The sequence below is a fragment of the Bufo bufo genome, chromosome 1 (assembly GCF_905171765.1).
Source record: "Bufo bufo chromosome 1, aBufBuf1.1, whole genome shotgun sequence".
Lineage (NCBI taxonomy): Eukaryota > Metazoa > Chordata > Amphibia > Anura > Bufonidae > Bufo > Bufo bufo.
Genome location: NC_053389.1, coordinates 740287237 through 740575594, shown reverse-complemented (window position 1 = coordinate 740575594; position 288358 = coordinate 740287237). Strand labels below are relative to the sequence as shown.

The 288358-nt window shown below is 46.0% G+C and overlaps 1 protein-coding gene across 1 annotated transcript; it reads left to right on the top strand.

The window, feature by feature from the left end:
- Nucleotides 1-92479: 92479 nt before the first annotated feature.
- On the top strand, nucleotides 92480-234688 carry GMCL1 (germ cell-less 1, spermatogenesis associated). The gene is given in 15 exon segments (XM_040414434.1): nucleotides 92480-92894; nucleotides 125485-125645; nucleotides 130940-131063; nucleotides 139206-139302; nucleotides 153035-153132; nucleotides 171448-171564; nucleotides 177902-177966; nucleotides 180340-180424; nucleotides 188857-188947; nucleotides 189226-189369; nucleotides 196141-196228; nucleotides 208922-208997; nucleotides 218187-218332; nucleotides 222607-222694; nucleotides 231706-234688. Coding segments are annotated over 14 exon segments (1500 nt in total). The 5' UTR covers nucleotides 92480-92894; nucleotides 125485-125493; the 3' UTR covers nucleotides 231835-234688.
- The last annotated feature ends 53670 nt before the right edge of the window (nucleotides 234689-288358 follow it).

The window sequence follows — 288358 nt, the reverse complement described above, 5'->3', positions numbered from 1 at the left end:
TAGCATGACTTTGCAGCCTCTCTGACTAATAGTAAAATAAATCTTTATTAATCACTACTGTATATTAAAAAACATATACTTCTTGGGAACTTAATATTTAAAACTCTCAGGAATTGTGGAATCAGGGAAATCAATGACCCTTCTAGTTATATGTATGTTCTCATATCGGACTTGGCCAAACATAGAGGGTTAACCACCCCCTAAGTCACCAAATTCTCCAGATCCGTGTGTATATTTCACTCACTACATTGCATATCCCCTTGCGGGATCCCTGCCTTCCATTCCTGACCTAAAAGCTAGAATCCTGTATCCCTACATGTTTCGCCGAAAGATTCAGCGTCTTCAGGGGATACTATACAGGCTCGATGTTGGGGGCAGGGATCAGGCTTTTAAACCCTCAGTTGTATGGACTTCCCCCCTACATCGCTGTCCCTTGCTTCCGGCTCTTCGGGGCATGCGTCGGTACTTTGCAATTCTTCCCACAGGTGGCACTACTGCGCATGCGTCCGCACTTAAAAAGCATATTACTTCAGGATCAATATTATAACCCCAGTGGTGAGTTTCCAATCCAGAGATAGCATTATTATTCGGGGACACAGTACATGTCCAGACCTGTCCCTTCATATATCATAAATATCAGAGCATCACTATATATATATATATATATATATATATATATATATAGTGCTATTTATGCTGTTAAATACAACACCCTTTGGTACACTTCATCACCTCATCCACCTATCTAGAATAGGGCGTGGATTCATTTGGGGACAATGTGGTATATCTAATCCTGTCCCTTTATATATATTAACCACCTCAGCTCCCTTACCTTAAACACCCTTAATGACCAGGCCACTTTTTACACTTCTGCACTATACTACTTTCACCATTTATTGCTCGGTCATGCAACTTACCACCCAAATGAATTTTACCTCCTTTTCTTCTCACTAATAGAGCTTTCATTTGGTGGTATTTCATTGCTGCTGATATTTTTACTTATTTTGTTATTAATCGAAATTTAACGATTTTTTTGCAAAAAAATTAAATTTTTCACTTTCAGTTGTAAAATTTTGCAAAAAAAACAACATCCATATATACATTTTTCTCAAGATTTATTGTTCTACATGTCTTTGATAAAAAAAAATGTTTGGTAAAAAAAAAATGATTTTGGTAAAAGTTATAGCGTTTACCAACTATGGTACAAAAATGTGAATTTCCGCTTTTTGAAGCAGCTCTGACTTTCTGAGCACCTGTCATGTTTCCTGAGGTTCTACAATGGCCAGACAGTACAAACACCCCACAAATGACCCCATTTCGGAAAGTAGACAGGTATTCGCTTATGGGCATAGTGAGTTCATAAAACTTTTTATTTTTTGTCACAAGTTAGCGGAAAATGATGATTTTTTTTTTTCTTACAAAGTCTCATATTCCACTAACTTGTGACAAAAAATAGAAACTTCCATTAACTCACTATTCCCATCACGAAATACCTTGGGGTGTCTTCTTTCCAAAATGGGGTCACTTGTGGGGTAGTTATACTGCCCTGGCATTTTAGGGGCCCAAATGCGTGCAAAGTAGTTTGAAATCAAAATGTGTAAAAAATGGCCGGTGAAATCCGAAAGGTGCTCTTTAAAATGTGGGCCCCTTTGCCCACCTAGGCTGCAAAAAAGTGTCACACATCTGGTATTGCCGTACTCAGGAGAAGTTGGGGAATGTGTTTTGGGGTGTCATTTTACATATACACATGCTGGGTGAGAGAAATATCTTGGCAAAAGACAACTTTTCCCATTTTTTTATACAAAGTTGGCATTTGACCAAGATATTTATCTTACCCAGCATGGGTATATGTAAAATGACACCCCAAAATATATTCCCCAACTTCTCCTGAACCTGACCACAATGACCAGAATCAGCCATGACACCCAGCCATGTGTGGTGAGGGAGGGGGCTCCCTCCGCATTTCGATCCAAGCCCCTGCAGCTAAATCATGGGGCTCCAGTAGAAAACCATGACAGCCCTGGGTCTTCAGGCTGTCATGTTCAACCCCCTGTAAAGCTCTGCACAAGGCACAGCTCAGCAGGGAGCGTGTCAGAATCTAACGGACCACAATAGTGCTCTATTCTGTACTATGTGACAAACTATCAGAAGGGCGCAGATCCTAGATCTCTACCGGGGCTTACATTTTTATGTAAAAAAAAAAAGCTGACTAAAATACATCTTGTCTCACAAAAACATAACCCCTAATATGGCTATGTAAATGAACATTTTAAAAGTTATTGCTCTTGGAATATGGGGAGGAAAAAATAAAATGCAAAGGTGAAAATGTGCTTTGTCTTTAAGGGGTTAGAGAAAGGGACAGAGACTAAAAGGGGAGAGATGGAGAAAGGGTAAGGTGGAGCATGATAAATAAGATAGTGGGGTGCTAGACAGCACCCTGGCCCTAACATCCCACCTACAATGTGTTAGTGAGAACAATGGGCATACCCTCATTTAATGATTAAAAAAACATAACAAGTTTATCCTAATTAAAAGACATGGCATTTCCTGATTATAGAAGTAAAGAAAAAGAAGCTTCCTTATCTCTATACCTGAGATATGGTTGTGTTATAATAGAAGTGTCTGTATATGATATACATATGGAAACCACATACTGTATATCCACATGTATCAGGAAGATACTTCAGGACTAGAACTCATGTCTAGCCTGATTATTATCAGTAATTAATATAAATATTAATTACCTGTCTTGTGATTCTTTTCTTGTAGTTGACCAGGGAATATGTCAGGTTCCACCATTTCACTGGGCATCCGTCACCCATAAAAAGTCAGAGGTGTGATAATATGTTCCTGCTACATGCTACAGACATTAATATTTATAACACGCTAGGGACATAACTATATATCTCAGGGTTCATGTAAAAATAGGGAGGTGAGAGAGAGACAAATTGAGAAGGGAAGATGGGAAGTGGAATAAAATGGGAGAGGAGGATTGGAGAGGGGGAATTAACCCCTTCACCCATAATCACATAGATCTACGTTATTATGCTTAAGGGGTTTTATGGAGCAGGCAGCTGCGCTGAGCCCATTGCATGAGCAACGGGTGCTGGCTGTAGAAAACAGTGCAGCCAAAATGGCAAGGTTGGGCGATAACTCCAAACTCGGATTAGATGCCGTGTTTAATAAAGATAGTGGCATATGTGGGCTTAGTCAAAGGGAGGGGGTTCTCTCTACCTTCCGATTCAAGCTCCTTCTGAGAAATCATGGACCTCCAATTAGTTACCATGACAGCCCTTGATCTTCAGAAAGGGCTTTATGGCTGTCATAGTTAACTGCCTGTAAAACTGTGACCATGGCACAGCTTAGCAGGCAGAGTATCATAATCTCATATACTACAATAGAGGGAAATTAGTTAGGATGATTAACCCCTTCACCCATAATCACGTGGATATACGTTATTATTCTTAAGGGGTTGTGTGGCGAAACCAACCTCGCCACTGGGTTTTGGAGAGGCCTGGATACCAGCCTCTTGCCTCAGGATTATGGCCCATACTAACTTTAAAGGAGCAGACAGACCGGCCGCACAGCTTAAATCTGTCTTTGCAATTGTATTTTGTTATGTGAGGGTACCCAGATAGCTAATTGTATTGTATTTGTGTATTCTGAGTGCCATTCACCTAATGATATGCACTCAGACTTGAGCTATCTGGGAATATGTTAAATGTCTGTGTTTGTTGTGGGGGTGTGACATTGTGTGTTTGGGTGGTGATTTCTGTCCGGTTGTCCCCATGCATGTTTATGCTGACGGAAGGGAGCAAAGACATGACCCACCTGGTAACAAGGGAGTGGGAGCTGGAGCAGTCCTACCAACACCTGCTCAGCTCCATTCATCCCCAACCTACTCGACAAGCAGAGCCAGATCTGCCCTCCTGCAACTGGGAAGACTTGCCGGCGATACCCCCTGCTTCTCTACCAACTCCCAAAGAAGGGAACTTCATCGACTGGTTCTGGGAAGACCTCCCGATGGCAGGTGGAGATGGGACCGAGGTCTCTCCACCGGCCCTACAGAGATGCTGGATGGCCGGTTCAGATCCCCCACCAACCCTGCAGGAATGCCAGGAGGAGGAGGTAAGCGATTCCTCCTCTCCTCATCTGCAACAAGGTCCTGGGGATAGGATTCCCTTACCACATCCCAGTAGAAGAGCTGGCATCTGGGCAGAGCGCAGTCAGCCTCTGCCCTCCCCTATCCTCTTCTCCAGAGCTGGACATCCCACAGGCTACCCCAGCGGAAGAGCTGGCATCTGGGCAGAGCGCAGTTGGACTCTGCCCTCCTCTATCCTCTTATCCAGAGCCTGACTCCCCACAGGCTACCCCAGCAGAAGAGCTGGAATCTGGACAGAGAGCAGTCAGCCTCTGCCCTCCCCTATCCTCTTCTCCTGAGCCGGACATCCCACAGGCTACCCCAGCGGAAGAGCTGGCATCTTGGCAGAGCGCAGTTGGCCTCTGCCCTCCTCTATCCTCTTATCCAGAGCCTGACTCCCCACAGGCTACCCCAGCAGAAGAGCTGGCATCTGGGCAGAGCGCAGTCAGCCTCTGCCCTCCCCTATCCACTTCTCCAGAGGCTGACTTTCCACAGGCTACCCCAGCGGAAGCGCTGGCATCTGGGCAGAGCGCAGTCGGCCTCTGCCCTCCCCTATCCTCTTCTCCAGAGCCGGACTTCCCACAGGCTACCCCAGCGGAAGAGCTGGCATCAGGGCAGAGCGCAGTCGGCCTCTGCCCACCAAGTACCTACAGCTCCAAGCTAGAGAGCAACAAGGAAGCAAGGAGTAGCAGATGCCCCCTCAACAGCTGGGGACATACAGAACAGAGCCAGGCCCCAAAATTCAACAGGTCCAGTATTGGGTTGTGGGTGGACTGCCAGACTAACTCAGATACCAACCGGCATGAGGTCAGGTATCTGGTTAGTCTTCCCTGGGAGGGGAAGATGTGTGGCGAAACCAACCTCGCCACTGGGTTTTGGAGAGGCCTGGCTACCAGCCTCTTGCCTCAGGATTATGGCCCATACTAACTTTAAAGGAGCAGACAGACCGGCCGCACAGCTTAAATCTGTTTTTACAATTGTATTTTGTTATGTGAGGGTACCCAGATAGCTAATTGTATTGTATTTGTGTATTCTGAGTGCCATTCACCTAATGATATGCACTCAGACTTGAGCTATCTGGGAATATGTTAAATGTCTGTGTTTGCTGTGGGGGTGTGACATTGTGTGTTTGGGTGGTGATTTCTGTCCGGTTGTCCCCACATGTGTATTGGCGATTTCCCTTTGTCTTGAGAGATAATTGAATTACTCCTCGGGTGTCTCCAGGGCAGAGAGGTGGAAACCATGATGCATTGTGGGGATGTGTTGTGTCTGTGTATCCTGAGTGCTGCATATCTGTCCTGTGTCGCAGTCTTCCTTCTGGTCCATTAGGGGCGTGTCCACCAGATGAGAACCTGCATAAATACGGGCGGGTAGCCCTCAATAAAGTGTTCCTGTTTTACCCTTTATCATGTTGAGGCTGATATTTGGGTAACTGATCGACGCTGGGGATTGCTATACGCTGGGAGAATTGCTATACTCCCCTGGCTATAACTACTGGAGCCTGGAGCCTTGTCGTAGGTCCAGGGTGGGTAGGAGACGGTGAGACCTCAACCAAGCTTCGGCGGTTCGTGTGGTCTGCAGTGCGTACGGTGTCAAGTGGAGTGCTTGGAGTCCTCGGAAAGCACTAGGAGCAGCCATTCAACGGAGGTACCCGGTCGGGGTGCTAAAAGCACTAGGAGCATCCATTAAACAGAGGTACCCGGTCGGTGTGCTAGGAGATCCGTTACAGGTTGTATAGAGCAGTTTGTTGCGCTTAGGCCGCTCCATAAACGTATAATACAGCCCAGCCAAAATGACCAGGATCAGCGATGAAGCCAAACCCGGTCATTTAACCACTCAGCTGCCATGTTTCCTAAAGACAGCAACATATGTGTAGTTAGTCAGAAGGAGGGTGCTCCTTCTGCCTCCCGATCAAAGCCCCTGCTATGAAATCACGGAGCTCCAATCAGTTACCATGACAGCCCTAGATCTTAAAAAAGGGTTTTTGGGCTGTCATGGTTAAGTGCCTGTAAAACCGTTCACGACCTAAAGCTCAGCAGGAAGAGTATTATAATCTCAAGGACTACAATAGTGGGAGAGGGGGATTAACCCCTTCACGCATAATCACGTTCATGTTCCTAATTATGCTTAAGGGGTTGTATGGTGCTGGTTACGTCACTAAGCCCACTCCATACACGATGTGTGCTTGCTGTACAATACAGCCCAGCCAAAATGATTAGATCCGCAATGACCTCAAACTTGGTCATTTAATATTTCAGATACCACGTTTAGTAGAGATAGCTGCATGTGTGGGGTTAGGCAAAGGGAGGGAGCTCCTTCGGCCTTCCATACCAAGCCCCAGCAGTGAAATGACGGAGATCCAATTAGTTACCATGGCAGCCCTGGTCCTTTAGAAAGGGTCGTCAGGCTGTCTTGGTTAACTGCCTGCAAAACTGAGCACGAGGCACAGCTTAGCAAGCAGAGGGTAATAATCTCTTGGACCACAATAGTGGGATAGGGGTATTAGTGTGTGTCTGGGGGATTTAACCCATTCACGCATAATCACGTACATGTATGTGGTAATGCGTAACGGGTAGTATGGAGCAGTTTACTGCGCTGAGCACACTCTATACATGATAGGTGCTGGCTGTATAATATGGTACAGTCAGAATTACCGGTATCAGCGATGGGGCCAAACTCTGTCATTCAACTGCTCAGATTCAGGGTTTCATAGAGATAGCTGCATATGTGGGGTTAGGCAGAGGAAAAAGGCTCCTTCTGCTTTCCTATCCAAGCCCCTGCAGCAAAATCACGGAACTCCAACCAGTTGCCACAACAGCCCTGGGCCTTCTTAAAGGCTTCGGGCTATCATGGTTAACGGCGTATAAAAGAGTGCACAAGGGACAGCTTAACAGGCAGGGTGTCATAATTTCATGCACCACAATAGTGCAAGAGGGGGATTAGTTAGGGGGGGATTAAACCTTTCATGCATAATCGCATACATGTACGGTATTATGCATAAGTGGTTGCATGGAGAAGGCTGCTGCTCAGATCTAACTCCAAACACATTAGATTCTGGCTGTATAACACAGCCGGAACCTGACCACAATGACCAGAATCAGCCATGACACCCAGCCATGTGTGGTGAGGGAGGGGGCTCCCTCCGCATTTCGATCCAAGCCCCTGCAGCTAAATCATGGGGCTCCAGTAGAAAACCATGACAGCCCTGGGTCTTCAGGCTGTCATGTTCAACCCCCTGTAAAGCTCTGCACAAGGCACAGCTTAGCAGAGAGCGTGTCAGAATCTAACGGACCACAATAGTGCTCTATTCTGGTCTATGTGACAAGCGATCAGAAGGGCGCAGATCCTAGCTCTCAACCGGGGCTTACATTTTTATGTTAAAAAAAAGCTATCTAAAACACATTTTGTCTCACAAAAAAAATAACCCCTAATAAGGCTATGTAAATGGCACATTTTAAAAGTTATTGCTCTTGGAATATGGGGAGGAAAAAATAAAATGCAAAGATGAAAATGTGCTTTGTCTTTAAGGGGTTAGAGAAAGGGACAGAGACTAAAAGGGGAGAGATGGAGAAAGGGTAAGGTGGAGCATGATAAATAAGATAGTGGGGTGCTAGACAGCACCCTGGCCCTAACATCCCACCTACAATGTGTTAGTGAGAACAATGGGCATACCCTCATTTAATGATTAAAAAAACATAACAAGTTTATCCTAATTAAAAGACATGGCTTTTCCTGATTATAGAAGTAAAGAAAAAGAAGCTTCCTTATCTCTATACCTGAGATATGGTTGTGTTATAATAGAAGTGTCTGTTTATGATATACATATGGAAACCACATACTGTATATCCACATGTATCAGGAAGATACTTCAGGACTAGAACTCATGTCTAGCCTGATTATTATCAGTAATTAACATAAATATGAATTACCTGTCTTGTGATTCTTTTCTTGTAGTTGACCAGGGAATATGTCAGGTCCACCATTTCACTGGGCATCCGTCACCTATAAAAAGTCAGAGGTGTGATAATATGTTCCTGCTACATGCTACAGACATTAATATTTATAACACGCTAGGGACATAACTATATATCTCAGGGTTCATGTAAAAATAGGGAGGTGAGAGAGAGACAAATTGAGAAGGGAAGATGGGAAGTGGAATAAAATGGGAAAGGGAGGATTGCAGAGGGGGGATTAACCCCTTCACCCATAATCACATAGATGTACGTTATTATGCGTAAAGGGTTGTATGGAGCAGGCAGCTGCGCTGAGCCCGTTCCATGAGCAACGGGTGCTGGCTGTAGAAAACAGCACAGCCAAAATGGCAAAAATGGGCGGTAACTCCAAACCCGGATTAGATGCCGTGTTAAATAAAGATAGTGGCATATGTGGGCTTAGTCAAAGGGAGGGGGCTCTTTCTACCTTCCGATTCAAGCTCCTGCTGAGAAATCATGGAGCTCCAATCAGTTACCATGACAGCCCTTGACCTTCAGAAAGGGTTTTCTGTCTGTCATGGTTAACTGCCTGTAAGGCAGGCAGAGTATCATAATCTCATATACTACAATCGAGGGAGAGGGAAATTAGTTAGGGTGATTAACCCCATCACCCATAATGACGCTGTCACGAACCGTACCCACAGCCAAGCTAAGCCTGGCACAACCACCTCCAGTTGCTACTGGTAACACAGGCGCCTGCCGGAAAGAGCCTGTCCGCATAACACGGCCGTGACAATATATGGGTGCCGAGAATCAATCAAAGCATTAACTCCCCACACCCTAAATTTGCTGCCACCAGGTTCGTAAAGAGAACCACACTCAACATTAGGATCAGGGATTTTGATACTGTAATTGCCAATCTACCGTCAATTAAGCATCAACTTGCTCCCTGCCGATCGATATCTTATTGATCGCCTTTGACCTATTGCACTGTAACACTTGGGTGCTATACCAAAAGTCCTATTTGTCACTTTCCTGGGCACAATAATCTTCTCTCAAATGACCCACATCTGATTGGACAGTCCCCATACATATACAATTGTCATACAATTTAATCTTATCCATAACACTGGAATATACCAATTCTCTCCTGAAGGAAGTTGGATTCTCAAGCTGTCAATATTTCAGAGCAAAAGGAAACAGACAATTAAAAAGAAATAGTTCTTTTAATGGAACAAAGTCAGTCAAAAGAAGATGCGTTTTCAAAGATTTACAGAAAAAAATGGTAGACAAGACATAGAGCATGAAATGTAAACAAAAGGGGTTTAACATTGAAAAAATACCTTTCATAAATATTATCTAGGCTCTTAGGTTATGTCTAGAGTCCTGCACACATTTGGTATCCTGTCAGAGCTGTTACCACACAGCTCTCTCTTCTACTGCTCTCTCTCAACTGAACTCCAAAATGGCTCCCTGCATCCAGCTCACACAGACTCTGACAGGTTGCCTAGGTAACCAAGCTCTTACTGAAATGGCTGAAAGTCTGGTGCCATTTCAGTTATTTCTAACATTGGAAACAGATTAAAACTCCCAAGGGCCAAGTGTACATCCCTGTCCCTGAAATGCAGCTGAATTTCGATGCCTATGTGTGTGTGTGTGTGTGTGTGTGTGTGTGTGTGAAACATCATGGCGCTGTGCTATTGTTTACTATATTAATACACCACTATCATCACACACGTGGATATACGTTATTATTCTTAAGGGGTTGTATAGAGCAATTTGTTGCGCTTAGGCCGCTCCTTAAACGACAGGTGCTGGCTGTATAATACAGCCCAGCCAAAATGACCAGGATCAGCGATGAAGCCAAACCCGGTCATTTAACCACTCAGCTGCCATGTTTCCTAAAGACAGCAACATATGTGTTGTTAGTCAGAAGGAGGGTGCTCCTTCTGCCTCCCGATCAAAGCCCCTGCTATGAAATCACGGAACTCCAATCAGTTACCATGACGGCCCTAGACCTTCAGAAAATTTGATTTTTTGTACTCACTGTAAAATCCTTTTCTCGTAGTGGGCATTGGGGGACACAGCATTATGGGTATATGTAAAACTACCACTAGGAGGCGACACTAGACATAAAAAAGTGTTGGCTCCTCCCTGTTGGGCTATACCCTCTCCACAGACACTAGGCAGATCAGTTTGTACCGAAAGCAGTAGGAGAAAGAAGATAGGCAAGGAACCAACAATTCCCGTACCGGGAAAGATCAAGAGACCAGCCCGGAGAAGCGGAAGTAAAAAAAAACATAGGGTGGGATCTGTGTCCCCCAATGCCTACTACGAGAAAAGTATTTTACGGTGAGTACAAAAAATCTAATTTTCTCGTGCATGGCATTGGGGGACACAGCACCATGGGACGTCCCAAAGCAGTCCCCGAGGGTGGGAAAAGAACAACCATGCCACCTGTTGGGCATACAGGTGCGGGGGAACCATGTGACCCAACAGGAGAAAAGCACGGAATAGGCAGGAAGCCTCACAACAAGGGAAAAACCCCAAGGAAGCCCCAGTGACGACTGCTAGCACCCCAGGACAAATGCCTGGGAGAAAGTCCCAAATGCAAGAAGAAGGCAAAGGGGAACACCCAGCTCAGCCGAAGGCTGGAGAGAAAGTAGGACAGCATCGCGTATTGGAGCTACCTAACATTCTAATTGTCTCAGGCGAAAGCACAAACACCCTGAGGTCAACCCCTGACGGGTCAGGGGAGCAAGGGAACATGGAATCACTGAAGGCCAAACGAGTGAGGGAAGCCATAGCAAGGCTCACTGTGAAGGGAGGAGCAGGTCTCCCCTCACCGCAAAGCAGGTGAAGAGGTTAAGCGCCCTATTGAAAGGTGTAACGGATCCGCTTCCGTTAATGGACGCTTCCTAGCTTGCGCCGAGGACCACAAGCACCGCACTGGACACCACAACCACCGCAGACTCCACAACCGCCGTAGCTTAACTGGAGCCGCGCCGTCTTCCTTCCACCCTGAATGAACCTCCAGCATTCAGGACCGTGTGGCAAAGATCTCTCCTCCAGGGAATATGCAGAGCATAGCAATCCCCAGCGTGACACAGCAATTCCCTCCAATAACGAGACAAGGCTGCGTTTTGAAGGGTTAGAAAAACATGAACTGAACTGAACCGAACTCTTTATTGAGGGCTACCCGCCCGTATTTATGCAGGTCCCGAAACAATGCATCATGGTTTCCTACTCTCTGTCCTGGAGACACCCGAAGAGCAATTCAATTATCTCCCAGGACAAAGGGAACTCACCAATACACATGTGCGAACAACAGGAGAGGAGTCACCACCCAAATACACAAAATCCTCCCTTCTGTCTGGGATATAATTATGGATTAACATAACTATCACAGACAGTAAAAATACAGTTTTTAAACATACACTGTAACTTTAAAACCATACATTCCATCTCCATAAAAATTACATATTTAAACTCAGCATACATTAAACATAAACACTTCCAAAAATCACACAAATCCCTCCAGCGGATCAAAAGTTTAGTGGAAGTCCTTTATGACCGACCGCAAGCACAATTTCCTGCCCAAAACAGTTCCATAGATTTGGGCTGTGCGGTCGGTCAATTTCATGCAGAAAAACGAACGGGACTTAGTCTCTGGAGCTGAAAGTTCAGTATGGAAGAAGGTAAGGGTCAGCGGCGTTCGTGTATCTGCGCATCCGATTCCAGCTCCACAGAATCCCCAGCATACACCGCTGACCGCGTTCGGTCCCACCAACAGTCCAGACATGCGGCACAGTTCTGTCACACTGTTCCTGAATGGCAACATGTCCCGGGGCCATAGTCGTAGGGCAGGAGGCTAGCCATAAGTCCCCTACAATGCCCAGTGGCAAACAGCAGTTTGTCACAAAAGGTGAAAATCCCAAAGGCGCTAAGGGAAACCACCAACCCTTGGAAGGGGAGGGGGTTGTAAGTAAAAACCAGGAAAAGAGAAAAGATCAGACCTGTATCTTCAAACCAGGAGATGAGGAACGAGCCTCTGCAAACCAAATATCGCTGAGAAGCGCAAGACCGGAGAAACTCTGGCCAAACGAAGTATTAGGGAAAAAAGGGGACCAGATGCAGGCCCAGGAAATCTCAGCAGGGGCACACTGGAGCGAGGGAAGCCATAGCAAGGCTCACATATGAAGGGAGCAGGACTCCCCCCACCGCGAAGCAGGTGATGAAGTTAAGCGTCCTATTGAAAGGTGAAAACCCCAAAGGCGCTAAGGGAAACCGCCAACCCTTGGAAAGGGAGGGGGTTGTAAGTAAAGGCCAGGAAAAAAGAAAAGAGAAGATAAGCCCTGCATCCCAAAACCAGGAGACAAGGAACGAGCCTCTGAAAACAAAATATCGCTGAGAACACCAGGTACTTGACGTGGGAGGATGGGAAGATAGACACAAATCCCAAGAGGTCCACAAGGCTATTGGAACCCGCAAGGGGAACAATCAACCCAGGCCCCTCCCAAACAACGATTATCATACAGAATCCGTGTGGTCAAATGAACGGGGACAGGGAATCCAGAAAGGATAACCCTCTATGGGCTCACAATGAACCAGGAACTGAACCACCAGAGGACAACAAAAACGAGAATATGCAAGAAAAAATTAAAAGAACCACCATATGGGAAGGAATTGGCCATGGACAACTAGCCATTCTAAGAATAGAGGCTAGCTATCTGCATACATTGTCCCGGGGAGGGCAAGTACAGCGGCTTGGGTTGTACCACTAAAACAACAGATACCCATATGCATAAGGAATGGCAAAGTCGCTATAAAAGAAACAGGAGTGACTACACGAAATGTAGAAACCAGCTGCGACCGACATACAGAAGACTCCCAGGGGGAGAGAGTACCAGACAGGCGCAGACAATAGCAAGGTCCCAGGGGACTGCCCTCTGTTAGATAGTACAACTAAGCAGAGAATATAAGGGAACACCCAGACCCAGAAGGAACTACGGAACCCTGTCCGATGCCAGAGCAATCATCAGAAAATTCAACTACCAGGCAGGTGTGTGGCGCTCAGTGGTTCTGTCCCTGACTCATCAGGGAGGACGTCCAGCGAGGATAATGTCGCTGACCCCAGAAGGACTCCGTGTGGCGGAGGACATCCAGTGATGGCCAAAAACTGCTGCAGCGGCCGGTGCTCACCAAGCTACTTACCCCAACACGGAGAAGATCCAGTGGAGATCACTGTACTCCACTAGGAATGGTCCGCCCTGTAATAGAAAACAACGCGGGTACTCCTTTATAATATGGGGAACGCGGAGTGCAGCAGACAGTAGTATTTGATAGGGATGGCAATAGCAACCCTAGCACAAAAGCCAACAACCACATGGCCATGGTGTAGGGAGCGTGGTTGTATGTGGACCACCAACCAGATCAGAACAGATAAGCCATATACTGGGTACACCAGAAGTAGCAATAGACCGACAAGGTGGAGGTGGGGGTTGGGCTGGCCCACCCCTACCAGATATGGTTACCATGTTCATGCTGAACCAGGATGGCCGTTGTGGACAGTGCCTAGAAAAGTACAAGGAGCACGACAGTAACAGAGTGGCAGATGTATGGAAGAACCAAAAAGGGAAGTAACCAACATCCGCAGCACAGATTAGAGCCCGGGGAAGGAAGCACCCAGTAATACAGAAACTGTATGGGCCACAGATTGCACCATAGGGCCCAGCCAGCATGTGGGTACTAAAAATACACGCCTAAAACCGAGGTAAAGTGGCTGCATGTCGCATCCGGAATGCGACTGCATTTGGAGGGTACAGGCCCTCAACCTGTAAGGTAGAAATACGGCTGTGTAGTGTAGAGATACGACCAGAGAGGTGCAATGGGTACAGCATCTGGAGATGGTAGAGGTACTAGATTTAAGATTAGAGCGATGTGGCTGCATGGTGCACCCTAGGACCAGAGAAGTGCAACGCCTGCCACGTTAGCAATGGCACCTATATTCCGCTCGGAAAGGGGAATATAGGGCGGCACGGTACCACAAAGAACGACAGGTGCACACCACAATTAAGTAAGTACAATGGCAACTGAAAGATGCCCTCTATTTCACTAAAAACAGGGAAACAGGGACGTATAGTACACCATAGAGCCAGACAGGTGTAACAGCTGCAGCATCAGAGACGGTGCAGGAACTCTACCTAAGAAGGGAGTAAGATGGCTGTTTGGTGCACACTATGATGAGGTAGGTGCAGTGGCTACGGCAATACAAGGTGGCCTCAATATCTCGTCCGGTAAGGGAGAAATAGTGCCGCAAGGTACACCATAAGGACAGACAGGAGCAACGGCAACAGCCTCTGGAGATAGTGAAGGTACTCTACCTATGAAGGGAACAAGGTGGCAGCCTGGTGCCCACTAGAACCAAACAGAGGCAATTGCTACAGCAATTGAGAGTGGCCTCTATATCTCGCCGGGAAGGGAGAACTAGTGCCGCACGGAACACAATAGAGCCCGCCATGGATATTGGATACAGCATCAGGAGATGGTGTAGGGACTCTACCAATGAAGGGAGCAAGGTGGCTGGAAACAGACAGGTGCAATTGCTGCGGCAATGGAAGGTGGCCTGTATATCTCGCCCGGTAGGGGGGAATAGTGCCGCATGGAACACCATAGAGCCAGTCAGGAGTAATGGCTACAGCATCTGAAGTAGGGGTAGGAACTCTACCTATGAAAGTAACAAGGCGGCTGGAAACAGACAGATGTAATCGCCACGGCATAGATGCCGGCCTGTATTCTCTGGTACAGGCACTACAAAAGAACCATTAGAGGCCGAGAAGGGTTGCCAACCCTACAAGTGGCGTTTGCCTGAATTATCAGCTTGCCTAGAACATAGCCCCTGGATAGGGGAACCAGGAAGGTCTGTCGTGTACAGAATACGAGGGCGTACGTACCAGAGACACCGCGTAGGTGTCCCAGTTGCTAAGCATGGTGACGGCTGCCTTACCTGTGCGGTAATTACCTGTGCAGGCAGGAGAGCGCCATCCGAAAGTCCACTAGAGGGGCACCAAACCTGGGTAGGGTAGGTACCACCATGCACGTTTGACTTGACCACACAGAGGGATTCTGCATGGTGGAAGGCCTGATGCTCTGTTCCGAGGGAATCGGTGCAGAGGTGTCCCCAGAGGCAACTGACAGAGAAGGCTTCGTCATCAGCTTCAGGCCTGTCCTGGGGCGACCCGAGGATGCCGAGGAGGGGTGGAAGCTAGTTGAGACCACCCGAGGTTGGTCCGTGGGCTACTCCTTGCGTGACCCTGTATCTGAGCGTGGCTCAACTGCAGGGAGGACCCTGGGGGGGGAGAGAGGAGACCGCAATTTGTAGGTAGCGCTCCAGCGACTCCGCCAGGGATTGGGCGAGTCAGGCAAGGTTCCCATGGTTCGACATGGAGGGAGTCCATTCAGGAAGGACCTACACACAAAAGGGTGGGAGGGGGGGACAAGGTGACCACGTGGAAACCTCCAAAGACAACGGACGCACGTGAGATACGTGGCGATCCGATAGCGAGGCTGGGAGAGGAGGCCCTCATAGAGCAGCAGGGCTGTCCTATCTGTCACGCTCCCAAGAGGTGCTGCAGCAGCTATAGAGCAGGTGGCATGGCTGCAGGAGAATGCAGCAATCGAGAGGGGAGGGGGGGAAAGGAGCCTGCAGAGCAATTCAGCCAGAGGCTGCCTACCAGACCCCAGGAGCTGTGCAGCGCACCCCAAGCAGGAGAGCAGAAGATGGCGACCCAGAGAGAGCAGGAGCCGACAGCCGGAGGAAGAACCGCCCCTCGGAGAGAGCAGGGAACCTGGGGCTGGATTGGCAGGCAGGAGAGGCCCCTCCCAGGCTCCCCCAATGGAGGGGAGGTGACGGAGTAAGCCCAGGAAGGTCAGAAAGTGGGCGGGGAGATGCAGCCTAGTAGGCCCAAAAAGCCGGGGCTTAAATTATTGAAGCGCGGCCGGGGACGAGCGGCCGCGATCGTGAAAGTGCCTTAGAGCTGCCGCGACGAACGGGGGCCAGGTGGGGGAGAGAACTGAAGAAGTGACCCCCCCCCCCGAGAGGGAAAAACGGAAGGCCAGGGGGCTTCTGGGGCCAGGATACAGCTGAGAGATGTAGGTATCCGAGAAGGGAGAGGGGGGAACGCGCCCAGGCCCGGGGAGGAGGGTGGGAGACCCTAATCTAACATACTCACCCTCAGACGTCTTCAGGCGCAGCAGTAACCACCCCCTCGGCGGACTCAACATGGGAACCGTGGGACTGCCGGAATTCCACTGCGGAAGCAGATTTGGGGACTGGGTGGCTGCCAGGTACAGGAGTACACGCCCGCAGGGGGACAACTAAAGTGGAACACGATGGAGCCACCCCTTCCGCAGGCCAAAACCTGCAGAGAAGAGAAAGAAAAAATGATTGAAGAAAAAATAAAAAAGTAGCAGGATGACCTGCACAAAAAGCAGGTCAGGTCTGCCTCCTACGGACACTAGAACAAGACTGATCTGCCTAGTGTCTGTGGAGAGGGTATAGCCCAACAGGGAGGAGTCAACACTTTTTTTATGTCTAGTGTCGCCTCCTAGTGGTAGTTGGACATATACCCATGGTGCTGTGTCCCCCCAATGCCATGCACGAGAAAGGGTTTTGGGCTGTCATGGCTTAGTGCCTGTAAAACAGTGCACGACCTAAAGCTCAGAAGTCAGAGTATTATAATCTAATGGACCACAATAGTGGGAGAGGGGGATGTATCCCTTCACGCATAATCACGTTCATGTTCCTAATTATGCTTAAGGGGTTGTATGGTGCTGGTTACGTCACTAAGCCCACTCCATACACGATGTGTGCTTGCTGTACAATACAGCCCAGCCAAAATGATTAGATCCGCAATGACCTCAAACTTGGTCATTTAATATCTCAGATGCCACGTTTAGTAGAGATAGCTGCATGTGTGGGGTTAGGCAAAGGGAGGGAGCTCCTTCGGCCTTCCATACCAAGCCCCATCAGTGAAATGACGGAGATCCAATTAGTTACCATGCCAGCCCTGGTCCTTTAGAAAGGGTCGTCAGGCTGTCTTGGTTAACTGCCTGCAAAACTGAGCACGAGGCACAGCTTAGCAAGCAGAGGGTCATAATCTCTTGGACCACAATAGTGGGATAGGGGTATTAGTGTGTGTCTGGGGGATTTAACCCATTCACGCATAATCATGTACATGTATGTGGGAATGCGTAACGGGTAGTATGGAGCAGTTTACTGCGCTAAGCACACTCTATACATGATAGGTGCTGGCTGTATAATATGGTACAGTCAGAATGACTGGTTTTAGCGATGGGGCCAAACTGTGTCATTCAACTGCTCAGATTCAGGGTTTCATAGAGATAGCTGCATATGTGGGGTTAGGCAGAGGAAAAAGGCTCCTTCTGCTTTCCTATCCAAGCCCCTGCAGCAAAATCACGGAACTCCAACCAGTTGCCACAACAGCCCTGGGCCTTCTTAAAGGCTTCGGGCTATCATGGTTAACGGCGTATAAAAGAGTGCACAAGGGACAGCTTAACAGGCAGGGTGTCATAATTTCATGCACCACAATAGTGCAAGAGGGGAATTAGTTAGGGGGGGATTAAACCTTTCATGCATAATCGCATACATGTACGGTATTATGCATAAGTGGTTGCATGGAGAAGGCTGCTGCTCAGATCTAACTCCAAACACATTAGATTCTGGCTGTATAACACAGCCGGAACCTGACCACAATGACCAGAATCAGCCATGACACCCAGCCATGTGTGGTGAGGGAGGGGGCTCCCTCCGCATTTCGATCCAAGCCCCTGCAGCTAAATCATGGGGCTCCAGTAGAAAACCATGACAGCCCTGGGTCTTCAGGCTGTCATGTTCTACCCCCTGTAAAGCTCTGCACAAGGCACAGCTCAGCAGGGAGTATGTCAGAATCTAACGGACCACAATAGTTCTCTATTCTGGTCTATGTGACAAGCGATCAGAAGGGCGCAGATCCTAGCTCTCTACCGGGGCTTACATTTTTATGTAAAAAAAAAGCTGACTAAAATACATCTTGTCTCACAAAAAAAATAACCCCTAATATGGCTATGTAAATGGAACATTTTAAAAGTTATTGCTCTTGGAATATGGGGAGGAAAAAATAATATGCAAAGATGAAAATGTGCTTTGTCTTTAAGGGGTTAGAGAAAGGGACAGAGACTAAAAGGGGAGAGATGGAGAAAGGGTAAGGTGGAGCATGATAAATAAGATAGTGGGGTGCTAGACAGCACCCTGGCCCTAACATCCCACCTACAATGTGTTAGTGAGAACAATGGGCATACCCTCATTTAATGATTAAAAAAACATAACAAGATTATCCTAATTAAAAGACATGGCTTTTCCTGATTATAGAAGTAAAGAAAAAGAAGCTTCCTTATCTCTATACCTGAGATATGGTTGTGTTATAATAGAAGTGTCTGTATATGATATACATATGGAAACCACATACTCTATATCCACATGTATCAGGAAGATACTTCAGGACTAGAACTCATGTCTAGCCTGATTATTATCAGTAATTAACATAAATATGAATTACCTGTCTTGTGATTCTTTTCTTGTAGTTGACCAGGGAATATGTCAGGTCCACCATTTCACTGGGCATCCGTCACCTATAAAAAGTCAGAGGTGTGATAATATGTTCCTGCTACATGCTACAGACATTAATATTTATAACACGCTAGGGACATAACTATATATCTCAGGGTTCATGTAAAAATGGGGGGGTGAGAGAGAGACAAATTGAGAAGGGAAGATGGGAAGTGGAATAAAATGGGAAAGGGAGGATTGCAGAGGGGGGATTAACCCCTTCACCCATAATCACATAGATGTACGTTATTATGCGTAAAGGGTTGTATGGAGCAGGCAGCTGCGCTGAGCCCGTTCCATGAGCAACGGGTGCTGGCTGTAGAAAACAGCACAGCCAAAATGGCAAGAATGGGCGATAACTCCAAACCCGGATTAGATGCCGTGTTAAATAAAGATAGTGGCATATGTGGGCTTAGTCAAAGGGAGGGGGCTCTCTCTACCTTCCGATTCAAGCTCCTGCTGAGAAATCATGGAGCTCCATTCAGTTACCATGACAGCCATTGATCTTCAGAAAGGGTTTTCTGTCTGTCATGGTTAACTGCCTGTAAGGCAGGCAGAGTATCATAATCTCATATACTACAATCGAGGGAGAGGGAAATTAGTTAGGGTGATTAACCCCATCACCCATAATGACGCTGTCACGAACCGTACCCACAGCCAAGCTAAGCCTGGCACAACCACCTCCAGTTGCTACTGGTAACACAGGCGCCTGCCGGAAAGAGCCTGTCCGCATAACACGGCCGTGACAATATATGGGTGCCGAGAATCAATCAAAGCATTAACTCCCCACACCCTAAATTTGCTGCCACCAGGTTCGTAAAGAGAACCACACTAAACATGAGGATCAGGGATTTTGATACTGTAATTGCCAATCTACCGTCAATTAAGCATCAACTTGCTCCCTGCCGATCGATATCTTATTGATCGCCTTTGACCTATTGCACTGTAACACTTGGGTGCTATACCAAAAGTCCTATTTGTCACTTTCCTGGGCACAATAATCTTCTCTCAAATGACCCACATCTGATTGGACAGTCCCCATACATATACAATTGTCATACAATTTAATCTTATCCATAACACTGGAATATACCAATTCTCTCCTGAAGGAAGTTGGATTCTCAAGCTGTCAATATTTCAGAGCAAAAGGAAACAGACCATTAAAAAGAAATAGTTCTTTTAATGGAACAAAGTCAGTCAAAACAAGATGCGTTTTCAAAGATTTACAGAAAAAAATGGTAGACAAGACATAGAGCATGAAATGTAAACAAAAGGGGTTTAACATTGAAAAAATACCTTTCATAAATATTATCTAGGCTCTTAGGTTATGTCTAGAGTCCTGCACACATTTGGTATCCTGTCAGAGCTGTTACCACACAGCTCTCTCTTCTACTGCTCTCTCTCAACTGAACTCCAAAATGGCTCCCTGCATCCAGCTCACACAGACTCTGACAGGTTGCCTAGGTAACCAAGCTCTTACTGAAATGGCTGAAAGTCTGGTGCCATTTCAGTTATTTCTAACAGAAAATTAGCAGATTGGAAACAGATTAAAACTCCCAAGGGCCAAGTGTACATCCCTGTCCCTGAAATGCAGCTGAATTTAGATGCCTATGTGTGTGTGTGGAACATCATGGCGCTGTGCTATTGTTTACTATATTAATACACCACTATCATCACACACGTCGATGTACGTTATTATTCTTAAGGGGTTGTATAGAGCAATTTGTTGCGCTTAGGCCGCTCCTTAAACGACAGGTGCTGGCTGTATAATACAGCCTAGCCAAAATGACCAGGATCAGCGATGAAGCCAAACCCGGTCATTTAACCACTCAGCTGCCATGTTTCCTAAAGACAGCAACATATGTGTTGTTAGTCAGAAGGAGGGTGCTCCTTCTGCCTCCCGATCAAAGCCCCTGCTATGAAATCACGGAACTCCAATCAGTTACCATGACAGCCCTAGACCTTCAGAAAATTAGATTTTTTGTACTCACCGTAAAATCCTTTTCTCGTAGTAGGCATTGGGGGACACAGCACCATGGGTATATGTCAAACTACCACTAGGAGGCGACACTAGACATAAAAAAGTGTTGGCTCCTCCCTGTTGGGCTATACCCTCTCCACAGACACTAGGCAGATCAGTTTGTACCAAAAGCAGTAGGAGAAAGAAGATAGGCAAGGAACCAACAATTCCCGTACCAGGAAAGATCAAGAGACCAGCCCGGAGAAGCGGAAGTAAAAAAAACCATAGGGTGGGATCTGTGTCCCCCAATGCCTACTACGAGAAAAGGATTTTACGGTGAGTACAAAAAATCTAATTTTCTCGTGCATGGCATTGGGGGACACAGCACCATGGGACATCCCAAAGCAGTCCCCGAGGGTGGGAAAAGAACAACCATGCCACATGTTGGGCATACAGGTGCGGGGGAACCATGTGACCCAACAGGAGAAAAGCACGGAATAGGCAGGAATCATCACAACAAGGGAAAAACCCCAAGGAAGCCACAGTGACGACTGCTAGCACCCCAGGACAAATGCCTGGGAGAAAGTCCCAAATGCAAGAAGAAGGCAAAAGGGAACACCCAGCTCAGCCGAAGGCTGGAGAGAAAGTAGGACAGCATCGCGTATTGGAGCTACCTAACATTATAATTGTCTCAGGCGAAAGCACAAACACCCTGAGGTCAACCCCTGACGGGCCAGGGGAGCAAGGGAACATGGAATCCCTGAAGGCCAAACGAGTGAGGGAAGCCATAGCAAGGCTCACTGTGAAGGGAGCAGGTCTCCCCTCACCGCAAAGCAGGTGAAGAGGTTAAGCGCCCTATTGAAAGGAAAAAATCCCAAAGGCGCTAAGGGAAACCGCCAACCCTTGGAAGGGGAGGGGGTTGTAAGTAAAAACCAGGAAAAGAGAAAAGATCAGAACTGTATCTTCAAACCAGGAGATGAGGAACGAGCCTCTGCAAACCAAATATCGCTGAGAAGCGCAAGACCGGAGAAACTCTGGCCAAACGAAGTATTAGGGAAAAAAGGGGACCAGATGCAGGCCCAGGAAATCTCAGCAGGGGCACACTGGAGCGAGGAAAGCCATAGCAAGGCTCACATATGAAGGGAGCAGGACTCCCCCCACCGCGAAGCAGGTGATGAAGTTAAGCGTCCTATTGAAAGGTGAAAACCCCAAAGGCGCTAAGGGAAACCGCCAACCCTTGGAAAGGGAGGGGGTTGTAAGTAAAGGCCAGGAAAAAAGAAAAGAGAAGATAAGCCCTGCATCCCAAAACTAGGAGACGAGGAACGAGCCTCTGAAAACAAAATATCGCTGAGAACACCAGGTACTTGACGTGGGAGGATGGGAAGATAGACACAATTCCCAAGAGGTCCACAAGGCTATTGGAACCCGCAAGGGGAACAATCAACCCAGGCCCCTCCCAAACAACGATTATCATACAGAATCCGTGTGGTCAAATGAACGGGGACAAGGAATCCAGAAAGGAGTACCCGCTATGGGCTCACAAGGGACCAGGAACTGAACCACCAGAGGACAACAAAAACCAGAATATCCAAGAAAAAATTTAAAGAACCACCATATGGGAAGGAATTGGCCATGGACAACTAGCCATTCTAAGAATAGTGGCTAGCTATCTGCATACATTGTCCCGGGGAGGGCAAGTACAGCGGCTTGGGTTGTACCACTAAAACAACAGATACCCATATGCATAAGGAATGGCGAAGTCGCTATAAAAGAAACAGGAGTGACAACACGAAATGTAGAAACCAGCTGCGACCGACATACAGAAGACTCCCAGGGGGAGAGAGTACCAGAAAGGCGCAGACAATAGCAAGGTCCCAGGGGACTGCCCTCTGTTAGATAGCACAACTAAGCAGAGAATATAAGGGAACACCCAGACCCAGAAGGAACTACGGAACCCTGTCCGAAGCCAGAGCAATCATCAGAAAATTCAACTATCAGGCAGGTGTGTGGCGCTCAGTGGTTCTGTCCCTGACTCATCAGGGAGGACGTCCAGCGAGGATAATGTCGCTGACCCCAGAAGGACTCCGTGTGGCGGAGGACATCCAGTGATGGCCAAAAACTGCTGCAGCAGGCGGTGCTCACCAAGCTACTTACCCCAACACGGAGAAGATCCAATGGAGATCACTGTACTCCACCAGGAATGCTCCGCCCTGTAATAGAAAACAACGCGGGCACTCCTTTATAATATGGGGAACGAGGAGTGCAGCAGAGAGTAGTATTTGATAGGGATGGCAATAGCAACCCTAGCACAAAAGCCAACAACCACATGGCCATGGTGTAGGGAGCGTGGTTGTATGTGGACCACCAACCAGATCAGAACAGATAAGCCATATACTGGGTACATCAGAAGTAGCAATAGACCGACAAGGTGGAGGTGGGGGTTGGGGTGGGCCAGCCCAATCCCCACCTCCACCTTGTCGGTCTATTGTCGGTGGAGGTGGGGGTTGGGCTGGCCCACCCCTGCCAGATATGGTTACTATGTTCATGCTGAGCCAGGATGGCCGTTGTGGACAGTGCCTAGAAAAGTACAAGGAGCACGACAGTAACAGAGTAGCAGATGTATGGAAGAACCAAAAAGGGAAGTAATCAACATCCGCAGCACAGATTAGAGCCCGGGGAAGGAAGCACCCAGTAATACAGAAACTGTATGGGCCACAGATTGCACCATAGGGCCCAGCCAGCACGTGGGTACTAAATATACACGCCTAAAACCGAGGTAAAGTGGCTGCATGTTGCACTCTAAGGAGGGTGGAAACAAAGCCACAGCATCCGGAATGCAACTGCATTTGGAAGGTACAGGTCCTCAACCTGTAAGGTAGAAATACGGCTGTGTAGTGTAGAGATACGACCAGAGAGGTGCAATGGGTACAGCATCTGGAGATGGTAGAGGTACTAGATTTAAGATTAGAGCGATGTGGCTGCATGGTGCACCCTAGGACCAGAGAAGTGCAACGGCTGCCACGTTAGCAATGGCACCTATATTCCGCTCGGAAAGGGGAAAATAGGGCCGCACGGTACCACAAAGAACGACAGGTGCACACCACAATTAAGTAAGTGCAATGGCAACCGAAAGATGCCCTCTATTTCACTAAAAACAGGGAAACAGGGACGTATAGTACACCATAGAGCCAGACAGGTGTAACAGCTGCAGCATCAGAGACGGTGCAGGAACTCTACCTAAGAAGGGAGTAAGATGGCTGTTTGGTGCACACTATGATGAGGTAGGTGCAGTGGCTACGGCAATACAAGGTGGCCTCAATATCTCGTCCGGTAAGGGAGAAATAGTGCCGCAAGGTACACCATAAGGACAGACAGGAGCAACGGCAACAGCCTCTGGAGATAGTAAAGGTACTCTACCTATGAAGGGAACAAGGTGGCAGCCTGGTGCCCACTAGAACCAAACAGAGGCAATTGCTACAGCAATTGAGAGTGGCCTCTATATCTCGCCGAGAAGGGAGAAATAGTGCCGCACAGAACACAATAGAGCCCGCCATGGATATTGGATACAGCATCAGTAGATGGTGTAGGGACTCTACCAATGAAGGGAGCAAGGTGGCTGGAAACAGACAGGTGCAATTGCTGCGGCAATTGAAGGCGGCCTGTATATCTCGCCCGGTAGGGGGAAATAGTGCCGCATTGGAACACAATAGAGCCAGTCAAAAGTAATGGCTACAGCATCTGAAGTAGGGGTAGGAACTCTACCTATGAAAGTAACAAGGCGGCTGGAAACAGACAGATGTAATCGCCACGGCATAGAAGCCGGCCTGTATTCTCTGGTACAGGCACTACAAAAGAACCTTTAGAGGCCGAGAAGGGTTGCCAACCCTACAAGTGGCATTTGCTTGAATTATCAGCTTGCCTAGAACATAGCCCCTGGATAGGGGAACCAGGAAGGTCTGTCGTGTACAGAATACGAGGGCGTACGTACCAGAGACACCGCGTAGGTGTCCCAGTTGCTAAGCATGGTGACGGCTGCCTTACCTGTGCGGTAATTACCTGTGCAGGCAGGAGAGCGCCATCCAAAAGTCCACTAGAGGGGCACCAAACCTTGGTAGGGTAGGTACCACCATGCACGTTTGACTTGACCACACAGAGGGATTCTGCATGGTGGAAGGCCTGATGCTCTGTTCCGAGGGAATCGGTGCAGAGGTGTCCCCAGAGGCAACTGACAGAGAAGGCTTCGTCACCAGCCTCAGGCCTGTCCTGGGGCGACCCGAGGATGCCGAGGAGGGGTGGAAGCTAGTTGAGACCACCTGAGGTTGGTCCGTGGGCTACTCCTTGCGTGACCCTGTATCTGAGCGTGGCTCAACTGCAGGGAGGACCCTGGGGGGGGGAGAGAGGAGACCGCAATTTGTAGGTAGCGCTCCAGCGACTCCGCCAGGGATTGGGCGAGTCAGGCAAGGTTCCCATGGTTCGACATGGAGGGAGCCCATTCAGGGGGGACCTACACACAAAAGGGTGGGAGGGGGGGACAAGGTGACCACGTGGAAACCTCCAAAGACAACGGACGCACGTGAGATACGTGGCGATCCGATAGCGAGGCTGGGAGAGGAGGCCCTCATAGAGCAGCAGGGCTGTCCTATCTGTCCCCGGATGTCACGTTCCCAAGAGGTGCTGCAGCAGCTATAGAGCAGGTGGCATGGCTGCAGGAAAATGCAGCAATCGAGAGTGGAGGGGGGGAAAGGAGCCTGCAGAGCAATTCAGCCAGAGGCTGCCTACCAGACCCCAGGAGCTGTGCAGCGCACCCCAAGCAGGAGAGCAGAAGATGGCGACCCAGAGAGAGCAGGAGCCGACAGCCGGAGGAAAAACCGCCCCTCAGAGAGAGCAGGGAACCTGGGGCTGGATTGGCAGGCAGGGGAGGATCCTCCCAGGCTCCCCCAACGGAGGGGAGGTGACGGAGTAAGCCCGGGAAGGTCAGAAAGTGGGCGGGGAGATGGAGCCTAGTAGGCCCAAAAAGCCGGGGCTTAAATTATTGAAGCGCGGCCCGGGGACGAACGGCCGCGATCGTGGAAGTGCCCCAGAGCTGCCGTGACGAACGGGGGCCAGATGGGGGAGAGAACTGAAGAAGTGACCCCCCCGAGAGGGAAAAACGGAAGGCCAGGGGGTTTCTGGGGCCATGATACAGCTGAGAGATGTAGGTATCCGGGAAGGGAGAGGGGGGAACGCGCCCAGGCCCGAGGAGGAGGGTGGGAGACCCTAATCTAACATACTCACCCTCAGACGTCTTCAGGCGCAGCAGTAACCACCCCCTCGGCGGACTCAACATGGGAACCGTGGGAATGCCGGAATTCCACTGCGGAAGCAGATTTGGGGACTGGGTGGCTGCCAGGTACAGGAGTACGCGCCCGCAGGGGGACAACTAAAGTGGAACACGATGGAGCCACCCCTTCCGCAGGCCAAAACCTGCAGAGAAGAGAAAGAAAAAATGATTGAAGAAAAAATAAAAAAGTAGCAGGATGACCTGCACAAAAAGCAGGTCAGGTCTGCCTCCTACGGACACTAGAACAAGACTGATCTGCCTAGTGTCTGTGGAGAGGGTATAGCCCAACGGGGAGGAGCCAACACTTTTTTTTATGTCTAGTGTCGCCTCCTAGTGGTAGTTGGACATATACCCATGGTGCTGTGTCCCCCAATGCCATGCACGAGAAAGGGTTTTTGGGCTGTCATGGCTTAGTGCCTGTAAAACAGTGCACGACCTAAAGCTCAGAAGTCGAGTATTATAATCTAATGTACTACAATAGTGGGAGAGGGGGATGTACCCCTTCACGCATAATCACGTTCATGTTCCTAATTATGCTTAAGGGGTTGTATGGTGCAGGTTACGTCACTAAGCCCACTCCATACACGATGTGTGCTTGCTGTACAATACAGCCCAGCCAAAATGATTAGATCCGCAATGACCTTAAACTTGGTCATTTAATATCTCAGATGCCACGTTTAGTAGAGATAGCTGCATGTGTGGGGTTAGGCAAAGGGAGGGAGCTCCTTCGGCCTTCCATACCAAGCCCCAGCAGTGAAATGACAGAGATCCAATTAGTTACCATGCCAGCCCTGGTCCTTTAGAAAGGGTCGTCAGGCTGTCTTGGTTAACTTCCTGCAAAACTGAGCAGGAGGCACAGCTTAGCAAGCAGAGGGTCATAATCTCTTGGACCACAATAGTGGGATAGGGGTATTAGTGTGTGTCTGGGGGATTTAACCCATTCAAGCATAAGCATAATCATGTACATGTATGTGGTAATGCGTAACGGGTAGTATGGAGCAGTTTACTGCGCTGAGCCCACTCTATACATGATAGGTGCTGGCTGTATAATATGGTACAGTCAGAATTACTGGTTTTAGCGATGGGGCCAAACTCTGTCATTCAACTGCTCAGATTCAGGGTTTCATAGAGATAGCTGCATATGTGGGGTTAGGCAGAGGAAAAAGGCTCCTTCTGCTTTCCTATCCAAGCCCCTGCAGCAAAATCACGGAACTCCAACCAGTTGCCACAACAGCACTGGGCCTTCTTAAAGGCTTCGGGCAATCATGGTTAACGGCGTATAAAAGAGTGCACAAGGGACAGCTTAACAGGCAGGGTGTCATAATTTCATGCACCACAATAGTGCAAGAGGGGGATTAGTTAGGGTGGGATTAAACCTTTGATGCATTATCGCATACATGTACGGTATTATGCATAAGTGGTTGCATAGAGAAGGCTGCTGCTCAGATCTAACTCCAAACACATTAGATTCTAGCTGTATAACACAGCCGGAACCTGACCACAATGACCAGAATCAGCCATGACACCCAGCCATGTGTGGTGAGGGAGGGGGCTCCAGTAGAAAATCCATTTCGATCAAAGCCCCTGCAGCTAAATCATGGGGCTCCAGTAGAAAACCATGACAGCCCTGGGTCTTCAGGCTGTCATGTTCAACCCCCTGTAAAGCTCTGCACAAGGCACAGCTCAGCAGGGAGCGTGTCAGAATCTAATGGATCACAATAGTGCTCTATTCTGGTCTATGTGACAAGCGATCAGAAGGGCGCAGATCCTAGCTCTCTACCGGGGCTTACATTTTATTGTTAAAAAAAAACTAAAATACATCTTGTTTCACAAAAAAAATAACCCCTAATATGGCTATGTAAATGGAACATTTTAAAAGTTATTGCTCTTGGAATATGGGGAGGAAAAAATAAAATGCAAAGATGAAAATGTGTTTTGTCTTAGAGAAAGGGACAGAGACTAAAAGGGGAGAGATGGAGAAAGGGTAAGGTGGAGCATGATAAATAAGATAGTGGGGTGCTAGACAGCACCCTGGCCCTAACATCCCACCTACAATGTGTTAGTGAGAACAATGGGCATACCCTCATTTAATGATTAAAAAAACAAAACAAGTTTATCCTAATTAAAAGACATGGCTTTTCCTGATTATTGAAGTAAAGAAAAAGAAGCTTCCTTCTCTCTATACCTGAGATATGGTTGTGTTATAATAGAAGTGTCTGTATATGATATACATATGGAAACCACATACTCTATATCCACATGTATCAGGAAGATACTTCAGGACTAGAACTCATGTCTAGCCTGATTATTATCAGTAATTAACATAAATATTAATTACCTGTCTTGTGATTCTTTTCTTGTAGTTGACCAGGGAATATGTCAGGTTCCACCATTTCACTGGGCATCTGTCACCTATAAAAAGTCAGAGGTGTGATAATATGTTCCTGCTACATGCTACAGACATTAATATTTATAACACGCTAGGGACATAACTATATATCTCAGGGTTCATGTAAAAATAGGGGGGTGAGAGAGAGACAAATTGAGAAGGGAAGATGGGAAGTGGAATAAAATGGGAAAGGGACGATTGCAGAGGGGGGATTAACCCCTTCACCCATAATCACATAGATGTACGTTATTATGCGTAAAGGGTTGTATGGAGCAGGCAGCTGCGCTGAGCCCATTACATGAGCAACGGGTGCTGGCTGTAGAAAACAGCGCAGCCAAAATGGCAAGAATGGGCGATTACTCCAAACCCGGATTAGATGCTGTGTTAAATAAAGATAGTGGCATATGTGGGCTTAGTCAAAGGGAGGGGGCTCTCTCTACCTTCCGATTCAAGCTCCTGCTGAGAAATCATGGAGCTCCAATCAGTTACCATGACAGCCATTGACCTTCAGAAAGGGTAATCTGTCTGTCATGGTTAACTGCCTGTAAGGCAGGCAGAGTATCATAATCTCATATACTACAATTGAGGGAGAGGGAAATTAGTTAGGGTGATTAACCCCTTCACCCATAATGACACTGTCACGAACCGTGCCCACAGCCAAGCTAAGCCTGGCACAACCACCTCCAGTTGCTACTGGTAACACAGGCGCCTGCCGGTAAGAGCCTGTCCGCATAACACGGCCGTGACAATATATGGGTGCCGAGAATCAATCAAAGCATTAACTCCCCACACCCTAAATTTGCTGCCACCAGGTTCGTAAAGAGAACCACACTCAACATTAGGATCAGGGATTTTGATACTGTAATTGCCAATCTACCGTCAATTAAGCATCAACTTGCTCCCTGCCGATCGATATCTTATTGATCGCCTTTGACCTATTGCACTGTAACACTTGGGTGCTATACCAAAAGTCCTATTTGTCACTTTCCTGGGCACAATAATCTTCTCTCAAATGACCCACATCTGATTGGACAGTCCCCATACATATACAATTGTCATACAATTTAATCTTATCCATAACACTGGAATATACCAATTCTCTCCTGAAGGAAGTTGGATTCTCAAGCTGTCAATATTTCAGAGCAAAAGGAAACAGACAATTAAAAAGAAATAGTTCTTTTAATGGAACAAAGTCAGTCAAAAGAAGATGCGTTTTCAAAGATTTACAGAAAAAAATGGTAGACAAGACATAGAGCATGAAATGTAAACAAAAGGGGTTTAACATTGAAAAAATACCTTTCATAAATATTATCTAGGCTCTTAGGTTATGTCTAGAGTCCTGCACACATTTGGTATCCTGTCAGAGCTGTTACCACACAGCTCTCTCTTCTACTGCTCTCTCTCAACTGAACTCCAAAATGGCTCCCTGCATCCAGCTCACACAGACTCTGACAGGTTGCCTAGGTAACCAAGCTCTTACTGAAATGGCTGAAAGTCTGGTGCCATTTCAGTTATTTCTAACAGAAAATTAGCAGATTGGAAACAGATTAAAACTCCCAAGGGCCAAGTGTACATCCCTGTCCCTGAAATGCAGCTGAATTTAGATGCCTATGTGTGTGTGTGTGTGTGTGTGTGTGTGTGGAACATCATGGCGCTGTGCTATTGTTTACTATATTAATACACCACTATCATCACACAAGTCGATGTACGTTATTATTCTTAAGGGGTTGTATAGAGCAATTTGTTGCGCTTAGGCCGCTCCTTAAACGACAGGTGCTGGCTGTATAATACAGCCTAGCCAAAATGACCAGGATCAGCGATGAAGCCAAACCCGGTCATTTAACCACTCAGCTGCCATGTTTCCTAAAGACAGCAACATATGTGTTGTTAGTCAGAAGGAGGGTGCTCCTTCTGCCTCCCGATCAAAGCCCCTGCTAAGAAATCACGGAACTCCAATCAGTTACCATGACAGCCCTAGATCTTAAAAAAGGGTTTTTGGGCTGTCATGGTTAAGTGCCTGTAAAACCGTTCACGACCTAAAGCTCAGCAGGCAGAGTATAATAATCTCATGGACTACAATAGTGGGAGAGGGGGATTAATGACCAGGCCACTTTTTACACTTCTGCACTACACTACTTTCACCATTTATTGCTCGGTCATGCAACTTACCACCCAAATGAATTTTACCTCCTTTTCTTCTCACTAATAGAGCTTTCATTTGGTGGTATTTTATTGCTGCTGACATTTTTACTTTTTTTGTTATTACTCGAAATGTAACTAAATTTTTGCAAAAAAATGACATTTTTCACTTTCAGTTGTACATTTTTTTTTAAAAAAACGACATCCATATATAAATTTTTCTCAAAATTTATTGTTCTACATGTCTTTGATAAAAAAAAATATGTTTGGGTAAGAAAAAAAATGATTTAGGTAAAAGTTATAGCGTTTACAAACTATGGTACAAAAATGTGAATTTCCGCTTTTTGAAGCAGCTCTGACTTTCTGAGCTTCTGTCATGTTTCCTGAGGTTCTACAATGCCCAGACAGTATAAAAACCCCACAAATAACCCAATTTCAGAAAGTAGACACCCTAAGGTATTTGCTGATGGGCATAGTGAGTTCATAGAACTTTTTATTTTTTGTCACAAGTTAGCGGAAAATTATGATTTATATTTTTTTTTCCTTACAAAGTCTCATATTCCACTAACTTGTGACAAAAAATAAAAACTTCCATGAACTCACTATGCCCATCACGAAATACCTTGGGGTGTCTTCTTTCCAAAATGGGGTCACTTGTGGGGTAGTTATACTGCCCTGGCATTCTAGGTGCCCTAATGTGTGGTAAGTAGTTTGAAATCAAAATGTGTAAAAAATGACCTGTGAAATCCTAAAGGTGCTCTTTGGAATGTGGGCCCCTTTGCCCACCTAGCCTGCAAAAAAGTGTCACAATTCTGGTATCGCCGTACTCAGGAGAAGTTGGGCAATGTGTTTTGGGGTGTCATTTTACATATACCCATGCTGGGTGAGATAAATATCTCGACAAAAGACAACTTTTCCAATTTTTTTATACAAAGTTGGCATTTGACCGAGATATTTCTCTCACCCAGCATGGGTATATGTAAAATGACACCCCAAAACACACTGCCGAACTTCTCTTGGATACGGTAATACCAGATGTGTGACACTTTTTTGCAGCCTAGGTGGGCAAAGGGGCCCACATTCCAAAGAGCACCTTTAGGATTTCACAGGTCATTTTTTACACATTTTGATTTCAAACTACTTACCACACATTAGGACCCCTAGAATGCCAGGGCAGTATAACTACCCCACAAGTGACCCCATTTTGGAAAGAATACACCCCAAGTTATTTCCAGATGGGCATAGTGAGTTCATGGAAGTTTTTATTTTTTTGTCACAAGTTAGTGGAATATGAGAATTAGTAAGAAAAAAAAAATCATAATTTTCCGCTAACTTGTGACAAAAAATAAAAAATTCTAGGAACTCGCCATGCCCCTCACGGAATACCTTGGGGTGTCTTCTTTCCAAAATGGGGTCACTTGTGAGGTAGTTATACTGCCCTGGCAATTTAGGGGCCCTAATGTGGGAAGTATTTTGAAATCAAAATGTGTAAAAAATGACCTGTGAAATCCTAAAGGTGCTCTTTGGAATGTGGGCCCCTTTGCCCACCTAGGCTGCAAAAAAGTGTCACACATCTGGTATCGCCGTACTCAGGAGAAGTTGGGCAATGTGTTTTGCAGTGTCATTTTACATATACCCATGCTGGGTGAGAGAAATATCTTGGTCAAATGCCAACTTTGTATAAAAAAAATGGGAAAAGTTGTCTTTTGCCCAGATATTTATCTCACCCAGCATGGGTATATGTAAAATGACACCCCAAAACACATTGCCCAACTTCTCCTGAGTATGGCGATACCAGATATGTGACACTTTTTTGCAGCCTAGGTGGGCAAAGGGGCCCACATTCCAAAGAGCACCTTTAAGTTTTCACAGGTCATTTTTTACACATTTTGATTTCAAACTACTTACCACACATTAGGGCCCCTAGAATGCCAGGGCAGTATAACTACCCCACAAGTGACCCCATTTTAGAAAGAAGACACCCCAATGTATTTAATGATGGGCATAGTGAGTTCATGGAAGTTTTTATTTTTTGTCACAAGTTAGTGGAATATGAGACTTTGTAAGAAAAAAAAAAGAAAAAAAAATCATAATTTTCCACTAACTTGTGACAAAAAATAAAAAATTCTAGGAACTCGCCATGCCCCTCACGGAATACCTTGGGGTATCTTCTTTCCAAAATGGGGTCACTTGTGGGGTATTCATACTGTCCTGGCATTTTAGGGGCCCTAATGCGTGAGAAGTAGTTTGAAATCAAAATCTGTAAAAAATGCCCTGTAAAATCCGAAAGGTGCTCTTTGGAATGTGGGCCCCTTTGCCCACCTAGGCTGCAAAAAAGTGTCACACATCTGGTATCGCCGTATTTAGAAGAAGTAGGGCAATGTGTTTTGGGGTGTATTTTTACATATACCCATGCTGGGTGAGAGAAATATCTCGGCAAAAGACAACTTTTCCCATTTTTTTTTATACAAAGTTGGCATTTGACCAAGATATTTATCTCACCCAGCATGGGTATATGTAAAATGACACCCCAAAACACATTGCCCAACTTCTCTTGAGTACGGAGATACCACATGTGTGACACTTTTTTGCAGACTAGATGCGCAAAGGGGCCCAAATTTCTTTTTAGAGGGCATTTTTAGACATTTGGATCCCAGAGTTCTTCTAACGCTTTAGGGCCCCTAAAATGCCAGGGCAGTATAAATACCCCACATATGACCCCATTTTGGAAAGAAGACACCCCAAGGTATTCAATGAGGGGCATGGCGAGTTCATAGAAAAAAAATTTTGGCACAAGTTAGCGCAAATAGATTTTTTTTTGTTTTTTCTCACAAAGTCTCCCTTTCCGCTAACTTGGGACAAAAATTTCAATCTTTCATGGACTCAATATTCCTTGGGGTGGCTTCTTTCCGAAATGGGGTCACATGTGGGGTATTTACACTGCCCTGACATTTTAGTATCCCTAAAGCGTGAGAAGAAGTCTGGGATGTCTAAAAAATTTTACGCATTTGGAATCCGTGAGGGGTATGGTGAGTTCATGAGAGATTTTATTTTTTGACACAAGTTAGTGGAATATGAGACTTTGTAAGAAAAAATAAAAATAAATAATTTCCGCTAACTTGGGCCCAAAAAAAAATTCTGAATGGAGCCTTACAGGGGGATGATCAATGACAGGGGGGTGATCAGGAAGTGTATATCGGGTTATCACCCCCCTGTCATTGATCACACCCCTGTAAGGCTCCATTCAGACGTCCGTATGTGTTTTGCGGATCCGCGGTGTCCGTGTTTTGCGGATCCATGGATCCGCAAAACACATACGGACATCTGAATGGAGCCTTACAGGGGGGTGATCAATGACGGGGGGGTGATCAATGACAGGGGGGTGATCAGGGAGTCTATATGGGGTGATCACCCCCCTGTCATTGATCACCCCCCTGTAAGGCTCCATTCAGACGTCCGTATGTGTTTTGCGGATCCGATCCATGTATCCGTGGAACCGTAAAAAACATACGGACGTCTGAATGGAGCCTTACAGGGGGGTGATCAATGACAGGGGGGTGATCAGGGAGTCTATATGGGGTGATCACCCCCCTGTCATTGATTAACCCCCTGTAAGGCTCCATTCAGACGTCCGTATGTGTTTTGCGGATCCGATCCATGTATCCGTGGATCTGTAAAAAACATACGGACGTCTGAATGGAGCCTTACAGGGGGGTGATCAATGACAGGGGGGTGATCAATGACAGGGGGGTGATCAGGGATTCTATATGGGGTGATCACCCCCCTGTCATTGATCACCCCCCTGTAAGGCTCCATTCAGACGTCCGTATGTGTTTTGCGGATCCGATCCATGTATCCGTGGATCTGTAAAAAACATACGGACGTCTGAATGGAGCCTTACAGGGGGGTGATCAATGACAGGGGGGTGATCACCCCATACACCCTGTACAGAATTATTAGGCAAATGAGTATTTTGACCACATCATCCTCTTTATGCATGTTGTCTTACTCCAAGCTGTTTAGGCTTGAAAGCCTACTACCAATTAAGCATATTAGGTGATGTGCATCTCTGTAATGAGAAGGGGTGTGGTCTAATGACATCAACACCCTATATCAGGTGTGCATAATTATTAGGCAACTTCCTTTCCTTTGGCAAAATGGGTCAAAAGAAGGACTTGACAGGCTCAGAAAAGTCAAAAATAGTGAGATATCTTGCAGAGGGATGCAGCACTCTTAAAATTGCAAAGCTTCTGAAGCGTGATCATCGAACAATCAAGCGTTTCATTCAAAATAGTCAACAGCGTCGCAAGAAGCGTGTGGAAAAACCAAGGCGCAAAATAACTGCCCATGAACTGAGAAAAGTCAAGCGTGCAGCTGCCAAGATGCCACTTGCCACCAGTTTGGCCATATTTCAGAGCTGCAACATCACTGGAGTGCCCAAAAGCACAAGGTGTGCAATACTCAGAGACATGGCCAAGGTAAGAAAGGCTGAAAGACGACCACCACTGAACAAGACACACAAGGTGAAACGTCAAGACTGGGCCAAGAAATATCTCAAGACTGATTTTTCTAAGGTTTTATGGACTGATGAAATGAGAGTGAGTCTTGATGGGCCAGATGGATGGGCCCGTGGCTGGATTGGTAAAGGGCAGAGAGCTCCAGTCCGACTCAGACGCCAGCAAGGTGGAGGTGGAGTACTGGTTTGGGCTGGTATCATCAAAGATGAGCTTGTGGGGCCTTTTCGGGTTGAGGATGGAGTCAAGCTCAACTCCCAGTCCTACTGCCAGTTTCTGGAAGACACCTTCTTCAAGCAGTGGTACAGGAAGAAGTCTGCATCCTTCAAGAAAAACATGATTTTCATGCAGGACAATGCTCCATCACACGCGTCCAAGTACTCCACAGCGTGGCTGGCAAGAAAGGGTATAAAAGAAGAAAATCTAATGACATGGCCTCCTTGTTCACCTGATCTGAACCCCATTGAGAACCTGTGGTCCATCATCAAATGTGAGATTTACAAGGAGGGAAAACAGTACACCTCTCTGAACAGTGTCTGGGAGGCTGTGGTTGCTGCTGCACGCAATGTTGATGGTGAACAGATCAAAACACTGACAGAATCCATGGATGGCAGGCTTTTGAGTGTCCTTGCAAAGAAAGGTGGCTATATTGGTCACTGATTTGTTTTTGTTTTGTTTTTGAATGTCAGAAATGTATATTTGTGAATGTTGAGATGTTATATTGGTTTCACTGGTAAAAAATAAATAATTGAAATGGGTATATATTTGTTTTTTGTTAAGTTGCCTAATAATTATGCACAGTAATAGTCACCTGCACACACAGATATCCCCCTAAAATAGCTAAAACTAAAAACAAACTAAAAACTACTTCCAAAAATATTCAGCTTTAATATTAATGAGTTTTTTGGGTTCATTGAGAACATGGTTGTTGTTCAATAATAAAATTAATCCTCAAAAATACAACTTGCCTAATAATTCTGCACTCCCTGTATAGACTCCTTGATCACCCCCCTGTTAATGATCACCCCCCTGTCATTGGTCACCCCCCTGTAAGGCTTCATTCAGATGTCCGTATGTGTTTTGCGGATCTGATCCATGTATCCGTGGATCGGTAAAAAACATACGGACGTCTGAATGGAGCCTTACAGGGGGGTGATCAATGACAGGGGGGTGATTAGGGAGTCTATATGGGGTGATCACACCCCTGTCATTGATTACCCCCCTGTAAGGCTCCATTCAGACGTCCGTATGTGTTTTGCGGATCCGATTCCATGTATCCGTGGATCCGTAAAAAACATAAGGACGTCTGAATGAAGCCTTACAGGGGGGTGATCAATGACAGGGGGGTGATCAATGACAGGGGGGTGTTTAGGGAGTCTATATGGGGTGATCACCCCCTGTCATTGATAACCCCCCTGTAAGGCTCCATTCAGACGTCCGTATGTGTTTTGCGGATCCGATCCATGTATCCGTGGATCCGTAAAAAACATATGGACGTCTGAATGGAGCCTTACAGGGGGGTGATCAATGACAGGGGGGTGATCAATGACAGGGGGATGATCAGGGAGTCTATATGGGGTGATCACCCCCCTGTCATTGATCACCCCCCTGTAAGGCTCCATTCAGACGTCCGTATGTGTTTTGCGGATCCAATCCATGTATCCGTGGATCCGTAAAAAACATACGGACGTCTGAATGGAGCCTTACAGGGGGGTGATCAATGACAGGGGGGTGATCAATGACAGGGGGATGATCAGGGAGTCTATATGGGGTGATCACCCCCCTGTCATTGATCACCCCCCTGTAAGGCTCCATTCAGACGTCCGTATGTGTTTTGCGGATCCAATCCATGTATCCGTGGATCCGTAAAAAACATACGGACGTCTGAATGGAGCCTTACAGGGGGGTGATCAATGACAGGGGGGTGATTAGGGAGTCTATATGGGGTGATCACCCCCCTGTAAGGCTCCATTCAGACGTTTGTATGTGTTTTGCGGATCCGATCCATGTATCCGTGGATCCGTAAAAAACATACGCACGTCTGAATGGAGCCTTACAGGGGGGTGATCAATGACAGGGGGGTGATCAATGACAGGGGGGTGATCAGGGAGTCTATATGGGGTGATCACCCACTGTCATTGATCACCCCCCTGTAAGGCTCCATTCAGACGTCCGTATGTGTTTTGCGGCCCCGATCCATGTATCCGTGGATCCGTAAAAAACATACAGACGTCTGAATGGAGCCTTACAAGGGGGTGATCAATGACAGGGGGGTGATCAGGGAGTCTATATGGGGTGATCAGGGGTGATCAGGGGGTTAATAAGGGGTTAATAAGTGACAGGGGGGGTGTAGTGTAGTGGTGTTTGGTGCTACTTATTACTGTGCTGCCTGTGTCCTCTGGTGGTCGATCCAAGCAAAAGGGACCACCAGAGGACCAGGTAGCAGGTATATTAGACGCTGTTATCAAAACAGCGTCTAATATACCTGTTAGGGGTTAAAAAAAATCGCATCTACAGCCTGCCAGCGAACGATCGCCGCTGGCAGGCTGGAGATCCACTCGCTTACCTTCCGATCCTGTGAACGCGCGCGCCTGCGTGCGTTCACAGGAAATCTCGCGTCTCGCGAGATCACGCATAGATGCGTGACTCTGCCTGGAGCTGCTGCCTCCGGAACGCGATCCTGCGTTAGGCGGTCTGGAGGCGGGTAAACCCTTTAGGTGTTCCATAAGAATTAAAGCAAAGTAGAGGGGACATTTTAAAATGTAATTTTTCAAGTAACACAGCAAGGGTTAACAGCCAAAGAAACCTCAATATTTATTCCCCAATTTACAGAAAAACCCCATATGTGGTCGTTACCTGCTGTATGGGCACAAGGCAGGGCACAGAAGGAAAGGAGCGACATATTGTTAACGGAGGGCAGATTCTGCTGGAATGGTTTTTAGGTGCCATGTCACATTTGAAGAGACCCTCAGGTAAACCTAGAAAGAAAACTCCAAAAAGTGACCCCATTTTGGAAACTACAACCCTCACAGAATAAATCAAAGGATGAAGTGAATGCTTTGGCTATAAAAATGAAAAATTAACTTTCATATCCAATAAAACGTTGCTTTATCCCCAAATTTTTCATTTTCACAAGGGGAAAATGCACCTCACAATTTGTTATGCATTTTGTCCTCAATATGGCAACACCATATATGTGGTCGTAAACCGTAAATCATTTTTTGTGGAGGAGAAGTGGGCAAAAATGGTAATTCCGTCAGGGTTTTTAATTTTTATTTTTTATGGGGTTCCTCTTGCAGTAAAAGTGATATGATAATTTTATTCTGTCGGTTGATATGGTTATGTCGATACCAAAATTATAGTTTTATTTTATGTTTTATGACTTTTTTTTGTATAAAATCACTTATGTGTTAAAAATAAATGTATTTTACAACTTTTTTATTTTTTCACCAATGCTGTATATTTTATTGGTATCATTTTGCGGTACTTATGGCTTTTTGATCACTTGTTATTTATTTTATGTTTAAATAGATTTTTATTTAAAGGTTTTTTATGCACAAGAATAGCACAGATGAGGCGGACGCAGCCACCTATAAGTACATTTACAATGTGTACATAAGAAGTGCAATTGTATATATAGAAACAATAACATTACAAGGTAACAATAAGCCAAATTGTTGGCTTAACCAATAGACAGTGTGTGACAATAGCCAGGATCATATGTCGCATATTGGGAGGGGGTGGGGAGGGGAGGGTGGGGGGAGTCCAAGGAGCTAGAAATACCTTGAAGGGAGTCTGTCACCTACATAACATGTTTTAAACTGTGGGAGGCAGATCCATAACACTGATGGTACCCATGTTTAGTTTTTCAGAGCCTCCAAAGTACCTAAAATGAAGTTTTAAAAATATGCAAATTACCTATTGCAAGTGCCCAGGGGCGAAGAGTGTGCTGAAAGTGCCCAGTGCTCCCCGCCTTACTTGCTCCTGACTCCTCCCCTCTGTATCGTCCGGCCAGCTCTGTATCCTTGCGGCGTCATTCTCATCTCCATTCATAATCTAGTGCCCGTTCGCTTCACCGCCGGGTCCGGGCATGCGCAGTACATTACCCACTGTGGGCAGAGGCATACTGATATGCCATGCGCATGCGCCAGTTACGTACATCGGTGGGAAAGCGCACAGGCTCTGGATTATGAATGGAGACGAAAATGACCCAGCAAGGATACAGGGCTGGCCGGACGATACAGAGGGGAGGAGTCAGGAGCAAGTAAGGCGGGGAGCACTGGGCACTTGCAGCACACTCTCCGCCCCTGGGCATTTGCGATAGGTAATTTGCATTTTTTTTTTTAAAACTTCATTTTAGGTACTTTGGAGGCTCTGAAAAACTAAACATGGGTACCATCAGTGTTATGGATCTGCCTCCCACAGAGCTATATCATCAGTTTAAAACATGTTATGTAGGTGACAGACTCCCTTTAACATTTTGGTTATAGTAAAGCATCAGGGGGAGGTACAGCGTGTATACTTGAGAGCCATGGCATCCATTGATTAAGGGACCTGGTTCTAGATTGCAGGGCAGGCGAGTAGATAATTTCGTGTTGCATATGCTGGTTTACCAGCTGGTTAACTTCTAGAAGAGGGGGAGTAACGTTTTGTTTCCAGTGACGAGCTATCACCTTGCGCGTAGCCGTAAGTATGTGTGCAATCACCTATTTCTAGTCGTAGGGAGCATCATTAAGCCTGATACACAGTATAGCTAGTTGTGGGGTTAAATCAATGGGTAGATCAGTAACTTCGACAATGAGATCACGTGCTTGTCGCCATAAGGGAATAATAAGAGGGCAGAACCACCACATGTGAGCAGGAGTACCTTTTTGGCCACAACCACGCCAGCAAATGGGCGAGTAACCTGCTGATACATGTGCTAGCCTATCAGGTGTAAGGTACCACCTTAACTGAATTTTCTGTTTTGTTCTGCATTATTAATGCATTTGGATGGTTTGACTGCCCAAAACAACACGTCTGGCCATGCTGTCAGTGGAAACGTAGTGTCAAGTTCCTCCTCCCATCTGGTCATAAATTGCAATTTGTGTTCAGTATAATGTGAGGTCAGGAGTTGGTACATTATGGATAGCCATTTTTTTGTAGAAGGAGCTAGGGTGAAGAATTTAACGGCAGCCATGACCATGGGTGGGGGTCACTCATTTGTAAGAGGAGGTTGTGAGCGCAGGAGGTGCCGTACCTGGAGATACTGATAAAAATAGTGGTTAGGCAGGGTGTATTGACTATGCAGAGATTCAAATTGTACTACATGTTGGCCATCAAAGAGTTTCCCTATGGTTTCAATGCCTCTAGTATACCAAGGGGAAAGAGACAAACCTGGAATAAGGAATTCTAGTGTTTTTAAAGGAAATTGTTTCCAATCCATGAATTGCGAAAATTTGAGGCTAGATAACATATGTTTCCAGGCCGCAGAGGTAGCCACCATAGGCCCTGTGGGTAAATTGATGTGAAGCTGGCCCAGAGATTGAGCAGCGAGGTAACTACTAAGGGAAGATCCTTTAATTAATGCTTCCTCAAGTTGTAGCCTCTGCGGATCGGACAGACACCACCACTCCTTGGCCTGAGAGAGTAATGAGGCCCAATAGTACGTCTTCATGTCCGGCACCCCCAAACCACCCCTACGTATGGCTGGATATAGAGCCGATTTACAAATCCTATGTTTGCTGTTGCCCCATATAAATCTCAGCATCTCCCTCTGGATTTGGTTGAGTGTATTTATGGGCACCCGCATTGGAATACACTGGAGTTTGTACAAAATCTTTGGTAAAGTTAGCATTTTAACTAGGTTTATCCTAGCTATCCAGGACAGATTGTGAGACGACATGTTCACATAGTCTTTTTGCAGATCATTCTTTAGAGCTTTAAGATTTGTGGATACCAGCTGTTGGGTTGATGGGGTTAACATAATGCCTAGGTAAGTGATATGGTCAAATTCCCAGTTAAACTGAAACTTATTCTGGATGTTGTTTTGGACACAGTCAGGTATGAACAGGGGTAGTATATTGGATTTTGAGACATTAATTTTGTAATAGGAGATTTCAGATGTCTGTAAGACATCCCACACAGCTACTAGCGATTTTTCAGGATTAGTCATGGTTAAGATCACATCATCAGCGTATAAGGTCAACTTGTGATGTTGCGCACCGACAGGGATGCCCCCTATGGCACTATTTGACCTGATGGCTTCTGCAAGGGGTTCCATTACCAGTGCAAAGATTAAAGGAGACAGGGGGCACCCCTGTCGGGTACCGTTTGTTATGTGGAATGTCCTGGAGAGGAACCCCGAGGCCAATACGAGTATAATCCCATGATACCTCTCACGATAGGTCCCGAGAAGCCACATTTTTGGAGTACTCTTTCCAGGTACCCCCAGTGCACCCTATCAAATGCTTTCGCATCATCTAGAGACAGGAACACTGTGGGGGATCTAGAAAGCTCTGCCATATGCAGGAGATCTATGATGCGCCTGGTCCCATCTCTGCATTGCCTGCCGGCCACAAACCCCACCTGGTCAATATCCACCAAAGTTGGAAGAACTTTGTGGAGTCTAGAGGCTAAAGTTTTTGAAAAAAGTTTGATATCTGTGTTCAATAAGGATATGTGCCTAAAATTGGCAGGAGAATCTGCAGGTTTACCAAGTTTAGGTAATGTGACTATCGTCGCGGTTAACATTTCAGGGGGGATGTGGCCTGTGCATAAGAAGGTGTTAAATAGCTTCTGTTGGAGTGGGGTCAGGGAATTCCAGAAAGTTTTATAGTATTCGTTTATGTAACCGTCTGGGCCAGGGGCAGAATTTAATTTGGCTGAGCGTATCGGCCGTTCTATTTCAAGGGCTTCAATAGGGGCATTTAGGGTGTTTAAATCAGACTCTGACAGGCGGGGGAAAGATAAACGATCTATGCCTTCAGACTGGGGCTGGGGAGTGGAGCTACTATTGCGTAGGTTATATAAGTTTTCATAATATTCTGCAAAAGTATCCGAAATCTTTTGGGGATGGGTAATGAGTTGGGAATTCTCTGATTTCAGATGGGCAATTCTGCTTGTCGCATTTTACCCTTCTAGCGAGTAGGGATCCGGCTTTGTCGCCTATATTATAATAGGTGGCCTTCATTCATCTAAGCGAGCGCTCATGGTCGTATAACAGAATGGTCCTAAGATTAGCCCTTGCATCAAATAGTTGTTTTTGGAGTGAAGGGCTGGGGTGCAGTTTATTTTCTGAGTCAATTTTGGAAAGTGACTCTAGTGCCTCTGAGAGGAGCTTGAGCCATTGTTTTTTCAAACGAGAAGCAAGTTGGAGTAGAATACCTCTCATATACGCCTTGTGTGTGTTCCAGAGGGTAGATGCCGAGATCCCTGGACTATCATTTATATCAATAAATTCACCAATGGATTTGTCTATATATTCAACCCTTTCTAGCCGTTTCAGCAAGTAAACATTCAGTCTCCACTGCGGAGGGGAGGGACTTGGCAAACCTGTTTGGATCTCAAGAGTTATGGGAGCATGATCAGACCAAGCCGTGAGACCTATGCTTGAGTCTGAGGCCTTCCTAGCAAATCAGTAGAAATAAGAAAATAATCTATTCTGGATTGTGATAAGTGAGCAGGGGAGAGGAAAGTATAGTCACGTTCTCCGCCATAGAGGTATCTCCAAATGTCATGAAGCTGAAATTCATCTATGAGGGATTTGAGGTCCCGTCTGTGTGTCAGGGTGCAGTTATTACAATCCATATCTGCATTTGCCGGTATATTAAAGTCACCCCCAATCACAGTGGAGCCTGACGCCACTGCTTTGAGTTTGCAGAAAAAACGGCGGAAGAAGGATATTTGTTTGCTGTTAGGTGCATAGTCACTGGTAGGTTATCTAATAGACCCGTTATTATAATATATCTGCCCTTGCTGTCCGTCGTTAAAGAGGACAAAGTGAACGCTACATTCCTTTTTATCGCTATTAAAACTCCTGCTTTCTTTTTCTTAACCACCTCAGCCCCCAGTGCTTAAACACCCTGAAAGACCAGGCCACTTTTTACACTTCTGACCTACACTACTTTCACCGTTTATTGCTCGGTCATGCAACTTACCACCCAAATGAATTTTACCTCCTTTTCTTCTCACTAATAGAGCTTTCATTTGGTGGTATTTCATTGCTGCTGACATTTTTACTTTTTTTGTTATTAATCGAAATTTAACGATTTTTTTGCAAAAAAATGACATTTTTCACTTTCAGTTGTAAAATTTTGCAAAAAAAACGACATCCATATAGAAATTTTGCTCTAAATTTATAGTTCTACATGTCTTTGATAAAAAAAAAATGTTTGGGTAAAAAAAAAATGGTTTGGGTAAAAGTTATAGCGTTTACAAACTATGGTACAAAAATGTGAATTTCCGCTTTTTGAAGCAGCTCTGACTTTCTGAGCACCTGTCATGTTTCCTGAGGTTCTACAATGCCCAGACAGTACAAACACCCCACAAATGACCCCATTTCTGAAAGTACACACCCTAAGGTATTCGCTGATGGGCATAGTGAGTTCATAGAACTTTTTATTTTTTGTCACAAGTTAGCGGAAAATGATGATTTTTTTTATTTATTTTTTTTTCCTTACAAAGTCTCATATTCCACTAACTTGTGACAAAAAATAAAAACTTCTATGAACTCACTATGCCCATCAGCGAATACCTTGGGGTCTCTTCTTTCCAAAATGGGGTCACTTGTGGGGTAGTTATACTGCCCTGGCATTCTAGGGGCCCAAATGTGTGGTAAGGAGTTTGAAATCAAATTCTGTAAAAAATGACCTGTGAAATCCGAAAGGTGCTCTTTGGAATATGGGCCCCTTTGCCCACCTAGGCTGCAAAAAAGTGTCACACATCTGGTATCTCCGTACTCAGGAGAAGGTGGGGAATGTGTTTTGGGGTGTCATTTTATATATACCCATGCTGGGTGAGAGAAATATCTTGGCAAAAGACAACTTTTCCCATTTTTTTATACAAAGTTGTCATTTGACCAAGATATTTATCTCACCCAGCATGGGTATATGTAAAAAGACACCCCAAAACACATTCCTCAACTTCTCCTGAGTACGGGGATACCAGATGTGTGACACTTTTTTGCAGCCTAGGTGGGCAAAGGGGCCCATATTCCAAAGAGCACCTTTCGGATTTCACTCCTCATTTTTTCCTGAATTTGATTTCAAACTCCTTACCACACATTTGGGCCCCTAGAATACCAGGGCAGTATAACTACCCCACAAGTGACCCCATTTTGGAAAGAAGACACCCCAAGGTATTCCGTGAGGGGCATGGCGAGTTCCTAGAATTTTTTATTTTTTGTCACAAGTTAGTGGAAAATGATGATTTTTTTTTTTTTTTTTTTTTTTCATACAAAGTCTCATATTCCACAAACTTGTGACAAAAAATAAAAACTTCCATGAACTCACTATGCCCATCAGCGAATACCTTGGGGTCTCTTCTTTCCAAAATGGGGTCACTTGTGGGGTAGTTATACTGCCCTGGCATTCTAGGGGCCCAAATGTGTGGTAAGTAGGTAAATGACCTGTGAAATCCGAAAGGTGCTCTTTGGAATGTGGGCCCCTTTGCCCACCTAGGCTGCAAAAAAGTGTCACACATCTGGTATCTCTGTATTCAGGAGAAGTTGAGGAATGTGTTTTGGGGTGTCTTTTTACATATACCCATGCTGGGTGAGATAAATATCTTGGTCAAATGCCAACTTTGTATAAAAAAATGGGAAAAGTTGTCTTTTGCCAAGATATTTCTCTCACCCAGCATGGGTATATGTAAAATGACACCCCAAAACACATTCCCCAACTTCTCCCGATTACGGAGATACCAGATGTGTGACACTTTTTTGCAGCCGAGGTGGGCAAAGGGGCCCATATTCAAAAGAGCACCTTTCGGATTTCACAGGTCATTTTTTACAGAATTTGATTTCAAACTCCTTACCACACATTTGGGCCCTTAGAATGCCAGGGCAGTATAACTACCCCACAAGTGACCCCATTTTGGAAAGAAGAGACCCCAAGGTATTCGCTGATGGGCAAAGTGAGTTCATGGAAGTTTTTATTTTTTGTCACAAGTTAGTGGAATATGAGACTTTGTATGAAAAAAAAAAAAAAAAAAAAAAATAAGCATTTTCCACTAACTTGTGACAAAAAATAAAAAATTCTAGGAACTCGCCATGCCCCTCACGGAATACCTTGGGGTGTCTTCTTTCCAAAATGGGGTCACTTGTGGGGTAGTTACACTGCCCTGGCATTTTCCAGGGGCCCTAATGTGTGGTAAGTAGGTAAATGACCTGTGAAATCCTAAAGGTGCTCTTTGGAATATGGGCCCCTTTGCCCACCTAGGCTGCAAAAAAGTGTCACACATGTGGTATCGCCGTATTCAGGAGAAGTTGGGGAATGTGTTTTGGGGTGTCATTTTACATATACCCATGCTGGGTGAGAGAAATATCTTGGCAAAAGACAACTTTTCCCATTTTTTTATACAAAGTTGGCATTTGACCAAGATATTTCTCTCACCCAGCATGGGTATATGTAAAATGACACCCCAAAACACATTCCCCAACTTCTCCTGAGTACGGCGATACCAGATGTGTGACACTTTTTTGCAGCCTAGATGCGCAAAGGTGCCCAAATTCCTTTTAGGAGGGCATTTTTAGACATTTGGATACCAGACTTCTTCTCACGCTTTGGGGCCCCTAGAATGCCAGGGCAGTATAAATACCCCACATGTGACCCCATTTTGGAAAGAAGACACCCCAAGGTATTCAATGAGGGGCATGGCGAGTTCATAGAAATTTTTTTTTTTTTGGCACAAGTTAGCGGAAATTGATATTTTTAATTTTTTTCTCACAAAGTCTCCCGTTCCGCTAACTTGGGACAAAAATTTCAATCTTTCATGGACTCAATATGCCCCTCACGGAATACCTGGGGGTGTCTTCTTTCCGAAATGGGGTCACATGTGGGGTATTTATACTGCCCTGGCATTCTAGGGGCCCTAAAGCGTGAGAAGAAGTCTGGAATATAAATGTCTAAAAAATTTTACGCATTTGGATTCCGTGAGGGGTATGGTGAGTTCATGTGAGATTTTATTTTTTGACACAAGTTAGTGGAATATGAGACTTTGTAAGAAAAAAAAAAAAAAATTCTGCTAACTTGGGCCAAAAAAATATCTGAATGGAGCCTTACAGAGGGGTGCTAAATGACAGGGGGGTGATCAATGACAGGGGGGTGATCAATGACAGGGGGGTGATCAATGACAGGGGGGTGATCAATGACAGGGGGGTGATCAATGACAGGGGGGTGATCAGGGAGTCTATATGGGGTGATAACCACAGTCATTGATCACGCCTGTGTAAGGCTTCATTCAGACGTCCGGATGCGTTTTGCGGATCCGATCCATCTATCAGTGCATCCGTAAAAATCATGCGGACATCTGAATGGAGCTTTACAGGGGGGTAATCAATGACAGGGGGGTGATCAATGACAGGGGGGTGATCAGGGAGTCTATATGGGGTGATCACCACAGTCATTGATCATGCCCCTGTAAGGCTTCATTCAGACGTCCGGATGCGTTTTGCGGATCGGATCCATCTATCAGTGCATCCGTAAAAATCATGCGGACATCTGAATGGAGCTTTACAGGGGGGTAATCAATGACAGGGGGGTGATCACCACAGTCATTGATCATGCCCCTGTAAGGCTTCATTCAGACGACCGGATGCGTTTTGCGGATCCGATCCATGTATCAGTGCATCCGTAAAAATCATGCGGACATCTGAATGGAGCTTTACAGGGGGGTGATCAGGGAGTCTATATGGGGTGATCACCACAGTCATTGATCATGCCCCTGTAAGGCTTCATTCAGACGTCCGGATGCGTTTTGCGGATCCGATCCATCTATCAGTGCATCCGTAAAAATCATGCGGACATCTGAATGGAGCTTTACAGGGGGGTAATCAATGACAGGGGGGTAATCAATGACAGGGGGGTGATCAGGGAGTCTATATGGGGTGATCACCACAGTCATTGATCATGCCCCTGTAAGGCTTCATTCAGACGTCCGGATGCGTTTTGCGGATCCGATCCATCTATCAGTGCATCCGTAAAAATCATGCGGACATCTGAATGGAGCTTTACAGGGGGGTAATCAATGACAGGGGGGTGATCACCACAGTCATTGATCATGCCCCTGTAAGGCTTCATTCAGACGACCGGATGCGTTTTGCGGATCCGATCCATGTATCAGTGCATCCGTAAAAATCATGCGGACATCTGAATGGAGCTTTACAGGGGGGTAATCAATGACAGGGGGGTAATCAATGACAGGGGGGTGATCAGGGAGTCTATATGGGGTGATCACCACAGTCATTGATCATGCCCCTGTAAGGCTTCATTCAGACGTCCGGATGCGTTTTGCGGATCCGATCCATCTATCAGTGGATCCGTAAAAATCATGCGGACGTCTGAATGGAGCTTTACAGGGGGTTGATCAATGACAGGGGGGTAATCAATGACAGGGGGGTGATCAGGGAGTCTATATGGGGTGATCAGGGGTGATTAGGGGTGATCAGGGGCTAATAAGGGGTTAATAAGTGATGGGGGGGGGGTGTAGTGTAGTGTAGTGGTGCTTGGTGCTACTTTACTGAGCTACCTGTGTCCTCTGGTGGTCGATCCAAACAAAGGGGACCACCAGAGGACCAGGTAGCAGGTATATTAGACGCTGTTATCAAAACAGCGTCTAATATACCTGTTAGGGGTTAAAAAAAACACATCTCCAGCCTGCCAGCGAACGATCGCCGCTGGCAGGCTGGAGATCAACTCTCTTACCTTCCGTTCCTGTGAGCGCGCGCGCCTGTGTGCGCGCGTTCACAGGAAATCTCGCGTCTCGCGAGATGACGCGTATATGCGTGACTGTGCGCAGCGCTGCCACCTCCGGAACGCGATCCTGCGTTAGGCGGTCCGGAGGTGGTTAAACGCGGGAGAGTAGAAGATATGTGGGAAATCAGGATGTGTACATCTAGGATTATCTTTCAGCAGCAAATGGGTTTCTTGAGCCATTAGTACATTACAGTGTGAGGACATAGCATCAGCCCATAACATTTTCCTCTTAAATGGGGAGTTCAATCCCCTAACATTCAGTGAATACATTTTAACCCCCATCGAGATAGTAAGTATACCAGCTTAACCCTGCTCCGTTCGGACAAAGGTATAGGGACGTATATGGGGAGTAGACATCATCACACATTTTAACCGGAGGTAGAGCCTCCAAAAACGTCAGAGTTGAAAAAACTAAGAAAACATAGAACGCAAAAGTTAACATATAAAGAGGAGAAGCAGTATTACAGTGCTTCAAAGTGGTATAGTGGTAGAATGGGCTTTTGCCCCATAGAGAAGGGAGTGCCAAATACTATTGGGCAGTCCTGCTCAGGTCGGGTTCCAGTCCACTGGAATCTTTGCTCTTTCACAAAGAGGATCACCTGCTGGCGGAGTGCCAGCAGGTAGAAGGCTCAGGGCCGACAATTTCTGCTCTGCAGCCCGCGGCGTTGTGCACACGTGGAATGTACCGTTATGTGCAACTATAAGTTTCACCGGAAAGCCCCACCGGTAGCTGACTTGATTGTCCCGCAGGATTCTAGTGAGGGGGGCAAACTCCTTCCTTTTGGCCAGGGTTGTCGCAGATAAATCCGGGAATACCGAGATGCCGCCAAAGGAGCTGGTGGGCTCCGGGTCCTTCCGGAGTGCTTTCAGAAAGGCTTCTTTGATGTGGTAGAAGTGTATCCTCGCCAGGACATCATGAGGGACCTCTGGAGCAAGGCTTGCCAGCTTGGGGATCCTATGAATGCGGTCAATAGAAAGGTCCATCTCTGAGAGACTTGGTCAGGCCTCCTTGAGTAAGGTTTGCAGCAGTGAGAGTAGCTGATCAGGATCCACCGTCTCAGGCACACCCCGGAGTCTGACATTGTTTCGTCAACTCCGGTCCTCCATGTCAGCAACTTTAGATGGTAGCTTGCCTACCTCCTCCTCAAGGGCAGCGTTAGCAGATTATGTGAGGTGGTAAGTTCCGCCATATTGCCTTCTAGATGCAAAGTGCCCTCTCCCAGCTGTGTTATTTCAGCTTGTACTTCCCTGAGAACGATGTGGAAGTCCTCTTTTATGGAAGATCGTAGGGAGTCCAGCATACTCCGGAGCAGCTCCTCTGTAAGCGGTGAGGAGCTATCTGATAGTTGTCGGGATGTGGCACGAACTTCGCTCGGCGAGGAAGCGGAGAAGCCGTCACAAGATGGCGTGGAGGGCAGCTTCGGGCTTAAGCGCAACGGCAGAGTTTTGTGAAAGAACTCTGTGAGTTTCGCCGGAGCCTGGCGCTTCTTGACTCGCCCCATATGTGGACAGGATGCAGGAGGAGAGATCCTCATAAATTTGGTAGCAGGAAAGGCTGAGATTAAGCCGGATTGTAGTGCTGAAAGCGGAGCTCCTCAACTAAGCAGCCAGCGCCATCAGCGTCCAGGCAACGCCCCCCACTTGTTATTTAATTTTTTTGTGGAGGTGAGGTGACAAAAACAGCAATTCCATCATTGTTTTTAACAATATTTTTAACAGCGTTCACCACGCATGATTAGTAACTTGATACCTTTATAGATCAGGTTGTTATGGAGGCAGCGATACCAATTATGTGTCGTTTTTTTTATTTTTTAATAACTTATAAGTGAACGGATATGGGTTATATGCCATACATGGCATTTGGACGTAGGGTTGTGTCCAAATGCGTGAAGGGGTTAATATGCCTGGCATATATTTGTATGCTCTCCATTAAAGATAAACCAATGACTGTAGAGTCTAAGGATTCGTTAGATATAAGATAATCACGCTACTACAAGATGATGGTGAATGGTACTGTTTATTTTTTATTGGTGGTAAATGTCCTCTTCGGTCCCTCTATGCCACTAGTGGATGGTAAGTTCAACACTGAGGGCAGAGTCCAACAAGTTACCATTTTCTTGTTGATGTTGTTATCCGTTGGCACGCAGGAGAGGAAAAACCCCCTGTGGAGGAAACCTCTAGGGAACCATGGCGTAAGGACTACCCTTCCCTTGGGTACAAGAGGCAGCTTGTGGACTAGAAGCGCTGGCGGTCAATTCATTGATTCGTGGAAGAATCTTCATCAACTTCCTGCTGCTTCTCTGCTCCTGCTACTCTGCAGGTTATGACCCTCAGGTTACTCCTAGTGGCAGTTGGAAATGAAACTGAAGGACCAGGACTGTTATATCACAGTACCGATAAGTCGTCAGGAGAGTACATAGAGGTCAGAGGTTGGAATTTGAGGCTCATACAAGGACAGCAATTCTCGGTGGATTTTCCTGGTGAGTGTGATGTCATCAAGAGGCTCTGCTATAACATGATGGTTTTCTCCCACTGATCTATTGTGGACATCTGTATATATAGTGGAGCTGCTCACTTCCAGTGGTTTATCCTCCTCCAGATCCTGTGGACGATCTCTCTCACAATTCTGCCAAATGTTCTGCCAAGAGATAAAATAGCATTGTAATAGTGGTAACCACCTGCACTTTTACCCTGTAAACCCATCAGCAGACTATAAGCTTCCATCAGTGAATGGACTCCACACCACACTCTGCTGATAGAATTACAGGTAATGGAGGGAACTTTCAATAATCCCCATATTTCCCTCTCATTTACGATGACCCACCTGCGATGACGTATGACAGGTTCTTGTATTGGCTTTATGACCTGCCATCTGGCATTGGCAAAAGTGAATCCACAGAATAGCTTTTGATCTTTATCGGCCATTGGTGGCTTATTGGCTTCGGTGGAGGATAGGACATCATTTATTTTTTTCAATGTCATCACTGGTGTCTGTGGAGAGAAGATCCAAGATCCTGTGTTTAACAAGAAAGGGTACAATGGAACTTTACTACGAACCACATCTTCCCTGGATCCTGTACTTACTGCTCCTGGTTGGAATGGTGGACAAGCTGCTGCTTCCTCTATATCTGTCCACTCGATGTCCATGAAAAATGGATGTTCCCTGATGTTACATACCGCTAACTGGCGACTCTCTGGTGACTTGATTAAGAGCTGGAAAACAATATATTGAAGACATTTCAGAATTGTAGATCACACTTTCCAATGTAGTCCCTAGTTTTCAATGTCATATTTAGCCGCTGTTGTACTGCTATATATTTTTATACTCACCCTCTCTATGAGGTCTCTGGCTTGTGGGTCGAGTCGTTTTGGGTAGGTGGGAACATCGTTGATCAGTGACTTCTGAATTTTTTCAGGAAATATATTGGCAGAGAATGGATATTTGCCAGTAGCCATCTGATATATCGTCACACCAGCTGAGAACCAGTCCACTGCCGTGTTGTAGGGCTTCTCCAGAAGAATCTGTAGAAATATCAGGTTGACAATAAAAAAATAAGAGCATTGTCCAGAGCAGCAGAAGTCATGGAGATGTCCAGCCCTATGCACAATGAGAAGCACATAGATGATTCCTCACCTCGGGTGCCATGTAGCTAAGAGTTCCGGCATATTGTGAGATCTTCCTTTCCCCAAAGATGTTCATCACGGCAAGACCGAAATCGGCAATCTTCAAGTGACCGGCGCTGTCCATTAAGATGTTTTCTGGTTTTATGTCTCTATGTATGATGCCTCTGTTATGGAGAAACTGCAGCCCACAGATGATCTCAGCTGCAAAAAATCTGATCACAAAAAAAGAGAAAACATCAACATTGAGACCAATAAATGATATAAAGATGGATGTTCCTGACAACTATTGTCTTTATCTAAGATATCTATGTTCTGCCTTACCTGGTGACTGGAATGGTGAATGGGGCTTTGGCATGTATGAGGTCACCTAGGTCTCCTCCGCTGAGAAACTCCATGATGAAGAAGGCATAGTCCTGTGATAAAGATAGAGCATATCATGTAAGTTTCAAAAAAACTTAACTATGGAATATTAGAGTGCATATATATACCCTGCTTTGGAGATGTTATGCTTCTCAAGTAGAAGAAGCCAGAGGTTCAGGTTGACCTACCATCATAGTGCAAGTCTTGGAACTCATTTAAGTACAACAATGTTGGCAAAAGTAGGATGGGGTTGGAAAGAACTGACCTACTCACAAAACCCAGTAGTGAATAAGACTCTTACCTTGGTCTGGAAGGTGGCATAAGCATGGGTGAATAGTGGATTTTTCCCAGTCACCTCCAGGACCTGTCGCTCAATCAGAACGTTGTTTCTAAAGTTCTGAAGCAGGACCCTCTTCTTCACCAGCTTCACTGCCAGTTGTTGTTGGCAGTCGGGATGTGTGGCCAGTATGACCTAGAGCAGACAGAACATTAGAACTTGAGGAACGGCGCATCCTGCCATGAGAAGACGTGAAATCTTGATTTTGCTATAGTCATATTACTACACATAAGGAAAAAGTGACAACAACTCCTGATACTTACTTTACCAAAACCACCCTCTCCAAGAATTTTATGGAAGGTGAAGCTTTCCAGTCCAGTCACAATGATGGGGGTTTCTGCTGAGGTTGTCACTGGTAGAGAGAAGAGACATTATAGTTAATATTCCTGCGTTTGGCCTCCAATAGTAATTACGTTATGAGAGGATAAGAGTTTTATGGGGCATGAAAGACAAAAATGCTCATTAATCATGTTCATAAGTGGGCAAACCCATTGATACGTTATTGGGGGATATTGGCTCTAGGTGTCTTAGATCTGCACTCACCTGACAGCTGTTCCATCTCAGTGTTATAGGGTGTGCTGGGTCCATCTTCAGCTTTTCCCCCTGTCTTTTCTCCCCTCTTCCTCTTTTTTAGGATACTCTCCTGTATAGGGCTTCCAGGTCTTTTTGAAGCCTTGCTCATTTTTTCTTTGCCGCCATCTTTCGCCTTCTCTGATGTTTCTATTCTCCTCCTCTTATTTGGCGGCTGAACTCTCCTCTTTCTCTTCCTTTTTCTTTTTTTGGGAAGATTCTTTGGAATCTCCATGTTCAGCCCATAGATGTCACTGGGTTGAGGAAGGTCCTGTGCGCCTTCAGCGCGTTCCATGATGACACTTGGAACGGCTTGGCTTACAGGCCCTCTTTTCTGGTCTTTGAACAAAATCAAAATTTGCTGAGCGCAAGTAAAAGTCGCCTTCACCCGTTATGTGATGAAGAAATATGGCCGAAAGTCAGGCTGCAGAAAGCTAGAATCAATTGTTATATGACATCACAAAGGCATCTGTGACATCACCACATTCTAAAGGTCACATGACTTTACAGAGGTACCTGTGTCATGGCTGGCTGTCAAAGGTGACATGACATTACGGGTACCTGTAACATCATCAGTCTGGCTGACAGGCCTGTGTTTATCAGCAGTTTTAAAGGTCCATGATTTTCTATTTACTAAGTCTCTCTAGCATTTATCATTTATATTATATCCAGTTTATTCCCAGAATAAAAACTCTCCTCTACAAACAGTTTAACAATGGAACAAGATGCAATTCTACTCTAATTATGCATCTTGTTAGGGAAAATGATACATTGTGTCCAGGGTAGACATGGCGTCCCTTCAATCAGCTGATTGTCGGCGACAAATTACACAAGGATAGATATTCCTAAGGATACATCATTAATATTTAGGACAAGAATAAGACAAGCTCTTTCTTTGAAAATTAATGGGTCCGCACCCGTTCCACAAAATTGCGGAACAGATGCGGACCCATTCATACGGTCGTGTGAATGAGCCCTAAGGTCTGTTAAGAACGGATAAACTGTCCATTTTTAACAGACTTTTTTTTCACTGATGCCTTTCTGAGAAATGGGCATTCAAAACGGACCCATTCAATTGTATGGCGGCAGTCGGTCAGTGAAAAACAGACAAGATAGAACATTCTATTTTTTGACATCCGTTATTCACTGGCCGTCAAAACAACTGCCGGGTAAATAACCTCATAGACTACCATTGGCCTTAAAATGGATGTGTGATGGCCGTTAAAAAAACATCCATCACATGTCCGTTTTTTTTTACTGTCATGTACATGTAGCCTAAGGCCTTTTTATGCTACTTTTGTATTTTTCTTTGCTAGCTTTTTAGAGTACACTATGTTTTTATGTAATTTATGACCTTTTTTTTTACCTTTTTTTTATACCATTTAGCAATCATTTTACATAATGTGATATATTTATAGAGTAGGTTGACACTGCTATGTGTGTATATTATTTGCTGCTTTGTATAATATTAAATCGCATCAAACCCTTCAAGAAACAGCCAGTTTGGACCAAATGCCGGATTAACATTTTTCAAATCTGACATGTGTCAGTTTATCTGGTGTTAATTTTGGAATGGTTTTACTTATCCAAGCCATTCTGAGATTGTTTTCTCGTGACACCATACTTCATGTTAGTGGTGAATTTGAGCTGATATGTTTTACCTTTATGCATAAGAAAAAATCCAATATTTTCAAAATTTGAATTTCTCTGCTTTTAAAACGGATAGTGATACTTCATAAAATAGTTATTACTTTACATTCCCCATATGTCTTCTTTATATTGGCATCATTTTGTAAATGTTATTTTATTTTTTTAGGAAGTTTAGAAGGCTTAGAAGTTTAGAAGCTAATTTTAAAATTTTGAAGAAAATTTCCAAAACCCACTTTTTAAGGACCAGTTCAGTTAAGAAGTCACTTTGTGGGGCCTTCATAGTAGAAACCGCCTATAAATCACCAAATTTTAGAAAATACACCCCTGATTTTACACCTCCCCTGATTTTACAAACTTTATTAAACCCTTTAGGCGTTCCATAAGAATTAAAGCAAAGTAAAGGGGACATTTTAAAATATGACACCCCCTAATGCACTGCAAAAATAGAATCTAAATATAAATTTATTTTTTTTACAGTAAAAATAGCAAAGACAAGGTGGAACAGCACCCGTGATCAGTTTAGAAGGGAGTTGTCGGAAACTTCACGTAGCGGTGACGCGGGTGCAAAGAAACGTCCCTACATATACACCAAGCAGCTGTGGTTCTTAAGAGATATCATGGAGTCGCGGCCGTAAGTTAATATATATTATTACATTTTTATTTTTACTGACAAGTGACGTACTATTATTACACTGGGGCGAACTTATGGCACGGTTGCCAGAGGCGACACTCGGAGCCCTCTCTGTGTGCACCTGCACACAGGAAAAAGTCTATGGTGTACCAATTTGACTTGTAATTTCCCTGCCATTCATCATCAAGGCCCTTGCTGGGTTTTCTAGGCAACCTGTTAGCAGGGATGGGCAAAATGCGGCTCACCAGCTGTAGCAAAATTACAACTCCCAGCATGCAAAGTCTGTCTATAGTTAACAGCCTACAGCAGGGCATGGAGGGAATTGTAGTTTTTCAACTGCTGTAGAGCCGCAGTTTGACCATCCCTGTGTTAGTGGATTAGGCAATGCATTACAATACAGAAGTTTAGTAATGCATTAAAAAGGGGTTCAGACCCCCAAAAGTTGAAGTTTCAAAGTACCAATTGTGGGACAGAAATAAATGTTGAAAAAAAGGCCAATACATTTTTTTAATTAAACAAACTAAAATTTGTATATATATATTTAAAAAAAACATATATATATACACTCACCTAAAGAATTATTAGGAACACCTGTTCTATTTCTCATTAATGCAATTATCTAGTCAACCAATCACATGGCAGTTGCTTCAATGCATTTAGGGGTGTGGTCCTGGTCAAGACAATCTTCTGAACTCCAAACTGAATGCCAGAATGGGAAAGAAAGGTGATTTAAGCAATTTTGAGCGTGGCATGGTTGTTGGTGCCAGACGGGCCGGTCTGAGTATTTCACAATCTGCTCAGTTACTGGGATTTTCACGCACAACCATTTCTAGGGTTTACAAAGAATGGTGTGAAAAGAGAAAAACATCCAGTATGCAGCAGTCCTGTGGGAAAAAATGCCTTGTGGATGCTAGAGGTCAGAGGAGAATGGGCCGACTGATTCAAGCTGATAGAAGAGCAACGTTGACTGAAATAACCACTCGTTACAACCGAGGTATGCAGCAAAGCATTTGTGAAGCCACAACACGTACAACCTTGAGGTGGATGGGCTACAACAGCAGAAGACCCCACCGGGTACCACTCATCTCCACTACAAATAGGAAAAAGAGGCTACAATTTGCACGAGCTCACCAAAATTGGACTGTTGAAGACTGGAAAAATGTTGCCTGGTCTGATGAGTCTTGATTTCTGTTGAGACATTCAAATGGTAGAGTCCGAATTTGGCGTAAACAGAATGAGAACATGTATCCATCCTCTGATGGCTACTTCCAGCAGGATAATGCACCATGTCACAAAGCTCGAATCATTTCAAATTGGTTTCTTGAACATGACAATGAGTTCACTGTACTAAAATGGCCCCCACAGTCACCAGATCTCAACCCAATAGAGCATCTTTGGGATGTGGTGGAACGGGAGCTTCGTGCCCTGGATGTGCATCCCTCAAATCTCCATCAACTGCAAGATGCTATCCTATCAATATGGGCCAACATTTCTAAAGAATGCTATCAGCACCTTGTTGAATCAATGCCACGTAGAATTAAGGCAGTTCTGAAGGCAAAAGGGGGTCCAACACCGTATTAGTATGGTGTTCCTAATAATTCTTTAGGTGAGTGTATGTATATATATATATATATATATATATATATACATATATATATTGTAAGAAGGAACAAGGAGCCGTCATTGACGGAAGATACGTGTCACCGAGGTTCCTGGCCTCGGTGAGGTAAGAACCGGATTTTTTCCTGACCTGTCAGTTCTGTAGTGCAGTCTGACACTTCAGCTGTCAGAATGGCTGTAAAGCCAATCCGGGCTGGTTCTTATTGGGAGCAGCCAAAGAGCAGGGTGGGTGGCTGTTCCCAACGGTTCCAGGCCGGGTTTTGGCTGGGATATAAAAACCCAGCCAGCACGTTCAGCTGTGTGGATTATCCTCCATGACAGAGGAGCTGAGGACTCTGTGGTTTGAGACACTGAGGCATCTATTTGTGAGAGCCATAGGCTGGGGAAACAGGCCACTAAAGCCTGCTGCGGACTGTGGGTGAAAATCATCTGCTGACCAGGTGAAGTCTTTTTGCACTGTGAACTTTGTCTGGTGTGAACAGGCACCAAAACTGAACACTTACTTTTGGCTTGTTTTCTTGCTATGTGTGAATAAACACTGAACTTTGATTTACAACCTTGGTTTTTGTGTCTGTACTGCGTCCGCTTACCCTGCCTACCAGAGCGAATCCCCACAATATATACACATTGTGGTAATATAAGTAGACTTATTAGGTATCGCCGCGTCCATGAAAACCTGATCTAAAAAAATATCACATCACCTTACCCCTTGGGTTAAAACATTAATACATAAAAATGGAGCCAAACAAAAAAAAAAATTTTTCACCTTGCCCAATGATGTCTAATAATGAATGCGCAAAAATTATATCTCCCCAAAAAAGGTAGCAAAAATAACTCTACTCTTTCAGCAAAGAGACCCTGCAAAAACCAATTGGTGGTAAAACAAAAAAAGGTGTATAGAAAATTTAGACAAAAACAGTAATTTTTTTAATTTTTATTACAGCACTGTTGATAATCTGGAGGAGCAAACTGGGTCGGTAGATTCGGATAAGACCCAAATAGAGACTCAGAAATCACTGGATGACGCCACAACAAACCCACCAGAGATGTCACAGCAAATTCAGACATCAAGTGGTCCAGAGGATACACCAGCAGAGATCCGTCCAGCACCAAGATGCTGGGGCCGGAATCCTCCTCTGCAATAGTGATGAGCGGGAGGTGCCATATTCGATTTCGCGATATTTCGCGAATATTCGCATGAATATTCGTGTTATATTCGTCGAAATCGAATATTCGCAATTATTCTAATTATCGCGAAATTATTTTTTCGCATATTGCGAAAATTTATCTTGATAGTATAAGGCAACGTTCCTATGCTAATGACTATGGCTAGGCTAATATTTGTATTTTACAAAATTTCGTAATATTGCTCTAACTTCGTCTCTTAGAATATTACGAATATTCTAAAAGACGAAGTTAGAGCAATATTAAGAACATTTGCAAAAGTCGAAATTGCGATGCGAGTAATATAACACGAAATAGTCGCATGAAGATTTAAACTTAGCACTGCTATATTCCATATTCTAGCCTAATATGGAATATAGCTGTGCTAAGTTAGCACTGCTATATTCCATATTAGGCTAGAATATGGAATATAGCTGTGCTAAGTTGAAATCTTCATGCGACTATTTCGTGTTATATTACTCGCATCGCAATTTCGACTTTTGCAAATGTTCTTAATATTGCTCTAACTTCGTCTTTTAGAATATTCGTAATATTCTAAAAGACGAAGTTAGAGCAATATTACGAAATTTCGTAAAATACACATAGATTGTATTTAAGCTAATATACTGCTATAGTAATAATTTTTAATAGTGTACATATTTTACAAACTTAAGTTCAGAAGAGGCAAAAAAAAATTACAGGAAAAAAAAGGGATTATAGCACTATATTAGCTAAATTACAATCTATATGTGTATTTTACGAAAATTCGTAATATTGCTCTAACTTCGTCTTTTAGAATATTCGTAATATTCTAAGAGACGAAGTTAGAGCAATATTACGAAATTTCTAAAAGACGAAGTTAGAGCAATATTAAGAACATTTGAAAAAGTCGAAATTGCGATGCGACTAATATAACACGAAATATTCGCATGAAGATTTCAACTTAGCACTGCTATACTCCATATTCTAGCCTAATATGGAAGATAGCAGTGCTAACTTAGCACAGCTATATTCCATATTAGGCTAGAATATGGAGTATAGCAGTGCTAAGTTGAAATCTTCATGCGAATATTTCGTGTTATATTACTCGCATCGCAATTGCTAGTATTGCGAAATTTCGTAAAATACACATATAGATTAGATTGTAATTTAGCTAATATGGAATATAGCAGTAAGTTGAAAACGCCACTGACTGGAGCAGCCAGGAAGCCAGGAATCCAAAGGACAGGTAAGAACAACTTTAGGGAAGTGGGAAAGAAAAAAATATAATAAAAAAAAAAAGAAAAAAAAAGAATATTCGATTTCGCGAATATATAGAACGATATTCTAAATATTCGCGAAATCTCGAAATTGCGATATTCGAGAAAAAAATTCGCAATTCGAATATTCGCGCTCAACACTACTCTGCAAGCACCAACAGATAATCGTGCTGTCATAGATTGTCGAGTACTAGACTATCTAAATAGAAATCAATCAGAGAGCCCTGAGGAATTAATTCTCCAATCTCTGGCTCCATTCCTCTCTCGTGTGCCAGAAGTGCGTCGGCCCGTGTTCATGTCTACCCTGAACACGATCCTTGATATCTTCTCATGGCCCCAAGACCCCGCAGAATTGGTACATATAATAGAGCAATACAAATGGAGAGTAATTGGAACACCATGGGTTCCAGTAAGCACCCCTGGGCCTCGTCCATCTCTGTCCAGATGCCCTGTTACTTCCCCACCACTGTACAGCCATGATTGGCCAGCAGCCAGCATCTCTTATACTGGCCAGATACACCGACGTGAACATGAAGAGGGACGGGCCACCTCCACAAGGCCTGCAGGCCAATTTACTAGGGAATTATTTGACTTGTAAAATTTTATTTTTGTTTTATATATGCCTATCTTCAGACATAAAGTTTATTTTGGTTCTAACGTATTTGTGCAATGTATTTTTTTTAAAAGGGATGTGAAACCTCTCATTTTTTTAGTACAGTTAGGAGCCTCTATTAAGGCTCTTTCGTACAAGTGGATGCCATGCGAGTAATCCGCTGTGTGAAAGAGTGCGATACCCCGTTCCCTGTGGTAAGCACGGTGATGTCACCGCAGGTCCTGCAGAATGAATATAGAGAAACCTATCTCTGTACATCCAAATGGTATATTTTAGCTTCCCATTACATCAACCTCATAGGTGACATAGTACCCGGATATGGTCCCAGTGTATGATAGGTATGTATCGACCGGGTGACACCAATACCTATCACAAACTGGGACCATATCATGATGATATGCCCCCATCTCATACATGAGCTGAAGTACTGATTTTTATTATAATTATTTCATGGCAATGGTTGATAGTAATGAGGTATTAGAGGGTGTCTAATGGCAAAATCAAATTTTAGATTTTAATATGTAGACAAAATAGTTTTTAAAATTTAGATTAGAATAAAATAAAAAAATTCAGTAGAGAATTAAATTTGAATTTGGCATTGAAAGATACCCCAGCCCGCAAGCCCACGTCAAGGGTCCTCATTCTCTTGCAAGTCCCTACTCTAACAATAACAACTTGGAAACGAACTAAACTAAACTAACTGATCAATATTGTTCTGAGTCAATATTCATTTAGTGCCTGCCATGAATTGCTTCTAACTGCCTAATGCGCCTTCTGGGCTGATAAAATAGTCAGCATATAAATCACGAATATGCATGCCTGATGATCTTGGTCTTCCATGCAGCGTCTGGTCCAGGCTAAACGATGAAGAGGTTATGTATTGGTCCAGGTCTGCATCGAAGGAAGCATCGTACATCCTGATGAAATTGTGAAGAAGAACACATGCTTGAATCACCAGGGTAGCATTCTCAGGATCCATTTGTATAGCTGACATAAAGACCCTCCACTTATTGGAAAGTAGTCCAAAAGCGAACTCAACATAACGGCGTGCACGAGTCAGCCTGTAGTTGAAGACAGACCTCCTTTCATGTAAATCACGTCTTGGGAAGGGCCACATCACATGTGGTGTCAGTGCAAAACCTTCGTCAGCCACAATGACAAAAGGAGCCGGACGTCCAGCTGATCCAGACAGTCTTCTTGGCTGTGGCAGGTCGAGTTGGTTGGACTGAAGCCGTTCACCCATTCTGGAAGCACGAAATATTTGTGCATCAGAAGTGCTCCCATAGGCCCCAATGTCGACAATTATAAACTTGTAGTCACTGTCAACCAAGGCCAACAGGACCACAGAAAAATATTGCTTATAATTGAAGAATCGGGACCCTGAGTGCGCCGGCATCTTCACACGTATGTGCTTGCCATCCAGCGCCCCAATACAGTTTGGAAACTGGGCACATTGTTCAAATCTCTGAGCAATACGTAGCCAATCTTGCACTCTGGGCTCCGGCATCACCATCTCTCGAAGTCGCTCCCAGATTACTTTATAAGTGTGTGGAACGATCGTAGAAATGGTAGAAATCCCCAGCAAGAACTCAAAGTGCAGTGAGGCAAAAGAGTTGCCTGTTGCCAGGAATCTGGTAAAAAAAAAAAAGGTTTAAATTAACTCATACATATATGAGGAGGTGGAAAACAATTTAAGTGTACATACTTTAGAATATTGGTATTTACCTCAAGGTGACGATTAGCGTTTCTTCAGGTGATATGCTGCGCCTCATATTAGTGTTCTGGAAGATGAGACCAGGACGAAGAGACTCCAGCAGACGGTCAAAGGTGTACACCGACATCCGGCAAAATAGAGGAAATTTCTCCGGGTGTTGCCTCAAGTCGGCGTACAAAGTATGAAAGTGGCCCTTCCTGCACCATTGTGAGACAATGGGGTGAACCCAAAGGTGCTTCCTACTCGGTTCCTCGTCCAACATTTGCGACTGCTGTCCGTATCGCCGAGAGAGAAGCCAGTACAGGAGAACTGTATCCACACGTGTTTTGGGCATGCTGAAGCAACAAAAATCGCCAGAAAGCTATGCAAGCAAAACTGAGGATTCTAACAAAGCATACTACGCTCTAAAAGTAGTAGAAAATGGCGCCTGAGCCATCATGTGACCTTGTGATGTCAGTTTGAAAGGGGTTGGACATTTAAATTTGTCAATTTTAACCCTTCCGTTTTTTTTGCGGACCGTGAAAAACAGATGACACACGGAAGTACCACGTCCGTATTATACGCACTTACGGATCAGAAACGGAAAGATAACTGAAGACATACGGAACACACGGATCCGTGATTTGCGGACCGTAAAACCAACACGGTCGTGTGAATGCTCCCTAAGGGTGGCTGACACAGCATGACACATTCGGCCAGGGAGCAGAGCTCCGACACAGACTGACAACAAGCAAACTCAAACTGACCTCAGGCTCCACCACACCAACATATAAGGAGGCCTGAGGTCACACCCACCACACTCCAACAAGTTTAACCCCGTGCACACCAAAGCAGGGCAAACACCATTAAACGTTGCCGCAGGCAACTAAATGAAGCCACGACCTTAACACAAGGTCGTGACAGACGTACTATTATGTCATTGGTTGGGAAGATGTTAATGCAGTTATTGCAGCACAACATATTCACTAAAACTGCACAGGTATTTTGACAAAATACAATGCATGGAATGAAACTGGTGTATTGACCCCTTCCTGACATGTAATAGTACTTCACATGTTGTGTCTTTAAAGATGCTGTCCCCTCCTGAGCAGAGCGAGCGCCATAGCAACCAGGTGCCTGCTGTTTTACACAGCAGACACCCGTGGCTAATGTCCGCAATCAGCGGTAATGCCAATCACGGACATTTTGAACTCCTCAGATGCTGTGCTCAAATGTGACCACTGCATCTGAGAGGCCGAAAACATGCACACTTGCCAGGGTGGAACGCCTTCCCACGAGTGACAACGGGGAAGGCGTTCTGTTGGGGTAATAAGCCAGAGACTGTACTAGGCTTCTAGGCTTATTACTTGCATATTACAGTTCAGGCCTGTAGGTGGCAGCACTCAATTGTAATATAGCAGAGATGGCCAACCTGAGGCTCTCTAGCAAAACTACAACTTCTAGCATGCCCACACTGCCTACAGCAGGGGAAGAGTTGTAGTTTTACAACAGCTGGAGAGCTGCAGGTTAGCCATCCCTGTAATATAGTAATCTTTGTATATGGTAATGAATAAAATTCCATTACTTTATACAAATTGCAATCTAATGATTGCATGTTTTAAAAGCTTTTAAAAAATATACAGTGCCTTGCAAAAGTATTCCCCCCCTTGACTTTTTTCGTATTTTGATACATTACAGCCTTAAGTTTAATGTTTTGTTAAACTGAATTTTATGTGACGGATCAGAAAACAATAGTCTAAGTTGGTGAAGTGAAATGAGAAAAATATATAAATAAAACTATTGTTTAGAAATAGAGAACAGAAAATTGGCCTGTGAGTATGTATTCACCCCCTTTGTTAGGAAGCCCATAAAAAGCTCTGGTGCAACCAATTACCTTCAGAAGTCACATAATTAGGTAAATGATGTCCACCTGTGTGCAATCTAAGTGTCACATGATCTGTCATTACATATACACACCTTTTTTGAAAGGCCCCAGAGGCTGCAACACCTAAGCAAGAGGCATCACTAACCAAACACTGCCATGAAGACCAAGGAACTCTCCAAACAAGTAAGGGACAATGTTGTTGAGAAGTACAAGTCAGGGTTAGGTTATAAAAAAATGTCCAAATCTATGATGATCCCCAGGAGCAACATCAAATCTATCATAACCAAATGGAAAGAACATGGCACAACAGCAAACCTGCCAAGAGACGGACGCCCACTACAACTCACGGACCGGGCAAGGAGGGCATTAATCAGAGAGTCAAAAAAAAAATATATATATATTTTTTTCAATATATATAAATTCCTGCAGTATCGCAACTGAATCACAGAAGGCAAGAATTAAAACTTAACTTTTAATACTAATAATTATAACAAGAACCACTTCAAAGTACATAAAAAACTAATGAAAAACAAAAAATTATATCATATCCTTGTTTCCAATCTGTTAGTACAAAAATCGAAAAAAGGGGGAGACAGACAGTGGGGGTACACGTGGGAAAAAACTATCCCTACGGGGACCCTGATTAGTACTTCAACCCACAGGAACACCCTGATGGTGGGTGGCCCATGGTCTCGTGCCTGCCCTGACTCACCCTCACATTACCCTAAACATCCAAACGCGTTTCCCCAATTATAGGTTCATCAGGGGAGAAATACTGGGTAACAATAAACCAAGAATAGAAAGATTATGATAAATTCAAAATGAACCAACCAAACAGAATAAAAATCAATACATAATTCAGAGATTTAAAACATAATTATATCAACATGATTGTTAATGCACCAGATAATTAACAAAGGTGATTTCTCAATGCACAAGCAAATTATAGGCCAACATGATTAGTGCCAGATTGATCAAGATTCTATGATTCCTTAAAGATAATTGAAGTAAACCATATATGCATAATTCATGACGTGTATCACTCACAATAAAAGTAAACAGCAGCCTTAGATACTGATGCTTAGGTACATTTATTGATGTTAGTTTAAGTTTCACATGCGACAATATGTATAACGTTTCGGCATAACAATGCCTTCGTCAGATACTATAGAAAGAGAATTGAAAGTCATATTAAATCAAAGGAAAAACAAAAAGAAAAAGAAAGAAAAAACATAATACATGACCAGCGATAATACACAAAAGATTGTACAAAGTCAAAATACAAAATACATTATGGCGAATACGTCAGACATTGCAGGGACATCTGGAGACAATGAAAATAATTCATATATCCGGTGCTGAAAACTGTATATAGGTAAAGAGTCCAGATAGGCGATGAGGTCTCTACATAAATAGAGCCTATTGAAACACATTCTGTGATTTAAGTATTAAGGAAAAAACATACGGTCATCACAAAAACAGAGCAAATGTACAGATAAGATAAAGGCTATATAGCCACTTACCTATGCCGCAGGGTGAGGGAGCAGACAGGTAGAGGGACGCATGTGGAAATTAGCATGTGTATAACATGCTCAGACTAGGAATGGCGTCTGGGGGTGTGGATGGTGGCCAAACATTTTAAAGAGGCGCCTGAATGCACGTGGGGGCGGCGCAATCGAAAAGCGCCGATGCGTTCCAGCTTGGAATGCATCGGGCGCATGCGCCGTAGCAGCGGAAGTGCGTCACAGGAAGTGACGTCCTAGAGTCACAGCAAGTGGATGTAGGCCCGGAAGACGGTGCGTTTCAGAGTGGAACGCACCGCGTCAGGCAATGAAAAGCTGGTAGCAATGCAGAACAGGCATTGCAATGCAGAGACGGCAGTCCTCTTAACATGTTGGCCATACTATCGCTACATAACAGTGAAATGGGAGTAAGAATAGAAAATAAGAGAGTTAGGAAAATGATAGAATAGGAAAGAAGGGGAATGAGGAAAATGAAGATGAAAGAATAGGAGACATGTGAGAGAATTATTAAGCACTTAAAGGGTACAGTTAACGAACAGACATAGATATAAGGTAGGAACACCATAAGGGGTGACATCTTTAATATCGAATACCGTTGCTACAGTGAATAGTATCAGAATATGGTGGTGCACCGATCTATATAATGTGAATTGTAACAAAGGATACCCATCTGCGGCATGGAAGTATTCTAATGTGCCTGAAAAGAGGAGGAACAGGAGAATTAGAACCGTTTCATTATCACAAATACACAGTATTCATATGTCCTCATGATTATATAATATTCGCATATTCTCTATTAAATAAAGCTCTGAATCTCATATTCACGATTAAGGCCGTTAGGTGTTAAACTATCCAATCTGTGGATCCAATATGCTTCCCTAATTTTCAACAAGCGGATTCGATCGCCACCCCGTCGTGGTAGTGGCACCTGTTCTAACACCTGGAATTTCAACTGTGCAATATTATGGCGCATTTGATGGAAATGGGCAGGGACCGGGAGTAGTAAGTTATTGTTTCGGATTTTGGATTTGTGTTGGCAGATACGCTCCCGTATCTTTTGTGTAGTCTCTCCGACATATATAAGTCCGCATGGACATTTCAACATGTAAACCACATGATCTGAGTCACAAGTAAAAAAATCTCGTATAGGTATAGATTCTCCTGTGCGGGGATGTGAGATATGTGACCCTTTTTGTACATGTGAGCATTGCATACACCGCAGACACGGAAACGTACCTTTCTTACGTGTTCTCAGAAATGTTTGTTGGGGCGAACTTTTTGAAGAACCTTCATCTGCGCGGACCAATAGGTCCCGTAGGTTTCTTGGCCGTTTATTACAAGGTAAAATGGGTTGACTGAATTCAAGAATATCCGGATACGGGTATCCGTGGGGCCTGAGGTCGGATTTTGATTTTTGGAGTCACATTGTATTGGGTGATAGATTTAGGATAGCCTCTATCCTGAAATCTATTCGCCATCTCTTTTAGGCGTATTTCTCTTGTGGAACTGTCTTGTACTATTCTATTAACTCGCTGGTATTGTGATCCCGGTAATGCCTTTTTTGTATTGGGGGAATGGAAACTCGTAAAATGCAGTAAGTTGTTACGGTCTGTTGGTTTCCGGAACAGGTCTGTTGTTAGTTTCCCTACTGTGTCACGTGTAATCGTGGTATCCAAAAAGTTGATGGTACATTGGTCATAGTGGATAGTAAATTGGAGCTCTGGATAAATGGAATTTAGAAGGGAGTCCAATGGGCCTCGCCAGATGCAAAAAATGTCATCGATATAACGTTTCCAAACTGTTGCATATTTGGTGAATAGTGGATTGGTGTAAACAAATGAATTTTCAAAATGGTCCATATAGCAATTAGCATAAGGCGGGGCCACATTGGACCCCATCGCGGTTCCACGTTTCTGTAAGAAAAATGTATCCTGGAACAAAAAGTAGTTATATGACAGTACTAGTTTCAACAGATCTAAATAGAAATCTCGTGCTGTGGTCTGTGTACTGGAGGTGATGAGTAACCTTTCAACTGCCTGAATGCCTTTGTCGTGTTGGATGGACGTGTATAAACTGGTCACATCCCAGGTGGCCAGAAAGGATTCAGCCGGTAGCGGTTCCAGGTTGAGGACAATATCTAAGAGGGATTGTGTATCCAAGAGGAAGGACTTTGTATTCTTGACAAGTGGTGTGAGAATTTTTTCTAAGAATATTGACAGGGGGGACAGTATGGAATCAGTAGATGCGACAATGGGTCTGCCTGGAGGATTTTCTAGATTCTTGTGGATTTTTGGCAAGGTGTATATGACCGGGGTTATGGGATGTTGTTTGGTGAGGTAATTGACAGTTGAATCATCAATGGTCCCTGCGGATCTATGCTTTTGTAAAGTCAATTTGATTTCTGCGGCAATTTTAAAGGTGGGATTGTAGTCTAATTTTTGATATACCTCCCTGTCATTGAGTTGATGTATAATTTCAGCCACATATTTCTCCTTATCCATGATGACCATGGCTCCCCCTTTATCGGCTGGTTTAATCACTAGTCTATTGTCCTTTTTGAGTGAATTGAGTGCCTGGCGATCTGTAAGGCTGAGGTTATGTGTGAATCTGAATTTACCTTTCTTGAGATTTTTTCTGAAATTTAATATGTCCCTTTGTACCAGACTGACAAATGTCTCTACCGGTGGTTTGTTTTTTGGAGGTATATACGTACTTTTACTGCGTAAGCCTAGTGTTTTTACGGAGACTAGTGTAGTGTCTTCCTGTGATGTTGGCCTTTGTTCTTTTTGTCCCCCAAATAGTGCTTTCAGTCGTACATTACGAAAAAAAATTTGCAAATCCATGTCTAGTTGAAAGGTATCGAATGTATAGGAGGGACAAAAAGATAGGCCCTTCTGCAGTATAGACAATTGTGCAGGGCTGAGGGTAACAGAGGAGATATTGAACACAAGGGATTGTACCTGTGATCGCGTTGTAATGTTACTTGTCGTATAGGACGGACCAGTCCTATTGCCTCTTCTCGGGCCACGTGCGGGGCGTCGCTGTGCGTGTCCGTCATCACTGGAAGCGGAATGGTATGACTCCATTGATGAGGAGCGTTTATCCATCGGTTGTCTGTATGAGGAATCAGGCCACCTATAGACCCGGTTTAAGCGGTAGTCCTCTGTATCTCTTAAAAACTTCTGTCTCTTGGTGGCTTCTATCGTCTTTCGGTCCGTCATGATGGTTGAAATTCGTTGTTGTAGTTGCGTATATTCATCCGATGATATAATTTCCTTCAGTTGACTCTCAGTAGCATGTATGAGTTCCTTGGTCTCAGTTATTGCTGTCTGTAGATATGATAGGGTCAGAGCAATGATGTCAAAGGAACATTTGTTGAGGATCTGTTCGAATTTGGTGCAGAACTCCGGATTGTCCTTAAAAAAGGTTGGTCGTGTACGGATTCGTAATCCTCTTGGAATTCTTTTTGTCTTCAGATATTCTGCAAGTGTGATACTATGCAGTTCGTAGTTAAGGAGACGACGTGTTTCTCTCTCCAGGTCTCGAGTCTTAAACTCGGAGGCTGGGGTCTGGAGGAAGTCGCTGGGTTCGGTAACTTGTGATAATATCGCCGTAACTTCATCTTGATTAAAAGACAGTGTGTCACTGGTCATGGTTGATACAGGTGCTTAAACCAAATTGTGGAAAGATCAATCTTGAATCTGTATTCAGCGCACTCTGTATGGAGACTGACTGTAGGGTTCCACCCCAATAGATTCAATAAAAGTAAACAGCAGCCTTAGATACTGATGCTTAGGTACATTTATTGATGTTAGTTTAAGTTTCACATGCGACAATATGTATAACGTTTCGGCATAACAATGCCTTCGTCAGATACTATAGAAAGAGAATTGAAAGTCATATTAAATCAAAGGAAAAACAAAAAGAAAAAGAAAGAAAAAACATAATACATGACCAGCGATTATACACAAAAGATTGTACAAAGTCAAAATACAAAATACATTATGGCGAATACGTCAGACATTGCAGGGACATCTGGAGACAATGAAAATAATTCATATATCCGGTGCTGAAAACTGTATATAGGTAAAGAGTCCAGATAGGCGATGAGGTCTCTACATAAATAGAGCCTATTGAAACACATTCTGTGATTTAAGTATTAAGGAAAAAACATACGGTCATCACAAAAACAGAGCAAATGTACAGGTATGATAAAGGCTATATAGCCACTTACCTATGCCGCAGGGTGAGGGAGCAGACAGGTAGAGGGACGCATGTGGAAATTAGCATGTGTATAACATGCTCAGACTAGGAATGGCGTCTAGGGGTGTGGATGGTGGCCAAACATTTTAAAGAGGCGCCTGAATGCACGTGGGGGCGGCGCAATCGAAAAGCGCTGATGCATTCCAGCTTGGAACGCATCGGGCGCATGCGCCGTAGCAGCGGAAGTGCGTCACAGGAAGTGACGTCCTAGAGTCACAGCAAGTGGATGTAGGCCCGGAAGACGGTGCGTTTCAGAGTGGAACGCACCGCGTCAGGCAATGAAAAGCTGGTAGCAATGCAGAACAGGCATTGCAATGCAGAGACGGCAGTCCTCTTAACATGTTGGCCATACTATCGCTACATAACAGTGAAATGGGAGTAAGAATAGAAAATAAGAGAGTTAGGAAAATGAAAGAATAGGAAAGAAGGCTGCTGTTTACTTTTATTGGATCTATTGGGGTGGAACCCTACAGTCAGTCTCCATACAGAGTGCGCTGAATACAGATTCAAGTGTATCACTCACAATCACCCCTCAGATACCTATACACATTGAATGCACAAAACTTGATTCAATAACCATATCATTCAGGAATGGCCCTCACCATGCATATGTATAGATGTAATATACAAGGCATGTCCAGGTATTGCTATGATTAGATAGTTCAATTCTTAGGTAACCTAGGAACGATATGCATATAAATAGCATGCTCCTAAATACACAAGTGTCACTAGTGATGAGTCGCAATGCACAGGATCACCGAGTTAAATCACTCAAAGGTGGTTCATGGATAATGTGCATTAATCCTCATGGTGCTAGCAATACAGGTGTCGCTATAACACCTACAAGATACACTATTGTGCTCAAAAGACCTCTCGCATGTCCCATGACTATGCTGGTGGAGATCAGGCTGGTGCATGGCCCGATGTCCGGATGCATGCACCTTTTTTTGATTTTTGTACAAACAGATTGGAAATGAGGATATGATGTAATTTTTTGTTTTTCATTTGTTTTTGATGTACTTTGAAGTGGCTCTCGTTATAATTATTAGTATTAAAAGTTACTCCATAGAGTTGGGCTTTATGGCAGAGTGGCCAGAAGAAAGCCATTACTTTCAGCTAAAAACAATAAGGCACGTTGTGAGTTTGTGAAAAGGCTTATGGGAGACTCCCAAAATGTATGGAGGAAGGTGCTCAGGTCTGATGAGACTAAAATTGAACTTTTCGGCCATCAAAGAAAACGCTATGTCTGGAGCAAACCCAACACATCACATCACCCAAAGAACACCATCTCCACAGTGAAACATGGTGGCAACATCATGCTGGGGGGATGTTTTTCAGCAGCCGGGACTGGGAAACTGGTCAGAGTTGAGGGAAAGATGGATGGTGCTAAATACAGGGATATTCTTCAGCAAAACCTGTACCACTCGTGATTTGAGGCTAGGACGGAGGTTCACCTTCCAGCAGGACAATGACCCCAAACACACGGCTAAAGCAACACTTGAGTGGTTTAAGGGACAACATGTAAATGTGTTGGCTCGGCCTAATCAAAGCCCAGATCTCAATCCAATCGAAAATCTGTGGTCAGACTTAAAGATTGCTGTTCACAAGCGCAAACCATCCAACCTGAAGGAGCTGGTGCAGTTCTGCAAGAAGGAATGGGCAAAAATCCCAGTGGTAAGATGTGGCAAGCTCATAGAGACTTATCCAAAGCGACTTGGAGCTGTGATTGCTGCTAAAGATGGCTCTACAAAGTATTGACTTTAGGGGGGTGAATAGTTATGCACATTGACTTTTTCTGTTATTTTATCCTATTTGTTGTTTGCTTCACAATAAAAAAAAACAACACACATCTTCAAAGTTGCGGGCATGTTCTGTAAATTAAATGATGCAAATCCTCAAACAATCCGAGTTAGTTCCAGGTTGTGAGGCACCAAAATATGGAAAAAAGTCAAGGGGGGTGAATACTTTTTCAAGGCACTGTAAAAATTTAACCACCTCAGCTCCCCTAGTTTAAACCCCCTTAATGACCAGACCACTTTTTACACTTCTGACCTACACTACTTTCACGGTTTATTGCTCAGTCATACAACTTACCACCCAAATGAATTTTACCTCCTTTTCTTCTCACTAATAGAGCTTTCATTTGGTGGTATTTCATTGCTGCTGACATTTTAACTTTTTTTGTTATTAATCGAAATTTACCGAAATTTTTGCAAAGAAATGACATTTTTTACTTTCAGTTGTAAAATTTTTCAAATAAAACTACATTTCTATATAAATTTTCCTCTAAATTTATTGTTCTACATGTCTTTGATAAAAAAAATGCAATAAGTGTATATTTATTGGTTTGCGCAAAATTGTACAAAAATGTGAATTTCCGAATTTTGAAGCAGCTCTGACTTTCTGAGCACCTGTCATGTTTCCTGAGGTTCTACAATGCCCAGACAGTAGAAACACCCCACAAATGACCCAATTTCGGAAAGTAGACACCCGACACCCTAAGGTATTCGCTGATGGGCATAGTGAGTTCATAGAAGTTTTTATTTTTTGTCACAAGTTAGCGGAAAATGATGATTTTTTATTTATTTTATTTTTTCTTACAAAGTCTCATATTCCACTAACTTGTGACAAAAAATAAAAATTTCCATGAACTCACTATGCCCATCACGAAATACCTTGGGGTGTCTTCTTTCCAAAATGGGGTCACTTGTGGGGTATTTATACTGCCCTGGCATTTTAGGGGACCTAAAGCGTGAGAAGAAGTCTGGAATCCAAAAGCCTAAAAAATGCCCTGTGAAATCCTAAAGGTGCTCTTTAGAATTTGGGCCCCTTTGGGCACCTAGGCTGCAAAAAAGTGTCACACATATGGTATCGCTGTACTCAGAAGAAGTAGGACAATGTGTTTTGGGGTGTATTTTTACATATACCCATGCTGGGTGAGAGAAATATCTCTCTAAAAGTCAACTTTTCCCATTTTTTTATACAAAGTTGTCATTTTATATTTCTCTCACCAAGCTAGCGGAATTTTTTTTTTTTTTCTTACAAAGTCTCATATTCCACTAACTTGTGACAAAAAATAAAATTTTACATGAACTCACCATACCCTCACGGAATACCTTGGGGTGTCTTCTTTCCAAAATGGGGTCACTTGTGGGGTATTTATACTGCCCTGGCATTTTAGGGGCCCTAAAGCGTGAGAAGAAGTCTGGAATCTAAATGCGTAAAAAATGCCCTGTGAAATCGTAAAGATACTCTTTGGAATTTGGGCCCCTTTGCGCACCTAGACTGCAAAAAAGTGTCACACATGTGGTATCGCCGTACTCAGAAGAAGTAGGGCAATGTGTTTTGGGGTGTATTTTTACATATACCCATGCTGGGTGAGATAAATATCTCTGTAAAAGACAACTTTTCCCATTTTTTTATACAAAGTTGTCATTTTAGAGAGATATTTCTCTCACCCAGCATGGGTATATGTAAAAAGACACCCCAAAACACATTGCCCTACTTCTCCTGAATACGGAGAACCACATGTGTGACACTTTTTTGCAGCCTAGGTGCGCATAGGGGCCCAAATTCCAATGAGAATCTTTTAGGAGGGCATTTGGATTCCAGACTTCTTCTCACGCTTTAGGGCCCCTAAAATGCCAGGGCAGTATAAATACCCCACATGTGACCCCATTTTGGAAAGAAGACACCCCAAGGTATTCCGTGAGGGGTATGGCGAGTTCATAGGTGTTTTTTTTTTTTGTCACAAATTAGCGGAAATTTATATTTTTTTGTTTTTTTCTCACAAAGTCTCCCTTTCCGCTAACTTGTGACAAAAAGTTCAATATTTCATGGACTCAATATGCCCCTCAGCAAATACCTTGGGGTGCCTACTTTCCGAAATGGGGTCATTTGTGGGGTGTGTTTACTGTTCTGGCATTTTTGGCGGGGCTAAATTGTGAGCAACCCTGTAAAGCCTAAAGGTACTCGTTGGACTTTCGGCCCCTTTGCGCACCTAGGCTGCAAATGTGGTATCGCCGTACTCAGGAGAAGTAGGGCAATGTGTTTTGGGGTGTATTTTTACATATACCCATGCTGGGTAAGAGAAATATCTCTGTAAACTGACAACTTTGTATAAAAAAATGGGAAAAGTTGTCTTTTACAGAGATATTTATCTCACACAGTATGGGTATATGTAAAAATACACCCCAAAACACATTGCCCTACTTGTCCTGAGTACGGCGATACCACATGTGTGACACTTTTTTGCAGCCTAGGTGCGCAAAGGGACCCAAATTCCAATGAGAATCTTTACGATTTCACAGGGCATTTTTTACATATTTGGATTCCAAACTTCTTCTCACGCTTTAGGGCCCCTAAAATACCAGAGCAGTATAAATACCCCACAAGTGACCCCATTTTGGAAAGAAGACACCCCAAGGTATTCTGTGAGGGGCATGGCGGGTTTCTAGAATATTTTTTTTGTGGCACAAGTTAGCGGAAAATGATTTATTTATTTATTTTTTATTTTTTTCTCTTACAAAGTCTCACATTCCACTAACTTGTGACAAAAAATAAAATTTTACATGAACTCGCCATGCCCCTCACGAAATACCTTGGGGTGTCTTATTTCCAAAATGGGGTCACATGTGGGGTATTTATACTGCCCTGGCATTTTAGGGGCCCTAAAGCGTGAGAAGAAGTCTGGAATATAAATGTCTAAAAATTTTTACGCATTTGGATTCCGAGAGGGGTATGGTGAGTTCATGTGAGATTTTTTTTCTTGTCACAAGTTAGTGGAATATGAGACTTTGTTAGAAAAAACAAAAAAAAAAAAAAAAATAAATTTCGCTAACTTGTGACAAAAAAATAAAAATCTTCTATGAGCTCGCCATGCCCCTCAAAAGTGATCTTTTTATAGCGCCACAGCGATTTTACTGTGTTTTTGCAGTTATCAGGAAAAAATAAATTCTGTCACTGCTGTGGGGCGGACTGAACGCAAGTGTGCGCACAAGATCAGGCCTGATCGGGCGAACACTGCATTTTTTGTAGAGCCTATAGAACATGTCCTATTCTTGTCCGCAATTGCGGACAAGAAAAGGCATTTTCTATATAGTTCTGGCAATGTGCGGATCCGCAAAATGCGGAAAGCACATTGCCGGTTTCCGTGTTTTGTGGATCTGCTGTGTCCATGTTTTGCGGATCCGCGGATCCGCAAAACACATTGTCACGGATGGTGTACAGGAAACAAGACAATACCATATAAACAATGTCTCTCTGGATCCACAACTAAGGAACAAAGGGAGACCCCTGCAATAGACCTGCCGCTCTCCCTCACTGCTCAGCCTATGCGAACACCCCAAAGGTGAATGGCCGCATATCCACGTTCCTCGGCTATCTATTACCTGAAGACCCTACAATAGTGAAGGGACACGACCACCGGCCCCTACACTGACACGGAGGGAGTCAGGGTCACCTGGATCCAGAAAAGACAAAGTCATAAATACATAAACAGCACTTATCTTGCAGACGACTGACGACTGAGGACTGGGAACTGGGAACAGCATGCACACACACTCCAGGAAGTTGTATCAGCCGCACACTATTGCATTATGGGGAGGAACTTAAAGGGTAGCAATTAGTCCAACTGCATGACAGCTGAGATAGACTAACGAGATGAGAAACTAAACCAAAACAAAGAAATTCAAGGAGGAGGATCTGAGAAGCTCCTGTGAGCGCTTCCCAGCTGTCTGGCTGTGACAGTACCCCTCCCTCTAGGAGTGGACTCCGGACACTCAGAGCCCACCTTCTCAGGATGGGACCTATGGAAAGCCCTGATGAGACGAGAGGCCTTAATGTCCGTCACTGGGACCCACATCCTCTCCTCAGGACCATAACCCTCCCAATGAACGAGGTACTGGAGGGAACCGCGGACAAGACGAGAATCCACAATCCTAGAGACCTGAAATTCAAGATTTCCATCACCATAATCGGAGGAGGAGGCAAAGGCGAGGGTACAATAGGTTGAACATAAGGTTTCAATAAGGACTTATGAAAAACATTATGGATCTTCCAAGTCTGAGGAAGATCAAGACGGTAGGCAACAGGATTGATGACAGACAGGATCTTGTAAGGCCCAATAAACCTAGGACCCAACTTCCAGGAGGGAACCTTCAATTTGATATTCTTGGTAGACAACCACACCAGATCACCAACATTCAGGTCCGGACCAGGCACACGTCTCTTATCCGCCACACGCTTATATCTCTCACTCATGCTCTTTAGATTATCCTGAATCTTTTGCCAAATAGATGACAAAGACGAGGAGAATCTGTCCTCATCAGGCAAACCAGAAGAGCCCTCTCCGAGAAAGTCCCAAACTGCGGATGGAACCCATATGCACCAAAAAATGGTGACTTATCAGAGGACTCCTGACGACGGTTATTTAAAGCAAACTCAGCAAGGGACAAAAAAGAACACCAATCCTCCTGATTCTCTGCCACAAAACAGCGCAGATATGTCTCCAGATTCTGATTGCCGCGCTCTGTCTGGCCATTCGACTGCGGATGGAAAGCAGAAGAGAATGACAACCGAACCCCTAAGCGAGAACAGAAAGCCTTCCAGAATCTGGAAACAAACTACGTGCCCCTATCAGAGACTATGTCTGAAGGAATCCCCATGCAATTTGACAATGTGGTCAATAAATGCCTGCGCCAGCGTCTTAGCATGGGCAAACCAGGAAAAGGGATAAAATGCACCATTTTGCTAAAACGGTCCACCACCACCAGAATCACAGACTTCCCCGAGGAACGAGGCAAGTCCGTTATGAAGTCCATGGACAGATGTGTCCAAGGACGGGAAGGATCGGGCAAAGGAAGGAGAGGACCAGATGGCCGTGAATGAGGGACCTTGGCACGAGCGCAAGTCTCGCAAGCTGCCACAAAACCCTCAACCGACTTACGAAGCGCAGGCCACCAGAATCTCTGAGCGATGAGATCCAGTGTGGCTCTTGCCCCCGGGTGCCCAGCAAGGACCGTGTCGTGGTGTTCTTTAAAAATCTTGTGTCTCAAAGCGAGAGGCACAAACAACCTCCCAGGAGGACAAAGATCAGGAGCTTCTGACTAGGCTGCCTGCACCTCTGCCTCCAATTCAGGAAAAAGAGCAGAGACCACCACACCTTCAGCCAAAATGGGACCCGGGTCTTCAAAATTCCCACCTCCCGGAAAACAACGTGACAGGGCATCTGCCTTCACATTCTTAACCCCAGGGCGGAACGTAACAACAAAATTAAACCTTGAAAAGAACAAAGACCATCTGGCCTGTCTCGGGTTCAGACACTTGGCTGACTCCAAGTATGTGTGTGATCTGCGCCCGACTACATACATGTGTTGCCCCTGAATCAATTCCTTTGGGGTAGATGCGCCGGATTGGCCCATCCCCCTCCTGAATTGATGCAGCCACTATGTTTTGACTGCCATTCACATAATACGGCGGTCGCACTGTATTGTGTACTGTTATAGGGATCCCTGATATATCATCTCATGGCACCCCTGTCCAGTACAACAGTGCGCCCATATCTAAATATTTATCTCATGTGGCCCAGCTAGTTACATTTCTAGCATCATCTGCGTCCAGGCCTGTGCCTGTTCATCCAGCACTAAATGCCACTAGCCGCATCTAGGCTATACAACTAATTTACTTGGTAACCTAGGTGACGCATACACTTTGCGTACGGACGTCGTCACCACACCATCTAGATACTGGCTGTGTGACTATTGGTCTCCGCCCACTCCCTGCCGCAATCCCGCCTCACCTGAGTGGTGTTGCCGGCGTGTGACGTCACTGGCTGTGTCCGCCCTCTGCCCTGTTCACTGTGACTCTCCTCGGGTTTCCCTGATGCCTGGGTCACGTGACTGGACGTACGGCGGCGCTCCCGGGTGGCGTCCTGCGTCGATGACGTCACTGGGGGGCGGGGCGACGGAACTGAGGCGCGGATATTTAAACTCACTTCTGAGACATACAATCGCGGCTGGTCTATACTGTCACCCCCAACCATAGGGGCTGCACATGTTTGAAAGGGATTACTAGATTCCCCAGACCGTCTTGCACAAGACTACCCCTCCTGTGCCACTCTGCTCTCCACCCTGGATTAAGCAGCAACTGCAACCTAACCAGGCTTCAGCAGTCTACAGGCCATTATAGCCTGTCTTTTTTCCTCAGTGCTAAACTAGCCTAAGGCTAAATACCTACGGCTACACTGTTACCTCCTGCAGTCGTTCCCCCTGAAGAAGTCACGGACAGAAACGTGCCACGTCGGGTGACCACTGGAAGTATCACCATCCATTCATCACTGGAAAAAAAAATCCTTCTGTAGTTCCAGGGTACAGGTCCACCATAGGGACAGGCTACCGGACGGGGTCGCCTTTTTCAAGGCGAGTGCTCTGTATAGACAGGTAGCAGCATAATAGCCCCTCTCACCTTGATAGGGATATATAGGACTCCTCCTATTGTCTGATCTACCTGACTGCACAGCTGAAGCATCCGTCCTCCGCCCGGCATACTCCCAGGTTTTCCTGCCTCCGGTCACCAAGGAACCGTACCCACATACTACAAAGGGTCTGGTAAGACTGCTCGCGTCCTCACAGACGGAGCAGAATTTTTCATTTGTACCAGCCTGGTACTAATTGGTCCTATCCATGTTTGTATGTTTTTCGTTTAGTGAGTCCCTTTTATTCTGACTATCGTATAACTTATTAAAAGCTATATTTTAAATAAGTACACTCCCCCCTCCCTTTGCTTAGGGGCCCATTGCCTGCTCATTTACTTGGAGTGTATTCAAAGCCTGAATTGTATCAGGGCTCTGATCAATTTTTTGCTTATCCTCTCCTACTGTGGTATGGCAGGGTTCCTGGCAACAGGCTTTGATGCAGACCATTGGCTACATGAGGCCAAAGATATATTCTCTGAGAAGTTATTTCATCAAAAAAAGTATCTTCCATCTTTCCATACTGCCTTTACGGACCTGACACAGGTCTATAAGGAGCAAATCACGTCGTGGTGGGAAGTCCAGAGTCTGGATAACTACATAAAAAACAGTATAGTTCCACGAGGTCTCCGTATATCTCTCCTCCCATCAGCTCGATCACGTAACCCAGGGTTCCTGACCAAGTGGGAACAGGAGGCAACCAACAGCTCCCTCAGACTGATGAAACTTTTGGTGGAGGAGGAGAGAAATACATTGACCACCCTTAACCTGAAGCTTGCGGAACAAGTTGAGGTGGTGCGGACCTTCTCACAGGAGACAGAATTCTCCAATAGGGAAAAGCAACTACAACTGACCCTTGAGAAGTATCAGTACCACCTCAAAGAAAGAAAGCACCGCCAGTATATACGTGACCTTTCTGATTTTAAGGAAAACCGCATCTATTCCTCCCTGAGTAACGGGACAAGGGACAATAGACCCAGTAATTCTGAAAGGTCATCAACCGAAACAGATTACTCCGACTCAGATAGGGAAACAGGCCCGAAAACAAACAAACAACCTAATAAGGGGTCCTCCAAAAAAGGTCGACCCAAGGGCTCATATAGAGGACGAGGAAATCGTTTTTTAGGACAACCAAACCAGACTCTGGACTACCCACTTCGCAGCCGCATGGCACTCCCGCCAAATCAATCACAGGACCAGAGGTCATAAATCTGTCCTCACGCTCCCTTTCTGAAGACGAGACTATGGCTCTTGAACTGGGACTCTCTTTTGTGCCCACCCCTAGGTTTGATAGATTTACTGCCATCAAAGACCTTAACCTATTCATTCGGAAGTTAAGGTGGCACAAGCATTTTAAATATGTTGATAAACGACAATGCCTTGAGCTGGGTATTCCGGTGGAGATGTTAACAGACGTCCAACTCCTGAATTCACTATCAACGTTAGACAACTCAGTCTCAGGCCTTGGCCCCTTCACAGATCTTAAATGTAAGAGTACTAAGATGCCACCCAGCTCTAGCGAAGTCTCCTGCATAGACGTCTTTTTAAACATGGTCAGTAATGACCTGGAAAACCTTAAGATTTCCTCACACTACTCCAATTGCACAGAGTCCACGGCCACCGCGATTTCCTCCCTCGCCAATGACCCCCATATCGTCATTAAACCAGCCGACAAAGGGGGCAACATCGTGGTCATGGACTCTGGCCAATATAGGGATATGTGTAGGAACCTGTTATCCGATAGAGAGACCTATGAGATCTTAGAAAGGGACCCTACAGATATGTACAAGCGTGAGCTCAAATCCATCCTTGATGATGCCAAAAGTTCAAAGATCATCTCGGTGGAAGAGTACACGTTTCTACTACCTCAATTCCCCCGCAGGTCTACATTCTATTGTCTCCCCAAGGTCCATAAGGGGACAACCCCCTTGAGAGGAAGGCCAATAGTGTCAGGGGTTGACAATTTGAATCAAAACCTGGGGATCTATATTGATCGTGTCCTAGCACCTTTTGTCACTACGTTACCCTCTCATCTCAGGGATACTACGGACCTCCTAAAACAATTGGAGGGTCTATGCCTAGAGAATGAATGCTTGTTATCCAGTATTGACGTAGAGGCGCTATATTCCTCAATACCACACCGGTTGGGATTGGCGGCGGTTGAGTTTTTCCTTAAATCACGAGGTTGTCAATACCGCGCCCACAGCCAATTCATCATCCGGATCCTGGAATTCACCCTCAACAGGAATTTCTTTTCCTTTGATAACAAAATCTACCACCAGCTCAGGGGTACCGCGATGGGGAGCCCTTGTGCCCCGTCGTATGCTAATTTATTCCTGGGCTGGTGGGAGGAGACCCTGGTGTTTGGGGAAAGGAATCCGGATGATTTGCCCAGAATTGGACTGTGGGCGCGGTATATTGATGATATCTTCATCACCTGGAACGGTAGCCCCTCTCAGTTTGATTCATTTGTGTCCCGACTGAATCAAAATGAGATTGGGATGAGATTCACACATGAGACACATTCAACTAGTCTACCATTCTTGGACATCAAAATCACCAAGAATGCCAGGGGAGAACTAGACACCTCCATTCACAGGAAACCAAATGCGACTAATTCCCTCCTGAGGTGGGAGAGCAGTCACCCTCTCCCACTCAGGAGGGGTATACCAAAAGGGCAGTATCTTCGTCTGCGCAGAAACTGCTCAGACAAGAAGGACTTTGTGGCCCAGGCGGCTGACCTCAGGACAAGATTTTTACAAAGGGGGTATCCTGACTACATCTTAAGGTCCGCTTACAAAGCAGCTCTTACACGACAGAGACCCACCCTACTAATGACTAAACAGCCGAATGCTCCCACCACTAAACTGTCTCGTATAATTACTACGTTCGACAGAGGCTCAAACCAGGTCAGAAAAATCTTACAATGCCACTGGGGGATCCTCAAGATGGACCCTGACCTCCAGGACATACTAGGTGACAGTCCACAAATCACATATAGACGTGGCACCAATTTGCGTGATAAATTGGTCCGCAGCCACTATTCACCTATCATGCAATCCACATGGCTGCGGTCCACTGTGGTGGGCAGTCATAGATGCGGCAGGTGCGTTGCCTGTAAGCACATCCTGACCACCAAAACCTTTACAGGCTCGGTCACGGGCAAGACGTATTCCATTCCACACTTCATCAACTGCAAATCCAGAGGTGTGATATATCGCATCTTATGTGAGTGTGGTCTGGAATACGTCGGCAAAACCATTAGGGAATTTCGGAGGCGGATTGGTGAGCACATGGGGGATGTCACACACAAGAGGGACACCCCTTTGTCCAAACACGTGCACACCAATCATAATGGCAAGGCCCGGTTGAAGTTCATGGGCATAGACCTTGTGAAACCCCCGCCAAGAGGAGGGGACTGGGACAAAAGCCTACTCCAACGTGAAGCACGCTGGATTTTCAATTTGAAAACAGCTGCACCAGGCGGCATGAACGAGAGGCTAAACTATGCCTGCTTTCTGTGACAATGACACTTTATAGCTGTCATTTAGCCTGGCTTATATAGATTAATACCATCATGTTCTTCCCTTATGGCCCCTTGGGGAGGTGAGCTGCACCTGGGCAAGCACTGACTGCTGCGCAATCTTTGACGCGCACTACGGTGCATGGGCATACAGTGCAGAGCCTCCCCTCGCTTCTTCTGCATCATCACATGTGTGTGATCTGCGCCCGACTACATACATGTGTTGCCCCTGAATCAATTCCTTTGGGGTAGATGCGCCGGATTGGCCCATCCCCCTCCTGAATTGATGCAGCCACTATGTTTTGACTGCCATTCACATAATACGGCGGTCGCACTGTATTGTGTACTGTTATAGGGATCCCTGATATATCATCTCATGGCACCCCTGTCCAGTACAACAGTGCGCCCATATCTAAATATTTATCTCATGTGGCCCAGCTAGTTACATTTCTAGCATCATCTGCGTCCAGGCCTGTGCCTGTTCATCCTGCACTAAATGCCACTAGCCGCATCTAGGCTATACTACTATTTACTTGGTAACCTAGGTGACGCATACACTTTGCGTCGGACGTCGTCACCACACCATCTAGATACTGGCTGTGTGACGATTGGTCTCCGCCCACTCCCTGCCGCAATCCCGCCTCACCTGAGTGGTGTTGCCGGCGTGTGACGTCACTGGCTGTGTCCGCCCTCTGCCCTGTTCACTGTGACTCTCCTCGGGTTTCCCTGATGCCTGGGTCACGTGACTGGACGTACGGCGGCGCTCCCGGGTGGCGTCCTGCGTCGATGACGTCACTGGGGGGCGGGGCGACGGAACTGAGGCGCGGATATTTAAACTCACTTCTGAGACATACAATCGCGGCTGGTCTATACTGTCACCCCCAACCATAGGGGCTGCACATGTTTGAAAGGGATTACTAGATTCCCCAGACCGTCTTGCACAAGACTACCCCTCCTGTGCCACTCTGCTCTCCACCCTGGATTAAGCAGCAACTGCAACCTAACCAGGCTTCAGCAGTCTACAGGCCATTATAGCCTGTCTTTTTTCCTCAGTGCTAAACTAGCCTAAGGCTAAATACCTACGGCTACACTGTTACCTCCTGCAGTCGTTCCCCCTGAAGAAGTCACGGACAGAAACGTGCCACGTCGGGTGACCACTGGAAGTATCACCATCCATTCATCACTGGAAAAAAATCCTTCTGTAGTTCCAGGGTACAGGTCCACCATAGGGACAGGCTACCGGACGGGGTCGCCTTTTTCAAGGCGAGTGCTCTGTATAGACAGGTAGCAGCATAATAGCCCCTCTCACCTTGATAGGGATATATAGGACTCCTCCTATTGTCTGATCTACCTGACTGCACAGCTGAAGCATCCGTCCTCCGCCCGGCATACTCCCAGGTTTTCCTGCCTCCGGTCACCAAGGAACCGTACCCACATACTACAAAGGGTCTGGTAAGACTGCTCGCGTCCTCACAGACGGAGCAGAATTTTTCATTTGTACCAGCCTGGTACTAATTGGTCCTATCCATGTTTGTATGTTTTTCGTTTAGTGAGTCCCTTTTATTCTGACTATCGTATAACTTATTAAAAGCTATATTTTAAATAAGTACACTCCCCCCTCCCTTTGCTTAGGGGCCCATTGCCTGACTCCAAGTAGGCCAGATTTTTATGGTCAGTAAACACGGTAATAGGGTGTCTGGCTCCCTCTAGCCAATGGCGCCATTCCTCAAAAGCCAACTTGATGGCCAACAATTCCCTATCTCCCACATCATAATTTCTCTCTGCGGAGGAGAGTTTCTTTGAGAAAAAGGCACACGGTTGCCATTTGGCAGGAGAGGAACCCTGAGACAAGACCGCACCCACCCCTACCTCAGAAGCATCAACCTCAACTATGAAGGGTAACGAAATATCAGGTTGTACTAGGATGGGAGCGGAAGCAAAACTCTCCTTGATATTAGAAAAGGCCTTACGCGCCTCTACCGACCAGGAAGAAAAATCTACCCCCTTTCTGGTCATATCAGTGAGTGGTTTAACAACAGAGGAATAATTCAAAATAAATTTCCTGTAATAATTGGCAAAGCCCAAAAAACGCATCAGCGCCTTCTGATTCTCAGGAAGCTCCCACTCAAGCACAGCGTGGACCTTCTCGGGGTCCATGTGAAAACCAGAAGCGGAGACAAGAAACCCCAGAAATTGGATTTCTGGAACCGCAAACACGCATTTTTCCAGTTTCGCGTATAATTTATTCTCCCGCAGGATGAGCAAGACCTGACGTAAGTGTTCCTTATGAGTCTTGAAATCAGGAGAAAAAATCAAAATGTCATCCAAATACACTAATACAAATTTTCCCATTAAATGATAAAAAATGCTGTTGATGAAATGCTGAAAAACGGCTGGGGCATTCATCAAACCAAAAGGCATAACCAAATTCTCAAAATGGCCCTCAGGGGTATTGAAAGCCGTCTTCCATTCGTCTCCTTCTCTGACCCTAACCAGGTTGTATGCCCCTCTTAGGTATAATTTGGAAAAGACTTTAGCCCCAACAACCTGGTTAAACAGGTCCGGGATCAGAGGAAGCGGATAAGGATCACGAATAGTGATACTGTTCAGCTCCCTGAAATCCAGACAAGGTCTTAAAGAACCATCTTTTTTCTTAACAAAGTAAAAACCAGCGGCAACAGGTGACTTCGAGGGTCGTATGTGTCCTTTTCTCAGACTCTCAGAGATATAAGCCCGCATAGCGACCCTCTCAGGTTGGGAGAGATTGTATAAACGAGATTTAGGCAGCTTGGCGCCTGGGATGAGATTAATAGGGCAATCATACTCCCTGTGCGGAGGTAAACCCTGAACTCCACTCTCAGAGAAGACATCCAAAAATTCAGAGAGGAAAGGTGGTACAGTCTTAGTAGAAACCTCAGAAACAGATGTTATGAGGCAATTCTCTCTGCAAAAGTTACTCCAACCATTTATTTGCCTCGCTTGCCAATCAATGGTGGGGTTATGTTTAGTGAGCCAGGGTAGCCCCAACACTAGAGGAGTAGGCAAACCGCTAAGGACGAAACATGACACATCCTCAACATGAGCATCACTCACAATTAAACGGATATTGTGAACTATGCCCTTTAATGATTTCTGAGAAAGTGGAGCTGAATCAATAGCAAAAACAGGAATATCCTTTCCCAAAGTGCATACCTGGAAAACATGAGTTATTGCAAATTGATTATCAATGAGGTTGACAGCTGCTCCACCATCCACAAAAATCTCACAAAAAATGCTCTATCTCTCTAGCGCCACCCTAGCAGGCAGGACAAAACGGGAACTACAAGCAAACGGAAAACCTTCAATTTCCGCCTCAACCCTGCCAATAGTAACAGACGGAACATTTTTAAAATATTTTTTCCTTTTTGTTTCTTTATTACTCCCAGAAAACTGCCTGTATCTCCTAGAGGGACAAACATTTGCCAGATGATTTATACCTCCACAACAAAAACAAACCCTCCCTTGCGGGCTGAATCTTCTATTGTCAGAGGCAATCAACCCCAGCTGCATGGACTCCTGCTCAGAAGGGGCTGACAGCGACTGAGACCCCTGTGCACAGAATGAGACCGCTGCACTGTCCCGGGACTGAGTATGACAGGAAGGAGAGATCTCTTCTCTCTCTCTAAGACGCCTGTCAATACGAACAGCCTGAGACATAGCAGAATCCAAGGAGGTAGGTCTTTCATGAAAGGCAAATGCATCTTTCAATCCCTCTGAAAGACCATAGCAAAATTGACTTCGGAGTGCAGCATCATTCCAACCCGTATCTGCTGCCCATCTCCGAAATTCTGAACAGTATATCTCTGCGGATTGTTTACCCTGGCATAACAGACGTAGTCTAGACTCAGCCAGAGCAATACGATCCGGATCATCATATATCTTACCCAGGGCTAAAAAGAATTCATCCACTGAACGAAGGGGCCGTGCCCCCTCCGGCAGCGAAAAGGCCCAGGACTGAGCGTTACCCCTGAGCAGCGATATAATGATCCCCACCCTCCGTTCTTCATCACCAGAAGAATGGGGAAGAAGGCGAAAATGGAGTTTGCAAGCCTCTCTAAAACGCACAAAATTCTCACTAACCCCGGAGAACGTATCCGGGAGCGAGATCTTAGGCTCAGCACAAACTCCATGAACGCAAGCTGAACCGGTCACTTGAAACTGAGAAAAAGTCTTACGGAGATCAGCTACCTCCAAAGAAAGACCCTGAAAGCGTTCAGCCAAAAGTGAAACCGGATCCATGCTTGAGACGGTTTTGGCGACTGATAATGTCACGGATGGTGTACAGGAAACAAGACAATACCATATAAACAATGTCTCTCTGGATCCACAACTAAGGAACAAAGGGAGACCCCTGCAATAGACCTGCCGCTCTCCCTCACTGCTCAGCCTATGCGAACACCCCAAAGGTGGATGGCCGCATATCCACGTACCTCGGCTATCTATTACCTGAAGACCCTACAATAGTGAAGGGACACGACCACCGGCTCCCTACACTGACACGGAGGGAGTCAGGGTCACCTGGATCCAGAAAAGACAAAATCATAAATACATAAACAGCACTTATCTTGCAGACGACTGAGAACTGGGAACTGGGAACTGCATGCACACACACTCCAGGAAGTTGTATCAGCCGCACACTACTGCCTTATGGGGAGGAACTTAAAGGGTAGCAATTAGTCCAACTGCATGACAGCTGAGATAGACTAACGAGATGAGAAACTAAACCAAAACAAAGAAATTCAAGGAGGAGGATCTGAGAAGCTCCTGTGAGCGCTTCTCAGCTGTCTGGCTGTGACACACATACGGACGTCTGAATGGAGCCTTACAGGGAGGTGATCAATGACAGGGGGTGATCAGGGAGTCTATATGGGGTGATCACCCCCCTGTAAGGCTCCATTCAGACGTCCGTATGTGTTTTGCGTATCTGTGGATCCGCAAAACACATACGGACGTCTGAATGGAGCCTTACAGAGGGGTGATCAATGACAGGAAGGTGATTAGGGAGTCTATATGGGGTGATCAGGGGTTAATAAGGGGTTAATAAGTGACAGGGGGGGGGTGTAGTGTAGTGTGGTGCTTGGTGCTACTTACAGAGCTGCCTGTGTCCTCTGGTGGTCGATCCAAGCAAAAGGGACCACCAGAGGACCAGGTAGCAGGTATATTAGACGCTGTTATCAAAACAGCGTCTAATATACCTTTTTGGGGTTAAAAAAATCGCATCTCCAGCCTGCCAGCGAATGATCGCTGCTGGCAGGCTGTAGATCCACTCGTTTACCTCCGGTTCCTGTGAACGCGCGCTCCTGTGTGCGCGCGTTCACAGGAAATCTTGCGTCTCGCGAGAGGACGCATCGGCGCATCCAGGAGGAATAACAGGGCCGCCGCCAGGACGCAATCCTGCGTACGGCGGTCCTGAGGTGGTTAAATAACCAGTTTCTCCATAATTAAAATAATCAAAAAAATAAACATCATAGGCATTGCTGTGTCCGAAAACGTTCGTACTATTAACAAATAAAAAATGTATCCCATTTAGTGAAAGGCATCACGGAAAAATAAAAATCAATATGGGCGATTCTCATTTTTTTCATCACTTCACCTCCCCCAAAGAAACTGAAAAAAAAAAAGTGATGAAAAAGTCATACACCTCCCGAAATGGAATCAATACAAACTACATATTGTCCCACACAGCTCCGTAGACGTAACTATGAAAAGGTTATGGGGGTCATATTATGGTGATGAAGATATTTTTTTCCAAAGTTTTTATTTTTTTTCAGTATTAAATCACAAGAAAAACTGTACAAATGTGTTATTGTTGTAATTGTACTGACCCAGACAATGAAGAGAATAGGTCGATTTTACTGCATAGTGAACACTGTAAAAAAATTTAAAAAACTATAAAACTGTGGTGGAATTGCATTTTTTCCCCCAATTCCACCACTTTAGATTTTTTTCCCAGCTTCCCACCACATCCTATGCAATATTAAATAGTGGCATTTGAAATTACAACGTGTCCCGCAAAACCCAACTCCTCATACGGCTAGGTTAATAGAGAAATAAAAAAGTTATGGCTCCAAGAAACCAAGGAGTAAAAAACGAAAAGCAAAAATGGAAAATCGCTCCATCAGGATGGAGTTGTACCAGGGGTTAAATCAACTTTATGCTGCCCATACTAATGACAGAATAAAGTAGAGACAGGTGAGTTGATTTCAGCGGTTTGTCATTTATAAGTTAATAGTAAGTGGTTGCCGAGAACCAACATCACAATCATTGCAGACTGGGCCTGGAAAAGAGTCCCGGCCACCTGAGAAGAGTCCTGGTTATTCATGAATTCCTGCTCTCCTGCCCACTGCTGATGACTGACAGTCTTCTACCTGGTTTTCTCCCTTTCTCTCTAGGAGAGAACTGCCAATCATCAGCAGATGGACGAGGAGAGCAGGAGATTATGTATAACCAGGACTCTTCTCAGGTAGATTTGACTCTTTTCAAGGCCTGAGCTGCAATGACTATGATGCTGGTTCTCGGCAACCACTTAGGTCCCTTGCAGACGAGCGTGTCCGGATGCGTCCCGGTGCATTGCGGCAAACCCGCGCGAGTAGGTACCCAATTGCAGTCAGTTTTGACTGCGATTGCGTTCCGATGTCCAGTTTTTATCGCGATTCGCGCCGGTGCAATGTGTTTTGCAGGTTTGGGTTAGTTGTAGTGTAGATCGTATTATTTCCCCTTATAACATGGTTATAAGGGAAAATAATAGCATTGTGAATACAGAATGCTTAGTACAATAGGGCTGGAGGGATTAAAAAAAAAAAAAAAAGCCCGGCTTCTCTTCTGTCTTGTTCTGTGAGGAATAGGACCTTTGATGATGTCACTACACTCATCACATGGTCTGTCACATGATCAATCACTATGGTGATGGATCATGTGATGGACCATGTGATGAACGTAGTGACGTCATCAAAGGTCCTATTCTTCACAAAAGAAGACAGACGAGATGCCGGGCTGCGCGAACAAGTGGATTAAGGTGACTTAAATAATTATTTATTTATTTTTTAACCCCTCCAGCCCTATTGTACTAAGCATTCTGTATTCAGAATGCTATTATTTTCCCTTATAACCATGTTATAAGGGAAAATAATAATGATCGGGTCTCCATCCCGATCATCACCTAGCAACCGTGCGTGAAAATCGCACCGCATCCGCACTTGCTTGCGATTTTCACGCAACCCCATTCATTTCTATGGGGCCTGCGTTACGTGAAAAATGCAGAATATAGAGCATGCTGCGATTTTCACGCAACGCACAAGTGATGCATGAAAATCACCACTCATGTGCACAGCCCCATAGAAATGATTGGGTCCGGATTCAGTGCGGGTGCAATGCGTTCACCTCACGCATCGCATCCGCGCGGAATACTCGCCCGTGTGAAAGAGACCTTACTTTTAGCTCATGAGTGACACACACCTGAAATCAGCATTTCTGTCACTAATTTAGGCTGCCCTCAGTGAGGTTAGCATAAAGTTGATGACAGGTTCCCTTTAAATGTATACCCCATCCAGTTGGACCTCGACTGATCACAAGAAATATTGCTTTAAGCCCACCCATATCAACAGATTGATGGTTGCATGCCCCTGCTCCGTTCATCATTCTGGGACTGCTGGAGATACTGTAGGTACTTGGCGATGTGGGGATGGATGGAGAAGCACGCACTCCATTCATGCAAAAAACCCATGACCACCATTATGGTGAACGGTTAGGATCCCAGCAGTCGGATCCATACTGATCAGACACACATTCTCTATCCACAGGACTACCCCTTTAATCCTTCATACAAACTTTTTGCTATTCATATAGCATTGTATATCTTTTTGGATGTTCTCATTACTACTTCTCAGTGTTATTGATATGGGGTATTGCAGCTACAATTTACACATATGTCACATACTTGGCAGCCATAACTTCATATAAATTTGGCACTTTTCACTTTCTGCAGAGTTATGCAAGGCCATATTTAACCCCTCTGACCCTACTGGACTTATTAGTGAAACCGGCATCTTTCGGGGAGGGAGACAGCATGGAGAAAGGAGGGCACGTGCTTCAAGCTATAACAGTGGCAGTATCAAGCCATTCTTGTGGCAGCTGGTGGAAGACGGTAGACAGCATGGCGGGGTGAGCTTTCTAACGACAGTTAACACCCAGGAAAGGACCTTCTCTTTTTCCTCAGCCGTGACCCGAATGAGAGACCCCAGGTCTGCTTCCCACTCGTACACCGCAATATGGTAGACTTGCTGTGTATTATATCGGTAATCAATCGCATGGCCAAGTCCTTTAGAGATAAATCTGCATCACAGGCTCCGTTGCAAATTGCATAAAGAATACAGGACTAAATAGCCAGCTAGGATTTCTAACGGAAACCTGATGGGTCCCACTATAGTCATTGGGGTCTGCTGGCCGGCGATCCTTATCGTCATTTGAAGCCTCCGGCATTTGTTTTATTGTTATGCTGCTATAACAGAATTATGGAAATTGAAACACTGGTGTGAACCCAGCCTTAAGCCTCATTCACACGTCCGTGTCCGTGCTCAAATCCGCGAGAAGGTGGTCATTGGTGCATCCGCGAAGCAGTCCGTGAAGGATCCGTGTTGGTTCCATGTGTCCGTTTTTTTGCTGTCCGTGTACCATCTGTGTTTCACTGACCCTGCACAGCTGAAAAATACGTTTCAAAGCATCCCTTCCTAACGATCCGTAAAACACGGATGCAACATGGATGGCATCCGTGTTTTTCGCGGACCCACATAGACTATAATGGGCGAGATGGATCTGTGAACATGGACAAAATAGAGCATGCAAAAAAACACGGAGCGTGCTAAAACACTGATTAAAATGAACCGGGACGTGTGCTGTCCGTCAAAAACGCGTTCAGCACACGTCCGTGGAACACTGACGTGTGAGTGATGCTTTACTCCCCGTTCAGAACACGTACATGCTCAGCTGAGCCGAGCGTGCATGTGTATGCAGGGCTCCAGGGAAATAGCGGTCAGTCTAAAGAGTGTTGGACCATCAGCTATCTGACCAAAAGCATAAACTCAAAATATGGCCCTGGGGTTATGTGAATGGTTTAGCAGTGAGAGATTTCTTATATACATTTTGGCCATTTAACCGTATACATTACATGGACCTAAGTATTTGGACAGCTGACCATGACACCACCGAGTTTGCTGGGCTTTGAGTATTAAGGTATGGCTATACCGGCCTCTTCTGTTCTCCAGGCTTTTGAAGATACTGGTGTCCATGGGAATTTTTGCTCATTCATCCAGAGGACTATATGTGACATTGGGTACCGTAATTGGGTACTGGTATTGGATGAGACGGCCTGGTTTGCAATCAGCGCTCCAGTTTAACCCAAAGGAATTTGATAGGGGTGGAGATTGGGGCTCTGTGCGACCACTTGAATTCTTCCATATCAGACCCTTCACGTCGTATCTTTATGGGCCTTGGTTTGTGCACTGGGGCACACTCACACTTCCCCAAACTGTCCCCACAAAGTTTGAAGCATAAAATTGTCCACAATGTTTTGTTAGTCTGAAGTGCTACTATTACCCTTCCTAAGGGGCCAAACCCTGGAAAACAGCCCCATGCCATAAGCCCTCCACCAAATCTTCAGCAGGCACTGTGCCATACAATAAGGGCCCATTCACATGACCCAATTTATGGGTCAGCATCTGTTCACTAATTTTGCGGAACGGATGTGGACCCATTTATTTGAATTGAAACAAATAAGGCTACTTTCACACCTGCGTTAGGTGCGGATCCGTCTGGTATCTGCACAGACGGATCCGCACCGATAATGCAAACGCTTCTATCCGTTCAAAACGGATCCGTTTGCATAACCATGAACAAAAAACAAAAATGTTATATATTTTTTTTCATGATCATGCAAATGGATCCGTTTTGACTTACTCTGAAAGTCAATAGGAGGCGGATCCGTTTTCAATTGCACCATACTTCTTTTACAGTCCACTTTCGCTTTTTTCAAGTTATGTAAATGAAATGCTTACCTCATCACTTCCCATTCCTAACCCCACCTCCCGTTATAAGAGTGACAGAATCTAAAGATCCTACCCTCCTCCCGAACTCACGTCCTAGAACCAGTCACCTCACTCACTGATGAAAAAAAATCTAGAATATTCGCGATTAAGAAGATATATCACTAAATTCTAGATCTTCGCGAATTCTCGAAGTTCCGATATTCGCGCTAAAAATTCGCAATCAACACTACTACTGCTCATATAATGTATACTGCGCAGCTGCGAGACTTGGAAGAGAAGGGGTGAAGATGAGCAGTGGAGAGGACGTGTCTGATCCGTTTGTGGTCGTGGCTGCACTCCGAGAGTCAGAGAGCGCCAGACTCGTCTCTGAGGCAGGACTCATCTAAGGTGCATTTACATATATGGCGGGAACATTTATTTTAGGTTTTTCACTGAACTGATAGTTCATTCAGAATTGAATTTAATATCATTGTTAGGGTCCATTCACACGTCCGTAGTGTATTGCGGATCCGCACCCGGCCGGCACCCCCCATAGAACTATTCTTGTCTGCAACTGCGGATAAGAATAGGACATGTTCTATTTTTTTTGCGGAGCTACAGACTGGAGGTTCGGGGCCGCGCTCCGGAAATGCGGATGCGGACAGCAGACTGTGTACTGTCCGCATCCATTCCTGCCCCACAGAGAATGAATGGGTCCGCACCCGTTCCAGATAATTGCGGACACATTCTACGGACGTGTGAATGGAGCCTTAGTGTATTAAAAAGTATTTATAGAAAAATGAGTGGATAAATAGGTTTAGAAAGTGATGACAGGTTTCCTTTATTTACCAAGTGCAATGTTGTATTACTCGCAGGGTCTGTCTACAGAGATGACATGGCTGTGTGCAAGATTTCAGGCACCTGAGTGCACACAGCCATATTACAGCCCCCCCCCCCCCAAACAAAGAAGTCTGCGGGACCACACTGTGCCTCTGCGCACCAACCACTACATGTTTCGTCAAATAGACGTTAAAGGGTGAAACCGACCACAGAGACAATACGCGTGGGCCGCACGGAGAGGGCAGCGAGGAGCAGCGCTGACTGACACCCTCTCCCACACTTCACAGCCCGGCTTCTGACTATCCCGCCCTTCTTTGTGACGTAGACGGGTGGGCGGGGCCCGCGGACGCAGCCTCGCCTTTTTCTTTCTGCTAGTCGCAAAGTCGCTTCGGAAGTTTTCCGGAAGTAGCCGAAGGTTGAGGGGGGCTCGGGACCGGATGGAACGTTAAAAGCTACGGTGAACGGCGACGACGGCATAGGGTGGCCCGGCGGCGGGTGTGTCCGGTGTCAGTAGGTGGCGGAAACGGGTGTTTTTTTTTTTGTTTTTTTCTGGTGGTTATGGAAAGGAGCATTAGAAGTGACCCCAAAGAGGCGTATAAGTTGGAATAAGTGGGTGACGAGAGGACCCCGCGGAGCGGCTGTCACCGTCTGCCAGGTGTCAGACACGCGAGGCTCCTGTACCGCCTGTCTGGGAGGACCATGGGCTGCTAGGGCTTCTCCTCTTCCTTCCGACATCTGCCAACTCTTCATGGCTCCCCCGGCCGGCGGTGTGATCCCGGAGGTGACCCGACACACAGGTGGGTGACCCCATCTACTAGTGTGAGCCCCCCGACCCGACTACAACCTGTGTAATAAAGTGTCAACCGTGTGCTGTGCATTGTATGTGATCTGTGTGTGTGTTATATAGCTGCACATGTATGTAGTGTATACTGTGCATGCATTGTATGTGATGTGTATGTTCTATAGCTACATGTATATAGTGTGCATTGTATGTGATCTGTGTGTATGTTATATAGTTATACATGTATGTAGTGTATGTGCTGTGCATTGTATGTGATCTGTGTGTATGTTATATAGTTATACATGTATGTAGTGTATGTGATCTGTGTGTATGTTATATAGCTGCACATGTATGTGATCTGTGTGTTATATAGCTATACATGTATGTAGTGTATGTGCTGTGCATTGTATGTGATCTGTGCTATGTGTGTTATATAGCTGCACATGTATGTATTGTATACCTCCTGGTATACTGTATGTACTTTACATGCATTGTATGTGATGTGTATGTTATATAGCTACATGTATGTATTGTATATGCTGGTATACTGTATGTGCTGTGCACTCATGTGTATAGTGTCACTGACATTTCCGTGCACCAGGTATAGACCAGCAGACATGTTTAGGATGTAAACCTCGGAGAACAGCTTGGGCTCCTTTCACACTTGCGCTTTCCCTTTCTGCTATTGAGATCCATCATAGGATGGGGGGGGGCACTTCAGTTTTGTCCCCATTCATTGTCAGTGAGGACAAACCGGATCGGAGTGCACCAGAATGCGTTCCATTTGGTTGCGTTCCCATGCGAGCAGCGTTTTGAGTGCGTCCTGGGATGCTCGGACATGAAAGGAAAAGAATCCAGCTCCGTTGGCTTACAGTGGTTTTAGTGCCGGATCGGTCATGGCAGTTTTAGAGATAATACAACCGGATCGGTTCATAACGGATGCAGATGGTTGTATTATTAGTAACGGAAGCGTTTTTGCTGATCCCTGCCGTATCCAGTAAAAACGCTGGTGTGAAAGTAGCCTCAGAGCTGTCCTATATCAGACCCTGATGGCATGTAGCTAGGATTTGCTATCCATGTTAGATAGATGCGGTTCCCACCCTTGGGACCTGCTCCTATCTCCAGAACAGGGACCCCCAAAGTGAAGGTGAGCACACTGCGCAAGCGAAGCCATCCTCTTTTCACCGTTTTGGGAGTTGTGAAGATGGCCGAGCTCTGGCTCCGCTATTTCCGGCAGGCCTTGGTGACAAATAAAGGGGTGGCCATGCATGTGCGGTGTGCCTTCCATTCACCGCTATGGGACCTCCGAAATTAGTGCACTCGCTAGACTATTCTCAGAACTCCCGTAAAGATGAATGCGGTGTGTCCTCTGCCCTCCCTTCAGGGGCCTGCTCTCTATATAGGAGTGGGTCCCAGACGTGGGACAAGTCAAAATGTTGATGTGACGGACGTTTCTGGCGATGCCTTACTGCAGATATCTGCCAAGACGTTTTCCGCGTATAGAACGCAGCACATCAAAGATGGCGTCTGCTATACTTAACCCAAAACTATAGTGCCGTGGGCGCCAGAATATGGATTATAGGAGTGAACCGGTACGCCGGCCCCTGAAACCAGAATTAAGATGTAAAGAACTGACCTTACGGCAACCTTGGCTGCGAGATAGCGGCCAAGGTTGCACGAGACTCAGCGCAGTGTAGAGATAGCCTTTTGAGGGTTATTCACCCCATGCAGGTAAGCGGGTCAGATGTCTGCTGGGGAGCACAGTGAAGGCAAACTGAAGCTTTACATGACACCCCTGAAATCGCTCAGTGTCTATATGGGGGCTCAAGCACATGAGCGTTTGTGCCTAGTGCCCATGTGGGCCACTAAGCAGGCGGGTCAGGCAATATATGGGCACCGGCCGTGTGCCCATCCGTATCACGGATGTGGACCCATTGATTTGAATCGGTCCTCAGTCTGCAAGATATGGAGCAGTGCGGAGAGACGGCCCAGAAGCACCTCCGTGGATTTCTGTCCGTGTCTCCGCACCGCAAAAAAAATAAAATCATGTCCCTATTTTTTGCAGTGCGGACCATCATCTCTTGTGGATCGAGGGTCTGCATCTGCAGATGGCGTGCACAACAGTTGGTGCCTGTGCAATGCAGGGGGTACCCCAGTCTTCCATATTTCTAGCAGCTTTTCCCATGACTTTCTTCTCTGAGGTGGCACATGCTTGTACGGGCAGTGTGATTTACACTACGGGTGCTAACCAGATATTGCTCCTTTGATCAGGAGCTGTGATCTGGTACTACAGTTTAGCGCCAGCTCCTACAGGGAATCTGAGGTAGTCTGAGACCCACCCCCTGTCTCATTATTGGTTCAGGCTGCTGCTTAGTCCCTCCCCCTGCAGCTCTGCCTCCTCCGATTGGCTGCTGTGTATAATGGCGGTGCAGATAATTGTTCCAATTCGAACGCTAACGACTCTTGCGGTGCGATAATCGTGCAGTGTAAATGTATGTAGTGAGTGAACAATTGCAATCAAATCGGCATCATTATTTAATTGTGGTAATGTAAGGGTCCATTCACACGCCTGCAACTGCAAATTGCGGATCTGCAAAACACGGACATTGGCCATGTGCGCTCCACATTTTGCGGACCGCACATGGCCGGCACTATGATAGAAATGCCTATTCTTGTCCGTGACTGTGGACAAGAATAGGACACGCTCTATCTTTTTTGCGGGGCCGTGGAAAGGAACCACGGATGCGGACAGGACACTGTGTCCCGTCCCACATCTTTTGCGGCCCCGTAGAAATGAATGGTCTGCACCCCATTCCGCAAAATTGCGGACGAACGGATGTGGACCCATTATGCGGACGTGTGATTGGACCCTAACGAACATTTGTTGAAGCACTCTGTGTCAAAGCATGAGAATCTCAGACACCTCACCCTGTTATTCCATCTGTATGGGGTCCTGCAGTGACGGGCCCCTCATGGCTCTAGGGAGATTCATGGCAGGAGTTCCATGTCTTCCCCGTCAGTCCATGCAGGTCTGAGGCAGCACCAGGTGCCACAATCAGTCTGGGATAAGAGCCCAAGACTGTCAGTCAGGGGGGGTCAGTCCTGCTGGGGCTCTGTACGAGTGGTCAGCCGGGCTGGCTGAGGGGCCATGAGGGTGAGGTGATAGCCTGGACTTTGGGGGGACACAGGTGACGCCTGTGGTACTAGGGTCACTAGGTCAAACGTTGGGAGCACTGCTGGACCCTATTCCACTCAAAGGGACCTCGTACTTGTACAACCGGGAGGCTGGGGACTGTTAGGCTGGGTAAGCTGGATCTGATGCAAGGTATGAACTGTAACCTGTAGTTCAGATAGGAACTAGGTTTTATGTTCTGTTTAGTTAGAGGCCCAGCCGGGGCGAGTGTTTATTATTTTGTATAATAGTTTATAGATTACGTGGATGTGCCGCAATATAGCGCAGTAGTGTTGGGAACCTTAACCCCTTAAGGACTCAGCCTTACTTTCACCTTCCGGACCAGGCCATTTTTAGCACATCTGATCAGTGTCACTTTAAGTGCTGATTAACTTTAAAACGCTTTTACTTATCCCGGCCAATCTGAGATAGTTTTTTCGTCACATATTGTACTTCATGACTCTGGTAAAATGAAGTAAAAATAATTTTTTTTATTTTGCATAAAAAAAAATACCTAATTTACCAAAAATTTTGAAAAATTTGCAAATTTCAAAGTTTCAGTTTCTCTACTTCTGTAATACATAGTAAAACCCCCCCAAAATTGTGATGACTTTACATTCCCCATATGTCCTACTTCATGTTTGAATTATTTTGGGAATGATATTTAATTTTTTGGGGATGTTACAAGACTTAGAAGTTTAGAAGCAAATCTTGAAATTTTTCAGAAATGTACAAAAACCCAATTTTTAGGGACCACTACTGGTCTGAAGTCACTTTGCGAGGCTTACATAATAGAAACCGCCCAAAAATGACCCCATTCTATAAACTACACCCCTCAAGGTATTCAAAACTGATTTTACAAACTTCGTTAACCCTTTAGGTGTTGCACGAGAGTTATTGGCAAATGGGGATGAAATTTGCGAATTAAATTTTTTTGCCTAATTTTCCATTTTAACCCATTTTTTCCCACTAACAAAGCAAGGGTTAACAGCCAAACAAGACTGTATCTTTATTGCCCTGACTCTGCTGTTCACAGAAACACCCCATATGTGGCCGTAAACTACTGTATGGCCACACAACGGGGCGTAGAGGGAAAGGTGCGCGGTTTGTTTTTTGGAGGGCTGATTTTGCTGGACTGTTTTTTTTTGACACCATGTCCCATTTGAAGCCCCCCTGATGCACCCCTAGAGTAGAAACTCCAAAAAAGTGACCCCATTTAAGAAACTACACCCTCAAGGTATTAAAAACTGATTTTACAAACTTTGTTAACCCTTTAGGTGTTGCACAAGATTTAATGGAAAATAGAGATACAATTTCAAAATTTCACTTTTTTTGGCAGATTTTCCATTTTAATATTTTTTTTTCCAGTTACAAAGCAAGGGTTAACAGCCAAATAAAACATTATTTATGGCCCTAATTCTGTAGTTTACAGAAACACCCCATATGTGGTCGTAAACTGCTGTACGGGCACACGGCAGGGCGCAGAAGGAAAAAAATGTTTTAGTGTCTCCATAGTCTAAGAGCCATAGTTTTTTCAGTTTTTGGGCGATTATCTTAAGTAGGGTCTCATTTTTTGCGGGATGAGATGACGGCTTGATTGGCACTATTTTGGGGTGCATATAACTTTTTGATCGCTTGCTATTACACTTTTTGTGACGTAAGATGATAAAAAATGGCTTTTTTTACAGTTTTTATTTTTTACGGTGGTCATCTGAGGTGTTAGGTCATGTGATATTTTTATAGAGCCGGTCGATACGGACGCGGGCGATACCAAATATGTATACTTTTTTATTTTTTATTTAAGTTTTACACAATGATTTCATTTTTGAAACAAAAAAAAAATCATGTTTTAGTGTTTCATAGTCTAAGAGCCATAGTTTCCATATCATCACACGACGGCCATACAAGGAGATTGACCCTGACCTCTGTAGGGGCAGGAAGCAGAGAAAGGTTAAATGTTCCCCTCCCACCACCAAACACCAGTGTTTCCTGTCCCTACAGAGGACAGGGGCGGAGAAAGGTCTCCGCGGGCAGCCGCCGTGGAGATGAAGGCAGAAGTGGTATGGAGTCGCGTACCTGCTTTTGCGGGCCCCCCTGTCTGCCCGCGGTCTCGTACTACGCCAGACGGGGTGGGGTAGGGAGAGACTCGCCTCGGTTGATCTGGGGCCTGCTCCCGGGAGCACAGAGATTGCCCGCTGGTTCATCGAAACCATGCCGGCTTGTGCTCCCAGCGCCGTGCGGCGCTATACAAATTCGTCACTTCCGGGTAGCGGACGTTTCCTGAAGTGACGCGGACGGAGGGGGCCGGCTTCAGAGGGCGGGAAGATTTCAAATGGATTCTCCCTGCCGGCAGCGTCCTGCGGTGAATACCTACCTGATTTCGGCTGTATACTACAGGATGTCTGCTTCTGAACACACCGAGACCTCTACTCTACCGTCCGTAAGTTCCCCATAGGGGAGAGTTTTTCTTCCTCTCTCACCGGGGCACATTTTAATGGGGTTTTCTCTCTTGGTTTTCCAGACTGCAAATGAACCTCTGAGAAAACCCAAGAAGTCATTGAAGTGTATCTCATGCCTCAAACGACTTCCTGATGATTACCCTAAGAAACTGTGCAGGGTCTGCATTACTAAGATTGTCCGGGAGGAACAACCGTCCCTCATGGACGAGATTAAATCCATGATGCAGGAAGAGATTAAATCCTCTTTTGCGGCTTTTTCCTCTCTTCTAAACAGTGAAGCCTGTGGTTTCGGAGCCCCCCGCTAAACGCCACAAATCGGTCGATGATGTCTCATCCGACTCTGAGGTTTATGGGGGTTCAGCTCCTCCTCTAAAACATATGGAGGATGAAGATAAGCTCTCTGAACGGGATTTTTCAGAAACAGAAGGAAATTTATTTTTCCTCTGAGGATATGCCCGAGCTGTTAAAAGCCGTCAGAGCTACTATGGAGTAGAGGAGGTTCCCTCTACACCGTCAGTACAAGATGAGATGTTTGGAGGTCTCAGGGTAAAGAAAATCCAGAGTCTTCCCTATTAACGAGAACATCAAGGGGATTATTTTGGATGATTGGGCAGATCCGGGAGAAACGGCTAGGCGTCGCCAGATCCTTCCAAAACCGGCTTCTCTTTGATCAGGAAGAAGCTAGGACATTTAATACCATCCCTAAAATTGACGCCCAGGTTGCTAGGGTCAATAAGAAAACCAGCCTACCATTTGAGGATGCTTCTCAACTCAGAGGACCCCACTGGATAGAAAGGCTGAGGCCTGCTGTGGAGATCCTGGGAAGCGGCCATGCTCACGCTTAAGTCAAACATAGCAGCCACTTCCGTGGCCAGATCTATGTTCATCTATTCAGAGAATAGGGCCTCGACGATTCCTCTAACAAATGAATCATGAGCGCATTCCCCCTGTTAAAATCCGCTACAGCTTTTTTGGCAGACGCTTCCGCGGAGTCAGTGCAATTTTTTCAGCAAAAGATGCGGGTCTGTCCAATGCAGCTCGCCGTGCCTTGTGGAGTGAAGTGCTGGTCGGGGACAAAGTATCTAATCCAGATTAAGGTGGCGTCCCTTTCTCTGGAGAATACGTTTTTCGGACTGAGCTAGAGAAAATCCTAGAGAGAGGGCCTCCGATAAAAAGAAGGGTTTTCCGGAGGAAGAAGGTCTATAAAAGGAAGTATCCCTTTCGTGCCCCTTCCAACCAAGGTAGTCAATACACGGGGAAGGGCAAGTCGGGCATTTCAGTTACCCCAAGGGGGAGAGGTTAGGGCTCCCGCTTCTGCTCCCCAGAAAGGAAATGGAAACCAGTGACATCCGGGTTGGGTGGGGGGAGATTGAGGATGTTTTTTCCCCGCTGGGAGAAAATATCCTCAAAATCCTGGGCTCTGAGGATTGTAGGGTCGGGTTACAGAATACAATTCTCGGACCCTCCCCCAAAGAGGTTTTTGGTCACCAAGGTTGCGGTCCAGGACTTCAATCATCCCCTTTACGTGGGCATCCGGGAATTACTCGCAAAGGGGGTGGTGGAGAAGTACCTCTATCCGAACAGGGAGGGGGATTTCTATTCCAACCTCTTCTAGTGAAGAGGAGGGATCCTACCGCACAATTATAAACCTTAAAGCGCCCTGAACAGATACCATTACTTTCAGGATGGAGACCCTAAGATCTATAGTCCCCTTTGCTCAAAGCAATTCAGTAATGTGCTCGGTCGATCTGACCGACGCTATTATCATGTACAATACATCCCAGCTCTCAACGGTTCTTAAGGTTCGCGGTCAGAGACCATCACGGCAGTATCCTTCATTACCAATTCACCTCTCTCCCCTTCGGCATATCATCAGCCCCTCGAGTTTTTACAAAGCTAATGATCGAGGTAGTGGCTTATCTAAGAAAAAAAGGTCTGACAGTCTTTCCGTACTTGGACGATTTTCTGATTTCAAACAGTTCCGCCTCCTCTCCTGCTGAGAGATCTAGGTTTCTCCGTCAAAATCTAGAAAGCCTGGGCTGGTTGATCAACATAAAAAAAATCTCAGTTAGATCCGACAACGAAGATCCAGTTTCTGGGGGTTATTCTGGATTCTCAGAAACAGATAACCTGCTTACCTCAGAGCAAGATAACGGGACATCCAAAGGAAGATCTCATCTTCAACTCAAAGAATCTCTGTTCCATCAGGGACTCAATGAGTCTACTGGGGATCATTAAATCCTGACATACCCATCCGTTCAGTGGTGTCAGATCCATTTTAGAACCCCTACAGATGTGGATACTCAGGGTTTGGGACACGAAGAGAATCTTCTTTAGACCAAAAGGTGTTCATCCCTCAGAGGATAAAGAACCTCCCTCTTCTTTGGTGGAATGACAGGCCTAAAGATCTCCAAGGGGGTGCAAGTGGTCAAGAAACCCCTATGCCCAGATCACCACAGATGCAAAGCCAGTACGGTTGGGGAGCAAAGGTCGGAGAAGTTTATTACCAGGGTAGTCTGGCCCAGATCTGTCCAGCCTCCTGTCATCAAACATTCGAGAACATAAGGGCAGTCTGGAAGACTCTAAGACAAGCAAAAGTTCATCTTCAGGGCCATCACGTAAGAGTCCTGTCAGACAACACGACAGTGATTAGGTATTTAAACCATCAGAGAGGCACAGGTTCGTGCAGCCTGCTGGAATTGTCGGCAAAGAATATTGCCTGGGCCGAAGCGAACGTCCCGGTCAGTATCCGCAGTCCACCTGAAGGGGTCCCTAAATGTGGAAGCAGACTACCTAAGCCGGGCAAGAATAGATCACTCGGAATGGTCCTTAAACAAGGAGGTCTTCCTGATGATAGTGGAACAGGTGGGGGAGACCTACAATAGATCTCTTTGGCCACTCGAGCAAACTCAAAATTACCAGTTTTCTGTTCCCTACATCCCAGAGACAGCCCGAGTTTCCTGGACGCTTTCTCTCTCAGATGGAAACCGAGGTCTCCATTACGCTTTGCCTCCTCTTCCATTAATACCGAGGGTGGTACAGAAGATCATACAGGACGGTTACTTCAGTCATTCTGGTGACACCTACTGGCCAAAGAGGAACTGGTTCCCAATCCTGTGGAACCTTGCCAGCGAAGGTCCTTGGATTCTACCAAAAAGACGAGACATCCTTCATCAGGGTCCGATCCTACACCTTGACCCCGGACTTCCTCAACTTAGCAGCCTGGATCCTGAGACCCAGATCCTAAAGCGTCAGGGTCTATCAGAGGCGGTAATTTCAACTCTAAAGGCTTCCAAAAAGAAGGTGACCTTTTCAATTTACCTAAAGATCTGGAAGCGTTTCTGCTCATGGTCAGGTTTGCCTTCACCGAATACCTCATCCCCAAACATCCAGATGATTCTGGATTTCCTACAAAGAGGTTTCGAGATGGGATTAAGACCATCCACACTCAGGGTACAAGTATCAGCCCTTAGTTGCTTTTACGACACCGAGCTGGCAGGCCATAGGTGGATAAAACGCTTCATGAAGGCAACAACAAGGCTACGTCCGACCCTAAAGTCTCATGTACCTTCCTGGGATCTAGATATCGTTCTTAGGGGGCTATCGCATCCTCCATTTGAACCTCTGAGTGACTGCTCTTTGAAACACAGATCCTACAAGACTGCATTCCTGGTTGCCATCACCTCAGCCAGGAGAATAAGTGAACTACAGGCCCTTTCAATTAGAGAGCCTTACCTACAGGTCCTGGATGACAGGATAGTCCTAAAACTTGACCCGTGTTTTCTACCAAAGGTGGTCTCGAAATTTCATAAGGACCAGGAGATCACCCTCCCTTCCTTGTTTAATAACCCATCTAACGATTGGGAATCTACCCTTCATTCACTTGATGTCAGACGGGCAGTACTGGATTATTTAGAGACCACTAAAGACTTTAGGAAGTCAGATTGCCTCTTTGTTCAGTTTGGAGGAAGAAACAAGGGTCAGAAAGTTTCCAAGTCCTCCATTGCTAGATGGATCAAAGCTACCATCACCTCCTGTTATTCCCTACAGAATCTTTCTTGCCCTGGCGATATCAAAGCCCACTCTACCAGGGCAATGTCTTCTTCTCAGGCAGAAAGAGCGGGTGTCTCCCTAGAGGAGATCTGTAGAGCAGCCACTTGGTCCAGTATCCATACTTTTGCCAAACATTATAGGTTGGATCTTTTTAAAAAGACTGACATGGCCTTCGGACAGGGGGTTCTTCAGTCTGTGTCCCGCCCATAGATTCATATTTGATATACCTCCTTGTATGGCCGTCGTGGTGATGATATGGAAAGCCGGAATTAGTACTTACCGGTAATTCATTTTCCATGAGATCACCACGACGGCCCGTATTTCCCTCCCTATTGTTACCCGGGGGTTGATATGATGAAATATCTTCTCCTGTTTATTTATTTTTTCACGTGTGTAGCCACCACCCTTTACTCTGATATTTTGGAAGCACTGGTGTTTGGTGGTGGGAGGGGAACATTTAAACCTTTCTCTGCTTCCTGCCCCTACAGAGGTCAGGGGTCAATCTCCTTGTATGGCCGTCGTGGTGATCTCATGGAAAATGAATTACCGGTAAGTACTAATTCCGGCTTTTTTCAGTTTTTGGGCGATTATCTTGGGTAGGGTATGATTTTTGCGGGATGAGATGACGGTTTGATTGGCACTATTTTGGCGTACATGCGACTTTTTTGATCACTTTTTTTATTACCTTTTTTGGGAAGTAAGGTGGGCAAAATTTCAATTGAAATTTTGAAATGAAATTTCATCATAGTTTTTCATTTTTTATTTTTATAGCGTTCACCGTTCGGGTAAAGTAACATGACCGTTTTATAGATCAGGTCGTTATGGACGCGGCGATACCAAACGTGTAGGGAATTTAATTTTTTTCATTTTTAATCAGTGATAAATGTGTGTTTTTTTTTTTTTTTTTTTTGTTTTTTTGTTTTTTTTTTTCACTTTTTTTTTTTACCCAGACCCACTTGGTTCTTGAAGATCCAGTGGGTCTGATGTCTGTATAATACAGTACAGTACACTATATAGTGTATTGTACTGTATTTTACTTACTTTGTCTGAACAGAACCTTTAGCACAGATCTGTTCAGCACCATGGACAGCAGGATGCCTGAGAAGGCGTCCTGTTGCCATGGGAACCTTCCCCGTCTGCTCTGTTGTGGCCACAACTGCGCAGACAGGGAAGGGTAAGGAGGGGGGCTGAGAGGGGAGAGGGAGGGAGCTCCCTGAGCTGTTAATCTTTTCCATACAGCGGTCCGTACGGACCGCGGTATGGAAAGGGTTAAACGGCTGACATCGTATCACAGATGTCAGCCGTTTATACCAGAGTGTCAGCAATGTGCTGACACCCTGGTATACCACTGGCCACAATGATTATTCAAGGGGAGGCGGGCGGGGGATCGCGATCCCGCCTGCGCCCGCAACCCCCCCCCCCCCTGCACCACCCACCGCAATCAAATCATTCAGGGGTGCAGGGGGGGGGGGAAACATATATAGTTTAGGCATACTAAAGTTTCTGATCCCCGCGGGGATCAGAAACTGCAGAAAGCGCAGCAAACCGCAGGTCTGAATTGACCTGCGGTTTGTTGAGATCGCCGACATGGGGGGGGGGGGGGGCACGGGACCCCCCCGGGCATTTAGCCGAGGTGCCTGCTCAATGATTTGAGCATGCACCGGCTTCCGATCACCGCCGGCCGGGCAAGAGAAAGCCTTGGAGAAGGAGACGCCCAGCAGAACCCACCTACTATAACCAAGTCCCCGAACATACCGGAGGACATAACGGGAGAACGAAGCGGCGCCCAGGGATAATAGTAAGTGCAGTGAGATCCCTGGGCGCCGTTCTACATGTCTGTATAGTTAGTTCACAATGTCAGGATCGGTGAAAAGTCCTCTTTAACCTTGGTGTCTGGCGAAGATATCTGTGAGAATGACCCCCGAAAGAGAGCTAATCCCCCACACCCTGATAACCCTCAATTTCATACCGATGCATTCAGGGTTATTCTGCTGGATTATGAATTAACCCTGTAGCGAAAAATGTGTTTTTATATATTCTTTCGCCTGGTCTATTATCTCTTCTAAGAAAGGATAACCTTGTAATACGGTCCTGCACGGATCCCACACAGTGCCTACAGCTCTTATTTGGGGAGCCAAGGGGAACGCAGTGTATATAAAGGGATGCCGTGAAGGGAAGCAGTCTGTATGATGCCTTACACACCTGGGAACCAGTGGTGTCATGCGTGGTCTGTGTGCCGTGCTCTCAGTGTTAGGGTTCATGCACATCACAGTATGTATTTTGCGGTCCGCAAAAATACAGATGACGTCCGCGTGCATTTCGTATTTTGCGGAACAGAACAGCTGGCCCCTAATAGAACAGTACTATCCTTGTCCGTAATGCGGACAATAATAGGACATGTTATATTTTTTTTGCGGAATGGAAATACGGACATATAGAAACGGAATGCACACGGAATAAATTGAAATGAATGGTTCCGCATATGGTCCACAAAAAAAACGGACACAGAAAGAAAATACGTTTGTGTGCATGAGCTCTTACATAACACAGAATACAATACAATTTATGAAGCGGTCTATGTGTGAAGCTGTAATTTAATCAGTGGGGTTATTCACGTGGCCTTTTTTACTGGTCAGTTCTATTTTGGCAGTTTTCACAGCCAGATGGACCCCATTGAAAACAGTGAGGCAATTTTTAAGGACCTTTTAAAAAGGAGTGCACTGGTCTAATGGGTGTTAAAAACGGGTACAAAGGGCATTCCATGGGTTTAAAACAAAATAAAAACTCCATCCACTTGAACACCCGAGATGCGCTCTCTCTTTGCTGAATGCAGCAGGAGATGACCTGCGCTCCCAGCGTGATGATGTCATCACGTTTGGAGAGCATGTTCTGCAGTCTCCAGTGAAGGGCGCACTGACTCCTCATTGTATGTCCGTCATGCTGGGAGTGCAGGTCCTTTCCAGCTGCATTTACAGTTGGGCCTCTTCCACACTTCCGTTTTTCACAAATACATGCTGTCCGTTTTTTTACGGGCAGCATACTGATCCATTTATTTTAATATGTTTGTCCTCATGTCCGCAAAAAATCCATGGATGCACGCACTACTTTCATCCGTGCCCCGGACTGCACATGTCCATTGAAGTCTATGGGTCTGTGAAAATCGCAGAGACAACACACACATGGCATTCGTGGGGCGACCATTTTTCGCTGAAGCCAGATAGAAAATGCTCAATTTTCATCTGTACAACGTCTGTGAATTACGGATGACACACGGAGAGTAAAAGCGAACAGATGGACCAACCACGGATCCTTGACAGACATCTTCATGGCTTATATAAGTACATTTTAATGCATGCACGTCATACTGACACGGAGGTGTGGACGAGGTCTTAGTGTTCACAAGCAGAATGGGGGCACTAATAGTTTCCAGCTATGCCGGATGCGGTGAAACTACCCTTAGGCCCCTTTCACATGAGCGAGTTTTCCGTGCGGGTCCAATGCATGATGTGTCACTAAATCCGGACCCATTCATTTCATTGGGTCTGTGTACATGAGCGTTTTTTTTTTCTCACGCATCAGTTCTGCATTGTGTGAAAAAACTCAACATGTTCTATATTCTGTGTTTTTCACGCAGCCATGGCCCCACAGAAGTGATGGTTGCTAAGAGATGTTGTTTGTAAACCTTCAGTTTTTATCACGCGTGTGAAAAACTCATCAAAACGCATTGCACCCACGCGGAAAAACTGAACGCAATCGCAGACAAAACTGACTGAACTTGCTTGCAAAATGGTGCGGGTTTCACTGAACGCATCCGGACCTAATCCGTCATGCTCGTGTGAAAGAGGCCTTAGAAAACTGGGGTATAGGGAAGGGGTTAGGGATACGCACCCCTTGTGCCCGCTTGACGTCAACTACGTCGAGCTCACGAGACGCGATATGGTCACTGGTTACCAAGACGTGACGTTACACCCTCCCGGAGGAGCATGTAAGGTCAGCTTGGTACAGTTTACACTGACACCTCCTGTCCACGCGGGCACAGAGAGGCAACAAGCTGAGAGAGCCTGGTCACTGCCGCAGCGAAACAGCGCTTTTCTTTGCCCGGGTAATCTGCCACCAGCTTCTCGTTTGATAAGCTTCTCGGGATTATATAGGGTGAGAAACCAACCCGCAGCAGCTTATGACTAGGCCGAAACACGGACGTGGGGATTCGTGATCGAGATACAAGACAGCACAAGAATAAATTATATATTTAATCGCCTTAAGGGCTCATTAGATATAACACAATATACACAGAGAATATATACAGTGGTCTGAGGTTACAAATACGGGTAATATGGTACAAACAGGATTACACAGCGTACAAGTCAGTTAACGGGTAGATGAATGTTCCTTTGGCTTATGATTAGTCCTTTACTGTATTCACATGGAGGGCAGTGATGTCAGCTGGTTGCAGGTCCGTCTAAACACATGGCACGATGTGACCTTCCTTCAGAGAAAAGACCCCGCCCACTGGCTTGCATGGGCTTTTGACTTGTAGCTGGTCTTTTCCCTCCCCGCTTCTGGGAAGGGTCCCCCTCCTCCTCTTTTGGGCTGGCAGCCAAGGACCCACAAAACACATTAGGACCCATAGCTCCAGACCAGGAGGTCACAGGGATATGGTTCTGGGACCAACAGACCCGCCTGGGTTCCAGCTACTATTAGAGTCCAAGCATGGTACCATTATTGGGTTTCTGTGGGGAGATATGTATATCTCCCTTCCCTGGCCTCCCCCCACCACACTAAGACCACGGGCCTGTTCATCGTGGCCACAGGGACACTAATTTGTATCCGGTTTGTGCCTGTGATGGCTGGGCAAGTCATAATTCCTTATAAATCGCTGGTTCCATGCTGTCTGCTAGATTTGATTGAACTGGGGAATGGACTAGACCCCCGCAGAGAGATTCTTCCTGTCACATCAGCTTGGTTCCTTGCTGACTGGTTGAGGTGTGAATTTGTACGCATGTGGCCTCCTTGAAGCCAGAACCCCTGTGGAGTTCACTACCTCCGCTATCTGACAAGCATAGGGTTGAAGTGAGAACTTATTTTGCTTGTACACTGACAAAGGTGAATTAGATGAAAATCGTGGCAGCCAGTAAATTATCCATATTCCTCACAAAAGTTGTGTACTATTTATATTGTCCAATGCTGCCCTAGGGGCTATTCACAAGACCGTGTCCATTTTGCGGACTGCTAAATGCGGTTTCCATGTGCTTCCAGGTCCATGTGATCACTCAGCAAAATAATTGGACAGGTCCTATCCTTGTCCGCAGCATGCATCACGGGCACGCTTAGTCGCCTGCATTCCTCCTCTGCTTTTACTTTCTTGCTTTACCAGTCTCCCTACTTCTCGTGTCACTTTTTGCCTCACTTGCTTTTTCATAAGGTTGAATTCACACATGGCAGATCAGTTGCAGAAATTTCCAGCAAGTTTGTCATCCTGAGTATTCATTGGTGGGGTGAAGGGGTAAGAGGGATCTATTATTTGCTACGTCTCCCATGAATTGTTTTTCAGCAGTCGAAATCATTCTGAAACGATCATACGTGTCCCGCTGACTCCTTTCTCGTAAGCTCCAGCTAAGTTACTTTATTGACGTCTGTAAAATTGTCTTGCCATTGTGGAGCCAGGAATTGCTGCTTCAACGTGAGCAAGGCTTTCTCCGTTCACTTGAAAAAAAATGTCCGGGAAAAAAATACCTGCCTTTTCACTTTACCTTTTTTTTAAACAAGAAGCAGGTTTTGGGTTGTCACCCCACACGGCCCGTCACATTTCCGATGTGTGATGGAGGTTCAGTAAGGGATTTCGTATAATACATACCTAACACTGTCATACATATGAGTGCATGATATTATTACATCTTATTAGGGGAGTGTGCCCTCTTCCCCAGCTCCCAGTCGCCTGCATCTCTGCCTCCCCTGCCTGCAGGCTCTCTGTACGTCTTCTGATACTGTACTTGGCATAAAAACGTAACGTAAATAAGTAAATGGATGACGAGGAGGAGCGGCGAGTGGCTCACATATACATCAATAGTCGAGCATTCAGCCTTTTCTGCTATGTCTCGCTTTTGACACACCGAGGCCGTTAGATTGGCTGCAGTGATCACATGCACACAGTAGTAATAATTCCTACTGGTAGTATCCCCATTAGTTGTAAAGCCCACCATAGTACCCCCAGTAGTAATAATGCCCTTATAGTGCCCCACAAGTAAGTCTACTTTCACACTGGCGTTTTGGCTTTCCGTTTGTGAGAGCCGTTCAGGGCTCTCACAAGCGGTCCAAAACGGATCAGTTTGCATTCTAATGCATTCTGAATGGAAAAGGATCCGCTCAGAATGCATCAGTTCAGTCTCCACTCCGCTTTGGAGACTGACACCAAAATACTGCTTGCAGCATTTTGGTGTCCGTCTGATGAAACTGAGCCAAACGGATCCGTCCTGGCACACAATGTAAATCAATGGGGACGGATCCGTTTTCACTGACGCAATCTGGCACCATAGAAAACGGATCCGTCTCCCATAGACTTTCAGTGGTGTTCAAGACGGATCCGTCTTGGCTATGTTAAAGATAATACAAACTGATCCGTTCGGAACGAATGCAGACGGGCGTATTATCTAAACGGATCCGTCCATGACGGATCCGCACAAAACGCAAGTGTGAAAGTAGCCTCATAATGTCCACCTATAATGCTCCCATTAGTAATAAAGCCCAGCAAAGTACCCCTATTCATAATAAAGCCCTTATAGTGTGCCCTTGTATTAAGAATTCCCCCAGTAGTACTAACGCACTCCTATGTTCGCCACTGGTATTAATATTAACCCTCTATAGTGACCCAATAGTGTGCTCACCCAAAGTAGCAAAGGAAAATGCCATTCCGGTACCTCCATGCTGCTCTCTCTGATGGTTATAAGGGAAAATAATAGCATTCTGAATACAGAATGCATAGTAAAATAGCGCTGGAGGGGTTAAAAAATTATAATATATAATTTAACTCACCTTAATCCAGTTGATCGCGCAGCCCAGCTTCTCGTCATCACATGATCCATCACCATGGTAAAAGATCATGTGATGACCGGAGTGACGTCACCAAAGGTCCTGTTCCTGTAATGAATGATCACCACAGGTCCTGTTCAGCAAAGGAGACAGACGAGAAGCCGGGCTGCGCGATCAACTGGACTAAGGTGAGTTAAATTATATATATATATTTTTTTAACCCCTCCAGCGCTGTTTTACTATGCATTCTGTATTCAGAATGCTATTATTTTCCCTTATAACCATGTTATAAGGGAAAATTATACAATCTACAGAACACCGATCCCAAGCCCGAACTTCTGTGAAGAAGTTCAGGTTTGGGTACCAAACACGCGCAATTTTTCTTCCGCGAGTGCAAAACACATTACAATGTTTTGCACTCTCGCGGAAAAATCGCGGGTGTTCCCGCAACGCACCCGCACATTTTCCCGCAACGCCCGTGTGAAAGGGGCCTTAGTGATTGACACTGTCTCTGATCATGGACACTGAACGTAGGTGTCTGCTGTGTACCACACCCGTCCCTCCCTGGCTCAGCTCCTTAGCCTGCGCCATAGTTAAACTCCCAGACTTCTGCTGTACGTGTACGACTGATGGCACTGAGGGGTTAACAGCCGCTTGGGCAAAATGACTGCCTAAGAAAATTGGAAAAGAAAATCCTACAATAAAAATAAAAAAAAAAATATATATATATATATATATATATATATACTGATTAGAAAAAGTATGTGTGTTGGCATCTGGTTTTAATGAGTGATGCATTTCCTTTACATTTTTCACTTGTATGTATGTAAATCTGATATTTTTATTTTTTTATTGTTTCTTTGCTGTAAGTATCAGTTTTTCTAACAATTCATAATTCATGCACATGGCTTATGAGACTCACTCCTCTGCAGGAGCCTCCATTTTTGCAGCAGGGAGGCTTTGTCAGGCGGTGAGGTGTGAGACATTGGCATTTATTTGCTCGATTTGTTAAGTCCTCATGATATTTCCAGTGAAGTCTTGTTTAGATCAAATGGATGAGACTTATTATTTTCTGCTTGTGCTGAAAGGTTATCTGCTTCTCGGTGTCTTGCGTGAGCGCTGCACGGAGGCTTGGAAGACAGCTTACAAGTATTGCTGTTAGACATGTTTGTGCTCAGAAAAGATTTTAATATTCTCTCTGTTTTCTGCAAAATGTGGCAGTAATAAACAGGGCTTCGCAAGTTTTTCATCGTGTGCAGTCGTTGCATACAAGTATGATTGTGTCAGACTGTATGAGAAAGGACTTGTATTCCGTACTCCATTCCACTAAAAGGGCTTCTCCAGGAATTAAGAAAATGAAAATACTTAAATATTACTTTATTATAAATCTATTCCCAAATACATTTCATTAGCTATAATGGTTCACTTTGTCTGGGGAGCAATCATCAGGTGAAATTAAATGGCCGCTGTCCTATTAGTTAGGGATGTCCCGATACCATTTTTTTAAGACCGAGTACGAGTACCGATACTTTTATTTAAGTACTCACCGATACCAATTACCGATACCAATTATGGTGTGGTAATGTTTTTACTTCAAATTTAATTTAGTCTTAGGGGAGATTTATCAAACTTTGTACAAAGAAATAGCGGCGCAGTTGCTGATAGCAATGAAAAAAATTAAAGCTGGAATTTGGTTGCTATGGACAACTGCTTTACTTTTCCTTTGTACAAGGGTTAATAAATGGGCATACAGGGAGTGCAGAATTATTAGGCAAGTTGTATTTTTGAGGATTAATTTTATTATTGAACAACAACCATGTTCTCAATGAACCCAAAAAACTCATTAATATCAAAGCTGAATATTTTTGGAAGTAGTTTTTAGTTTTAGCTATTTTAGGGGGATATCTGTGTGTGCAGGTGACTATTACTGTGCATAATTATTAGGCAACTTAACAAAAAACAAATCTATACCCATTTCAATTATTTATTTTTACCAGTGAAACCAATATAACATCTCAACATTCACAAATATACATTTCTGACATTCAAAAACAAAAACAAATCAGTGACCAATATAGCCACCTTTATTTGCAAGGACACTCAAAAGCCTGCCATCCATGGATTCTGTCAGTGTTTTGATCTGTTCACCATCAACATTGCGTGCAGCAGCAACCACAGCCTCCCAGACACTGTTCAGAGAGGTGTACTGTTTTCCCTCCTTGTAAATCTCACATTTGATGATGGACCACAGGTTCTCAATGGGGTTCAGATCAGGTGAACAAGGAGGCCATGTCATTAGATTTTCTTCTTTTATACCCTTTCTTGCCAGCCACGCTGTGGAGTACTTGGACGCGTGTGATGGAGCATTGTCCTACATGAAAATCATTTTTTTCTTGAAGGATGCAGACTTCTTCCTGTACCACTGCTTGAAGAAGGTGTCTTCCAGAAACTGGCAGTAGGACTGGGAGTTGAGCTTGACTCCATCCTCAACCCGAAAAGGCCCCGCAAGCTCATCTTTGATGATACCAGCCCAAACCAGTACTCCACCTCCACCTTGCTGGCGTCTGAGTCGGACTGGAGCTCTCTGCCCTTTACCAATCCAGCCACGGGCCCATCCATCTGGCCCATCAAGACTCACTCTCATTTCATCAGTCCATAAAACCTTAGAAAAATCAGTCTTGAGATATTTCTTGGCCCAGTCTTGACATTTCAGCTTGTGTGTCTTGTTCAGTGGTGGTCGTCTTTCAGCCTTTCTTACCTTGGCCATGTCTCTGAGTATTGCACACCTTGTGCTTTTGGGCACTCCAGTGATGTTGCAGCTCTGAAATATGGCCAAACTGGTGGCAAGTGGCATCTTGGCAGCTGCACGCTTGACTTTTCTCAGTTCATGGGCAGTTATTTTGCGCCTTGGTTTTTCCACACGCTTCTTGCGACCCTGTTGACTATTTTGAATGAAACGCTTGATTGTTCGATGATCACGCTTCAGAAGCTTTGCAATTTTAAGAGTGCTGCATCCCTCTGCAAGATATCTCACTATTTTTGACTTTTCTGAGCCTGTCAAGTCCTTCTTTTAACCCATTTTGCCAAAGGAAACTAAGTTGCCTTATAATTATGCACACCTGATATAGGGTGTTGATGTCATTAGACCACACCCCTTCTCATTACAGAGATGCACATCACCTAATATGCTTAATTGGTAGTAGGCTTTCGAGCCTATACAGCTTTGAGTAAGACAACATGCATAAAGAGGATGATGTGGTCAAAATACTCATTTGCCTAATAATTCTGCACTCCCTGTATAACAGTGCTTCCCAACCAATGTGCCTCCAGCTGTTGCAAAACTACAACTCCCAGCATGCCCGTACACAGGATCACTATTATATGCCCATTGCCCCCCCCCACCACCTTATTTTATTATTCACTGTTTGTCTGTTTTAACATGAAATGGAGAGAAATTAACTGGATTTCTTCTCCATTTCATGCATCATACCCACCTGGCCTGATGTAATCCTTCCCATGCAGATGCACAGAGTACAGCCCCGTGACCTCTCCGATATTCTTTACTTCATTACATATTTCCGGCATAAATCTGTGACAACCCCTTTAATGGCCAGCATAATGAAGGCGACTGAGTAGTCACAGACTGTATGAGTGCTCCTAGTCTGGTAGATCCTTGGTGACAACCACAGCAGCCAGCATCACAGCAGTCACAGGGGTTGTCACCCACTTTCCCTGAAGTTCTCAATGCCAGCTCCTCCCACTTCTGCTCTGGATGGCTCTGCTTATGAGAGGCGGCCATATTGGCTGTCACACAGCTTTCTCAGAATCAGATGTGGCTGGCAAACATAAGAATGGACTGCAGTACCTGGTCTCCGGCAGCTCCTGCCATCTCTCCACCTCCGGCCCAGCTTCTTGCAGTCCCCTGAGGATAATATCCAGAACCCCAGCCAGAGGCGGCCTCCTCCTGCCGCTGCCGAGCCATCACGTCCCCAGGTGTATAATATTCACTGCCATCCCCACGCTGATCAGCTGGGAGCAGCGCCACCGCCGACCGGAAGAGAAGATGGGACACGCCGCTGCAGACGCCTCCGCCACCGCTGATCTGGGCCATGAGGTATCGGCAGTGGTATCGGCGACATTTGCACGAGTACAAGTACTCGTGCAAATGTCCGGTATCGGCACCGATACTGGTATCGGTATTGGGACATCCCTACTATTAGTGCACACAAAACCTGTCCTAATCACACAGCAGGACTAGTTACTTCACAGTACTGAGCTAAAGAGCTGCCTCATCCTCCCCTCTGCTCTGCTTGTCAGGAATTATGATCGTACTGACCTGGAGAATGAAGAGCACAAGTCAGTTTCACTGTATAGTAAACACAGTAAAAACGAAACCCATGAAACTGTAGCGTAATTTTATTTTTTTTTTCCAATTCCACCAATTTTCACCTCCCACTACTTTCTATGCAATGTTAAGTAGTGCCATTAGAAAGTACAATATTGCCATGTGAATAGAAAAATAAAGTTATGGCTCCGAGAAGGCAGGTAGCAAAAAAACTGAAAATCTCTGCATCAGGAAAGAGTTAATACCGAAAAAATAAAAAATAATTCTGACCCCCATAACTTTTTTTTATTTTATTTTTTATAGTTATCTCTACAGAGATGTGTGATGGCTCATTTTTTTTTTCCTGTAGTTTTGTTAATACCGTTTTGGGGTGTGTGTGACTTTTTGATCACTTTTTTTTTTTTTTTTTTTTTTGGGGGGGAAAGTGATTAGAAATAAGCAACGTTTCCAAAAATTCGATTCGCTACTTCTCCTAATGTCGCCTCATACTTTTGATCGCGTAGAGGCCATCGCAACCATCTTGATTAAAGAAAATGCGGCAATTTTCGCACGTGATGTCATCAGATGACGTCACCGTGCCCACTCATCAGCGTGCGCGAGAATTGGTGAGTTTTTTTCGATCAAGATGGCTGTGACTGCCTCTCCGTGATAAAATTAATGACGTGAGTATGTTTTGTTTATACCGCCATATGAGGAAAAATTTATTTGTTGCCAAGAAATTCGGATTTGTGGCAAATCTAATTTTTCCTGAAATTCAGTTTGAATTCCTCTTTACCTTCCATTTGCTCAACACTAAAAGTGCCATTTTTTTTTTTTTTTTTTCCATTACGCCATTCACTGTATGGGATACGTTTTAATAGTATGGGCATTTTCGCACGTGTCGATGCCCATATTTTTTAAAAATTATTTTTAAGTATTTTGAATTTTGGGGAAAGGGGGGAGGATTTGAATTTTATACATTTATTTTTTGTATTTCTAAAATATTTTTACTTTAGGTCCCCAAATGGACCACAACAACTCTTTTGGGGGAAGGCATTCCTGCACCCACTAGCTATGACGCTTGCTCTGCTCTGGAGCTGGTGCCATCTTTAAAGGCCCGACATTTGCTGTACATGTGAAGGGATGGCAGACTTCAGCTAACTCCTATAGACTTCAATGGACATAAATTGCATAGGCACTTCTCTGCTGGGTAGATGCCATGATCTCGTGGACCAGCACTGTATAGGCAGTGTATGTTTTGGTGCATATGTGTGAGCATGGCTGTAACAAAACACATGCTACTTATAGGGAACCAGTCCCCAGGTTCATGATATTTAAAGGTCAGCAGATTTGTACCTATGAAACTGGCTGACCTGTTACATGTGCACTTGGCAGCTGAAGACATCTGTGTTGGTCCCATGTCCATATGTGTCCTCATTATATGCAAATGAGCCTCTAGGAGCAACAGAGCGTTGCCGTTACACCTAGAGTCTCTACTCTTTCTGCAACTGCTGCGCCCTCTGCACTTTGACAGGACCAGGCAGTGAAAACATAATCAAACCTGCCTGGCCCTGTCAATCAAAGTGGAGAGGATGCGGCAGTAACAGAGAGAGCCAAGCTTCTAGGTGTAATGGCAACGCCCCCGTTGCTCCTAGAGGCTCATTTTCATATAATGCGGGCACATATGGACATGGGACCAACACAGATGCCTTCAGCTGCCAAGTTCACATGTAACAGGTCAGCCAGTGTCATAGGGACAAATCTGCTGACAGATTAAAGGGGTTGTCCCACGAAAAATATTCTACAGTTTTCAAACCAGCACCTGGATCAGAATACTTTTTGAAATTACATTTAATTAAAATTTTGTATATCTACTAAGTTATTCAATAAAATGTATCTGTATAGTGCCACTTAATTTATTATTTCTTTGACCTGCTCATTAAGAAGGCCGCACATGCTCAGTTTCATCTTTCATCTGCCCCCTGAGCTGTGATGGGGAGAGCTCAGACACGCCCCCTGAGCTGTGATGGGGAGAGCTCAGACACGCCCCCTGAGCTGTGATGGGGAGAGCTCAGACACGCCCCCTGAGCTGTGATGGGGAGAGCTCAGACACGCCCCCTGAGCTGTGATGGGGAGAGCTCAGACACGCCCCCTGAGCTGTGATGGGGAGAGCTCAGACACGCCCCCTGAGCTGTGATGGGGAGAGCTCAGACACGCCCCCTGAGCTGTGATGGGGAGAGCTCAGACACGCCCCCTGAGCTGTGATGGGGAGAGCTCAGACACGCCCCCTGAGCTTCCCGCTTGATATAAATAACCATATTTAATGACTGTGTGAATATACCCACTTCACTTCTGGGACCTGCAGCTCAAGTATAAAAATCCACGTGAATGAGAATTTTATTTCAAATTTTGATATAAATCTAGCAGAGCAATGAATGTGGACATCTCTGGATCCATGTGAGGTACAGGGCTGGTTCTGGATTTGTTAGAAAGAGATTGTCATGTACTTTATGATGACTGACCTTCATTGTTTTACTAGGGTTGATTCGATACCAAAAGTTTGATTTTGGTTTCGATACCATAAAAAAGTATTGCGATACTCGATAACATTCGATACCACGCAGAGAAAAATAAAACGCCCAAAAAAAGCTGTGTGCAGTCTGCATTTTATGGTACGTCCGGCCCATAATAGAACAGTCCTATCCTATTTTTTTGGGGGGACAAGGTGCCAAAAAAAAAGTCGAATCGCGTAGTTTTTCTTTTCTTTTTTTTTTCTTTTACAGCACTGCACCACCAATGATAATTAACGTTTAATATACAAATACAGCCGGTGGCAGAAACACATTGCCGGCACCCGACCTCTGACTTGGCGCTGCAATCAGCGGCAGTTAACCCCCTCAGGTGCCGCACCTGAGGGGTTAATGGCCGCGGATCGCAGCACAGTCAGAGGCAGGGTGCCGGCAATGTGTTTCTGCCGCTTGTATTTGTAATGTATTAAATGTCAGTTATCATTGGTGGCGCAGTGGCCACAGCTCCTCCCCTCTGCACTCTCATTGGTGGCAGTGGAAGCAGCAGCACAGAGGGAGGGAGAGGCTGCTTCCTTCTCCCCGTGCTGCTGAGGGAACATGGTCGCGCTGAGAACAGCGCGCTCATGTTCTCTGATACTGGGCTGTGCAGTAGCCTAGTATCGATAAAAGGCAAATCCTGGTATCGTATCGATACTGGGACAAAAGTATCAACTGGGTATCAAAAGTTCGATACCCGAAACAACCCTATTTTTTACATTAGTTATGGGATAACTAGTAACAACTGATACCCTGTGTTCTGATTAGCTCCCCTCTTTCACTCTCTGGTGCGATGTCTGGGTCTGAGCACGCCGAGATCTGGCACCTTGTTGCCCTAATGCAGGAGATCCTAGGGAGCCACATGGAACCCCACCTTTTTGTAAGTAATCTCTTGGTGATTTGCTGACATTATCACTAATATGTATGTTAATTGTATTATAAACACACTTATTTGATGGGAGGCTGTTTCCACACCCACTAACTATTTAAGCACTCTATGTACCCCTCTCTCATTGCTTGATAAAGACTTCTTTAAGTCGAAACGTTGCATTGTATGCTGCTGATGCAATAAAAAGAACAATTTTTTAGTTTTTTTTTTGCTTAAACTGAAGAGTGCTGTAGATATCCTTAATAATTTGCTATCTGAAGGGATCCCTAGCTTGGACCTTTTCTCTGCGGGCACCACTGTCTGGACCTGATTCTTAGGTACCGGGGCCACTGGTATGTTTTATCCCATGATGGGATTTGTAGTGCTGCTTACTACTTTGTATCACTGCAGCATCTGTTGTGTTACCATACTCGCTGCAGCCCCTCGAGCCCCCAGAACAGGTTCTAATGAGCACTTTCCAGTTCTCTGTCTGAAGAGGGGGTAGTGGCATCTGGCTCACGGAGCCGCACGTTCCTCCTATGTACCGGTGTCCTAATTGGTACAGGGAACATATTGGACTCTTGTCCTCCAGCAGTACTTGGCAGTGTGTTCCCGACGTGCTGTGATTGGGGAGATTACAGTCTGTCTCTCCGTAGCTGCAGACGTTTGCGTAGTATTCCCAGCACCACCTTCATTTGTGTCTAGTTGTCTGATGTAGATTTGTTGCGATACCAAATTTCTGATTCGATTTCGATACCATAAAAAAGTATTGCGATACTCAATACCATTCGATACCACGTGAAAAAAATAAACCAAAAAAGCCACGTGCATTCCGCATTTAAAAAAAAGGCGAATCGCGCATTTAGATATTTTTTCTGTTACTGCGTTCACCGCATAGATTTTTTTAAATATTTTAATAGTTGGGACTTTTCGGACGTGGCAATGTTTGTTTGTTTGTTTGTTTGTTTATTGTTTATACAGTCAGGTCCATAAATATTGGGACATCAACACAATTGTAAAATTTTTGGCTCTATACACCACCACAATGGATTTGAAATGAAACAAACAAGATGTGCGTTACCTGCAGACTGTCAGCTTTAATTTGAGGGTATTTACATCCATCAGGTGAACGGTGCAGGAATTACATCAGTTTTCATATGTGCCTCCCACTTGTTAAGGGACCAAAAGTAATGGGACAATTGGCTTCTCAGCTGTTCCATGGCCAGGTGTGTGTTATTCCCTCATTATCCCAATTACAATGAGCAGATAAAAGGTCCAGAGTTCATTTCCAGTGTGCTATTTGCATTTGGAATCTGTTGCTATCAACTCTCAAGATAAGATCCAAAGAGCTGTTACTATCAGTGAAGCAAGCCATCATTAGGCTGAAAAAACAAAACCAACCCATCAGAGACATAGCAAAAACATTAGATCCCGCAGCTTGCGGGGTGGACGCTCTCGTGGCGCCGTGGGACGGGTTCACGTTCCTCTGTCTTTCCACCGTTGTCCCTCCTGCCTCGGATTCTCTGCAGGATCAAGTGGGAGGACGTTCAGACCCTGCTGATCGCTCCGGACTGGCCGCGCCGAGCATGGTATTCGGATCTTGTCCTCCTACTAGGGGACGCTCCGTACCCGGTTCCTCTCAGATGCGATCTTCTGTCGCAAGGGCCCGTCTTCCACCCGAGTTTAGATACTCTACATTTGACGGCGTGGCTCTTGAAACCTTCCTTTTAAAGCAGCGGGGTTTTTCCGATGCGGTGGTTCGGACGCTCATTCAGGCCAGGAAACCTACCTCTTCCAGGATCTATTATAGAACCTGGAAGTCCTTCCTTTGGTTCTGTGAAGAGCAGAACCTGTCTCCCAGATCTTTCTTCCTGCCGGTCGTTCTGGCCTTCCTTCAGTCTGGACTGGAACTGGGCATGGCGCTCAGCTCCTTGAAGGGCCAGGTGTCGGCCCTTTCTATTTTCTTTCAACGATCCTTGGCGGGATTGGGTCCTGTTAAGACCTTCCTTCAGGGCGTTGCGCACACCGCTCCGCCCTACCGTCCCCCGCTACACCCGTGGGACCTCAACTTGGTATTGGGGGTTCTTCAAGCTTACCCCTTCGAACCCCTGCGGGAGGCTTCCCTCCGCCTGCTGTCCTGGAAGGTGGCCTTCCTGGTGGCCATCACATCCATACGAAGAGTTTCAGAGCTGGCAGCTGTCATGCCGGGAACCATTCCTAATCTTTCATCAGGACAAGGTGGTCCTCCATCCGGTACCTTCCTTCTTACCCAAGGTAGTGTCTGCTTTTCACGTCAATGAGGACATTGTCCTGCCGTCCTTTTGCCCTGGCCCCTCCCATCCGAGAGAGATGTCGTTACACCGTTTGGATGTGGTGCGGGCTCTGCGGATAAATCTTTCGGCCGTGGCCCCCTTTCGGCGCACGGACGCCTTGTTCGTCATTCTGGAGGGTTCTAGGAAGGGATTGGCAGCTTCAAAGGTGACGATCTCCCGGTGGATTCGCTCCACTATTTTGGAATGTTACCGCGTTCGGGACAGGACGCCCCCTCCGGGGATCACGGCTCACTCTACCAGGGCACTTGGGTCCTCATGGGCTCACTTCCACCAGGCGTCGGCGGTTCAGTTGTGTAAAGCCGCGACCTGGTCTTTCCTCCACACTTTTACAACGTTTTACAGGGTTCACGCTCTCGCTTCTGCGGATGCCGCTCTGGCCGCCTGGTCTTTTAGGCCGCAGTGTGATAACTGTCACGAGGTTCTCTACCTTCTTCACTCTGTTTTGTGTTCCCTCCCCAGGGACTACTTTGGGACATCGCATGGTCTGTGTCCCCCAATGATATAAGCGAGAAAACGAGATTTTGTGAAACTCACCTGTAAAATCTGTTTCTCGCTTGATTCATTGGGGGGGACAGCACCCACCCCGTTTGGGTCCGTTGACTGTGGAGTTTGTTGATGTTGTGATATCTTTCTGCTTCTCCTACTGCTTTTGCACAAACTGAGGGCTCTCTCCTGGCCGGAGGGGTATAGCTGGTGGGGGAGGAGCTAACAGTTTTCAGCCTAGTGTCGCCTCCTAGTGGCAGCAAGCAGCTATACCCATGGTCTGTGTCCCCCAATGAATCAAGCGAGAAACAGATTTTACAGGTGAGTTTCACAAAATCTTGTTTTTAATGCTTTGCCAGGCCTTTACTGCAGCGGTTTTCAGTTCCTGTTGTTTGTGGGCCTTTGTCTGAAGTCTAGTCTTTAACAAGTGAAATGCTCTATTGGGTTCAGATCAGATGACTGACTCGGCCATTCAAGAATATTCCACTTCTTTGCTTTAATAAACTCCTGGGTTGCTTTGGCTTTATGTTTTGGGTCATTGTCCATCTGTATTATGAAACGCCGACCAATCAGTTTGGCTGGATTTGAGCACACAGTATGTCTGTCCTGTGTCACATCATCAATAAACACTAGGGACCCAGTGCCGCTGGCAGCCATGCATGCCCAAGCCATCACACTGCCTCCGCCGTGTTTTACAAATTATGTGGTATGCTTTGGATCAGGAGCTGTACCGTGCCTTCGCCATACTTTTTTTTCTTTCCATCATTCTGGTAGAGGTTGATCTTGGTTTCATCTGTCCAAAGAATGTTCTTCCAGAAGTGTGCTGGTTTTTTAAGATGGTTTTTTTTTTTTTTTTTTTTAGCAAAGGCCAATTTAGCTTTCTTATTCTTGAGGCTTATGAGTAATTTGCACGGTGCAGTGAACCCTCTATTTACTTTCATGCAGTCTTCTCTTTATGGTAGATTTGGATATTGATACGCTTATATCCTGGAGAGCGTTGTTCACTTGGTTGGCTGTTGTGAAGGGGTTTCTCTTCACCATGGTAATTATTCTGCGATCATCCACCACTGTTGTCTTCCATGGGCGTCCAGGTCTTTTTGCATTGTTGAGGTCACCAGGTCTTTCTTTCTTAGGATGTACCAAACTGTAGATTTTGCCACTCCTAATAGTGTAGCAATTTCTCGGATGTGTTTTTTCTGTTTTTGCAGATGAAGGATGGCTTGTTTCACCTGCATTGAGAGCTCTTTTGACCGCATGTTTACTTCTCAGCAAAATCTTCAAAATGCAAGCACCACACCTCACATCAACTTCAGGCCTTTTATGTGCTTAATTGAGAATAAAAGAATAAAGGAATTGCCCACACCTACCCATGAAACAGCCGTAGAGTCAATTGTCCAATTACTTTTGGTCCCTTTAAAGACAGGGTGCCACATGTAAAGGAGCTGAAACTCCTAAACCAATTTTAATGTGAATACCCCCTCAAATGAAAGCTAAAAGTCTGGACTTTATGTCCATTATATAACTATGACTTCAATATGTTTTAGTAAGCAGGTAATAAAAACTAAATGTGTGTCATTGTCCAAATATATATTGACCTAATTGTGTGTGTATATATGTGTGTGTGTGTAATTAATATATACAGTACAGACCAAAAGTTTGGACACACCTTCTCATTCAAAGAGTTTTCTTTATTTTCATGACTATGAAGGCATCAAAACTATGAATTAACACATGTGGAATTATATACATAACAAACAAGTGTGAAACAACTGAAAATATGTCATATTCTAGGTTCTTCAAAGTAGCCATCTTTTGCTTTGATTACTGCTTTGCACACTCTTGGTATTCTCTTGATGTGCTTCAAGAGGTAGTCCCCTGAAATGGTCTTCCAACAGTCTTGAAGGAGTTCCCAGAGATGCTTAGCACTTGTTGGCCCTTTTGCCTTCACTCTGCGGTCCAGCTCACCCCAAACCATCTCGATTGGGTTCGAGATTGGGTTCAGGTCCGGTGACTGTGGAGGCCAGGTCATCTGGCGCAGCACCCCATCAATCTCCTTCATGGTCAAATAGCCATTACTTTCAAAGTTTGCCCAATTTTTCGGCTGACTGACTGACCTTCATTTCTTAACGTAATGATGGCCACTCGTTTTTCTTTACTTAGCTGCTTTTTTCTTGCCATAATACTAATTCTAACAGTCTATTCAGTAGGACTATCAGCTGTGTATCCACCTGACTTCTCCTCAACGCCACTGATGGTCCCAACCCCATTTATAAGGCAAGAAATCCCACTTATTAAACCTGACAAGGCACACCTGTGAAGTGAAAACCATTTCAGGGGACTACCTCTTGAAGCTCATCAAGAGAATGCCAAGAGTGTGCAAAGAAGTAATCAAAGCAAAATGTGGCTACTTTGAAGAACCTAGAATATGACATATTTTCAGTTGTTCCACACTTGTTTGTTATGTATATAATTCCATATGTGTTAATTCATAGTTTTGATGCCTTCAGTGTGAATCTACAATTTTCATAGTCATGAAAATAAAGAAAACTCTTTGAATGAGATGGTGTGTCCGAACTTTTGGTCTGTACTGTATATAATATAGACCGGCACTCGCTGTAGATGATTATTCTTCTGCTTTATTGTCACATATGCAGTAAGTAGTGACGCGTTTCTGATGGTGTGATAGCACCGAAATGCGTCACTACTTACTGTATATGTGACAATAAAGCAGAAGAATAAATATCTACAGCGAGTGCCTGTATGTATGTATGTATGTGTGTGTGTGTGTGTGTGTGTGTGTGTGTGTGTATATATATATATATATATATATATATATATATATATATATATATATATATATATATATTAGATGAAAGTTCAGGACAGCACTCCCCGTAGCAATAGTTGGGTGCCAGCGGTATCGACACTCGACCACAGTGTCAAACAACCAGAGGAATAAACACACCGCAGCACGTCCATAAGGTGAAAATGTGGGATCCTTTATTCACCCAAGCAGCGACGTTTCGGTCCGCTTTTTGCTTGAAAATGGTCCCAGCAAGCGGACCGAAACGTCGCTGCTTGGGTGAATAAAGGATCCCACATTTTCACCTTATGGACGTGCTGCGGTGTGTTTATTCCTCTATATATATATATATATATATATATATATATATATATATATATATATATATATATTGCATTGTACTTGTTTTGAGCTAAAAATAATTTTTTTTTCAATTGGTCTTTATTAAAAATATGGAATCTTCTTTTTTTTTCTTTTTTTTTTTCTGTACAGAGCTGAGATGTTGTAGTGGCAGGCTGTGGATTTTCTGTCTTTCCGTCATTTTTTAGAGCTGATGGGCTCTTTATCTCTGTTCTCTGACATTATAAACACTCATTATAGCTCAGTTCTTATCTTACAAGAATGTGGCTTATTAAATGAGTGTTTATGACCTCTTAGTAGTTTAGAGAGAAGGTTTATTAGATGACCAACACAAAGTACCAGTCACACACAGAGAGAAACAGTTAATACTTTGTGACAGAATGGCTCAATATTTTTAGTAAAGGACAATTAAAAATATGACTTTTAGCCAAAAATTCGTAAAGTGCGATCAAAAATAACCTTTGAACAATAGATCACTTTAAATCTGCAGAGGTATGTTTGCAGATAATTCACTTACTGTATTGTGAGGTCTCTGGTCAGACAGAAAGCTAAATGCCATCTGCTGTATTCCTTCTACCAGGAGCAGTAAACAATCCAGGAAAAAAGGGAAAAAGATGTCCAGCACTGAGATGAAAATAAAATCTTTAGTCTTTATTTAGCTTAGTTTTTAAATACATCTCCACATGGAAAGCGGCAATGGAACTAACGAGTTTAGATCTAACAGATATATCATGACTTATATCTATTAGATCGAAACGCGTTGGGTACGTTATCGCTTTCCATGTGGAGATGTCTTTTTTTAACTTCATGTAAAAATACTGAATATTAAATTTTTATCTCGGTGCTGGACATCTTTTTCCCTTTTTTCCTGGATTGTTTACAGACTGGACCGGGTCCCTGCATGAGAAGCTATATGGGTAGTGCTGGCTTGATTTACCAGGGGCAGTACATGCTGGGAGCTCAAATAGAGCACTGCATTTTTTATGAAGGAAGGAACAGAATTTTTAACTTTTGGTTTGAGTTGCAAAATAAAAAAAACCTGTGCATGCTTAGCGTCAGAAGGTACTTCTAAAGGTATGCAGGTTTTTCTCTGGTTGCTGCCTAGGAAATGTTGTTGTAACTGTATGGTTAAAGGGGTTTTCTGGGACTTCCTAATCCCTGTTCATCTGTGTGAACCGGTCAAACCCCCTTTGCAATGTACTTGCAATTTGAAAGCTCTGCTTCTTTCAGAACTGGTCAAGTAACCTGCCTCTTCTGAAAATCTTGACTTCTGCCGATGTCGTGTCCTTCTTCTTACACCTGAAGTTTCCTGTCCCTGGAATTCACAGGAACGTCGTTTTGGAACCAGCATAGGGGCGATGTAGTGGACTAGGGGTAATCCTGTAGACAGAATTCTCCCTCATCTATCGGTGCATGAGCTGATGACTTTGCTCTGTGCATGCGTCTGTAGGTGAGGGAGGATTCCCTACACAGAATTACAGCCACGTCCACTGCACCACCTCTATTCTGGTCCCAGAAATAACGTGCCCGTCCATTCCAGGGACAGGAAACTTCAGGTGTTCAGAAGATGGAAATGATTTTGACGGAATTCAAGATTTTCTGAAGAGGTAAGTCACATGACTGGTTCTGATAGCCGCTGATCCACAGCACTTGGAAATGGTGGGTACATAAGAAAGTGGCTTTTATCACAGATTCACACAGATGAGCGGGGGTTAGGAAGCCACAAAAAAAAAAAACTATTTAGGCCCCATGCACACAACCGTATATTTTATTTTCTGCATCTACTCTGCATTTTTTGCGGATCGGGTGCAGACCCATTCCTTTCAATGGGGTCGCTAAAAATGCGGACAGCACACCACGTGCTGTTGACACCTGTACGTCTGTTCCGCTGGCCTGCAAAAAAGATGGAACGAACATGTCCTATTCTTGTCTGTTTAGGACATTTCGACAGAAGGGAGAAAAAAAAATGGTGGCATTCACAAGACTGGTATCCGGTCATGTTTATGATGCCTAATAATAATTTTTTTCTTTTCTCCAGAATGTGATCTTTCGGTCGACTTTGCTAGACTAATTGCTGTGCTTTTTATTACCCATTTCTCAGGCTTGGATTGTACCTTTTTATAAAGGCAGGTGTAAATGCTTCCATCCTCCTCCCCTGTAGGTTCCTACTATGGGCTCTTTGAGCAGTAGACTGTTAGGCCAGGAGTCCTCATCCCAGTCCGCCAGCTCTTGTAAATGCAGGAAGCGAAAAAGAAGCCTAGAATGTCAATGTGACACTGAGACGGATGATGAGCTAGAAAACCTGCTCAATACTCCTCGCAGGTATGTATCTGGGAAATTAAACAGTGCACCTCTTCATTTTATGTGCCTGCAGAGAGGAGGGTTTAAACTTAGAGGACCCTTCACCTCTCCTGACAGGCCTGTTTTATTAGCTTCATGCATTCTCATGTAATAACAATTCTGGAGCATCTATTCTTATGGCTCTATGTTGTGCCATTCCTTTATTATTTCTACTAGAAGTTATGAATGAATTGCTAGCAGTCTGCAGTAAGGGTACAGAGGGAGGTAACCAGTTGGGGGGGGGGGGGGTGTACCTGCACAGTCTGAAAATGGCAGCACTGATTGAATAGTGAGTCTGTGCAGGTACACCCCCCCCCCCCGCTTCCCCCCAATTTGTTGCATCCCCTCTGTACCCTTACTACAGACTGCTAGCAATTCATTCATAACTTCTAGAAGAAATAATACAGGAATGGCACAACATAGAGCCATAAGAATAGATGTTCCAGAATTGTCATTACATGGGGAATGTATGAAGCTATTAAAACAGGCCTGTCAGGAGTGGTGAAAGGTCCTCTTTAAAGGGATTCTGTCACCTCTTTTTACCCTATAGAGCTGCGGACATGCACGGCTAGATCGCCGCTAGCATGTCTGCAATATACCTGTCCCAAATCTAATTGAGTGGTTTTATTAAGTGTAAAAAAATTATTTTAGATATATGTAAATCAGCCTGGTAAGGAGCCCAAGGGGCTGTACTAACTGTTCTGGAGCCCAGCCACGCCCCCCTGTGAAGGAGCCCAGCCACGCCCCCCTGTGAAGGAGCCCAGCCACACCCCCCTGTGAAGGAGCCCAGCCACGCCCCCCTGTGAAGGAGCCCAACCACGCCCCCCTGTGAAGGAGCCCAGCACCGCCTGCGTCCGCTGAATCTCCTTCTTGCTCGCGCATGCGTAGTGTCGGCATAGTGTTCCTTCCCTGTGCTGACATCAGCCTCAGGGAAGGAACTGCGCATGCGCGAGCTCGCGCATCGTGAGATTACAGCGATCTGACTTCGTGAGCAAGGAGGAGATTCCTGGATACAGGCGGTGCTGGGCTCCTTCACAGGGGGGCATGACGATATATATATATATATATATATATAATCATTTTTTACACTCCATAAAACCACTCTGAGATATGCGACAGGTATATTGCGGACATGCTAGCAGCGATCTAGCCGTGCATGTCCGCATCTCTATAGGGTAAAAAGAGGTGACAGAATCCCTTTAAAGGCGTATTTCGGTTGGTTAAAGTTATCCCTTATCCACAGGATAAGGGGATAACTATCAGATCAGTGGGGGTTCTTCCTCTGGGACCCCCACTGATCATGACAAGGGAGGCCATTTACCCCCTGCAGCTCCCGTAAAAAGAATGGAGCAGCTGTTCCATTTATTTCTATGGGAGTTACGGAGATGGCCAAGTACATCGCTCAGCTATCTCTGGAACTCCCACAGAGCCCCTGTTCTTGTGATCAGTGGGGGTCCCAGCAGTAGGATAGATAGGGGATAACTTTAACCAACCAGAATACACCTTTAAGAAATCTTTTGACCTTTGAATAATGGATCCTTATGTGTAATACCTGTGTGCCCTCTCCTTTCTCATGAAGTTGCTGTTATTGCATGCCATGTTACAGATGTAGTGAAGCTGCAGCCCGGTCACGGCCACTGACTGGCTCATGTTACAAGTGCCACTTCTGTCTCCACCTCTCTACGCTGTTAATGCACTGCCGTAGTGACAGCTGTCCCGCATTGTCCAGCCTGGCTACGGTGCACATGCTGCTGTAATGGTAGGGGTTGTGTCTAGTATTACTGTTCAGCTCCATTGAAGTGAATCTGCCTGAGCTGCACTACCACACACAATCTGTGGACAGGTGCAGTGCTATTTTTGGAAAAAAGCAGCCATATTTTTATGAACCTGGGATCCCTTTAAGAAGGTTTCTCTACAGAAAAACCAACAAGTTGCCATGTTTTGCTTGGCTATGGTGTTTTTCTATTTTTGTTTGCGATATATCTGCATCTGTCAGCAGATTTGTCCCTGTGACACCGGCTCACCAGTTACATGTGCAATTGGCAGCTGAAGACATCTGTGTTCGTCCCATGTCCATATGTGCCCGCATTGCTGAGAAAAACAATGTTTTCTTATACGCAAATTAGCCTCTAGGGGGCGTTACTTCCAGAGCTCTGCTGTCTCTGCAATTTCTGTGCCCTTTGATAGGGCCAGGTGGTAAAAGCATCATAATTCCTAGCCCTGTCAATCAAAGTGGAGACGGAGTGGCAGTTGCAGAGAGAGCAGAGCCTCTAGGTGTAATGGTAACGCCCCTGTTGCTCCTAGAGGCTAATTTGCATATATTAAAACATCATTTTTCTCCGCAATGAGGGCGCATATGTACATGGCACCAACACAGGTGTCTTCAGCTGCCAAGTGGACATGTAACAGGTCAGTCAGTCTCATAGGGACAAACCTGCTGACAGATGTCATTAAGGGCTGCAGACTTGAGTCTCCTCCAGCTCTGCCATGGATTGAAGAGTGAAGGGTACAATCTACCAGTTAGTGCTGCTATCCTATAGCAAAGAGCTATTGAGTCGGAACCAAAGCCAAGTTCGGTCACGAGTTTTATAGTGGATTTCCACTTGAATAACTCCGGTAATTGATTTTTAAACTAAGTCAGGCACGACTTCGCAAATAACTAACTTTAGCTCATCGGAGCCCATACTTTCTAATACTGTACGGAGAAGAGTCTCCATACAGTATTAATCCAACGTTTTGAATAAAGCGACTTCGGAGGATGCTTGCTTTGCTCATCTCTAGTCATCAGTTTCTGATCAGTGGGGGTCCAACACCCGGACCCCCGCTGATCAGCTGTTTAGAGAGCTGGGACCTTCTCACAGCTAACCAAGCACAGTGCCGTACATTGTATTGCGTCTGTGCTTTGTATCGCGCTCAGCCTCATTTACCTATACGGGGCTGAGCTGTTCCTAGGCAGCGTGACGACTGAACGTGTCATCACGGGCCTAGGAAAAGCTGAGAGAAGGCCGCAGTTCTGTTGGACCCCCACCGATCAGATGCTCAGTCATCAGTATAAAAATCTCGGAAAACCCCTTTAAGTAATGTCATAGCTAGACCCTTATTTCTGATATTTGCAGACTCTATACTGACAGGGAATGTCCCACAGGATTGGCGCATAGCAAATGTGGTGCCAATATCCAAAAAGGGTCCAAAAACAGAGCCTGGAAACTATAGGCCAGTAAGTTTAACATCTGTTGTAGGTAAACTGTTTGGTTTTCTGAGAGATGCTATCTTAGAGCATCTCAACGGAAATAAGCAAATAACGCCATATCAGCATGGCTTCATGAGGGATCGGTCATGCCAAACTAATTTATTCAGTTTCTATGAGGAGGTAAGTTCTAGACTTGACAGCGGCGAATCAATGGATGTCGTGTATCTGGACTTCTCCAAAGCATTTGACACTGTATCACATAAAAGGTTAGTATATAAAATAAGAATGCTCGGACTGGGAGAAAATGTCTGTATGTGGATAAGTACACTGCTCAAAAAAATAAAGGGAACACTTAAACAACACAATGTAACTCCAAGTCAATCACACTTCTGTGAAATCAAACTGTCCACTTAGGAAGCAACACTGAGTGACAATCAATTTCACATGCTGTTGTGCAAATGGGATAGACAACAGGTGGAAATTATAGGCAATTAGCAAGACACCCCCAATAAAGGAGTGGTTCTGCAGGTGGTAACCACAGACCACTTCTCAGTTCCTATGCTTCCTGGCTGATGTTTTGGTCACTTTTGAATGCTGGCGGTGCTTTCACTCTAGTGATAGCATGAGACGGAGTCTACAACCCACACAAGTGGCTCAGGTAGTGCAGCTTATCCAGGATGGCACATCAATGCGAGCTGTGGCAAGAAGGTTTGCTGTGTCTGTCAGCGTAGTGTCCAGAGCATGGAGGCGCTACCAGGAGACAGGCCAGTACATCAGGAGACGTGGCGGAGGCCGTAGGAGGGCAACAACCCAGCAGCAGGACCGCTACCTCCGCCTTTGTGCAAGGAGGAACAGGAGGAGCACTGGCAGAGCCCTGCAAAATGACCTCCAGCAGGACACAAATGTGTATGTGTCTGCTTAAACAGTCAGAAACAGACTCCATGAGGGTGATATGAGGGCCCGACATCCACAGGTGGGGGTTGTGCTTACAGCCCAACACCGTGCAGGACGTTTGGCATTTGCCAGAGAACACTAAGATTGGCAAATCCGCCACTGGCGCCCTGTGCTCTTCACAGATGAAAGCAGGTTCACACTGAGCACATGTGACAGACGTGACAGAGTCTGGAGACGCAGTGGAGAACGTTCTGCTGCCTGCAACATCCTCCAGCATGACCGGTTTGGCATTGGGTCAGTAATGGTGTGGTGTTGCATTTCTTTGGAGGGCCGCACAGCCCTCCATGTGCTCGCCAGAGGTAGCCTGACTGCCATTAGGTACCGAGATGAGATCCTCAGACCCCTTGTGAGACCATATGCTGGTGCGGTTGGCCCTGGGTTCCTCCTAATGCAAGACAATGCTAGACCTCATGTGGCTGGAGTGTGTCAGCAGTTCCTGCAAGACGAAGGCATTGATGCTATGGACTGGCCCGCCTGTTCCCCCGACCTGAATCCAATTGAGCACATCTGGGACATAATGTCTCGCTCTATCAACCAACATCACGTTGCACCACAGACTGTCCAGGAGTTGGCAGATGCTTTAGTCCAGGTCTGGGAGGAGATCCCTCAGTAGACCGTCCGCCACCTCATCAGGAGCATGCACAGGCGTTGTAGGGAGGTCATACAGGCACATGGAGGCCACACACACTACTGAGCCTCATTTTGACTTGTTTTAAGGACATTACATCAAAGTTGGATCAGCCTGTAGTGTGTTTTTCCACTTTAATTTTGAGTGTGACTCCAAATCCAGACCTCCATGGGTTGAAAAATTTGATTTCCATTTTTTTATTTTTGTGTTATTTTGTTGTCAGCACATTCAACTATGTAAAGAACAAAGTATTTCAGAAGAATATTTAATTAACTCAGATCTAGGATGTGTTATTTTTGTGTTCCCTTTATTTTTTTGAGCAGTGTATAAGGAATAAGGAATTTTTCCCCTAAAATTAGGAAAATTTGGCTTCCTGTGGATCAACTTGCAGGATAACAGGCTGAACTGGATGGACATAACACGACTATGTTACATGGTATGGCAGTGTGAACTGGGTGGCATTATTGTATAGTCTACTGATGAAATTCTGATTTGCTATTGTAGGAAAAAGCTGAAAAGTACTTCCAAGTATATCTACCAGACCCTCTTCCTCAATGGAGAGAACAGTGACATAAAGATCTGCGCACTTGGTAAAGAATGGAACCTCCACAAAATCTACCTCTGTCAGGTAAGTGTTATGTATCCTGTCTACTACTGATGTGCTCCAACGAGTAACAGCAGATCGGTGCTTTACCGTACACCCGCATCGGATCCCAGGCATGGTTTTTATCATGTCAAAAGTAAAAGGGAAAAGAAAGAAAGGGGTATGTGGCTATAAAGTAAAATCTAATTCTTAAAAAGGGAGCGTGCCAGGAACTTCACAGATAAACCAGGCTCAATTTTCGGTAGGGCTAGCTAAGCTGAAGGTAATGATACCTTTCACTTAGCGAGCCATTGCTTCTTTCTGGAGAAAAAGTAATTTTAATCAATATGCAAATGATCACTTAAGTGCACTGAGGTTGTGCCCAAGCCTTTCTGTGCTCCCTTCCTCCTCCTACCTTCTCAGTGAGCCACTCCCTAACCAGAACAGGGTTCCTGCATAGTCCGCCCTCCTGGCCCTGTCAATCAAGAAGGTAAGGTGACGGAGGGGCTGGTAGAGAAAGCAGGAGGAGCAAATGTCATCAGAGTAGCTTGGTAGCTTGGCCCGCCCTCGGTGCACTTTATTGCTCATATGCATTAGAAGTCGTTTTTTTTTTTTTTTTTTCATTTTTTTTTTCAGAATGAAGTTTCGGATCTATAATTGAAAGGTATCGTTAAATTCAGCAGAGCAAGGCCTACCAGAACATTGTGTTTGGTCTATCCATGAATTTCCTGGTCACAGGCTCACATTAAGTTTTGGTCCGCATCAGAGCCACAGTTTTGGTACCGAGTGCACATGGCTGGTGCCCGTATATTGCAGACCCTCTGTATGTGGTCCGCAATACAAGCACGGGGCGCAAACACGCTCGTGTTCATGAGCTCTTATGGTAATGACCTGTTCTTGGGGCTTTATGGTCCCTTTCCACGGGACAACGATCTAGCAGATTTTTGGAAAGAAAGCGTTCCTTTCCGATAATCTGTTGATCGCCAGCGGAGGAGACTGCTGAATTTACATGCAGTGACCTCCTCCTTAGCATGGAGAGGAGCGATCGCTAATGCAATTGCTCTTCCCCGTACTGTCTTGTTTACACAGCACGATCTGCCACTGGGAAACGACGATCTTTTGTGCTTCGTTTTGCTCGTTCATCGGGTAATCGGTGGTGCATTTACTCTGCCAGATCATCGCTAACGTGCGCTACTAGCAATGCTGGTTAACGATCATCTGTTCAATTGTCGGCCTGTGTAAAGGCCCCTGTGGCTTAGTCTTGCTATGTGGGGTTTTGGCCATATAGCACATGATGACCACGTGTGCAGGTAAATTTGTGAATTAGGAAAAAATAAATTCTCATGTTTTTCTTTTTTTTTTTTTCTTTTTTTTTGTTTGTCAACAAACAAACAAAAATGCTTTGTGTAGTATTTTTGGTCCTTCCGAAAGCTGGCATATTTGCCGGATCAGAGTGCCGACGTTCACAACGCAGCTGTTTAAAGGGAATCTCACCAATTTTATGGTGTTCTATAAAAACATACACCAGTGACACGTCTCCTTAGCAAAATGCTGGGGTCATCTTCTTTAATTGATCTAGCTGTTTTGCCAAAATCTGGTATTGAACAGCTGCAGCACATGCCAATGAGTTCCCATATTTGAGCTCCTGGCTCTCCCCACCCACCTGCTGCCGATTCATATGGAGAAAAAAAACTGTCAAGCAGAGACAGGTGGGCGAGGAGAGTGGTGAGCTCCTGAATATTGAGACTCGTTCGGCATGCGCTGGAGAGCTGTTCAGTACAAGATTTTGGCAAAATGGCTGGGATAATTGAAGAAAGTGAACCAGCGTTTTGCTAAGGCTACTTTCACACTTGCGGCAGAGTGATATGGCAAGCAGTTCAGTCTCTGTAACTGCCTGCCGGATCCGGCAAAACGTATGCATTGCCAACTGATGGCATTTGTAAGACTGATCAGGATCCTGATCAGTCTGAAAAATGCCTGACCAGTCAGAAAAATGCATTGAAATGCCAGATCCATCTTTCCGGTGTCATCTGGCAAAACGGATCCGGCATTAATTTTTTTCACCTTTTTTTTCAGTCTGCACATGCGCAGACCGGAAGGACGGATTTGGCATTCCAATATTTTGGGGAACCAGAGTACAGTAAGGGTGAAACGCGTCGGGACAATGGTGTCATCAACTTAGATGGCATCATAATATCTATTAAATAAAGGGATATTGATACCATCAACTCTGGGTGATGTCAAACATTCTGTTTAGAATATGGGATTATGTGCTATCTGACAACTAATAGTATATATCTACAAGTATAAGTAGGAGATAGACTAATTTCATGATCTGTCTCTAAACTTTCATTACTTTTTATGGTGTGTGTGTATGTATATATATATATATGTGTGTGTGTGTGTGTGTGTATATGTGTGTGTATGTGTATATATATATATATATCTATCTCTCTCTCAAAAAAATAAAGGGAACACTTAAACAACACAATGTAACTCCAAGTCAATCACACTTCTGTGAAATCAAACTGTCCACTTAGGAAGCAACACTGAGTGACAATCAATTTCACATGCTGTTGTGCAAATGGGATAGACAACAGGTGTAAATTATAGGCAATTAGCAAGACACCCCCAATAAAGGAGTGGTTCTGCAGGTGGTGACCACAGACCACTTCTCAGTTCCTATGCTTCCTGGCTGATGTTTTGGTCACTTTTGAATGCTGGCGGTGCTTTCACTCTAGTGGTAGCATGAGACGGAGTCTACAACCCACACAAGTGGCTCAGGTAGTGGAGCTTATCCAGGATGGCACATCAATGCGAGCTGTGGCAAGAAGGTTTGCTGTGTCTGTCAGCGTAGTGTCCAGAAAATGGAGGCGCTACCAGGAGACAGGCCAGTACATCAGGAGATGTGGAGGAGGCCGCAGGAGGGCAACAACCCAGCAGCAGGACCGCTACCTCCGCCTTTTGTGCAAGGAGGAACAGGAGGAGCACTGCCAGAGCCCTGCAAAATGACCTCCAGCAGGCCACAGATGTGCATGTGTCTGCTCAAACGGTTAGAAACAGACTCCATGAGGGTGATATGAGGGCCCGACGTCCACAGGTGGGGGTTGTGCTTACAGCCCAACACCGTGCAGGTGCATTTGCCAGAGAACACCAAGATTGGCAAATTCGCCACTGGCGCCCTGTGCTCTTCACAGATGAAAGCAGGTTCACACTGAGCACATGTGACAGACGTGACCGAGTCTGGAGACGCCGTGGAGAACGTTCTGCTGCCTGCAACATCCTCCAGCATGACCGGTTTGGCATTGGGTCAGTAATGGTGTGGGGTGGCATTTCTTTGGAGGGCCGCACAGCCCTCCATGTGCTCTCCAGAGGTAGCCTTACTGCCATTAGGTACCGAGATGAGATCCTCAGACCCCTTGTGAGACCATATGCTGGTGCGGTTGGCCCTGGGTTCCTCCTAATGCAAGACAATGCTAAACCTCATGTGGCTGGAGTGTGTCAGCAGTTCCTGCAAGACGAAGGCATTGATGCTGTGGACTGGCCCGCCCGTTCCCCAGACCTGAATCCAATTGAGCACATCTGGGACATCATGTCTCGCTCTATCCACCAATGTCACGTTGCAACACAGACTGTCCAGGAGTTGGCAGATGCTTTAGTCCAGGTCTGGGAGGAGATCCCTCAGGAGACCGTCCGCCACCTCATCAGGAGCATGCACAGGCGTTGTAGGGAGGTCATACAGCAACGTGGAGGCCACACACACTACTGAGCCTCATTTTGACTTGTTTTAAGGACATTACATCAAAGTTGGATCAGCCTGTAGTGTGTTTTTCCACTTTAATTTTGAGTGTGACTCCAAATCCAGACCTCCATGGGTTGAAAATTTTGATTTCCATTTTTTTTATTTTTGTGTGATTTTTGTTGTCAGCACATTCAACTATGTAAAGAACAAAGTATTTCAGAAGAATATTTAATTAACTCAGATCTAGGATGTGTTATTTTTGTGTTCCCTTTATTTTTTTGAGCAGTGTATATGTGTGTGTGTGTGTGTGTGTGTGTGTGTGTAATAAATATATATATATATATATATATATATATATATATATATATTATATACACACACACACAGTCGCAAGAAAAAGTATGTGAACCCTTTGGAATGATATGGATTTCTGCACAAATTGGTCATAATATGTGATCTGATCTTCATCTAAGTCACAACAATAGACAATCACAGTCTGCTTAAACTAATAACACACAAAGGATTAAATGTTACCATATTTTTATTGAACACACCATGTAAACATTCACAGTGCAGGTGGAAAAAGTATGTGAACCCCCAGACTAATGACATCTCCAAGAGCTAATTGGAGTGAGGTGTCAGCCAACTGGAGTCCAATCCATGAGATGAGATTGGAGGTGTTGGTTACAGCTGCCCTGCCCTATAAAAACACACACCAGTTCTGGGTTTGCTTTTCACAAGAAGCATTGCCTGATGTGAATGATGCCTCGCACAAAAGAGCTCTCAGAAGACCTATGATTTAAGAATTGTTGACTTGCATAAAGCTGGAAAGGGTTAAAAAAGTATCTCCAAAAGCCTTGCTGTTCATCAGTCCATGGTAAGACAAATTGTCTATAAATGGAGAAAGTTCAGCACTGCTGCTACTCTCCCTAGGAGTGGCCGTCCTGTAAAGATGACTGCATGAGCACAGCGCAGACTGCTCAATGAGGTGAAGAAGAATTCTAGAGTGTCAGCTAAAGACTTACAAAAGTCTCTGGCATATGCTAACATCCCTGTTAGCAAATCTACAATACGTAAAACACTAAACAAGAATGGATTTCATGAGATTTTACCACAGAGGAAGCCACTTCTGTCCAAAAAAAACATTGCTGCACGTTTACAGTTTGCACAAGAGCACCTGGATGTTCCACAGCAGTACTGGCAAAATATTCTGTGGACAGATGAAAGCAAAGTTGAGTTGTTTGGAAGAAACACACAACACTATGTGTGGAGAAAAAGAGGCACAGCACACCAACATAAAAACCTCATCCCAACTGTGAAGTATGGTGGTGGGGGCATCATGGTTTGGGGCTGCTTTGCTGCGTCAGGGCGTGGACGGATTGCTATCATCGAAGGAAAAATGAATTCCCAAGTTTATCAAGACATTTTGCAGGAGAACTTAAGGCCATCTGTCCACCAGCTGAAGCTCAACAGAAGATGGGTGTTGCAACAGGACAACGACCCAAGGTATAGAAGTAAATCAACAACAGAATGGCTTAAACAGAAGAAAATACGCCTTCTGGAGTGGCCCAGTCAGAGTCCTGACCTCAACCCGATTGAGATGCTGCGGCATGACCTCAAGAAAGCGATTCACACCAGACATCCCAAGAATATTGCTGAACTGAAACAGTTCTGTAAAGAGGAATGGTCAAGAATTACTCCTGACCGTTGTGCACGTCTGATCTGCAACTACAGGAAACGTTAGGTTGAAGTTATTGCTGCCAAAGGAGGTTCAACCAGTTATTAAATCCAAGGGTTCACATACTTTTTCCACCTGCACGGTGAATGTTTACATGGTGTGTTCAATAAAAACATGGTAACATTTAATTCTTTGTGTGTTATTAGTTTAGGCAGAATGTGATTGTCTATTGTTGTGACTTAGATGAAGATCAGATCACATTTTATGACCAATTTGTGCAGAAATCCATATCATTCCAAAGGGTTCACATTTATTATATATATATATATATATATATATATATATATTTTGGACCTTTTGTCGTTAGCTATTACAATAACGATTAACTTATAGGTTAGCATACAATAGCTACCAGGGACATCCTACTCGGGGCCATCCAAGGGCATTCAGGAGGTTCCTGATATGGGGCGGCCATTCCGTTTATAGGCAGGGCACTAATAGCGAGAGGGTCAGCTATAGGGAGAGAGCCCATAGCTATATATTAGGCCCAATCTCTGCCATTCCTAGCCCCAAAGCTAAGTATCAACTTAATGATATCTTCCATCTTTTTTTCTTATTTTACTGTTATGTGGTTTGTGTTGGAGGGTTTGTAGCTATTTTAGATAGATATTAATTGTTAAGTTTTATGGGTGGTTACCTGTGACATTGTTAATTGGAATTTGCCACCCTAAACACATAAGACCTGCAGAAGGGTTATTGTCTGAACTGTGAACCTGGGCATACCTACAGTCAACTCAGAACTGCTAGACAGAACAGGAAGACCTCATTAAAGGTGTTGTCCGGGAATAAGTAACGTTTGACAGGTGCCCGCAGCCAGCCTCTGCCATGGAAAGCATCATACTTGCCTACTATGCTCAGCGATGGTTCGGCCCACTGGCTCCATTGTGTCTATCTTTGGGTCCATGACTTGTTTACTTCCTCTCAGGCATGGGCATGATCATTTGCTCCACTGCAGCCAATAATTATGTCTCTTGTGGACATGTCACCACAAAATCCATGGCTGCAGCGGAGGTGATGATCATGCCTATGCCAGAGAGGAAGTAAACAAGTCATGGACTGAAAGATGGGCACAAGAGAGCCAGTGGGCCGGACCAGAGCCGAGCATAGCAGGTAAGTATGAAGCTTTCCAGACAACACTTTTATAGCCGCTACACTTCTCACATTTTTCTTTCATTCCCATTTAGACTTGTACATGATTCTCTGCATTTCCAGGACATACATATGGAGCTTTTCTAACTTCTTCTGAGGGCAAATTCCCAGATTTCTTACAATTATTAAGTGTATAAGGCTATTTTCACACTAGCGTTTTTTTGCGGCTTCGTCATGGATCTGCAAAAAACGCTTCTGTTACAATAATACAACCGCATGCATCAGTCATTAACAACATTGGAAGTCAATGGGGGGGCAGATCTGTTTTCTATTGTGTCAGAGAAAACGGATTCGTCCCCATTGACTTACATTGTGTGCCAGGACGGATCCGTTTGCCTCCGCATAGTCAGGCGGACACCAAAACGCTGCAGGCAGCCTCCAGAGCGGAATGGAGACTGAACAGAGGCAAACTGATGGATTCTGAGTGGATCCTTATCCATTCAGAATGCATTAGAGCAAAACTGATCCGTTTTGGACCGCTGGTGAGAGCCCTGAACGGATCTCACAAACGGAAAGCCAAAACGCCAGTGTGAAAGTAGCCTAAGACTGTTTTCCAGTTCTGCATAGTGCAGTACATAGTTTACTTACAGGAATTTAGAAAATTTCAGAAATTGCATCCCAATAGATATGGGATAAGCTCCGTCCCAGTAACCTGCTTACTTCCCTGCTAGTAAGAAAAAGCCTGATACCATTTCACTACAGTAAATTTGTTATTACTAAATTCTACTCTCGTAAAACTACACTGAAGAAAAGAGAAGTTATAACTGCTGGAACGCAAAGGGGGAAACATGTTACTGGTCCTTAAAGGGTTATTCTGAGACTTTATTAATATTTATGGCCTACCCTCCGGATAGTTCATAAATAAATGATATTCTGCAGTAGTGGTGCCATTGTATATTGGACGGAGCCGCAGTTATCAGCTCTGTCAACTACACAATGGACGGAGCGATGACCTTCCGGCCCCGGATCTACTACAGACCTCATCGGTGGGGTTTTGGGCTGTCCTGAGGATAAGCTATCAGTATGAAAGTCCTGGGGTCACTATTGGGGTTTAAAATTCACTCACAGCGATGGTTGACCCATGATGATTTGTGCAGACCCTGCAGTCATTCTCCCCTTGTCTTTGCCGCTGGGTTCTGTGGGGGTCCCAGATCTCCCTGCATTAAAATCTGGTTTGACGCGTGGCACATGACTGCTTCCACATGTGACCCAGTGATTGACGCAGGGAGACCTGAAACCCGCAGGGCTGGCGAGGCGGCAGGGATCAGGTGAATGTGATCGCCACTGCAGGTCCAGCCACGCTGTAAAAAATAAAAAAATCCTAAGGTGAACAACTACTAAAAGGCGCTTGAGCTGTGTACTAGTCCTATTTATTTGAGACGTACATTCCAAATATGCCATAAAAAAAGTGACATTTTAATGCAGGTTTTTCCAAATTTAATGCGACTGTTGGGGCTAAAAAAGAAGGCAGAAGCAGAGCACTGGTGACCTCTGCTGGTCAGCCAGTATAAGAGGCCCTGAAATGTTGACTTTTATTTTCTTACCTTTTTGCTTGCAGTCTGGATACTTCTCCAGTATGTTCTGTGGTTCCTGGAAAGAGTCCAACATGAATGTGATAGAGCTGGAGATACCCGACCACAATATTGATGCAGAAGGTAACTTCCCGTATGCTCCTGTCAAATTCCATCGTGATTTATCCTGCAAGTGAGAAAAGGTTTTTCTTCTTTTTTTTTTTTTTTAAATAATTTTTCTTTATATGATGTTTCCTGGTTCACTGTCTGACTGTGTAAGGTAAAGGAGATGAGGCTGCACACCTTGCCTAGAGGTCATGGTGCCAGAAGAGGACTGAATACGCAGAAGGTTATTATACAAAGGGGCTGAATTATAGACAATATCCGCATAGCGTCCTGGTTAGTATGGCGTAGCGAGCACGAAGTATAACGGAAACCAGATGGCCCCGCTGACTTCACATGCGCTGCAGCTGAGACCCAAACACCCAGTTTATCATTTTTGCTCATTATGCCATACTAACCTGGACACCATGTGGATACTGTATACCTCTGAAAGTGATGTCAATAAAATTCAGTTCCTTTACACGGACTGGGGGGGGGGGGGGCGCCCCGACGGACTGGAGGGGGGGGGGGCGCCCCGGCGGACTGTGAGGCCCTGCTATTTCACTTTTCAATAAAACAAACACAAAAAAAATGCCACATGTATAATTTCTATGCGGGTACAATGCTGGGTAAAGATTGGGACTGTCAATCAGGGCAAAGGGGGATTTGCATGTGAGACCTGGAGCACTTACACAATGTACGGACACACAAGGGCATCTGTAATGGGCTCATGTAGAACGGACAGGAGACGTGTCTCAGTACATAATTGGATCCCCTCTGAAGTAACTCTGGAGCATCTTTTCTTATAACTGACAGTACTAATTGGGCAATGTTAGTATGCAGGAACACCCAGTTATACATTTATTCCTAGGAGGAACAACACAATGTAAAGTTATTAAAAATGCTCCAGAGTTATTATTTCACGAGGAATACAAGTCTTTACTTTAGACATGTCAGGAGACGCCAGCAGGCCTTGTAAGGAGCCGGTCTAGTTTTCATATTCAGGATGTGACGATTTCTGTTAGTTTTGATAATTGCCGCATTTGGAAAGACACCCCTTTCTCGCCCAGTTTCCTTGGGGGACACAGGAGACCTTGGGTATAGCTCATCTCCATAGGAGGTGTGACACTAAGTGAAGACTGTTAAGCCCCTCCTCCACAGCTATACCCTCAGCCTGGAGAGAGAGACTGCCAGTTTTTGCTTAGTGTCCAAGGAGGCAAGACACTCCCTGCTCTGCAGGGCTGGTTTCTCCTTGTTTAAATTTTAGATTTTTACTTTTTTCTTTTCTTTTTGTTCCAGATCATCAGGGACAACAGAGACGCACTAGACCTCTCTGTTTCTCCCGGGGTTGAGCTGCGCCAGTGCCGGTCACCCGCACGGCTGCCTCCCCCACAGAAGGCAAGGTGGATCAGGGCAGCCCAGCTCCCCTACATCCCGCCAGCGCAAGGGTCGCCCGCACGCCAAGTCCCCCTTCCAGCGTCCTGCCACTACGGTGCCAGTAGCTGAAGGGGCGACCCTGCTGGAACGGACCGAGGGTGAAGACGCCTATGGTGAGAGATTGGCTGCTCCAGCCCAACGTCCCCGTCCCCCCCGGTCTCCTGCGTGCCTGACCCTATACTGGGCCTATGGACCCTTCTGTCCCTGCTAGACCTAGGCTGGCCCCTGGGCTGCCGCAGGGCGACATTCTGCTCCCTCTCTCCTGGCCTCCATAGGTCATTGGCACCCTTCTCCCTACAAGAAGAATGCCTGGGGAGCTGCAGTGGTCCGCAACTAGCTGCCCCTGACGGAGGGGTTATGCAGGCATCCCACCCTCACAGGCACCCGGTCTCAGGGTCCCCCTCCCTCTTACCGGCTACTGCTTCAGGGCCAGAGCCTTGCTGCTCCTGACCCTCCTCTGCCCTCACGGGCACCGGCCCAAGGGCAAGGTGGTTGTGGCTGTTGGCCACATGGTGCGCTGTTATAAGCCAGGGCCCGCTCCATGGGTAAAATGGCTGCCGAGCGCAGGGTCCTCGCTTCTGGGCAGCGGGGTGGGCACCCGCGGCCTGCAATATGAGCGCTATGCTTCAACAGCCCCAGGCCGACCGTCGGAACATTCCGGTCGGCCGGGCACCGCAGGCTTTACGGCCGCGATCCCGGCGCTCTATCCGGGTCCCCGGCTCTTCCGGCCCGCGGGGTGGGCACCCGCGGCCGGCATGTGCATGCGCCGCTTCGTTCCCCGGCCGGTACTTGAATACTGTGCGGCCCCGGTCAGCCGGGCGCCGCTAATAATTTAGGCCCCGGCTTCACGGCCTACAATTACTAGGCCGCAAAATTCCGGCCTCTGTTGGAGGGGGCTGGAACTTCTCCAGGCGGGAATTCTTCCCGCCGGGAGGTTCCCCCGCCCCCAGGGGATCGCAGCGCCGCCCTCCAGGCCGGATCCCTGTTAACCCTTTGGGTACAGGCCGGCTTCAGATGGCCTGTATGGGTGCCCCCAGGGGATCGCAGCGCCGCGGTACAGGCCGGCTTCAGATGGGGCTGTATGGCTGCCCCCAGGAGATCGCAGCGCCGCCCTCCTGGCCGGATCCCTGTTTAACCCTTTGGGTACAGGCCGGCTTCAGATGGGCCTGTATGGAACCCCCCAGTGCTCCTGTAGGTGGCTCCCCTTTCTGTTATATATATATATATATATATATAAAGGAAGAAAAATGGCGGCACTGGCACAAGTAGGAGAAAACGGGTGCACGTCTCAGGGGGATTAGACTTACAGCCCCAATCAATGGATCCAGAAAAAAGAGCGGCACTCCGGTAGATAAAAGCAAAGTGAACCCTTTATTCACACAGGTGGTGCAACGTTTCGGCTCCAAGCATGAGCCTTCTTCAAGCAAAGACACAACTCAAATGGTGACAAATATATAGGGGAATCAATCATCATACAAAGCATGTGATCACAGACCACCCAGTGGGTGTGTTACAAATCATGTCAAAATAAATGGTAAGTAAATACAGTGTATAATAATGAAAAAGATGAATCATCAATTAAGAAGCATGTCCATGCATGCTATATACATCAAAATACAAATATGTGCATTGAGTACAGTGAATAAAATCATGAAATATATCCATACAATTCATAAACGTAGATAGTGCAGGGGGAGGAGCAAAGCGGTGGGGCCGCACACATACCAAGCCAGCAGGGAGACCCATTCAGTATCGCCATGTCGGCGTTGTTGACATCCTATTGCGCAGGCGTGGTCAGGCACCAATAGCGGGTATAGGGCATACAGGGAGCGCGACGCATCATCACAGAAGGACGGCACCCCTACGTCATGTAGACGTCATTCCTGGTCTGCCGGGATGTTGCGCATGCTCAGTAGAGATCATAGTCACAAAGCGCCATCTTGGTGACTGGAAACTCATCAATAATCATACCCCTGTATTTCGCATCAAACCTAAACCAAATTAGGGCATCAGAGGCCTCAAAAGGTCACAAGGCTCCCAAATAAACGGGTGCCAACATGTCCAACCCTGTGAGAGATCCACCACAACTGCGGGATCCGCAGTATCTGCAGGGCTCTCTCCACAGGTATCAAGCCATCATTACAGCCCAGGAGGGATCTCCTCATATAGGTACTCATATGCTACAGGGTGATAGAAGAACAATAAATATTTTAACCAACAAGGGCTGTCATGTTACAAATACCCGTCCCGCGGTGCCTGCCAAGACCGGCAAAAACCTAAATCAAAGATGTCATTAAAAGAACAACAACAAAAATACAAAATGCAGTCGAGTGGTCCCCTCCTGAGGTATACTGCACGCACACCATCCGTATGATCCATCCCCCACAGTGTAAGGTGTGAGTGATCTGGAACGAAAAAAAGAAAATGTTAGGGCGAGAATAAATAGAGTTATGTAACTCTTCAAGTATGTACACTGATGACAGAACAACATCCCATAAAACAAAAAGGGGGCAAACCTACCCTTACAGAGCATCCCCAAAGTTATAGTCGACATTCAGGCCCTTAGGTTTCAGGCTGTCCAACTTGTGGATCCAGCTGAGCTCTCTAAGCTTTAGTGTCCTGGACCTGTCACCACCCCGCCTAGGTTGGGGTATGTGATCAAGGATCCAGCACCTCAAATCACCTTCTCTATGCTTGGCCTCAGTAAAGTGCTTGGATACCGGTAGATCCAACCGTTTTTTCCGGATACTGAGGCGGTGATTAAGGCGAAGAGACAATATGCGTTTAGAGAGATTCTCATACTTGCGTTTTAATTCCTTGGTCGAGGGGGTGTTCAGAAAGGCGGCATCTCCCCCTATGCCTTGCAGGATGCGTTCAGTGTCCTCCAGAGAGCCCTGCAGATACTGCGGATCCCGCAGTTGTGGTGGATCTCTCACAGGGTTGGACATGTTGGCACCCGTTTATTTGGGAGCCTTGTGACCTTTTGAGGCCTCTGATGCCCTAATTTGGTTTAGGTTTGATGCGAAATACAGGGGTATGATTATTGATGAGTTTCCAGTCACCAAGATGGCGCTTTGTGACTATGATCTCTACTGAGCATGCGCAACATCCCGGCAGACCAGGAATGACGTCTACATGACGTAGGGGTGCCGTCCTTCTGTGATGATGCGTCGCGCTCCCTGTATGCCCTATACCCGCTATTGGTGCCTGACCACGCCTGCGCAATAGGATGTCAACAACGCCGACATGGCGATACTGAATGGGTCTCCCTGCTGGCTTGGTATGTGTGCGGCCCCACCGCTTTGCTCCTCCCCCTGCACTATCTACGTTTATGAATTGTATGGATATATTTCATGATTTTATTCACTGTACTCAATGCACATATTTGTATTTTGATGTATATAGCATGCATGGACATGCTTCTTAATTGATGATTCATCTTTTTCATTATTATACACTGTATTTACTTACCATTTATTTTGACATGATTTGTAACACACCCACTGGGTGGTCTGTGATCACATGCTTTGTATGATGATTGATTCCCCTATATATTTGTCACCATTTGAGTTGTGTCTTTGCTTGAAGAAGGCTCATGCTTGGAGCCGAAACGTTGCACCACCTGTGTGAATAAAGGGTTCACTTTGCTTTTATCTACCGGAGTGCCGCTCTTTTTTCTGGATCCATTGATTGGGGCTGTAAGTCTAATCCCCCTGAGACGTGCACCCGTTTTCTCCTACTTGTGCCAGTGCCGCCATTTTTCTTCCTTTATAACTTGGCTTATTGGCTGAGCACGGCTTATCTTTTTGCATTTTTTTGCTTCGTTTTTCCTGACTTACTGCTGTTTACTATGTCTACATCTGAACCCGCTTCATCCAGTGGTTGTATGTACACTGTGGAGGACACTGAACGCATCCTGCAAGGCATAGGGGGAGATGCCGCCTTTCTGAACACCCCCTCTACCAAGGAATTAAAACGCAAGTATGAGAATCTCTCTAAACGCATATTGTCTCTTCGCCTTAATCACCGCCTCAGTATCCGGAAAAAACGGTTGGATCTACCGGTATCCAAGCACTTTACTGAGGCCAAGCATAGAGAAGGTGATTTGAGGTGCTGGATCCTTGATCACATACCCCAACCTAGGCGGGGTGGTGACAGGTCCAGGACACTAAAGCTTAGAGAGCTCAGCTGGATCCACAAGTTGGACAGCCTGAAACCTAAGGGCCTGAATGTCGACTATAACTTTGGGGATGCTCTGTAAGGGTAGGTTTGCCCCCTTTTTGTTTTATGGGATGTTGTTCTGTCATCAGTGTACATACTTGAAGAGTTACATAACTCTATTTATTCTCGCCCTAACATTTTCTTTTTTTCGTTCCAGATCACTCACACCTTACACTGTGGGGGATGGATCATACGGATGGTGTGCGTGCAGTATACCTCAGGAGGGGACCACTCGACTGCATTTTGTATTTTTGTTGTTGTTCTTTTAATGACATCTTTGATTTAGGTTTTTGCCGGTCTTGGCAGGCACCGCGGGACGGGTATTTGTAACATGACAGCCCTTGTTGGTTAAAATATTTATTGTTCTTCTATCACCCTGTAGCATATGAGTACCTATATGAGGAGATCCCTCCTGGGCTGTAATGATGGCTTGATACCTGTGGAGAGAGCCCTGCAGATACTGCGGATCCCGCAGTTGTGGTGGATCTCTCACAGGGTTGGACATGTTGGCACCCGTTTATTTGGGAGCCTTGTGACCTTTTGAGGCCTCTGATGCCCTAATTTGGTTTAGGTTTGATGCGAAATACAGGGGTATGATTATTGATGAGTTTCCAGTCACCAAGATGGCGCTTTGTGACTATGATCTCTACTGAGCATGCGCAACATCCCGGCAGACCAGGAATGACGTCTACATGACGTAGGGGTGCCGTCCTTCTGTGATGATGCGTCGCGCTCCCTGTATGCCCTATACCCGCTATTGGTGCCTGACCACGCCTGCGCAATAGGATGTCAACAACGCCGACATGGCGATACTGAATGGGTCTCCCTGCTGGCTTGGTATGTGTGCGGCCCCACCGCTTTGCTCCTCCCCCTGCACTATCTACGTTTATGAATTGTATGGATATATTTCATGATTTTATTCACTGTACTCAATGCACATATTTGTATTTTGATGTATATAGCATGCATGGACATGCTTCTTAATTGATGATTCATCTTTTTCATTATTATACACTGTATTTACTTACCATTTATTTTGACATGATTTGTAACACACCCACTGGGTGGTCTGTGATCACATGCTTTGTATGATGATTGATTCCCCTATATATTTGTCACCATTTGAGTTGTGTCTTTGCTTGAAGAAGGCTCATGCTTGGAGCCGAAACGTTGCACCACCTGTGTGAATAAAGGGTTCACTTTGCTTTTATCTACCGGAGTGCCGCTCTTTTTTCTGGATCTATATATATATATATATATATATATATATATATATATATATATATATATATATATATATATATATATATATATATATATATAGAAAAAAAAAAAATAATAATTTTTTATATATATAACTTGTGGGCTGCGCAGGACGCTGCAGCCTCATGTCAGTACATGCCCCCCTTCCCTAGGCGGCATGTCGCACTCCCCGGCTGCGGCGCTGCCAGGGTCATTTTACCCTCCTAGCCCTCTCTCACGATACGGCGCTGGTCAAGTGCATGCGGCCTTTTCTGTAGGCAGCATTCGTCACCCTCTTCAGTTATGGTACTGCCATGTGCGGGACCCCCCTTCTGGGCGGGATACTGTACTCTCCCTGGCTACGGTTTGGCCTTGTGCATGATCCCCCTTTCATTGGCGGACTACTGCAGTTTCACCGGATACGGTGCTGGCCATGTGCACGACCTCCTTCCATAGGCGGAACGCTACACTCTCACTAGATTCGTTGCGATCTGTGCATGACCCCTTTTTTTTCTTAGGCGGAATACTGCACTCTCACCAGATACGGTGCTGGCCATGTGCACGATCCCTTTCCATTGGTGGAACGCTGCACTCTCACTGGATTCGTTGCCGATCATGTGCGTGACCCCCTTCCATAGGCGGAATGCTGCACTCTCTGATTTCGCTGACGCCCATAGGCATGACTCCCTTCCGTGGACGGCATTTGGCACTCTCACTGGATTCACTGCCAGCCATGTGCATGACCACTTTCCATAGGTGGTATGATGCACTCTCATTGGATTTTCCCTGTGGCGGCATACATACACTCCCTCGGTCGGTGATGTTCTCTCGCCGGTACGTTGTTGGCCATGTGCATGAACCCCATACATGGCGGGGTGCTTGCACTCTCACTGGATCCGCTGCCGGCCATATGCATGACCCCTCTTCCGTGGGCGGTGTACGCACTCTCACTGGATTCGCTGCCGGCCATGGGCACGCCTCCTTCAGGTGACATGCACACATTCTCACCGACTGATCGCACTCTCCCTGGATGCGATGCTGACCGTGTGCATGACCCCCCCCCCCCTCTTTTCTGGGCGGCATACTACACTCTCACCGGATACGTTGCTGGCCTTGAGCATGGCCCTCTAACATGGGTGGAACGCTTGCGCTCCCATTGGATACCGTGCTGGCCTTGTGCGTGACCACCCCTCATTCCATGGGAGGAATTTTGCACGCTCACGAGATCCAAGGCTGTCCTTGTATGTGCCGTATTGGACTTGCACATGTTCCCCTTCATTGGGAGTAGTTACACTCTCACGAAGTTTCGGTGTTGGGTGAGTTGTTGCACACTCACTTAATGCTAGGATAGCCCTGTGCATGTCCCCCTTTCACTAGGTGGACCTCCTGCATTCCTGCTGGATACTGTGTGGCTATGTGCATGGCGCCCTTCGGGGCGAAGTATGGTATGCCCTACTTCTCTGACGTAGGTACGGCCTTGGGCATTCCCCCCTTTTTTTTTTTTTTTTGGGGCGGGCTTTTGCACCCTTGCCGACTGCAATTTGCCAGGTACATTTCCCCCCTTTCGGGGCAGTCAGTTTTGCGTTCCATCGCATACCATACTAGTCTTGTGCATAACTCCTTTTCAGTTTGCACTTTGCACTTCCGTAGATACTGTGGCACTCTGGCTGGCCTTCGCTGAGTGATATTTTGGCAGTGAGTGGACGTTTTTGTGCGTTGTTTGGGCCGTGTATACCTTCTCGTCCCGTAGATGGGTTGGCCTTCTCACTGCTTACGGGGCTACTCGTACGTATCCCTCCTTTCCTCCTGCGACATATTTTTTTCTCTTGGGAGACGGTGTTTGCAGCAAGCCTTGCACTATTCTCTAAAGAGATCATTCTGTCCACCTGTGTAAGCCTAAGGTGTTGTCCAACAAACAATAAATGAATGCCTTATATATAAGTAGACGGCCTCTACCTGCTCGCTACTGCTCAGAGCTGGGCGGTGCTCATTCATTTCGTTGGCCCTTCCGCCGGGGAGTGTTCGTGGTTCCTAGACACGTACCCATTCGTCTTCCCGCAGCATTGTTTCCCTGCGCTAGTGGTCACATGGTCGAGAGTGCTGTCTGCAGCGCCCTTCGCATTCTATGTTGGCTCTGGCGGGACTACGGTCCCCTCGCCTACTACTATTTCCTTCTACCAGGTTCGGGCCGCTCTTCTTGGGAAAGGTCACCCAACTTCTCTTGGGTGCTCGCTTACCCAGGTCCGGAGGACATCCACCTTGAGTTCTTCAGGATATTCGCCTTCTGCGAAGCGGTGAACCGGGCGTCTCAGTGTAGCGGGGTTCTGCTTTTGAGCTGTCCTATGGCTTCTCTATGCCCACTCCTCCTTTCTTTTGGAGGGTGTTATCCCGGCCTCTGTCTCGACTGCCTTTTCTCGCCGGTTCTGTTTGGCTCCCACTCGGTACGGATCTCTCCGATGTGGCTTCTGTTCCGGCCACGCTTCAGAGGATGTTCCTTCTCTGCCCTCCCCTCTGGGAAGAGCATGGTTGTTCAGGTGGATGGTTCTGGTGTCTTGTCCACACTGACTGTACTAGCTGTGTACCTATCTAACGGGTCTACCGCGTTCTGTCCTCCCGCTGGGTGCAGATTGCGTTTTTTTCCATTCTAGGCAATGTTTCTGCTATGGATTTACCTTCTCGGTAACTTGGGAGGACTACCATTTAGTCCGTCTTCCTGTGGTGGCTACATCGGCTTGGGCTTTAGCCTGTCTTGTCCTGGCATCGGGCGGTTGCTGGGCGGACCCTTCGGTTCCTGTCCGTCTGCTCCCCCACTCCGGGTGGATACGGGACAACATTGTTCGGGGCCGACGGGACCCGTTCTACCGACCGTTCTGCCCGTGTTACTGATCATTGGGTTTTCGCCCGCTTGCCCAGGCGACTCTAGTGAGCTCGCTAGTGTTCGCTTCTAGCCGAGTTTTCGTCCAGGATCTGTGGTAGGACTTAGGACTTTACCTGGGGTTCTGTGGGAAGCTGGGCGTTCCCCCACTCTGCCTTTCTCTCTCCATGGTTCTGTCTTTCTCCAGCCCGCCTGGACCTGGGGCTGGGACTCCGTTGCTTGAGGTATCAAGTGTCGTTCCTGTCCTTCCTCTTTCAGCGTTCCCCGACCCTCTGGGCCTGTCAGGAACTTCTTCCATGGAGCGGCTCTTGGGTTCCTTTGTACTGCCCTCCGTTACCGTCCTGGGAACCACATACTGGGCTCTTGGCGCTCCAATTTTTCCTTGGAGCCGTTACAGAAGTCCTCTCTACTCCTTCTGTCCTGTACGGTTGGGTTTCTGTAGCCATCGTGTCTCTGACTGGTGCCTGAGTGGCGGCCCTTCTTGTTCCGAGCCTTCTGTCTTCCCCCAGGACAGGGCTGTTCTCCATTCCGTCTCTTCCTTCCTTCTGAAGGTGGTGTTTGTCCTTCATTTCATTGAGGCAGTCGTCCTCCCCTTCCCACCCCCGGGAACGGACACTTCACCGATTTGGACGTTGTTTGGGCCTTGCAGTTTTTTACTTGGAGATCTCCGACTCTTGTCGACGTTCGGTCTCTTGTGTTCCCAGGAGGTCCGCGCAGGGGTTGAGGGCCTCCAGGGTGGCTTTCCTCCGCTTTCTCAGTGTGGCTCTTGCTGTGGTTGTCGCACCAAGGGCAGGGTTCTGCTTTTGGTGTCACCATTCATTTTGCCAGAGCTGTCGGTTTTTCCTGGGCCGGAGGCATTAGGCTTCGGCCATGCATTTGTAAGGTGGTCACTGGTCTTCCTTGCACACCTTACCGAGTTCTACAGGGTGCATACTCTGCCTTCGGCGTATGCTGCCTTGGGCCGCCTGGTCTGCAGGCGGCGGTTTTTTGTTGCCTTCGGGTGCTTCGCCTTGGTGCTGTGGTCCCTCCCCCTTTGGACTGCTTTTGAACGTCCCAAGGTCTTCTGTGTCCCCCAAGGAAACTGGGCGAGAAAACGAGATTTTTGTATAACTTACCAGTAAAATCTCTTTCTCGCTCTTTCCTTGGGGGACACAGCACCCACCCATTCTTTGTTCTTCTCTGACTGTTTCAGAGTTTGTTTTACCCTTTGGGTAGTTGGCTTGTTGGTTCCACTTTTTGGACTTTGCCTCTTCTCACTACTTGGACACGCAACTGGCAGTCTCTCTCTCCAGGCTGAGGGTATAGCTGTGGAGGAGGGGCTTAACAGTCTTCACTTAGTGTCACGCCTCCTAGGGAGATGAGCTATACCCAAGGTCTTCTGTGTCCCCCAAGGAAAGAGCGAGAAAGAGATTTTACTGGTAAGTTATACAAAAATCTCGTTTTTTCTATCTAAGTTTTTAGTGTGACTGCATGAAAAAAACTCCACCATTTGTTTTTTTTTTTTTTTTTTTTTTGGGGGGGGGGGGGGGGTTATGACGTTCACAGAAAAACTGTAAAAAATAAAAAAAAATATCCAGTGAGCTGCAGTTAGAGCTGATCGTTACATTTATCAGTATCCCTGTTTTATATGCAAGTGACCCACTTGGTGCAGCAAAGGTCGTGCCGTTGCACCCAGAGGCTCTGCTTCCCACCTTGTATTCCACCCCCTCAATAGTGACAGGCCAGGCAATGAAAACATATTCACGCCATTATGTTTTCACGGCCTGGCCTGTCAGTCTTACCAGCACGGGAATGGGGGGTCTGGGTGCAATTACACCACCCTCGTTGCACCAAGGGGCTCATTTACATAGTATAAAACTGTGATTTTCTAAAGAGATGGGATCAACAGCATTATATTCTGCTGATGTGCACACCTCATGTCGGCTACATTAATGGGGATACGTTTGACGACGGATGCTCTGTAAAGACAGACCTCTGCCAAGTTCCTGTCCGCCATCTTGGTGGTATAGGGCACACGACTGGTTATACTTTTAGTGTAAGATGTAGAGCCGGATGTGATTCCTGCAGCAGGCAGTAGATGGCAGCAGTGCTGCACTGACCACACATTTCCCTGCATTCAGAAGAAGCTGCTTGGAGTAGAAGAAATGTTTAAGTCTGATTTGTACTTTTTTCGCCCCAGGAAATGTTTGATGTAAAGCTGGCTTTTATTGGAAAATAATTTTGCTGAATTTATGTAAAATTTGTTACCGGTTTGTGAATGTGGGATTATAATTTTTACGTCTGTAATTTCATATATTTTCTTAAAGGGGTCTTCCGAGAATTTTCATATTGATGGCCTGTGGTCAGGATAGGTAATTTAGTATCAGATCGGTGGGGGTTTCGGGAGTTGATTAGCTGTTTGACGAAGCCACGGTACTCCGTGAGCACAGAGGCCTCTTTCTAGGCCAGTGATGTCACCGTAGATCAGTCCCGTGACCCAGCCGCAGCTCAGTCCCATTCAAGTGACTGCAATACTAAATACGGCGCTGTGCTTGGTGAGCTGTAATGATAACTCAGCGCTCTCCCTCCCCAGTCTGATATTGTTGACCTATCCTGGGGATATCAAATTCCTGGAAGATCCCTTTTAAAAAGCTGTTTCAGTGAGATATAAAAAAAAACAAAAAACTTTAGGGCTCAATCCGGAAAAAACTGCCTGTGTATTGACCTCGGCTCCCCTGAGCCAAATAGTGATTTATGATGCAGTCAGTTCCTATCTGATCACGGCTCTCGTGTTGTGTACTGACATAAGGATGCAAGTACAGTACAATAGATCTGTGAGCACGGTCGTGTAAATGGCCGATAATCGCTAACGAGCGTTCGCGTGAATGCTGGTTAGCGATGATCTGACAGTGTAATACTGCCGCGATTGCCCGATGAACGAGCAAGCACTCGTTCATCGGGCAATTCTGATTAAACCTTTTATATGAACTTTTAATATGATGTCCCTAATAAAACTATTTCTAATATACTTTATTAATCAATTTAGTATTTTTATAACACTTTTACTTCCCTAAAGCGCACCATTCCCTGTGCGCTTAAAACTCTTTAGTTTAGTTCTCTGTACACCGCTGACAGTGAGTACGGGCAGGAACGCATATTGCTGCTCCTGTCCGTGTTCCCCAGAGGATTACTAACCCCTGGCATAGCACGTGGGTACTCTGTACCCATGTACCTTGCCGGGACTAGCTGAGCAGAGTGCCTCCTGCTTCTGTCTGCTCCGCTAAGCTAAAAGTCCTGCATGTCAGCTCTCTTAGCTTAGCGGAGCAGACAGAAGCAGGAGCCCGCTCCGCTCAGCTAATCCTACCATGGTACAGGGTACCCATGTGCTATGCCAGGAGTTAGTAAACCTCCGGAGGCACAGGCAGGAGCAGCAATATGCGCTCCTGCCCGTACTCGCTGCACTGCAGCCCCATTGATAAAATGTGTACTCTGTACACCGCTGAGCAGTCAGTGGTGTACAGAGAGCTGAGTTTTAAGCGCACGGGGAATGGTGAGCTTTGGGGAAGTAAAAGTTTTTAATAAAAATACAAAATTGGTTAATAAAGTATATTAGAAATAGTTTTATTAGGGACATCATATTAAAAGTTCATACAAAGGTTTAGTTACTCTTTAATAATCATCGTTTGTCTAATAGCGATCTGCCGCCGGCAAACAACTAGACAGCATGCGGAGGTGTGATGGCACAGTGATCGCCCCTCCCTATGCTGTGGAGGAGATTGCTGCATGTAATAGCAGCAGTCTCCTCCACTAGCAAGCAAGCAGTTGCCTGGAGAGAATATTTCCCTCCCGACAATTGCTTGCTGGTATGCTTGATTAATACAGGCTTTGCTCGCATCCACCGAACATGCCAGGATAATCCCGCTCAGCCAATCCCAGGCTGAGGCAGGTCTTCCCTAATGTGTGAGCTTATTGTATGTCGTGTCAATATCGGCCATTACCTGACGCACTTTAATCTTACAGCTCTGCAGGTGACATTTGGCTCGCTATACAGGGATGATGTCTTGCTGAAACCCAGCCGTGTCATAACCATTTTAGCAGCTGCGTGCATGCTCCAACTGGTACGTGTTCTGGTCCTCTGTCTTAAAGGGGTTGTCCCACCATTACATGTCATATTCATTTTATAGGTCATATAAAAGTAGCATATTTGCCATTTACTTTCATTGTGTGGCGCCACCTGGTGTTAAGAAGTTCTGGTGGATCCGCTTGCTGAGTCTCTCTCTTCCAAAGCCAGTTCAGAGACAGGACAGAGGATTACTAATACTACTATCTGCTCTGCTGTGCACACAGGACAGAGGATTACTATTACTACTAGCTGCTCTGCTGTGCACACAGGACAGAGGATTACTAATACTAGCTGCTCTGCGGTGCACACAGGACAGAGGATTACTAATACTACTAGCTGCTCTGCGGTGCACACAGGACAGAGGATTACTAATACTACTATCTGCTCTGCTGTGCACACAGGACAGAGGATTACTAATACTAGCTGCTCTGCGGTGCACACAGGACAGAGGATTACTAATACTACTAGCTGCTCTGTGGTGCACACAGGACAGAGGATTACTAATACTAGCTGCTCTGCGGTGCACACAGGACAGAGGATTACTAATACTACTATCTGCTCTGCTGTGCACACAGGACAGAGGATTACTATTACTACTAGCTGCTCTGCTTTGCACACAGGACAGAGGATTACTAATACTACTATCTGCTCTGCTGTGCACACAGGACAGAGGATTACTAATACTAGCTGCTCTGCGGTGCACACAGGACAGAGGATTACTAATACTACTAGCTGCTCTGTGGTGCACAGAGGATTACTAATACTACTAGCTACGGTGCAGACAGGGCAGAGGATTACTAATACTACTAGCTGCTCTGTGATGCTCACAGGACAGAGGATTACTATTACTACTAGCTGCGGTGCAGACAGGGCAGAGGATTACTAATACTACTAGCTGCTCTGTGATGCTCACAGGACAGAGGATTACTATTACTACTAGCTGCGGTGCAGACAGGGCAGAGGATTACTAATACTACTAGCTGCTCTGTGATGCTCACAGGACAGAGGATTACTATTACTACTAGCTGCTCTGTGATGCTCACAGGACAGAGGATTACTATTACTACTAGCTGCTCTGCTGTGCACACAGGACAGAGGATTACTAATACTACTAGCTGCTCTGCGGTGCTCACAGGATAGAGGATTACTATTACTACTAGCTGCTCTGTGATGCTCACAGGACAGAAGATTGCTATTACTACTAGCTGCTCTGCTGTGCACACAGGACAGAGGATTACTATTACTACTAGCTGCTCTGCTGTGCGCACAGGACAGAGGATTACTAATACTACTAGCTGCTCTGCGGTGCTCACAGGATAGAGGATTACTATTACTACTAGCTGCTCTGTGATGCTCACAGGACAGAGGATTACTATTACTACTAGCTGCTCTGTGATGCTCACAGGACAGAGGATTACTAATACTACTAGCTGCTCTGCGGTGCACACAGGACAGAGGATTACTAATACTACTAGCTGCTCTGCGGTGCACACAGGACAGAGGATTACTATTACTACTAGCTGCGGTGCAGACAGGGCAGAGGATTACTAATACTACTAGCTGCTCTGTGATGCTCACAGGACAGAGGATTACTATTACTACTAGCTGCGGTGCAGACAGGGCAGAGGATTACTAATACTACTAGCTGCTCTGTGATGCTCACAGGACAGAGGATTACTATTACTACTAGCTGCGGTGCAGACAGGGCAGAGGATTACTAATACTACTAGCTGCTCTGTGATGCTCACAGGACAGAGGATTACTATTACTACTAGCTGCGGAGCAGACAGGGCAGAGGATTACTAATACTACTAGCTGCTCTGTGATGCTCACAGGACAGAGGATTACTATTACTACTAGCTGCTCTGTGATGCTCACAGGACAGAGGATTACTATTACTACTAGCTGCTCTGCTGTGCACACAGGACAGAGGATTGCTATTACTACTAGCTGCTCTGCTGTGCACACAGGACAGAGGATTACTATTACTACTAGCTGCTCTGTGATGCTCACAGGACAGATGATTACTATTACTACTAGCTGCTCTGCTGTGCACACAGGACAGAGGATTACTAATACTACTATCTGCTCTGCTGTGCGCACAGGACAGAGGATTACTAATACTACTAGCTGCTCTGCGGTGCTCACAGGATAGAGGATTACTATTACTACTAGCTGCTCTGTGATGCTCACAGGACAGAGGATTACTAATACTACTAGCTGCTCTGCTGTGCACACAGGACAGAGGATTACTATTACTACTAGCTGCTCTGCGGTGCACACAGGACAGAGGATTACTATTACTACTAGCTGCGGTGCAGACAGGGCAGAGGATTACTAATACTACTAGCTGCTCTGTGATGCTCACAGGACAGAGGATTACTATTACTACTAGCTGCTCTGTGATGCTCACAGGACAGAGGATTACTATTACTACTAGCTGCTCTGCTGTGCACACAGGACAGAGGATTACTAATACTACTAGCTGCTCTGCTGTGCGCACAGGACAGAGGATTACTAATACTACTAGCTGCTCTGCGGTGCTCACAGGATAGAGGATTACTATTACTACTACCTGCTCTGTGATGCTCACAGGACAGAAGATTGCTATTACTACTAGCTGCTCTGCTGTGCACACAGGACAGAGGATTACTATTACTACTAGCTGCTCTGTGATGCTCACAGGACAGATGATTACTATTACTACTAGCTGCTCTGCTGTGCACACAGGACAGAGGATTACTAATACTACTAGCTGCTCTGCTGTGCGCACAGGACAGAGGATTACTAATACTACTAGCTGCTCTGCGGTGCTCACAGGATAGAGGATTACTATTACTACTAGCTGCTCTGCTGTGCACACAGGACAGAGGATTACTAATACTACTAGCTGCTCTGCGGTGCACACAGGACAGAGGATTACTATTACTACTAGCTGCTCTGTGATGCTCACAGGACAGAGGATTACTATTACTACTAGCTGCTCTGCTGTGCACACAGGACAGAGGATTACTAATACTACTATCTGCTCTGCTGTGCACACAGGACAGAGGATTACTAATACTAGCTGCTCTACGGTGCACACAGGACAGAGGATTACTAATACTACTAGCTGCTCTGTGGTGCACAGAGGATTACTAATACTACTAGCTGCTCTGCGGTGCACACAGGACAGAGGATTACTAATACTACTAGCTGCTCTGCGGTGCACACAGGACAGAGGATTACTATTACTACTAGCTGCGGTGCAGACAGGGCAGAGGATTACTAATACTACTAGCTGCTCTGCTGTGCACACAGGGCAGAGGATTACTATTACTACTAGCTGCTCTGTGATGCTCACAGGACAGAGGATTACTATTACTACTAGCTGCTCTGTGATGCTCACAGGACAGAGGATTACTATTACTACTAGCTGCTCTGCTGTGCACACAGGACAGAGGATTACTAATACTACTAGCTGCTCTGCGGTGCTCACAGGATAGAGGATTACTATTACTACTAGCTGCTCTGTGATGCTCACAGGACAGAAGATTGCTATTACTACTAGCTGCTCTGCTGTGCACACAGGACAGAGGATTACTATTACTACTAGCTGCTCTGTGATGCTCACAGGACAGATGATTACTATTACTACTAGCTGCTCTGCTGTGCACACAGGACAGAGGATTACTAATACTACTAGCTGCTCTGCTGTGCGCACAGGACAGAGGATTACTAATACTACTAGCTGCTCTGCGGTGCTCACAGGATAGAGGATTACTATTACTACTAGCTGCTCTGCTGTGCACACAGGGCAGAGGATTACTATTACTACTAGCTGCTCTGTGATGCTCACAGGACAGAGGATTACTATTACTACTAGCTGCTCTGCTGTGCACACAGGACAGAGGATTACTAATACTACTAGCTGCTCTGTGATGCTCACAGGACAGAGGATTACTATTACTACTAGCTGCTCTGCTGTGCACACAGGACAGAGGATTACTAATACTACTAGCTGCTCTGCGGTGCTCACAGGATAGAGGATTACTATTACTACTAGCTGCTCTGTGATGCTCACAGGACAGAAGATTGCTATTACTACTAGCTGCTCTGCTGTGCACACAGGACAGAGGATTACTATTACTACTAGCTGCTCTGTGATGCTCACAGGACAGAGGATTACTATTACTACTAGCTGCTCTGCTGTGCACACAGGACAGAGGATTACTAATACTACTAGCTGCTCTGCGGTGCTCACAGGATAGAGGATTACTATTACTACTAGCTGCTCTGTGATGCTCACAGGACAGAGGATTACTATTACTACTAGCTGCTCTGCGGTGCACACAGGACAGAGGATTACTAATACTACTATCTGCTCTGCTGTGCACACAGGACAGAGGATTACTAATACTAGCTGCTCTGCGGTGCACAGAGGATTACTAATACTACTAGCTGCTCTGCGGTGCACACAGGACAGAGGATTACTATTACTACTAGCTGCGGTGCAGACAGGACAGTGGATTACTATTACTACTAGCTGCGGTGCAGACAGGGCAGAGGATTACTAATACTACTAGCTGCTCTGCGGTGTTCACAGGATAGAGGATTACTATTACTACTAGCTGCTCTGTGATGCTCACAGGACAGAGGATTACTATTACTACTAGCTGCTCTGTGATGCTCACAGGACAGAGGATTACTATTACTACTAGCTGCTCTGCTGTGCACACAGGACAGAGGATTACTAATACTACTAGCTGCTCTGCGGTGCACACAGGACAGAGGATTACTAATACTACTATCTGCTCTGCTGTGCACACAGGACAGAGGATTACTATTACTACTAGCTGCGGTGCAGACAGGACAGTGGATTACTATTACTACTAGCTGCGGTGCAGACAGGGCAGAGGATTACTAATACTACTAGCTGCTCTGCGGTGTTCACAGGACAGAGGATTACTACTACTACTAGCTGCTCTGTGATGCTCACAGGACAGAGGATTACTAATACTACTAGCTACATTCTACAAATGCTCGCAGTTTAGGTAAAAAAAATCAATGAACTTGGGTCAATAATGGCATCTGAGAATGTAGATTTAGTGGCTGTTACGGAGACATGGTTTAATGAAAGAAATGACTGGGACATAACCATACCAGGGTACTCTTTATACAGAAGAGACAGAGAAGGCAAGAAAGGAGGAGGAGTGGCCCTGTATGTGAAAGATAGCATTAAATCTAACCTAATACAAGTTGGTGAGGCCAACATAGTCAGTTTGGGTTACGTTGCAGTTTGCTAACCATGCAGTAACTCGTGTAGGTGTGATATATAGACTACCTGGTCAAGTTAAAGAACTAGATGATCTACTAGTTGAAGAAATAGCTAAAATGACAATGAAAGGAGAAGTTATCATTATGGGAGATTTCAATCTTCCAGATATAAACAGGAAAACCAAAATAGCAAGTTCTACCAGGAGTACAGATATTCTAAATTCCCTACTGGGGTTATCTCTACAACAAGTGGTTGAGGAGCCAACCCGGAGGGAGGCCATTTTGGATTTGGTATTCACAAATGGGGATTCGGTATATGATGTCATTGTAGGCGAAACCTTGGGATCTAGTGATCACCAGTCAGTGTGGTTTAATATAAGAACTGTGAAAGAGTCCCACCACACAAAAACAAAAGTTTTAGATTTTAGAAAAACAGACTTTTCAAAAATGAAATTAGTCATAAATGAGTCCTTATCAGACTGGAACGGATTACATGGAGTCCAGGAGAAATGGGACTACTTAAAAGGTGCATTATTGAAGGCAACAGAAAATTGCATTAGACTCGTCAGTAAAAGCAAAAAAAGGAAGAGACCACTGTGGTACTCAGCAGAAGTGGCCCAAATCATTAAAAATAAAAAGCTAGCATTTTGTAATTATAAAAAACCCCAGAGCAATGAAGATAAGGAAATCTACAAGATTAGGCAGAGAGAGGCCAAGCAAGTTATAAGAACTTCTAAAGCGCAGGCAGAAGAAAAACTAGCTCAGTCTATGAAAAAAGGGGATAAGACATTCTTCAGATATATAAATGAAAAAAGGAAATTAAAACAAGGAATAACTAAATTAAAAACTAAGGACGGAAGGTATGTAGAAGAGAATAAAGGGCTAGCCGACTGCCTTAATGAATACTTCTGTTCAGTTTTTACAAAAGAAAAAGGAGAAGGACCTCCACTAGAAAGGATGACTAATAAATCATTTGATGCATGTGTCTTTACAGAGGAAGATGTTCTAAGTTTGCTGTCTAAGGTGAAGACAAATAAGTCACAGGGGCCTGATGAGATACACCCAAAATTATTAAAAGAGCTTAGTGGTGAGCTGGCAAAACCGCTAACAGATTTATTTAACCAATCATTAGTAACAGGAGTCGTCCCGGAAGATTGGAAATTGGCAAATGTCGTGCCCATTCACAAGAAAGGTAGTAGGGAGGAATCGAGCAACTATAGACCAGTGAGTCTGATATCAATAGTAGGCAAATTAATGGAAACCCTATTAAAGGATAGGATTGTGGAACATCTAAAATCCCATGGATTGCAAGATGAAAAACAACATGGGTTTACTTCAGGGAGATCATGTCAAGCAAATCTTATAGATTTTTTTGACTGGGTGACTAAAATAATAGACGGTGGAGGTGCAGTAGACATCGCATATCTAGATTTTAGTAAGGCTTTTGACACTGTCCCACATAGAAGACTTATCAATAAACTGCAGTCATTGAGCATGGACTCCCATATTGTTGAGTGGATTAGGCAGCGGTTGAGTGACAGGCAACAGAGGGTTGTAGTCAATGGAGAACATTCAAAACAAGGTCATGTTACCAGTGGGGTTCCACAGGGATCTGTACTGGGACCAATTTTGTTTAATATCTTCATAAGTGATATTGCAAAAGGCCTCGATGGTAAGGTTTGTCTTTTCTCGCCCAGTTTCCTTGGGGGACACAGAAGACCTTGGGTATAGCTCATCTCCATAGGAGGCGTGACACTAAGTGAAGACTGTTAAGCCCCTCCTCCACAGCTATACCCTCAGCCTGGAGAGAGAGACTGCCAGTTTTTGCTTAGTGTCCAAGGAGGCAAGACACTCCCTGCTTTGCAGGGCTGTTTTCTCCTTATTTAAATTTTAGATTTTTACTTTTTTCTTTTCTTTTTGTTCCAGATCATCAGGGATAACAGAGACGCACTAGACCTCTCTGTTCTCCCGGGGTTGAGCTGCGCCAGTGCCGGTCACCCGCACTGCTGCCTCCCCCACAGAAGACAAGGTGGATCAGGGCAGCCCAGCTCCCCTACATCCCGCCAGCGCAAGGGTCGCCCGCACGCCAAGTCCCTCTTCCAGCGTCCTGCCACTACGGTGCCAGTAGCTGAAGGGGCGACCCTGCTGGAATGGACCGAGGGTGAAGACGGCTGTGGTAAGAGAGAGGCTTCTCCAGCCCTACGTCCCCCACCCCCCCACCCTGGTCTCCTGCGTGCCTGACCCCCATACTGGGCCTCTAGTCCCCTGCTGGATCTATGCTGGCCCCTGGGGTGCCGCAGAGCAGCAATCTCCTTCTGCCCCCCCCTGCCTGGCTCCCATAGACATGCAGCCAGTGGCTGTCTCCACAGCCAGCTACAGAAGCGGCAACATAGTTTATTTCTCTATCAGCACAGGCACCCGGTCTCTGGGTCCCCCCCTACATCTCCTACCGGAGTGTTGCTCCAGGCCTGAGGCTCCTGACGGCTGTGGAGTAAGGCCTCGCCTCCGGCCGACATTGGTATTCCGGTGCGGCCGGGCGCCGCAAAAATCTTAGCCCAGGCTCCGCGGCCTGCTAGGCCGCCATTCCGGGTCCCTGACTTTTCCGGCCGGCGGGGTGGGCTCCCGCGGCCGGCAAGTCGCCATTCCGAGCCCCTGACTCTTCCGGCCGGCGGGGTGGGCTCCCGCGGCCGGCAAGCCGCCATTCTGGGCCCCTGACTCTTCCGGCCGGCGGGGTGGGCTCCCGCGGCCGGCTTTGGGCTTGACTTCTAGGCCCAGCAGGCCCCGGCCGACCGTCGATGTCGGTCGGTGGGGCTCCGCAAATTTTGGCCCAGGCTTCGCGGCCTGCTGGGCCGCAATTCCGACCGGCCCGCGCGGTGGGCACCCGCGGCCGGTTTGATGCGCCGCTCCGCCTCAGGTCCCGGCGGTACATACCGGGCGCCGCAAAATTTAGACCCCGGCTTCACGGCCTACTAGGCCGCAAAATTCCGGCCCCTGGTGGAGGGGGCGGGAACTTCTCCAGGCGCGAATTCTTCCCGCCGGGAGGTTCCTCCGCCCCCATGGGATCGCAGCGCCGCCCTCCAGGCCGGATCCATGTTAACCCTTTGGGTACAGGCCAGATCCCAATGGGCCTGTATGGCTGGCCTCCCTTTTTCCTGACTACTAATAATAACAGATTTCTTTTGGACTGCCTCATCAGTAGTGCTGCATGTCTGCATGCCCTCTTTCCACAGGCGGCATAGTGTTGCGCTCCCAACCTGCGTCGCTGCTAGGGCATTTCCCCTTTTAGGCGGTTTTTCCTGCCCTCTTCCAGGATACGGCGCTGGCCAAGTGCATGCGCCCCTTCCGTAGGCAGCATTCATCATCTCTCCATTTATGGTGCCTGCCATGTGCATCCCCTCCTAGGCGGGATACTGCACTCTCCCTGGCTGCCGGCTGGCCATGTGCATGACCCCCTTTTAGGCGGAATACTGCACCTTCACCGGATACGGTGCTGGCCATGTGCACGACCCCCTTCCATAGGCGGAATGCTGCACTCTCTATGGATTTGCTGCCGGCCATGTGCACGACCCCCTTCTCTAGGCGGAACGCTGCACTCTCACTGGATTCACTGCCGGCCATGTGCGTGACCCCCTTCCATGGGCGGAACGCAGCGCTCTCACTGGATTAGTTGCCGATCATGTGCATGACCCCCCTTTTTAGGCGGAATACTGCACTCTCACCGGATACGGTACTGGCTATGTGCACGACCCCCCTCCATAGGCGGAACGCTGCATTCTCTCTGATGGGCTATGATGTACTTATGTACTATGTTACTATGCTGCACTCTCACTGGTTTCGCTGCCGGCCATAGGCATGACTCAGGCAGCATATATACATCCCTCTGTCTGTGGTTGTTTTCTCGCAGGTATGTTACTGGCCATGTGCATGTACCCCATACATGGCGGGGTGCTTGCACTCTCGCTGGATCCGCTGTCGGCCATATGCATGACCCCTCTTTCGTGGGCGGTGTACGCACTTTCGCTGCATTCGCTGCCTGCCATGGGCATGCCTTCCTTCCTCAGGTGACATACACACATTCTCACTGACTGTGTTTGTCTCTCACCAGTACGTTGCTGGCCATGTGTATGACTCCCATACATGGCGGGTGCACGCACTCTCCCTGGATGAGATGCTGGCCATGTGCATTACCCCCCCTTTTTTTCTGGGCGGCATGCTACACTCTCACCGGATACCTTGCTGGCCATGAGCATGGCCCTCTAACATGGGTGGAACGCTTGCACTCCCATTGGATACGGTGCTGGCCTTGTGCGTGACCACCCCACATTCCATGGGCAGAATTTGGCACGCTCATGAGATTCACGGCTGTCCTTGTATGGCTGTGCTGGACTTGTACATGTCCCCCTTCATTGGCAGAGTAGTTGCACTCTCGCTAAGTCAGTGTTGGGTGTATTATTGCACACTCACTTAATGCTAGGATAACCCTGTGCATGTTCCCCTTTCACTAGGTGGACCTCCTGCGTTCCTGCTGGATTATAGGGTATGTCCTGCTTCTCTGAAGTAGGTACGGCCTTAGGCATCACTCCCCTTTGGGACCGGCCTTTGCACTCTTGCCGACTGCAGTTTGCCAGATACAATTTCCCCCCTTTCGGGGCGGACTGCTTGCGTTCCATCGCATGCTATACTAGGCTTGTGCATAACTCCCTTGCAGGTTGCACTTTGCAATCACGTACATGCTGTGGCGAGCCCCCTTTTTCGCTGAATTAACCTTTTTTGCAGTGAGCGGACGTTCTTGTGCGTTGTTTGGGCCGTGTATGCCTTCTCCTCCTGTAGGTGGGTTGGCCTTCTCACTGCTTACGGGCTGCTCGTACGTATGCCTCATCTGCTTCCTGCGGCATACTTTTTGTTTTCTTGGGATACGATGCTTGCCGCAAGCCTTGCACTCGTCTCTAAGGAGTTCATTCTGTCCACCTGACCCGGACAGGCTCTACTTGCTCTCTGCTGCACGGAGCTGGGTGGTACTCGTTCATTTAGTTGGCCCTTCATCCCAGGGAGTGTTCGTGGTTCCTAGATGCGTGCCCATTCGTCCTTCCGTGGTATTGCTTCCTTGCGCTAGTGGTCACATGGTCGAGAGTGCTGTTGTCTGGAGCGCCCCTCGAATTCTTCGTTGGCTCTGGTAGGACTGCGGTTCCCTTGCCTGCTGCAATTTCCTCCTCTTCGGATGTAGTGTGGTTTGAGTCCATCCTCTTGGCGCCTCTACGCTTCAGTCTGATCTGCTACCATGTGCGGGCCGCTTTTCTCGGGAAGGTCACCCAAATTCGCTTGGGTGCTCGATTACCCAGGTCGGAGGACCTCCACCTTGGGTTCTTCAGGGTATTCGCCTTCTGCGAGGCGGTGAACCGGGCATCTCACAGTGTAGCAGGGTTCTGCTTTTGAGCTGTCCTATGGCTTCCCTGTTGCCCACTCCTCCGTTCGGTTGGAGGGGGTTATGCCGGCCTCTGTCTCGACTACCTTATCTCGCCGACTCTGTTTGGCTCCCACTCGGTACAGATCACTCTGATGTGGCTTCTGTCCCGCCAGACTTCAGAGGCTGTTCCTTCACTGTCCTCCCCTCTGGGGAGAGCATGGTTGTTCATGTGGATGGTTCCGGTGTTCCTTTTGGCCTCGTACTGTCTCCCTTGTTCACACTGGCTGTATTAGCTGTGCCTATTTACCGAGTCTACCGCGTTCTGTCCTCCCGCTGAGTGCAGATTGCGTGGTCCATTCTAAGACAATGGTCCTGCTGTAGACTTACCTTCTCGGTAACTTGGGGGGACTACCTTTCGGTCCAGATTGTCCTTTGATCTCCCACACCGGGACTGTAGAACATGGCTACATCAGCATGGACTTTAGCCTGTCTTGTCCTGGCATCTGGCGGATACTGGGCGGACCCTTTGGTTCCGTTCCGTCTGTCCTTCTGCTCCCCACTCGGGTGGATACGGGACAACGTTGCTCGGGGGCCGACGGGACCAGTTTTGTCGACTTCTGCCCGTGTTACTGGTCTGCGCCTGATCACATTGGGTTTTCGCCCGCTTGCCAGGCGACTCCAGCGGGTTCGCTACTGTCCGCTCCTGGCTGTATTTCGTCCAGGATCTGTCGTAAGACTTATGTTTTTTTTGTCTGGGGTTCTGTGGGAAGCTGTGCATTCCCCACTCTGACTTTTTCTCTCCCCATGGTTCTGTCTTTTTTCCAGTCCGGCCTGGACCTGGGACTGGGATTCCTTTACTTGAGGTGTCAAGTGTCAGCGCTGTTCTTCCTCTTCCAGCGTTCCCCGGCCCTCTGGGCCTGTCAAGACCTTCTTACTCGAAATGGCTCTTTGGTTCCTCTGTACTGTCCTTCGGTACCGCCCTGGGAACTACATACTGAGCTCTCGGCGCTCCAATCTTTTCCTTGGAGCCGTTACAGAAGTTCTCTCTACCCCGCCTGTCCTGTACGGTTGTGTTTCCGTATCAGTCGTGTCTCTGACGGGTGCCTGAATGGCCCCTTTTTGTTCTGAGCCTTCTGTCTTTTCCCAGGACAGGGCTGTTTCTACATCCCGTTCCTTCCTTCTGAAGGTGGTGTTGCCTTTCGCTTCAACACTTCACCGATTTGGACGTTGTTTGGGCCTTGCCGGTTTTTACTTGGAGATCTCCGACTCTCTTGTCGACGTTCGGTCTCTTGGGTTTCCTGGAGGTCCGTGCTTAGAGTTGACGGACTCCAGGGTGGTTTTCCTCCGCTTTATCAGATTGGCTATTACTGAGGTTACCGCACCGAGGGCAGGATTCTGCCTTTGCTGTCACCGTTCATTTCACCAGAGCGGTCGGTGCCTCCTGGGCCGGAGGCATTGGGCTTCGGCCATGCATTTGAGCAAGGCGGCCACAGGTCTTCCTTGCACGCTTTACAGAGTTCTACAGGGTGCATACTCTGGCTTCGGCGTATGCTGCCTTGGTCCGCCTGGGTCTGCAGGCGGCGGTTCCTTGATGCCTTCGGGTGCTTCGCCTTGGAGCTGTGGTCCCTCCCCTTTTGGACTGCTTTTGAACTTCCCAAGGTCTTCTGTGTCCCCCAAGGAAACTGGGCGAGAAAACGAGATTTTTGTATAACTTGCCAGTAAAATCTCTTTCTCGCTCTTTCCTTGGGGGACACAGCACCCACCCATTCATTGTTTTTCTCTACACGGTTTCCGAGTTTGTGTTACCCGTTGGGTAGTTGGCTTGTTGGTTGCTTGTTGGACTTTGCCTTTTCTCACTGCTTGGACACGCAACTGGCAGTCTCTCTCTCCAGGCTGAGGGTATAGCTGTGGAGGAGGGGCTTAACAGTCTTCACTTAGTGTCACGCCTCCTATGGAGATGAGCTATACCTAAGGTCTTCTGTGTCCCCCAAGGAAAGAGCGAGAAAGAGATTTTACTGGTAAGTTATACAAAAATCTCGTTTTTGCTGATGACACAAAGATATGTAACAGGGTTGATGTTCCTGGAGGGAAACGCCAAATGGAAAAGGATTTAGGAAAACTAGAAGAATGGTCAGAACTCTGGAAACTGAAATTTAATGTGGATAAGTGCAAGATAATGCACCTGGGGTGTAACAACCCAAGGGCAGAATATAGAATATTTGACACAGTCCTGACCTCAGTATCTGAGGAAAGGGATTTAGGAGTAATTATTTCAGAAGACTTAAAGGTGGGAAGACAATGTAATAGGGCAGCACGAAATGCCAGCAGAATGCTTGGATGTATAGGGAGAGGTATAAGCAGTAGAAAGAGTGAAGTGCTTATGCCGCTGTACAGAACACTGGTGGGACCTCACTTGGAGTATTGTGCGCAGTACTGGAGGCCATATCTCCAGAAGGATATAGATACTCTAGAGAGAGTTCAGAGAAGAGCTACTAAACTAGTACATGGATTGCAGGATAAAACTTACCAGGAAAGGTTAAAGGACCTTAATATGTATAGCTTGGAAGAAAGAAGAGACAGAGGGGATATGATAGAAACTTTTAAATACATAAAGGGAATCAACTCGGTAAAGGAGGAGAGCATATTTAAAAGAAGAAAAACTACCACAAGAGGACACAGTTTTAAATTAGAGTGGCAAAGGTTTAAAAGTAATATAAGGAAGTATTACTTTACTGAGAGAGTAGTGGATGCATGGAATAGCCTTCCTGCAGAAGTGGTAGCTGCAAATACAGTGAAGGGGTTTAAGCATGCATGGGATAGGCATAAGGCTATCCTTCATATAAGATAGGGCCAGGGACTATTCATAGGATTCAGATATATTGGGCAGACTAGATGGGCCAAATGGTTCTTATCTGCCGACACAGTCTATGTTTCTAGCTGCTCTGCTGTGCACACAGGACAGAGGATTACTAATACTACTAGCTGCTCTGCTGTGCACACAGGACAGAGGATTACTAATACTACTAGCTGCTCTGCTGTGCACACAGGACAGAGGATTACTAATACTACTAGCTGCTCTGCTGTGCACACAGGACAGAGGATTACTATTACTACTAGCTGCTCTGTGATGCTCACAGGACAGAGGATTACTATTACTACTAGCTGCTCTGCGGTGCTCACAGGATAGAGGATTACTATTACTACTAGCTGCTCTGTGATGCTCACAGGACAGAGGATTACTAATACTACTAGCTGCTCTGCTGTGCACACAGGACAGAGGATTACTAATACTACTAGCTGCTCTGCTGTGCACACAGGACAGAGGATTACTATTACTACTAGCTGCTCTGCGGTGCTCACAGGATAGAGGATTACTATTACTACTAGCTGCTCTGTGATGCTCACAGGACAGAGGATTACTATTACTACTAGCTGCTCTGCGGTGCACACAGGACAGAGGATTACTATTACTACTAGCTGCTCTGCTGTGCACACAGGACAGAGGATTACTAATACTACTAGCTGCTCTGCGGTGCTCACAGGATAGAGGATTACTATTACTACTAGCTGCTCTGTGATGCTCACAGGACAGAGGATTACTAATACTACTAGCTGTTCTGCTGTGCACACAGGACAGAGGATTACTAATACTACTAGCTGCTCTGCTGTGCACACAGGACAGAGGATTACTAATACTACTAGCTGCTCTGCTGTGCACACAGGACAGAGGATTACTAATACTACTAGCTGCTCTGCAGTGCACACAGGACAGAGGATTACTAGTACTACTAGCTGCTCTGCGGTGCACACAGGACAGAGGATTACTATTACTACTATCTGCTCTGCGGTGCACACAGGACAGAGGATTACTACTAGATGCTCTGCGGTGCAGAGGACAGAGGATTACTATTACTACTAGATGCTCTGCGGTGCAGAGGACAGAGGATTACTAATACTACTATCTGCTCTGCAGAGAAGAGGTGGTCACTGTGCAGAGACCTGACTGAAGAGAGCGAATGAGCATGCACGTCTGCAAGTACTTAACTTAGTAGATGGACATGCACACTGCTATACAATACTGAACACTAGGTGGCGCCATACAATATAAGTAAAGGGTATAACTTCTCACTGGATCATTTTTAGCAGCATTTAAATGGGAAGTATACTTTGTTTTTCTTACCTACAAAATAAATATGTAATGGCAAGGGAACCTCTCTAATAGCATATATAAGAATACTCTCTGTGGACTCTTTTTGTGGTTGTCATTTCTATAAACCAGCAACATAATGTCTGACTAGCAAAATCCCATTATATGTCGACAACAGGATACTAGTAGGTATGTTTCTGTTACACAGGATGGGGGATGGCTGTAAGATTAGTGGTGCTTCAGCTGCAAGGATTTCCACCATTCACAAGAACGGGGACCCTGTGCCCCTGAAATGAATAGAGCAGCCGGTCGGGTATGTGCACCGCTGTTCCACTGGTTCTCTATGGGACTGCTGGAGATGGCACATTACAGTGCATGGAGATGGGTGGAGCAGCATTGTGCCTGCGTGACTGGCTCTGTTCATTAAAGGGGTATTTCAGTAAGATGAAATGTACAGTAATATGAGTCACCAGAGAACTTGCCTGTGTGTCACTATGTAAACCTTTTGCCTCCGGAGCTTGCAATCTAGTAGAAATCTGGAAGAGAAGTGGGTGCCTTCAGGAGTCTTCTCCTGTTTAAGCTGATGCACTAGAAGGGTTTTGGCTTGTCTGGAGGAGATGTACTTGGCCTGACTTGATCTCCATAATGCATTCAGTTACAGATTCCAGATAAATTAGTAAGAAGTGCCCAGTTATAGCATGCTGGGATGAGGCTTGTGTATACAGTGCGGACTCTCCCCCTAGGACGCCTATTCACAGGCGGCATATAGGAGCCCTGGGGACACAGGCCTGTCATGAAAAGCGCACGGCATGAAACAAGACCCAAACCTGTAATGTAGTAAATTGCAAGCTGTTCCTGGAAGCTTTGTGCCAGGTTTTATACTTGTGTCCATTTCTGTATGTTCTTATGGAAATTGAAAATCTTCAAAATTTTTGGGTTTATCACGATTAACCAAATTAATATATATTATATATATTTTTTATATATAATTTTTATATATATATATATATATATATATATATATATATATATAATAAAAAAAAATGGGTGTATGATCTTCTGGATCTATTTTATTTAGTAAGTCACTTGGTGTATACTAGTTCCTGTCCAGAGTAGAGAGGCTCCCCGCACCTCCCCTAAGCTATCCCAGTAGTGTGGCTGGTCAGGGCAATTGAACAGATTAATGGTAATGATTGTTACTAGTAATGCCTGTTAGCGATGATCTTGTGGTGTAAATGCACCAATGAACACGCGAAATGCCTGTTTATCAGGTAATTTGAATTTTTGTGCAGCATAAAAGATCATCATTTCCCGGTGGCAGATTGAACTGTGCAATTATGGAATTGACGATCGTTCCTCCCCATAATCTGGAGGAGATCGGCGCATGTAAATGCAGCGGTCTCCTCCACTAGCGATCAGATTGTTTGGACGGAATGCTTCCTTCCTGACAATCTGCTTGGACATCGTCCCGTGTAAAGAGACCTTTACATTACACTGATGAGTACAGTGCTCCTCCTTAAGCGTCTTTATCTAGGCCTATGACACAAACAACAGAGCTATCATTCTGTCAGTTGGTCGAGTCCTCCACATACTATTTTGATGAGGATTACCTTGCAGATAAGCACTTCTGTGCAGCAGAGTCATAAAGTGAGATTACTGTGCTCTCCTGTTGGGAACTTTTTTTTAAAATAAATTTTGTTCCATAAATACCAGGCTGGCCGTACATGTATAAAGAGGAGTTGGGAGGAATACCAGTCGGCCAACAGCTATTCCTCCTGACATTGGTAATCCACCTGGACCTGTTACTTCTAAGGCTACTTTAACACTAGCGTTTATTGGATCCGTCATAGGAAGCGCTTCCATTTTGTCCCCCTTCATTGTCAACGGGGACAAAACTGAACTGAATGCACCAAAATGCATTCCATTCTGTTTAGTTGCGCTCCCATCGCGGACAGAATTACGCTGCAAGCAGCGTTTTTCTATCCGTGATGTGGTGCAGAGTAGGGCTGCACGATAAATCGAAAAAATAATCGAATCGCGATAATCGGCAAATGCGATATGGCGATTTGGCCGACCCGAAAATGCCGCGATTATATATGAAGGGGCCCCGCGCACATAACTGGCTTTGCGTGTAAAGTATTTTACTAGTGTGTGAAACAATCTCTCTCCTATTGATAACAGGTCCAGCCTCTGTACTCACTGTCACGATGAATGCACTACAGCGAGCGGGCCGGCCGGCGCGTGACTGACGTCACTTAGTAACGCTCCTGCTTCCTGAAGTGGGAGGAGCATTACTAAGTGACGTCAGTCACGCGCCGGCCAGCTCGCTGCCGCTCGCTGTAGTGCATTCATAGTGACAGTGAGTACAGAGGCGGCCATGTTATCAATAGGAGAGAGCTTGTTTCACACACTAGTAAAATACTTTACACACAAAGCCAGTTATGTGCGCAGTTTAGGACACATGAGGGGACACATAGGGCCATGAGGGGGACCAGCATAAGATGCTATATGTCTTATGCTGGCCCCCCTCATGGCCCTATGTGTCATAGCACACATCCCCTATAACAGCGTCCTCCACAGATCCACCCCATAACAGTGCCATCCACAGGTCCCCATAAGTGTCCTCCACAGATCCCCCATAACACTGTCCTCCACAGATCCCCCCCCATAACAGCGTCCTCCACAGATCCCCCCCATAACAGTGTCCTCCACAGATCCCCCCCATAACAGTGTCCTCCACAGATCCCTCACATAACATCGCCCTCCACAGATCCCCCATAACGGCGTCCTCCACAGATCCCCCATAATGGCATCCTCCACAGATCCCCCCCTCCCCCATAACGGCGTCCTCCACAGATCCCCCATAACACAGCGTCCTCCACAGATCCCCCACAACACAGCGCCATCCACAGATCCCCCACAACACAGCGTCCTCCACAGATCCCCCACAACACAGCGTCCTCCACAGATCCCCCACAACACAGCGCCATCCACAGATCCCCCACAACACAGCGCCATCCACAGATCCCCCACAACACAGCGCCATCCACAGATCCCCCATAACTATGTCATACCCAGCCGCGTCCTCGGCTCATTTGGGAAAATCCAAGCAAATAGACCTCTAGCACAATTCCCTTAAAATATCGCATTGCACATCGTTATCACAATTTTTAGGGCCCCAATCGCACAAAATTCCCATATCGTGCAGCCCTAGTGCAGAGCAAGACAGATCCGTCCTGACACACAATGTAAATCAATGGGGAAGGATCGGTTTTCTCTGGCACAATAGAAAACTGATCCGTCCCCCATTGACTTTCAATGGTGTTCATGACTGATCCGTCATGGCTATAGAAGACATAATACAACCAGATCTGTTCATGACTGATGCATGCGGTTGTGTTATTGTAACGGAAGCGTTTTTGCAGATCCATGACGGATCCGCAAAAATTGCTGGTGTGAAAGTAGCCTAATAGTGAATGTTATCTTTGTTCTTTCTTTTTAAGGATGGTTTAATTCAGCAATGTGGTGAGACCATGAAAGAGACCATCAGCGTTCAGACGGTCTGCAGCTATTCCTCAGCAGCTGGCGTCTACGGGTTAGACTCTGTGAAGAAAAAGTGAGTTGTTCAGCATATAGATTTTTTTTTGCTTAATATAATATGTAGTTTACAATTAAAAGGGTTCTCCAGGAGTATAAAATGTCCCCTCATGTGCCGGGCATCCCACTTGGAATATACTCGCCCTCGGCGCCGCTCCTGGTCCCTGCACCTCCGTTGCTGCTTCTCCCTGCACACGGATGAAAACATACAGTGTCGGTGGGGGTGGTGGGGACCAATGGGAGCAGCCAATGGTAGACTGGGATGGACCTCCCTAACATTGCGGGTTACGCTAGGGAGGCTCCCCCCCGCCTGCCTGTGGCTGCTCCCCCCCCCCTTCACTCTGCAGGAGAAGCAACAGCGGCGGTGTGGGGACCAGGATCGGCGCCGAGGGCGAGTATATTCCAAGAGGGGTGCCTGGCACATGAGGGGAAATTTTATACTCTTGGAAAACCCCCTTTAAAGTGGTTGTTTCACTTCAGCAAACAGCATTCATTATGCAGAGGAAGTTAATACAAGCCACTTACTAATGTATTGTGAGTGTCCATATTGCTTCCTTTGCTGGCTCTCTCATGGCCGGGACTGAGGGATCGCACATAGGCTGGTGCTATTTCCTATAGTGTGCAAGCACGAACACCACTGCTGGATTGCAGGGTGGTCGTAACAATACGAGACGTGCATAATATAATGGAAAAATGAATCCAGCCAGCAAAGGAAGTAATATGGACACTCACAATACATTAGTAAGTGGCTTGTATTAACTTCCTCTGCGTAATAAATGCTTTTTTGCGGAAGTGACACAACCCCTTTTAGGCTGCTCGATGGGGGAATAACTGTTACCACAGGTGACTGCCACTACCCAGTTTCTGGCGGCCCTGCTGGACCGGAAATGACTTAACTACTGCAGACACTGATTGTTGTTTCCTAGACTGGACAGCCCCTTTAATGCAGTATGCCATACCCTGTGAATGTATGGAATGTAAGATGTGATTGCTTCTTTAAAACTTTGATGTGTTCTCTACAATAGCTAACCATTGACATTAGGCAATGGGAGAGAGCAGCAGTGTTATCCAACCAAATGACCAAAAGTAAAGAGGCTCTTAAAGAGGTTGTGCCAGGTTTTAAAGTTATCATCTATCCGTAGGTAGAGGATTCTGATGTGACACCTGCGGCCCCCTCTGATAACTAGAGTTGGGGACACGTTCCCCTGAATGATTGGGCAGGCAGTTCACACATGACCGCTGCTTCTTCATTCAGCTCTATGGGAGTTCCAGCGATAACTGAGCACTGTACTCCACTATCTCCAGGAGTCCCATGTGCAACCGGTCACAACATCCATTCAGGGGAACCGGGACCCCCATTCTTGTGAGTGGTGTGGCCCCCACCCAGTAAGCTAAGTTCCACTGAGGATGCCTAGTCCTATCTATATATATATATATATATATATATATATATATATATATATATATATATATATATATATTATATATGTATGTATAGAGGACTAGGCATCCTCAGTGGAACTTGGCACTCCTCGCCCATCCCCCACCCCTTGGTGTTTTTAATCAGAGAAACAATGGAGCTGGACATTCCGTGTTAGAGTAGGTCCCACCTGATGAGAAGCTACCTTGTTGTCTGGTAGGTGGGCCCGACATATTTTTGATCAATAATATGCGCTAAGAGCTTCTCCACTGCTTTGCAGTAACTATATGACGTCATGTATTTGACCCTGTTCACACATTCACCTGTTCACTTAGTCTTAGCGCATATAGTGGTGTGCTGCTACTGTTTTTTGTTTGCTGTATTATTGCTGGGTAGCTTGCACCTGCGATTTGTCTCAGGAGGTGCTGTTCCGTTTTTTGATTGAGATATATATATATATATAATATATAATATAATTTTTCTTTTTTTTTTTTCTTTTACTGATTTGGACTCTCATGACCCGTTTCTACCATGTCAATCACTCTGGTTTCCATCCTGTATTTCAAGTTATTTACATAGACACTCCCCTATCACTGCTCATTACAACGCCCTGCTGATTTATAGCTCCTCCCACCAGCTAGTTACATAGACACTCCCCTATCACTGACACGCCCATGGACATAACATGACAGGGTCATGTGACCACAGCCCAGAACAGGAGATAGGAGCAGTAAAGGTAACAGAAACACATTACAAAATTACAGCTATCTCCATAAATGATTATTTTAAAAGATGTTGATGCATACAAAAAAAATCCCTTTAAGGCTACTTTCACACTAGCGTTCGGGTGTCCGCTCGTGAGCTCCGTTTTGAAGGGGCTCACGAGCGGCCCCGAACGCATCCGTCCGGCCCTAATGCATTCTCAGTGGAGGCGGATCCGCTCAGAATGCATCAGTCTGCCAGCGTTCAGCCTCTGCCAGCGGATACGTCCAGACTTACAATGGAAGTCAATGGGGACGGATCCGCTTGAAGATGACACCATATGGCTCAATCTTCAAGCGGATCCGTCCCCCATTGACTTTCAATGTAAAGTCTGGACGGATCCGCTCAGGCTACTTTCACACTTAGAAATTTTTCTAAGTTATAATGCAGACGGATCCGTTCTGAACGGATGCGAACGTCTGCATTATAGGAGCGGATCCGTCTGATGAAACATCAGACGGATCCGCTCCGAACGCTAGTGTGAAAGTAGCCTAAGTCTGTGAGGTCAGGCTAATGAATGGGACTGTTTTATTCTTAAAATCCCTAAACACCCATCTGTTCTGACAGCTGAGGCTTTGTTACAATGTTGGAATCTAAGCCAGGTTTCAGCAACCTTCAGAACTCCGGTAGTGTGGAAACCACAACTCCCACCGTGCACCAATTTTCTCCATTGTTCAGTGAACTCCCATACAGTAACTGGAACATGCTGGGGGTTGTTCTGTCACCACAGCTGGAGTGTCGAAGTGTTACTGACCCCGATGTAGGCAATCAAGTCTGTACTGCGGTCTTGTGGCGCCGGCCTGTAATGATGTATAGTAACCCCACCCCTAGAGATTTTTGCTATTGACAGGCCCGGCTCAATGAAGATTATTTAGACTGGATAGACATTGTGGCAGGCCCTCAGCTGTGAGGAGCATTTGGTCTGTAGACCTTTTTAGGCCTCTGGACATAAACAAGAGTCATTGATGGAAGTGATGAGGAATTGCTTATTTTTTTTTTTCCCCCACAATACAGAGATGGCGCTTTTATTTAGTAGACGAGACATGCCCTTAAAGGGGTATTCAGTTAGAAAAAGTTCATTGCAATGTGCCCAGTCCACTGTTGTTCTCAACTTCCTGGTCCAGCGGTCACCTGCTGCAGCCAGTGATTGGCTGCAGCGGGTGACATGCCCCTGTGTTGGAACGTCCTCTCTGGGCCAGGGAACGGAGTAGTGACAGGAGATTGGACAGCATCTGTATAGGAGGGGCTGGGGATCCCTGAGGGGTGTACAACACCTCTTTACATGGGATCCTTCTGTTTCCAGTCACAAAGGTGCGCTAATAAGATGTGACTATTGCACTGGGCGCTGGGGCCATCATACTATGCATGCTGTCTGTTCCCAGGAGATTATAATCTGTTACATGCACCCTAAGGGGTCATCCTTCTAGTCCATGCTGCCTGCTGGCCTCCTGCAGCCTGAGGTTGACGGTTCTCTAGGATTTTGGGCTGGATTTACACATCCAGGTTTTTCTATGCAGTTTTTGCAACTGCATCGAAAAAAAAATCTTAGGCCAGGGCTCTACCTACTGTAGACATGGGTGGGGTGATTTATCGCTGAGATGTCGTTGTCCACAGAAATACATTGAGCACCTTCAAAATCTCTAAATGCTGGAATTTCAGAGCGGTGTTAACCCTTTAATGCAAAGCATTTTTTAGTCACTTAAACTGCCCCCCCCCCCCTTCCCAAAAAAAAAAAAAGTACAAATACAAACTACAGCTCAGCCTGCAAAAAGCAATCCCTCAGACTGCTCTGTACATGAAAATATAGAAAGTTATGAGTGTCAGAACATTTTCTATTTTTTTATTACCGTAAGTTGTTTTTTTTTTACAACAGTGGTAAAACCATAAGATAAAATCACAACTACATACATTTGGTATTGCTGTAATCATACTGACCCGTAGAATAAGGTTGGCTTGTCAGTTTTAGTACACAGCGGAATAATTTAATTTTTTTTCAATTTCACCTCACAAATAATTTATTGCCCATTTTTTTTATTCCTATACAAAAATTGGTTGCCATTTAAAAAAAAAATAATTGTCCCGCATAAAGTGAGCCCTTATATGGCTTTGTAAATAGAAAAGTAAAATGTTATGGCTCTTGGGAGGCAGAGAGGGAAAATGGGAAAAAAAAAGCTGGCTCGTCTTTAAAGGAGTTATGTCATGATGGATGTAAAAAAAATGAAAATCAGACATATATAGTACATGACCAGTCTCTTTCTAACAAAGCTAGAACCAGCCCTGTACCTCACATGGATCCAGAGATCTCCACATTCATTGCTCCAATTGTGGCAGCTAAGGGGCGTGTCCTTCAGGTTGTGTGACCCCTTCTGTTATGGCTCTTGCCTTGTAACTCCTTGTTGTGCGACCACCTCAGTGAAGTCTATGGCAGAAAGAAAAAAAAGGGGAATAAAAGCCTACAGCAGGTGGTGCTATACAGATGTTTTATTGATTAGCTCACTGGTATGCCCAATTTTTTAAGTGTATACAATGACAAAAGTATTTTGTGTGGCAAAGTCTAGTTATAGCTCTAGCCTTTGGCTACTTGCCATCATTGCATTATTTTCAATCAGTATTTGTAAGCTCTACCCCGGAGTGGGTCCTCACCACAGAAGAGGCACAAATCTTTCCATGATGCTTTCTCTGTAGGTTCCAGTTCTGGTTTTGGTTACAAATACTGATCAAGTACTGACCATGTGAGAGTGGCCTTGGGTTTCCTCATTTTGGATTGGTTCTCTTATGCTTAGGCTACTTTTACACTTGCGGCAGAGGATTCCAGCAGGCAGTTCTGTCGCCGGAAACTGCCTGCCGGATCCGTCAAACGTATGCCAACTGATGGCATTTGTAAGACTGATCAGGATCCTGATCTGTCTTACAAATGCTTTGAAATGCCGGATCCGTCCTTTCCAGTGTCATCCGGAAAAATGGATCCGGCACTTATTTTTTTCACATCTTTTTCGTATGCGCAGACTGGAAGGACGAGTCCTGCATTGCAGTATTCTGAATGCAGGATCCGGCACTAATACATTCCTATGTAAAAAAAAAAATGCCGGATCTGGCATTCCGGCAAGTTTTCCTGATTTTTGTCCGGAGATAAAAACCGTAGCATGCTGCGGTATTATCTCCGTCCTGAAAAGTCAAAAAGACTGAACTGAAGACATCCTGATGACTCCTGAACGGATTGCTCTCCATACAGAATGCGTTAGGATAAAACTGATCAGTTCTTTTCCGGTATTGAGCCCCTAGGACGGAACTCAGTGCCCGAAAAGAAAAACGCTAGTGTGAAAGTACCCTTAGTCTGTACATTTTCGGCAACAAGAATCCAACATTTTCCTGGGGAGAAAAGGTGGAATTTCTTGCTCCTAATAAGAACCTTGTCCTGGAGACACCGCATCATTTATCATCATTGTTTGCACCTTCTGTTTTGGTCTAATTTTGAGTAAATTGAGTAATTTTCGTCAGTATTTATTTTTTAGTCTCATTTAGTCTTAGTTTTGCACCTGTTGTTGGTCAGTAATCTGTGGGGCTGTGCAACCATTTTATTAAAGTAGGAGCATCGGCGGGTAGACGCGCGCCTTTTTACAAACCTAAACCTATATGTGGCTGCAACTTTTTATAACGAATATGGGACCTTTTATCTAATATGTGACTTTTTAAAATCTAATCTGAGACTTTTCCGACGCACTTTTGCACCTAATTGCACACTAATACAAAGACCCGTTGCCTAATTCATCCCCTGCCACCATACTGTGCAAAATGGTGACAGGCTAATCCACTATGCTGGTCTAATCGCACTCTAAAAAAACAGGGTGTTACTTCATCACCCGCACATAATCTAATGTGTCAACCACGGCGAGCATCGCCTCTTCACTTCTCCAGCCTCGGCAGTGATTGACAGGGCAGCCTGTTGAGCCTTCACCGGCCCAGAGGGTGCTCAGTGGTAATCTCTTTGTCTTGGAGACACTAAGTGTTGGTCTTTGTTCCTCTGTGCCAGCTCTCCAGTGTCCCAGCTATTCCAGCCGGATCTGTTGGTCATTATTGTTTCCCTGGACATGGATGCATTGTGTCAGTGAGCCAATGTTGCAGTTTGTCATTGTTTTACATCATCGGCGCACGCACTATGTGTGTTTCTCTTCTTTCAGTGCCTAGAATGGCTTCTAAATAATTAATGCACCCATCAAAGTGTCGATCTGTTCAAGGAGCTAAGGTACGTGGTAAACTTTCAGGGTAGGTATGATGTCCATTAAGCGAGATCTGCATACCCATTGCGAATTGACAGACAGCATTGTGTACGGGCAGCGTAACCACATTTCTCTACATGAGGATGAGGCCATTGCATTTGTGTAACATTTGCCGTTATTTTATTATGCCAGCTGGTAATTCTGCGCATCCCAAATTAGCAAGACCCATCTATAGACGCCACTGTGCTGTGGTGGGTGATGCCATGTGTACTGCCTCATAAAAGGAACTGATTCTCCTTGTGGAGATCCAGCTATGGTAGGGTGCCAGTACGGCAGCGATCCGCAATCTTCAGCACTACAGCTGCTGTGAAAGTACAACTCTCAGCATGCACACCGCTGTTCCTGTAATTTTAACAGAAGTGAAAGGATTCTGAAGAGCTGGAGTGCCGCAGGTTGCTGGGTAATCATCCCCAGAAAGGATGGAAGCAGACGCTGTAGTGCACCCTGTAGGTGGCAACTCTCTCCGGCAGTTTAGGGAGACCATACACACTGCAGTAGGGAACTGCTCGGCAGATACTGTTCTGGGGACATTGCTTCTTGTCTGCACCGTCTCAGATGGCTTCCTGTGAATTGTCTGTCTTGTTTCAAGGCAGGGTGGACGTGCCTAAGGCTCAAGAAAATAGCGCACAATATAGGGTAGTATGTCCTAACTCTTAGATAGGACAGAATGAATTACTTAGTGATTAGAGGCTCACCTTTTCAACTTGTGCTAAGATGGGCCCGACTCTACTGTAGTCGTATCAGATGAAGAAATTGTTGCCTTCGGGTGTGCGGCTGCAGGATATGGTTCCAGTGTAGAAGGATGTCCAGTCCCTCTTCACTGGCCGTAGCATAAATAATAGAAGAAATTCTGCTTTTTGGCGCTCCAAAACCCGTCAAGGCAAAATTGAGTTTCAAACTTTTTTATTCCAATAAAATAGGCTTGCAATAAAAACAACGCGTTTCAGGGAATTAAGATCCCCTTCCTCAAGTAAAAAATAAAATAAATGAGTATACACAGAGTACATAGGGTCATATATATAGTAAAAAAAAAATCACATCTGGGGGAGGCATTAGCATTCAGGATCTGCCCACAGTTTTTTTCATCATGGACAATGCATGCAAATTTGAAATACACTCTCTTGATTTAAAAGGCCTCATTCAGGCCATATGGGTTTAGACTCTTCATTTTGAAAAGTGTTGCAAGTGTCTCTAGTTGCCATAGTAATACAACCTGAGCTTAGACACTCCACCATAGCTCCTCCCATACCCCCCTTCTCCTACCATTAAATTAGAAACATCACATGACAACACCACGATAGGACAGGAGTTCTCCTACATCACGGGCCGTCCCACCCACTCTACCAATCTTCTGGCTGAATAATCTCCCATAACAACGATCACGTGTCCCAACATAAGACACGTGACCCGACGATGCGATCACATGATTAAGGTCCTTTGCCTACTACAAAGGTCCTATAGAATATACAATAAAAGTCCCGAAAATCAATATTTCAGTATATAAAAACATGAGAATAAGTTTATTTGGATTGATTTTAATAAAACCTTGACATCAGTATGTATAAAAATGCTTTTTAATCAAGAGAGTGTATTTCAAATTTGCATGCATTGTCCATGATGAAAAAAACTGTGGGCGGATATATAGCCCTATGTACTCTGTGTATACTTATTTTTTTAACCTGAGGAAGGGGATTCTAATTCCCTGAAACGCGTTGTTTTTATTGCAAGCCTATTTTATTGGAATAAAAAGTTTGAAACTCAATTTTGCCTTGACCGGGTTTTGGAGCGCCAAAAAGCTGAATTTCTTCTATTATTTTTGTTTCAAGGATCAGGCATTGACTTACTGGATAATCACCTATCGGGGACAGTAGAGTTGGCTTTCTTCCTTGCTCAGTGCAGACCTCAGTGGGGAATTGTCTCCTGAGGTCAACTGCGCATGCACCAATGACGTCTCATCAGTGCAAGATTTCAGGGTTAGGCATCTAAACGGTGCCGATGCTTGGCCCTGTCAATCAAGCCATGAGGAGCAGTGGTGATGTGGAGAGGAGATAAAGGGTTGCCCCAAAGGGCTAGGCAAGGCCCTTGGTGCTTGAGGCGCCTCATTTTTATAAGAATAAAAGTAAAGATTTTGCTGCATCTGTACATCAGACTGCAGCAATAAAGGGCTCGATCAATTAACCATGATTTTGGAAATACAAGCGGGACAGTTTTTCTACATAACTTTTCCGTCAGTCTGTCTTGTAGATTTGTGAATACCGCGCTGTAACTCAGCATAAGCAGCATTTAAACAGCTGTGTCCAGGCTTTAATGTGTGATTTATTTGCCGTTCTCTTCTGCAGCATCAATATGATAAAGCAGCTCATCTGTTCTCCAGATCTTCTTGTAATGCAGGTGGAGATGGATGTGTACACAGCTTTAAAAAAGGTAAGGAAACCTGCAGAGAGGCTCCTCTTAATCAGATCGACATAGCTTATAATGTGTTTTTTTAATTAGATTAACTATTTTGAATGTTTTGTAAACTGACGTCATTCCAGAGCCTGTTCACACTTGTGCTACTTTTTTCCACCAGGTTTCCTTTGTTCTTTGCCAGAATAGTACAGCATGTTGTATTATTCCTTTTATTTTTTAAATGGAAAAAAAAAAAAAAAAAAGTACCGAACCCTTACAGAAACCTGATGAACCTATTATTGAGTCAATGGGATCCTCACAAAGTGACGGGTCTGTCATATTTGTTGTGGAGCTTGTAGAAATGAAGCCCTAATTCTGATGTGAACAGAGGATAAGTTGGGGTTTTGTTGACAGTAGTAAAGGCTATGCACATCCTTGCAAACATTTTTACTGTCTCTATCTAGTAAATCAAAAGTGAAGCAAATTTGCAGTGGTTCTTAAAGGGGTTAAATGAAAATCAGACATCATATAGTACATGGCAACCGCTTTCTAACAAAGCTAGAACCAGCCCTGTACTTCACATGGATCCAGAGATCTCTACATTCATTGCTCCAATTGCTCTGCTGGTCTATCTTCAGCCTCTCAGCTCAGAGGGTGTGTCCTTTCTGCTGCAGCTCTCTCCCTGTAACTGCCTCAGCTTCTAACAGAACATATGGTTGTGGCAGTTAAAGATTTAAACTGAGCATGTTCGACCAGCTCAGTGAGACGGACACAAAATAAGGAAAATAACAAACAGCAGGTGGTGCCATACAGATACATTTTCTTGAATAGCTCACTGGCAATACTTAATTATTAATTAATTACATGCAATTGCAAAAGTATTCAGATCAAGGGGTTGGTTTGAAAAATGTAGGCTATGCTTCATGAAACAAACCCTTTAATTGAGAAAAGACTTTTGGTTTGTTTTCTACAGCTCCTTTGAAAGATGTCTCCATGGTAACAGACTTCAAACAAATTCTGTAGTCTGATACTTTGCATCTGTCCTCTACTGATGGTTAACGTAGAAGTAGAGTTAAAGTAGAAGAAAATGAGACAACCGGATTACACAACGCAGAATTAGTTGACGGTCTGTTAACTATGCATCTCCATAAGGCCTCATTCAGATAGCCGTAGTGTTTCGCAGACCCACCAAACACAAATACTGGTCGTGTGCGTTCTGCAATTTGCAGTCCGTACATGGTTGCAACTAGAGATGAGCGAATTTCAAAAAAATTTGCCTCGCCAGTTCGCCGAATTTTTCGAAACAAATTCGGTTCGATCCGAATTTATTTGTGCCGAATAGCGTTAAAAACCCGGCTATTTCCTGGCTGCAGAGAGCCTTTATAGTGGTGTAGAACACTGTGCCTTGCAGTAACACTCATAGGGAGTCTCCTGTGGTAGTGAAACAATACTGTGAGTCAGGCCCCATTCACACGTCCGCAATTTCGTTCCGCATTTTGCTAAACGGAATTGCGGACCCATTCATTTCTATGGGGCAGCACGATGTGCTGCCCGGATACGGAATTGCGAACCCGCACTTCCTGGTCCGCAATTCCGTTCCCAAAAAAATTGAACATGTTCTATTCTTGTCCGCAATTGCGGACAAGAATAGGCATATTCTATTAGTGCCGGCAATGTGCGGTCCGCAAAATGCGGAACGCAAATTGCCGCTGTCTGTTTTGTGGATCCGCAAAACACACGGATGTGTGAATGGACCCTCATTATGACATGCAGATGACAGGCGTCGCTCTTAGAATCACTGCACACTTCACTTATTTCGGCAGTCACAGGGCCAAAACTGACCAAATATCTCAAGTGTGAACTCAGCCTTACAGGTCAATGTTGGCGTCAAGCAGAAGCGCACTCCTTTTACACCGTCGTCAGCTGATTCCACATAGATGTCTACAGAACCTGTTCTATTAAACGCTTATACAAGTAGAGCCCCCCGACACAGTGGAGAGGGTGTCGGCAGTAAGTTTGTGTTGACGTCACAGATTATTTTGCCCTTCCTCTGATCCGTCAGAACAATAACCCCCAAAAAACAGATCCTGTCTGTGGAGCATCCGCCTTCACTAGGTCAGCATTTGGTCAGTAATCCATCAGTATTGCTAAAGACAAAAAAAAATGCAGGAGTGGATCCATAACGGAGATGCAAATATTCCGTTAACGTGTCATGTCTTCTGTGTTTTGTACCCACTCCTGCTTTTGGCTAGCAAATCATAAGCCAATTCTGATGCAAAATAGGGACCATGTCATGCAGGCCTTACAGCTGTTAAATAGACAGGATCCGTTGTGTGTCTCATTTTTCATTCTTTCTGACAGATCAGAAGAAGGGTCAAATAAGTGATATCAGCCAGGCCGAAAGGCAAAATCGTGGCCCAGTTATGAAGTGGGGAGGGTGGGTTCAGCATGAGAAGTCCACAGAGTGGCCCTAGGACGTACTGGTGAGGTGGAAGCAGCATGAGGAGACCACAGAGTGGCCCAATGACAGGCTGGAGGTGGCATCAGCATCAGGAGGCCACAGAGTGGCCCAATGACGGTATGGAGGTGGCAGCAGCTGCATGAGGAGACCACAGAGTGGCACAATGACATTGTGGAGGTGGCAGCATCAGGAGGCCGCAGAGTGGCAAGGTGGCAGCAGCATCAGGGGACCACAGAGTGGGGAGGTGGGTGGCAATACCAGTACCAGCTGAAGATGGTGGGGGAAAGAAGGAGCACTTGGCATCAGATGTGTGGCATCAGGCAGGTGGCAGCATCAGAATAGTAGCTGAGGCAGGTAGCCAGAAGAAACCGGTCTCTTTTGTCAAAGTGTTGGTGTGGCACCATGGATGATCTAGTCTGATGCATCAGGCATTGGTGGGTGGAAATCCTGGCTGATCCACGCCTGATTCCTCTTGGCAAAGGTCAGTCCTCACCACATTTTGGGTTGGACAGGCCGAGTTCTTCTTGGGTAACTATGGCCCCCGCCGCACTATATACCCGCTCGGAGGGCCACACTACTGCCAGGGCAGGACAGCTTTTCCAGGGCAAACTCTGCCAGTTGACGGCCACAAATCCATTTGGGCTGCCCAGTAGTCCAGCGGATCGTCAGTGTGGGGTGGCAGGGTGCTGTCCAAGTATGCACCACCTGCTGTTTCAGGTCCTGCTCCAGGTCTAGCTCTGCTGGTGAGTAGTTTTCTTCACTAGGGCAGTAAAGAAAGCTGCTAATCAGCGACTCTACACTCAAGTTGCTGCTGATGGAGCTGGAACTGCTCCTAACCCCCCACCCTGCCATGGCAGAGGAGACATAAGCTCAGAAGGCCCCCCCAGTCAGAGACTGCGAGAGGATGGGACGATGCGCAGAGAGGCAGCGGCCAACTGACTACATAGGATGTCTCTATAGTAGTTCAGTTTGTTCTCTCCTCTCTACGGGCCCCCATTTTGACTGGTAGCGAGGGTCCAACAAGGTGGAGGAGCCAAAAGTCATCCCTCTGTCGAATGCTGACAATTCGGCTGTCACTACGCAAGCAAGTGAGCGTGCATCGCGCCATTTGTGCAAGTGTCTCGGAGGGACTCCCTGCCTCCATCTCCACTGCATACTTCCACGGTGTGTCTGGGTCCTCTGCCTCCTCTTCCTCATCGCCCTGTAGCTCCTCTGGCTGCTCCTCTTCTGTCACCTGTGTAGAAAAACCACCCATTTTGCTACACATTGCTTGTGCTCCAATGTCATCCTCCTCCAGTTCAAGCCCCTCACAGGGCTCATGTGGCTGTGAGATCTAGGCGCCATACGTCTCCAGTCCCCTGACCAGCCTGATTTACCAGCATCTGTTTCAGGACATGAAGCAGTGTAATGGCGTTGTTCATCCCGTAGTCCTGGTGACTGACAAATAAAGTGGCCTCAAAGGGCCTGAACAAACAGCTGTTGTCACACTTGAGCTGCTACTGTCCGCTTGGATCATCAAGAAACGTTTATGGCCTTTCTCTGTTCGTATAGTCGGTCCAACATATGGAGGGTGGAATTCAAACTGGTGGAAACGTCGCCTATCAGCCTATGTTGGGGGATGCCCTTCTGCTGCAGCTCAAGGAGGGTGTGCTTTTGCGATGTATGAATGGCTTGAAGTGCATGTAAAGTTTCCTGGCCATTTTTAGGATGTTTTTGCAGATGGTGGAAGACTCAGGAACAGCTTGACAACCAGATTGAACAAGTGTGCCATGCAGTGCGCATGGCTCGGCCCTTCTTACGAAGTGCCGACACCATGTTTCTTCCCGTTGTCGGACACCATGTTCTTCCGTTGTCGGACACCATGTTCTTCCCGTTGTCGGACACCATGTTCTTCCCGTTGTCGGACACCATGTTCTTCCCGTTGTCTGACACCATGTTCTTCCCGTTGTCTGACACCATGTTCTTCCGTTGTCTGACACCATGTTCTTCCCGTTGTCTGACACAATGTTCTTCCCGTTGTCTGACACAATGGTTCTTTCCCGTTGTCTGACACCATGTTCTTCCCGTTGTCTGACACCATGTTCTTCCCGTTGTCAGTCACCATGGTTCCGATTTTGAGTTGTCGTGGAGAAAGCCAAGATTCGATTTATTGATGAAGGACACGTGCAGTTCCTCACCCCAAAAATGTCTAATTTTATCACTTCACCACACAACGGCTAATGAGCCCTTTTTTTTTCCACTAATACACACCAAAAAGGGTTTAAGAACATATATATTTTTTCCACTAATATACGCTAAAAAGGGCTGTAATTTTCTCACTTCATCCACTCAACGGCTAATAAGCCCTTTTTTCCCCACTAATACAAGCCAAAAAAATGCTTTAGAACATATAACTGCACCGCACAAGGGCTAATAAGACATATAAATATGTCCTTGTACGAGAATAAAACCCTGTTAATATGGGCTGAATCAAACAGCACTTGCATCCCAATAACAAGAACAGTTTCTGGAATTACAGAGCAGTATAATGGCAATTTGGATCCCCAGTCAGTGCAGCAAGGTGTAATAGGATTGTTCCTATTACCCAGGCTGTAAACTCCCTAATGAACCCTGTTCTTCAATACTGTGGAATTATTCCTTCCTATCCTTTCCCTGAAATTCTATAACAGCAAAAAAAGTTTTAAAAGTCTTTCCTAGCACTGTCCCTAGCGCCCGCTTACGGCTCTCCCTGCACTAAGTGCAACTGGAAAATGGCTGAATCCAAGATGGCTACAGGTATTTAATAGGGCTGTGACATCACAGGGCTGGCTGCTGATTGCTGCATGCATGGCATTGTGGGTAATCCCTCGTTCCCAAGTTCCTTGCTCCCATGTCCTAAACACGTGCAGCAGCCAATTTCGGAAAAAAATACGATTTGTTACCACGAAGCGTGGAGAAAATTCAGATTCGTGCGAATCGAATTTTTCCTGAAATTCGGCTCGAATTCCATCTCGTCAGCTTCTATTCGCTCATCCTAGTCGCAACCATAATAGAAAATGCCTATTATTGCCCGCCGTAGCCGCGGAACGGAACCACGGATACAGACAGCACACTGTGTTCTGTCCGCATCTTTTTACGGCCCCATTGAAAAGAATATGGGTGTCTGAATGGGCCCTAAGGAGGGGATTTATCAAGACTGTCCATTTCTTGCGCTGCCTGGGGATGTGCTACATTTGGACATCTGTGCCCTCTTTTCACCCCTGTCACACCCTCTTTTTGAAAAGTGGCGAGGTGGAGTAAAACTGCCCTTTGCCATTTTATTTTTATTTTTTTTAAGTCATAAACATGGTGGGTGCATTCACACGACCACATGTTATCTTTTTTTTGCGCACCCTATAGGACAAGAATAGGACATGTTCTATCTTTTTTGCAGGACTGTGGAAGGGACATATGGATGCGGGCAACACATGGTGTGCTGTTTTTATTTTTAGGTTCCATTGAAATGAATGTGTCTGTCTGCAATACGCAAAAAATGTGGATCGGATGCGGACCAAAAATACGATTGTGTGGATGGGGCCTTAGTCTTCATAGGCGCTGTAGAAAGGGAGCAGTAGGGCATTTTAATGGAGACCTACTGCAAAGTTGCATTTTAGATTTCGTGGTTGTGAAAGTGGGCAGATGTGAGATTTATCAAACTAATGTAACGTAGAACTGGAGTTGCCCATAGCAACTGGATTTCACCTTCCATTTTCCAAAGGAGCTGTGAAAAATGAAAGGTGGGAATTTGATTGGTTGCTATGGGCAACCAAGCTAGTTCTACTTTAAACTAGTTTGATAAAGCTCCCCCATAGTCTTTAAAATGCGTTATCCGGTCACCAAAGCAATTTTAATTGTGGCCCTTAAAGTGATTGGCATAAAGAAAACAAAGCTGCTCACCTATTCTCCGATGCCCTTTTCCAACACCAAGGGTCTTGTACCCATCAGAAGTGTGGTGTTCCATCTATGGTAAAGTGCACCGCTGCAGCTATTCACTGGCCTCAGTATTAATATGCTGCTTGGGGACATGTCACTGCTGAGGCAGTGATTGGCTGCAGTGGTGCATGTAACCATGGATGTTATTTCTCACTTATGGGCCTCAGGGGGCCGGGAAGCAATGGAGACCAGGTGATATGGAGCAACTGTGAATAAGTGGCTTGTTTTATTTTTATTTTCCTTTAGCCCTGGTTTCACACGAGCGAGTGCAATGCGTTGAACTTGCGGCGTGTTGTCTGCGAGAGCTCCGTACTGACGTATGTAGCACTGATGGGATCGCAAAGCATTATATGATTTTTGATGCCCTTAGAGTTCTGCGAATGTATTGTAAAACACTTGACAGCAATTATGTCAGTGTTATCCAATACCATTCCAGACCTCTATGGGTTACATAGCATCATAAATCAATATAATGCTATGCGATCCTATCAGTGCGACATACGTCAGGACAGGAGCTATCGCAGACACACGCCGCAAGTTCAACGCATTGCAACTCGCTCGTGTGAAACCAGCCTGTGCTAATCACTTTAGGCCATAATTAAAAGTGCTTTGTCGGTTCGGGACAACCCATTTAATATAAAGGGGGGGTTTAGTTTACTGTATCTTTTTTCTAGTAATCTGCTGTGAATTTGTGTTTCATAATTAGTAGAAATCTCATCAGAAAGCTGTGAACTGGAATTGCTCATTCTAAACTGTGGATTAAATGGTAAATGGCCTGACAGTACTTGGTATCAGGGCATAGGAAGCAATATTGATTACCTGAGCATTAGATACATTTTCTGACCTAATCTTGCAGAAGAGAGATGCACGTCCTTGTTAACCCACGTCCATGTACTCGCCGTCATTATAATTATTGATCAGATTTGGTATTGTGGGCCTGAAGAAGAAAGTGGCAAAACTCCCTGGGTACAGATAGCGTTTGAAGAAAGCATCTGCTTCATATAATGTATTTTTCATTTCTGCCCACCCCCGGTGGAAGTCATACTAGCAGCATGCTGTGCTATTAATGTGAGTGAGAAGGCAGTTTTTACTATTTTGGTACCAGAACAAGCTCGGGTCTAGCATGCAGTTAGCATATGAAGGACTATACACTGAAAATAGGAATGAGATAAGAAGGGCACCTTTATGGACACATCATTTATCTGTAGGAGACAATCTGCAGGGCTTCATGTCGTATTGTCGGACCTATTTAATCAGGGTTGTACACTGTAATCTGGGACCCCGCCAGCCACTGAAAGCTGCAACAAAGTTACTGATTGAAAAAAAATTCTCCCCCCTTATTTTATGATGTTAATGTCTATCCTAATTTTTAGCAGATCTTAGCAGGTGCCAGTCTATCTCCCCCGTGCAGCAGGTATCACATTTTTAACACTCAGTTGATGAATCTGGCTTGGGTTAAAATGTCAGGGTATACCTTTTTTTCCAATACTTTTCTAAGTAGAAAAGTTGAGGATTTTTTTTTCTTTTTTGGGTCAAATACTGGTTGCAACTAAGTACATCTTCATAAATATGGCACTGAGCTTCAACACCATAACTGTCCAAGTATATACACCAGAAACGTTCATAGGTACATGTTTAAGATGCACCTCTAAAAGCATTTGTTTCCCTTGACAAAGTTATGATAAAACTGTCTGCCTGCAGCCACCACTAGGGGGAGCCGAGTGCACCGGTCATTTTTATAACAGTGTTACCATGGCACTCAATGGAAATTGTAAAATCTCTGTGCCCTGAGCGTCCTTCAGTGGGATTGTAGTAAAATGCTACATCCTTTCAGGGAAATGTTCAGGGCCAAGCCCCCTGTGACCACAGGCTCCATATCGGTGGCATGTGATGAGAATGCCAGTGGTTTTAACACAGAAACCTAACATTGCCAATTTGTGGATGGACGATGAGGATAACATTATGGACATTCAGTGTCCATGATCTGTCATTTCTGTAATCAAATCCCAGAGGGGTCGATTGTCTTCTTGTCTAATTTGCCTTATTTTTCCAACAGTGGATGTTCCTGCAAATAGTGCCTTCTTGGAACGGGTCCTTAAAACAGCTTCTCACGGAAGCAGATTCCTGGTTCTCCAAACGCAAGAAAGGTTGGTAAATCGTCCACTTAGGTCACAGGTCACAGTAATATTACCGATTAGCCTGAACTCAACCTCAATAAGAAAATCACAGGCGGTCATAACTGCCGCATATCTGTGTATTGGTGTGTGATATATATATATATCTCCTATATCTCTTAAACACCTAATTTAAAATGGACGCTCGGGGTAAGGGTACTATGCACCAGCTGGATATCACTGCTGAAGGAATTTTTCCATAAACTTGGCAGTGGTTTATCTCACGTCTCCTGTTTTTTTTTTTTTTTTAGAGCTAGAAGATACTGGAATCACCTTTCTAGAAACTGAACAGGGCTGCCCATTTGTGTCAGTTTTCAAGCACCTGCGTATGCAATACATCATCAGTGACTTGGCATCAGCAAGGATCATTGAGCGTGACTCTCTGATACCCTCAGGTAATAATAGAAGAATGAAAGGCACCATGCTGCAATACAGGTTCACTGACATGGTAGTGGGGGGGACGATAAAGTCATCTGTTTCTCGCCCATTCCATTGGGGGACACAGACCATGGGTATAGCTTAGGCCATTACTAGGAGGAGACGCTATGCAAATAAAAAACAGCTCCTCCTCCACTGGCTATACCCCCATGCTCCAACAGGAGGACCTCCGTTTTAGCTTGGTGTCAGATAAGGAGGTGACACTCCTGCTCCAACAGGGTTGTCCCTGGAGTTTTTTCTTCTCCTGTTTGTTTTTTTTCTAAACAGAGGATGCAGGGTTGCATGGTGCGTCCCTGGTCTCTCAGTGGAGCGAGCTCCGGGGTCGAATGGCTGTCCCCGGCTACCTCCCTTTCCCCCCAGAAGATAAGTGGAACCTGGCTCGACCTGCAGCTCCGGTGGCCTACCAGATCCGGGGTCACCTAGTCCTGCCCTCTATCCAGTGCACTGCCACTCCTTGTGCCAGATGACTGAAGAGGTGACCCCCTGCTGGTCTGGTACAGAGGGTGAAGACTGCAGGACTCGGATAAGTACATCGGCTCTCCTGCAAGTTCCCCCCCGTGCTCACACTGTGACACGGTTCTTTAGGGCTTACCTGTGGATCTGGGAGGTCCGGCTGGTTGAGAGGGAGGAGGGATTCCTTCTTGTTCCCTGCATTCTGGCGGTGGGCGCCATTTTCGGAGCCGGGGTCTGCCTTTTGTCATAGTTCCCGCGCGCGATCTGTGACGTGACTGGGGGGCGGAGCCTATCGCGTCAGCTCCAGCGCTTCCGCTTTGCCTCAGCTCCTCTCTACGCTTGAATGCTACTCCAGCTCCTCACAGGTCACGGTAGGACAGATAGTGTTCCAAAAGCTGTAGGAGACCCTGACTCCGGGATTGCCGCCATCATGCCAAGACCTGAGGCCCCCCCAAAAATCTAAAGCGGACACCAGGTCCCACTGGGATCCTGTAAGGTCCTGCTGCTTGCCACTTTCGGGTTACGGGCTCCTGTGACTCTTGCCTTGCCTCGGGACAGGATCATCCACCTCCTCCTCCCCCTCCCCACCAAAACAGCCCAGTCCCCTCCTCCGCCCCTTCAGAGGCCCGCGGAGGCCCTCCTGGGGCCTCTGCCATAGCTAGGGCGGCCGTGGACCTTGGCCCAAGTTCTCGCGCGCGACCGTGGCCTTTAATGAACGCATGGCGGCCAAATGATCCCACCGCCTGTGGTTAGCACCGCTCCACCTCCCGGTGCCCCCCACAGAGTACGCTCGACCGTTAAGAGGCAGCGTACGCAGCAGCATCCCTCCTCGGTATGACTCTGCTTCCCCCCCTCGCCTGGAGGCGTGTTCGAAGTCTCTCCCTCTCGCAGGGATTACAGGTCTGAAGGGGAAAGGTCCGGCTCGGATGAGGAACACGAGCCGGAACGCTCACCTAAGCTCTCCACCATGGTGGCAGACTTGGGTCACGGCGGTACGTGACACCTTTGACATGGAATCCCCCCTCTTCCATTCTAGAAACCGGAGGCAGTCACATTCCCCTTCATGGCGAGTTCGCCAGGTCCTTCTAAGGCTTGGGAACGCCCTAATCACCGTTTTTTTGCTACGAGGCGTATGGATACTCTTTTACCTTTCTCGGCAGATAACGTGCAGCAGTGTCTTTCCTCCTAAGGTCGACCCGCTGGTGGCCAGATTGGCTAAGAATACGGCAATACCAGTCCTGGACGGGTCCTCCCTACAGGACTCCTTTGACAGGCGTTTGGACTCTTTCCAAAGCCAGATTCTCTCTGGCGGGCACAGGTCTGCGGCCCGCATTCGCCTCGGCCTGTGTGTAGCCAGGGCGCTTCTCGTGTGGTGGCAGCGCCATCATCAGGACCTTGTGGAGCAGGATGCTCTGCAGACACCCTAAACTTCATCCTCCAGATGTCCCAGGCGACAACATTCCTCTGTGAGGCCTCATTGGACGTCAGCACTCTCTTTGCGTGGATTTCGGCCCTCTCGGTCACGCAGCGCAGGGAGGTCTGGTTGAAGGTCTGGGACGCCGACGCTTCCTCCAAGTGCTCCCTCACTAACCTCCCCTTTGCGGGCTCCAGGCTCTTCGGTGTTAAGCTGGATGAGATTATCTCTGACGCTACGGGGGGCAAGAGTACACACCTGCCCCAATCTAGATCCAAGCGCGCCTTCAGAGCTCGCCCCTCTGGCTCTAGAAACCAGTCCTTTCGGCGCTTCTCCTCCTCCTCCTCCTCCTCCAGGTCTGTGACAGCCCCCTCCTCCGGCGGCTCTCAGTTCCAGGTGAGTTCTGCCCGCCCTGCGGTTCCCAAGCAGTCCTCTGCCTGAAGGAGCGCCCCCACCGCTTGCGGTGGGGGGCCGTCTGCTCTCCTTTCAGCATGTCTGGAGGGCTCACGTTCAAGACGCCTGGGCCCTGGAAATTGTAACTCCCGGTTACAAGATAGAATTCGTTTTCCAGACCTCCGGAACGATTTCTTTCCTCCAAAGAAAGGAGGGGATCAGTGCGTCCGGATCCTGGACCTGAAGCTGTTAAACAAGTCCCTGCGGGTGCGGAGGTTCAGGATGGAATCCCTCCGCTCAGTTATCGCTTCATCTTCTTCCAGGGGGAGTTCCTCGCATCGGTGGGACAGCCCGGGACGCCTATCTGCATGTCCCTATCGCAGAATCTCACCAAAGGTTCCTGCGCTTCGCCATTGGCGACCGTCATTAATCAGTTCGTCGCCCTTCCCTTTGGGCTGGCGACAGCCCGCGGGTATTCACAAAGATCTTGGCGCCGATCATCTCATCCCCAGCAGAAGACAGCGTCAGGATCTCTGTTCAGACTCTGCAACAGTTCGGCTGGCTGATCAACTTTCCCGAAGTCCTCTCTCCAACCTTCCCAGAGGGTGACCTTCCTGGGGGATGATTATGGACACTACTGCAGCCCGGAGTACTCCTCCCGGATTGCAGTTCTTACGGATACGTGAGTCGGTGTCTCGCCTTCTGCATTCCCCGTGTCTCTCCAGGTTCTGGGGCTTATGGTGGCCTCCTTCGAGGCAGTCTACTTTGCCAGTTTCACACTCGGCGTCTGCAGCAGGCGATTGCCTTTCTGGACAGTACATCAAAGGGTCTGGTCTCTCGGATCCGCCTTCCTCCTCGGGTTCGCATGAAACCTCCCGTGGTGGCTGTCCCCTCAGAATCTACTTCGGGGAATCCTTCCTCCCAATCTCCTGGACAGTCATCACCACCGATACCAGTCTCCTGGTTGGGGCGGCGTTTCCTGGGCTCGGATGGTTCAGGGGGTGTGGTCAGAAGTGGAAGCCTGCCTTCCGATCAACATATTGGAGCTCAGAGCAATTTTTCTCTGTCTCATTGGACCCCCCCTCCTAACAGGTCTCCCGGTAAGGATCCAGTCGGACAATGCCACAGCCGTGTCCTACATCAATCATCAGGGCGGAACCCCAGCCGGCCGGTGATGCAGGAGGTGAAGCGGATCCTCCAGTGGGCGGAGGGCTTACGTTCCAATATTGTCTGCAGTGTACATCCAGGGGTCGAAGACTGGACGGCGGACTTCTCAGCCGCAACAGGGTGGATCCGGGAGAGTGTCTCTGCATCCGGACGTATTCGAGGACGTCTGTCGTCGTTGGGGCCCCCCCGGACGTGGACTTGATGCGTCCAGGCTCAACAACAAGGTTCCCACGTTCCTGACTCAGAGCTCGGGATCCGGAGGCGTATGGGGTGGACGCTCTGGTGTCTCCGTGGCAAGACTTTCGCACTCCTCTGTCTTCCCACCACTGCCTCTACCCCCAAAGGTTCTTCGCAGGGTCGCAGGCAGAAGGAATCCCGACCATCCTCATCGCTCCCAATTGGCCTTGCCGCGCCTGTTTCTCGGAGGTCACTCGGATGCTGGCGGAACGTTCCGTGGCCTCTTCCTCTCAGGGGGACCTGCTGTCTCAAGGACTCTCTTCCACCAGAATTTACAACCACTTCGTTAAACGGCGTGGCTGTTGAGACCACCATCTTGAAGAAGAGGGGCTTCTCGGACTCTGTCGTGAAGACCATGATCAAAGCCAGGAAACAAGCTTCCTCCCGGATATCTATCGTACCTGGAAGGCCTTTCTTGCCTTTTGTGAGAAGATAGGTGTTTTTTCCCCTTTCATTTCTCCGTTCCAGTGGGTCCTCTCCTTTCTCCAGTCGGGTCTTGAGATGGGAATGTCCCTGAGCTCTCTGAAGGGTCAGGTCTACGCTCTGGCCATTTTCTTTCAGCGCTCTCTGACTCTGCTAGGTCCGGTGAGGACCTTCCTGCAGGGGTTGGCGTATTCGGTCCCTCCTTTGCCCCCTGGGATCTGAACCTGGTTCTGTCTTCTCTCCAGGCGGCACCTTTTGAGCCCCTGAGGAATATTTCCCTGAGCTTTCTCACCTGGAAGGTGGTCTTTTGGTAGCCATCACCTCTATCAGGAGGGTATCTGAGCTGGCCGCCTTTCCTCTAAAAGAGCCCTTTTTGGTCTTCCACAAGACAAGGTGGTACTGCGCCCTGTCCCTTCCTTTTTGCCCAGGGTGGTTTTCCGCCTTCCACCTTAATGAGGACATAGTCCTGCCAGCCTTGTTGCCCCGCTCCGGAGAACCCCAAGGAGCGCGCTCTCCATTCTCTGGATGTTGTCCGTGCTTTAGGGTGTACCTGTCGGTTACTGCCCATTTCGCTGACTCTTTTTTGTGGTTCCCGAGGGGCCTCGTAAGGGGTCTGGCTGCCTCCAAGGTTCCACTGTGGCTCGGTGGATTCGGTCGACTATTGCCATGGCCTATCGGTCCCGGGGTAGGGTTCCCCCAGCGGGGGTTACCGCGCACGCCACCAGGGCGGTGGGGGCCTCCTGGGCTAGGCGCAATCGAGCCTCTACATCACAACTTTGTAAGGCGGCCACCTGGTCGTCCTTACATACCCTTTACAAAGTTCTACCAGCTGCACTCTTTGGCGTCGGGCTGATGCTGCCTAGGGTGCAAGGTATTGCAGGCTGTGTTTCCTGTTTAACCGTTGGAGACGTTTTCCTCTGGAGGTGCTGGTCTTTCACCCCATGGACTGCTCTAGGACGTCCCATGGTCTGTGTCCCCCAATGGAATGGGGGTACACAGCTCCACCCATTCTTGTTTGTTGCAGAGGGGTTGGTTCTATTCTAGTGGGACCTTTATGGTTAACGTGCCCGATGGCGGGTGTTCCTTGGTCTGCTTTTCTTTGTTAATTATTTGGTTTCTGATCTCTTCTCCTACTGCTTTTGCACGCACTGAGGTCCTCCTGTTGGAGCATGGGGGTATAGCCAGGGAGGAGGAGCTGTTTTTTATTATTTGCATAGTGTCTCCTCCTAGTAATGGCCTAAGCTATACCCATGGTCTGTGTCCCATGGAAAAGACGAGAAAAAGATTTACAGGTGAGTTACACAAAAAATCTCCTTTTTTATAAAACCACTTGAATAGGAAGGAGCCGTCCCATAGAAGTGAATGGAACGCTTGTAATTACACCTGCTCACACGCGGTGAATGTCGACAGCAAGTAGGTAGACATTGAAGGGAAGGCTGCGCTTGAATGGGACAGTGCCTTCTCCCCTTAAACTAGCTGATTGGCGGAAATGGCATGTGTCAGACCCCTGCCAATCTGATATTGATGACCTATCCTGAGGATAGGCCCTCAATATTAAAATCCCAGAAAACCCCTTTATGGGGCAATGTGCCTCCTAATAAATTTGGCGCATATCACTCGGGCGCACAGGGAGATCAAGACGGACAACCCCTTTTAAGTATTGCTTGTGATTTGTTCTGGACAGCTGTGCCATCATTTTTTCTTGTTTTCTTATTTCCGTCGGTGCTGATTCGGTGACAGTTGTGTGTTGTGCTATATAATCTGTTTTCTATGCAGCCAAACTCCATATTTCTCCAGATATCTAGTTACTGTTGTATTAAAGGAACCCTAAACATTCCCGCCTTATCCACATTTGCTTTGGGTATTACAGCTCGTATCAAGTACAGTTATGGATTCAGTATTGCACATTGATTACAGTCCCTTCACTTATGCACAGCAGCTGACCCTTTATTTTGCATCATCCTAAAGGCCCCTTTACTCAGGCAAGTGACAGGGGCAATTATTGGGAGGATCCTAAGAACGCTCCTTCTTCCTGATAATTGCCCTAGCTAAAGGCGCAGCAATGAACAAGCAGTGTCATTATTTCTGGGGCAGCAAATCATGCTGTGTGAACAAGAGGATCTGCCGTGAAATGACATACAGCGGCATGATTGTGCTTGTAAATGCAGCTCTCACCTCCTGTAACATGCAGGCAGTTATTGGGAAATGAACAGCTTGTGCCCGATAATTGCCTGCCTCTGTGTCGGCACAACGTAAAAGAGCCTTTGGTTTTTCCTCCCTGTCAGATTTTTAAATAGAATTTCAAAAATATCCCGCTGATCTAGCATGACACTTAGAGCAGAGAAGCAATGGTGATTCTTATCCATTCAAAAGCTGGTGAACAGCCCCTATATGCAGTGTAGTCACAGCCATTTGTCACCATGTTGAAGACCGGGATATCGCATACAAGAAGAAGGGGCCCTGCACAGGAGGAAAACTTACTACATTTGTAATTACTTGATACTTGTTTTATTCTTTTATATGAGAATATTTCCTTATGGCAGCTATAATAGGCCAACCTATGTGATGTGTTTTCACCGTGTGAAGAGCACTGCTAACATGATGATTTCCAGCAGTGGTAAATTTTGGTTTCTCATTTCAGAGTGGTTGTCCTCTGTGTACAAGCAGCAGTGGTTCACTATGCTCCGTGCTGAGCAGGATAATGAACACCGGGTGATTTTACCACATTTGTGGATGCTATCTTCCTCTGTTCAAGACCGTGATAACTATTGCTAAACATAGACTCCCAGGAGGAAGAAACATGACATGGGGGCCAGGTTATCTCCAGATGCTGGAAATTTCCTTATTGGCCTTCATTAAACCTGATTTTTGGGCTTTCATTCCACAGTCGTATAAAATGAAAGTCGGCGCGACATGGCCAAAAATTATACTGAACATTTGTTTGGGAGCTTCTGCCTTCTGTTGTCTAAGGGTGCTTTCCACACTTGCGGCAGAGGATTCCGGCAGGCAGTTCCGTTCTCCGGATCAGGCAATCCGGACGCAACTGATGGCATTTGTCAACGGGATGCGGATCCGTCTGACAAATGCATTGAAATACCAGATCTGTCTCTCAGGTGTCATCTGGAAAAACGGATCCGGTATTATTTTATTTTATTTTTTTGCATTCTTAAAGGTCTGCTCATGCGCGGACGGAAAGAACGGATCCGTTTTGCCGGAACACTTAATGCCGGATCCAGCATTCCGGCATGTGTTCAGGATTTTTGGGCGGAGAGAAAACTGCAGCATGCTGCAGTATTTTCTCCGGCCAAAAAACGTAAGAGGGACTGAACTGATGCGTCCTGAACGGATTGTTCTCCATTCAGAATGCATTAGGATAAAACTGATCCGTTTTTCCCGGTATTGAGCCCCTGTGACGGAACTCAACACCGGAAAACAAAAACGCTAGTGTGAAAGTACCCTTAGGCCTCTTTAACGCGTCAGTCCATGGACCACTAATGTATCCATTGACTTCAAGAGCCTCAGTCAGCACAATCAACCCTATTAAACCAGGCATATTGCTTAGTAGGGTTGATCATGTTGATTGAAACAATACCTTGTTATCTTTGTACAGGAGCAGTGCTCCCAAGAGGTCATTGTTGTTATGCTAATTAGCTCTTTTAAGTACCAAGGGTTCGGCCAGAAGGCTTGGAGCACCGCTATTCTAATGCCCATCTCCTCCGCCATTACGATGTGTAAAAGAGGCCTTGCAGTGCGACCCCCAGAAAAACAGGGCTACCCAAGTCTCCCTGGTGGCTTCCATACATGACCACTGCAGCATTCACTTCTTCAGGACTGACCGAGATGGCTGAGCTCTGTACTCAGTCCATAGAAGTGAATGTAGCAGCAGTCAAGCATGGGCTCTACCTCTCCATTCACACAGGGGACTCGGGGGCGCCATTCTCCATAAACTGTGGAGGTCCCAGCACTCGGTGATCATGGATTTATGACCTAATCTGTGGATAGGTGATACATAATGACGGCGGTTAAACCTGTTTATCACCTGTTATATCACTGCTGTCTGCTTTCCAGAGCCTTACCGGGCACTCCTAGAGGTACCTGGACCTTACTGTACCTACACGTGCCTAAAAAATGGTGGCCTGCTCCGTCTCTTCTTGTAGTACAGAGATGCAGTATTCACCCTCCTGAGCCTGTGGCTTTACTGTGATTAAATCGGCTCCCATTTTTGGCACAGAACAGACCACTCCGACTTGGACGGTTTATATGGTTGTGTGAATGATGTCTCCTATTGCACAAAGTTTTAGTCCCAGGTATAAAATATCAAAGATGGGATAATATTCCACCCTTGTTAACGGCAGCCATCGTCCTTTGTTCTGCGAGACAGTACCTGGTTTTGTGGAGGCTGGAATTTGTCGGGGAGACGAAGCAAATCCTTTTTGATCTCTCAGTAATAAAGCCTTCAGGCAAAGTTTTTTCCCTTTTTAAATGAAACACCTTGGCATTGTTAACTAGGCGTTGTGATGATGCCAGCGCTGCCTCACCTTCATCCCTGCTCTGCTGCGTCTTCACAAGGTTCAGCACTGTCCTGCGGGACAATCCACTCTGCTAGGTTTACCTGTGAATAATCTTCTCATTACTAGGCTACTGGGATATAGCTTTTCTTGATGAACTGTGGAAATGCTAGATGGTACAAGAAATTCAAAGCTTCCTGGAATAGCCCTGCAGCAATCTTGAAAATAAAGCCAGAGGATGAAAGGAAGAAGGCATCTCTGGGAAACCTCTTGTCATGTTGCTTACAGATTTTCATAGACTAACCTTTAGAGGCTGACCTAGACATTGATGACTCCAAACTTGGTTTAAGGGATTTTACCTCTTTGTGGGCTCGTTTAGACCATAGATCAGTTTCCTTCTTCAGTCTTGTTTTTGCCGTGCACATGACAAACCCTGTCTCTGCTGTGCTTCCAGATTATGTATACCTAGCAGTAGTAATGCATGGAGTTGGAGGAAGTGTTAGTTGTAAGCAGAGGTGAGATGTTTCAGCATAATTGAATGGGAATTGTGGTGAAATTGGGGAAGACCACTGCAAAGACGTCCTCCTTTGCTTTCTGGTGCATCATCACTGTGTTGTCTCACTTCAGCATATGGTGGTATTTATTGTATAGACAAAGTTAAAGGGGTTTTCTGAAAAGCGCCACGGTCTCATGCGGCGTCCACTTCTGGGATCACGTGCTGTACATCTGGCACGTGATCCTAGCCTGGTTTTAGTCAGGATCCACATAGGAACATAGCTGCTCCTGTGTGTGAGGACCGAGGCTCACACACACACACACACACCACACACCACTTCACCCCCACACACACCACCACCCCCCCCACACACACCACCACCACCCCCAACACACACACACCACTTCCCCCCACCACCACACCCCCCACCACACCACCAACCACACACACACACCACTTCCCCCCACACACCCACCCCACACACCACACCCACACACCACTTCCCCCCCACCCCCCACACACACCACCCCCCCCCACACACACACACCACTTTCCCCCCCCCCACACACACTCTCTCACACACACACCACTTCCCCCACCACACACACACACACCACTTCCCCCCCCACACACACACCACTTCCCCCCCCCACACACACACCACTTCCCCCCCACACACACACCACTTCCCCCCCACACCCACACCCCCCCCCCCACCCCCCCCCCCCCACACACACACACACACACACACCACTTCACACACACACACACCACTTCACACACACACACACACACCACTTCACACACACACACACACCACTTCACACACCACTTCACACACACCACTTCACACACACACACACACCACTTCACACACACACACCACTTCACACACACACACACACACCACTTCACACACACACACACACACACACACACCACTTCACACACACACACACACACACACACACACACCACACACACACACACCACTTCCCACTAGGGGAGCCATTGCACGACCTGGATGTATGCTCCCGGTTTATCGTTGATTACATACATTAGCCCCCGGTGTCTGCTGTTTAAAACAGCAGGCACCTGGCAGCTATGACACCCGCTTTACTTGCAACTGGGCGCCATCTTTAAATAACCGACCCCCAGCGTATATTTACGCGGGTGGTCGAGAAGGGGTTATATGAAAACTCAGGCAGCCCTTTTAAAGGGATTGCATTCAAATTGAACTAACCGTATGAAATATAACATAAAAAACAAATGTTGTTCACTGGTTAAATCACCCAGTGCTTTAGCGCTGACACGGTGGTGGTCCCGCTGGGCTGCGATTGCTGCTCCTCAGTTGGTCACCTGCTGTACAAGGCATCATCACTGCAAGCAGAATCACATGGATATTCAACATGTGACTGCAGAAAAAAATAATAAGCTAAGCAGGAGAGAAAGCCGAGATCATGGTCAGGGCTTTTTATTAAAGCCTGAAATTCAAGGAAAAAAACATAACCTGCTAAGGAAAATCCATATTTACCTCTACTTTTTACTTCTACAGAAAGCAGTTTGCTTCCTCCCAGCCTCTCCATCTCCGGCTGAAGATGGCTTTTATCAGTCTATATGCACTAACGTGACCTCATAGTCACACGGGAAGTTTGGGAGGGGGGTTGTTAACTTTAATACACTTGAATGGACTCAGAGGACTGTAAAATTTATGAAAATGGCAAAACTTTGTGTACTTTCACACTAGCGTTATTCTTTCTCACCCATTTCCTTGGGGGGACACAGGAGACCTTGGTATAGCTCAGCTCCCTAGGAGGCCTGACACTAAGAGAAAACGGTTAAGCCCCTCCTCCAGCAGCTATACCCTCAGCCTGGAGAGAGAGACTGCCAGTTTTTTGCTTAGTGTCCAAGGAGTCAAGACACTCCCTGCTCTGCAGGGCTGCTTCTCCTTATCATTTTTTTTATTTTTGATCTATTTTTGGTTTCCTTTTCAGGGACAACAGAGACGCCTGGACCTCTCTGTTTCTCCCGGGGTCGAGTTGCGCAAGTGCCGGTCACCCGCACTGCTGCCCCACAGAAGACAAGGTGGACCAGGGCAGCCTAGCTCCCCTGCATCCCTTCAGCTTAACGGTCGCCCACACGCCAAGTCCCTCTTCCAGCGTCCTGCCACTGCGGTGCCAGTAGCCGAAGGGGCGACCCTGCTGGAATGGACCGAGGGTGAAGACAGCAGGACGGTGAGAGGTGGCTGCTCCAGCCCAACTCCCCTCCCCCTCTCCCTCCCCCTCCTCTGCCTTTGGGGTCTGCAAACAACTTGGAGTCTGGGATCACGGGGCATAAAATTCTAGGGGTTCCCTTACCTTTTATCCTCCTTTCACCGGCGCTGCAGCCAACCTAGTCAGGTGGCCGCAGTACTCTTATCCTTGCTGACATCCAGGACCACGTCTGCGGTTATTATGGACCCCCCGCATCATCTTCCGTCACCTGGGCGCTCTAAATGGGCGGCAGTCGAGCGTCCCTTCCCTCAGCTCTGCCGGGAGTCCCGGCGGGCTGCTAGTTCTCAGGTCCGGCGGCTCCTCTTCATTGCTCCTCTTCACAGGGGTTAATTTTGACGCATGCGGCACTCTCCAGCAATGCCGGCGGGGCCTATCTTCCCGTGCTCCGCTCTCTTCCCGCCGCTCTGCTGAGGAAAGGAACCTGCCAGCCACCGCTGCTGCCTCTTTTACCTCTGGGGACTTCCAGCCATCCAGCGCTGACATCTGCTGCTCCTGGTGTCTGTCTCTCTCTCTTTGCTGCCTGTTCCTGCCAGACTGGGCTAGATCCCTGTCCCAGGCCGTGGAAAGTCTCACCCACATAGTAGGCCGCCTTGTAGACAGACCGCCTACCCCGTAGGCTGCCACACCCCCTGTCGCACCCTCGGGGACTTCCGCTTCTGACACCCCCACTGGTTCCCACGCTCCCAGTGAATCCTCCAGGGCCCGGCACTCTCAGAAGCGCTCCAGGACAGAGTGCGCATCATCCTCAGATACGTCTCTCTCTCCGCCACGCGTGCAGACTCAGTCGGGCTTCTTCTCCCCACAGGACTCGCCCTCTGAGAGGGATCTGGCGGATTCGGATTGGGACATGGACTCGGCACTGCCGTCCAAACTAGCCTCCGCAGTGGGTCACCTCATCACTAACATTTGTGATACTTTTAAGATACATGATGAACCTCCCAGCACTGAACAGGCCGGCGTGTCTTTTCTCCACTCCAAACACGGCGTCCAAAGTTTTTCCTCTCCACGCCGACTTCTCTTCAATGGTCTCTAAAGCTTGGGCTCGCCCTGATGCCGCTTTACCTCTCCCAAAAAGCTGGACATATGTTACCCATTTCCAGCGGATTGTGTTGTCACGTGGGCGTCCCCGCCTAAGGTTGACCCTCCCGTGACCCGCCTGTCTAAGAGCACGGCCATTCCTGTAGCAGACGACTCCTCGCTTCATTCCATCGAGGACCGTCGTATGGAGTCCCTTTCCAAAGCCATCTTTGCTGCCTCGGGTTCAGCCCTCAGACGGACACCACCTCCAAGCGTTCTCTAACGGGGCTACCATTCACGGGCTCCCGTTTATTCGGGACCCATTTGGACGAGATTATTTCAGAAGCCACGGGTGGCAAGAGCACCCATCTTCCCCAGTCCAGAACCAAGGGCGCCTCTCGAGGCCGCTCTGGTTCATCTAGTTTCCGGTCCTCCCGGCCTCGATTCGCTGCCGGCTCCTCCTCTGGCCGCTCCCAAGATAGGCGCAAGAAGCCCTTTTTTCGGGCATAGCCCTCTTGGAGCAAGTCACAGGCTGCCCGCCCCTCAACGGCCAAGCAGTCCCCCGCCTGAAGGTGCGCCCCCACCCTCCCGGGTGGGGGGCCGCCTTCTCCTTTTCAGGGACGTCTGGCAGTCTTATGTCTCCGATGCCTGGGCGCTCGAAATAGCATCCCCCGGATACAAAATTGAGTTTGCGTCTCTCCCTCCGAATTCTCCGCGGGACCCCAAGTGTGCGGCCGTCTTCTCCGCAGACATTCACACTCTACTGGACAATCCGGTCCGTCCAGGGCACTTGGTCTCGATCGGAGTCCAAGCTGCCGATCAACGTCCTCTTGTCACTCCGACACTGGACTCCTCTGCTAATCCCGTCCGTGTACAATCGGACAACGCCACAGCCATGGCGTACATAAACCACCAGGGGGGCACTCGCAGCACCACGGCAATGCGAGAGGTTACCCGCATTCTCCTCTGGGCGGAAGCTCACGTTTATATTCCAGGGTTGGAGAACTGGAAGGTGGACTTCCTCAGCCAGACCACCATCGATCCGGGCGAGTGGTCGATACACCCGGACGTGTTCAAGTCCATTTGCCTTCGTTGGGGTCGTCCGGATGTGGACCTCATGGACTCCAGGTTCAACCACAAGCTTCCCACCTTCCTGTCCAGAGCCCTTCTGTATGTGTTCCCGCTCATCCCCCTTCTGCCTCGGGTTCTCCGGAAGATCGTGGCAGAAGGCATTCCCACGATCCTGGTCGTTCCAGATTGGCCTCGCCGGTCTTGGTACGCCGACCTGATGCTGCTCCTGGGAGACGCGCCGTGGCCGCTGCCTCTCAGAGAAGATCTCCTCTCTCAAGGACCGATCTTCCACCAGCATTTAAGGTCGCTACATTTGACGGCGTGGCTGTTAAGACCACCGTTTTGACGAGACAGGGTTTTTCCGCGGATGTGGTTCGCACCATGATCCGCGCCCGGAAGCCTGCCTCGTCCAGAATAGAGTTGTTGCGATACCAAATTTTTGATTCGGTTTCGATACCATGAAAAAGTATTGCGATACTCGATACCATTCGATACCACGCGAAAAAAATAAACAAAAAAAGCCACGTGCATTCCTCATTTTTAAAAATGGCGAATCGCGCAGTTTTTATTTTATTTTTTCTGTTCCGGCATTCACCACCTAGATTTTTTTTTTATATTTTAATAGTTTGGACTTTTCTGACGTGGCGATGTAATATGTTTATTTATATATTTTATATGTGAAATTGGGAAAAGGGGGGTGATTTATACTTCATATTTTAGTGTTTTTTTTTTTTTCACTTTTTATTTAATAACTATTTCCCCCCTTAGGGGCTAGAACCTGGGATCTTTCATCCCTTTTCCTATTCACCCTGATAGATCTCTATCAGGGTGAATAGGACTCCACACTGTCCCTGCTGCTCTGTGCTTTGTGCACACAGCATCAGGGATGTTACCATGGCAACCAGGGCTTCTGTAGCGTCCTGGCTGCCATGGTAACCGATCGGAGCCCCAGGCTTACACAGCTGGGGCTCCGATCAGAAGCTGCCACTGCACCACCAATGAGGGGGAGTGGAGAGGTCCCTGTGGCCACTGCCACCAATGATTTTAATACTGGAGGGTTGAGAGGGGCCGGCACACTGTGCCACCAATGATTTTAATGGGATGGGGGGATTGAGGGGGGGGGGCACACTGCACCACCAATGATTTTACCCCTTTATACAGGAGGCGGGTACTAGCAGATCAGCGGCAGTTAACTGCCGCTGATCGCAGCTCCCTGTCAGGGGCAGGGTGCCGGCAATGCGATTCTGCTGCCGGCACCCGCCTCCTGTAAGTGTTAAAGACTGACTACTGTATATGAGTCCAGACTTTCACTATTAGGCCACACAGAGCGGCGCCCAGCGATGTCTCAGCACTCACCATTTAGTCCTGGGCGCCGCTCCGTTCGCCCGCAGTGCCCCATTACTGTCTCCTCTCCTGCTCCACATGCTGCTGATTACTATCGGAGCGATGGGAGGAGACATCAGCTTCACTAGTGGGCGTTCCTTCTCCCTGGCTGTAGCGCTGTCCAATCGCAGCGCAGGGAAAAGGAACGCCCACTAGTGAAGCTGATGTCTCCTCCCATCGCTCCGATAGTAATCCTATCATTGGTGGCGCAGTGCGCCCGCCCCTCCTCCGCCCCTCTCTTCTCATTGCCGCCCCTCCTCCACCCCCTCTCTTCTCATTGCCGCCCCTCCTCCGCCCCTCTCTTCTCATTGCCGCCCCTCCTCCGCCTCTCTTCTCATTGGTGGCAGCCAGCGGCAGCAGCACAGGGGGGAGGGAGGACAGCTTCCTTCTCCCCGTGCTGCTGAGAGAGAACATGAGCGCGCCGATAGCAGCGCGCTCATGTTCAGAGATACTAGACTGCGCAGAAGCGCAGCCCAGTATCGAAAAAACGGAAATCCCGGTATCGTATCGATACCGGGACAAAAGTATCGATCGGGTATCGAAATTTCGATACCCAAAACAACCCTAGTCCAGAATCTATTATCGGACTTGGAGGTCTTACCTGGGATTCTACGAGAATCTGTGCGTTCCCCCTCTCCACTTCTCGCTCTCCCCCACGGTCCTGTCTTTTCCTCCAGTCTGGCTTGGGGGCTGGGCCTCAGTTCTTTGAAGGGTCAGTTGTCGGCGGCTGTCCATCCTCTTCCAGCGTCCCTGGCCCCTCTCGGGCCTGTCAAGACCTTTCATCAAAGGAGTGGCTCGCTCGGTTTCCTCTGTACCGTCCCCGATTCTCCCTGGGACCTGAATATTGTGCTCTCGGCGCTCCAGTCTTCCCCCTTCGAGCCGTTACGGAAGCTCTCCCTACGACTTCTGTCCTGTAAGGTCATTTTCCTTGTGGCCATCCGTCTCTCAGACTGGGTGTCTGAATTGGCGGCCCTTTCTTGTTCTGAGCCTTTTCTGGTCTTTCACCCAAGATAAGGCTGTCTCCGTCCGTCCCTTCCTTCCTTCCGAAGGTGGTCTCGCCTATCATCACAATGAGGATATCGTCCTCCCATCTCTGTGGTCCTCCCCTTCCCACCCCGGGAACGGGAACTGCAACCGCCTAGACGTTGTTAGGGCCTTGAAGATTTACTTGGAGATCACCAGCTCCTTTCGGCGCACAGACTCTTTTTGTGGTTCCGGAGGGTCCACGCTTCATCAAATTGGCTATTGCTGAGGCCTTACCGCGCCAAGGGCAAGGGTTCCACCACCCTGCAGCACCCACTTATCGTTTTTTGTTCTACAGGTTACGGTTTGGTTGCCCCTGTCGGGTAGTTGTCTTGTTGGTTCCACTTTGTTTGGTCATTGTCTTTTCTCACTACTTGGACACGCAACTGGTAGTCTCTCTCTCCAGGCTGAGGGTATAGCTGCTGGAGGAGGGGCTTAACAGTTTTCACTTAGTGTCACGCCTCCTAGGGAGCTGAGCTATACCCAAGGTCTCCTGTGTCCCCCAAGAAAGAGCAAGAAAGAGATTTTACTGGTAAGTTATACAAAAATCTTGTTTTTCCTGGCATTGAGTTCTGTCCTAGGGGCTCAATACCGGAATCAGTTTTATCATAATGCATTCTGTTTGGAGAGCAATCTGTTCAGGAGGCATCAGGATGTCTTCAGTTCAGTCATTAGACTTTTCAGGACGGAGGACAATACCGCAGCATGCTGCAGTTTTAGCTCGGTCCAAAATTGCAGAACATTAATGCCTGATCCGGCATTGTGGTCTGCGCGTGCCTCAGACCGCGTAAAATGTGGAAAAAAATAATAAAAAAGCCCGGATCCGTTTTTCGGATGACACCGGAGAGACGGAACGGCATTCCAATGCATTTGTCATACAGATCAGGATTCTGATCCGTCTGACAAATGCATCAGCTTGCATACATTTTCACGGAATCCTCTGCCGCAAGTGTGAAAGTAGCCTAAGCAGCTTTTTTACATTATGAAAGGTAACCCCAGCTTTCCCATGACCCTGAAAGGCAAATTTGTCCCTAGCTATAGCACGAAGTGTTATTTTTTTATATATTTTTTTCTTTTAGGGAGAGAAAGGACACTTGTCTCTATTACAACGCCACCACATAACAGCAGCCTCACACTTTCCCAGGACAGAACCTTGAAATCAAATCTGCATAGCTACAGTACAGACCAAAAGTTTGGACACACCTTCTCATTCAAAGAGTTTTCTTTATTTTCATGACTATGAAGGCATCAAAACTATGAATTAACACATGTGGAATTAATATACATAACAAACAAGTGTGAAACAACTGAAAATATGTCATATTCTAGGTTCTTCAAGTAGCCACCTTTTGCTTGGATTACTGCCTTTGCACATCTTGGCATTCTCTTGATGAGCTTCAAGAGGTAGTCCCCTGAAATGGTCTTCCAACAGTCTTGAAGGAGTTCCCAGAGATGCTTAGCACTAGCTGGCCCTTTTGCCTTCACTCTGTGGTCCAGCTCACCCCAACATCTCGATTGGGTTCAGGTCTGGTGACTGTAGGAGGCCAGGTCATCTGGCGCAGCACCCCAATCACCTCTCCTTCATGGTCAAATAGCCTTACTTTCAAAGTTTTCCAATTTTTCGGCTGACTGACTGACCGATCTTCATTTCTTAAAGTAATGATGGCCACTAGTTTTTCTTTACTTAGCTGCTTTTTCTTGCCATAATACAAATAGTCCTACTGAATAGACTGTTTCAATCAGCTGTGTATCCACCTGACTTCTCCTCAACGCAACTGATGGTCCCAACCCCATTTATAAGGCAAGAAATTCCCACTTATTAAACCTGACAGGGCACACCTGTGAAGTGAAAACAATTCAGGGGACTACTCTTGAAGCTCATCAAGAGAATGCCAAGAGTGTGCAAAGCAGTAATCAAAGCAAAAGGTGGCTACTTTGAAAAACCCTAGAATATGACATATTTTAGTTGTTCACACTTGTTTGTTATGTATATAATTCCACATGTGTTCTATTCATAGTTTTGATGCCTTCAGTGTGAATCTACAATTTCATAGTCATGAAATTAAAGAAAACTCTTTGAATCAGAAGGTGTGTCCAAACTTTTGGTCTGTACTGTATATCACTGTTTAGGAGGGGGATTTATTTTGGTGTACCTCTATTTAGAAGTTCCTATTACAGGCCCATATAATAGACCCTAGGGTACTTTCACACTTGCTGCAGAGGATTCCGGCAGGTAATTCCATCATCGGAACTGCCTGCCGCTTCCGGAATCCAGACGCAAACTGATGGCATTTGTCAGATGGATTGCGTCTGACAAATGCATTGAAATACCGGTTTCCGTCTCTCCGGTGTCATCCGCAAAAACAGATCAGATACTTTTTTTTTTTTGCATTTTCAAAAGTCTTTTGCATGCACAGACCGGAAGCCGCATCCGTTTTTGCCGGAACACTTAAAGAGGACCTTTCACTACAATAAAAATTCTAAACTAAGCATACAGACATGTAGAGCGGCGCCCAGGGATCTCCCTGCACTTACTATTATCCCTGGGCGCCGCTCGTTCTCCCGGTATAGGCTCGGTATCTTCATATGTTCAGCTCAACTGGGTGGAGCCTACCGGCGTCTCCTTCTCCCAGGCTGGAGTGCTGGCCAATCGCAGCGCTCAGCTCATAGCCTGAGAGGAAAAAAAACTCTCGGGCTATGAGCTGAGCGCTGCATTTGGCCAGCGCTACAGCCTTGGAGAAGGAGACACCGGCAGGCTCCACCCAGTTGAGCCGAACATATGAAGATACCGGAGCCTATACCGTGAGAACGGAGCGGCGGCCCTAGGGATAATAGTAAGTGCAGGGAGATCCCTGGGCGCCGCTCTACTGTCTGTATACTTAGTTTAGATTTTTATTGTAGTGAAAGGTCCTCTTTAATGCCGGATCCAGCACTAATACACTTCAATGTAAATTAATGCCGGATCCGGCATTCCGGCAAGTGTTCAGTATTTTTGGCGCGAGAGAAAACTGCAGCATGCCTGCGTTATTTCTCCGGCCAAAAAACGTAGAGGGACGTAACTGATGCATCCTGAACGGATTGCTCTCCATTCAGAATGCATTAGGATAAAACTGATAAGTTTTTTTCCGGTATTGAGCCTCTTGTGACGGAACTCAATACGGAAGATAACGCTAGTGGAAAGTACCCCAACTCTCCTTTTGCAGGCTCCTGACCAGCTAGGTATTATACATTACAGGTGATTTACCCAGTTCATACATGGGCTGATCTGGCGTTCTGCAGTCTGGGGAACAATGTCTGTGGGGCAGTGATGGGAGAATGTTGGTTTTATAAATATACACTGCTCCCCTGATACACTGTGTAAATCTATCACTGCCTGTCTAAAAGTATGAAGTTTCTGGTTTCCCTTTCCACTGAGTCAATCGTTACAAAACGTATTAATCCAGTAACTGTGGGCACTAAATCAGAAATCAAAACTGCTGATTTCTGGCCAAGCCTAAAATATGCTATTGGTTTCATGTGAGCGCAGCTTGAATCTGTGGTTTGAGGGTTTTTAGGTATTAACCCAAGTCCATCAACCTTTGTGCAGAGCTTTTTATGTACTTAACAGTACACGTGAGTAACAAAAGCCAATGTTTCTATTATCTGTTGTAGCCCTCAAGAAATCAATAAAGAAGAACTGGAGAACAATAGTATGAGATGCGGCAGGAGACTTGCTAAAGATGGTGATGTAAGAGCTTTAAATGGCCTCCTATTTCTGTCCTCTCCAAACGACCTGCAGTTAAATAAAATTGCTCTCCTTTTCTGTTTAAAATCAATTAGAGGGGTTGTCCCATCTTGGACATTGGCTTATTACTAGTCAGGTCCTTTGTACGCTACAAAGCAGGACAACTAAACACAACACGTTTCGCTAATGGTCACCAATTACCGTATTTTTCGGACTATAAGATGCACTTTCCCTTCCCCCCAAAGTTAAGGAAAAGTGACAGTGCGTCTTATAGTCCGAATGCTAATGACTGCTTCCATTATGAAGGTCGTCATCAGCATGTGGGGAGCTGTGAGGGAAGCACTGCGCAACTGTACTCGCCCTCACCCTTGTCTTCTGCATTGATCTGCTCTGCCCTCTGTCCTGACTGCGTACAGCATTAGATCATAGGGCATGTAGGCGCGCACCTATGACCTGACGCAGTGCAATGTCGGCTCACAGTGCAGCGTTGGCCGGAAGAGACCAGGCAGGGTGAGTGGATCTCAGAGTGGCCTGCGTCTCCGGAGCAGTAGAGGTACGTTTATTTATTTTTATGTCCAATCTGAGGTCTGATGAATATTATTTTTATTTCATATTTTCCTCCGAAAAATACGGTACATAATAATTCCCTTATGACACAAATGTAGAAACCCAATAAAGAACAGTAAAGGCCACAGGGTGAAAGGACTTTGATGGCATATCGCGGGGACCTGCTCCTTTCTCCAGAACAGGGCCTATGAGGGGAAGAAGAGCACCCTCCGTTCACTGCTCGGAGACTGTCAGAAGAAGCCTAAGCTAGAGCTCCGCTATGAACAGAAGGTGGCAGTGCGTGCCGAGTGCGCTCGTCTTCACTTCAGGGGTCCGTTCTGGAGATGGGGGCATCTATACTATATCCTAGCGATTTATGCCATCAATGTCCCAGATGTTAATACACTTTGGTGTTCACAAGAATTTACACTCCTAGGCATGTACAACTTAAGATGCTCTTTCCCCAAACATCTGAGGGTTGGGGAGGGTCAGGACACCATCATGCACATTTCTTTGGTGCGTTGCCAACATCTAATGTGCATGAGATCCTCAAGAGTCAAAACTATTAAAAATGAAATGACACATCCCCTATGAACGTGGTGTGATGCAGGTTCTACGTTTTCTTACTCGATAACCTTAATGTACGTGTTCTTGCAGCTCGTAGAAAATGTACAGACCTGGGTAGGCCGAGCCGTCTGGTGTTTTTATTGTTGTTGTTCCTGGATCACTTATTAGAGCATTGATTTTACATGGAGCTTAAAATGGACGACACACGTTATCAGAAGTGGGTCACTGAGGGCTGTACGTGCCTTGTCCTGAATGTCTGCTCCTTCGATCTGGCCTCAGATGAAGCCGGCTGCATGTTGTATATTCAGTCTGTGTTTCTACACTTTAATGTACGGAACAGCTTTAAGCCAGGACAATGAGCATGTGCCAATAGGGAGCTGTATTTTTCAGATGGAGAAATCGATGCTATATTTCTGTGCATAGCTCAGTATGTGGGGGTTTTGAAAGCCTTAAATTACTATATATCGCCTGTCTGTATGAATATAAATATTTACTGCTATCATCCCCTCTCTCGTTCTGCTCCATAGCCATGATATTTTACAGGCAGTCTTGATGCATGGAGTATAATGGGATCAGCAACCTTCAGCACTCCAGCTGTTGTGACACTACAATTCCCTTCCCAGCATGATCCATTTATTTCTGTAAGAGTTTGAGAAGAGAGCAAGTATGCATACTGGGAGTTGTAGTTTCACAACGCTGCAGTGCCGGAGGTTGCTGATCCCTGTTATACCCTATGCATCAAGTACGTCTGTCTGCCCATGGCCATGCTAAACCTGCCCACGGACCCAATGAACGACAGTTTTGTGGTAAAACCATGTGGCCGGTGGTCGCTGTGGATGGCCCTGGCTTGGCCACACTCGAAGTGTATGTACACACATGATGGAACTGAATTGATAGAGATTCCCTGCAGTGTTTTAGAAGGAAACATGCAGTAGAAAATAATGGACCAAATGCTTCATTTTTTTTGTTTCAAATTTCACGGCGGAAGTTCTGCATTGAAAGTGCACTTTAAAATGACATGCGCCCGATTTTTTTGTTTGCTTTTTTTGCAGCATGTGGATGAGATGCTAAGAACTCATTCACTTTGCTGGTGCTTTACAACGCTTGGATTTGCTTCACATAAATCTGCAGTATTTCAGTCACTTGATGACTTAAAGGGTTATCCAATATCTAAAACACCCCCCCCCCGATGCTCTTGTATGGATTATACTTACCTGCTCGACACCGCGTCGTTTCATATCCCGCATCTCCGGTCACTCAGATCAAGGGGGAGCAGCCACTAGCAGGTCGTGACGGTGACCAGCCTCAAGGGGGCTCTTCCCGTCATGGCCTGCTATTGGCTGCTCTCCTCCCCACCCCTGTCGCCAGCCCCACGTGCCAGATGTTTTGACCAGAGAGATGGGGACATGCAGTGGCGGCCGTGCAGGGAACCGGAGCGATGCGGGTGTCGGGGAGTGGGGTAAGTATAAACAATACAAGGGGCCGGGCATTAGGGGTATAGTTTAGATATCGGATCACCCCTAGAGGCTAGAGGAGAATTCAGTACTACATTATGTGATGACACATGACTCTCTGAATTTTATATGAAAAACGTCTTGCATCAGATGGGAGTCACACAGAAGGAGAGAGTGGCCTCCTAGCTTTTAAGTGCGTATTATGAATCACATGCAAGAGCCCTTATGAGGAGGTGATTGTTAAACAGTTATACCCATCTCATACATTGGTGGCATTTCACTAGTATATGCACCAATTTCAGATAGGTGCCGGATGCGCTCCTATCTCCAGGACCCGGGCCCCCAAGGTGAAGAAACGCACCATGGATGCGTGTGTGTTCTCATTGACTTTTATGGAAGTCCCATAGAAATGAACAGATAGTGTACGGTCACTCTCTTCACCTAGCGATATGCTGCCAATGTCCTGAGATGGGAATACCCCTTTTTAACCTGCCCTCAGACTGAGGTGACCATTAGACTGAAGCACCTTGCTTGGTATGATGTACAGTATGGACACTTCACTTGTTTTGGGTGCATTTGGTACATGTCAATAATTGGATAAAAAAATCTATAAAATCAGAAAATAAAACAGATAGGGGGAAAAAAAATATGTGTTGCTATCTAGTTTTAACTGTCAGAAATGCAGGAACATGTCATTGATTTCCTTTAACTTTGTCTTTCTCGCCCATATTCCTTGGGGGACACAGGAAACCATGGGTATAGCTCTGCTCCCTAGGAGGCCTGACACTAAGCGAAAGCTGTAAGCCCCTCCTCCATCAGCTATACCCTTCAGCCTGGAGAAGAGACTGCCAGTTTTTGCTTAGTGTCCAAGGAGGCAAGACACCCCCTGCTTATGCAGGGTTGTTATCCTATGATTTTTATTTTTACGTTATTTGTTGTTTTTAATTCGTTTTTTTTCTACCTACAGGGACAACAGAGGCGCATTAGACCCCTCTGTTTCTCCCGGGGTTGAGTTGCGCCAGTGCCGGTAATTCCGCACTGCCGCCTCCCCCACAGAAGACAAGGTGGACCAGGGCAGCCTCGCTCCCCTGCGTCCCGCCAGCTCAGGGTCGCCCGCCGTACCCAAGTCCCTCCCCTGCCTTCCTGCCCACTGCGGTGCCAGGAGCTGAAGGGGCGACCCCCCGCTGGATGGACTGAGGGCGAAGACAGCGTATGGTGAGAGTGGCTGCTCCAGCCTCCCTTCCTCCTCCCACCGCTGCTACCAACATGGCCACTGTTACATGGCCACTGCTACATTGTCCCACCGCCCAAGCCCGGACAACCCCCCGACCACCCCCCCCCCCCGCATATCGGGACGTTACCGGGCTTAGTTGGGAGGGCAGTTTATCTGGGCAAGTCCTAGAACGCTGCCTTACAGGGGACGGCTGCAGACAAGCAAGCCGTCTGCTACATCTAGGCGCGGTGGGAGCCGTTTTCCTGGCATGAACGGCGCCATTTCATGGCCGGCACTTCAACATCCTTGGGGGTTAAAATCATTTTGCCGCGCGCTGCGCGGCTCTGCTTCGGCTTCAGCGCGGCAGAGGGGGGGCGGAGCTTCCTTACACATTCAGCTCCGTGCTGCTGCGCTCCGCTACTTCCGGGTTCATCTCTCTGCCGTGCGATCCTGAAGCCATTCAGCTCCGTGCTGCTGCCTCTCCTCCACAGCCTCCTCAGTCTGTTCCCCTTACAGCTGCCGCTTGTATCATCCGGGTCTGGTAGGACTGTTTAACCCCCTCCGTGCCACAGTACTGTTGCCTTGGTTCTCACTTTAAGTGCAACATCTTTCCACCATGTCAGACCCTTCGCAGCCGCCAAGCCATGGTACCATGCCTGTACTGCTTGTAGGGAACCCTTTCCCCGGGGCAGTCTGATCCGCACTGTACTGCATGCCGAGCTCCACCGCAGCCTCAGTCGCCCGCTGTGTCGCTCCCTGCTTCCTCTGACCCGCCTGACTGGGCTAGATCCCTGTCCCTGGCCGTGGAAAGCCTCACTCATGTCGTGGGCCGCCTAATAGACAGGCCACCTACCCCGCAGGACGCCACTCTGACTGTCGCGCCCTCCGGGTCCACTGCTTCTGCCGCTGCAGCGGGTTCACCCTCTCCTAGTGACCCCTCCCGAGCTAGGCACTCTCAGAAGCGTATTAGAGTAGAGCGAGCCTCCTCCTCTGAGGCCTCGCTCTCTCCGCCCGCGTGCGCACCCAGACGGGCCTCTCCTCTCCAAAGGATTCGCTCTCTGAAGGTGAATTGGCGGCTTCAGATTTGGAAATGGACTCGGCCCTGCCGTCCAAGCTAGCCTCAGCGATGGGTCAACTCATCTCTGATATTCGTGACACCTTTAAGGTGCAGGATGAACCCCCCTAGCTCGGACGCAGCTAGCGTCTCCTTTATCAGGCCCAGGCAGGCCTCAAAAGTCTTTCCAATCCACTCTGATTTCTCCTCCGTGGTGTCTAAGGCTTGGGCTCGCCCGGACGGCCCGTTTTGTCAACCCAAGAAGCTGGACATTTGCTATCCTTTTCCAGCCGATGTCGTGGCCACCTGGTCTTCCCCACCCAAGGTGGACCCCCCTGTGGCCCGGCTGTCAAAGAACACGGCCATCCCTGTTCCCGACGGGTCCTCTCTTCAGTCAGCGGAGGACCGTCGCATGGAGACCCTGTCCAAGGTCATTTTTGCTGGCCTCCGGTTTCTGCCCTCAGACCGGTTTTGCCTCTGCTTGGGCAGGGAAGCAATCTCTGCTTGGGGGTGCGCAGCTGGAACAGGAGTTGGACTCGGACATCCCCATCCAGGACCTACGTTCCTTGGCCAGCTTATTTATTCGGGCCGGGAATTTGTCTGTGAGGCCCTCCCTTGATGCGGGAGCCCTTATTGCACGCTCCTCCCCCTGGCAGTTGCCGTCAGGAGGGAGCTCTGGCTGAAGGTCTGGAAAAGCGGACGCTGCCTCCAAACGTTCCTTGGCGGGGCTACCGTTTGCGGGTTCCCGCCTTTTCGGGGTCCGCTTAGACGAACTTATTTCAGAGGCCACGGGTGGTAAAAGCACCCATCTTCCTCAACCCCAAGCCAGGGGCGCCCCCCGCGGACGCCCTGGTGCGTCTCGTTTTCGGTCCTCCCGCAGGGCTCTGGGGCTCCCACCACAGCTGCCGCTTCGGCTCCTCCCCAGGACAAGCGTAGGAAGCCGTTTTTTCGGGCGCAGCCCTCCTGGCGCAAGCCGCAGGCTGCCCGCACACCCGCAGCAAAACAGTCCTCTGCCTGAAGGCGCGCCCCCACCCACCCGGTGGGGGGCCGCTCCTCCTTTTCAAGGACGTCTGGATGGCTCACGTCTCCGACGCCTGGGCCCTCGAAATTGTGTCCTCCGGATACAAAATCGAATTTGCATCCTTCCCTCCGGATCGGTTCTTTCGCTCCCGCCCCACGCGAGACCCGAAAGGCGCGGCTGCGTTCTCCGCGGCCGTTCAAGCCTTACTGGACAGGGGGGTGATTACCCCCGTTCCTCTAGAGGAAAGATTCCAAGGGTTCTACTCGAACCTCTTTGTAGTTCCCAAGAAGGGAGGTTCGGTGCGGCCCATTTTGGACCTCAAAAAGCTCAACCGTTTTCTCTCCTTCGACGGTTTCGGATGGAGTCCCTCCGCTCCGCGGTGGCTTCCCTGGAGCAGGGAGATTTTATGTCTTCCATCGATATACAGGATGCCTACCTCCATGTTCCGGTAGCCCAGTGTCACCATCGCTTCCTTCGATTCGCCGTGGGGGACCTCCACTTCCAATTTGTCGCCCTTCCTTTGGGCTGGCAACAGCCCCCCGGGTGTTCACCAAGGGTCCTGGCCCCGGTTTTAGCCTTACTCCGATCCAGGGGTGTTTTTCTGCTACCGTACTTGGACGATATCCTCATCAAGGCTCCGTCCCTTTCTCAAGCGTTTGCCAGCGTGGATCTCACTCTAGAGACCTCTGGCGAGGTTCGGTTGGGTCATCAACTTCCCCAAGTCATCCCTTCCCCCCTTCCAACAACTCGTCTTCCTGGGAATGCTTTTAGACACGGGAGCGGCGGAGGTAACGTCTTCCCTCGGAAAAACGTCTGATCCTCCGTGGGGCGGTCGGGGTCTCCTTCTCCACCGGTCGACCGTCCTTCCGCTTCTGCATGCGGGTATTGGGGCCAGATGGTTGCCTGCTTCGAGGCGATCCCATTTGCGCAGTTTCACTCCCGCCCTCTCCAACGGGCGATCCTCTCCTGGGACAAATCGCCGCAGTCTCTGGATCACCCCTTCCATCTTTCCGCCTCCGGTGCGGTCATCTCTCCGCTGTGGTTACAGTCCCCTCTTCTGGGCAGGTCTTTTCTGCACTCAACTGGTTGGTGGTTACAACCGATGCCAGTCTCTCGGGCTGGGGAGGCGTGTTTCCTCCCGATCCGTCCAGGGCATTTGGTCTCCATCGGAGTCCAAACTCTCGATCAATGTCCTGGAACTGAGAGCGGCCCTTCTGTCTCTACGACACTGGACTCATCTGCTGAAGGGTCATCCAGTTCGTGTACAATCAGACAACGCCACGGCCGTGGCGTTGCATAAACCACCAGGGGGGCACTCGCAGCGATGCGGGAGGTCACCAGCATTCTCCGTTGGGCGGAAGCCCACGTCCCGGCCCTATCTGCAATTTTATTCCAGGGGTGGACAATTGGGCGGCGGACTTCCTCAGTCGCACCACCGTCGACCCCGGCGAGTGGTCTCTTCACCCGGAGGTATTCGAGGCCATTTGCCTTCGTTGGGGCATACCGGACGTGGACCTCATGGCCTCAAAATTCAATCACAAGGTCCCCGCCTATCTGTCCAGGGCCAGGGATCCGGGAGCTTGGGCGGAGCCGCCGCCCTCGTTCTTCCTTGGCGAGGCTTCGGGCGCCCATACATACTCCCCCCCCCCCCCTCCTGCCCAAGGTCCTTCGGAAGATCGCGGCGGAAGGCGTCTCGGTGATTCTGGTCGCTCCGGACTGGCCCCGCCGGTCTTGGTATGCCGACCTCATGCTGCTCCTGGCAGACGCGCCCTGGCCGCTGCCCGCCAGGAAGATCTTCTCTCTCAGGGACCGATCTTCCACCCGCGTTTAGGGTCCCTACGTTTGACGGCGTGGTTGTTGAGACCACCGTCCTGACACGTAGGGGTTTTTCTGCGGACGTCGTCCGCACCATGATCCGCGCCGTAAGCCGTCCTCTTCTAGGATCTATTATAGGACCTGGAGGACTTTTTGGGGTTCTGTGCCGATCTGGGGATTCCTCCGCTCCGCTTTTCTCTCCCCACCCGTTTTGTCCTTCCTGCAGAGCGGACTGGCCCAAGGTCTAGGCCTTAGTTCTTTGAAGGGTCAGGTATCTGCGCTGTCCATTTTGTTTCAGCGCCCACTGGCCCCCCTTGGTCCTGTCAAGACCTTCCTTCAGGGCGTGGCTCACGCGGTTCCCCCGTATCGCCCTCCGGTACCGCCCTGGGACCTGAACCTGGTTCTCTCAGCGCTCCAGGCTTCTCCTTTCGAGCCTCTGCGGACGGTTTCCTTGCGACTTCTGTCCTGCAAGGTTATTTTCCTTGTAGCCATCACCTCTCTTCGGAGGGTGTCCGAATTGGCTGCACTCTCCTGTCTGGAACCTTTCCTAGTGTTCCACCAGGACAAGGTGGTTCTTCGTCCGGTCCCTTCCTTCCTTCCTAAGGTGGTCTCCGCCTTTCATCTGAACGAGGACATCGTTCTCCCCTCTTTGTGTCCTTCCCCTTCCCATCCGCGGGAGAGGAAGCTTCATCGCCTGGACGTTGTCAGGGCGCTCAAGATTTACCTGGAAGTAACCAGCTCTTTCAGGCATACTGACTCGCTCTTTGTGGTCCCGGAAGGGTCGCGCAGAGGGATGGCGGCATCCAAAGTTGCTATCGCCCGTTTTGTCAAGATGGCTGTTACTGAGGCTTATCTCGCCATGGGCAGGGTTCCTCCCCTTGGTGTTACCGCTCACTCCACTAGAGCGGTCGGGGCTTCCTGGGCTCAGAGAAATCGGGCTTCTTCGAGCAGATTTGCAAGGCGGCCACTTGGTCCTCCTTGCACACCTTCACCAAGTTCTACAGGGTGCATACTCATGCGTCGGCTGACGCTGCTTTAGGCCGTCTGGTGTTGCAGGCGGCAGTTGATTGATGCCTCTGGTGTTGGTCTAGTTTGTTCTGGTCCCTCCCTTCTGGGACTGCTCTGGAACGTCCCATGGTTTCCTGTGTCCCCCAAGGAATATGGGCGAGAAAAGGAGACTTTTGTATTACTTACCAGTAAAGTCTCTTTCTCGCTCTTCCTTGGGGGACACAGCACCCGCCCTTCATTGGGTTACAGTTGTGGTTCCGGCTTGGTTGCCCCCGTTGGGGCTCGACAGTTCTTTTTCCGGTTGGTGGTTATCTTTCACTACTTGGACACGCAACTGGCAGTCTCTTCTCCAGGCTGAAGGGTATAGCTGATGGAGGAGGGGCTTACAGCTTTCGCTTAGTGTCACGCCTCCTAGGGAGCAGAGCTATACCCATGGTTTCCTGTGTCCCCCAAGGAAGAGCGAGAAAGAGACTTTACTGGTAAGTAATACAAAAGTCTCCTTTTTCTGTTCCAGTATTGTTGGAGATGGACTGGATTTAACTTTGGCTTTGACTTGTTGGTAACGTACACGAATCGCTACATCATTTTTAAAAGGAACACCCTGAACCAGCCGTGCAGCGGTTCTGTCAGTCTGCAGCCACAGAGGAACATTGCGTTCAGGTAAGATCTGCTGCTTCTACTATTGGCCGATGTACTTTGCAGGTAAGCGCCTTGTATATGAGGTCATGCTCCCATGGAGGATTTTTGCTGCACTTTCAACATCAAAATCGCTTGCAAAAAAATTATTAGCGGTGTCCTCCTGATGTTTGTAATGGGAAAAGTGCCAAACTAAGTAAAACATTGCGTACAAAACGACCCAAAATAAGTAAGATTTCTTACACCATCAGCTAAAACGGTAAGAGCAAGGAATAGCGTAATGTGAGATTTCATATACGTTTCCTTTTACATTTTTTTCCTTTTGCATCAATAAGCGGCAACTTCTTCTACAGCGATGTACACAGATTGTCCTCCATATATTAATGCTCTTTCTAGCAGTGGCTCCATTGTGTGAAGATGTAGAAGGCTGAAAATGTATTTTTACAAAAAAGTGGCTGTACCTCCCCGAGTCTCCAACAGCTTTACAGCAGACAATCCAGGCATTATTTTACATTGAAATGCATTAATGCCGGATCCGGCCCCAAGTGTTCCGGAAAAACGCGCAGACCTTTAAAAATGTGAAAAAGATAACTACCAGATGCGCTTTTCCGGATGACAACCGTAGAGACAGATCCAGTATTGCAATACATTTGTGAGACTGATTAAATGGTATCCGTTTGCATACAGATTGCCGGATCCAGCAGGCAGTTCTGGCGACGGAACTGCCTGCCGGAATCCAGCGACGCTAGTGTGAAAGTACCCTAAGGCTTTATCTCCCCAGCACTGATTATACCCCATTAGTGCCCTTACCCAGTAGTTATGCCCCCACACAGTAGTGTTGGTCCCCTTAGTGCCCACCTTACAGTAGTGTTGGTTCTCTTAGTGCCCCTTAATACAGTAGTGCTGGTTCCCTTAGGCCTCTTGCACACGAACGTGTGCGGCCCACAAAATGCGGGCCGCAATGCACGAACACCCACCGTGGGGCAGCCGCAGCGGATCGTGGACCCATTCACTTTAAGGGGTCCGCCATCCGGCCATTACGCAAAAACATAGGACATGTTCTACCTTTTGTGCGGGACGAAAACCCACGGAAGCACCATTCTGCATCTCCGGATTTGCAGACCCATTGAAGTGAATGGGTCCGCATCCGTGATGCAGAATGCACACGGAACGGTGCCCGTGTATTGCGGATCCACAAATGCGGTCTGCAATAGGCCGCGGAGCGTTCGTGTGCAATAAGCCTTATTGCTGTCACATCTGTGACAGGTCTCAGAAGGTCTGAAAGATTATCTACGCATTGGTGATCTGACAGCCTCTTTTGGTTTCACTTTGTCTGTGTGTTGCTGGTATGTCCACACCTCCTGTTCAGGTGTGGATCATGTGACCTTTACCTCGCCCTATTTAGTCTGACTTTTCCCATCACTCCTTGCTTGGGATAGCTTCATTTGGTCTTGGAAGAGCTGGAGTGTGGTTCGTGTTGAAGTCCTGTTCATCCTTCATACTCTGAAGTTAAGTGTTCCGCGTGTCGTGTTTTGTATTCTCTCCCCCCCCCCCCCATCCTCTCCCTGGTTGTTTACTAGGCCTCAGTGAGACGCTAGTTCCTTCACCAGGGAAGGAACAGGTGGTCTCTGCCCTGTCATTATCTTTAGGGCATCTGAGGGTCACCAGGGTTTTCTAGGTTCCCGTGTATGGGTATCTCTACCATCGAGAGGTGCCCATACGGATAGGAGTTAGGGCCAGGAGCAGGGTTCTATAGGTGGTGACCCTTTTCCTTCCCTAGCGGTGAGGCCTAGTGTCTTTCCCCTTCCTTCTTGATTGTCTTTTGGTGTTCTCCCCTACTACATCCGTGACAATTGCCCCACTTACAGAAGTGAAGCCCCCTGTAGTGTTAATAAAATACTCAACCCCATTCCCCCTTAGGAATGGAGCACATCATGTTCTCCCCAGCTGGAGGCACAATTCAGTGATGTCATTGGAACTGCAGAGCAGGAGATCACACAGGCTGGGGGAAGATCCCCGACCTACGTATACTTTTTCTCTGCCCAGCAGACGTGATGACGTCACTGCATCGCACCTGTTCCTGGGGAGAGAACAGGCCAGGGAATGGGATGCAGGCCCTGTACAGCCACTACGGTAGTTCTGTCCCTGGTGAGAGTACTGATTGCTCTGCTCACAAAGGATGAGGGGGTGTGCGCACAGAAGGGCTGTCAGTCATCCTGTGGGGGCAGGGTAATCAGGACTCACTGTTTCACCTAGGAGTCCTATAAGGAGTCATTCTGCTCCAAATGACATTAACGTATATATGTAGCACAGAGCTTAGCTTCTCTGCTAGCAGACCCTGCTCTCGGGGCATCATAAAATCACCTGACATGTACTTTGGACTTCAGGACTTCATTTTCAACTGTTTTTTAATGGCACCATGTACTCTATAAACTTTTAATACTTTCACACTAGCATTTTTTGTTGGATCCGGCATGGTTCAGCAAAAACACTTCCCTTACTGATAATGCAACCATCTGCATCCGTTATGAACGGATCCGGTTGTATTATCTTTAACATTGCCAAGACGGATCTGTCATTAACTACATTGAAAATCAATGGGGGAGGGATTCGTTTTTTACTATTGTGGCAGAGAAAACGGATCCGTCCCTATTGACTTGCATTGTGGATCATGACGGATCCGTTTTCTATTGTGTCTTGCTCTGTATCCCAGGATGAAAAGCAAACCGCAGCATGCTGCTCTCCGGTATAGAATGCATTTTGGAGAATTCCGTTCTGTTCAGTTACGTTTTGTCCCCATTGACAATGAATGGGAACAAAACGGAAGCATTTTTTTTCCGATATGGAGACCCTATGACTGACCTCAATAGCCTTACTTACCAGTGTCTACCCACTGTTATTTTTTTTATATACACATACACTCACCTAAAGAATTATTAGGAACACCTGTTCTATTTCTCATTAATGCAATTATCTAGTCAACCAATCACATGGCAGTTGCTTCAATGCATTTAGGGGGGTGGTCCTGGTCAAGACAATCTCCTGAACTCCAAACTGAATGTCAGAATGGGAAAGAAAGGTGATTTAAGCAATTTTGAGCGAGCGTGGCGAATGGTGTGAAAAGGGAAAAACATCCAGTATGCGGCAGTCCTGTGGGCAAAAATGTCTTGTGGATGCTAGAGGTCAGAGGAGAATGGGCCGACTGATTCAAGCAGATAGAAGAGCAACGTTGACTGAAATAACCACTCGTTACAACCGAGGTATGCAGCAAAGCATTTGTGAAGCCACAACACGCACAACCTTGAGGCGGATGGGCTACAACAGCAATAGACCCCACCGGGTACCACTCATCTCCACTACAAATAGGAAAAAGAGGCTACAATTTGCACGAGCTCACCAAAATTGGACTGTTGAAGACTGGAAAAATGTTGCCTGGTCTGATGAGTCTCGATTTCTGTTGAGACATTCAAATGGTAGAGTCCGAATTTGGCGTAAACAGAATGAGAACATGTATCCATCCTCTGATGGCTACTTCCAGCAGGATAATGCACCATGTCACAAAGCTCGAATCATTTCAAATTGGTTTCTTGAACATGACAATGAGTTCACTGTACTAAAATGGCCCCCACAGTCACCAGATCTCAACCCAATAGAGCATCTTTGGGATGTGGTGGAACGGGAGCTTCGTGCCCTGGATGTGCATCCCTCAAATCTCCAACTGCAAGATGCTATCCTATCAATATGGGCCAACATTTCTAAAGAATGCTATCAGTACCTTGTTGAATCAATGCCACGTAGAATTAAGGCAGTTCTGAAGGCAAAAGGGGGTCCAACACCGTATTAGTATGGTGTTCCTAATAATTCTTTAGGTGAGTGTATATTCCCATGAAGACTGCCTAACCCTCAGACTAGACGGTTAGGCCTCATGCACACAAAAAATATAACCTGTCCTATTCTTGTCCGTTTTGCGAACAAGAATAGGCGTTTCTACAATGGGCCGCCTGTTCTGTTCCGCAAATTGCGGAAGACACACGGGTGGCTTCCGTGTTTTGCGGATCCGCAGTTTGCGAACCGCAAAAAACGGAACAGTCGTGTGCATGAGGCCTTAGCCTGCTTTTTATCTCGGCTCCTTCCTATGATTTTATTTTTGTAAGGGTTTGGACCAGTGGCTGTTTCTTTGTAACAGCTGCCAGATTTTTGAATTCTGGATTTTAAAAAAACTGTTATATTTTAGCTATTGTAACATTCTTACGTTAGTCCTGGCGATTTGGTAATGTGGACATTTATTGTGTTTACAGGTTACGCTTGGTGTCATTTGATACAAATGGTAAAGTCATCTGCAGTCGAACTAGTGGCTATCAGATCCTCAGCCTGGAAAAAGATCAGGTATGTGTGATGATCAGTGTGTTGCCAGAAACTATCCTGAGCCTCAGTTCAGTTTTTTAAGGTCCAGCTATAAATGCACATCCAGACCATTGAAAGCAACCTAAAACCTACCGCTTCAGAAACGCCTACCATCTACAATAAGCATGCTGCCACCACACACAGATCAGCAGCTTTTACCCTCACATATTGTGTCCTTCCCTTGTAGATTGTAAGCTCTCATGGGCAGCCTTCTCGCTCCCTCTGTACCAGTCTAAGTTCCCACTCATTGTACTTGTGCTGTTTTATAATATATATATATGTATCTATCCTCCTTGGAATTAATGGCACTTTCATATAAATAATAATAATGAGGAGACTGGATCGGATTAATGAGATCCCAGGGGAAGGGAGGTAGACAGCGACCTAGAGATCACATTAATAGGACAAGTAAATGGCATTTTGTTCCCATATTCTTTACATGGGCCCTCTCTGCTCATTGTAACAGAGTGTGTATTTTAGATTTCTATTCTCTGTATATGATTATGGGGCAGTCATCTTGTCTGAGCTGCTAACAGCATTTAGAGCTATGCTTTATAGCAGCCACATGGACCTTAGAAGCAATAGACTGGGGCTCCTTAAAGGGAGTCTGTCACCTGGAGACTGTTCAAGTTTCCTATGCATAGCTTTATAACTTTTGGCTCAAGCGAATGTTTAGGAAAACCACTTTTAATGACTTCTCCCAAGGGCCCAGCGGGACAGGCTTTACTTTTGAAAGTGCCCAAGCCTGTGGTGCTTTACCGCTGTTTCCTCCTCCCCTCTCCACTTGCATCAGTACCATACTGCGCTGCCCTGCAGCGTTCTTTCCCCTAACCTTTCACAGGTTTCCTCTCCCCTGACGTCAGGGTGATGTATCGCCAATTCTCATACCCACTGTGAGCAATCCACTCGGCTTCCACTGATCTTCTCACTCGTAGGCTGCAGAAAATGTCACTGGGGCCCTTGCCCACTATAGGGATGGAACTGGTCAGGCGCCGGGAGTGATCTGTACAGACCAAGAAGTGGCGATTTATTATGAGGCTTAATGGCCAGTGCAAAAACTTCAGGATTTTAGAATTTTGTTTAAAGGGGTTTTCTGGGAATTAAGAAAATAAAATTACTCAAAATACTTAATAATAGTTTATTCTAAATACATTTCCAAATACCTTTCATTAGTTCTAATGGCTTGTTTTGTCTAGAGAGCAATCATTAGAAGAAAGAAAATGGCCGCCGTCCTATTAATACACACAGAACCTGTCCTAATCACACAGCAGGACAAGTTACTTCCCAACACTGAGGTAAAGAGCTGCCTCGTCCTCCTCTCTGCTTTACCTGTCAGGGATTATGATCCTGAATACAGATAAGATCTTCAGCTGAATCTCTGTAGGAATGGAGTCCTTGAAGGAGACATGACGTACAGAGGGGAGGGGGGATGTAGATAATGAGCAGAAGCACTTGTATGCAGTCCCCATTACCACAGTCCCACATCACCACAGTCTGTCCTGTTTGTCCTCTCTGTACTTCATGTCTCCTCATGAACTCAGTGCTCTGAAGTAACTTGTCCTGCTGTGGGATTAGGACATGTTCTGTGTGTACGAAATAGGACGGCGGACATTTTATTTCTCCTAATGATTGCTCCCTAGACTAAATGAGCCATTATAACTAATGAAAGGTATTTGGGAATATATTTATAATAAAGTAATAATTAAGTATTTTCATTTTCTTAATTTCTGCAGAGCCTCTTTAATTAACCACCTCCGGACAGCCTAACGCAGATTCGCGTTCCGGAGGTGGCATTGCTGCGCAGAGTCACGCATATACGCGTCATCTCGCGAGACTTCGCTCAAAGCCGGCCCGCGCATGCGCATCGCGGGCCGGCAAAATTAAAAGAAGTATTTCGTCACCAGCCTGCCAGCAACGATCATTGGCTGGCAGGCTGGCGATTTTCAAAAAATCCAATCAAAAGTCATATAACAGATCATATTAGTAAATATGATCTGTTATATGGCTTCTCTGCTGGTCCTTTTCGTCGGTTGGATCCAGCACAGGAGCAGACTGAACTGTGAGTACACCAACACTACACCTTAGCCCCAGATCACCCACCTGCACCCCAATTAACCCTTTGATCGCCCCTGTCAATCACTAGTGAAAGGAAAAAAAGTGATCAGTGTAAACTGTCACTTTTTTTTTTTCCACTGGTATTGGCTGTTAGGTTTTAGGGATAGTTTAGGCCCCTTGGTTAGGTAGTTAGCGCCCACCCCACCGCACCGCAGTCACTTTTATTCGCTGTTTTAGCGTATCGCTAATCAGCATTTGTACTTTTATAGTATCTGTAAGTGATCAAAACGGATCACGGTCAGATCTATAATAGTATTAGTGTCACCTTAGCTCGCCCTCCACCCAAAACGCAGTGTTTGCCCGATCAGGCCTGATCGGTCGCCCACACGTGCGTTCACCCACGCCCGCCCCACCGCAGTGACAAAAAATATATATTTTTTGATCACTGCACATTCATTTTACACGCACTGCGGCGATAAAAAAATCAGTTTTGATATTTTTTATCAACCGCAGCGGCCTCCGGTACTTCGCTAGCCTCCCCTTTGTAAGACAGGTTTGCTTTTTTTCTTGGGTAGTCTCAGGGAATACCCCTAAATTTAGTAGTCCAAAATGTCAAACAGGGGGTATTCTTCTGAAGAGGCCTACAGGATTCTGACCCAGTCGGATGAGGAGTGGGAACCCTCATCTGACGAATCTAGCGGGTCAGAATATGAACCTGTGGAAAGCAGTGGCTCTCTGACCCAAAGTTCGGACGAGGAAGTTGAGGTCCCTGGCAGCACCAGGCGTACCCGGCCCCATGTCGCTAGACCACAGGTTATGCAGGATCCGCTTCAAGAGCAGCAGAGTGGGGCTGTCGCTGCCGGATCACGTGGTGAGGCATACACCAGCAGCGCAGCCCTCCCTGGACCTAGTACCAGCACTGCCGTACAACCTGGTGAAGTAGCGAGCACCAGAAGGGCAGTTGAAGCTGGTACGGTGACACGTGCAATAGTTACCCCGTCGCAGCCACCGCACAGACAGGCCCGTAGAGCCCCTAGAGTCCCTGAGGTGCTGGCAAATCCTGATTGGCAGTCACCAACTTCAGCCGCACCAGTAGTTCCCCCTTTCACCGCCCAGTCTGGAGTTCGGGTTGAGACGGCTCAAATCGGTTCGGCCCTGGGATTTTTTGAGCTGTTCTTGACTGCGGAGCTCTTGGACTTAGTCGTGGCAGAGACCAACCAGTATGCCACACAATTTATAACCGCAAACCCGGGAAGCTATTATGCCCAGCCTTTCCGGTGGAAACCAGTCCAAGTTTCCGAACTTAAAATTTTTTTGGGCCTTCTCCTCAACATGGGCCTGACAAAAAAGCATGAATTGCGGTCATATTGGTCAACGCACCCAATTCATCACATGCCCATGTTCTCTGCTGCTATGTCCAGGACACGATTTGAGACCATCCTCCGTTTTCTGCATTTTAGCGACAACACCACCTCCCGTCCCAGAGGCCACCCTGCTTTTGACCGGCTCCACAAAATTCGGCCCCTCATAGACCATTTCAACCAGAAATTTGCAGATTTGTATACCCCTGAGCAAAACATCTGCGTAGACGAGTCCCTAATACATTGGACTTCAATGACCAGATGTTGTCTCCGTATTTAGTTTCCCGCAGAACCAGACGCTGGTATAAGAAGGTGTCTGTATATTTGATTCAATTGGCGCTGTACAATAGTTTTGTTCTCTACAGTAAGGCTGGGAGAAAAGGATCCTTCCTCAAATTCCAGGAAGAGATCATCGAGAACCTCCTTTACCCAGGAGGTTCCGTGGCCCCATCCACCAGTGTAGTTAGCCGTCTACACGAGCGACATTTCCCCAGTGTCGTTCCTGGTACCTCAACCCAACCGTCGCCCCGAAAAAGATGTCGTGTCTGTAGCAGGAGTGGAATAAGGCGTGACACCCGCTATTTCTGTCCTGACTGTGCTGACCACCCTGCCCTATGCTATGGAGAGTGTTTCCGGAAGTACCACACACAGGTACACCTAGCATAGGGATCACATCTCACCAGGACAGGCACACAGGGCTATTAGGGCCCATTCACTCACAGCTGCTGCAAACCTCTCCTTTCACCTGGGATAAAGTGCATAACGTACTTCGCCACATCTTTGGGCGATTTGCGCTTTGCACATTGTCACATGGGGAAGGAGAGGTTTGTTCTATAAAGGTAAAAAAAACTAAACAAAAAAAAAAATACCGGTAAGTAAAAAAGTTAAACGTTCAGTTAAAAAAGTTCAAAAAAAGTTTCTATGTTCTGTTCAACAGTTAATAAATTTATTGCGTTGCGGCCTGGTTTTTTCTTTTTTGTTTTGTTTTTTTTACCTTTCAGGTGGACCAACCGATCGACTAGCTGCAGCACTGATGTGCATTCGGACAGAAGCATTGCGCTGCTGTCAGATTACACGCAAGTCGGTGTATGCGGCGCTGCAAGACGAGATTTCTCCTCTGCAGTAAAAGATACGTTTGCCGAGGCATATGAGCTGAGGAGGTGGCGGTGTTCATATACTTTGGCAAACACTTTGTATATATAAAAAAAAAAAAATCCCGGCAATGATTTATTCATCCACATCGATTGATGTGAATGGAGAAATCTGGTTTGCCAGGGCATACGAGCTAAGTGGGCATGGATGTTGGGCGGAGCTTCTATGTCCTGGCAGACGCCTTTCCCCTCCTTTTTCTTTTTTTGGCAGAGATTTTTTCATCCACATTGATCGATGCGAATGAAGAAATCTGTGCCGTTCATTTTTTTCTTTCATCCCAGAGGCTGAACGGAAAAAAAAAATCTCATTACCCGTATGCTCAATATAAGGAGAATAGCAGAAACTCCTAATGCTGGCCATACATGTAATGATTGCGGAGACCCTCAAATGCCAGGGCAGTACAAACACCCCACAAATAACACCATTTTGGAAAGAAGACACCCCAAGGTATTCGCTGAGGGGCATATTGAGTCCATGAAAGATTGAAATTTTTGTCCCATGTTAGCGGAAAGGGAGACTTTGTGAGAAAAAAATTTAAAAAAATCAATTTCCGCTAACTTGTGCCAAAATTTTTTTTTTTCTATGAACTCGCCATGCCCCTCATTGAATACCTTGGGGTGTCTTCTTTCCAAAATGGGGTCACATGTGGGGTATTTATACTGCCCTGGCATTTTAGGGGCCCCAAAGCGTGAGAAGAAGTCTGGTATCCAAATGTCTAAAAATGCCCTCCTAAAAGGAATTTGGGCCCCTTTGCCCACCTAGGCTGCAAAAAGGTGTCACACATGTGGTATCTCCGTATTCAGTAGAAGTTGGTGAATGTGTTTTGGGGTGTCATTTTACATATACCCATGCTGGGTGAGAGAAATATCTTGGTCAAATGCCAACTTTGTATTTTGTATAAAAAAATGGGAAAAGTTGTCTTTTGCCAAGATATTTCTCTCACCCAGCATGGGTATATGTAAAATGACACCCCAAAACACATTCCACAACTTCTCCTGAATACGGCGATACCAGATGTGTGACACTTTTTTGCAGCCTAGGTGGGCAAAGGGGCCCACATTCCAAAGAGCACCTTTCGGATTTCACAGGTCATTTACCTACTTACCACACATTAGGGCCCCTGGAAAATGCCAGGGCAGTATAACTACCCCACAAGTGACCCTATTTTGGAAAGAAGACACCCCAAGGTATTCCGTGAGGGGCATGGCGAGTTCCTAGAATTTTTTATTTTTTGTCACAAGTTAGTGGAAAATGATGATTTATTTATTTATTTTTTTTTCATACAAAGTCTCATATTCCACTAACTTGTGACAAAAAATAAAAACTTCCATGAACTCGCCATGCCCATCAGCGAATACCTTTGGGTGTCTTCTTTCCAAAATGGGGTCACTTGTGGGGTAGTTATACTGCCCTGGCATTCTAGGGGCCCAAATGTGTGGTAAGGAGTTTGAAATCAAATTCTGTAAAAAATGACGAGTGGAATCCGAAAGGTGCTCTTTGGAATATGGGCCCCTTTGCCCACCTAGGCTGCAAAAAAGTGTCACACATCTGGTATCTCCGTACTCAGGAGAAGGTGGGGAATGTGTTTTGGGGTGTCATTTTACATATACCCATGCTGGGTGAGAGAAATATCTTGGCTAAAGACAACTTTTCCCATTTTTTTATACAAAGTTGGCATTTGACCAAGATATTTATCTCACCCAGCATGGGTATATGTAAAAAGACACCCCAAAACACATTCCCCAACTTCTACTGAATACGGAGATACCAGATGTGTGACACTTTTTTGCAGCCTAGGTGGGCAAAGGGGCCCATATTCCAAAGAGCACCTTTCGGATTTCACTCGTCATTTTTTACAGAATTTGATTTCAAACTCCTTACCACACATTTGGGCCCCTAGAATGCCAGGGCAGTATAACTACCCCACAAGTGACCCCATTTTGGAAAGAAGAGACCCCAAGGTATTCGCTGATGGGCATAGTGAGTTCATAGAACTTTTTATTTTTTGTCACAAGTTAGTGGAATATGAGACTTTGTAAGAAAAAAAAAAAAAAAAAAATCATCATTTTCCGCTAACTTGTGACAAAAAATAAAAAGTTCTATGAACTCACTATGCCCATCAGCGAATACCTTAGGGTGTGTACTTTCCGAAATGGGGTCATTTGTGGGGTATTTGTACTGTCTGGGCATTGTAGAACCTCAGGAAACATGACAGGTGCTCAGAAAGTCAGAGCTGCTTCAAAAAGCGGAAATTCACATTTTTGTACCATAGTTTGTAAACGCTATAACTTTTACCCAAACCATTTTTTTTTTTACCCAAACATTTTTTTTTTTATCAAAGACATGTAGAACAATAAATTTAGAGCAAAATTTATATATGGATGTAGTTTTTTTTGCAAAATTATACAACTGAAAGTGAAAAATGTCATTTTTTTGCAAAAAAATCGTTAAATTTCGATTAATAACAAAAAAAGTAAAAATGTCAGCAGCAATGAAATACCACCAAATGAAAGCTCTATTAGTGAGAAGAAAAGGAGGTAAAATTCATTTGGGTGGTAAGTTGCATGACCGAGCAATAAATGGTGAAAGTAGTGTAGGTCAGAAGTGTAAAAAGTGGCCTGGTCTTTCAGGGTGTTTAAGCACTGGGGGCTGAAGTGGTTAAATACAGAAAGTGACATGGAAAATAAAATAAATAACATAAAAAATTATTTTAAAAAGTGGCTAATGTTAGTGCGCCTAATTTTTGGTGTAAATTGCAGTAAAAAAAGACACAATTTTGCGCATTAAGTTTTAGAGTTTTCTGCACCAAGTCCATTAAGGGTTGTGGTTTTGCAGGAAAAGGGGTGATTAAAGAAAAGTGTCTATCTCGAATTCAAATCATTCAGCCCCTGTGATATATGTGCAGGTCTAGACAGCTGGTCTAAGTTTACACCATCTAAAAGATTAGTAAATCCGCCCCAATATGTTTAACATAAAATCTTGATTTAAACAGCACTTAATTTGACACATTCCCTTTAAAGAATTGCTGCTTTTCCTGTTATTACAGTTGCAGCATTTCCCCCTATCTGGGGCTGCTTGGAAGTGACCCCCTTGATGTTTTAGATTTTATCAGTGTGGTTCCCAGCTTATTTTTGGGGAACGCTTCTAACAAAAAGGTATTTTGAAAAGCCGACCTCCCCCTTTTGTGCCTTTTTGAGCACATTCGTATACGTATACCAGAAGATGGCAGTCTAGAATGAAAAGCTTCGCTGCAGTGGAAGCCTCGGCGTTGCTTACCGGTACATTTTCAATTCAGTCACATTCACAAGGTCCGGTTCTCACACTTTCAGACTCCATTTTTTCCTAAATTGATATAATATACGTGATAGATATTCAGCCACAGTGTTGGTTTGCTTAGCTGTAAATCTTTCTGTTTAAACCCATTTTACAGAAAACGAAGTGCTCTGAACATTTATTCTTTGAATGGAGCCTACAAAGTGAAGGAGGACTCATGCCCAGCTGCCCTCCATTCACTTCTATGGGACTGCTGAAAATATCCGAGCGCTAGCTCAGCAATTTCCGTCAGCCCCATAGAGGTGGACAGAGCAGTGGCCACGCTTGCGCAGTCCACCTTTCATTCATTTCAATGGTACTGCCAAAAATAGCCAGAGGTGGAACCTGCACCTATCAGACATCCTGGCCATTTGCCTCCAATATCTGCATTGATACAACCCCTTTAGTAGTAAATTTGTGGGCAACCCCTTTGTCTTTAGTGGCCATGCCTGCAACATGTCCTCATTACAACGCACAAATTACTAGCCATACTGCCATGAACTACTTGTCCGTCTCTCACTAGGACTCCCCATCCTGTGCATTACCCGTGTCTCTTTGCTGTTGAACTGTATTTGTACCTGGCTGACCCGTTACATGTGCACTTGGCAGCTGAAGGCATCTGTGTTGGTCCCATGGTCATATGTGCCCGCATTGAAGTTTTAAAATCTGCAAATGGTCCTCTAGGAACAACGGGGGCGTTGCTGTTACTCCTAGAGGCTCTGCTCTCTCTACAACTGCCCTGCCCTCTGTGCTTTGATTGACAGGGGCAGGCATTCTAAACGTGATCACACCTGGCCCTGTCTTATCCATTAAAGAGCAGAAGGAGTGGCAGTTGCAGAGAGAGCCTCTAGGTGTAAGGACAACGCCCCCATTGCTCCTAGAGGCTTATTTGCATATATTGAAGCTTTATTTTTGTCAGCAATTCGGGCACATATGAACATGGGACCAACACAGATGCCTTCAGCTGCCAAGTGCACATGTAACAGGTCAGCCAGTTTCATAGGTTCAAATGTGCTGACAGATGACCTTTAAAGGATGGTGCTGTAGAATCGAAGCCAGCTGTCGGATTAGATTTACTAATTTAACTGTTGTCCGTATGAATTATTTCTCCAGGAACAAGTGGTGATGAACCTGGACAGTCGCCTACTTATATTTCCTCTCTACATCTGCTGCAACTTTTTGTACACCTCTCCAGAGAAACGAGTGGAGTTGGAAGGACAGCTGGAAAGTCCAGACGTCTAATAGTGCCACGGCCTACATGAAGATCTCCATATGTAATCATTCAAATAGGGAACACTTTATTTTGTTGTTGCCTTTCAGGTTTATTTTGTTGACTCTTTGTACTAGGTCAAAGGACAGAACTTATGCTGCCTAATCAACACCTCCGAATGTAGGCGCCTCTGCCAAATGCAAGCCAAACGTCTGTATGAAATATCCATTATAATCAGTTGGTGCCGCCGTCTTTATTTTTTTGTTTTCTACTTTCTATCTGCTGTGCAGTCTTTTTTTTTTATAGTTTATAATTAAATGACGCCTGCCAAGCTACAATCTGCACATGTTATTTAGTTGTGCAGTACAATATTTGGCATGGTGGTTTGCAGTAAAGGATTCCCGTGAGTTCTTGTGAGTTTTTTTTCTTCTTTTGTTCTTGTAAGATTTTCACCCACAAGCCTTAAAGATCTTGCAGATAGACAGCCATCTACTAGCATAGAGAGCGACACGGGAACTTTCCTGTACCTTAACTGAAGTGTGAGGAACCAGGCAGACCTGCCTCCAATGTATTTTTCTCAGACTGTTTCATTTCACTTGGGTTTACAGCAAAATAAAAGAAAGGAGGAAAAGTGTTTAATAGTAGTGGAAATTCATGAATAATTGCTTAGATGGTCATGGACACTGAGCTGTATTTAGAGCACATTCAAAGGAGAATTTTCCACAGCTAGTCGTTCTTTAAATGCAGTTATACTGGCCAGAAATGAAGAGATTTCTCTCAGATGATCAAAGGCTTCAGTTCTCAGACCCTGCCTCTTCTAGCCTGGAAAAATTACATATTATTATGGTCCAATTTGAATCTAAAACACTCAATGGGGAACTGCCAGATTGTTTCATCCGGCTAAAACTATGACGCACTATACTGTAATGTAATGAAATTGGAATAGCTGAGTTTCATTTGCCACTCTGTAGATGTTTTGAAGGGACAGTATGAGTTTTTTTTTTTTTAAGGAAATTATGACCAGTGTTGTCCATTGGTTTTGTCTTGTAGTTTTTTTATTCATATTCATGGGGCTCATCTGCAATACTAAACACAGTCCATGAATACAGGTGGTGGAATCCTGTCTAAGGGCAGCAAATGATAGATCAGTGACAAATAAGTGCTGTCCCTTCACACTGCGTAGTCTCAGTGTATCCAATGCGATGAGCCTTCAGCCTGTTTGCCCTGCCTCCTGCTTGTGATAAGTTTATCCTTGTTAGCTCTTACAAGCAGGGTAACAGCAGTGTGAAGGCACGTCTTCTAGAATACACTGGAAGTTCTGCGCACAGTACACACTGACTAACAGGAAGCGCAGGTGAGGGGAGTTTTAGAACTCTGCAGCTAATCACTGTATGGACTCGCGTATATCCACTGAAATCGTGGTCTCTTACATAGGGCAGATGTTATATCTTTACCAGCACTCTGTGTATAAGAGGAACATGCATAGGAACAAAGAGTGAAAAGCCAGTTGGGGAGGATAGGTGTTTGAGCTTCCAGAAGTGCGTTAAGTGCCTGCCAAGATAGCCATTTATTTCACGTGAAGAACAGTAGTATAGTTCATGCAGTTTCCACCGTTTTGCTTTTTCTTGCTATAGTGTATGTTTTTTATCAATTTTTTTTTGTCATTTAAATAATTAAGCTTCAACACATTCCTTAGCTTATTGTTACAGAATTAGCAAAATAGAGGCCTTTAGACAATAATGCTACTTTAAAGACCACCAATTTAAACCAGGCATACAGCCTGGTAGGGTTGATCATGCTGATTTTGAAACAGTATCATTTGTTTTTAGCTTTCATCACTTTTATATTTATGCAAACTAGTTAACACCAAGGGTCTGACTGTAGTGCTAGGAGCACCGCTACAGCTACTCCCTGGTGCTTAGTACACTCCCTTGTACCATTTGATTGACAGGGCATGACCTCTCATCTTGCCCTGACTTCTGGCGTCTGTGCTCTAGATCTGCTGCTGTTTGCCAAGTAGTAAAGATTCACAGTGCGCAGGCACCGATGTCGTCATTCCACCCACCAAGGCACCTGTGCCTCCACTTCTGGGTAGACTGAGGTCATTCGCATCGGCACACTATGAATCTGCACTCTTCGTCAAGAAGCACCAGAACTAGAGTGCAGGCGCTGAGTTTGTGACCCACTGTGCAGATGTCAGAAGACGGGGCAAGACTACCCTGTTAGTCTAATAGTAGGGGGTATTATACTGAGCATCGGGGCGTAGCTGTAGGGGTGCTCCTAGCGCTCCAGCAAGCCCCTCGGTGCTCCAACTAATTTGCATGAAAATAAAAGTAATTATATTTCCAGCGCAGTACAAGCTAAAAAACAAAAGATAGCATTTCGACCTCCATGATCAACACTACCAGGCAACCCTGCTTTAGTAGGGTTGATATTGTTGACAGGTGCTCTCTAATATATTGTGCTCCCCAAGCCATACCTTTTGTATTTGGCTGACAGCTGAAAATGTTTTGCCCGAGGCACATTTAAGATATGATGTATTAGTATTGCCTTTTAAGCGCCTCTAATTTCCCCCCACAGTTGAAATTGCTGCAGCTTTTATATGACTGGTGTCGTTGTTGCTGTTATTACTGTCCTTTTTTATGATGAGCCTACTTTCCCTGAAGTGCTTCAAGTAAATTGTAACATTGTGGCTGCAGCAGATTACATTGGCATTATGGTAGGAAGAACTGCACAGATGTCAGTAATTGAACCAGTGCTGAATAATCGTTTTCAATTGTGGTAGAAAATTATGATTTGCAATAAATAGGATGCATTTCCCTATTTTCTATCATATTGGAAGGATATCCTCAAAGTACGAAAGGAAGCTGGAGATATTTAAAATGTACCTCTAGTTTTTAACATAAATTGTGCTGTAGAAAAACTGCATATAATAGTGAGAGACTTTGTAACTGGTCTACTTATTTTTACAGTCTTTTTACTGTGCTCTATTCATAGCCAAAGCTGCATGAAAAGTTCTGACCGCTTCTTCTGAGTGTGCAGGATTCCCTGCTGGTTCTGAAACCGCGCAAGTGGCTCAATGTTGTGGAGCTTCTTGTGAGATGGATTCCTTGTTGTCTCCAACCATGCACTGCGTTAACAGCATGGGAATCCGCTTTATCTTCTGATAAGCTGGGATTTAGCTGCAGCTATCTGCAATTTAACACGGAACAACAGCAACATTTATGTAAATGTAGTGTAAATATGCAATTAAAAGCATTTCGTTGTATTCGGATATGATTTCCATTCCAAACCATGAACTACAGACCTCAAATAAAAGCCTCCAAGTTATGAAAGATTGGTGATGACTGGCCATTTATATTCTCTCTGAAAGGGGTCCTGCGGGCATTTAATTTTGATGACCTATCCTCAGGATGGGTCATCAATATCAGATCGGCTGGGGTCCGACACCCCCGCTGATCAGCTGTATGAAGGGAAGGCACGTGCAGTGCATGCGCGCTGTCTCCCTTCTCCCACCCTGCTCGCCATAGACATAGCAGTAGTGAGAAGGGAGACCGCGCGCATGCACTGCACGTGCCTTCCCTTCATACAGCTGATCAGCGGTTGATAAAACATGTCCACTATGGGCATATAGCTTACCTTTACTGGTCCATTACTGGCTGCCATCAGCACATGTGTGTTTCATGCTTGTAAAGATCAGTGACCCGCAGGACTACTACCAGCACACTGCAGATTACTCTGGTTGTCAAAACCTCTCCCTGTAAGGCCTCATGCACACGACCGTTCAGTTTTCTGTGGTCCGCAATCTGCAGATCCGCAAAAAACGAAAGCCGCCCGTGTGCCTTCTGCAATTTACGGAACGGGCGGCCGTCAATATAAATGCCTATTCTTGTCCACAAAGCGCGGACAAGAATAGGACATGTTATATTTTTTTAGCGGGGCCGAGGAATGGAGCAACAGATGCGCTCAGCACGCGGAGTGCTGTCTGCACCTTTTGCTGCCCTATTGAAGTGGATGGGTCCACATCCGAGCCGCCAAAACGACGGCTTGGATGCGGACCCAAACATCGGCCGTGTGCATGAGGCCTTAGACTGATGATACATCCGTAAGTGCTGTGCCTTTTGGCTGAAGCTGCCGCACACAAATCATCACTCTGCAGCAGTGTCTGAAACAATACTGTAATGTCGGCAATTGATTGTACAGCCTATTCGGGTGCTGCATGCAGGCTTATTTTTATCAGTTTTTTTCCCCTCCGACGTGTCACTTTGAAGGTCTTGCTTAAAGAGGACCTGTCGCCTCTCCTGACATGTGTGTTTTAGTAGCTACTTGCATTCCCCATGTAATAATAGTTTTGAAAGGTCTATTCTTTGTACCGTGTTAGCCAGGCCGTATTTGAAGATTCACATATTTATACACCAAAGTACATAGGAATAATGAGGTAGATGAGACAAGTGATGTAAAGCAGATCAGTATGGGTGGAGGAGGAAACAAATAGTTGTAGCAATTATAGATGAGTATTGTGAAAGTTTTATTGTCCTTCTCTTAGATATCCAGCCCATGAAGGCAATAAATCCAAGAGGTGTGGAACGGGGGGGGGGGACCTTTCTTAAGAGATGTGGAAGGACCTAAATCCATGAGATGCATTCATGCCTGATCACACTAGGATCAGTGTCGTATGAATTTATTTCCTTATACATCTCTTAAGGAATGGACCTCTTGGGTTCATTGCATTCATGGACTGGATATCTATTAGAGGACAATAAAACTTTCATCCTCTTCATCTATAATTGCTACAATTGTTTGTTTCCTCCTCCTCGCATACTGATCTGCTTTACATCACTTGTCTCATCTACCTCATTCTTAAAGGGGTTATACAAAATCTATAATGCCTCTCACAGAAGTTGTACTTACCTCGCTCCCTGGCAACAGTCACTTCTGATGCCGGCACAGCTGCCGCTGCATCTCCAATGGGGCGGGGGGAGGGCAGCCAATAGCAGGCCGCGATGTGAAAGAGCCTCACTAGCGTCACCTGTGATGCTCACTCCTGTCGCGTCCTGCTATTGGCTGCAAACTCCCCCTCCCCCCGGGTGCTGGCATCAAAAGAGACGCAGGTGCCAGGGAGCAAGGTAAGTACAACCTCTGTGAGGGGCCTGGGCATAGCGGGGGGCATTGCAGATCTTAGATAACCCCCATTTAAGTAATTTGGTGTATTAATATGTGAATCTTCAGATGCTGACTTAAAAGACGCCTGATAAAGAGGCCACAGTAGTCTCCAAAGCTTGCAATTGTGTTCTCATCTTTTCAGTGAGCCATTAAAAGGTATCAACCACTGGGGAATCTCAATTTTTATTTTTTTATCTCATAGAAGAAGAAAACCTGAGCAGAAACGCAATCTGTTTTATATACATGTCTATGGCCGTCCGATAATATAGAATATCTGATTATTAGTTTATTAGCTAGTTTGAAAGAATCTTACTGGATTTATTTACTGATGTGTATTTACAAAACCTGCAGTAATAAACATTTTATTGTGAAAGTTGCAGGATGGTGCATGTAGGACTTAAAGGGAACCTGTCACCTCCAAAAACCATCCCAAGCCGCCAGCAGCGTGTTTCCGACGATAATTTTCTTCCTGAAGGCCGATGCGGCTAAAGCTCAGAAAACGTTCCTTTATTCCCTGCTGGCGCGCTTCTCCTCACATGCTTGAAGTCTAGGTGGCAGCGGCCTCCTTGCTTCGACTCAAGGTAACCACGCCCCCTTCCCTGCCCCTTCGCTGTGACTGACAGCGCTTATGCAGAGAGTTCGGCAAAGCCAGCCGAACTGACGGTTGTCAGTCACAGGGAAGGGGGGGCGTGGTTACCTTGAGTTGAGGCAAGGAGGCCACTGCCCCCTAGACTTCAAACATGTGTGGAGAAGCGCGTCGGCAGGGGATAAATCAACATTTTCTGAGCTTTAGGCCTCATGCACACAACCGTTGTTTTGGTCCGCATCGGCTCAGATGCGAACCCATTCACTTCAATGGGTCAGAAAAAGATGCAAAGTTTTGCAGACAAGAATAGGAATTTCTACAATGGGCTGCCCGTTCCGCAAATTGCGGAAGGCACACGGACGGCTTCCATTTTTTGCGAGTTTGCGGACCGCAAAAAAAACTTTACTGTCGTGTGCATGAGCCTTAGCCGCATCGGCCTTCAGGAAGAAAATTATCGCCGGAAACACGCTGCTGGCTACTCTCAGGTGCTGCTGGCGGCTATGGATGGTTTTTGGAGGTGACAGGTTCCCTTTAATGGTCAAAAATACTCCTCTTGGTGCAAAGGTTCATTGTTAATCTTTTATTATAAATATATGTAAATATGTATATGCGGCTGTTAGGAAAACCACTGTGAGTTTCATTTGAAAGGACCACTCATGGTTCTCAGACATATATTTATTTTTATTCTACTTGTTACGTTACAGGGTAGACTTCATGTTGGGGCTTAGGAAGAAGGAAGGTCTAGTTTGCTATTGGAAAGCCTTTTGTTCCTTCTGCTGGCGTCCATCACCCTTTTTAGTGAAAAGCCGTGTTATGCCCAATCCCTACCTGCCTTATTAATCAGATTTTTTCTGAAAAGGAATGTAGGCGTAGACTATGTTTTTGCATTGGTCATTAGCCATTACATTCATGGATTTTCCAGCATGTCACAATTGCCTTTCACATGGGACAGAATTGTTTGTGAGCATTCCACTTTATAAAAATGGATATTATTTCATATATGGATTGTAATAAATATCCCAGAAGCTCTGATGATATGAATGTTGGGGAATGAATGTATGGATAAGCTTGAATTGTAAAAATCTCATAACCATGAATTATTCTGTACATATTTACTATACTTGGTTATACTATATTGGGAGTTTACAGTGGATGTAAACATCAAATGACTAATTAAAGTATTATATGGAAATTGTGACTTTGTATGTCTGTTGCCTTTTTGGTCTTTAGTTGCATTTCATTATTTGTAGGCAGGAAAATATTAGAGAATAACTGTATATATATATATATATATATATATATATATATATATATATTATATATAATTTTTTATTTTTTTTCCCCCCATTAATTATTTTAAATGGTGAAAAGTGTCTCATTCTCTGATCATTCTTTCTCTCAATTCATTGATAAAATCCATCTTCTGGGAGTCAGAAATGAAGTTATTTTCTCACTAAGAGATCAGGTCACAGATATTGCCCATAGAAGTCTATGGAGAAGAGGAGGTAGATGAGGAGGGAGCTGTTACAGACACACACCGCTGCTGCTTTAGTAAGTTTCCTACTTCACCTCACTACTTGATTTACAGCAACACTCATCAGTACTGTTTTATAATGTCCTCAGTAGGGTTGTTTCGATACCAAAATTTTGATTCGGTTTCGATACCATAAAAATGTATTGCAATACTCAATACCATTCGATACCACGCGGAAAAAAAACCCCCACCAAAATAAGCCGCGTGCATTCCGCATAACAGAACAGTCCTATCCTATTTTTTGGGGGGGGGACAAGGTGACTAAAAAATAATGGCGAATCTCCGTTTTTATTTTATTTTTTTTCTGTTACGGCGTTCACCGCATAGGACATTTTTTTAAATATTTTAATAGTTTGGGATTTTCAGACGTGGCGATATGTAATATGTTTATTTATTGTTTGTATATTTTATATGTAAAATTGGGAAAGGGTTGTGATTTATACTTAATATTTTTTTATTTATTTTTTTAACTTTTTATATAACTATTTCCCCCCTTAGGGGCTAGAACCTGGGATCTTTTAATGTCTTGTCCTATTCCCCCTAGTAGAGCTCTATTAGGGTGAATAGGACTTCACACTGTCCCTGCTGCCTGAGCTTTGTGCACACAGCAGCAGGGAGATTACCATGGCAGCCAGGGCTTCAGTAGCGTCCTGGCTGCCATGGTAACTGATCGATCAGAAGCAGCCATTGCACCACCAATGAGGAGGAAGGGAGGGGACCCTGTGGCCACTGCCACCAATGATTTTTACACTGGGGGGGGGGGGGGGGGCGCATGGCGCCACCAATGATTTTAATACTGGGGGGTTGAGGGGAGGAGGCACACTTAGCCACCAATGATTTTAATACTGGGGGGGTCGAAGGGAGGGGGCACACTTCGCCACCAATGATTTTAATACTGGGGAGAGGGGGGGGAGGGAGCACTGTGCCACCAATGATAATTAACATTTAATACAGGAGACTGGTGCAGCTCCCCGCCAGCACCCGCTTCTTGGATTTGTATTAAACGTTTACTTTCATTGGTTGCGCAGTGCGCCCGCCCCCTTCTCCCCTGTGCTGCTGAGAAGAACACAGAGCGCGCTGATACTAGACTGCGCAATAGCGAAGCCTAGTATTAAAAAATAAATAAAAAAAAGGCAAATCCCGGTATTTAGGTCGATACCAGACAAAAGTATCGATTGAACCCTAGTCCTCAGTGCTGTTTCTGAGGGTGTACTACAGATAGGGATGCGGGATCTCCACTTTGCGCTGTGTAGGGAAGTCATCATTGCAGCTAGGGCCCACTCCTGGAGTTGAAATCAGGGAAAATTCTAATAAAGATGGAGACTGTAGAGGAAAAACTGGTGAAAAATTCAGGAAACAAGTCATACAAGTTTTTGACAACTCACAAGTTACCCGTTTCAGGACTTCCGCCATACATTTATGACAGATGTCCAGACTTTAAAGGAAACCAGTCACCATGAAAATGCAGTGTAATCTGCCAACAGTATGTTATAGTGCAGGAGGAGCTGAGCAGAATGATATATAGCTTAGTGATTACTATCTCTGTATACACAGTCATAGAGGGAAGGCTGTCAATCACTGATGGGACCAACTCCTTGACTTTAAAGCCCAGAATAAGCAGGAATTTAAATGAATGAAATACACGTTATATTTAACCTTTTCCCACAAAACTATATAACAATTTGTTCAGTGTCTCCTGCTCTATAACATGCTGGCTATAGGCTTCTTTCACACTGGCGTTAGGATTGTCCGCATGCTGTGGTTTTTGTCCGGCTGCCTCTCGGCATGTTTGCAATGCTGCGGCCACATCTCCGGCCCATCCCCATTATAGTGAATGGGGCCAGGGCGGATTTCCGGCAGCACACCTGAGCAAATGTTAGTACTGATCCGGCAGGCTGTTCGCCTGCCAGAACAGCCTGCTGCACAATCCTAACGCCAGTGTGAAAGAAGCCGTACTTGAAGGAAAGTCTCAAAAATGTACCCCAAATAAAAATAAAGAGATGGACATACACAGTGATACGCCCTTGATGTCTTGGTGTGTACACCTCCGCCCATTGTGCATGTCCTTATCATGGCGGGGCATGGAAGTTTTCTGATGTCCAGAAACAAGGGGAGGGGGCGGTCTTGGAGAACGAGATTGGCATGAGAGCGGGGAGAGGATTCGACTCCCCTCAGACAGAGCAATGTTCTCAATGACCCCAGAAGGTACCTGGTTATGATGTCAGAGATGTTTTCAAAGTTTATTTTTTTATATATATATATTTTTTATTTAAATGAATACAATACTTATGAACAGACAATGACCGTTTAGGAATGACTGGAGGGTGCACAGTAAGAATATTTCATCAGTTCTATATGTCAATCCTGTTGACAGGTTCTGCCTGATCCAATCATGAGCACCCTACACAACGGTGTAATTAGTCTCGAATTCATGATTGAGTATTGGCAATGGTATTTATAGAAAGAAGTTGTGTTGTAACACTCATGCTATGACTAAGATTGCTGAGATGATTGAAACGCGTAAGTCTAGTGTCTTTATATATTTTTTTCTCTTTCTTGGTACTGCACCACTATTCTTGGATTTGCAAATAGATTGGAAACAGGGGCATAGCTATAGGGGGTGCAGAGGTAGCAGTCGCTACCAGGCCCAGGAGCCTAAAGAGGCCCAAAGACCCTTTGACCACATAAGAAGACACCAGTATTATAGAAAGTGCATGCTGGTCAAGTTACACCTCTGGCTGGACGGAAGGGGTTAGGTCAAGAATTTGGCATGGGGGGGGGACATAAGAAACATTAAAAAAGGATTAGAAACTCACGGTGTCTCACTACATTTTTTTAAACCACACACTGTAATAACCCGAGAAGTCTTATATTTACTGGGGTGGAACATGTGCAGGCTAACTGGCGAGGTGGTGACACTATAAAGAATATTGACCGAGCCGAAGTGAAATGGATATATGAGATGGGTACAATACAACCGCATGGTTTGAACGTGGAGTTTGATTTAAAACCATGCCTCATAGATTGAGTGGACCAGAGTAGCTCCAATTGTTTTCTACATCGGGGAAACTAGTGGATTAAATCAAACTAGGGTTCTAGTTTCTATTTGGTGTTATAAATTGGTTGTTACTTTTGTTTTGTGCTAAAAAGATTTTATGTGCAGATCCCTAGTTTTTTTTTTTTGGAATTGAAGCAAGCTGGGATATGGATTTGAGCTTGCTAGACGCTAATGAAGAGTAATGGGTGAAGGTAACTTGGGGATTTAAAGCAAACCTTTCACCAGGATTTCACTTAATAAACTATTACCAGTACCTTATAGATTATCCTCATTGTGTTTCAATGCATTCTTGTGCCGCTTTCCTGGGATGTATATTCATGAAAAAAACGACTTATAAAGTCCTCGTCTCCAGCTCCTGCAGTCACGCTAGAAGTCAAGGGGGTAGCCCTTCCCTCACTCCGGGCTGTAACTCCCCTAAGTAGTGTAACTGAGACCCGGCTCAGTAGCCGGGACCGCGCTTGTTCTGGCGGCGCATGCGCCGTCTGTCTCAGTAGCAGCGCGATCCCGTCTGAAGCGCGATCCTGTAACTGAATCGCGCATGCGCCGTCCGTCCCCGATGCCTGCCTGTCTTCTGTTCTTCAGGCGCGCTGCTACTGAGACCGACGGCGCATGCGCCGCCAGTACAAGCGCGGTCCCTGCGACTGAGCCGGGTGTCAGTTACACTACTTAGAGGAGGGGTTAGGGCAGGGGAGTTACAGCCCGGAGTGAGGGAAGGGCTACCCCCTTGACTTCTAGCGTGACTGCAGGAGCTGGAGACGAGGACTTTATAAGTCGTTTTTTTCATGAATATACATCCCAGGAAAGCGGGACAAGACTATGGAAACAGAATGAGGATAATCTATAAGGTACTGGTAATAGTTTATTAAGTGAAATCCAGGTGAAAGGTTCGCTTTAAGTATTGTGGGAAGTTTGTAGGTTAAGCCCCTGATGAAGCCATTTGGAGCGAAACCCGGGTCGGGCAGGAGCATGAATTGATGTCTATTTTATTATTGCGCATTTTATTTTGTTAAATGCGAGTATAATAAATCATTTTTATAAATTTTAATCACGGATCTTCACTATGGGAGCAATATTGAATGGTTTGCAGGGAGTGTGATGAAAGAAAACTCTCACAGGAACAACTAATCGGCTTACCTTTGAGACGCCTATATTATCTTCACGCTTGTGAGTATAACATCAGAAAGCAGGTACAATTGGTTGCTACAGTGCTTCACTATGTACAGTACAGACCAAAAGTTTGGACACACCTTCTCATTCAAAGAGTTTTCTTTATTTTCATGACTATGAAGGCATCAAAACCATGAATTAACACATGTGGAATTATATACAAAACAAACAAGTGTGAAACAACTGAAAATATGTCATATTCTAGGTTCTTCAAAGTAGCCACCTTTTGCTTTGATTACTGCTTTGCACACTCTTGGCATTCTGTTGATGAGCTTCAAGAGGTAGTCCCTTGAAATGGTTTTCACTTCACAGGTGTGCCCTGTCAGGTTTAATAAGTGGGATTTCTTGCCTTATAAATGGGGTTGGGACCATCAGTTGCGTTGAGGAGAAGTCAGGTGGATACACAGCTGATAGTCCTACTGAATAGACTGTTAGCTGCTTTTTTCTTGCCATAATACAAATTCTAAGTAAAGAAAAACGAGTGGCCATCATTACTTTAAGAAATGAAGGTCAGTCAGTCAGCCGAAAAATTGGGAAAACTTTGAAAGTAAGGGCTATTTGACCATGAAGGAGAGTAATGGGGTGCTGCGCCAGATGACCTGGCCTCCACAGTCACTGGACCTGAGCCCAATCGAGATGGTTTGGGGTGAGCTGGACCGCAGAGTGAAGGCAAAAGGACCAACAACTGCTAAGCATCTCTGGGAACTCCTTCAAGACTGTTGGAAGACCATTTCAGGGGACTACCTCTTGAAGCTCATCAAGAGAATGCCAAGAGTGTGCAAAGCAGTAATCAAAGCAAAAGGTGGCTACTTTGAAGAACCTAGAATATGACATATTTTCAGTTGTTTCACACTTGTTTGTTTTGTATATAATTCCACATGTGTTCATAGTTTTGATGCCTTCATAGTCATGAAAATAAAGAAAACTCTTTGAATGAGAAGGTGTGTCCAAACTTTTGGTCTGTACTGTATGCGTCTCTTGATGTCTCACAGAATGTTTCAATAAGAAGTGGCGAACAAAATTAACTGGTGTGTGCTTGCTGGATAAAGGTTGAAGGCTTGTTTGTCCAACAAATTTATTGCTTTCGAATCTTGCGCGGTCCCCTGCTACATGTACTGATTTTTATGAATAAGGACCCACTTCACTCTTGGGACTTGCTGCAACTTGGACCATCCAGGCAACGTATTGGAATCAATTTTCGACTGACAAGAATTTGGCATAGCAGCCGGGGGATGCTGGGGTGCCGTTTCAATTTTTGCCTCAGGCAGCATGAAGGATATGTGCTTCCCTGTCTCTTGCCACAAACCACTGAGGGAAGGGGGAGCTGAACTCTTGCACCAGGGCCCATGAGTGTTGAGCTACGCTCCTGATTGGAACGAGGCCCATTCACTGAACCTTTTTATCCAGCTCGCCGGATGAATCTCTCTTTAGACATCTGAAGTCTATGTCCAGATTTAGGCCTCTTGCACACGACCGTATGCCCTCCGAGATATGCTGGCCATATGTGTGGGACAATGGTCCCGCGAGCAGCCCGACATGCACAGCATCATTGTAACCTATGATGCTGTGTGCTCCCGTGCGTACGATCAATGCCGCTCCGGGACATATGGGGCCTGCTCATGGACCGTATATCTCGGAGGGCATACGGTCGTGTGCATAAGGCCTTAGACTGTGGCATTTTATAAGAGGAAATTTGGCCTGGTTACAAGTGGAATAAAACCCAATAATCATTCACTCATGATAGTAAGCCTTTGTAACTGAAATGGTATGAAAGTATAGTGCTAGATGTGCTGTGTAGATGATAAAAGGATGAGGTTTACTGCCGATGCTGCCATACTCTTCAGCTTTCTAGATCTTGCCTTTTAGATTACAGTGTTCTACAAATGACTGTGGATAACATATAATCCTAGTTATTAGGTGTTTGAACATGACTTCGTGCGGCGGGTAAGACTGTTCCAGTCTATGTAATCACCCTGCACCTTAGAAATGGCTCTGTAAGAAGTAAGTGTTCATCTGCTCTGTTAAATCATCAGCATTGTAAATCACTTCTGTCGGATCATTAATTCATGAGAAAATAATTGTGATGGGGCGGAAAAAGCACATTTTAATTTTCTGAACTGTGACAAGTCTGGTCATGCGCTGCATTTGCTGGGACCATGTGGAGTTCATTATACAAGCCCAGGTCCTGAATCATCTCACCTGATTTAAAGTGGAGGAATTAATTAAAGCTTTGTCCATAATTTATGCCGTGTAATTGCCCGAATCAGCCCAGGCTCACAAGGCAAATTATAACATCCAGGCAAACTTGGTCATTTTATGGGCCTAGAAAAGGCCAAGCAACGTCACCGGTCAGTGAGGACGTGCAAGAAGAACATTATTTTTGTGGATATTTGATTATAATCTAACTAATTATATACAATCATTAACTACTACAAAGTGCCTTAGATGTATTCACTTACTGGTGTGACAGATGGTTACCTCATAATATACACACAAAGATGCCGCATGCTAATGAGCTGATTGGAGTCCAGCGTATATTTAATTCAGAGCTATAGCCACTCCCCCGCCCACCTGCTGCTGATTCCTATGGAAAAAACTTATTCAGCAGCAGGTGGGCGGGGAGAGCCAGGAGCTCATGAATATTCATGACTCATCATTATCAGCTGGAGCTATTCAATACAAGATGTTGGCAGATTGACTGGGTCAATTAAAGGAAGTGACCCAGCATTTTGAAGAGAATCAATCACTTATTTATGTTGCCCTTAGTTAGGACACCATAAAACTGGTGACAGGTTCCCTTTAAGCTATTTCACTTGTGGTGTGCCGTCCTAGTTATATGCTAAAACATGCTCCTAATGTTTGCACTGAAACAGTTTGTGGCGTATTCCTGTAATGCAGTGTGCGTCATCCCCATTATACCCAAGAATTGCAGCTCTTGACTACGATAAAATATAGCAAATTGGTGTCCGTTCCACAACTTCTCACTTCGCTGCACTTAACCCAAAGAATTATACCTAGAACTCAGGAAGAAGCTGAAAATTTGAACGCAACTTTCCGCTTTTTTTTGTCATGTCTTACAGCTTGCTTCAGAACCCTCAGCAAGCACAAAGTACACGCTTGTGGTTTCCTCAGATAACAAGGTGGTTGGTAATATTTATGCAACCACCAAACTCTAGGAGCATTTTGTTCTTTGGGGATGTCTCGTCAGTGCAAGTTGTCATATGCAAATCGGCCTTAGTGTCCCTGAATACACACGTTGAACTGCATGTGTTTTCAGGGGGTGCATCATCCATGAGGAAAACTGATCCTCCTGCCTCAGGCGGCACTGTTAGAACTGAGGTGGAAATTTAGCCTCAAGCTCTGTACTCCTGCACACATGTACAGTATTTTTATGGAAAAATTGTACATAATGGTTTTGTTGTGGTTTTTGCAACTATTTGCAGTGAAAGCTGGCATAAATCCACGATGCACAATAACTCTTACATACAGGTTTGTAAAGGACCTTTGGAGATCATATGTGCAGGACATATGATTGATCATCTCGAAAGCCCTTAACCACCTAAAAGACTCCATGGACAGACAGAAGAGAGCATATAAAAACCGCAGTGTGTATGTTTTATAAATGTGTATGTATGTCTGTCTGTCTGTCTGTGTGTATGTTTTTTTTTTTTGTGTGTGTGTCCTGTATTCTGGGTGTAATTCCCAGTATCTGCTTTTATTCTGTATATATGGACACTGCACAGTACCACTTCTCTTGTCCTGTATACTGGGTGTAATCCGCAGTATCTGCTCTTATTCTGTATATATGTACAGTCGTGGCCAAAAGTTTTGAGAATTAGATAAATATTGGAAATTGGAAAAGTTGCTGCTTAAGCAATTTGCATATACTCCAGAATGTTATGAAGAGTGATCAGATGAATTGCATAGTCCTTCTTTGCCATGAAAATTAACTTAATCCTAAAAAAAACTTTCCACTGCATTTCATTGCTGTCATTAAAGGACCTGCTGAGATCAGTTCAGTAATCGTCTTGTTAACTCAGGTGAGAATGTTGACGAGCACAAGGCTGGAGATCATTATGTCAGGCTGATTGGGTTAAAATGGCAGACTTGACATGTTAAAAGGAGGGTGATGCTTGAAATCATTGTTCTTCTATTGTTAACCATGGTGACCTGCAAAGAAACGCGTGCAGTCATCATTGCGTTGCATAAAAATGGCTTCACAGGCAAGGATATTGTGGCTACTAAGATTGCACCTCAATCAACAATTTATAGGATCATCAAGAACTTCAAGGAAAGAGGTTCAATTCTTGTTAAGAAGGCTTCAGGGCGTCCAAGAAAGTCCAGCAAGCGCCAGGATTGTCTCCTAAAGAGGATTCAGCTGCGGGATCGGAGTGCCACCAGTGCAGAGCTTGCTCATGAATGGCAGCAGGCAGGTGTGAGCGCATCTGCACGCACAGTGAGGCGAAGACTTTTGGAAGATGGCCTGGTGTCAAGAAGGCAAGCAAAGAAGCCACGTCTCTCCAAAAAAAACATCAGGGACAGATTGATCTTCTGCAGAAAGTATGGTGAATGGACTGCTGAGGACTGGGGCAAAGTCATATTCTCCGATGAAGCCTCTTTCCGATTATTTGGGGCATCTGGAAAAAGGCTTGTCCAGAGAAGAAAAGGTGAGTGCTACCATCAGTCCTGTGTCATGCTAACGGTAAAGCATCCTGAGACCATTTATGTGTTGGGTTGCTTCTCATCCAAGGGAGTGGGCTCACTCACAATTTTGCCCAAAAAACACAGCCATGAATAAAGAATGGTACCAAAACACCCTCCAACAGCAACTTCTTCCAACAATCCAACAACAGTTTGGTGAAGAACAATGCATTTTCCAGCACGATGGAGCACCGTGCCATAAGGCAAAAGTGATAACTAAGTGGCTCGGGGACCAAAACGTTGACATTTTGGGTCCATGGCCTGGAAACTCCCCAGATCTTAATCCCATTGAGAACTTGTGGTCAATCCTCAAGAGGCAGGTGGACAAACAAAAACTCACTAATTCTGACAAACTACAAGAAGTGATTATGAAAGAATGGGTTGCTATCAGTCAGGAATTGGCCCAGAAGTTGATTGAGAGCATGCCCAGTCGAATTGCAGAGGTCCTGAAAAAGAAGGGCCAACACTGCAAATACTGACTCTTTGCATAAATGTCATGTAATTGTCGATAAAAGCCTTTGAAACGTATGAAGTGCGTGTAATTATATTTCACTACATCACAGAAACAACTGAAACAAAGATCTAAAAGCAGTTTAGCAGCAAACTTTGTGAAAACTAATATTTGTGTCATTCTCAAAACTTTTGGCCACGACTGTACACTGCACAGTACCACTTCTGTCCTGTATACTGTGTGTAATCCTCAGTATCTGCTCTTATTCTGTATATATGTACACTGCATAGTACCACTTCTCCTGTCCTGTATACTGGGTATAATCCTCATTATCTGCTATAAATCTGTATATATGGACACTGCACAGTACCACTTCTCCTGTCCTGTATACTGGGTGTAATTATCAGTATCTGCTCTTATTCTGTATATATGGACACTGCGCAGTACCACTTTTCTTGGCCTGTATACTGGGTGTAATGCTGATTATCTGCTCTTTTTCTGTTTATATGGACACCGCACAGTACCACTTCTCCTGTCCTGTATACTGGGTATAATCCTCACTATCGGCTATAAATCTGTATATATGGACACTGCACAGTACCACTTCTCTCCTATATACTGGGTATAATCCTCATTATTGGTAAAATAAAATCACGGAGACATGCACTACTTTGGTCTCTGATGCGCACCAAACTCTCCCATTGAAGTCTATGGGTCTGTGAAAATCACGGACACAACACTGATGGCTTCTTTGTTGCAACTGTTTTTTTTACTGAAGACTGATGGGAGATTCTTCAGCTGAGCAGCATCCATGAATTACAGATGACACACAGAGGGTAAAAACGGACACGTGGCTAAAACACTGATCCTTCAAGGACATCTTCACAGATGAAACACTGTTGCTTTTTTCCCCACAGATTTCAAACTGATATGGAAATGTGGACGAGGCCTAAGAGTACGTATACATTTTCGGAACTATTTGGGACTATACCGCGAGTAGTATTGACTTGTACATACAAATGAACAAGATTTCCCAGCGGTATTGTGCAGATCTGCTTTGCTTCGAATTGACTAATGACAACTGCGTTCAATTTTACGCAGTCCGAGAAAATTTCAGCTGCAGTCCTGTGTAACCTAGCACATCAGGCATTGGTGTGAATCATGAGATTGGACATGGTTAATTCTCTACACTAGTGACCTGATGCGTTACATAATAATCCAGGGTGCTAGAGCAGAACGGAGCCTGGCTAACAGCAGCGCACCCTGCTACTGCGTCTGACTGGGGGTGTAATGCTGACTGCCCATGATGTCGGAACTAAATTCTCAAGGGGTTTACTGCATGAAATCATTTCTACATGATGGCTAAGGCTACTTTCACACTTCTGTCGCCGGAACTGCCTGCCGGATCCGACAAAACGTATGCCAACTGATGGCATTTGTAAGACGGATCAGGATCCTGATCCGTCTTACAAATGCATTGAAATGCCGGATCTGTCTTTCCGGCGTTATCTGGAAAAATGGATCCGGCATTTATTTTTTTCCATATTTTTTTCAGTCTGCGCATGCGCAGACCGGAAGGACGGATCCGGCATTAATACATTCCTATGGAAACAAATGATGGATCCGGCATTCCAGCAAGTGTTCAGTTTTCTTTTTTTTGCCGGAGATAAAACCGTAGCATGTTGCGGTATCATCTCGGTCCTGAAAAGGCAAAAAGACTGAACTGAAGACATCCTGATGCATCCTGAACGGATTGCTCTCCATTCAGAATGCATTAGGATAAAACTGATCAGTTCTTTTCCGGTATTGACCCCCTAGGACGGAACTCATTGCCGGAAAAGAAAAACGCTAGTGTGAAAGTACCCTAAGAAATACCTGCACACATTTGTATATAGAAGAGAGGCTGACACAAATCTGTTAAATCACACCATAATTAAACCCATGGTCTAAGATTATTTTTTTATGCATAAAAAAATATCTCTTAAGTAATTAAATTGTTAAATCGAGAACAACATTAGCAAATAGGGCAGTTGCACAGAGTTAATTGCCTCCGTTTGTACCCACCATGTCCTAAACTTATACCATGTGTCCAGTATTGGTATTTATAAAATTACTTAATTATTATTTGGCCTCTACATGACGAAATTATTATAGCACTGTTGTGTTTACAGTATGGGTATATTATTATGTATACTCTATGGCAGTATTATAGGGGAATGTATAGTGGAGGTCCCCACTTCTTTTCTCTTGCTGCGCTGCTGTGTCTTTGTTGGAAGAGTAGGAGGTCATGCCAGCTTTCGAAAACCGTGCACTGCAAGTACCATCTACTCACATAATCTGTACCGAGGATGCGCCTAATTTATGCAGAGGCACAGGAGGCACATCCTCCAGCAGGCCGTGCGTGAGACTGAAATCTACGGCAGCCTGCTAGCTATCGTAGATTCCTATTTTCATTTGTGGCAGAAAACTGGCATGAATGAAGATAAATGTGCCGGGACTGCTGACCCCCGCTCCCTCACTGCCCGTAAGTGGCATTAAAAAGTCATAACCACAGGGTTTGTGATCTTTTTTTTTTTATTCCAGAAAAGTGGCATGGAGACAGGGCCCGCGCAACCATATAGGCGAACTAGGCGTTCGACTAGGGCGCCGGCCTGCTGGGGGGCACCCTGGTGGGCTCCACCTGACTGGGGCTGCAGCCCTGGGTGAGCGGCTCTTGAGCCGGCGCTGTTACAGGGGGGCCAGGAGGTGGAGAGCAGGCATCTGCTTACCCTGATGGCAGGTGCCTGCTCTACCAGTAAATTACCGGAGGAGGGAGGCTGTTCTAGCAGCTCAACACGCCTCCCTCGTGCGCCCTCTGTGATGCCGGAATATGACGTCATTCCGGCCCCGGCATACTAAACGGCGCGCTGGAGGACTGAGGAGCTGCACCACACTGGACCCCAGGGAGGTGAGTGTTTAAGTGTTTGACTGAGTGTGTGTCTGCCTGTGTATTTATGTCAGTGAGTGTATGTATGTATGTATGTCTGTCTTTCTGTCAGTAAATGTATGTGTGTATGTCAGTGAGTGAGTGTGGATGTTTGTCAGTGAGTATATGTGTGTGTTTGTCAGTGAGTATATGTGTGTGTTTGTCAGTGAGTATATGTGTGTGTTTGTCAGTGAGTATATGTGTGTGTTTGTCTGCCAGTGAGTGAGTGTCTGTCAGTGAGTTTCTGTGTGTTTCAGTGGGTAGGTGTATGTCTGTCAGTGAGTATGTCTGTCAGAGAGTTTCTGTGTACGTCATTCAGTGAGTGTCTGAGTGCGTGTCTGTCTGTCTGTCTGTCTGTCAGTCAGTGTGTGAGTGACATGAGTGGGCGGCAAAAATCCTTTCACCGGCCCTGCATGGAGAATGTGAAAATTTCCCCCGACAGTGTCTCATATTAAGCCACACTCTTTCCACTGAAGTCACGCCCATTTTAAGTTAAGTCATGCACCTTTGTCTGGCATGGCAGAGAAAGTGTCTATAAAACTTAATAAATGTGGTGTTGGGTGTGTGCCAGATTTAGTAAATGTGCCCCTATGTCTATGGCCAATTTAACCACATTCTCTTAATCCTTGATAATGTGCTGTAGCGGCACTTACACTGTACAGTCGCCGCCCGCAGCAGTCAAGTGTCATTCATATTGACATAACATCAGATCTTTCTCAAACTTTCTTTTGTGGCTTTTCGTGAAAGGGAGTTCCCACCTCAGACATTGATGGAATGAATGGGCTGCATCCCTAACTGACTAATGTACTAACATTCTACACTGGTTTTATTGGCATAGAAAAGTCGCACATTTTATCACATATGCTATTTTGGAACACATTTTGCTACTCTTTAGTAGGGTTGAGCGAACCCGAACTGTAAAGTTCAAGTTCGTACCGAACTTTAGGATTTTTGGACCCCGAACCCAAACGTTCGGTGTTCGGCGCTTTCTTGGCGCTTTTTGAAAGGCTGCACAGCAGCCAATCAACAAGCATCATACTAATTGCCCCAAGAGGCCATCACAGCCATGCCTGTGATTGGCCAGAGCAGCATGTGACCCAGCCTCTATATAAGCTGGAGTCACGTAGCGCTGCACGTCACTCTGCTGTTACAGTGATGCTGCTGGACTTATGATTTAAGGTAGAGAATAGGAGAGAATCTAACTCAGTGATCTACCTAGAAATAGTTGTGTGGGTGCAGGACACAATCGTTTTACCCTGCCCTGAGGCCATTGACCAAAAAAAAAAAAAACTTTTATAATTCTGTTAGTTAGTTAGGTGGGTGGCGTCAGTGGCCATTCTATGCATAGTAACATAGTAACATAGTAACATAGTACATAAGGCCGAAAAAAGACATTTGTCCATCCAGTTCGGCCTGTCATCCTACAAGTTGATCCAGAGGAAGGCAAAAAAACCCTGTGAGGTAGAAGCCAATTTTCCTCACTTTAGGGGAATAAAAAATTCCTTCCCGACTCCAATCAGGCAATCAGAATAACTCCCTGGATCAACGACCCCTCTCTAGTAGCTATAGCCTGTAATATTATTACACTCCAGAAATACATCCAGGCCCCTCTTGAATTCCTTTATTGTACTCACCATCACCACCTCCTCAGGCAGAGAGTTCCATAGTCTCACTGCTCTTACCGTAAAGAACCCTTTTCTATGTTTGTGTACAAACCTTCTTTCCTCCAAACGCAGAGGATGTCCCCTCGTCACAGTCACAGTCCTGGGGATAAATAGATGATGGGATAGATCTCTGTACTGCCCCCTGATATATTTATACATAGTAATTAGATCTCCCCTCAGTCGTCTTTTTTCTAACGTGAATAACCCTAATTTTGATAATCTTTCAGGATACTGTAGTTGCCCTATTCCAGTTATTACTTTAGTTGCCCTCCTCTGGACCCTCTCCAGCTCTGCTATGTCTGCCTTGTTTACAGGAGCCCAGAACTGTACACAGTACTCCATGTGTGGTCTGACCAGTGATTTGTAAAGTAGTAGGAATATGTTCTCATCACGGGCATCTATGCCCCTTTTGATGCAACCCATTATCTTATTGGCCTTGGCAGCCGCTGCCTGACACTGTTTTTTGCAGCTTAGTTTGCTGTTTATTAAAATTCCTAGATCCTTTTCCATGTCAGTGTTACCGAGTGTTTTACCAGCACTCAGTGCACCAGCACTACATATGAGCTTTTGGGACATTGCAAATCACCATTTTTTGGGGGCAAACTACAACATCTGGATTAGTCGGTGTGCAATTTAAGGTAGAAATACACCCATCATTTTCTGGGGTTTTAAAAACACACAATTCTTTTCAAAAAACAGTATTTTCCAGATCTGCATGTGTTAAATTCAAGTTTAATATACTGTATACAGCTTTCATATTCTGTTACCCCAAAAAAATACTTTTTTGGCAATCTACAACATCTGTATAGTCAGTGTGCAATTTAAGGTAGAAATACAGCCATCATTTTCTGGGGTTTTAAAAGCACGCAATTTTTTTCAAAAAACTGTATTTTCCAGATCTGCAAGTGTTACACTGCTCAAAAAAATAAAGGGAACACTTAAACAACACAATGTAACTCCAAGTCAATCACACTTCTGTGAAATCAAACTGTCCACTTAGGAAGCAACACTGAGTGACAATCAATTTCACATGCTGTTGCGCAAATGGGATAGACAACAGGTGGAAATTATAGGCAATTAGCAAGACACCCCCAATAAAGGAGTGATTCTGCAGGTGGTGAACACAGACCACTTCTCAGTTCCTATGCTTCCTGGCTGATGTTTTGGTCACTTTTGAATGCTGGCGGTGCTTTCACTCTAGTGGTAGCATGAGACGGAGTCTACAACCCACACAAGTGGCTCAGGTAGTGCAGCTTATCCAGGCTGGCACATCAATGCGAGCTGTGGCAAGAAGGTTTGCTGTGTCTGTCAGTGTAGTGTCCAGAGCATGGAGGCGCTACCAGGAGACAGGCCAGTACATCAGGAGATGTGGAGGAGGGCAGCAACCCAGCAGCAGGACCGCTACCTCCGCCTTTGTGCAAGGAGGAACAGGAGGAGCACTGCCAGAGCCCTGCAAAATGACCTCCAGCAGGCCACAAATGTGCATGTGTCTGCTCAAACGGTCAGAAACAGACTCCATGAGGGTGATATGAGGGCCCGACGTCCACAGGTGGGGGTTGTGCTTACAGCCCAACACCGTGCAGGACGTTTGGCATTTGCCAGAGAACACCAAGATTGGCAAATTCACCACTGGCGCCCTGTGCTCTTCACAGATGAAAGCAGGTTCACACTGAGCACATGTGACAGACGTGACAGAGTCTGGAGACGCCGTGGAGAACGTTCTGCTGCCTGCAACATCCTCCAGCATGACCGGTTTGGCATTGGGTCAGTAATGGTGTGGGGTGGCATTTCTTTGGAGGGCCGCACAGCCCTCCATGTGCTCGCCAGAGGTAGCCTGACTGCCATTAGGTACCGAGATGAGATCCTCAGACCCCTTGTGAGACCATATGCTGGTGCGGTGTGCCCTGGGTTCCTCCTAATGCAAGACAATGCTAGACCTCATGTGGCTGGAGTGTGTCAGCAGTTCCTGCAAGACGAAGGCATTGATGCTATGGACTGGCCCGCCCGTTCCCCAGATCTGAATCCAATTGAGCACATCTGGGACATCATGTCTCGCTCTATCCACTAACGTCACGTTGCACCACAGACTGTCCAGGAGTTGGCAGATGCTTTAGTCCAGGTCTGGGAGGAGATCCCTCAGGAGACCGTCCGCCACCTCATCAGGAGCATGCACAGGCGTTGTAGGGAGGTCATACAGGCACGTGGAGGCCACACACACTACTGAGCCTCATTTTGACTTGTTTTAAGGACATTACATCAAAGTTGGATCAGCCTGTAGTGTGTTTTTCCACTTTAATTTTGAGTATGACTCCAAATCCAGACCTCCATGGGTTGAAAAATTTGATTTCCATTTTTTTATTTTTGTGTTATTTTGTTGTCAGCACATTCAACTATGTAAAGTAAAGTATTTCAGAAGAATATTTAATTAATTAAGATCTAGGATTTGTTATTTTTGTGTTCCCTTTATTTTTTTGAGCAGTGTATTTACTTCAGGCCTACAGAGGTTCAGGCCCTGTGAGATACCTCCTCTACATACAGAGGTTTGAATCAGGCATTTGAAATACAGCCATTTTGTGCAAAGATATATTTACTGCAAGCCTACAGAGGTTCAGGCCGTGTGAGATACTCCCTCTACATTCAGGGATTTGAAATACAGCCATTTTGTGCAAAGATAGATTTACTTCAGGCCCTGTGAGATACCCCCTCTACATACAGGGGTTTGAATCAGGCATTTGAAATACAGCCATTTGAAATACAGCCATTTTGTGCAAAGATATATATTTACTTCAGGCCTACAGTGGTTCAGACCGTGTGAGATACTCCCTCTACATACAGGGGTTTGATTCGGGGATTTGAAATACAGCCATTTTGTGCATAGATATATTTACTTCAGGCCTACACTGGTTCAGACCGTGTGAGATACACCCTTTACATACTGTTGTTCTATTCTACTAATAATTAAACACCCATTTAGGGCAAGATCCTAAATTCGAAAAATATGAGGAGAGCGTCAAATAAGGGACGTGGCCCAGGTCGTGGTGCTGCTGGTGGAGCTCCAGTTGCAGGGAGAGGACGTGGTCAATCTGTGCCAACTACACGCACAAGTGAAACCCCTTCCTCAGGTGCAAGTAGGCGACCAAACCTGCAGCGGTATTTGGTCGGGCCTAATGCTGCTCTACCAATGGTGAGGCCTGAACAAGTACAGGCGATAGTAGATTGGGTTGCTGACAGTGGATCCAGTTCCTTCACATTGTCTCCCACCCAGTCTCCTGCTGAAAGACCACAGTTTGCACCTGCAGCCGATGTCCATCAGTCTTTCACCTCACCCCCTTGCAAATCAGCCAAGCAGTCTGAGCCCCAAGTCATGCAGCAGTCTCTTCTGCTTTTTGATGACTCTGTTAGCACAGGGACATCCACCTAGCCCTGCCCCAGAAGTGGAAGATATTGAGTGCACCGATGCCCAACCGTTTATCTTTCAAGATGAGTACATGGGAGGACCATCGCAGCACGTCTCGGTTGATGACGAAACACAGGTGCCAACTGCTGGGGCTTTCGAAAGTGTGCAGACCGACAAGGAAGGCAGGGGTGAAGACTAGGTGGAAGATGATGTGGAGGACGATGAGGTCCTCGACCCCACATGGAATCAAGGTCATGCGAGTGACCTATGTAGTTCGAAGGAAGAGGCGGTGGTCGCACAGAGCCACCAGCACAGCAGAAGAGAGAGCAGGGTGCAAAAGCGGAGCGGCCGTCCTCTAGACAGTACACCTGCTACTGCCCACTGCAGCAAGGGACCGAGCACACCAAGGAGTTCCCTGGCGTGGTAGTTCTTCAGACAATGTGCTGACGACAAGACACGAGTGGTTTGCACTCTGTGCAATCAGAGCCTGAAGCGAGGCATAAATGTTCACAACCTGCATGACCAGGCATTTAAGTGCAAAGCACGAGCTGCAGTGGAGTAGACACCTCAAAAACCAAGAAAGGTCTCTGGCTCCTCCTGCTTCCTCTTCTGCTGCAGTCGCGGCCTCTTCATCCACCTCTAAAGTGACAGTGCCACCTGGCACCCCGCAAACAGAGGATCTGCCAGCAACACCAACACCTGGGTCACCAAGCATCTCCATAATGTCCCACGCAAGTGTTCAGCTCTCCATGTCCCAAACGGAGTACCCCCCTACCCACCCGCAATCCCTAGCCCTGAATGCCAGCATTTCTAAATTACTGGCATTTGAAATGCTGTCATTCCGTCTGGTGGAGACGGATAGTTTTAAAGGCCTTATGGCGGTGGCTGTCCCACAGTACGTCATGCCCAGCCACCACTACTTTTCAAGGCGAGCCAACCCTTCCCTGCACAACCAAGTAGGGGACAAAATCATGTGTGCACTGTGCAACGCCATCTGTTGTAAGGTGCACCTGACTACGGATACGTGGACCAGTAAGTCAGGGCCGTTATATCTCCATAACAGCACACTGGGTAAATGCAGTGGCGGCTGGGCCTGAGGCGGATAGCAGTTTGGTGCATGTCCTTCCACCACCGAGGATTGCAGGGCGCTTCAGTTTGCCTCCTGTTGCTTCCTCCTCCTACTCTGCTTCCTCATCCGGTCAGCGTAACACCTTCACCACCAACTTCAGCACAGCCAGGGGTAAACGACAGCAGGCAGTTTTAAAACTTATCTGTTTGGGGGACAAACCACACCGCGCAGGAGCTGTGGACGGGCCTTGAACAACAGACCGATGAGTGGTTTGTGCCAGTGAGCCTCAAGCCCGGCCTGGTGGTGTGCGATAATGGGCGAAATCTCGTAGCAGCTCTGGGACTAGCCGGTTTGACGCAGATCCCTTGCCTGGCGCATGTCCTGAATTTGGTGGTGCAGAGATTCCATAAAAATTACCCCGACATGTCAGAGCTGCTGCATAAAGTGCGGGCCATCTGTACGCGCTTTCGGCGTTCTCACCCTGCTGCAGCGTAACTTCGGCCTTCCCGCTCACCGCCTCTTATGCGACGTGCCCACAAGGTGGAACTCTACCTTGCACATGCTGGCCAGACTGTGCGCGCAGCAGCAGGCGATAGTGGAGTTTCAACTGCAGCACGCACGGGTGAGTCGCTCGGCGGAACAGCACCACTTCACCACCAATGACTGGGCCTCCATGCAAGACCTGTGTTCCTTGTTGCGCTGTTTCGAGTACTCCACCAACATGGCCAGTGCCGATAACGCCGTTCTCAGCGTTACTATCCCAATTCTATGCCTCCTTGAAAAAACGCTCCTGGCGATGATGGAAGAGGATGTGGCACAGGAGGAGGAGAAAGAGGGATCATTTTGTAGGTTTCCAGACAGTCATTCCCAAGTGGCTCCGAGGGTGGGTTCCTGCACCCACAAACCCAAGGTACACAATTGTCCAGCCAGGGCACAGTTCTGGAGGAGGAGGAGGAACCATGTTCAAAGCAGGGTGGCACCCAGACCAGCTCATGGCCATCACTGGTGCGTGGATGGGGGGGATACAGAGGACAGCTTTTGGTTGCCTCTGGGCAGCCTGGCACACATGAGCGATTACATGCTGCAGTGTCTCCTCAATGACCGCCGAGTTGCCCACATTCTAACTTGTGCTGATTACTGGGTTGCCACGCTGCTGGATCCTCGTTACAAGGACAACGTACCGTCCTTAATTCCATCACTGGAGCGTGATCGTAAGATGCGCGAGTACAAGCAGAGGACGAGGAAGAGGTCGCCAACGCAGCTGGAGCACCGCCAGCACCTCAGAAGGCAGGGTAAGCATGGCCGAAATGTGGAAAAGCTTTGTCAGCACGCCACAACAACCAGCACCACCAGCTGATATGGAACGTCTTAGCAGGAGGCAGCATTTCACCAACATGGAGGAGCAGTATGTGTGCACACGCCTACACGTACTGAATGACGGGTCTGCCCCCTTCAACTTCTGGGTCTCCAAATTGGGCACATGGCCTCAGCTTGCCCTTTACGCCTTGGAGGTGCTGGCCTGCCCTGCAGCCAGTGTATTATCTGAACGTGTGTTTAGCACGGCAGGGGGCGTCATCACAGACAAGCGCAGCTGCCTGTCCACAGCCAATGTGGACAAGCTCACGTTCATTAAAATGAAGCAGGCATGGATCCCTCAGGACTTGTCCGTAACTTGTGCAGAATTTTACAAAATACAGGGAGTGCAGAATTATTAGGCAAGTTGTATTTTTGAGGATTAATTTTATTATTGAACAACAACCATGTTCTCAATGAACCCAAAAAACTCATTAATATCAAAGCTGAATATTTTTGGAAGTAGTTTTTAGTTTGTTTTTAGTTTTAGCTATTTTAGGGGGATATCTGTGTGTGCAGGTGACTATTACTGTGCATAATTATTAGGCAACTTAACAAAAAACAAATATATACCCATTTCAATTATTTATTTTTACCAGTGAAACCAATATAACATCTCAACATTCACAAATATACATTTCTGACATTCAAAAACAAATCAGTGACCAATATAGCCACCTTTCTTTGCAAGGACACTCAAAAGCCTGCCATCCATGGATTCTGTCATTGTTTTGATCTGTTCACCATCAACATTGCGTGCAGCAGCAACCACAGCCTCCCAGACACTGTTCAGAGAGGTGTACTGTTTTCCCTCCTTGTAAATCTCACATTTGATGATGGACCACAGGTTCTCAATGGGGTTCAGATCAGGTGAACAAGTAGGCCATGTCATTAGATTTTCTTCTTTCATACCCTTTCTTGCCAGCCACGCTGTGGAGTACTTGGACGCGTGTGATGGAGCATTGTCCTGCATGAAAATCATGTTTTTCTTGAAGGATGCAGACTTCTTCCTGTACCACTGCTTGAAGAAGGTGTCTTCCAGAAACTGGCAGTAGGACTGGGAGTTGAGCTTGACTCCATCCTCAACCCGAAAAGGCCCCACAAGCTCATCTTTGATGATACCAGCCCAAACCAGTACTCCACCTCCACCTTGCTGGCGTCTGAGTCGGACTGGAGCTCTCTGCCCTTTACCAATCCAGCCACGGGCCCATCCATCTGGCCCATCAAGACTCACTCTCATTTCATCAGTCCATAAAACCTTAGAAAAATCAGTCTTGAGATATTTCTTGGCCCAGTCTTGACGTTTCAGCTTGTGTGTCTTGTTCAGTGGTGGTCGTCTTTCAGCCTTTCTTACCTTGGCCATGTCTCTGAGTATTGCACACCTTGTGCTTTTGGGCACTCCAGTGATGTTGCAGCTCTGAAATATGGCCAAACTGGTGGCAAGTGGCATCTTGGCAGCTGCACGCTTGACTTTTCTCAGTTCATGGGCAGTTATTTTGCGCCTTGGTTTTTCCACACGCTTCTTGCGACCCTGTTGACTATTTTGAATGAAACGCTTGATTGTTCGATGATCACGCTTCAGAAGCTTTGCAATTTTAAGAGTGCTGCATCCCTCTGCAAGATATCTCACTATTTTTGACTTTTCTGAGCCTGTCAAGTCCTTCTTTTGACCCATTTTGCCAAAGGAAAGGAAGTTGCCTAATAATTATGCACACCTAATATAGGGTGTTGATGTCATTAGACCACACCCCTTCTCATTACAGAGATGCACATCACCTAATATGCTTAATTGGTAGTAGGCTTTCGAGCCTATACAGCTTGGAGTAAGACAACATGCATAAAGAGGATGATGTGGTCAAAATACTCATTTGCCTAATAATTCTGCACGCAGTGTAAAATTAAAACCAAAAACCTGTGTTGGCTATCTCGTCCTCCTCCACCGCCGCTTCCACCTACTCTGCTACGTCCACCGCCTCCTCAAACTCCTACTCCATATGGAACTCCACCTTATAAATCCAATTTTTTTTTTTTGTACGTGTTTTATTTTATATCATTTCACTACTTTGTCATTAACATTTTCTGGTGAAATTCATCCATTTTTGGGTCGTGAACATCACGGGGACTTGCGACATGGTGGGGCAATAAGTGTGCACACACCTACACGAACTAAGTCTCCAAATTGGGCACATGGCCTGAGCTTAACCTTTACCCCTTGGAGGTGCTGGCCTGCCCTGCAGCCAGTGTATTGTCTGAACGTGTGTTTAGCACGACTGGAGGGTTATATTTCCCAATGTTTTGGGGTGTACCCTAATTTAAAAAAATAAAAATAAATTTTAAACCAAAAAGCAGTGTATGCTACCACTTCCACATCCACCGCCTCCTCAACCTCCTACTCCATATGGACCTGGTCCTCCTAGATCAAGATTATTTTTTATTTTTATGTATTTTGTTATTTTAAGTCATTTCCCTATCTACATTTGTTTGCAGAGGACTTGCCATGCTCTTAACCACATTTTGATGACATTTGCAGCCCTTTCCATGACATTTTTACAGCCATTTTAGTGCTCAAAAGCTCAACTCTACTCTTTAGCTTTTTCCGACACCCTCACTAATATTCCAAAAGTGAGTGTGTGGGAAGATCCGTGCATCTGTTAATAAATTGGTTGGATCTACTACCAGTGCGGTTTTTATTAAGATCATCATGTGAAACTCCGATCTTTAGTAAATATTACTATGGGGGCAATGCGTTCGCATCATGCATTGTGCCCGTGCGGAAAACTCACTCGTGTGAAAGGGGCCTTAGACTGTCTAGTTTAACTTTTCACAATCTATTGGCATAGGGTACGCCATAAAATGCACCAACATGTTTGCGCCCGTAAACACCCACATAACTGAAAATACATGTAAATAACACAGGGGTTCGCAAACCAATACCCATCCAAATAATCCTACAAAATAACGGGGCCAAGTCTACACAATAGACCTAACACTACAGAGGGGATGAGATAACATGCCCACTTCAGAAAATTACCTCACTGCTAAGTCACTGTAGGACTAAGAGAAACCAAGAGGAAAAGACCCCAATACATATAACAAAAGACATAAAGGTAAAGTAAATAACCAACTTGTGGATGCGATCGCGTGTTCAGGGACAAGCTAGTCTAATTCAGTATTAGGTGCATGGCCAATGTCCATTCACCACGTCATGGCTACTTCTGCCCCAACCCCGAGGCTAGTCACAGTGAGGGCAGACAGTCCAGAAGCAACGCTTTAACAGACGACATCAGCCGTCACAAATGGACCCTCCTCCCTAGGAGCCACATAGTGGCTCCTAGTCAGGATGTCCCCCAGATTCTTAGATCATCTCCATGTAATTGGGGGGGTTTTAGGAAGCTGTTCTCTCAAGTCCTTATCAGTCAACAAGACCTGCAAGTGTCTCCCTAAAATAGAATAAAGATGTTTCCACTAGCTATTAAATACAATAATGAACCTAGCTACATTCTGATTCTGAGTTTCCCAGGTCCTACCTACCAGAAGGGATTCTCTTGTAGACTGTTTGGCTCTGTGATAAGCTTTTCTTATAGAATGTCCATTGTCTTCTCCTGAAATCGTCGAGTCAAATCCATTGCCTGTTTTTCAAATCGGAGGTCGCTTGAACAGGTACGTCTTGCAAAACTGTCCCGTAGGTATAGCTCTTATAACCTGCGGATGATGAGAGGAGGTTGAATGTAATAATTTATTAGTGGAGGTTGGCTTCCTATATACATCGGTGATAAAAAAAAAAAAAAAAAGAACATCTTCCACCAAGATCGCAATATCCAGGAACTCCACTTTCTGAGCTATACTGCCAAGTAAGCTTAAAGGGTTTCTGTCATGAGTAGGGATGAGCGAACCCGAACTGTATAGTTCGGGTTCGTACCGAATTTTGGGGTGTCCGTGACACGGACCCGAACCCGAACATTTTCATAAAAGTTCGAGTTCGGTGTTCGGCGCTTTCTTGGCGCTTTTTGAAAGGCTGCAAAGCAGCCAATCAACAAGCATCATACTACTTGCCCCAAGAGGCCATCACAGCCTTGCCTACTATTGGCATGGCTGTGATTGGCCAGTGCAGCATGTGACCCAGCCTCTATATAAGCTTGGGTCACGTAGCGCTGCACGTCACTCTGCTGATACAAATGTAGGGAGAGGTTGCAGCTGCGACGTTAGGGCGAGATTAGGCAGTGATTAACTCCTCCAAAAGACTTCATTCAGTGATCGATCTACAGCTGTGGATCATTGAACTGCTGCTATTCAATTGCTCAGTGTTTTTAGGCTGCCCAGAGCGTTTTTCAGTCACTTTTTTCTGGGGTGATCGGCGGCCATTTTGTGGCTTGTAGTGCGCCAGCACAAGCTGCCACCAAGTACATTTAACCATCAATAGTGTGGTTATTTTTTGCTATATCCTACATCAGGGTCAAGCTGTCATCAAGTGCATTTAACCATCAATAGTGTGGTTATTTTTTGGCCATATACTACATCAGGGGCAAGTTGAGCCTGTCACCCAGCGCCTAAAAAATAGGCCTCACATTTATATTCATCCAAATCTGTCATTACTGTTTTAGCTGGTCAAGTTATTTAATGTCCGTCAAAGCACAGTTTTTGTTCTGGGTTGAAAAACAATTCCCAATTTTGCAATTCTCAAAATTAGTGGTTTCTGCTGTATCAAGCCTACTTTTAATCTATCCCTAAAAGGGTAGATTAGATTCAAGGTGCTGATAGGGTAATTCTCAAGAACTTCACACACACACTACAGTGCAGATCCAAGTCTAATTCTGTCCGTAAACGTATACCTGTCACCCAGCGCCTAAATAATAGGCCTCAAATTTGTATTCAGCTAAATCTGTCATTACTGGTGTGCCTGTATTAGTGTAATACGGTACCTAAATAGATAGCCAGATAGTGTTAGGTGTCTGTAAAAAAAGGCCTGATTTTGAATTCAATACATTGGCCCGAATAATATTTTTCTTATTGTGGTGAACGGTAACAATGAGGAAAACATCTAGTAAGGGACGCGGACGCGGACATGGTCGTGGTGGTGTTAGTGGACCCTCTGGTGCTGGGAGAGGAAGTGACCTCAGGTCCCAGTAGCCGCCAGAATTTACAGGGATATTTGGTGGAGCCCAATGTCGTTCTAAGGATGATAAGGCCTGAGCAGGTACAGGCATTAGTCAATTGGGTGGCCGACAGTGCATCCAGCACGTTCACATTATCTCCCACCCAGTCTTCTGCAGAAAGCGCACAGATGTCGCATGAAAACCAAGCCCATCAGTCTGTCACATCACCCCCCATGCATATCAGGGAAACTGTCTGAGCCTCAAGTTATGCAGCAGTCTCTTATGCTGTTTGAAGACTCTGCTGGCAAGGTTTCCCAAGGGCATCCACCTAGCCCTTCCCCAGGGGTGGAAGAGATAGAATGCACTAACGCACAACCACTTATGTTTCCTGATGATGAGGACATGGGAATACCACCTCAGCACGTCTCTGATGATGACGAAACACAGGTGCCAACTGCTGCGTCTTTCTGCAGTGTGCAGACTGAACAGGAGGTCAGGGGTCAAGACTGGGTGGAAGACGATGCAGGGGACGATGAGGTCCTAGACCCCACATGGAATGAAGGTCGTGCCACTGACTTTCAGAGTTCGGAGGAAGAGGCAGTGGTGAGACCGAGCCAACAGCGTAGCAAAAGAGGGAGCAGTGGGCAAAATCAGAACACCCGCCGCCAAGAGACTCCGCCTGCTACTGACCGCCGCCATCTGGGACCGAGCACCCCAAAGGCAGCTTCAAGGAGTTCCCTGGCATGGCACTTCTTCAAACAATGTGCTGACAACAAGACCCAAGTGGTTTGCACGCTGTGCCATCAGAGCCTGAAGCGAGGCATTAACGTTCTGAACCTTAGCACAACCTGCATGACCAGGCACCTGCATGCAAAGCATGAACTGCAGTGGAGTAAACACCTTAAAAACAAGGAAGTCACTCAGGCTCCCCCGCTACCTCTTCTGCTGCTGCCGCCTCGGCCTCTTCTGCTGCTGCCGCCGCCTCGGCCTCTTCCTCTGCCTCTGGAGGAACGTTGGCACCTGCCGCCCAGCAAACATGGGATGTACCACCAACACCACCACCTGCGTCACCAAGCATCTCAACCATGTCACACGGCAGCGTTCAGCTCTCCATCTCACAAACATTTGAGAGAAAGCGTAAATTCCCACCTAGCCACCCTCGATCCCTGGCCCTGAATGCCAGCATTTCTAAACTACTGGCCTATGAAATGCTGTCATTTAGGCTGGTGGACACACACAGCTTCAAACAGCTCATGTCACTTGCTGTCCCACAGTATGTTGTTCCCAGCTGCCAATACTTCTCCAAGAGAGCCGTGCCTTCCCTGCACAAACAAGTGTCCGATAAAATCAAGTGTGCACTGCGCAACGCCATCTGTGGCAAGGTCCACCTAACCACAGATACGTGGACCAGTAAGCACGGCCAGGGACGCTATATCTCCCTAACTGCACACTGGGTAAATGTAGTGGTGGCTGGGCCCCAGGCGGAGAGCTGTTTGGCGCACGTCCTTCCGCCGCCAAGGATCGCAGGGCAACATTCTTTGCCTCCTGTCTCCTCCTCCTCCTACTCAGCTTCCTCCTCCTCTTCTTCCACCTGCTCATCCAGTCAGCCACACAACTTCACCACCAACTTCGGCACAGCACGGGGTAAACGTCAGCAGGCCATTCTGAAACTCATATGTTTGGGGGACAGGCCCCACACCGCACAGGAGTTGTGGCGGGGTATAGAACAACAGACCGACGAGTGGTTGCTGCCGGTGAGCCTCAAGCCCGGCCTGGTGGTGTGCGATAATGGGCGAAATCTCGTTGCAGCTCTGGGACTAGCCGGTTTGACGCACATCCCTTGCCTGGCGCATGTGCTGAATTTGGTGGTGCAGAAGTTCATTCGCAACTACCCCGACATGTCAGAGCTGCTGCATAAAGTGCGGGCCGTCTGTTCGCGCTTCCGGCGTTCACACCCTGCCGCTGCTCGCCTGTCTGCGCTACAGCGTAACTTCGGCCTTCCCGCTCCCTGCCTCATATGCGACGTACCCACCAGGTGGAACTCCACCTTGCATATGCTGGACAGACTGTGCGAGCAGCAGCAGGCCATAGTGGAGTTTCAGCTGCAGCACGCACGGGTCAGTCGCACTGTGGATCAGACACACTTCACCACCAATGACTGGGCCTCCATGCGAGACCTGTGTGCCCTGTTGCGCTGTTTCGAGTACTCCACCAACATGGCCAGTGGCGATGACGCCGTTATCAGCGTTACAATACCACTTCTATGTCTCCTTGAGAAAACACTTAGGGCGATGATGGAAGAGGAGGTGGCCCAGGAGGAAGAGGGGTCATTTTTAGCACTTTCAGGCCAGTCTCTTCGAAGTGACTCAGGTTTTTTGCAACACCAGAGGCCAGGTACAAATGTGGCCAGACAGGGCCCACTACTGGAGGACGAGGATGAGGATGAAGCATGTTCACAGCGGGGTGGCACCCAAAGCAGCTCGGGCCCATCACTGGTGCGTGGCTGGGGGGAAACACAGGATGATGACGATACGCCTCCCACAGAGGACAGCTTGTCCTTACCTCTGGACAGCCTGGCACACATGAGCGACTACATGCTGCAGTGCCTGCGCAACGACAGCAGAGTTGCCCACATTTTAACGTGTGCGGACTACTGGGTTGCCACCCTGCTGGATCCCCGGTACAAAGACAATGTGCCCACCTTACTTCCTACACTGGAGCGTGATAGGAAGATGCGCGAGTACAAGCGCACGTTGGTAGACGCGCTACTGAGAGCATTCCCAAATGTCACAGGGGAACCAGTGGAAGCCCAAGGCGAAGGCAGAGGAGGAGCAAGAGGTCGCCAACGCAGCTGTGTCACGGCGAGCTCCTCTGAGGGCAGGGTTAGCATGGCAGAGATGTGGAAAAGTTTTGTCACCACGCCACAGCTAACTGCACCACCACCTGATACGGAACGTGTTAGCAGGAGGCAACATTTCACTAACATGGTGGAACAGTACCTGTGCACACCCCTCCACGTACTGACTGATGGTTCGGCCCCATTCAACTTCTGGGTCTCCAAATTGTCCACGTGGCCAGAGCTAGCCTTTTATGCCTTGGAGGTGCTGGCTTGCCCGGCGGCCAGCGTTTTGTCTGAACGTGTATTCAGCACGGCAGGGGGCGTCATTACAGACAAGCTGACGTTCATAAAAATGAACCAGGCATGGATCCCACAGGACCTGTCCATCCCTTGTGCAGATTAGACATTAACTACCTCCCCTTAACAATATATTATTGTACTCCAGGGCACTTCCTCATTCAATCCTATTTTTATTTTCATTTTACCATTATATTGCGGGGCAACCCAAAGTTGAATGAACCTCTCCTCTGTCTGGGTGCCGGGGCCTAAAAATATCTGACAGTGGCCTGTTCCAGTGGTGGGTGACATGAAGCCTGATTCTCTGCTATGACATGAAGACTGATTCTCTGCTGACATGAAGCCTGAATCTCTGTTATGGGACCTCTCTCCTCTGCCTGGGTGCCTGGGCCTAAATATGTGACAATGGACTGTTCCAGTGGTGGGTGACGTGAAGCCTGATTCTCTGCTATGACATGAAGACTGATTCTCTGCTGACATGAAGCCAGATTCTCTGTTATGGGACCTCTCTCCTCTGCCTGGGTGCCTGGGCCTAAATATCTGACAATGGACTGTTCCAGTGGTGGGTGACGTGAAGCCTGATTCTCTGCTATGACATGAAGACTGATTGTCTGCTGACATGAAGCCAGATTCTCTGTTATGGGACCTCTCTCCTCTGCCTGGGTGCCTGGGCCTAAATATCTGACAATGGACTGTTCCAGTGTTGGGTGACGTAAAGCCTGATTCTCTGCTATGACATGCAGACTGATTCTGTGCTGACATGAAGCCAGATTCTCTGTTACGGGACCTCTCTCCTCTGCCTGGGTGCCTGGGTCTAAATATCTGACAATGGACTGTTCCAGTGTTGGCTGACGTAAAGCCTGATTCTCTGCTATGACATGCAGACTGATTCTCTGCTGACATGAAGCCAGATTCTCTGTTACGGGACCTCTCTCCTCTGCCTGGGTGCCTGGGCCTAAATATCTGACAATGGACTGTTCCAGTGTTGGGTGACGTAAAGCCTGATTCTCTGCTGACATGAAGCCAGATTCTCTGTTACGGGACCTCTCTCCTCTGCCTGGGCCTAAATATCTGACAATGGACTGTTCCAGTGTTGGGTGACGTAAAGCATGATTCTCTGCTATGACATGCAGACTGATTCTCTGCTGACATGAAGCCTGAATCTCTGTTATGGGACCTCTCTCCTCTGTCTGGGTGCCGGGGCCTAAAAATATCTGACAGTGGCCTGTTCCAGTGGTGGGTGACGTGAAGCCTGATTCTCTGCTATGACATGAAGACTGATTCTCTGCTGACATGAAGCCAGATTCTCTGTTACGGGACCTCTCTCCTCTGCCTGGGTGCCTGGGTCTAAATATCTGACAATGGACTGTTCCAGTGTTGGCTGACGTAAAGCCTGATTCTCTGCTATGACATACAGACTGATTCTCTGCTGACATGAAGCCAGATTCTCTGTTACGGGACCTCTCTCCTCTGCCTGGGTGCCTGGGCCTAAATATCTGACCATAGACTGTTCCAGTGTTGGGTGACGTAAAGCCTGATTCTCTGCTATGACATGCAGACTGATTCTCTGCTGACATGAAGCCAGATTCTCTGTTACGGGACCTCTCTCCTCTGCCTGGGCCTAAATATCTGACAATGGACTGTTCCAGTGTTGGGTGACGTAAAGCATGATTCTCTGCTAGGACATGCAGACTGATTCTCTGCTGACATGAAGCCAGATTCTCTGTTACGGGACCTCTCTCCTCTGCCTGGGTGCCTGGGTCTAAATATCTGACAATGGACTGTTCCAGTGTTGGGTGACGTAAAGCCTGATTCTCTGCTATGACATGCAGACTGATTCTCTGCTGACATGAAGCCAGATTCTCTGTTACGGGACCTCTCTCCTCTGCCTGGGTGCCTGGGCCTAAATATCTGACAATGGACTGTTCCAGTGTTGGGTGACGTAAAGCATGATTTTCTGCTATGACATGCAGACTGATTCTCTGCTGACATGAAGCCAGATTCTCTGTTACGGGACCTCTCTCCTCTGCCTGGGTGCCGGGGCCTAAATATCTGACAATGGACTGTTCCAGTGTTGGGTGACGTAAAGCATGATTCTCTGCTAGGACATGCAGACTGATTCTCTGCTGACATGAAGCCAGATTCTCTGTTACGGGACCTCTCTCCTCTGCCTGGGTGCCTGGGCATAAATATCTGACAATGGACTGTTCCAGTGTTTGGTGACGTAAAGCATGATTTTCTGCTATGACATGCAGACTGATTCTCTGCTGACATGAAGCCTGAATCTCTGTTATGGGACCTCTCGCCTCTGTCTGGGTGCCTGGGCCTAAATATCTGACAATGGACTGTTACAGTGGTGGGTGACGTGAAGCCAGATTCTCTGCTATGGCATGAAGAGACTGATTCTCTGCTGACGTGAAGCCAGATTCTCTGCTATGGGACCTCTCTCCAATTGATATTGGTTAATTTTTATTTATTTTATTTTTATTTTTAATTCATTTCCCTATCCACATTTGTTTGCAGGGGATTTACCTACATGTTGCTGCCTTTTGCAGCCCTCTAGCTCTTTCCTGGGCTGTTTTACAGCCTTTTTAGTGCCGAAAAGTTCGGGTCCCCATTGACTTCAATGGGGTTCGGGACGAAGTTCGGGTCGGATTCGGATCCCGAACCCGAACATTTCCGGGAAGTTCGGCCGAACTTCTCGAACCCGAACATCCAGGTGTTCGCTCAACTCTAGTCATGAGAAATATCGTTATGTGGCTGACTGACATTAGCGATGTGCTAATGTCAGCAGTACATAACAATGTGCTTTATAACTCCCTGCCTGCCGCCGTTCTCTTAAAATAAAGACTTTTAAAATATGCTAATGAACCTCTAGGTGCTATTAGGGCTTTGCTTCAGCACCTAGAGGCTCGGTTTACGCACCCTTTGGCACGCCCAGGTCCAGTTGATTGACTTTTAAGTTCTCAGTGTCCCATAAATCCTGCGCCTGCGCCGTCCCGTTTAGTATTCGGCGCAGACGCAGTGAGTAAAGGACGCACTCCTGCTGCCGGCTTCCTTCCTTCGGCACAGGCGCAGTGAGGAAGCCGGCAGTAGGAGCGCGTCCTCCACTCACTGCGCCTGCGCCGAATACTAACTGGGATTTATGGGACGATGAGGAGAACTCGAAAGTCAATCAACTGGACCTGGGCGTGCCAAAGGGTGCGTAGACACCGAGCCTCTAGGTGCTGAAGCAACGCCCCACTAGCAACTAGAGGCTCATTAGCATATTTTAAAAGTCTTTATTTTAAGAGAACGGCGGCAGGCAAGGAGTTATGAAGCACATTGTTATGTACTGCTGACATTAGCACATCGCTAATGTCAGCCAGCTACATAACGTTATTTCTCATTACAGAAACCCTTTAATGTTCAAATCATTAATATTAAGATCCATCAGGAATTGTGTCAAATGCAACGTGGAGCCCTGTCAGATGAAAAACACATCATCTATGTACCTAGACCACGAAATCACCACATCATGCCCCTCAGTATTCAGGACAACCTCCCTCTCCCACAGCCCCAGGAGCAAATAAGCATACAAGGGTGCACAAGTCGCCCCCATAGCCAAGGCCCCGGAGCTGCAGGAATAGGCGGTCCTTAAATATAAAAGCAAACTGTAAAAGCTGTAAAATCAAATTAGTGAGGTCACGGTCAAGATGTGTCATCTCCAAAAAGAACTTTGATCATGGCATATAGACGTGTACAGGGACTCCACATTGCATGTGACCATCAACATATCAGCATCCAGATAGACACCACTGAGTCTCTTTAAGACATCAGTGGTGTATTTTACATAGGAGGGAAGAGTCTCCACACAGTTTTGTCACAAAGTGACAAGGGGGGAAAATGCTGCGAACGAGGATGTAAATGTACATGGAACCTGGAGTCGCCATCTCTCTCCTGTTCCTATAACAATGGCTCCAAGTCACTAACTGCCCCGGGGTGTGTATATCTAACCTCCTGATGAAGCTAAGGCAAAATGCACATAGAGGTGTGCAGCGTCCCACTCAGGAAACGTGGGAACTGCAAAATCTACTGTGAAACTGCATAATCATATTGTATGTAATTTTGTATTGCAACACCTGTTGTATCCCTGTTCACAGGCTGGTCTGGTGTAATTTATACATCCCACCACTAGATGGGGATAGCACTTAGGTCATATACAGTGGGATGCGAAAGTTTGGGCAACCTTGTTAATCGTCATGATTTTTCTGTATAAATCGTTGGTTGTTACGATAAAAAATGTCAGTTAAATATATCATATAGGAGACACACACAGTGATATTTGAGAAGTGAAATTAAGTTTATTGGATTTACAGAAAGTGTGCTATAATTGTTTAAACCAAATTAGGCAGGTGCATAAATTTGGGCACTGTTGTCATTTTATTGATTACAAAACCTTTAGAACTAATTATTGGAACTCAAATTGGCTTGGTAAGCTCAGTGACCCCTGACCTACATACACAGGTAAATCCAATTATGAGAAAGGGTATTTAAGGGCGTCAATTGTAAGTTTCCCTCCTCTTTTAATTTTCTCTGAAGAGTAGCAACATGGGGTCTCAAAACAACTCTCAAATGACCTGAAGACAAAGATTGTTCACCATCATGGTTTAGGGGAAGGATACAGAAAGCTGTCTCAGAGATTTCAGCTGTCTGTTTCCACAGTTAGGAACATATTGAGGAAATGGAAGACCACAGGCTCAGTTCAAGTTAAGGCTCGAAGTGGCAGACCAAGAAAAATCTCAGATAGACAGAAGCGACGAATGGTGAGAACAGAGTTAACCCACAGACCAGCACCAAAGACCTACAACATCATCTTGCTGCAGATGGAGTCACTGCGCATCGTTCAACCATTCGGCACACTTTACACAAGGAGATGCTGTATGCGAGAGTGATGCAGAGGAAGCCTTTTCTCCGCCCACAGCACAAAAAGTGCCACTTGAGGTGGGCTAAAGCACATTTGGACAAGCAAGCTTCATTTTGGAATAAGGTGCTATGGACTGATGAGACTAAAATTGAGTTATTTGGCCATAACAAGGGGCGTTCTGCATGGAGGAAAAAGAACACTGCATTCCAAGAAAAACACCTGCTACCTACAGTAAAATATGGTGGTGGTTCCATCATGCTGTGGGGCTGTGTGGCCAGTGCAGGGACTGGGAATCTTGTCAAAGTTGAGGGATGCATGGATTCCACTCAGTATCAGCAGATTCTGGAGACAAATGTCCAGGAATCAGTGACAAAGCTGAAGCTGCGCCGAGGCTGGATCTTTCAACAAGACAACGACCCTAAATACTGCTCAAAATCCACTAATGGATTTATGCAGAGGAACAAGTACAACGTTCTGGAATTGCCATCTCAGTCCCCAGACCTGAATATAATTGAAAATCTGTGGTGTGACTTAAAGAGAGCTGTCCATGCTCGGAAGCCATCAAACCTGATTGAACTAAAGATGTTTTGTAAAGAGGAATGGCCTAAAATACCTTCAACCAGAATCCAGACTCTCATTGGAACCTACAGGAAGCGTTTAGAGGCTGTAATTTCTGCAAAAGGAGGATCTACTAAATATTGATTTCATTTCTTTTTCGTGGTGCCCAAATTTATGCACCTGCCTAATTTTGTTTAAACAATTATAGCACACTTTCTGTAAATCCAATAAACTTCATTTCTCTTCTCAAATATCACTGTGTGTGTCTCCAATATGATATATTTAACTGACATTTTTTATCGTAACAACCAACGATTTATACAGGAAAATCATGACGATTAACAAGGTTGCCCAAACTTTCGCATCCCACTGTATATACTTAGGTCAGGCCTAGTGTAGGGTGGTTGTTGTAGTTGTAGCAGTAGGGAGAAGGTAGTGAAGAGATGAGAGAGCAGTCAATGGTTACTCTGGGGCTACACACCACAGATTAGTGGGTGAAGCCAGCTGCAGAAATGAGGTAGAGCCAAGGTATGAGGCGCAGGAGAGCGTTTTCCTTCTGTGACCTTCTTAGATCCTAGATCCTATAACTAGAGGATAGTGTTTTCGTCCCTGGAAGAAGTTAACCAAGCTAAAGAGAGACATCGGTGATAACGGCCATTACTAAAGGCTTAATGGGCACCTTTGCACATGGTGGAGGACAATCTAGCTACAGGCAGCCTCACCATACATTGAAGAATACAGACTAGCTACCTGTTCAAGGGCTTGGAAGATACAGAAACAAAAGGACTAAGCATACCAAATAAGCATTACAGGTAACCTCACCAAATAACTCCGATTTACTAGGGACCTGAAGCAAAGTTACCTACCAGAACTACTGATACAGAACCTTCAAGCTAAGCTATACCCAGCCAAACCTATTAACAGTGGATCAACAGGATTCCTTTAAATTGCAAAAGACTGTATTCTGTCTGATGTATATGCCGCAACTGGAACCGACATCAGTAAAAGTTGTGAGTTGTATCCTACCACCGTCTGCTTCTTTCTTACCATTGGTTGTACCACCATTAACGGTACTGGCGTCACGACAAATAACACCAAGGGACCCAGCCGCCACAAGCACCCTAAACACCACTGCCACCAAGGGCATCTCAACCTCCCTCTAGGCTGGTGCTTCCCTACCACAGAGCGTGCCCCGGAGGATTTCGTGCTGTCTTCCTCAACACTGTGCTGCCAGCCCAGGGAGGCTTTCTGCTAACCATGAGTAAACCGATGAACTGTGTTATTGTTTGGCCCCTCATCGGCCCACCGTGCCCCTCACGTGTTGCCCCTGCGGTTCTGGCTGGCTGCAGGTGTGTTTTCGGATCCTTTGCCCCATGCTCCCTCAAACATGTCCACAGGTTGGTTATTTTCCTGATCTTTATGTCTTTTGTTAGATGTATTGGGGTCTTTTCCTCTTGGTCCTACAGTGACTTAGGCCCCTTTCACACGAGCGAGTTTTCCACGCAGGTGCAATGCATGACGTGAACGCATTGCACCCGCACTGAATCCTGATCCATTAATTTTAATGGGGCTGTGTAAATGAGCTTTGTTTTTCACGCATCACTTCTGCGTTGCGTGAAAATCGCAGCATGTTCTATATTCAGCGTTTTACACGCAACGCAGGCCCCATAGAAGTGAATGGGGCTGCGTGAAAAATGCATTTTTAATGCAAGTAACTTAGCAACTCTCAAGGGATATCAGACAGGAAGTAGGAGTTTCTCAGTGTCTGACTTGAGGCAGCACATGAAGGAGAAGATTGCTGCGGCATTTTACAGCTCTTGCGGAACCAAATTTAACCATGCTAAAGATACCACAGGCAATGGACGTGTAGAGGCTCATTGTCCTCATGCAGGACAGGCCCTGCCTCTGGGATCTACGTTCTGAGGAGTACCAGGACTGCTATAAAAAAGATGCGGCCTGGGTGGAGGTAACCCAGGGTCTATTTGCCACCATCTGGGAGAAAACCCAGGGACAAAGTCGCAAGAATTTGAGTAAGTAGACAATTTATACATGTTTGATACTTGCTGTCCTCCCTAGTATATAGGCCATGTGATACGTTATCCTCCCTAGTATATAGGCCATGTGATACGTTATCCTCCCTAGTATATAGGCCATGTGATACGTTATCCTCCCTAGTATATAGGCCATGTGATACGTTATCCTCCCTAGTATATAGGCCATGTGATACGTTATCCTCCCTAGTATATAGGCCATGTGATACGTTATCCTCCCTAGTATATAGGCCATGTGATACGTTATCCTGCCTAGTATATAGGCCATGTGATACGTTATCCTCCCTAGTATATAGGCCATGTGATACGTTATCCTCCCTAGTATATAGGCCATGTGATACGTTATCCTCTCTAGTATATAGGCCATGTGATACATTATCCTCCCTAGTGTATAGGCCATGTCATATGTTATAATCTGGAGAATTGTATATTTGCCTACATTTTCCTTTCTTGTCTTTTTATTGCAAGTTGAAGAGGTCAAGAATCGTTGGCGCTGCTGTAGGGACCAATTTAGAAAAGAAATGAAGCAGTGTGGGCAGAATGGTTCCGACCCACCCAAGAAAAGGCCATATATATTTAAAGAACAGCTGATGTTCCTCCGTGACGTCATGGAGCTGCGTCCATAAGTGAATTTTACACACTGACCACTACATGTTTAGCGATACACACTGTATGTAGACTATGTAGGTACTGTGATTGGTAAGAATAGTTCAATTTTAAATGTCATAGTTGCCCATAGCAACCATTCCAATTACTCCTTTCATAAGCAAAAGTAGGTGAACAACATGACAAGTGGATTATGAATTGTTGCTATGGGCAGCTATGACACTTCTAATTTACCCAATGTTGATAAATGACCCCATATGTAATATGTAGTTTAGTTCATGTAGTACTATGTGATAAATGTATTTTGCTGATGATAGTAAGATGTGACATTAATATTTTGAATCCTAAAATAGTGTTCATATACTAATGTTGTATGTTTTTTTTGTTGTTTTTTTAGAACGGATGACAACGTAGATGAGGAAGGGGAAGAGTCTACCCCACAGCTATCAAGTACCTGTGAGGAAGACACTACCTCTGTGGCTGCGCAGATGGATAGTTTGCCAGGACTGAGCACCTCAACATCCAGGCCTCCAGCTGCATCAGGAGGCGATTCCACCCCCCTCCCCTTTGCCTCTACCCAGCCGGCCCAAACGATGGGCGCTGCATCCTGCCGAAGGGCGCATTAATGCTCAGGTTTTAGATTACTTATCTAGAGCCCGGCAGGAGAATCATCATGATTTTTTTGCCCGGAGTCTGGCCCATTATATGCGTCAGCTGCCTCCAAAACGATTGTTGAGAACAAGATCAGCTCTCGAAATCGTTCTGGAGGCATTTTTTATTATATGAGAATGAAGCGAAATAAAACTTTATTAACCACTTCCCATCTGGGCCCTTTGCCCCCTTCCTGACCAGGCCAAATTTTGCAAAACTGACATATCTCACTTTATGTGGTAATAACTTTGGAACGCCTTTATTTATCCAAGTCATTCAGAGATTGTTTTCTCGTGACACATTGTACTTCATGATAGTCATAAATTTGAGTCAAAATATTTCACCTTTATTTATGAAAAAATCCCAAATTTACCCAAAAATTTGAAAAATTCGCAATTTTCTAAATTTCAATTTCTCTGCTTTTAAAACAGAAAGTGATACCTCATAAAATATTTATTACTTAACATTCCCCATATGTCTACTTTATGTTGGCATCATTTTGGAAATGTCATTTTATTTTTTTAGGACGTTAGAAGGCTTAGAAGTTTAGAAGGAATTCTTCAAATTTTTAAGAAAATTGCCAAAATCCACTTTATAAGGACCAGTTCAGGTCTGAAGTCACTTTGTGGGGCCTACATAGTGGATACCCCCATAAATGACCCCATTGTAGAAACTACACCCCTCAAGGTATTCAAAACCGATTTTACAAACTTTGTTAACTCTTTAGGCGTCCCACAAGAATTAAAGGAAAATGGAGATCAAATTTTTAAATTTCACTTTTTTGGCAGATTTTCCATTTGAATCAATTTTTTTCTTTAACACATCGATGATTAACAGCCAAACAAAACTCAATATTTATTACCCAGATTCTGCGGTTTACAGAAACACCCCACATGTGGTCATAAACTGCTGTATGGGCACACGGCAGGGCGCAGAAGAAAAGGAACTCCACATGGTTTTTAGATGCCATGTCCCATTTGAAGCCCCCTGATGCACCCTTACAGTAGAAACTCCCAAGAAGTGACCCCATTTTGGAAACTAGGGGATAAGGTGCCAGTTTTATTAGTACTATTTTTGGGTACATATGATTTTTTGATCATTCATTATAACACTTTATGGGGCAAGGTGACCAAAAAATTGGTTGTTTTAGCACAGTTTCTATTTATTTATTTTTACAGCGTTCACCTGAGGGGTTCAGTCAAGTGACATTTTTATAGAGCAGATTGTTACGGACGTGGCGATACCTAATATGTATACTTTTTCTCATTTATTAAAGTTTTACACAATAATAGCATTTTTGAAACAAAAAAATTATGTTTTAATGTGTCCATGTCCTGAGAGCTATAGTTTTTTTATTTTTTGAGAGATTTTCTTATGTAGGGGCTCATTTTTTGCGGGATGAGGTGACGGTTTTATTGGTACTATTTTGTGGGACATACGCGTTTTTGATCACTTGGTGTTGCACCTTTTGTGATGCAAGGTGACAAAAATTGCTTGTTTTGACACAGTTTTTTTTTTTTTTTTTTTACGGTGTTCACCCGAGGGGTTAGGTCATGTGATATTTTTATAGAGCTGGTTTTTACGGACGCGGCAATACCTAATATGTATACTTTTTTTTATTTGTTTCACTTTAACACAATAATAGCATTTTTGTAACCAAAAAAATGATGTTTTAGTGTCTCCATGTTCTAAGAGCTATAGTTTTTTTATTTTTTGAGAGATTTTCTTATGTAGGGGCTCATTTTTTGCGGGATGAGGTGACGGTTTTATTGGTACTATTTTGTGGGACATACGCGTTTTTGATCACTTGGTGTTGCACCTTTTGTGATGCAAGGTGACAAAAATTGCTTGTTTTGACACAGTTTTTTTTTTTTTTTTTTACGGTGTTCACCCGAGGGGTTAGGTCATGTGATATTTTTATAGAGCTGGTTTATACGGACGCGGCGATACCTAATATGTATACTTTTTTTTATTTTTTCTATTTTTAACTTTTTTTTTTCATTCCTTACTTGGGGACTTTTTTTTTTTTACATGTGAAACTTTTTTTTATTTTTTTATTTTCAACCTTTTATTTTTATTTTTTTTATTTTACACTTTTCGTCCCCCATAAGGTCATACAAGACCTCTGGGGGACATTTACTTCACTTTTTCTTTTTTTTTTCACTGTTGATTTCTCCTATAACTGGGGCTGACATAGTAGCCCCAGTTACAGGACAAATGCACCCCTATAGAGGCTGTACAGCAGCAATACAGCGCTGTACAGCCTCAGAGCAGGGCTGATCGAGGTCTCTGAGAGACCTCACACAGCCCCTGCACACTCCGGTCACGGCGGTCACATGACCGCCGGGCCGGAACAGGAAGCGCACAGCGCTTCCTTCTCTGCAGACACAGCGCTCGGTGAGCGCTGTGTCTGCAGCGATCGTGAAGGCAGGGACACCTGGGAACTGTCCCTGCCTTGTCTTAGGGTTGCCCTGCTGTCACTGACAGCGGGCAACCCGATCAGCAGCTGCACGATTAGCGTGCAGCTGCTATTTCTGACAGGACGTTTTAAAACGTGCTGTCAGAAATAGACGTCCACCCATAGGACGTTTATAGTCTATGGGCGGACGTGAGGCGGTTAATGATGGTTGTAAAACATGCATACATTTTAGGATACATTTTCCACTTGCAATGAATGAGGTATTAGTACATATTTCACATACTGCACCGTGTTCAAAACAATATATGTAAGCTCGCAACCCATGTCAAGGGTCCTCATTATCTTGCGAGTCCCTAACTAAAAAATAAAAAAAAACTACCTAAGAAATAACCATCCAGGTTACAAAAAAATACTGGCAAACACAAACTTCCATGAGTCGAGTACTACTGCTGAAAAGGGAATGAACCGATAGGGGACATAAAATATTCAAAAAATAAGTCCCTCACTATCAGTCCAGCAGATCCAGATCTTCCAAGTTGGAAAGTGTCTCTTCCTGATGGCGGACTGTAGACTTGGGCATCTTCATCAGGTGTCGACTCATAGGTACGTATGTAGTTGTGCAGCATTACACACGCTTTGATGACCACATTGATATTTTCTGGGCCCAGCTGGATGGGCGAAAGAAAAACTCTCCATCTGTCTAGAAAAAAAATCCTAAAGGTGCACTCTACAAACCTGGCCCTACTTAACTGACTACAGATTGGCATGGTATTAAAAAGCAGGAAGTGCTCAACCCCATATGCAGTGGTGCATCTATATGGGGGGTGGGGGGCAGATCCTGCACTTGTGGTACACTGCTAATGGCATCCCCAGCAAAAATGCATACAATGGAGGATGCCTGCAGCGGACCACAAGTACTACAATGGACATCCTACACAAGATAGCAAATGTGTGGATGTGATAAACAGTAAAAATAATATAACAATAACAAAGACAGGTGAACTCTGCGGTCTTACTAAGCCTCACACTGGTGTAAAATTGAGAGATTAGTCACCATATCCTACTTGGAGGACATGTCTGAGGCCGAGCACCGCGCCAAGGTTTCTCAAGTAGCTCGGGTCCTAACGCTAAACCTACCTGTGCCGTATGGGCAATACCAGCAGCCAGTGGGCGAATTACAGGAGTGCAAGGTCTGACTCGCAGCAATCTCCCAGTAACCTCCAGCATGTGACCATGCATACAATGGGAGGAGGCAGAGAGCTCTGAGCCCCACCCAAGACTGGCTGATATAGCCCGGGCCTCACATGTGCACCAGAATGCTGCCTGTGGATGGAAATAAAGGCACATTCAGACTAGGAGTTCTACTTAACCGATAATTAAAAGTGCGCCTCTTTGCATCCAAACCTCGCCTAGGAAAGGGATGCATGAGGTTAGTAGAAAAGGCAAAACCCTCGTCCCCTACAACCACATAAGGCGCTGGTGGGCCAGAGGAGCCAGGAAGGTTTGCTGGCTGTGGTACGTCCAGTTGGTTGGACTGAAGCCAGCGTCCCATTTTGGAAGCCCTGAAGATGCGAGCATCTGCAGTACTTCCATAGGACCCAATATCTACAATTATAAACCTGTAGTTTGTGTCAGCCAAGGCCTACAAAACTACAGAGAGAAACTGTTTATAATTATAGTTCCCTGAGTTGGGTGGCTTCTTAACCTGTATGTGCTTTCTGTCTAGGGCACCAATACAATTTGGGAATTGAGCCCTCTCCTGGAAGCCCTGGGATATATCAAGCCGCTGCTGCCTGGTTGGATGTGGTAGCAACAAAGTCTCAACCAAATGGTGGCACATGTAGCCCGTACCACGCCAGCAATTGTGGAGGTCCCCATTCTAAAATCAAAATGTAACGAAGAAAAAGAATTGCCCGTCGCCAGATATCTGAAATGAAAAAAATCTAATAAAATTAATACACAAAATTGCACAAGTTTTAAAAATCCACTACATTACTTTACATTATTTAATGGCGATGTATCTGGCAAGTTGAAATTAAAATAGGCCATACTCCAAGATTGGGACTTAATACTTTATATTGATAGATACTTTAAAGAAAGGAATAGCATTTAGCTGAATCAACTTCAACACCATTACCATATACACACAGGTGACATATCCTCATCATTACAGCCAGGTCTACCATAATTAACCCCCGCGGAACTTGAATCTGGTGTGACTAATCAATGCCTTGGTAGTACTACAAGTTACTTTAGACAAAGTGGCTGGCCCAAAAGCACACACAATTAATGAATAAAAATGTACAATATACAATATATGTGTACTACTATGAAGTACCTAGACATAAAACAGGTAAAGTTATGAAGACACAGGCCATATACAAAACTGCTATGTATTGGCAAGAAGTGGGTCATTCATGTATGAGTATGATAATATATAGTCTTATCTTAAAGTAATAATATGTTCTTCAGGTGACACACTCCGACGTTCTTCAGGTGTCCTGGAAAGTCAAGGCAGACCTTAACTCCCCCAACAGCAGATCAAACATAGCCACCGACATGCGGCAATAATTGTAGAACTTCAGAGGGTGCACACGGAGGTCAGAGTACAAGCCAAAAAAATTGACCTATGCTGGCCCGCTGCAAAATTATAGGATGCACCCACATCCGCTTCCTCCACGGGTCATCCTCCATTATTTCTAGCTGCTCTCCAAAACAGCGGAAGACCAGCCAGTGCAAGAACACATGGTCAGTGGATGATACAGTGAAAGTGGACATCCTGCAAATGGAAATTCAATCACTAAACACACACGACAAACAACCAAAACTCCCCAAACAAATGGAGCTGTCCAAAAAACCAAGGCATGCTGGGGGTATTTATATGTGTTTGCAGTAACAGGTGAATGTAGAGGATGGATCAGTTTATTTTGTCCCCTTTTTTTATGATTAGTGTCTATATATGTATTTATTTATGCTGTAATAGAAGGTATAATATCTTTCTATATGGTCTTGTGTTCTGCTTCTCATTTTTCCTGTCATTGGGTATTTGTTTAGTTTTTTTCTGTTTAATTGGGGCGTATTATATTAATGTTTTAGGCTAGTTTTGTTTTTCCTGATCAGCAATAAAGCATGTCAGTAAGAGCTCATTTAGGCCTCATGCACACGACTGTATTTTTGGTCCATGTCCGATCTGCATTTTTTGCGGATTGCACACGGATCCATTTATTTCTATGGGTCCGCAAAAAATAACGGACAGCACATGTCATCCGTGTGCTGCCCGAACCTATCCTATACTTGTCCATTTTGTGGACAAGAATAGTCATTTTTACAGTGGATACGACAAAATTGCGGGAGGTGGTGATGTGCAGGGGCCTTAGACTGGGTTCACATGTGAGTAAAAAGCTGTATGAAATTTTACAAAATCTCTTCCACACACTGCATACAAAAAGCGCAACGTAAATTGAGATCTGCAATAAGTCATTCTATGCTGCAGTTCTCCCCAAAGGATTTCACCCTTTGCTGTGGAGAGGGTGAAGTCTGCTACTGTTTCCACTGCAAAAAACAGCATGTAGTAAATGCAGCTTTTGTCAGTTTTTACAACGTAACCGCCCCAAAAAACGCTGTGAACTTGCTATAATTTCTGGTATGTGTGGACATACCCTTAAAGGGAGCCTGTCACCTCATTTTCACCGATATAACTAACAGCATTGCCTCACAGAAGATTGCAAACACATTCCAAGCATACCATGTCCAGGAAAAGCAGCTCCAATGTGCCCAGCTCTGTTGCTCCAAGTGTCCAAAGTAACCCAGACTGAAGAGGGGAGGGACGCTTTAGCTCCTGGATTAGTGGCAGCTAGAAATATGGGCCTCCCAAGCTTTCAAACAATACCAGGATCACAGCATTATCTCCACTATATCAGAAGATATAGCTGTTAGAAATTGAGTCAGGAGTGAAAGCTGTTTTTACTTTCACTTTCAGCTGGGCACTTTTTAGAAAAATAAAAGTGCTCTTCTGGAATAAAGACACAAAGGGGGTAATTTATTATCCAGAAATACGCCTATATTAGCTGCATTTCTGACGCAGAATCGTTGCGCGCAATCTGCACCTTTTCCTAGCTCACGCCAGATCTAAAAAAGTGGAAGGAGAGGGTCGGCAGGCCCCGTCTCATTCATCATTTTCTACTCCTGTTTTGGGCATCGAAAATGTTCTAAACATAAGCCAGCTACGAAGTTGCCGCCAGATATAGGGGCTATTAAGACCAGTGTCTAAAACGCCGGTCTTAATAATTGACCCCCAAAGTACACACAGGTATGTTTGGAATGCATTTGCAATCTTCTGTGAGGCAATTCTGTTAGAAAATGAGGTGACAGATCCCCTTTAAAGCTCCATTTAAACTGACAAACAAGCGGTCAGCCAGGCGGTGGGACATTTACACTGGGCAATGACCTGAATCACTAAGTAAATGAATGTCAATTCTTGAATACCGCTTTGCTTTTTCAATCTAATCACATTTAAAGAGAACCTGTCATCGGCAAATTCACTGTTAAACCAGGCGCAATACCTTGTAGGGCTAGTTCAGCAAAATAAAGTCATACCTGTCACTTGTAGCAATCCATAGTTTAACTCTAGAGAAAAAGTACTTTTAATCCATATGCCATATGAACAGTTAAGTGCACCAAAGGCAGGCCCAGCTATATTGTGTACAGGCCATTCATATATTTGTATAGGCTAATCATGCCCCCCTTTAGGGCCCTTTACACGGGCCGAGAATCGCTCAACTTATGTCTAACGAGCATTAATAGTAAATCTCATTAGTGATGATCTAGCGGCGTAAATGCACTGCCAATTACCCGTTGAATGAGCGAAACACTATGTGCGCATGCAAAAATGATCATTTACCAGCAGCAGATCCTGCTGTGTAATCACGCTCTGCTGCCGGCAATCAACAAGTCAGTGTGGCGAAGAGCCATGGCATTAGTAACCGCTCCTCCCCATACTCTGGTGGAGATTGCTTCATGCAAATACGTGGAAACAGCTGATTGACATTGTGTGCTGTTATTTAGTACACCCAAATCTTCCTCTACAATTTACTCTCTGTGGTACTCCTGCCTCCCCTTCCCCAGGACACAACATGCATGTAGATTATTAGTACCCAGATTCCTAAGGCTACTTTCACACTTGTGCTTTCCCTTTCCGTTATTGAGATTTGTCATAGGATCTCAATAGGGAGGGAAAACGCTTCTATTTTGTCCCCATTCATTGTCAATGGGGCAAAACTGAACTGAACTAAACAGAATGCACCAGAATGCTTTCCGTTCCGTTTGGTTGTGTCCCCATCATGGACAGAATCACGCTGAAAGCAGCATTTTTCTGTCCGGAATGTGGTGCGGAGCAAGACGTATCCGTCCTGACACACAATATAAGTCAATGGGGATGGATCAGTTTTCTCTGACACAATAGAAAACGGATCCGTCCCCTATTGACTTTCAATGGTGTTCATGACGGATCCGTCTTGGCTATTTTAAAGATAATACACTGGATCCATTCAGAACGGATGCAGATGGTTGTATTATCATGACGGAAGCGTTTTTGCTGAACCATGATGGATCCAGCAAAAACGCTGGTGTGAAAGTAGCCTTATTTTTACATTTATCCACATTCAATCTCATTTGACGAGGAGATGCTCAATTACAAACTATACTTTCTAAGCCTACAGTCGTGGCCAAAAGTTTTGAGAATGACACAACTATTAGTTTTCACAAAGTTTGCTGCTAAACTGCTTTTAGATCTTTGTTTCAGTTGTTTCTGTGATGTAGTGAAATATAATTACATGCACTTCATACATTTCAAAGGCTTTTATCAAAAATGACATGACATTTATGCAAAGAGTCAGTATTTGCAGTGTTGGCCCTTCTTTTTCAGGACCTCTGCAATTCGACTGGGCATGCTCTCAATCAACTTCTGGGCCAATTCCTGACTGATAGCACCCCATTCTTTCATAATCACTTCTTGGAGTTTGTCAGAATTAGTGGGTTTTTGTTTGTCCACCCGCCTCTTGAGGATTGACCACAAGTTCTCAATGGGATTAAGATCTGGGGAGTTTCCAGGCCATGGACCCAAAATGTCAACGTTTTGGTCCCCGAACCACTTAGTTATCACTTTTGCCTTAAGGCACGGTGCTCCATCGTGCTGGAAAATGCATTGTTCTTCACCAAACTGTTGTTGGATTGTTGGAAGAAGTTGCTGTTGGAGGGTGTTTTGGTACCATTCTTTACTTTTTTGGGCAAAATTGTGAGTAAGCCCACTCCCTTGGATGAGAAGCAACCCCACACAGGAATGGTCTCAGGATGCTTTACTGTTGGCATGACACAGGACTGATGGTAGCGCTCACCTTTTCTTCTCCGGACAAGCCTTTTTCCAGATGCCCCAAACAATCGGACAGAGGCTTCATCAGAGAATATGACTTTGCCCCAGTCCTCAGCAGTCCATTCACCATACTTTCTGCAGAAGATCAATCTGTCCCTGATGTTTTTTTGGAGAGAAGTGGCTTCTTTGCTGGCCTTCTTGACACCAGGCCATCTTCCAAAAGTCTTCGCCTCACTGTGCGTGCAGATGCGCTCACACCTGCCTGCTGCCATTCCTGAGCAAGCTCTGCACTGGTGGCACTCCGATCCCGCAGCTGAATCCTCTTTAGGAGACGATCCTGGCGCTTGCTGGACTTTCTTGGATGCCCTGAAGCCTTCTTAACAAGAATTGAACCTCTTTCCTTGAAGTTCTTGATGATCCTATAAATTGTTGATTGAGGTGCAATCTTAGTAGCCACAATATCCTTGCCTGTGAAGCCATTTTTATGCAACGCAATGATGGCTGCATGCGTTTCTTTGCAGGTCACCATGGTTAACAATGGAAGAACAATGATTTCAAGCATCACCCTCCTTTTAACATGTCAAGTCTGCCATTTTAACCCAATCTGCCTGACATAATGATCTCCAGCCTTGTGCTCGTCAACATTCTCACCTGAGTTAACAAGACCATCACCGAAATGATCTCTGCAGGTCCTTTAATGACAGCAATGAAATGCAGTGGAAAGTTTTTTTTTGGGATTAAGTTAATTTTCATGGCAAAGAAGGACTATGCAATTCATCTGATCACTCTTTATAACATTCTGGAGTATATGCAAATTGCTATTATAAAAACTTAAGCAGCAACTTTTCCAATTTCCAATATTTATGTAATTCTCAAAACTTTTGGCCACTACTGTATAGATCTTATTTTACTTGTTAAACTTCTATAAGGGCGGTGCAGTGTAAAGACAAGTACTCACTCCATTCACTTGAATGGAGCGAGTACTTGTAATTTCACTATGCCCCCACTCCAGAGGAGACAACACGTAGCCGCATGGAGAGCTGCTTCCTCTTCATCTGATATTGATTACTTATCCTGAGGATAGGTCATCAATATATATTGCTGCACAACCCCTTTAAGAGCCCTTTAAAAATTGAAAGTTAAGCTTACCATTTGGTAATGTAGCTGACCTATCTCCTCAGTTATTTTAGGGAGTTTATAGATTACATCACCATCAACATCCTCACAGTCTTTTCCCACGACTGCGTCTTTCACACTTGGGGCTTGTTCACATGAACGTGGCCATTCCGCATCACGGATGCGGACCCATTCATTTCAATGGGTCCGGAAATGCGGAACGGAAGAACGGAATGGAACACTATGGAGTGCTTTCTGGGGTTACGTTCTGTGCTTCCGCACCGCAAAAAGATAGAACTTGCTCTATCTTTTTGCGGAACGGAAGGATCACGGACCCATTCAAGTGAACGAGCCCTTACTTTCATATTGCTCCTAACATAGACGTATACCATCTCTTTTCCTATTTGCCATTTCTTTCCTAAAGAGTGTAAAAAAGCCCAATTATGTAAAGAGTCTAGCCATATGTCTCTGCAATACTAATTGCATCAGTATGTACCTCCAGTACAATGGACTCAAGCTGTTAATTTTCCACATTCAACTTCTGGAATGTGAACTCTTGAAATTTTGTGGGCACATTCACTGTTTAGGCCACACGATCTGCTGCCCAGAATTTATGATTGATGTGCCTGCATGAACGACAGGATCACTCGATGAACGAACAAAATGCTCGTTCATAGGGTGATCGGCGGCACATTTACACAGGCAGATTGTCGGGAACGACCATTCGCAGAAACGATTATTGTCTTGTGTAAATGCAGCTTTAGGTTCCTACACCTACCATGTACCTTATTTGTATTTATGGTAATCCAGAGGATTAATGGAATCCTTATTTTTGAAAAGATTACCGCTACTCTTGCTGATAAAAGAGAACAATCTAGAGAACAATTTATGGACCCCTGGATGAGGTGCCCTGAGTCTCTCCCAATCTAGCTTACTTTTTACCTTTATGACAGGATAGAATATCTTCCCCCCCCCCCCCCCCCCCCAATATCTTCTTTGATCTTCCCCCTTTTTTCTTTTTTATCTTTATGGCTGGGAGAGCCAATGGGGAGAGTTCATTCTGCCTTTATAGAAACTTATTACATTTTATTGTCCCTATGTTTTGTCACTCTGTTTTAAAAGGTGAATTCAAAAGATTTGAGAATGAATAAGCTTATAAAGGCTAGGTGAATAAATATATTTACTAAGTGTGATTAAATATAAGATAACAGACAAATCACATACAGAATAATAAAAAGTAAATAAATCCCAGCCTAAATATGCAATATTATGGAGTCACACTATACTATAACACATGGCTGTCTACTACATTATGACACATGACCGACTCCCCAGAGTGTACAAGGGATAGGGCAAATTAATACTTTCATCCTACCTAGGATGAAGTTCTAGATGGAGTCCCCGAATGTATGTGTGCAAACCAGGGTTATTCCCATCAGCCCCTCCTCCGGTGTGCATCACGCATGTCTCTGAGATCACTCAGGAATGTGGTACTTCTCTAACCCACTACATTACAAGGGAAACTTATTATCCAATCAGTAGTTAAAAATACTCTTACAATACACACAGTGCCTTCAACAACTAATCTGATGAAGCTGATGATAATTATTTTTTACAAGTAGCTATTTAATGATATTGCTCCTCAAATTAGTCTTTAGTTGCCTATTTTTGAATAAATACTTTTGAAACATAATGCTGTTAGTTCAAGTCATGAAACCTTCAGTGGGGTTACATTTACAGCTGCATTACAGATATAAAAATGTGGCATTATCTAAATGACGCAAAAGAAGAAAAATCTTTTTTCAATGAATGTTTTGCATCTCTTTTGGAAGCAACCCTTCTAACCTGCAAAACATAATGGTAAAGGCTAAGTCCACTGAAAGCAAATTCAGGGATATGAGATATGAAATGTTTGATGAGGTCCTTAAAATGTACAGTATAGCTGCATGTGTTGTACCTGGCAGTGACATGAAGGGAACACTGAATATTTTCTCTTTCCCAGATGTGCAAAATAGCTGCAGGGTCAGATAAGGACATAAACTGCCAATCTTTTAGAGGTGCTTTCAGGATACTATAACCCTCAACCACCTAATTCATCAAATAAAGTATAACCTTTTTTATAATGATATTATCTCCTGTGTATATTCGCCTGCAAAAACTATTGTTGTAAAGGCTCCATAGCTGTATACAAAACCAACAAGATAAATAAGCGCACAGATTCACAATCTTGAAAGGCATATATACTATATTGAAAATTCATGAATAAAAAGCATAATGTTAAAAATAAGACAGACAGTTGCCTAAGAAGGACGCAATTCTGCCTCTCAAGGTACCTGTACACAAAGCACTAGGAAATAGTATGAGTTTCTAAGCAGTTAAAGAAGGTCCTTTCATTAATCATAAATGTAATAGTAATGTAAAAGTGCACAGTGCAAATAAAAAGATCATAGCACACAAAGATTAACATAGTCAACTAGTACAAATGCACATTAGGGGCAATGTGCCTTTGTCTAAGAAAGGTGTAGCACATATTTATGCAGATGAC